The 239779-nt window shown below is 48.4% G+C and overlaps 3 protein-coding genes, 1 long non-coding RNA gene and 1 pseudogene across 5 annotated transcripts; 3 read left to right on the top strand and 2 right to left on the bottom strand.

Annotated features, from left to right (window-relative positions):
• The first annotated feature begins 12168 nt into the window (after nucleotides 1-12168).
• Nucleotides 12169-15108, top strand: LOC144125596 (calmodulin-alpha-like). Its single transcript, XM_077659105.1, has 2 exons — nucleotides 12169-12706; nucleotides 14843-15108. The coding sequence occupies exons 1-2, from the start codon at nucleotides 12425-12427 to the stop codon at nucleotides 15017-15019; spliced, it is 459 nt and encodes a 152-aa protein (XP_077515231.1). The 5' UTR covers nucleotides 12169-12424; the 3' UTR covers nucleotides 15020-15108.
• A 17907-nt stretch (nucleotides 15109-33015) lies between these two features.
• Nucleotides 33016-222401, bottom strand: LOC144125594 (adenylate cyclase type 1-like). 2 transcript variants are annotated; one of them, XM_077659104.1, is made up of 22 exons: nucleotides 222091-222401; nucleotides 145477-146125; nucleotides 65164-65313; nucleotides 62495-62613; nucleotides 61197-61308; nucleotides 60935-61062; nucleotides 59616-59774; nucleotides 58121-58265; nucleotides 56428-56607; nucleotides 55733-55773; nucleotides 55333-55477; nucleotides 54167-54264; nucleotides 51943-52027; nucleotides 49942-50037; nucleotides 48198-48469; nucleotides 47456-47576; nucleotides 45114-45233; nucleotides 44368-44514; nucleotides 42179-42277; nucleotides 40529-40646; nucleotides 39999-40123; nucleotides 33016-39567 (listed from the first exon to the last, which is right to left on the bottom strand). In XM_077659104.1, exons 2-22 carry the CDS (start codon nucleotides 146047-146049, stop codon nucleotides 37864-37866), a joined length of 4737 nt encoding a protein of 1578 aa, XP_077515230.1. In that variant the 5' UTR covers nucleotides 146050-146125; nucleotides 222091-222401; the 3' UTR covers nucleotides 33016-37863. The 2 variants fall into 2 exon arrangements, with proteins under 2 accessions (XP_077515230.1, XP_077515229.1); XM_077659103.1 differs by having other exon boundaries at nucleotides 37423-39567; nucleotides 56428-56610.
• Nucleotides 87111-89062, top strand: LOC144122824 (uncharacterized; annotated as a pseudogene).
• On the bottom strand, nucleotides 185396-187281 carry LOC144124303 (uncharacterized). Its single transcript, XR_013313150.1, has 3 exons — nucleotides 187206-187281; nucleotides 187000-187124; nucleotides 185396-185500 (listed from the first exon to the last, which is right to left on the bottom strand). It is a non-coding gene; the product is annotated as an uncharacterized LOC144124303 (long non-coding RNA).
• Nucleotides 222402-222773: 372 nt separating the features above from the next.
• Nucleotides 222774-236833, top strand: ND-42 (NADH dehydrogenase (ubiquinone) subunit ND-42). The gene is made up of 8 exons (XM_077659102.1): nucleotides 222774-223442; nucleotides 225442-225528; nucleotides 225591-225712; nucleotides 227619-227707; nucleotides 228850-228904; nucleotides 230373-230485; nucleotides 233622-233736; nucleotides 236634-236833. The coding sequence occupies exons 1-8, from the start codon at nucleotides 222905-222907 to the stop codon at nucleotides 236760-236762; spliced, it is 1248 nt and encodes a 415-aa protein (XP_077515228.1). The 5' UTR covers nucleotides 222774-222904; the 3' UTR covers nucleotides 236763-236833.
• Nucleotides 236834-239779: the final 2946 nt, after the last annotated feature.

The raw sequence follows: 239779 nt of genomic DNA, 5'->3' as shown, positions 1-239779 counted from the left end.
TGTCAGTAGCGCCCGTGCTCGTCTTGTCTGTATCTCGTCCCGTCCTTTGCGCTAAAAATATGCCTGTAAAATCTCATTTTCACCTCTTCATTTTCATCACAAGTGGCATTTACATGTATCACCGAATCTTCAACTTAAATGCGCACGGCAAGTTTATTTGTGGCAAGTTGGTCTTAATGCATGCTACATCAAAATACTATTACGAAAACTGCGTCTTTAGGGGCTTCCAAGCAGCTAAAGTGTAACCGAGCCGAAGGGACGTTAATGTTTTTGTTCACCGAAAGAGAACTAGAGCGTGTTACAATTTGTTCTTCCTTTTTGTTTCGCTCCGAACGCCGAAAACGCTCAAGTTCTGGCTCAAGGTCAACCATCTGCTGTGTCACATATTACATGGCTGTTTGCAACGTACGATCTCGTAAATGGTGGCTATCCGCTGTACTTCTTCTAGCTGGAATGCTGTGAAAATCGGGCATCTGGTTCGCGAGTTGCACAAAGGTGACGTGCGTGCTCTATAAAGGCTTCGGGAAGCCTCGGAAGACCATGCGGTATGAGGCTGCGTTGTTTCCTATATTGCGATGAGTGGCAGTTAAGGCTAGTTGGTTCGTTAGAAAGAGGCAAAACAAGGCAAAAAATACGGGCGACTGGACACACGCGTGTGTCTGTCTTTCTTCAGTCGTCCGTGTTCTTTGCAGTGCTTTGCCTCTTCCTATACTTTCGACCCCGGATGGGCAAATTAACTGGGCAGCCTGGCCCGCTGTAGCGTTTTGGAAACCACGAATACCCCGCCGCGGTGGTTCAGGGGTTAGCGCACTGGACACCTGAGCCGGAGTTCCCAGGTTCGAGCCCGGCCGCATTTCGTTGGAGGCGAAGCGCAAAAACAAAGGCGTCCGTGTGCTGTGCGATGTTTGTGTACGTTAAGATCCCCTGATGGTCGAAATTATACCGGAGCCCTCCACTACGGCACCTCTTTCTTTTTTCACTCCCACATTCCTTCCCTTACGGCACAGTTCGGATGTCGTGGCCGTATTGGCCAGCTCAGACCCGGCCGTCCAGGTCCGGGGGCCGTGGAGTAGGCCCCCCAAGTCGCCCTCAGTCGAGGACTGATGGCTGTCTAGCACGGAACCATCTACACGCGCTTTTGACAAAATAGTTTTCCCACCACTGCCGAAATGTGAGCAATTACTGCGCCATTTCCTTTCCTATTATTGGTTTTTGAGAAAGGAAAGGGCGGAGTAATTATCTCACATCTGGACATTCTAATCGCGCCGCAAGGGAAGGGATGAAGGTGGGAGTGAAATAAGAAAGAGATGCCGTAGTGGAGGGATCCGGAACAATTTCGACCCCTGAGTCGGAGCCGGAGTGGGATCGCCCGCAAGTCGGTGCCTTGACGTCACCCTATATGCATACGCCATCTACCGGCTCAACGCGTGCGCCTCGCTTAGGCATGGATATGATGCCTTTCTAGCCACCATAGACATGCGCATGAAAAACTTTGGCTTGACATTTTTAGGCGTGGCTTGATGTACGAGAAACCTCTGTGCATCCTCCTCGCTAGCCAGCAAGTGCTCCCACTGCGCCACTCTCGGGTTGTACATTTTAGATCTAACTCTGCATGCGGGCAGGTCCATGTTACGCGTACGAGTGTCTGTCCTTGCACAACGGACATTCGTCGGTGTATTGTGTAGGGTACATCTTGTGGAGTTTATGTACATAAAGTGTGGGTAGGTGCTTGTCTGCAGCCTTCTCCAGTCTACTGCATCTTCTCTAGTTAGGTTTTCGTGCGGTGCTGAGTAACGCTTCCGCTGGCCCCTGTAATGATCTGGGATGTGTGGGTAAGTCGGCGTGATGCCGTCATTCTTTTGGAGCCATCTGTCGGCCTCAACGTCGGTTGCCGACGGAATTTTATAATAATTGGTTTTTTGGGGGAAAGGAAATGGCGCAGTATCTGTCTCATGTATCGTTGGACACCTGAACCGCGCCGTAAGTGAAGGGATAAAGGAGGGAGTGAAAGAATAAAGAGGGAGGTGCCGTAGTGGAGGGCTCCGGAATAATTTCGACCACCTGGGGATCTTTAACGTGCACCGACATCGCACAGCACACGGGCGCCTTAGCGTTTTTCCTCCATAGGACGGTTGTCGCGAGCGTGTGTGGTGGTGGCTCATACATAATATCTGCAGCGGGTCCTTGGACCTAAGATATTAAACTTATTTCTGTAATATGGCGAAGTGCTTGGCTTGAAGCATTCTGGCACGGGTCGGCCCGGTATCGCACTGCCCCCAGGATCGGCCCAGGGCATATTAGCGCGGTGCGTCTCTTCTTTCACTCTTTGCTCTCCTATCATTTACCCCTCCTACTTTCAACACGCGGCAGCGAGCGTGGCTCGGCTTGAGTCAGTAGGCAGGCTCGTGCTCTTTCCTTTTCCTTCTTCCTCTCAGAAACATCAGCGTGTAGCAGAGCTGCCATGGACGAGCCTCAGACGCTTAGAAAGCGGGCTTGCTTTTCGCTGAATTCCAGGGTTAGTCAAGTTAAGGCGCTGCCAATTTTCTCCCAGGCTGTTTGAAAAAACTGATTTTTCCCACAGCTCCACTGCGCCACTCAGTATTCATGCCGCACAACAGTACACAAGGTGAGCCACCGGTGATCCACGACGCAGTGAACGAGTTAAATCACGAGCAGATTGAGCTGATAAGATTACGAGACACAAATCCCTGCTCGCATATGTCGCGCCGCCTGCCGCAGTCGCTTGCGTCCACCCTAGAGAACAGCGACTACAGCCAGCCACATAGGGAAGAACACACGTACACGAGGTTGGTGCGAGGAACACTGGAGTTACTATGGTGCGAGCATGAAGGAAGTGCGAGTGACAGCAGTGCGCGGTGCAGCGCCCGCAGTAGGTATGCGCCATTATCCTCTTGAGGACAACAACAACAGTGCGCGCAACCGGATGCGAAGACGCCGATCTGTTTCATTTGCGGTAGTGCGAAGATGTGCAGAATGGTCGAACTTCTCTTTGCGGCTCCTCTAGAGTGGCATAGCGTGTAGCTGTAGCGCGTAGCGGTAAATGGCGCGGTAGGCGGCGCCCCTGCGCGACGGGCAATGTTGACACGAAATGGAGAAAGCGAACTAGAAAATTGACAAGCAAATATCTGGACAGCAGTAAGTGGGCAAATCAGCAATTATCGGTTAAGAAAAAGGTTAAAGAAACAGAAAGAGCTCAGTGGAAAACAGGGATGCTGACGAAATCGGCGCTGAGAACATACCGGACCCTTAAACAGGAAATTGTCAAAGAAAATATCTATGATAATTGTAGGGGAAGCTCTTTGTTGTTTGAGGCCAGGACTGGAGTTTTGCGGACTAAGACGTATAGAGTCAGGTACCATGAGATAGATACTTTGTGCATTGCGTGCGGAGAGGAGGAGGAAACGGCTGAACACTTGATACTTTTCTGTAAAGGGCTTCACCCTACAGTGGAAAGCAGCGGGGCTGACTTACCCAAGGCATTGGGGTTTAGGGATAGTGAAGGAAAAGTGGATTTTAAGAGGTTAGAAGTAACCAAGCGAAGGTTATCTGATTGGTGGCTAAAAGCAAGACAGGAGTAAAATTTCACAAGACATGGCTAGGTGGCTTGAGCCACCGCCAGATTTAAAGGGTTCAGCCGTATCCATCCATCCATCCATCCATCCATCCAACGTTAGCGACGGGCATACAAGTGGACGTGACTTTAGCCATGCGCCTACAGCGACGTCCGCCATGTTTTTGTTGTCCTCTGTTTGAGTCCGTCGGACGTATCTTTACGTAAACACATCGTTAAAAAAAAACGAGCTGGCTGCTTGAACTTCGTTCAGAGATCTTAAGGGGTGTAGACAGCACTATATCAGAGGTCTTTGGTCATGAAGCTTGACAAATGGTCAGCCATTCAGCTAGTTCATCGACTCGGCTTGGCAACTATGTGACACAGCTGGCGCATGCAAGGAAAGTAAGCAGTGTCGTCAGAAGGGGTAGGATTCAGGAAAACAGCCCAACGCAGCTAAGTGCAATTAAAAAAGTACAGAAACCATGGAAACGCGACGGGTCTGTGACGTGTAGCTGCTTCTGTTAGGTCAAATCCAAGCCCCGATTTCATCTGTCGCTTTTTACAACGACACCAAAGTTCAGGTGAGCTGTGGTTTTGTGTGTGTCTGGATCACAGGATCGGAGAAGCTTTCCTCAGTTACGTTGCGCGTATTCTTTCTGTTAGTGCGAAATAATTAGTTCGCCGTTCATAATAAACTTTTGCTTTCTTGCTTGTCGTTTGCTCAGCATTTAAAGGATCGATGAAGATTCAGAATGAGTTGTTATTCGTTACTTACGACACTGACTCACGCCCTACTGCTGCATCTGTTCGTGTGAACTGGAAACGCAGTTTCTTCAGTTTTTGCAGATTAGTGCGGATAATTATATAAAAAAACGAAAACTTGTATCCGAATATAGTACACTCAGAGCAAGCTTGATCAAGGCGATGGCTGGACTGGAGGACACTTTCAAGTAGCCATGTGATGAGTACTGGTTCAGCGGTCACAATTCCGTGAGCCAGCAACCAAGCTGACAAATAATATTGATGGTCTCGCGGGTACGCCGTACGTTTCGAAATGAGCCTCGCCACTTAATCTGTCCTTGGTTAAGAAATATATACGAATTCAATTCAACGCCTGAACCAGTATGTTCTTAGCATCATAAGGTTTCGAACATTTCCTGGAGATATCATCATCAGCCTAACTAAGCCCAGTGCAGGACAAAGGCATGTACTACTTTCATATCTCTCCTATTAACCCTGTCCTGTGCTAGCTGTGGTACATGCAAATCTGTAAATGTGGCAAGCCTCGCTGGGAGCTGTCATTTGAGAAGCTCCTGCCGCGTTCTTTTGCAGCAAAGAACTAATTGTATTACACAGGGATATGTTTTTCTCTCATACGGTTTTCTGTTGCCAAAGGTGTCCACTGTAGCAATAGTTCAGGAATATTCTTGTACGTAGTGTATACCAGCTTTCTGAAGTACTCTCTATTCCCTGTGTTGAACTTACTTGCTGATGTTTATCCTTCACTTTATGGAAGCAACCACCGTGGTCAGTGGGGCTAGTAGATTTGAGAATTAAACACTTCTTGTTCATTATGGTAGTCCAATCTTTGGGGGAACAAATATTTCAGTGTGTCTCAGAATTGTGTTTATCAGGACTGCTGCTGTCAGTTACTTAATCTGACTTGTGCCTTTTTGCAGGCAGCTGTTTGTAGGGAGCAAAAGCAAGAAGCCATGGTTTGCATTCCGTGCATCATTGCTCCCGTGTTGCTGTTCATCTGGTACCGGTTCATCCAGCCAATTGTGCTTTCAGTCTGGAATCCATGGGCCAAAAAGGAGATCCGTGTGGATGCAGCTGGGGATTCCTCTAGCAAAGAAAAAGCATGTGATGTAAGTTCAGGCTAAAAGAAATATGCTGAATCTGGAGGCTAGCGGTTCAAAATCAGAGTATATTCTTTTGGCTGATTGCCCCACTCTTATCTCGCATCCTGTTTTAAGTTATCTGCATCTGCTTGTAGTATGTGTGTCTCTTGGTTAGCATAAATTCTATTACTGCTGAAAATGAAATGAAAAAAGATTGTTTGAAGTCATATTTTCTTCCTTGTTCAGTCAGTTGTAGTAGTTAGTCAGGAGTCATTAGGATTAATGGAACTCTTACATCGAAAATTTAATGCAATCTCTAGGCTTTCAAGGACTGCTTGATTTGCTAACATTCTGAAAAGTACTTGGCTTGTACCCAATGTTGGGAAGTGCTATTCAGTGCGGGAGTAAAAATTGGAGAGTGGAGAGGACACTTATGCTCCGCCTTAAGAGTATGATGCAATAGCATAGTGGGTTACACTATCCGTTCTGAGCAGTTTGACACCATTGCAGGCATATTCTTTTCTTTTTTTCAATTGTTTCAATTAATTGATCAATTACACACTGTAAATTTACTTAATTAGCATCATCAAGCATTGACTTTTCATTTTGAGCTTTTTGATATCTTTTAACCCCCGTTTTTTTTTCATTTAAAAAATTTTTCATTTCTTCACTTAATCAATTAATTACAATTCTTTCATTAACTCGTCATCACCTATCTCACGCCAATCAATCATCAATCACTACAACCCCAAATTACTATGATACAATTTTTTTACACAACCCCGATTATAGTTCGCCGGTTCGAATCCCTGCCGCGAGCTAGGCTTTAACTTAACCAGTAAATTTATGCTGCACGAAACGCTGAATCGCATGACACGATCACAACATTCTACAGTAAATAGTTGGCACGATACAATTTTTTTTACACAGCCCCCGATTATTCCCGACACGTGGTGCTGACCACGCCAATGGCTTTTCGACGGAGCCAGCTGTATATACTGTCACGTAACAGTGTAAAAAACTATACTAGATTTCATCACCCTAAGCCATTCACCTTAGAATGACTGTAACCCCTGGAGATTGTTTGCTTATATTGATGTGTTTAGCCCACTTTAGGCAAGAATCATTATTGACTGTGTTTAACCCCTCATCCCACTTTCAGGCGCCATTTTTCATTTCGACTAAAAGCATATTTTTCCACCTGACTTGTTTATCCTGGCCTCAAGAAAGCCACTTTGTTAGTTTTCCAATGAAGAACAGCAGCAGTTATTTTTTACTCGCATTACAGTTTCTCAGAAGCTGTCAATCAAAATAGTTGAAAACTCTAAAACTAGAATACCAGGATTTGTGAAATTAACACCCAAGTGACAAACACCCAAGTGATCATGGAATGGCTTTCTAACTCGCCCGTCTCGCGTCCTCAGTCTTGAAATGATGTTTAGATAAACTGGTGGTCTTTCTCCTGGTGTGAGTCTTCTTCGCATAACATAGCTTACGCGGTACAACGGTCATTTCTAAGGCGCTTCCCACAATGTTTTCCATCAATTCCAGGTGCAGGATGCTTTGCCGTATGCATGGTCACTTGCAGTTTTTTAGACTCAGTAGCTCGAAACTTTGGCATCAGTAGTACATGAAATATAGGCAGAAGTAAAAAGAGCACTGTGCACTGTTGTAAAGATAATAATGTGCACACTGTCTGAACCGGGCATGTATGTAGCATGCAGCATGTGTGGCATTCACACAGATATGCAGCAACTTAAATTCTGCCTGAACATTAAATAAGATGCTACCACTTCCTGAGCCATAATGCATCATTTGCTTTTGGCCTGTCTCACAAACTGTAAAATGGCTGATTCTTTTAGTTAGCTTCTCAATAGATTGCTGGCACCCGTTTTCTTTTTTGTTTAAGCCTTGTTCAACCTGTTTACAGACTGCTGACACTGCCACAACTGGTGGAGAAAACTCGTGCAAACAAGACAGCAGCCTTTCTGAAGCAACTGTTGATGAGAATGTATCAAAGAAAACAAATTAGTCCTCTACTTAAGTGCCGCCACCGTCGACATTCCTGTCACGCGCATGATTGAGTTTTTCTTTTTTTCTTTTGGTTACTGTGTGCGACTGTTGCTGTTTTTACTGTATAATTGAGCTTTAAATTTATATGTGCCATGGTATTAAAAGTTACATGTCAATAAAACATTTAGCAGAATCAAAAGATTAATTCTGGTGATCTATTCATCTTCTGCATTGCATAGTTTGCTTCCTTTTGGAAGAGCACATTATTCATTTCCTCTGAAAAGATTTTCTCTTGAAGTAAAAACTTTGCCGGCTGCCTAGTCTTAACGGCCAACTGCAACGAAATTTAACTTTAGTAGAATGCCTCTTACTAATGCACTGGGTATGCAGCAAAATTAATCCTGACAAAGTTACACACTTGTTAGGAAACTAATACTGTTCTTACAAGCGTTTAAAACCTTTGAAGCAGATGAAGCGTGCACCTAGCAGGGTTTTGCTTAATGAAGCAACCAGATATGTACGTACAGCGACCCGAGAGCCGTCCTCGGGCACTGCCTCACGACGGGCCCATTGTGAGTGAACGGTTTATGGACAGCATGGCGGAAAAGTCTGGAGGCTGAAATGCAGCTTGACAGTCCTCGGTTTGGTAATGTGGTAAAGTTCTTAGAAATTTCAGGCACGATTACCATACCGAAACCCTGTGTAGGCGTCGGAGGCACGAATGCGAACATTGGACAAGAACGCACACGCCACGTGCATTTCTGAAATACGTCAAACAGACCGCTTTCGCGTCGCTCATAGTACACTAGTGCAACACGTGTCCAACTGCTGCAGTTTCTACAAGGCAGCAGCGGGCCTCCGAAGTGCCACAACTGCGGCGCCCGAGTGGTTTTGTTTTAATGTGATAGCATATGATCCAGTAAGAACAAACTCTCTCTCATAAAATTCCCCGATTGGTCGACAGGGTCATGACATCATGAGCACAGCCAAATTTGGAAGTTGGCCCACCGCCAAAAATTCCAAAGAACATCCAAAATTTTGGAAGTATATAGGCCCACATCACAAAATGGATTAAGGTGGATTAGGGGGTTGGTGGGTGGATTAAGGTGGATTAGTAGGTAGTCACTCATGCACACCATATAATGGCAATGGAATCGGTTCCAACTGGAGTTTTGCTGGAAAAATCACAAACATTAGACACTCACTGTAGACACCATAGCCGGTAGCCTAAATGCTGTAGCATTTTCTTTAAGAATGTGATGAAGAAGGCCTAAGTTTTTTACTGTTTTTACGTTATTTCTGGCAGTTGGTGGCTGTCCAGTTTTCATTTTGATTTGAAAAATGACAGTCCACTCCCTTGACATGCTATTGAAAGACTTTTTACGGGGTGAAAAATTTCGTTGCAGCTGGCCTTTAACTAGAAATTTTACTGAAGGCATTAGAAGGTGTTGCAAGGAAGGCTTTGGCTCGAATTTTCCTCTGCTGCCCAGAAAATTTCAATGCAAAAGCGCTAGCGTGAACTTGTGTCCTCACCCTTTTAAACCGGCGTCCAAGAGCATCATGACTTGTGGCTCCACAGTATCCACCCTAGCTTTACATGCTTGAAAGCCTTGTGGAAGGACACACATCTTTTGACTTATGCGTATTGCACAGTACAAGCAACGTTGCTATACGTACAAGTGCGACATTACTGTTGCCTTTTCATCCTCCGTAGCAGTGCTAAGGTCAAGGGGGCAAAAAATGGGTGACTACGCAGCTAGCTGATCTCCAATGTCTCATTCGGGAATTCGCCTTCATTGTAATGCAGCTGCAAATTGAGGCACTACTATACGATCTTATCAAGGCAATCTCAAGTTAGTGCCTATAAGCTCTTGGCTACTTTTGACAGGTCCTTCCCACAACCTGGCTCGGTAAAAAATATGCCAAAAATATTGAGATATCCGATGATATTGAGAAGTTACTGTCCTTTAGCTTGGATAAGCTGCGGCTCTGGTGCGAACAATTCAGTTTTAATCGCTCGTAACTGCGCAAAGGCTACATCCGCCTCTTAATGGTTCGACCACCCACATACCGTATCTTAATTGATGACTCAGTCGATGGAAACCAGAAAGTTATTCTAATTACACTTAGTTCGTATTAAGCAGAGCTTTTTAATGCATTTAAAGGGGCTCTGAATAAAGTTGCGCTATGCCTAGGATATCAAAGGACACCACTCCACAAATATCCTCCAGCAAGAATTTTTTTAATGCGTTTTGTAGAAGCTGAGCTATAAAACGTGACATAGCAGATGCTGGCCACAACATATAAAATACACAAAAGACGTTTCGGCTCCCGTACGGGAAGCCTTGTTCACAGTAAAAACGAGAATCGGGTGCGCGAGGTTATGTTGTGGTCGACGTCTGCAATGTCACGTTTTATGATTCACGTCGACCAGGCGAGTTTTCGTCCAACTCTTGATTTCATAAGGTGAGCTATCTGTAGTCAAAATTTGAATTTCCGAGCCTTCTCGCCTTTCTCTGTCCTCTCATTACTTTTTGCACGCCGAAATGTCAGCGCTCCTACGCCAGCCCCACCGACTAGGCCACTCCGCTGCAAACGCGCGCGGGGAATTCTCCGTAGGAAGGGGGGGGGGGGGGGGGGGGGAGCTTCCATCCGCCGCATGCGTGGTAGCTGCGGACGTCAGAATTAGTTGGAATTGCGAATCAATGACAGCCCTCCGCTGTTGACAACGAGCGCTGCATGACGCGTTGCGCGCGCGCGCAGGGCGTTGCGAGGCGTGGAAGCTTGGGCGAATTTTTAGAAATATATTGTAAATGATCGGCTCACTTTTGAGGGCTTGTACGCGGCATGAACGTTCGGTGGCCAATACTCTACATAATGCAAGCGTATTATAGTTCGGCATGGCAAAAGCCGCTAGGCTAATTCGACGTTTATAGCCATTAGAGTGCGCCATATCGATGATGATGGTTAGGGACACGGCGGAGCAACGTTCCTCGCGAGTACACCTAGAAAGAAAGCTGCGGAACTCGCTACCGAACACGCTTATATGATGGCGAGTACCGATGCGGTTGCCTGCCGCCTACCGACGCTTCCTTTGGCGGAAGCGCGCGTTTCCTTCGATTAAATTCCTTTGAAACTCTTCGGCCATTCTTTCAGCCGCCTGCTCCGCGGCGTTGTTTTGACTCTTCCAGTAAGTGCAACGAGGATGCTAACGCCCATTTTACCCGAAGTGTACGTGCCATTCAAAGAGGCTGACGCCTATTCGCTGATCGGCTCTGTATCGTAGTGCAGAAATGCCATTCGGAAACGACTAACTTTATTAATGCACTTAATTGAGCTTCAGTTGTAAATGAAATTGTTGCTCCGCTTCAAAACAGGCATGCTTGCGCCTTGTGTACATTTTCTCCGGGGAAGCAGCGCAGTTAAGGACACCGCAGAGAGAGCCATGGAATGAAAGAGACGGAGTAATTAGAGACCGGAAGCGGACAGAGTGGGTGAAGGAAGAAACGCGGGTTAATTACATCCCAGTCGAAATCAGGAGAGGGAAATGGGCTTGGGCAAGGCATGTAATGTAGGCAAGATGACCGCTGGTCCTTAACGGTAACAGAGTGGATTCCAAGAGAAGGCAAGCGTAGCAGGGGGCGGAAGAAAGTTCGGTGGGCGGATGAGATTAAGAAGTTTGCGGGGATACGGTGGTCGCAGCTGGCAAAGGACAGGGATAATTGGAGAGACATCGGAAGGGCCTTTGCCTTGCAGTGGGCGTTGTCAGGCTGACGGTGATGTTGGTGACTCGGTACGGACTTTGTCGCTGCAGTGCGCTGAAGGTTCTTCGCACCGGACGCTGCTTTGTGTCCGTGACCACAACCGTGTTTCTGGGTGTTGGGTTAATTGCGACTCGAAATCAGATTCATTGGGCAAAAAAACGAATACCCAAACTCCCGTATATGTGTACGTGTAGAGCTCCAAATACCCCAAGAGCTGTTCTCCGCTAACATATGGTGAAATTATAGACTATATAGTAACAGGAAATACGCAGCCCCTCACAAAGACCTCGCTCGTCTGGAAGCCACTATATGGCGAAACATGCAAGCCCGCACACTACCAGACTTAGCTCGACACAATAAGATTTGGTCCGTGCAATTCCCAACAAAAGCATGCCCGGGATGCGGAGAGATTTCAGACATCCTCCACATGATTTGGAACTGTCCTGAGCAACGCAAAGCGCACAGTTTACAGGAACTCAGCCATAAGCATTGGGAGGCGAAGCTGGCTCACACAGAGCTCCCCCTTCAGCGCAAGCTGGTCGGTCAGGCCTGGAGGGCCGTATTCGCCAATGGTTTCCCGGACCTGGGTGAACCACCTGCGTAATTACTTTATATTAATAAAGTTTATTATCTCTCTCTCTTCCCGTCGAAACGTTAGCCAATGATAAATAGAATGAAGGACGGTCAAGCCGCAGTAATAAAGACAAGCGCGTCGCGAACAATTCGGGTATATCATGGTTGTGGTAAAGCTTTATTGTCATAAAGACAAGGAGCATGAGTGGTTAGGGGTCATCTTGAAATACTTTGGGTGTGCCCTCACGACGGCGGCAGGTGGCGGGGAGTCCGTGCTTCCGGGCGACCTCTAGGGCCCAGCTCACTGTCCAGAGTTGCGTCTCCGGTTCCGAATGTAAGCCGCAGCCTTTGCCTAATAAATGATTATCCGCCCTGGGTATCAGCCATCAGGGAAGAAGAACGACACCAGCAGGGCCTCGTGCTTTTAATGGCGCGAGAGGCGAGCGCATGAAGCGGTCCTCGGGCGAGCCGAAGCCCGCGCAGGTCCCACCACACAGCGCCGCAGCAGCTTCGGCCGCCTCCACAACACCTCCAGCGGCCAGTGCAGCCTAGTCCGGGGCATCGGCCAGCACCAGCAGCAGAGGCGGCGGCCCACAGCTGTGCTTGTACAAGGACGCGACGCCAGTCACCAGCGGCCCAGCAGGGACCTAACCCTATCCATGGCTACATCAGGCATGCAGCTGTCCGAGGACGTGGTCGCGGAGTACCGCGAGGCCTTCGCGCTTTTCGACAAGGACGGCGACGGCACCATCAGCATCAAGGAGCTGGGCACCGTGATGCGCGCCCTCGGCCAGAACCCGACTGAGGCTGAGCTCAAGGAACTGATAGCCGAGGTGGACGTCGACGGGAACGGCACCGTCGACTTCCCAGAGTTCCTCGTCCTGATGAGCAAGAAGGCGCGCAGTGCGGACACCGAAGAGGAGATCCGGGAGGCATTTAAGGTGAGCGCGCTTGCCTGCCTGCTCTTCGCTTTGCGACCGGTCAAGTACGGCGGCTCGCTTGAGCCCCGGAACAAGCATTCTAGGCCGACCTGTCACGAACGCTGGGAGCGTGTAAAACCCTTTAAGTACATAATTCATCTCTGGAGTAATTATATCCCTGGTTAGCTTCAGCGAACATTTAAAGAAAAAACGTCTGAGAGTTCAAAATAGAAAGAAAATCTTTCCAAGAACTGGCTGCTAGTGGCGGCGGGCGCAGTTATCTTGCAAAAAAATGCTAATTAGCTAGTTGACTATAATTAACTGATTAGCTTTTTATTCGGTAAAGCCTAATGGTTAGTGCCAATAATGAATTCATAGCTGCGGACGAGACGGCGCAATACCAATTTTTGGAAGCAAGGCAGCGCAACCGAATCCAGTGTTTTTTTCCCGCATGAAACCGAAACTGAGCGCATGTGGCGCATAAGAAGCCCCCTGGTGGCGTGTTGGAATGCATACGGCGCTCAATTTGAACCATTCGAACTGCAATTCGACATTGTCCTCGTCAGCGTTGTGAGCGAAAAATCCCCGGAGAGGCAAGCTAGGTCATCTACCTAGGACACGTGACCTTGTGGCGACGTCACAGCCTGCCCACCGGATTGTGAGCAAACTGACCATCGTGGCAGGTGGCAGAAATTAACGATTGGTCGCGACAGGTAGTTCTTCCAGAGCAACCTGTGTCTCACAAGCCCCACCGGTGGCACACCTGCCATCGCAAGGCATTTGCACATGCAGCACTGCGCCGGGAGTGGTATCAGGACTCTCAGGGATCTATGAATGTAAAGTAGAGAGAATGACCGCATATATGGACGTTAATTAACCCATTAACGCTATCGCGTCATATCATTAAGGCGGAGCTTCAGTGTCCACTCTAATTATTTCGCCTCTCCGCTTGGTGCAAGGGAAAGGATGGCCATTGTCAACTGCGTGGTCGCTATTTTTGAGAGCGACGAAGCACAATAAGGCGCATGCCAAGGTACAATATATAGAAAGACGTTCGAATTTGACGCCGTAGACGTTGCAACACGTCATCAGTGAGTGTTGATTTGGCATAGAGATTCCTACGCACCTCACGCGCTCAGTTTTTGGTGCTTTGCGAAAAAGAAAGCGTCAGTTTTCCTTAGAGCTTCAGAGAATGACTTCTTGCTTTAAAAAAATTGATATCGTCCTGTCAGGGCTTCGAACTGCAACGTTGACACCAACCACCAGGTGACTGTGAATGAAAAAGCTAATCAATGAATTTCAGTGAAATACTCAATTATTGTGTATTTTTATAGTTAATTGCGTCCGCCACTGCTGACAGTTTGTACCTGAAAATATTTTCTTCACGAAAACAAACATTCGACATAGGTGTGTCTGGTTCGGAAAACAAATGTAATTTATTCATTTCTTGGTTGTCTCTTTTCTAATTTAAATAGTTTCTTTCTATTTTGAACTTCATATTTTTAGGAATTACTGAAGGTGTTCGCTGAAACACCCGTCATGTCACCTATAGTTAATTAGTACAACAGTTTACGTGTAGTACTGCAGCTCCCGTTCATCTTTTGTAGTACCCCTTCCCTCAACATTTCCTTCGGGTGTCCAGTTACGTACGCATTCTGCTACCCAAGCTGCCGCCTCTCTCTCTCTCTCCACATATACACTACAGTAGGATACAACTTTTAAAAAGTCCGTGGCGTCAAGTATTACTCCGCAGACAAACAAAACCAGCTATTTAATGTAACAAGCCACAGGCACCAAAATTTCTGAGCGTATAATTTCTTCTCGTGGTCAGCTTTTTATTTAGGCAGCAAGAAAAGCTTTAACAACGGTATGCTTTTTGTAACAGAGAAATTCTGTTCGGCGGTCCTTAATCAGGGCGGATCTTCAACGCACACTTGAGTTGTATCCGACTGCGTACATTCAAAATGAAAAACCCAAGCGAATCGTGGACAAAACCCCCAACACCGCCCCGTGTCACACAGCGTCCAGTAAATGTATATGCGCGCGCGTGACTGTAATAAATATGCGTAGCAGGAAGTGTGACAAGCAAAGCCAGTAGGGCGTCGCATCACACTTGCATATAGACGGTACCACATTTTCTCGTTACGTTTTGCGCAGGTTTTCGACAGAGATGGGAACGGCTTCATCACTGCAGCAGAGCTCCGTCATGTCATGACGACTCTTGGGGAGAAGCTGACAAACGAAGAAGTCGATGCAATGATACGGGAAGCTGACGTGGACGGAGATGGCCAAATTAACTACGACGAGTTCGTAGCGCTCATCACTTCGACCTAAGTATCAAAACCTCCGTGTGATATTGCTTCACTTTCCTCTTCTTTTTTTTGTTTTACGCAAGCAAAAGCTTGCAGAGACTCATTAAAGCTCTCGAAACGTGTAAAATGGTCGAGTCATTGCAGTTGTGCTCATAATTAGTGAAGCGAAAGAACAAAAATTTTCCTACCATCTCGAGCAGATCGAGATCTAATGCGGGAGGGGGCGTTTCAGCGCGAAAGTTCAAAAATTGCAAGAAGAAAAACTTTCAGGGATAAGCTCAGATAGAAAAGAGATAGAATTATCATCTCTGTGCTCATAAATTAGTGAAGCGAAAGAAAAAATTTCCTACCATCTCGAGCAGATCGAGATCTAATGCGGGAGGGGGCGTTTCAGCGTGAAAGTTCAAAAATTTGCAAGAAGAAAAACTTTCAGGGATAAGCTCAGATAGAAAAGAGATAGAATTATCATCTCTGTGCTCATAAATTAGTGAAGCGAAAGAAAAAAAAATTTCCTACCATCTCGAGCAGATCGAGATCTAATGCGGGAGGGGGCGTTTCAGCGCGAAAGTTCAAAAATTGCAAGAAGAAAAACTTTCAGGGATAAGCTCAGATAGAAAAGAGATAGAATTATCATCTCTGTGCTCATAAATTAGTGAAGCGAAAGAAAAAAAATTTTCCTACCATCTCGAGCAGATCGAGATCTAATGCGGGAGGGGGCGTTTCAGCGCGAAAGTTCAAAAATTGCAAGAAGAAAAACTTTCAGGGATAAGCTCAGATAGAAAAGAGATAGAATTATCATCTCTGTGCTCATAAATTAGTGAAGCGAAAGAAAAAAAAAATTTCCTACCATCTCGAGCAGATCGAGATCTAATGCGGGAGGGGGCGTTTCAGCGCGAAAGTTCAAAAATTGCAAGAAGAAAAACTTTCAGGGATAAGCTCAGATAGAAAAGAGATAGAATTATCATCTCTGTGCTCATAAATTAGTGAAGCGAAAGAAAAAAAAATTTTCCTACCATCTCGAGCAGATCGAGATCTAATGCGGGAGGGGGCGTTTCAGCGCGAAAGTTCAAAAATTGCAAGAAGAAAAACTTTCAGGGATAAGCTCAGATAGAAAAGAGATAGAATTATCATCTCTGTGCTCATAAATTAGTGAAGCGAAAGAAAAAAAAATTCCTACCATCTCGAGCAGATCGAGATCTAATGCGGGAGGGGGCGTTTCAGCGCGAAAGTTCAAAAATTGCAAGAAGAAAAACTTTCAGGGATAAGCTCAGATAGAAAAGAGATAGAATTATCATCTCTGTGCTCATAAACTAGTGAAGCGAAAGAAAAAAAATTTTCCTACCATCTCGAGCAGATCGAGATCTAATGCGGGAGGGGGCGTTTCAGCGCGAAAGTTCAAAAATTGCAAGCACAAAAACTTTCAGGGACAAGCTTAGTTAGAAAAGAGATATAATTATCATCCAAGTTCTTCATAGTGGTGTTGGTGACGCCGTCAGGACCTGGAGCCGATTTCTTTTTCAGGTCCTGTAACGCTGCCCACACCTCTGCAACCTCGAACGAAGAATCAATGCTTCTATTTTCCCCGCCTTCATATTCCGGTAGTAGAGAGCCTGGGCCTTGACAAACATAGGTTTTGCGAATCTTATCTGGCAGGTCTTCATTACTCCCTTTAAAGTTATGCTTGATTTTGGTTTGATTTAGCCTGGTCTCCCTCTTGGATTTGGTTGGATTAATCATATACCTGAGAATGGCCCAGGTTTTGGATAGACTCGCATTAGATCCAAGTTCATCACACATCTCCATCCAGTTCCTTACGCACAGATCAGCGGCATGCTTTTCTATGCTCCACTTAATTTGGGAGTGTTAGGGTTCTCCTGGGGCTAAATCACAAAGCATCCAGACCTTGCCACCTGGGAAGAGCTGACCCGGAGCCACGACCCGGATCAACAGACTCCTCATCCGTCAGGCGGAGACAGCTTACTACAAGATATCTCTCCGCGGTCTCCGGTGCTGACAGCTGGCCGGGAGGCACATCCTCCTAATTGCTGCGCACCGACCGTGAGGACCCATGATGACAGGAATAAAGTTCATTCATTCATCCAGGCACAAGTTGTGGGCGCACCGGATGTCAGTTATATCAGAATTGCCCCAATTAGGTAGCTAATTAAGAAATTTTAACTATTTAATACGCACTGCGGTTAAAGCCAATGGCGAGCTTGAAGCTGCTGGTATAAGACGGCGTCGTATATCGATTTCTTAAACTAAGAAAAAGTAGTTCTTAAAAAAAAAACCCTGCAGAACGATGAAGTGTTTTTCCGCACGAAACCGAAACACATGAGACGCGCAGGAAGCTTGTGCGCTTCTGTCCACTGGTGACGCGTTGCAATGAGTTGTTCAACGGCTTGTCCTATTATATTCCGGCATGAACTTTTTTTTTCTTCGGCGTTCTTAAAAATAAACGACCATGTAGTTGCCGGTGAGTATCCTTTTCCTTGCACCAAGCGGTGAAGAAAGTGTGCGTGACGCGGTACAAGGCGCAAGTTGTGATATGGCATCTATGGAAACTGCTATGGCAACTCATCATTGGCACTAACCACAGACGTTGCTAATAAAAATATAATTTTAAATTTTAGTTAACCAGCTAATTAGCATTTATTTTTATTTTTCAAAATAACTGATTTAGGCCGCGGCTGAGTCAGAAAAGTGCATCTTAACTTTGTTTGTGATGGCCTCATCCTAAAGGGCACTCGCCTCATTATCCCCTCAGAACTGAGGCTGCAGCCGTTCCGGAGCCCTCCACTACGGCACCGCTTTCTTCCTTTCTTCTTTCACTCCCTCCTTTATCCCTACCCTTACGGCGCGGCTCAGGTGTCCGCCGGTATATGAGACACATACTGCGCAATTTCGTCCCCCCCCCCCCCCCCCCAAAAAAAAAATTATTATTATTATTAGCCGTCTTGATCCTCCTTCGTGAAGCACATCAAGGCATAAATAGCCGTAAAGCCCTCGCTCGTGAATCTGTATGGTGGCAGGGCATAACGGCTGAGACCCCCTTTCACGTAGCAGAATCCACTCGGGTACGCCCTTACTCGAGTGAATCCAGCGGAACCACTCCTACCAACCTCCTTGGCCATCCCTGGGAAGTTCTTGGCCCTAGACGTATTTCACCTGAACTGTCAAATCTTCTCAATGGTGGTAGACAACTGTTCGCATGCAGTTCCCGGATGTTGTGTCTCTATAAAAAACATCCGACAGAGACAGTAGATTGCTTACGTGTGGAAATTCGTAAGCATTAGTTACTGTCCCTGGGTGCATTGACACTCGCCTACGAACGCACGCACACGCGCGCGCGAGTATAACACCACCTGGGACGCTGTACAACTAACGGTAGCATCACAATTTAGTAGGAAAATTGATTTTTGAGGAAAGGAAATGTTACTGTAATTGTCTCCCATCTTGGTGGGCACCTCAACCGCGCTTCAAGGAAGGTGTAAAATAGCCCGGAAAGCCATACACTTGAAGGCACGTATATGTAGTTAGTTCAAATCCCTGCCGCAACTTAGCCTCCAACTTGAATAGCACATGTAAGCTATATATATGCAACGAGAAATCGTATGACACCACCGGAACAATGTAGGACGAATGGCTGTGTCACAATTTTGGTACGAATTTTGTCGGAAAAACTGGCGCTACATTGAGGTCGGCTATAGTAATAATAATAATAATAATAATAATTAGTTTTTGGGGAAACGAAATGGCTCAGTATCTGTCTCATATATCGTTGGACACCTGAACCGGGCTGTAAGGGAAGGGAAGAGATAAAGAAAGGAGTGAAACAAGACAGGAAAAAAGATGTCGTAGTGGAGGGCTCCGGAATAATTTCGACCACCTGGGGTATTTAACGTGCACTGACATCGCACAGCACACGGGCGCCTTAGCGTTTTGCCTCCACAAAAACGCAATCGCCGCGGTCGGGTTCGACCCCGGGAGCTCCGGATCAGTAGGTCGGCCAGTGGACGCTGTATATAGACAAACGACGTCTATATGATTGTCTGAAGTGGCGCGGTGCTCGGCTTGCTGTGTGCGTCCTACGCCCGCTTGACGACGTCACCCTATTTTTCTTGCCATCGCTGGGATTTTCTGTGCACCTGATTATAACATGCACATGCCGCCGGTTTTTCTCGTAATGGAATGCTTTCGCATTAAAACACAACAGCTCAAACAGTGATCGATGTGATAAAAAGCCTGTTTGCCCGCCACGGGATAACGAGGCAGGTAAGGTCGGACAATGCATGGCCTTTCTTTATCAGCACAAGAATTCGCTACCTTTGCTGCCTCCTATGTCTTCAGCCACATATCACCCTCATTACCCACAGTCTAATGGTGAGGCGAAACGAATGATCTGCACTGTGAAATATTTCCTCCGAAAGGTGAATGATCCTCACTTGGCTATTCTCTGCTGTAGGGATACGCCAGAGAGCAGCGGCTTTAGCCCTTCTCAACTACTCATGGGAAGGCGACTGAGAACGCGAATCCCAAAAAACGGAGGAGCAGCTTCGTCCACACTGGCCGGAAATGAGGGAGGTAGTGGTCAGAGATGAACCGTAAAGAAAAAAAAAAGACTGCTGAGGAGTTCATGGTGGACGTGATCGAGTTTAGAGATTTGCGGTCACTTCAAGCTGGCAAAGAGGTCTGAATCCTGCCAGACCATGTGCGTGTAGATTTGAGCCGTGGTCAGCGTACAAGGTCGCACTGAGGAGGGATCTCTATAGTGATTATAAAGCACATGTGGAGAGAGAAATAAAGAGGGAGAAAGAGAAAGCGCATGGTGGCCTATTTTAATGCGAAAGCGTTAAAGGCCCCGTTCTCCAGAAAATCCGGTGTCAGAGTTAAATGAAAAATCACAGGCGTGGCTCTGGCAGATGGTCCCTAGATAGCAACCTAGGAGGCAGGTGGGCCATATAGGTCACGTGACCTTGCGGCTTCATCACAACCTGCCCACCGTGGCACGCACGTGGCAGTTAAAATAATGATTGGTCGCTCGAGAAGAGCAACCTGGGTAGCACAAGGCCCACCGCAGTGACGCATCGCTTAATCACTGCACTATGCTGCGCCAAAAGGAGTATGAGGACTCCCATGGTTCTATGAATGTAAAGTAGGGGATGACCACTTCTGCACATATGGGAATTCTCCCATTACGCTATCGATTTATACCCTTCAAGTGGAGCTTTGGTGTCTCCTCCAATTTTACACATCGTTTTATACAAATGAGAAAAATAAGTTTAAAAGGTCGTTCGCTAAATTTATGCCACAGTCCGGAAACAAACGATTCCCATGCTCTGCCAGTATGTTCATTGTTGCTGTGTAGCCTTGGAGCTGAGCGGCCAGCTCTGGACTGACTCGTGGTGTGAGGGCGCGCCACCTAGCAGATCACTAGTGGCGCCCTCTGGGCCCAATCCGAGAGCTGGTGTCTTGGGAATAAAGTACTGGGAATTTATGGTCGTCACCGATCTCTCGAGCACATCCTAAAGGCTAATAACGGTGACCCCGGTGCTCTACAGATTCTTCGCCCAGATCTTACGCCGTCGTATTCAAGCTTGGGTGGATAGGGCGACAATCTTGGGCGAGCTACGTAACTGCCTTCGCAAGGGGCGTGGACTGGAGGACAATAGGGTTTGTGCTCACGCAGTGCGTGGGATTAGCGCACAAAGAAGGAAGACAACTATGGGCAGGGTTTCACGACACAGAAAAGGACTATGATAGATTCGATCATGTCTCACTTTGGCAGACACCTCAAAAAAGGTCTCCTCCTTGAAACACGGCTGCTCTTTATCCCCATTTCTGTTCATGTTGATGCTGAGAGACCTGGAGTGCGACTTGGAGACATGCGAAGCAGGTTTCGACTTGTTGCATATGGCCGAAGATGAGGTTAAGTTCCAGAACCGCCCGGCCCTGAAGTATGCCGACGATATAGTGCTGGTGGCGTATTCGAGGGAGGGGCTGCAAAAGCTCCTAGACGCGTGCAGCCTACGAGCCGGACATATTAGATTTCAGTTCAGCGCCCACAAGAGTGACGTTATAACCTGAGGATGCCTCGAGAGACAGCAGGATGGGCAACCATTGGCACTACCGGATAGGGTGATTCCATCAGTGTAGTCGTACCGGCATACTTGGCATGCAGCTCAACACGAGCGGCGACTACCTCATCACGTATGGTAAGCAGGTCCGTGAAAAGGCGCTAAGAGGCCAGTAGAACTTTCTGACGGGCTAGTTGGTATACATCTCTATTAAACAGCGTGCGCTAACAGGACGTACACAGGAAACTTGGAGACAGAGGAAAGAAGCGCTTCTTTCATCTGTCTCCAAGTTTCCTGTGTACACGGTTCGCGCAGCACTCGACTGAAGTCCCAGGGCCAGATTTTAAAGCCCAGCTTCGCCACCACCTCACGGGCCTCAAAAAAGAGGACCACCCGATGTCTCCCTGTACCGCCTCGTTGGATGTCGATCGGTTGACGTCCAGAGACTGTCTTACCACCTCACGTTGCCTCCGCTCTATGAACTCCTGGGTAGCAGACGACAGTATGCTGTCGTCTGCTACCCAGGAGTTCATAGAGCATACTGTCGTCTGCTGCCCAGGAGTTCATAAGCGGAGGCAACGTGAGGTGGTAAGACAGTAGGCCCGTGATGTGGTGGCGAAGCTGGGCTTTAAAATCCGGCCCTGGGACTTCAGTCGAGTGCTGCGCGAACCGTGTACAATGATACCTCCTGTACTCCGAAGTGTCCACAAGATGGAAAAAATGAGTACGTGGCTTAGCGACCAAATTTGAAGCCCCCCCCCCCCCCCCCCCCCCCCCCCCCCTCCTCCAGCCCTACCGGTTTTATCGTGCGACCTAAAGGAAACAAGCTTGAGCTTTGGTATTTGGTAAACTGAGAGAGCGGGTTCCGGCGGCTGAGACGCAGCGGTGGAGATCGAGTGCTGACAAGAAGCCGGCCCCTGCACATATTTCGCCAAAGAGTAGACTAATCAGGAGCACTTCTACTACAACTCCATAGAAAGCGTGCTGTTTTTTGACACCCGCGCGGGGGTGCTACGGACAAGCTTTGGTAAGGCAAAATGCAGACGGAACAGACGTGGCATGCATGAAGTGCAAACAAGAGGAGACTGCAGAACACGTTGTTCTGACTTGGCCAGTGCTCCAGCCACAATATCCGGCTGTAATGACCTTAGTGCAGGCCCTTGGTACAGTGTACTATAATATTCTAATACCCTTGGTATGCCCTTGGTTTGGTTTTCCCGCCGCGAGGACCACTGGATGGCTATTTGGCTGCCACTGGCACGGCAATATCAGCGTTGGCTTGATTAGTGCAGTGGAAACAACGTCACGTCGATTGTCGTTGCGTAGAGAAATGTGTTCGAAAACTAGGAAGACTAGGGTCTCTTGCATAATAGGCTAGGACTAGAGTCACTAAACAATTTTTATTTAGTGACTCTAGCTAGGACCATCCGAAAGCGGGAAGCGTCATATCCAAATCCAAGTGTGTGCGCTAGCTGCATGTGTTGATTGTGCTGTAGTGTGCAGCTGGCCTCGAAAACTGCCCGCTGATTTTTACGTGTTATTTCCGTAACAATTAACTGCTAAGATGAGCCCAGAAACTAAGCAGAAAGCAGCTCTCGTTCTGTTCATCGCAAAGAAAGCGTTTCACTGGGGTTTCATTCCAACTGTGCTGTACATGGGTAAGTCCCATAGCTGTCCACGCACGTTTCACATTCCTGCATGTTATTTCTTTGATTTAATGAGCTGCAGAAACCTACATTTATAGCTATTTATAAGGAGTGCAGTATGGTTTATTGTCGTAAGTTTACTGCGTATGCATGGCATTGCTAAGGTGATGCAGATATCTGGCTGCACAAGTGAAGTTATTCGACGATTATCCACAGCCGTGAGGTGATTACAGCACCGTATGTGCTTTCCTGATTACAGGCTTCAAGAAAGGAAGTGACCCAGGAATGCCTGAACTGTCGGTGCTGAGGTAAGTTTGTGAGCGCCTCGTCAGAGAATTTGGCTCGATGTCGCGTGCTGCCAGTGGCCTGGCGACTGCCAACACCCTTCATCGTAACCTGCTCTTCCTAGATCAGTTAGAGTGTACTGCGTTCGCAAGAGTATAAAAAAAAATGGAGACTTTTCATATAGAGCTACTTGATCAGAGCTATCACTGGCATTGAAGTGGTAATTGCCGTCTAAATTGGAACTGAAATCCTACAATGTAGCCTGTGTTTGGGCAGTGCCTGCTTTTTCAGTCATGAAAATATCCGAAATATGGAGGCTTTTATTGCAAGAGTAACTACTGCGTATTGCTTTCAAGTAACTTCACCACTGAAGCTTCTATCAAGCAACACACAATGGCTGCTTTTTCTAGCATTAATTCTTTTACATTTCAGTTTAGAGTTTTACTGTGGGTCGTTTATTGCCATCTGTTAAAGGCGACACGCAGTTACATGACGTCGTTTGCTCTGAGCAAATAGTAAGTCATGTGTTGTTTCTTTTTTTTTTTTCCAGTCTCCTTTGGCAGTGAAGAGTATGACCACTATACTTCACTGACCAAATCAGACATGTGGCGTCTTACGTGGGAAATGGTGCATTGACCTCCAAAAGGCACCTTCATCTGTTTACATTTTCACAATTTTCAGCGAATCAACAGCTCCTTAGGTTCAGACATGCAGGTGTCATTATAGAAGTGATCATGTGATTAAAAGGAATACATTTCATGGTGTGTACATCTTCACTTAATGACCAGGTATCACTGCACGCTAAACACACATTAGGCTGGGCTATAGAAAGGAAGAAAAAAAATGTTCTCTGCTCACACCACCTACTGGCACAACAGGCTCCATTGAACACGCTGAGAGCTGGCAGTGGTAGTTATGCCTCTGTGTGGCACAAGTATCACTCTGTTTTCTTTTTCATGCTACTTGGAAAACACAAGTAGCATCAGCAGGCCAAACAGTATTTCATGAGGTTGCTTAGGTCTATTGTAGCTGCCAACAGATGCAGGCATGTGACTAAGCCGTACGCTATGTCAATCACTGTCCCTCCAACTGGGCATTAATCTGATTTTTTCTCTGTGCATTCATTTTGATTAGCGACCATTCGATGCTGTGGGCCTCTCATTGCAGTTTGGTATATTAAGTGGCTATGTTCTATATTGTGGTGGTAAACTAAATATGCGCTGAACTATTTGCTATTGGTGGCAAAAACAGTGTCTTTCTCAATCAATTTTTTAACAAGTGCATGTTTTTCTGTATGCCTCTCTGTAGTAGTTTTCAGGAGGTACTGTCCAAAAGGGCACTTTATGTTGGAAAACATGTTGCTGAAGAAAGGAGTGACAGAGTTGGTTTAAAACTGGTCTGTTCAGTAAATTTTCTTTTCACATTTTATTTTCAAAGCTCTGGTTAAGCCTTCAACAACCAGTGCTGTGAATTTGTAACATATCATTGGACACTGTGTACACGTTAATATATGGAGCTTGCATACGAAGGTTGATGTCGACATGCCCTCAGTAGCCAGTGCTTTCCGATCAAAATGTTTGGCATCACTGGAGAAGCTACGTGAAGAAAAAGGCAGTGCAAATGTGCAACTGCCAAATGGTGTTGAACTCGTAGTCTCTCATTTTGTGACAACTTATGCAGAAAGAATAGGAAGGAATCTGTTGGACGAAAAATTGTCTGCTGTCCCTGGGCCTTTGAGTTGGTTTGAGGCCTTCAGGTTTGGTTTTTCACACATTTCTGATTAGCTACACAAAGTGGGCCAAAATCCAATTGTTTTGAATTCGCAACATGCCGATCAGAAACATTTACTTCCGCTAACAACTAACAAGTTTTTTATATTGGCTTTTTAATATGGGTGCATTGGCTAGCATAATATAGAAAGACTTTTTTTTATTCATAATTTGGTCATTAAAAGGTTAACCAGAATATTTACCAGAGATGATGATGATCGGTGTGTCTTGTCTCCTTAGTTTCTCTTGTCCTTGTCATTTTGCACTAACAGTCCTACAAAACTACACAAAAACTAGCCTGCATGAATGTTTTGGCAAGGTTTTACATTTATCAGGCATTGAATACAAAGTTTCCTAACGGGATAGATGACAGAGTATGGAAAAGCTGTGATGGTAGCATTACGTGCACCTGAGTACTACATGCTCTGGTGGCTTAGTGGCTATGGCATTAGTTGTGTAGCCGAATGTCGTGGGATGAAATTCTAACCATGGCATTGCATTTCATACAAGGTGAAACACAGCACACTCATGTGCTGTGCAACTTCACTGCTCATTAAACCCCAGGATTGAAATTAACCCGCAGCCCTCCAGTACAGTGTCTAGAGCAGACTTCAGCTTGCGAAGGTTAAATGGACCATGGAATATTTACTGGGGTTAGGAAGAATCGTGACAGGTATAGGACGTAGGTAGAGAAGTGGACAGGACGAGCGGTAACTGTAGAAGCGCACGAGTGATCGGCATTCCATTGCTTATCACCACACCACAGGTTATTAAGCCAGCTTTATTAACACTGAAAGTACTGGCAATTCAAAATGACGCTCCTCCTCGCCACCCTCAACTCAAAAATGGCAACATGCCAGAAAAAAAGAATAGGGGTTGCACCCCTCTGTCATCCCACCCATGTCAATCAGGCACACCCAATGAGAAGACTCGCCCAGATTGCCGACTGACCCGTCGGGGTAGGGGCAGCTAAGAATGGTGGTGAGGCATCACCCTAACCGGTTTTGAGCAACTCCAAGCAGCAATTATAGGGTCTATGCAGAGCTTCTAAATTTGACTTGAATACTCACAAAGACCACCTCTATAGATCTGTTACGCTAGAATATGACCAGCAAAATCATCTAAAGGCCCCTTTAAGTCCGAGTTTTCTGTTTTTGTTTTAGTATCTTTCTAGCTCATTTGAACAGTTAACGAGAAGTGCTCTACTTTATTGAAACATTGTTACACGCAAAACGAAAAACAGCCATTAATGTGGAAGCCTGGAGAAACTTCTGTGGTTATCTAGTCTATGGAAGCAGATCCATGCTGGCATGACAACAGTTCATTTCGTGCAGTATTTCCCAAAGTATACTAGTGTTCCGATATTCTGGTAATTCTGTTCAAAACTGTCCTTTTTAGTATTAAACTGATGAGGATGAGAACTTTGCAACACACAGTAACTGAGACATCTTGGTCAACCTTTTTTAATCGGGCTCTGATAAAGATTCAAATTCAATGAATGACTGTGGTAGTGGAACTAGCTTTTTAAATTTATGAGCCATAGCCTGCATGGGCCACCAGCAGTAGGTCGAGATATTGAACTGCAGCTGTCCCAATAAACCGCTGCTTTTGTACTCAGTGCCCTTTTTACAACATACACTGTTTGACCTGAATTATATATTGCTAGCTGCATTCATAAGCGGGGCTTAACTTTTTGTTCTCACGTGGAACGCATTGGGAGGCACACAGCAAAAGCATTTAAGGCAGGCCATCTAGAAGCCATCCATGGACCTCCTAGACGACTTCTTGAGGATGACATCCAGTAGTGCCGTAACTTGCTCCAAGGTTATCGGGTCCGTCGTCGTGGCGTCCTGCTGCCGGCCGCTGACCTCATTGATGCTGACAGCGCGGCTACCAAGTCGGGGTGTCGTAAATGCACGCCGTGGAGGCTCGCTCCTGCCGCGCAGCCGCCTTGCCTCATTATCGTTAGCCTGGTACACCTCCGAGGCGTCAGCTTGGCTGAAGAATTTTTCGACTACGCCGTTAATCGGGCTGTCTTGGGAATTTGAACCCCGCACTGTGCTGCTATCCCTCAGCCGACACGGTTTCGCATTTGGGACAGAGCTATTGCTCTTGCGATCCTTGGCCTTTTTGTCTGGGATTTGACAGAACAGCAGTGGTCGCACTTTTGACGCGTTGCCGGCATCAGCGCCTTCCCCGCTCGAGCGCGAAGAGGCCGAGGAACTAGCCGGCGGGCTGAAGCCGATGGGGGCAGTGTTCTTACGGTTGCGCACCTTATTATTGATCCGAAGGTCCGGCCGCAGGTTGGAGTGTGCCCTCTGACAGTTGGTGCGATCCTTGGCCGTTTTGTCCGGGCTTTGACAGAACAGCAGTGGTCGCACCTTTGACGCTTTGCCGGCGTCAGCGCCTTCCCCGCTCGAGCGCGAAGAGGCCGAGGAACTAGCCGGCGGGCTGAAGCTGCTGGGAGCAGTACTAGTATTACAGTTGCGTCCCGTCTTACTGATGCGAAGGTCCCGCCACAGGTTCGTCCTCCGGCAGTCGTTACGATCCTTAGCTTTTTTCACCGGGCTTTGACGAAATAGCAGTGGTCGCAGTTTTGACGCGTTGCCGGCCTCGGCGCCTTCCCCGCTCGAGCACGAAGAGGCTGAGGAACTGGCCGGCAGACTGAAGCTGCTGGGAGCAGTGTTGTTGTTACGGTCACGCCCCTTACTGTTGATGCGAAGGTCCGACCACAGGTTAGAGAGCGCCTTCCGGCAGTCGTGTTCGTTGGCACTCTCGCCTCGGTCCCGCTTCCCCGTAAGCTGGGGTTTGGCCGACCCTTTGTGCGCGGGCCGGTTTCGGTTGCTTTCTTGCGCGCACCGTGGCTGCCGGTGCTTGTGGGCTGGAGCCATGGCCGGAGCGCTGTGCGCCACGTCGCGGTCGACTTTGGCTACCGAGGTAGTCTCCGCGAACGTCTGCACTGGTCGCTGCTTGAACCTGACGTCGGTCACGGGCCTTGTGCGGCTCTCAACCACACAGAAGTTATCATTTTGCTCCAGCGACCGATATACGATCTGTCCGTTAAAGGCCTTCAGGAGGCATAGGATGCACACCAGCAGGAGAACGGCTCCCGCAAACAGGCCCGTGATGAACAGGAAGAGGATTAGGAACAGCGACGGCCGGTGCTTGGCCGGCTGCTCCAGAGTCTCGACGATGACCTGGTCGAAGGCTGGCGACGCGTGGCTGGCGTGGCGCCGTCGCTTGGCCGCGCCGCTGGCATGGTCACCATGCCACGGCTGCGCCACAGCGCTGGGCTCGCCACGAAACGCTGCCGACGCCATCCAGCCGTCCATGACGATCCTGCGAGGCACTGACGCAGCTACCGTCAGCACCGTGAGCAGGATCGCGGCCCTCATGCCGCCCTGCTGACGGCTCGGTTCGGGCCCGGCGTCATACACGGTCGCTGCGCGTGCCACGTCTGAAGAGTGGCACGGCGAATTCGTACAATCATTCATGATGATGCCCATGTCTCGCTGTTCTGGCTATTAAATGCATACACGTCGAGGTCCTCGAGCTCGGTGATGCTAATATCGAAGCGGATGCTTCACATTGCTTAGCCAATCAAGGCACTACGAATAAATGTACCGTACGACAGTTCCGTGCCCGACGAAGCACTCTATGCACAACACCAATGAGCCACTCGGCGGTGTCGAAGCCTGTCAAGACAGGAGTGAATTTGAGGTGGCGTATCGTCATTTGCCTTGGGCACCTAACCATCATAATTTGTGTGCGGTCACTTATTGTTGGGAATCCTGAAAGGATGGGAAAAGTACTGTCAAGCACGACTGTCAGCAAGTTACCTTAGTTCAGAAATTGGTCGGCTTAAGACTCATAAAAAAAGAAAGGCCATGACCCTGTGACCAGCAGTATGTGCGCTTGAAGGAATGAGACATTGAAGAACTGCCTGCTAAAGCTTCAGAGGAAAGCTTTTGTAGCATTCCACAGGAATATAGGATTTACTTTCTGGCTCCTGTTCATGGGCCACCAGCAATGGGCCAGCCACATATAAATTGAAAACTAGCTGCCCTAATGCAAAGCACTGTTTTGGAAAGGGATGCCAAGTATGCAAGGCTTACTTGTTCTTAATTTAAATAATGCAAGCATGACATGACAGCTCTTCCAATATTCATTGCTTATTTGTTTACATCTTTAATCAATGCAAGCCATGACATGACAGCTCTGTTTTGCATACAGTGTGTTCTGAACATGAAATGTGAGCATGAAACCGGGGTTATAACCTGCCACAAGACTGAAAGCCTTTGCTGAAAATAAAATGTTCACTTATGGTACTCGCTGGGTCAGCTTGCTGCTTCATATGATATGTGATATACATTGTTCCGAGATATATTTTAAGGCACTGCTTTGTCGAGCGAAAAATTTATTGTATAAAAGTAGATGGAATGGAAGCTGTTTGATGACCCACTTCATTCCTATCACACTTTTTAATGACTGCAGATATGCGAAGTGCATGCAGTAAATAAGTGCATGAAATTTTTTTGAAGTGCGCCTTGCCTTCATCAGATTTGGATAAATATCACTCTCAGATGAAGTTTTTCATTTGTTTCAAAAATAAACTTTCTTCCTAAATAGTTTTGCTGGCCTCAAGAAAGCACTTAGCTAGTTATCCAATGCAAAGCAGCAACATTTAATTTACTACACACACAATTTCGATGGAGGCGAAATTCTAGAGGCCCGTATACTGCGCGATGTCAGTGCACGTTAAAGAGCCCCAGGTGGTCGAAATTCCCGGAGCCCTTCACTACGGCGTTTCTCATAGCCTGAGTCGCTTTGGGACGTTAAACTCCCATTAACCAAACCAATTTACTACACACATCTGCAAGTTCTTTTACAAAGCATCACAGCATTTGAAAATCGTAAGTTAGTAGTATTTGTCAAATTGGCACTCAAGGAGTTGTGGACCACATTTTTTTCTTTCCTATGCACACAAAGCTAGACAGGCAGAATAAAATTATTGTTATGGGTGATAAATTTTGTCTATATGGCTATGACGAGAGACCTGCTGTCCAGCCGACCGCTGAGAGATACGTTATTCACTACATTTGCTAGTTGACATAGAAGGGACACCTGTGCGATGTGAATACACAGTGCCAAGTTTTTCTGAAGCAAAGAAATTGCAGCTGGCTATAGCAAGCCTGGAAAAATGCATTTTGTTTTCTCATTTATTATGTGTTTTCAGAATGTCTGTAGCATGCAGGTAATACAGCAGATGGCTTTCATTTCTTCACTGAGCTGTACACGCTCTGTAAAGTCCCATATGTCCAGCCAGCAACTTCTCTCCCTTGGGACTTAGTCATCTTCTTCACATGGGTTTATGCAAAAACGCATTGATGGTTCACAATAAACATTAATGCAAAAATGGTTTATTATGAGCACAGGGTTCTCATACAATCTCAAAATGCTTGGTCACTTTACACCTGGTCGCCTGGCCTTGCCATGAGCATGCAGGCGTCCTTTTTTTTTTGTCACACTTGAAACGTTGCAGAGCATTTCACAGTACCAGTGCTGGAGGTTCCATTCAACTTCCTGGAGACAACTGTTTGAACAGTGCTGAAGCTCGACACTGTGCACATTCTACAAGTGAATTTCAGTGCACAATCCAACACTCATCACTATATAGCAGAAGACTAGTAGAATGAAATGCCAAGAGGCAAATACCCTCTTTTCGCATATCTGGCACACAAATGTTGCAGAGTGTGTGCATTTTTGGCATTGCTCAGAATAGCCTGCTATCACTCTTTGTGAAAAGGTGGTAAGTAAGTTGCCCTCTGTTAATCTGCTTGCTACTGAAGTGCATAAAAGGTGTGCAAAAAGTGGCATCGGTCATCAAACTCTATAATGCAAGTGCACTGAAAGGTGTTTCTGCTATATATACAAGTATTTCCTATGCAAGCAGCTATGCACAAATACTTGCAAGAGTACAACTGTGAGTAAATGTGTGGCATTGAGGAACTACCACAGCCCTGTTCTGTCAAGGAAAAATAGATCCAAGAGTGGAGTGGCGTTAGCAGGAAAAATACTGGGAACAGCCAACAGCAACACACAACATATGCTCCTTTTATTAGCACAATCATCGACTGAACAGTGTTTGTGCAGCACAATGTGAGCTTGTTATTCATCCAAGGCACATTCTAGGTAGTCTTAGTCTCAAAAAAAAAAAAAAAACTAAAAAGTAAACTTATTACTATGGCAAAGCATAAACAGCTAAGCTAGAACACTGAAGCTTTTTAAAGTAGAGTCATGCTCCAACAGAAAATTTTTATGGTCCAGTGCATTGCAAGATAGCCACAGCACTATTTTAATAAAAGCTCCAAAAGTCAAACATGAATTTACCACAATTATAATACTGAAACCTTTAGCATTCATAAGTTAGGTGACTGTCCTGAATTCTTAGCTAGGTAAATTAGTGATAAACTGGCATCATAGAATGCCTTAATTTTGAAATGATCATTTATATGCTGTCAGAGACTTTTCATTTAGAGATTCTGGCAACGGCACCAAGTGGTTGTGTGCTTTTCATCAGAGCCACTAGTAGCTGGAAACATCTTTAGCATCGCATGGACATACTACCAACTGTAATAATGTGGGAAGAAGTGAACGCGAGAACTATTGTTACACTGCAGGGTAACTATGCACATCATTTTTGGAGCACAGCACTTGTCATGACACATGAAAGTGGACATTTTTGTGCGCCTTATCTGACAGACTGCACCAAGAGCATCAGTTTCTTCTGGCCGCCGCGCTGGCTCAGTGGTTATGGCGCTCGGCTGCTGACCCGAAAGACATGGGTTCAATCCCTGCCGCGGCAGTCGAATTTCGATGGAGGCGAAATTCTAAAGGCCCGTGTACTGTGTGATGTCAGTGCACATTAAAGAACACCTTGTGGTCGAGATTTCCGGAGCCCTCCACTACGGCGTCCTTCATAGCTTGAGTTTCTTTGGGACGTTAGGCCTCCATAAAACCACAAACCATCAGTTTCTTCTCTTTCTTCTGTCAACTTGCTACTGCTGCTGCATTTAGCTATTTGTCATGCAGAACAGACTACAGAACCCCCCCCCCCCCCCCCCCCCCCCCCCCTTCATAAAATGCCAATTTGGTCGAATGTGCTATACACAGAGGCTGAGCAAGCCTCCAGAAGAAAAAAAGTGAGTGGCCAGGCAGTGAGTACTGATTAAAGTGGTAGTGCATCATTTTCTTTTTCTGAAGTGGTGCTGAAACACCAGGTGCGCCACAGGCCAGAAAACATCTAGCAGATGCTTAACTTCTGCAGGTAGCTACCGCATAGTTCAATGGTTACACACGACCTCAATGTGGGGAATAATTTTGCTACAGTATACAACAAGGTGATTTGTCTCAAATTTTAAAGTTGTTTTCTATTAGGGCACCTGTGAATTTTAGTAAATTGGGCCAATTATGGTGGAAAACAAAAGTTCAGTACACTGCATTCCATCACACTGCATGCAGTGCATTTGAACGCAGTGTTTAAATGGAAGTGTCCCAGATGCATAGACACAGCGAGAGATACACGGAGCAGATCTCTGCATTCTGCAAAGATGCGGAGCAGCACTAACCTGCAAGGTGTGCTTTGGCTTCCTTGCTGATAAATTACTTGTGAGCGTATAATTACCCACTTCAAACTGTATGCTAAACAATGTTTACTGACCCTGTATATAGAACTCGACCATTAGCTTGAAGCTTGGTGCTGCATTTGAAGATTATACCATTCTGTGATGCAAAGTCGCTGGCTTCAATAAATACACTAGGCCCAAGTTCTGCAACATGAAAGAGGCTAGTACTGATGCATACTATTAATATGTTCAGCTGACACTGGGAGCAGTCCTATCCTCAACATTTCATAGATGGACAAACCCTGGTCAGTAAAGTGCAAGGACTGAGTAAAGAAACAAAGGTCAGTATTGCTTCTACTGCTTAGATTGCCTAAAACGAGCAGGCACATGTCAATGACAAAGAGCTTAGGGAATAACACTAATGACTTTATGGCAACATCAAACAGCTACTATCTTCCCAAAGATTAGTTGGGCTCTAGTAGTGCGCTTGAACCTGGGATTCAACTGTAATCGTTTGATAGTAAAATTGGCACTATGAAAGAGCTCATTAGGTTTCTGTTTGTCAGAAAGTTTGGAGACACTGCTATAGAAGAAACAGAATGCTTTGTCTCATTGTCTGAAATATATATTTGATAATGACAATATGGTAACAAACAGAAGGAAGATTGTTCCATTTCATGAACAATGCCCTCAGATTCCTACCAACAAACTTTCACTGTGTAGAGCAGCAGAGCTTTTGTTCAACAACGTATATGTGAGCTAACGGAACCATCTACAGGTGTTGCATTATCAATCCAGGGCTTCAGGCAGTGTTGCAGTTTTGTTTTGTACTTTGGTTGACACATTGTTCATTCCCTTTTCAGGGGAGCTGAAAATATTCTGTGTGCAATGAAGCAGTGCTGCACTTCACAATGTACAGTTAACAGTATATGTTATATTGCAGCATTCTATGTCAAGAAAACATACTTTTAATGTGCACTGTGCAGCTGTCTCTCAAGTATACGCTGACAGCTCTGACCATCTTACACTACTATTTGACTGTCCATCCAAAGAACCGAAGCTACACACCATTTTATTTTCAGTTGGTGGGTGCAGCCGTCTAAAAGTGCTAGGTTGCCAAGAGGAATATTTCCTAGATGCTTCCCTAAACTGTCCAAGCATAATAGATTTATGCTGATCACACAAGTGTATGAGCCAGTTTTTCTGTCTCCAGATTGGCTTCCAACATCCCACACCAAGTACTACAATGAAACACTACTAGTATCTCAGCTGCTCAAAGTGGCTCTGTTGACTGACTGAAACTAAAATTATCTCTAACCTAACATCTGGGTATGAAATAATGAAGATGCGACTGCACTGTCAACAGTTACAACTTCCAGGCTGTAGGTGAAACAAAGGAGAGGAGATTGTCATCCCCATTGCGAAGAGTGCACACGTGAGATGTACATTTCGATTAGCATGATGTCCATAAAGAAAAGAGCTTACTGCCATTCTAATGGTGAATAGTGGCAGGAAAGTGGGAAAGCTGAATGTCCTTGCACAGCAAGCAGGCTGTGTGGTGTATTTTTAATTAATCTATTTTAATTAAGAGAGCATCTGGCAGGTTGTGAAGTGCAATTTCACCTTTTAATTCCTTTCCATTCTCTGCAAAATAAATGACACATTAAATTCCTGAAAGTGCATTTTTTACACTCGCTGATGCCAAGCAGCCAGTCAGGCCATGCCATTGAAACTATGTGATGCCTTTGCCTGCTATGAGACATGCGGTGAACTATGCTTTCTTTTTCTTTTGTAATGAGCTTGCCAAGCATTGCACAGCTATGAGTGTGCTATAGTGTATATATTATACGCTGCCTGATTTAAAGCACTTTAAATCTCGAATTAGCACTTGACACTACTTTGCAACCATTATGATATATAATTCATCCCCATAATTAATAAGAACAATGCCAAAAAGCCACAAGCTCTCAGCAGAGGTAATGTTTGTGCTCTTATCACTGGTTTATGCTGGTGGCGTAAAATACCAGAACAGCCTCATAGTCAGCCACACATTCGTGGTCCCTCTCCAATGACCTTCATGGTTAATTTCTGGCACCATCATTAAAACAGGCTCAACAGTTTTCATCATGCAAACAGGCACTATGTCTTTCCTGAAACATAGATGGTGATTGTTTTGTAGCACACAATTCTGATTTCTACACCAGCGGTTTAGCATTGCATGCAACACTAAGCTGCAACACCCCAAAAACTGTAATGAGCGTTTCTGAATTAATACAGTGCGAAACTACACGTCAGATACGCAGCTAGATAAACTCTCAACAGTGTAAAAATAGACTGCCAACACGAAACACTGTGGACACCGAATGTGTAGGTGCTGTCCATGTACTAGACAGATGACAAATTATTACTCCATTTGCTTAAAGGAGGTCCCTTGAGGTGACATATATAGTTTACAAAAAGGTGTTCATGAGACATTTTCCAGCAATACATGCTATGTCTACTGCTTATTGCTTACTAAATGCATATGCAGTCTTGCTTCACCAAATGTTGCCTTAAAAAGAGACACACACTGTGCCACCAGTTTTGTATCCACCTAGTAGGCGATGCAACAGCAAAGTGATATTAAGGTAACACATGCAACAGTATGTGTCTGTTCATGCAGCATAATCATGTGCATGATATCATTACAAAGTTTAGATGAGGCTAACAATTTAGGCCGCAGTGTAAAGCAACTTTCTTGAATTTTAAGCACAATAATGTTAATGTCACATGATGCTTGATAAAGTAGCAATCATACATAACAAAAGTATGGAGGCTATACCTGACATTCAGTCTTTCCGATCACACTTCTGAAGGAAACTGCCAGCAACATGCGTTACCAGTACATAATAAAGCATGATTTGTGGAACATGCGTTCATTGCAGTGAACATCAGCCTGTTAAAAAAAAAAAATGTGCTTGATAAAAACGTGGATGTGAATGCTTTCAGAGTGGGTGAATAGTGCACTTTAGACATAGGTCTTGGCCTAGAGTGAAGCAAGTTGCAATTTTTATATAGAACTGGCCAAAATAGCTACTCTCCTTCCTCTATTTTATGCTCTGCAATCTTCAGTGTTTTTTCTTTTTGCATCTCCTGAACAAATCTTCTAATTCTCTGTATTGCAGATGCAACTCATTTCATGTCCTAAGATTGAAGGCTGACACAATGCACTTAGAAATTACATGTCTTGATACACATCTTGAGACTTTTCAAGCTACTGTTGTGACTAAATCAATTAAAATTGATGCACTACACATTAACTGCAGTGTACTGCCCCACTGGCTTAAAGAGGTTCTGGCACAAAGTTTTGAGTAGCCTTTTTCTGTTTATTGGTTAGGTACTTGCTCACTAACCAAGGCACAGGACCTCAATTTATTTTAGTGCAGAATGAGGAATTAATTGCACTGCCAGTTTTATGACCATTTTTGGTTTTAACTTTGCATCATAATAATAAGTGGCAACCAAGAAACCACAGAAAGTGATAATATTCGGTCGCCAACATTTCATACATTTGTTGTACTCTAACAGCTGAAATGAGTCGGCAGCAGCAAGACAATTCATGATATTTGCACTCAAAAATGAGTGTTGGAGCAGCTCATAAGCATCATGCTGTAGTTCTAGAAAACCTGTTTTAGTTTCATGATGCCCATGCTGTGAGGTGCAGTCCTTTTGAGTTGCTGGTTGTATCTAGTTTGTGAAAATTAAATCTAGGTACATTAGGAGCAATTTTTGCTATTAAAACAGTGAGGAAACTATGCATGCACAGAAACCTAACTGGACATCTGCACTGACTTAAATTTTGTGTCAGCACCCCTGCAATGTCAATCCAGCACTAGACATTGGACTGCACAAATGAAATTTGCCCGAAAAAGTGCTTCAGCTGTTACATTTTAAGCAATGCATCAATGTGTCATCTACCAAAAGCTGAAAGGAGTGGTTCTAACAGGTTGAACAATTGCATGTGCCTGTTTGCCTGTGTTTCTAAGAGCTGCCAAATTGTTAGTTTGGATGTTGCCGTTTGAAGCAACAAGAATATCAGCTACAAGAGCCACAAATAATGTGCACAGCGTGAAATGTGCTAACATGCCTCGGTTCTCTGATGGAAATACTACAAGTCGGCTATGTGCCCTTGAAGTCGACTGCACGATGCTAATTGGTGATGTTTGCTAGCAGCATGCTGTACATGTTGAGCGGTAGTCGGCCTGCACTATGCCTGCTTTAATATAGTGCACATCAAGAATGGTTATCAACAAAACCTATGTCACAACAAACATAGAGAAAAAATACAACCACAGCCATTCCTCACAAAAGCATTCACACCTTCTTCTATACAATTACCATTTGTGACAGCAGTGTTATGCAAGATAAGCAAACATGCATACTATCTATATGTACAGCTATATCTACAAGCTACAGCTATGTCTTGATTATCCAGACACACTGGCTCCCAAGCTAAAGAGACCAAGTATTAAATCAACCAATCGTTAAAACCAGAGAAAAGTGATATCAAATACTCCAAGACACACTCCTAGAATAAAGGGTGATAAGAAATGCTTCAGAAAACAAGAAAATGGGTACATGAATTGCAAGCTGCCACTTATGGAGACGGTTCAATGCAATGCCCAATAAAGCCGCCGTGGTGGCTGAGTGGTTATGGTGCTCGGCTGCTGGCCCGAAAGACGCGGGTTCGATCCCGGCCGCGGCGGTCGAATTTCGATGGAGGAGGCGAAATTTTAGAGGCCCGTGTGCTGTGCGATGTCAGTGCACGTTAAAGAACTCCAGGTGGTCGAAATTTCCGGAGCCCTCCACTACGGCGTCTCTCATAGCCTGAGTCGCTCTGGGACGTTAAACCCCCATAAAACCAAAACCAAAGCAATGCCCAATAAGTTCAGAGACTCTCCCAAGACATTGGCTCTCTGGCTCCTCTTGGTTATCCTTCAGAACAAGCCTTTTATGGGTTACAAATCTGATTTTTTTTCTTTTTGGTATGTAGTTCAGAAAATAAAAATAATAGGCTGTGGGTGCTTTGTTAGCATGAATCGTTCCAGGTATTCTCGGTCGAAGTTTAGGGTCCCTTTGTATAATTACAGACAATGTCCACTCAACAAAGAAAGCTTCACAGCCAAGTTTCGAGCTTATTTCCAAATTTTATATGCCCACGACCTACAGGCTGCTTTACAAGCAGCCAAGATGTATGCCAACAAGTACAGAATAGGGCGAACCGAAGTCTGGATAAGCAAGACACTACTGTGCACACATACACATACACACAAGCATACCATGGCACAGCTAAACAATTGAAAAAGATGTGCACTCATGCTCAGTATTTCAACTCACAAGTCCCTTCAAAAGAATTAAAAACAGGTGTGGCTGCCAGTGCTGACAATGCCTTAAGGTGCAAAGAAAAATAGGGGGGGGGGGGAAATCAAGCGAGCACGTCACTATCTTCATTGTCACTCACACAGTGGCCAAAGTTGCGTGTTATACAGTCTGTGAGTGACCTTAGGTCTTCAGTGCGGCCCATGGCACCATTGAAGCCAACTCCATAGTTGTCATATTCTGAGTCATATGTCACACTAAGAGAGTCAATGCTGAGCAAGCGGCTGCTGGCTCGTGAAGAGATGCTCGTGTCGTCTCCTTCATGGCCTGCATCGTTAAGCAACGAGTTGAGGTCACTCAGGGCCCCCTCTGCATCTGTCAACCCCTGGTCATTGGCAAGCGAGGCATCGTCTGTTGTGTAGCCACCACCGTGATTGTCCATTAGAGGGGCTCCTTCTTCATCAGCTTCGCTCGAACCATCATTGCTCCAGCTGCTTCGCGAGTCAAGGTGCAACAGTGGTCCACCTACAAGAGGCCCAACAGAGCCAAAGGCTTCGCCTGCATCGGCCAGTCGCAATGCGACACCCGGAGACTCCTCACCAAGCCTCATGAGCACACGTGGAGGGTTTCCGTTAAGAAGGTCACTAACAGTATACCCTGGCTGGGCTATCGCACTGCAATTACCATTTTCCCGATACACTGCTAATGGGACCTCGACAGCTTCATGACGCATAGTTAGAAGTGGTGCCCTAGCCTTGACTTGATCTCGAACAAGTCTTTGCAGTGCTGGACTTGAGTTGCAGACCTGTTTACGAGGCACCTGTTCTGGAGAGTCGACAGAAGGTGGTGCCACTGAGCTGCTCACTGCTTCTTCGTGAGTTCGTTTTCGAGATCCAGAAGAGTTTGTGAGATACGCTGCGTGCTCTGCTTCCTGCCTTGTACTGGGAACTGCTGCTTCTGGCAACATGCGACTGAATGCCAACTTGCCGTCATGTGGCTGTCCAATATTGTGGCTAGGAGAGTACCCAACTTGAGGCAGACCTGAACCTATGATACCGGGGCTCACGTCGTAGTCACCCATAGACTGAGAATATGGATACATACAATTCGCTTGAGGGCAATTAGAGTTTTTTAGCAATAACAAGGGAAAGCCGGGGCCTGACAAGCTTTCATGTGATGATGGTCGGTCATTCAGGCAGCTACTTTCCATGACAAGGCTACCACTACTCGACTGCCTGTCAAGCTGACTGCTTGCACTGTCTGACCTGGGGTCAAGGCTACAGTCGTCGTCTAGTGCAACGTCTGCTTGGTCACCAGGCAATGACGGTGGGGGCACCCTGATCTGTTTCAGGCTTTCCCAGGGGTCACCACGTGTGAGAGACTCTGGTTTGGAAGAGACTCCAGTCTTTACCCTTGACCGTGACCCATGCGGAGGTGTGTTGGACACAATGATTGGCTTGGGCTGTGTGTAAGGTAGAACATCATCATGGGGTGGCATAAGTGATGCTGCTTTCTGTTGCTGTCCTGTCCAGCTGTTTGGTGTGTGCCCGCTCTCTCTTCTTAGCTGCAAGGAGTCCGAGCTGAAAGGCGGGGAGAGAGCTCCAGATGGGCTGTTATCCTCCTGACGAGACATTGAACTAGGCTGGCCACCAGACACGCCCTCTTCCCTCGGACTGGATGCTGAGCGGTTGCTCTTGCGGTCGACTAAAAAATAGGTCGTCATCTCTCCTTTACCCTTCACTTTGACTTTTCCCCGACACTGGAACACATAGGGACCATCTCGAAGCAGCTGGTAGACTTCCTCAGTCACCTGGAACAGTAAATTTGGCCATAATGGCCGAGTGCAAAATGTATAAACAAAACCGTTGTTCTTGCCCGCACATGCACAATATTATTGCAAACTTCTAGCGCTTACTACTATAACTGAAAGGCGAAAGCAACCGATGACTGTCACACACTCATGCACGCAGAGCAAAAATTTCTGGGCTGTGCAAACACTCAATGCGTAAACCTGTCAGTCATCAATTCAAAGCATATTTCAATACAATCAGAAAACTGAGAAGTCTGTTAACACCTTGCATCCTGGTTCGCACGCTTTTAGACGTGTAGCTAACTACCCTAATCAAGGCTTTTTTAAAAATTTCTGGATACAGATGCGGGTGTCAGAATTTCAACAGCACCTCATACCTTTGCCATCTTTTCTGCTGTACAGTCAGTGCTCTATACCACCGTGAAAGTTACCTGCGTGTGATTAGGCAATCCTGTGGAATCCATGCGGCTCGCCACGTTGACTGTGTTGCCCCAGATATCATATTGTGGCTTGCGGGCTCCAATCACTCCTGCCACCACAGGACCAATATTGAGCCCTAAAATGAAGTAATGGAAACCAACATTTTTTTCTGCACTTTATAATTACTTTATAAAATTACTCTATACTTTACTTTATAAAATTCAATAATTTGAAACATGCTGCAACCTTTTAATTGGCATTACACGGCATATTTTAATCACCTTCATCCCATGCTTGACATCGTGTTGCACATGGAACGTTGTAGGTTGCATGAAATTTCCGCGCGAGGTCACTTGGCTGCGACGTCATGACCCTATCGTGTCCCAACGCCACCGACGCTGACTTTTCTGTGGTACCAGCTCCTTAATGCTATCACGTTACTATACCACTTGCCTATTCAATAACACTGTGGCTATGCAATAGATTCGAAATAAAAATCAGTTGGGTACAGTCAGGTAAAGAAATGGGGTGCGCAACTAACCGACACGAAGCATAAAATTGTTGTAAGAGTTCTCATTGATGTCAGCAAGGCAGTCCTTCATGGTGAACACAAGCTCTGCCATGATGCCCATGTAGCTGGCAGCTGATTCGTGATCGTCCTGCACGCAAAGAAGGCGAGTCTTAGTAACTTCAATAATCATGCAAATGCTGTGCAGACCTTGATATGAAGTTTTGAAAGGCTCCTGAACTAAAGACTTTTTTTTCCTGTACAACTTGGCAACAGCTACCATAATGCATATTTCATGAAGGGCAGGTCTGACTTTCATATAGCTTATACTGGCGATTTCCATGAACTATAGGCGGCACCGCAGTCGAGCTAAGATGGCAACCGTAAAAAGGACAGTATGTGATAAGCCTGGGAGCATTAACAGGTTTCCTTTATTGCATGATTGAGTCACACTTTTTCACTGAAGGTGAGCTCCTAGCTTTAGCTAAATGCTTTGTATTACTCAGCATAAAGCACAGAACCCATGACAAACTGGAAATCGTCGACGTGTGTCTGTAAACGTCCGCTGTGCAAGCGGAACCACACGATTGTTGCCCTCCGCCGGGGCATTTTTAGCGATGTCAAGACTGCCCATGGCAACTTCCATCAATGGTGGAAAAGTAACAAGAAAAGTGCAAACGCATCTCGGGATTACTGCTGCATTGTTACAGGCAAGCAAGGCTTACCTGTAAATGCAAGCCTTCACTGAAAAAACAGCACATTGCATTTTGTATCACTTGCACTGAGAGAGATATATTTACCTCACATATACGTGTAAATTGAGTGGAAGCTCAAGCACTTTGCAAGTACAGAATGAAGATCATGTGGAAACAATGAAAAAACATGTGGTAAAACCTCAACTATTCAGAACCAGTTCATTCAAAATGCCATTTAGTTTGTAGATCCTCAGCAGTTCGGAAACCTTTAATGTAGATTGTAAAATATAATTTCGGTAGTCAGCAGTACATGTCTGCCTAGTTAAGACTTCGGTCACAACCTTTGAGACTTTCAACATGCAAACATCCATCTGTACTTTCACAACTGGTTAATTGTGCAAACGCTGGGTGTACAAGTTGGAACGCTAACCACCGCTTTCATTTCTGGCTTGAAGCCGTGCCTTGAAGCCTTGTCGCTTAGTATTCCTCACGTCTCTCATGTACGTATATGCCATGAGCTGAATCATGGCTGCTCAGATCCATGCTTCTTTTTTTTCTGCTATCAAGTGATCAAGTGAAGCTTCTAGCTATGTGTGCTGCATCAATACAAAAAACGCTGAGGTAGCTAAACTCTGCACATAAATGCGTGCCTAATCAAGGAAGCCAAAAGTAAGCACATCCAATGACCTGCCATTTCCAAAAAGCATCTTCTTCATCAAGGTCTTCACCAACTGGCCTGAAATTTACTCTGCTAAAAATGAACATCTGAGTTAAGTCACGTCCATACAAGAACTTGGATAAGAATTTCAGGAGGAATAGCTGAAATGCCCAGCCTTTCAATGTAGCAGCACAGTGGGTAAATGAATTGGTGCAATATTTCTTGGATTTCTTTTTTGTGCGCACCCACAGGACAAGCGAAAATCATGTCAAATAGTGTGTGTGTGTGTGTAGATATATATTAGACAGACAAAAATGGTTAAAGACTCACCCCAATGCGTGCATCTGGCATGAGTCCAATGGCAGCCATGTATGTGCTGCCAGTTGTCTTGATCTTGTCAATGGCTCGAAACTGTTCCCCATCCAGCAGCTAAGAAAAAGCAAGGAAAGCCACCATGACTACCATAGCCTGGCTCTCACAGCACAGTTACCACTGCGTAATGTGAGATTCAGCAACTGCTGTTGAGATATTTTCAACATATCAAACTGTGGGAGTGCTCCCGGCCAGTGCCCATGTAAGTTTGTGGAGTCATGTGATCATTGATTGAATACTGCGGGTCTCATCAGTTAATTCTAACCTGCTCCTGAAAGGAGGCTGTGCCCAGGTATGACCGGCGTGGCAGGCAATCGTGCAAACAGCCCTACTCGGCCTGACTTCATGATGCAAAGTTGCAAGTGCACCTCTAACGTGCGTGCAACAGTACGTGTGAAGATGCACAGACAACTCCGTCTCCAAGAACAAGCAGACTGCTTAGTATCGGTTTCACATTTGTGAGCTTTGCACTAGCCTGCAGCGATGGTGGCTTGAACTGACTGCATTAGTCAGCGAACCAAGAATCGCTGCATGCCGTTTCAGACTTTGATTTACGCTTCGCTGGTCACTTCCTTCCTCCCCCCCCCCCCCCCCCCCCCCCCCCCCCCCACCAAACTTAATTTTTCTGTTCTTCAGGTGTGCTGAAACTGTGTGCTCGTCCAGTGCTGTTCACTTTTTGTACTGCTTGTCAGGAATGTGCAGAGCAATTTTGCTTTGGTGCACCCAACAGTGTGCACGTGCAGTAAAGCACTAATGGAAACATTAAAAAATTGTCATTGTTATGCTGTTCTTATCTTAAAAAGCAGGCATCCTTTGCCTGTTCTATCACCGAATAAACTGATCATAAAGCAAGCGTTTTTTTTTCTGGTTTTTCTTTTAGGTCCTTCAATAATTCTTACATTTTTTCTGGTCCCTAGAAGTTCGAATTAATGAGCTTTTACTGTATATAGAGGTAAAGAGTAAACCATTTGGGAGCAACATGCATATATGTACAGTTATTGACCACTCTTTTTATTTTCTTAGAAATACTCTCTCAAGTACAACATCTCTCCCAGTCGTTGATAGTCATGAAGGAGGCCTAGTTATCTGAGAAGTGGCAGGAGATGCATTCAAAGTGCTGGACCAATGTCCGATTCTAAAAGATGAGATCTATGTAGTGGGAGGAGTTACGATGGGGAGAAACTACACTGTCACTAAGTTTGGACCATTCGGCATGATGCGTTGCCACGCGCGTTCCGGTGACGTTACAAGTGATGTCATTGCAACCCTTCTCCACCTTTCATGGCAAAGGTGGCTTCCGCGGTTACCACTGTCAGATTATGCCTATTACTACTACTAGGTCGACGCTCAACCCAGGGGACGGGCCTTTAACAGCTATTGCTGCTAAAAATACAAACATGGCTTCAATGTTCGGAAACGAATGCCACATCACGTCTAGACTTCAATTTGTCATTGGTCTGCTTCTACCACAATAGTCAGTTTCCTGAAACAGGTGGAACGCAGGTGCAGTAACTGGCAGCTCTGCTTTGCAAGGCAAGAACTGCTTTTTGCAAGCAACCTCCTCCCCCTACTTCAGCTTGCTGCAGTTGTACGAGCAAGGCACCGAGTACCAATTTTGATTCCCAACCACTTGCTAGCACTAAGACGCAGTATAAGAGCTTGTGTTTATGTAGCATTTACTGAGAACTGCACTGTCAAGTGCTCTGTCAAGGCTGACAGGATTCAAAGAACAACTTTTCTTGCTGCACATTTGTTGTGGGCTGCCACTACATCAACTTCCCATAATGCACTCCCAACGCTTTTGCACTTCTTGTTCCTGGGCTACAAACCTACTAGGTCATACTTGATATTACGGATTCCACAGCTGGGCTGCTATGGCTATTCAAAATCGAGCTCTTTGACTGAGAAAACAACTTTGGTACATGGAATTCTCAGGAGTTATGTTCATAGTCCCCAATCTGCATTAAAACTATCATCTTCACTGGTAAGGATTAAAGAAGAGACTGCTGTACATTCATCACACATAGGAAGATTGTGAGACCGCTGAATGTGAGTCTCGTTTCTGGTTTAGTGTTGCAAGCACACAAGCTAAGTGCACACGTATGCGGTGCACTTACGCGATAGCTGTACCCCGAAAACTGCATTACCTGGTCAAACTCTGCGATGATCTCATTGAGTAGTCGCAGGCACTCAACACCCTGGTTATTGCCATCCAGCTCCATGTAGAACTCGTGAAAGTTTGGAATGGAGGCAAACATGACTCCCACACGACTGTACGACTGGTGGTACAGCTCCTGAGAGAAGGATAGGAAGCACAGATAACCACCCTGGAAACACTATGCTGTCATGCTAGTTTACACAGTAGCCCTGAGTTGTAGGCTTAAAATTTCATTCATTACATTGCTAGTGTCTTATGACAGTGCTAAAAATGCTTAGTCAAACTTCGCTGACTATAATGCTTTTGCTGCACAGAGTGCAATTGGTTTTAAAACCAAGGTGAGCAGTAATGTGATGGCGGTGGCACAAAAAATGCAGATAAACTGCGCACCGCTAACACGAAGTTGTAAAACTGATGAAGTGTCCATCAAGCGCTTTCATAATGAGGAATTTCACACAACATAAACAGATCACGCACCAATGCAGTTAACAAATTCTATAACTGATCTGGCTGCAAAGCTTGCGACTTGTAAAATAATTTTAATGCTTATTTTTGCGTATTCTGTGTAACTGTTTCGTTTTTCCCATTTTCCCACCCTTCTGTAATCCATTCACTAAGGGACTGCAGTATCAATAAATAAATAAATACATAAAAACACATTCCCAAAGCACTAAGGCCACCTAAGCCAAGATATTTCCAGCAACACAGAAACATCAGTGTCACACGCCTTCCTACCATGTTATTCCTCAGCTGATTGTCCAGGAAGTGCGTCGCAACATGAGCAGGAAGCAAGTTAAATAAAATTCTTCTGTTGCTGCTCTCTAGGTCGTGCATTTCCTGTTTTTCTTCATTGGCCTGAGAGGGAGAGAAGAGACCGAAGATAAGAGGCAATATACAACCATTCCGAGTGCCACAAGCAACAATTCAAAGGTGATGTATTGTACCGAGCATGTTCCCCACTCACAACTGTGCACACCTATTACTGTGGGTACCTACACCTGCTGTCAAATATGAACCCAGTAGTTAGCATATGCAGCTCAACATGCCGACATTCAGTGTCATAATCAGTTGTGAATGAATAACACACTTTCTAGCCAGCCAAAAATAATTTTCACGACTCATAGTGATATAAACAAATTTCGCCTCTTTCCTCATATCCCTCTCTTGCAGTCAGCTATCTATACTTATCTAAATGCTATTGTTTACCTGGATATTGGTGTACTAGTTCCTACAATGCTAGATACTGTATGGACAAACGTCTACGGGTTCTGCGGAAAAATATTATTTCTGTGTGATCTGCTGGATTGAACACCAGTTGACTGGCTAGTGAAGAATTCATGAAGGAATATTTTTCTGCAAATCCATGTCCCGTAAATTTTTGTCCATGGCTATAGCACATGTTTGTCTGCGGGCACACAAGAAAGCCAATGTTGATGTTTCTTAGACCCTCTGAGCCATACAGGTGACTTTCAATAATTAGAACTCGAATGGGACCAAAAGTTTGCTCAAATTACACACAGTTCAAATTACCAGGAGCCTTTTTTTTTCAACTCTTGATGTTGATACGACCAAAGTGTCAGTTTGAATAAGCACGAATTTCGAACCAAACGAGTTTAAGAATCCAAGCATGTCTTCATGCCACAGACGACTCGTTTTCACACTATATATGATCCCAAGGTCATCTTATTGACAACTTCTTTGTAAGAGAAACTATAAAAAGGAAACAAAAAATTATGTGGCAGTGAAAGTTGCGAGTTGAAAAGTTAACGGACTTTCATGTGTCAAGGCTATGGCTGAGCTTAACAGCACACAGCTCTACCATAGCAAAGGGCTCTGGATCAATTTTCAATGCTAAGGGTTCTTTAACAGGTGCCATAATCTTAGTACAAAAAGGGCATTGCATTTCCTCTCCATCAGAATGAGGCTGCCATGGCTACGATCAAACCTGTGAACTGTACTATACCTAAGAATACTTTGAGTAGTGCAATAAGCATTCAGAAATTTGTAGTTTAGTTAAGTTTCTCAATCCATGAAGAGAAGACTGACCAAATAAAAAAATGCCAAATGCCAATTCGATGCGCTAGCTTTGTGTTTTGCATGGCACGGATGAAACACACAATACATACATGACACAATGTGTATTACAGTTGTTTGGTGCATGCGTATGAGTCACGGCTCCATTCTGCAGAAAATTGGGCATCCTCGGCATTGTGAGAGAAAAAGCAGGTGGCCCACCTGCCATCTAGGTCATGTGACCTGGTGACGTCATCACAACCTGCCCACTGTGGCAGGTGGCAAACACCTGCACAGTAACCATATTCTTGGGTGTAGCCAGATGCATGAACATCTGAACAGGTTGCCACCTGCCAGAAGCACCAGGAGGGTGAACTGCTTTTTCCGTAAATGTGGGCTTGAGTGCTCGTGCACTAAGACTAGCTAAGGTTCCATTCACAAAGCAGCATCACAACATTGCACAGAATAGTTATGCTAAGTACGTACTGTGCCAGGATCAGAACGCATAAGAATTTAGTTTTTGCTGAAACCATTCCTTGCGCCAGTTGCCCGTTACCGAGTGAAATTATATCACATTTATCTTGTACAAAAGTAAATTCTTACTTTCTATTTTTCACAAAGCTGGAATGATGAAAAGAAATTATGAGGGTGCTTAATTATCATTATGCGATGGAATGCGCTGCATTTGTTTTCTCTTTGGTTTTTAATTTCTTCTCCTATACTTCTTATCTTCTCCTCATATTTTGTTATACAATTTTCCATATGTTTCCTTGCTCATTAAAGACATACATGACGGTTCTACATGTATTAAAGACATACATTCTCTATGTCTACATGAAAGACATCAATGTTCTACGTTAAAGACATACATTAAAAGCTCTTTGCTCAATTCTAAGTTTGCTTGCTGGATTCGTAACCACCTCTTTTGGAAGCCTGTTTTGGAAGACTACATATCTTCCATGTACACAACAGTGTGCCGGATGCCTGCTTTTCTTCACCATGGAGCTCTGATGCTAATGTATTAACACAGAGCATACCAACAGCAAGATGTCCACTGTCCTTACCTGCAAACTCCACAGAAAGTCTAGACGAGCTGTCCACTCGACTTGGCGTCCGTGGATGAGCACAGCCATCAGCATGTGGATGATGCCCACCACGGCCAGTACGTGCAAAGGTACCAGCGTGCTGCACATCACAAGACACAAACACTAGCATTAGACCAGTAAGTACACTTTGTTGAGCAGAAAACTCAGTGGCATGGTTCTAGGCTGGTCAGTTTGGTTCCACTGAGACAGGTAAGCCTGAATGATTGTACAGAGATGACATACAGGGGCAAACAGCAGGACAAGTTGCTTGCAACTAGTGAACGTATCAATGTGTCCTGTCCACCTCTCTATGCCATCCGTGTCCAATCATTTGAGCTGGCCCATGCAAATAAAAAAGACAAACATTTGACATATACATAAAGAGATCGTTGCATCGTTGATCGTTACCAGACTTAGGCAATATTTACAAGAATGAAAGACTCAGTTTGTGAACACACAAGTAATACAAACAGTTGCCGACACTAAAGACAGCATGAGACCTCTGGGAGGCTTCTGCAGCAAGCCTACAAGAATGTCACAAAGTTCTATTAGCACCTATTCGCAGCAGTTAAATTCAAGAAGCCGTGCTAGCAACTTCATGTAGTTACTAATAACAGAGGACACAAGCTATTTGTGCATATCTTGCATGTCCCTTGACCTTACCAACTACAAAGTTCAATCAAAACTAACAACTGCAAATGAGAAGGCAAGGGGGACTCACTGGGCACTCAGGTCGTAGCAGTGGAACACCTGTGCGTGTGAAATCTCCACGAGGGCCAGGAAGGCAATGGCCATGGGGCAGAGCAGCAACACCTTGACCAGGAGGGGTAACCGTAGAAAGGCCGAAGCAGGCAGCAGCGTCAGCAGGCAGCACACCACCAGGTACTGGGGCAACGGGCACACCCGGTGTGGCCACTCCGCACCTCGTGGAACGGCTGGCAGTGTTCCATTTGCAGCTGCAGCTTCCTCGTGGCAATCGGCCATGCATGACAGCTGCAATGGTTTAAGATGAGAATGACAGTTAAGCTCTCTTCAGTGTCTTTTTTATGCGTTTAGCGGTACTCACTGTAGCCTAGGGCACAAAGGTAACACTTTTGCAAATTCAGCTACACAATAAACAGCAGAAACTACCACATCAGGAGTGAAACACAGATGCTCACTTGTAGGCCTCCAAAAGCCATAAAAGAAAGTTAAAAAAAAAGTTGGGCCATGATTAAGACTTGAAATTTACAAGAGGAACAGCCAAGAAATTTAATGAATTTTCAAGCCCTGAAATAATGTGCTATTGCCGTGAATACGAAGAAAAAAAAGGAAACAGACCTTTGTATTTATTGATAGATTTGGCTCAAAAAGAACATTAAAGAAGTAGCATAGAGCACTGTGTGTAAAGAACTGCCAACTGTGGTAACAAGGATTTAAAGTAATGTTAAGTCACGTCAACTATAAATGTAGCACATTGTCAATGGCTCATAAAGTACACCTTTGTTAGCATCAATATAATGGCGTACTCCACGCATAGTAATCCACCAAAAATATTTTTTGCCAATGCAATGTTGAATGGTTAATTAATGCTCAGTGATGACTGCGGACATTTTGGAAACTGTGTAATCCATTGCATGGCCCTCCAAATTTGCCACACGATTTTAGGAACAAAGTCCAATGACAGGCTGCAGTGGCTGCAGGGACATTGGTGCACATTAAAAGCTGCGGCCGAAATTAATTTTCAGGGCTCTACTACAAAGTTTGTCATATCCCACATATAGCTTTTGGTTGTGATAACTGCAGCCACATTCTTTTGCTATTAGCCGAGTTGTGCATTTATCCCCACTCACAAATGCATTCATCAGATGCTGGAGTATAGACAAGTGTGTCCTATTGGTTCAGGAACACTTTCATATGCATGCTGCACTAAAGAAGCCATGCACATAGCCACTCCCGAGGCAAAGAAAGAAAGGCCAACTTCAATGCTGTCCAGCTGATATACCTTACTGCTTAAAAAAAAAAGAATGAAATTCTCACACCTTTTTTGTTTGAAACAATGAACTGCAGCTATGAGGAGTTTGCTGCACTGTCAGTGCCATGTAATGAGAACACAGACACTCCTTTAAGCATAGGCTGCCTGAAAAATTAAATGTTCTGTAAAGCAACATCAATTTATAGATGACCGCAATTTAAAATCTTCTACACAGAAATTGGTGCTTCCTGGGCCATAACGCATTTCTCTTCTTCCAACAGAACTACAAAGAAATAAATATAGCTAGAGCCATTAAGGATGCAACACCTAAGGAGCAACCAATTGGCTGGTTGCCAGTTCTGAAAGAATTCAGCAATTGATGAAGTTTTTTTTTTAGAACAACAGCACCTGTCAGGGAGTGACCTTTTTAGTTACTGTCATCATTGCACCCTTAAAGCCTCTTTCTACTTCTTAATGGAATATGAATTCCAACAATAAAAAGCCAAAGTACCATGTTGACTTGAGCCACAGAGTAGATGAGAAGCAATGAGAAGACCGTGATGACCATTCGCAGAACAAAGTTGCGGCTGATGTCCCAGTGGATGCACTGCACAACGAATGCGGTGAACAAGAAAGAAAGTAGGAGCAAATAAACATTCAGGCGATGGTGAATAAAATTGCTTGTCTAAGCTTGAAACAGTCATTCTTATTAAATGCAGTAAAACAAATCTATCATATAACACCACTAGTTGTGAGGATATGTCACTAAACATTTCTTATTTTATTGTGATCATACATGGTTGACACATTTGCTGGCAGCAGATATAAAATGCACAAGGAAACCGTGCAGAAATTGTGTTGCTTTACTTTGCAGCAAGCAGTTGCCACGTGACGCAAATCACGACTAATGACAGAAAACCAACTGTAAGAGCAGTTGGAATGAAGCGAGAGCCACGGATGCATATAATTAAAGATCATGTCAGCATTTTACGACTCTGCGTGATGGTGGCATGGATAATAATACACACACACACGCACCAAAAACACCACAGAGCAACTCTCAGCGGCTTTCCCTAACGCACTATCTGCCACCAAGCACTAACGTGGAAAGGTTGTGTACGCCGTCTTTCAAGGATCATCGCCACAATCATGACACAAGCTATGTGCAGTCTGCATTTGCTGTCTTCTGTTTGTGGTCATTGTTCATGGCTGGCTGCTTATCTGTACTTGAAGCCAAATAGCACCATAAGGTAATAATGAGTGTGAGCGGCAGCAGGGGTAGCAGCATGCTGAAATGAATAGCATAACAGATATGAACTCAATCTACCACGGATGTCTGCAAGACATTTGGTTTGGGCCCAATGCTCTGTACAAAACAAGGTGCCTTGTTTCATAAATGGCAACCTTCCACACACCCCCTAGCGACACAATAAGAGCATCTTCAAATGGCTGCCCATAGCTTCCAGTGAATATTAATATTTTAAGCACACACTCAGAGCACCTTGATAGCACCGAACATATGCGAAATACATAGACAGAGTAAACCTCCGAAGGTGTGTTTTTATGTTGTTTTGAAACTGACAAGAAAATTGTTTTATCAAGGACAGTCAAAGAATGCAAATTTCCACTCCTTTGTCTGATGCTTTGTAACTTTCAGACTATAACATGGCAGTTAAAAGAAAGCATACTTTTATGTTGTACCTCGATGAACACAACCATAATCAATATAATCTCTCATCCTTTAAAAATTTATGTTACAAGGACCCCGACAGGAGGGGGGCATGAAACAGCTAATAAAAACAGTAGGATAAATAAACTAGTTTCAAGCAATAGCTTGCTGTGTAATTCAAGGGCAGTAACATCCATAATATGCTTTTCAAAAATTCGTAAATGAAAAGTCACTTAAAGAGTTAAGAGCTCACAGGACAACAGGATGTCCCAAGTATTTCTGATGCACAGTTGTGAGCAAGGGTATTTCCAGCAGCTAAGGTGAGAACGATGCATTAGGTGGCTGCACTGTGACTGCATGCCAGGGAAAAAGTGAAGTTGCATGTGGCTATACTAAATTCCTGGAGCCCTCAATCCATGAAGTACAGAAAGCACATACTGGACAAAGAATTTTCTTCACCACTGCATTATGCTCGAAGGTTCAGAACATTCATTTGAAAACAGCATTCAGGCACATCAAGGTCGCATACAACAGTTACTTCATACTGCCTAACAAACACCCTCCATACATGCTGAAGTAATTTTCGGACTTCCAGTGGACATCCAAGGTACTCAAAATGGAGTCATATATCCAGTGGATGTTCTGTGTTTGATAGACATAGACGTGCTGTGGTATTCTTTGAAAACGCATGCGTATTCTCAACCATTTTGCCAAAAATGCTAAGTTCTCCATCATGACTGGCCGATCAGTCAGTATTCGCTTGATGTTATTGAAGAATAGCATAACTATATAAGGCCACAATTATGAGTACAAAAAGAAGCAAAAGAAGATGATTAAGCCTACCCTGAGCTGCGCAGCCAGGACCAAGATGAGGAACAGGGAGACGCAAACAAACGCAGTCACCGAGAGCACCACGAGGATCAGGGTTCTAAATGGCAAGGACAGACACATGCAGGCAGCACAGTAAATTATTTCTGTCATGACCTTGGGTACATGGCTACAACATGTCGCAACCTGTAGAAAGTGAGACCTTGTCTATCCCAACAAAAAAAAAAAAAAGTTAAGGAAGCAAAGCCAAATGCTAGGCACTATGCGGCAACCAGTTAAGGCAAACCAGTACAACATTAAGACTGCTTATAGTAAAGAAACTGTCATCCCTTGTTCCCAATTATCCAGTTAAAGCAAGCTCAGCCATAACAGAAAAGTAGGTGCTACAACAAGGACACTATAAAACTTTCTCGATTCTGACATCCTTACAGACAGACTATGAAGTGTATTCTTATTTCACACATTTATTACTGCATTTACTAGCTTAAAACTCTCAACTCTGTATGACTAACACACCTTTGCATTGTGAGTATACAAAAAAATACATGTTGATATGTGCTCATCAAAAATATTCCAGATTTTCAAAATTTTGATCAGATCATTCTAACATGCAAATAATCTCAACAATTAAAAAGAAAAACTTTCATGTGCTCCTAACTGAACTGCCCAAAGATCCTAGATACAAAATAAAATCAAAACACTGCCTACTTATAGAGAACAAGTGAGCTTTTCCATTTCATAAAGAAAAAACATATAACTCCTAATTCCCAAACATAAAAATGTTCTGAAATCTTTGGTGCCAATGTCACTATATATCCCCACCGTAGTCTTCAGAACTACTGCACAAGTCTATGTCCGCATCACCACTCTCACAAAGAGGTTTCATGAACCCAGCATCCTTGAATGTGGCTGCTGCTGCATCGACAAGAATAACTAAGAGGCTTTGTTAGCCACCTTGCAAAATGAAGTGTTTCACCTCAGGCTCATACTGCATAGTGACCCTTTGTGAACACCTTTAGTTGTGCACAATTCCAAAACATGGAAAAAAAAAAAAAAACAGCCCCAAGGCTGTGTTTGGTGCTCATGAATGCATACAAATTACTCCAAAGTATAAAAGTATAACTTCAGGTGAAGATTGCATCTCGCACACTGTGAATGTGGTGAGTTGAGCAGCTTCAGCACATACAAGAAGAAATGCTAGTTTTCAAGTGATAATCAATTTCTGCAGAGTGCTCTGTGAAGCATCGTGTTAGAGAATGGCTCCAGTTAAAAAACCTGCTTCACTCCATAACAACACTTTGTCCGCACTTTCCTTTATTAACACTCATGCAAAAGAAGACAACAGCTCTCCAGCTGACACCACTAAATACGTACACCTTACATCATGAAAGAGCATTTTATTTTGAAAAAAAAAAGCAGAAAAAAAAGGAAAATGTGAGCAAGGAACTGCTGGCGATTTATTGATGCACTACTCAGGGTGGGAAAGGAGGAATTGCTTACCATAGCTGCATGCAATTAACCGCTGAAATCGGACATGCTTGGAAATGACATGAACCCATGCCAACCAAATATCCCGACTATGGTGCACCTCACTTCAGAAATTTGTTTTTGTTTTCCTGTTGCTCTGTAATGCTGAAGTGTTTTGGTCCAGCTTTAATGAAAACATGCATAGTTTCTAGACCAGTATTGGTAAGGTGGAGAAAGATACAAGCAATAGTTAGTGGGTGCTAGTGTCACTGCATAAAGGTCAGTCCATGTTAACAATTTATCTCTTACAAAATGCCCTTTCTAACAATGCTTACACTTGGCAGCATGTTTTAATTCTCTAATTTTATTATGGGACAGGTACAGCAACAAGATAATTACCTCCATCTGATTTAAGCGAGGACCTATGAACACTACAAATACTATAAAAAAAAACTGCTTATGCTTTGAATACAATCACCCCATTTCTGCATGCAGCTGATTTTCACCACAAATTCACTACAATAGTAGTTGTGTAAAGGTTTGTTTTTTAAGTAATAAGGCCAAAAGTGCACATCGTGAGAGAACTAGGGTGAAGAGAAAGTTCAATGTGTTTTCACCAGCATTTAACCATTTCAAGCTGAAAGCAGCGAAACTGACATGGTAGGTGCCTCAAAGGGGCAATGCATGCCCATGCTTGGCCCATGCCAGGCTTGGGCACAGACTGCCCAAGTGACAACTGCTGAGACGATCACAGGCGACACATTTGTCATACCTTGGCAGCACAGTGGCCTCCACTCCACTAAGCAGGAGCAGAACTCCCAGGATGCAGGCGAGGCTGTTGCCAAAGCCATGGTCCTTCTCCCGGTGATACTAAAAGAGCGAAATGAATTGTCTCCTTGAAACAAAGTGTCTCCGCTCTAGCTTCCAAAGAACAAGACTCCAATAGCCAACAAGCGTAATGCAAAGCTTGGCATACATAGATCTGCAAGGACAGACAAATAACTAAAACAGACACACACTCTCTCACAAATGCGCTTGTATGCAGCAAACACACATGCAGATAATGCAGTCAACTTTTTTACAGCACTAGTTGATAATGACAGCAGCCCCTGCATCACTGATGTTTGCCGAGATGTTCCCACAATGCAGGAGTGTGAGGAAGCTATACGAGAGGACAGGAGGGTAAGATAGCTGTTAAGCTACGCTATGTGTGCAATGTTGCTTCTTTTTACCGACACTGTTTTCAGTGCACATATAGAACATAACAGCTAGCGTGGGTTGTCGCATTAAACAGCATAGTGTAAATGTTTGTTATTTAATGTTAGACACGCAAAATAAGCTTGGAATATCCGAACTCAGTTCAAAGTGGAAGTGGAAAGCATGGGCTGGCTTTACCTGAGGTGCCTCCTCTGAATTTCTCTACACTGAAATGTTGCTATTTAAAACCTTCTGCAGCGCAAAGCCAAACATGCTACAATTTCTCAGAAATGTGACACCTGACACACGGCCACAACTCTGCATTCAGCTCAACATATAATGCGCCACTTTGTCAGCTGTTGCAAGCAAGCTAGCATAAAACTGAGATGTCTGCATTCAGATCATGTTCACTAGTCGTCTTAACCACCTTACCTCCCTGCCAGGCCAGACTGGCAGTAGACAGCCTAATTCTTTATGCCCAGCACTAAGCAACAGCACTAACAAAAGTTCTCCGAGCCTCCAACTGCTCACTGCATTTTTCCTACCTTTACTCAGGCAAACCACATGTCCACTAGGAACCTAATATCTTGCTTGCAATAACATGAAGCTATGTCTGTCACTGTTTCCACACCTGGCACCTTCATCTGAAGCTTCACAAGAGTTCTGAGATGCTGTTCTCACCTACGAATCATAAATGCTCAGCATGCATGCGAGGTGGATGTTTAACATGGCAAACTTCACCTGGTCTTCCTTTGCTTTGTCCTTGAACCAGAGGGTGACCATATTGACATGGTTGGATTTCTCCCGGTCTACGCTACGGGCTTCAATGGCCTGTGCCAGATACTTATTGATTCGATTGCTTGGCTGGTGGTACACCACGGAATGCCTGCCAGGACAAGTGAACAAAGTAGTTATACAACTTAAGCAACAGCAAGGTTAAGAGAAAGAAAAGACAGTCACTGTGCAAGGTTAATTAGGTTGGCAAGTTTGTAATTACTTATTTCATATCTTTTTTTTTTGTAGAAAACAGCTATGTTGGTATGAGTTGCAGAAAGAAAAGGTCACACATTTTGGCAATGTATTTATTGAGAAATCTCAAAAGCAGGCTAGAATATCATAGAGTATCAAGAAAAATGTGTACCTCTTTTTCAGCGGCTTGTGAAGTTTATCAGACATCTTGAACTGAAAAGGGCAGGATTACAAATTAGCACACACAATATGAGAAACAATACAAAAAAGCATAGCAGTAATGGTCCCTGCTTTGTGCACAAAGGCAAGTATCAGCCCTAAAGCAAAGCACCATACAAGTCGCCTGTTGGCTTCTGATAAGAAATCTGCCAGCTTGGACTTACAGCAATATCTTACAGTAATGCTTGCTGTGCAAAACAATCCAAAACTTCCAACAGCAGCCGTGTTTGATTTAGAGAACTCAGGGCATAAATGGAAAGTTGCAGAAAAAATTATGTAGCTACAGCAAAGAAATTATTAGCAACAAAAATATTAACTTTCGGCAAGTTCCAATGACAGCATGTACCCCTGCAATATATGCATCACCCCTGATATGCATCACTTGGCTCGTTAGTAGCTATACACCTCTTTGGCAAAGCTATAAATTATAAAAATATCTCCTCATAATTATCAGCATCAGCCAAAACCTGCCCTTAACATAGGTCTAATGTGCACACATCAAAATTCAGGCTGTTTCACCTTGCCTGTGCACCCGTTTTTCTTCTTTTTCAAATACCACACTATGCAGGCTGACAGAGAACTTTTTGCCTCAAGGTTTTGTTTTTTTTTCCCCTCCGCATTTACGCATGAAATATTGAGGCAGTTCACCTTCTTGCTGGGCTGTTTCTCAGCAGTGCCACTGGGGCCAGGCATGGCCATGTTGGCAAAGGGCACATCAATACTGTACTTGATGGAATGCAACAGCTGCACCACGACGTTGGAGACGTTCTTGAAGGAGAGCTTGCGACCCGCCATGCGTCGCACTTGAAGCTGGTTGAACAGCATGGTCTGCTTCAGGGGGAACCGAATATATAGGTGAATAGTTAGACAGGGTATCATAACTTTCCAAGCACTACAATGCATACAATAACAAGGCAAACAGTTTGAAAAAGTAGTCCTCGTGAAACATAGGTAGGGCTATTGTTTTAGACTCGTATCATGCAGGAATGTTTGAGGTCCTTTGACATGATGATGTGTTCACTCAAAAACCTTTTTAGAATTTGTGCACAAGTGGCTTTAACAACCATCAAATAAACAGTTTAAGAATGGTTATGCAAAAGGGTGAAACTTTATACACTCTACCAAACGACTTCAAGTGCCCGAAGAATGCAGCATGTTCCTGAGCATGGTGCGCACACTAGTACAAGCACATCAAAATAACATTTCAAGCATTACAACTGCTACAAATTACATAACTGGCAAATGTAACTTATTCTGTGAAAGCAAAAATGAGTGAAGCCACGAAAAGACTGCGGCTGCATCTCAATGTTCTTAGAGGCATAGAAACATTTGACAACATCCACACAAAACAGTGCATGAGTAGAGTTGCAGAGCCTTTATTTAGAAATAAGACATTAATGACATGAACAACTATAACTGCTTTGCAACAAAAATTCGAGTTTTTCACATTTTTCCAATCATGCTTGGTGCAAAATATTTTAAACCGTTCAATAAATATTACTTTGCCACGCAGCAGCGGCACTTATTCTTTGAGCTTGACATAGTTTGAAGAATCTCAAAGGCTCTTGTGTGTCACAAATGCTGGAGAGCCAGGTTTAAACCACAATATAAACCATCGGTATTTGCACAGAATCATGCTTTCAGCAATGCTGTCACAAGTGTCACAACACTACATGTCACATGTCACAAGTGCCAACAAACAAACTGAAATACCCTCATACCTATTACTGCCTCTCTATCCTTCGCATTCATGGCATGAGATAGGTGTGAGCAGTACTTGTAAGTATTTTCCGAGACAGATAACAGATTTAACTCCATAGTTTTTCAGTATAGCTGTTCATTCAGAATCTGCTGAATTAGCAATGGCTGAAAAAATATAGAAGTGCAAGCATAAGATTGCAAAAGTGAGTAAGATGACACAACAATTGGACTACCCCCCCCCCCAAAAAAAAAAATGCTACGAATATACATCCCTACTGTACACGTATTTTTAGTCCAACCTCAGGTATGAACTGACAATTGAGGCAGAATCACTACCACTAGATTAACTTAATACATGCTTTTTAGTTTGCACTCAAAACATATGCGTTATCTCTTCTCACAAAGCAGAAAGAAAGTTATGGTCACACATGTTCAAATTTTATTTCAATACCTCAAATTATAACTAAAATAAGTTTTTAAACTGCCTAGTGAAAAGTAAAGTAAAAGCCAATTTCTGAGCCAGATCACAGAAAGAAAAGGGGTCTTGCTCAATCCTCCAGGACAGCTAGGCTATGCTGCTTCCATGAACTTGTGAATGTGCCATGCAAAATGGAGATAAGTGTAAGGAAAGATGTAACACCTTTCTCCTGTGTGCAGGTGGTCGGATGAAAAAAGTGTTGACGTTGTGTTCCCGCAGGTAGCTGTTGCGTTCTTGCCCTCTGCCAGGTTCCACCTGGTACTCGCCGTGCAGGCACTCCACAGTCGCCTCAGTCACATGGACACGCCTGTAACACCCCCATGAACATTTTGTACCCTCTCCAAGGTAAAAGTATCAATTTTGCACTGCTACAGTTTGATACAACTAAAGAATGAAGAGGCAAATGCTTCCTCTTGCACCTGGTAGCATGACATCACAGGAGGCTGGCAGGTGCAAGGGGATTAACCATGGATTACTTGGATTAACCACGATGTCATTACAATCAGTTAGTGCAATGGCCTCCTGTGGGAGGCATCTGCCAGTTCATTCTTAAACTGTATCCAACTATAGGGCGAGAATTCTCTGCAGCATAATTTATAGATAAGGTAGGGTGCTCTCTATGTGACCAGTGTCCCTCTTTGCTACCCTTTATGCATGCTGTCTTTACTGTGGAAGCTGTATGCTTTATCTAGGGTAAGCAGCATTGACATAGTATGCCATAACAAAAAACTCCTGCTTTCACCTGTTAGACAAAGATAACCTAATCTGGGTCAGCTAGGGAGAGGACACTCTTTTGAAAATGTCTTATGTGATCATAGGATTCAGTTTGGCCTGCACCCTGCAAATTTCAGAGTGGGTGACCTCAATGAGTGCAATTGAGATATTATGCCCCTATTATTGTCACTTTTTCGCTCAAAGAAGGAATATCCTTCTTCTGGAGGTTTTTAATGCATTAGCATTGGAACCCCCATTAGTAAAAAAAACTGCAGCACTGGCATCGTGTGAAGCCTCGATGAACAGGAGGCAAAGTAGAGAGAGAAATGGCTGGAGGGAGAGGGAAGGTGAAAGGAGGCAGAGAGAGGTCAATTCAAAGTAGAGTGGGAAAGAGAAGAGGAAATAAAAAATATAATTGCCCAGCCCGAAATCAGTGGGAGGCACCAAATTGGAACGGGCAAGTGGAGAAAGGGTATGGTGTGTCACAGTGGATCACACCACCCTCCACTGTCAGGGTGGAATACTAGTGTTAACGCATAATCTTTCACGCCAATCATACTGATCATAAGTTAATTTCTTTTGTAGCGAAAGAAATTGCCACGAACTCGCAGTTTCGCCGTGCTCGCATGCCCACCGTGGTCACACCACACCACGTGACCAACAAGTGACTGTTCACGTGATCAACCGCGTGACGAACCACGTGACAACAACTAGCCAGACAACCAGACTAACTTGGACTTGCAATCAAGATTAACCAAGGCTAACCAAGCTATGCCTTACTTTCGCTACGTATATCTTGGCATAGCCGAGCTAAGCCACAGCCAATTTTTCCCATTCTTGTGAATACACTCTTTACCTAACAAAATCCTCAAGGCTACAATGAATTAATTTTCACCTAAACTTAACGAGTTTTGCTTTCTTGAGACTGTCAAAGATGACGCACCCCGGTATTCCACCAGCCTCCATGGCGTTGGCCAGGGTGACGTCGTTGGACCAAACATCGTACTGCCATTTGCGCAGACCCAGCACCCCACACAGGACCCTGCCTGTATGGATGCCAACCCGCATGTTGAGCTGCACCTCAGTAGCTTCCACCACAGACCTGCATAGCACACAAAGGGCAATGCCATGTGCATCTATGCAACCGGTACTGCACAGAGGCACTAACCCAGCCAAAATAGAAAAAAAGAGTCAATTGGAAGTCCTCAAAGCACAAATGTGCCCAATAGTGGAAATAAATGATTCGTACCGTGCTTTTGGGAGTTTTAAGCGTTATTTTTCAGCTGGGAAAGATCAGCATTGTCCTTCACCACTCAAAGTGCAGAATATTGAAAAAAAAAAGAATGCACTGAAGTCCTGACTGACTCTCAGGATTTAGAAAACACAAATTTAAGGGACACAGAGGACAAACAGAAGCTGACCTGTGTCGATAGATTACTACATTCTGCAACAGAGACGCTACTTTCACTGCAACCAGAGCCTTTATAAGCTAGAAAAGTTCAAAAAATGAAATACAGGTGTCGCCACCGCTGGCCAATTTTGCATGTAAACTGCGGAGCGTCGATATCGTTCCTTGCGCATGTATCCCAGCGGCTCATAGTGACTCTCATAAGACCATGCAGTGCTAATTTTTTTTTTTAATGTCATGTCTAAAAGAAGTGTCAATAATCGCATTTGCTGGAGCAGGAGCTCAAGCATTCAGCTCCCAAACCTAACACTCCCACTTCCACTGCTGATAACAACACTGAAGTTTGGTTTTGTTTGTGATGATTAGATGCCTTGATTAGTTTCTTGTAAACTGCAAATAGTTTAATGTCATTAAACCTTGTAGGCTATATATAGGTATAATTAAGTTTAATACAATTCTGAAGCATAATGGCTGAGGAGTTTTGGCTCATGTTAAAAAAGAAATTATGAAAAATTAAGAAAAAAAGGCCTACACTTTCAATAATAGGCCCCGTGAGTAAAATGTGGGTTTCTTTTGCAATATATGAGAATTTCTATTAATTCAATCAGTTGAGAATTGTGCAGTATGCAAACATTATTCTCCTCTTAATTGGTTCACTGAAAGAAGGACATAATGACCCAGGATTTAGACATTTCTATTTCCAACCTTTGTAAATTTTGCATACTTCCACATGTTCTTCAGGAGGAATTGCTTTCATTACATGCACAATTTTGAGAAAGTTAACAGGCCTTTCTATAAAAAGGCAAGCACACATAGGTTGTATATTCACAAACAAAACAAAAAGTGATGCTCACGCTATAGCGTCGATCATGTCCAGCCCCATTTCCACCGTGCAGTGAGCGTGATCTGAACGAGGCTCAGGCAGCCCACTGACACAGTAGTAACAGTCGCCCAATATTTTAATACGGAGGCAGTGATTATCCTGGAAGCAACACAGAAAACACCTTTTAACAAAAGTAAACTCACAATGTCTGGCACTACTTTCAGTCGAGCCAGAAAAGAGACATTTGCCACAAATCACAGAAACAAAAAGCAGCAGCATGGCAGCAGACTTACATTGGCCAGCTGGTCAAAGCGGCCAAATAGCTCATTCAGTAGCCTCACCAGCTCTTGGGCACTACACTGGGATGCCAGCACAGTGAAGCCCACAATGTCAGCAAACAGGATGCTGCATGAACCCAAATACATTTCTCTTAATATGAAGAATGCAACACAGTGAAAGAAAGCAGGGAAAATGAGCGGTTAGCCAGGGATCCGCATGCAAAGATGGGAATTCCAAAAATGATTGAAAACAGAGAAAGCAGAGGAAAATGTGCAAACTTTGGGCTGCTCAATGTTTTCTTCTTATCTTTCATTTTTGAAATGCATCCAACAAGTACTCTGGTTGATTTACTTCATCAACATTTGCCCTCAATTCTTGTACAGTAACAAAAGATTTTTCAAAATAACTCTGCATCACCGTTGTGCAAAAGATTGCTTTTTACAATTGCATTCCATCAGGAGAAATTTTCTTTAGTAATGCACATTTCCTGGAGTGTAAATTAAAAAGTACAGGGTAGCATATATGCACGAAAAGAAACAAATTAAGGAATAAGTGCACAACCAATGATTTACTTAAGTAGCTTGTGTACTAACAACATCGGCTTTTCATATTAAATTTGGGATTTCGCCTCAAACAATGATGAAGCAACAAATTAACTTTTCCATCACTTTAAGGAGAGCATAACTCTGTAGTCACATTTGTTAACTTCAAATTCTGACAAATGGAGTTTGGTTGATGTGTCGAATAAACATCTATACTGCCTTCAATCATCAAATAGTTGGTCTTCAGATTGCGCTATCTGCACAATGGTGTGAAGCCACATTCGGTCAGGAAGTGCGTGCTTTATTTGTTTCTTCATTTATTTATTTATTCAAAATACCTTACACGGCCCAGAAGGGCAATGAGTGGGGGGGGCAAAATAATGGATTAAGTACGATAGGAACAATTTGTTAAATACAACGCGCAATACAAGGAAGGCAAAAAGTAAAAACAATTATAATTATACAAAGCAAATCATAACGACAAGACATACATCGCCGCGAGCAACAAAAAAGTACATAAAAAGTAGCAAGAATGCATCACATGTGCCCAATAACATCTAAAGAAAAAGCAGTAGCCATAATAAAAATGCGAACTGTTGAAACTGCACACAAAACCAAACCATAATACATTAGCAACAAAGAGAAAAATAACTTATGGGACAGAACAACCTATAAGAAGACACAATGTCGTTAAAAAAATGTTTGTGCAGCTGGCCTTGGAATGGTTGGCAGTTGCAGACAGATGAAGCTAGGAAAACAAAAATCCGCACCTGACATTTTCGTGCCTCTGGATATAGATTTTATGAAACTGGCCAGCTCGAGGGGCAATGATGTCTTCTTTCATCTCCATGGCAACATGCTGTGGCAGCACACTGAGCAGTAGTCGTTCCTGTTGGAGAAGAGAAAAGCGGGCAGTCAGATCAGCAAATCCTATGGCAGTACACTTCATTTCATAGACCACAAGTAGTTTAACAAGTGGGCAGCAGAAGCACCGAAACTATGCATCAGTTAAAACCACATGCCACTCAAAAATATATATTTAAAGAAAGAAAACAAAATTCAACACCTGGGCATTACTGTGACATAAACCTTTGTTCATCGTATAGGTGCTTAGCAGTCTCTTTAAACAGGCCTCGCAAAAAACTTGAAATGTGATTTTTGAAGACCCAGAAGCACAACTGAGTGCAGCATGCAGCACACATGATTTTCAAAATTAGCCACGCCATGGTCACTCGGTCAGCGAGACTTAGAAAGCAGGCATGCAGTAATTGGATGCAAGTGACTCAAACCAGTTTCTTTGTCTTCAGGTGAGGTGGTTCTGCGCTATTTTATTTTTGCCACTGTAGCCTATCCTCCGGCATCGAATCCTCAAGAACTTTCAGTCTTTGTGCCATCAGAACTAACCATTTTGTTTCTTTTGCACGTTAGGCACATCACGCTTCACTTACGAAGCACAGTAGTCTTCATTGCATTATTACTAAGAAGGTAGCACTCTGTATTACTTCTTCTGGAGATATAAAGAAGCAAGAACATTTCATTGTTTAGTTTGAAGCGCAGTTCGAACTTCAGCCAATTTCTTTTAATGGCGGGACGTGCGCGCGAAAACGCGCGGCATTGTTGCCGCACGTAATCTCCGCCGCGCGTAATCTCCGCCGCGCGACCTTGAAATATAGACTTATTGGGCGAGGGGGGAAGGGGGGGGGGGGGCTGTATGCCTCCGACGCCATGTCCTCAGAGAAACGCGCCACACTGCTTCGATTACTGCTGTGCGGGGTGCAGCTTGAGGCGGCGTAGGCGCTGTAGCCGAAAGCAGCGCGCCGTGGACATGGAAGGCAGGTATGTGAGAGAGGAGGCAGCGCGCGGGAGGGAGAGCAGGGACAACGCGGTAGCCTGTCATCGGAGCAAAGTGACATCACGATGTTTGTTCGATCATATGTCCACTTACAAAGCTTCGGCCGACTTCCTGGGCAGATGGGCGCGGCGGTCTATCGCATCGGCAATGTGCAGAGATGCCAGGCTGCGTGGAATCCCTATAGGGCGCTGCCGGCAGTTATGCGCGTATCGTTGCTGGGACTAGAGACGCGTGTTGCGGCGCGAGTTTGGCCTGGCATGTTTGGGACCCTCGGCAGTGACGATCCAAAAGGCTGACAGAACGGAGTTCTCACAGCAAATTTGGTAGCTGTAAGGCAATCAGCTCCTTATTATTATTATTATTATTATTATTATTATTATTATTATTATTATTATTATTATTATTATTATTATTATTGACTCGCTCCGCCGCAGAAGTTACTGCGGCTGAGCGACGCGCATATCAAGCAAGCCCACCGTGGTGGCTCAGTGGTTAGAGCGCTCGGCTGCAGAGCCACCGCGGTGCGGCGGGTTTGCTTGATACATGCACGTGTCGCTGAGCCGCAGTAGCTTCTGTGGCGGAGCGAGTCAATGGTAATAATAATAATAAGGAACTGATTGCCTTATAGCTACCAAATGTGCTGTGAGAACTCCGTTCTGTCAGCCTTTTGAACCGCCATTGCCGAGTGTCCCAAGCAGGCCAAACAAACCCGCGCCGCAGCACGCGAGCCCGAGGACATGGATTCAATCCCGGCCGCGGAGGCCGCCTGTTGGTGGAGGCGAAACGCAAAAGAAGCCCATGTGAAGTGCGATGTTAGTTACATTCTAAAGACATTCTGATTTGAGACATTGTTTAAAGACACTGATTCGGACTACCACGCGCCTCTTTCTCTCTTCTTTCACTGCCTCCTCCATCCCTCCGAGGCTTCACGGTGGAGTCTACATTGAGAAGTGAAACAAGTACTGCGCCTTTCAGTTCCTCAAAACCAAGTTTACCCGCCGCGGTGGCTCAGTGGTTAGAGCGCTCGGCTAATGATCCGGAGGTCCCGGGTTCCAACTCCACTGCGGCGGCCGCGTTTCGATGAAGGCGAAATGCAAAAGGCGTCCCGTGCTGTGCGATGTCAGTGCACGTTAAAAGATCCCCAGCTGGTCGATATTATTCCGGAGCCCTCCTCTACGGCACCTCTTTCTTCTTTCATCCTCGCCTTCCTCCCTCCCCTTACAACGTGGTTGAAGTGTCCGTCGAGTAGTGAGACAGTTACTGCGCCATTTCCTTTCCTCAGAAACCAATTTTCCGTATCTAGCGTGTTGGTCGAGCGCACAAATATACATAAAAAAAGTTTCTGAGGAACCTGGGTACTCCAGCTCAGTAGCCGAGCGCCTTAACTACTGAGCACTGCGGCGGGTACTCGTTCCTTACTGCATTATGTCACGGCGCGGTTGAGGTGTCTGCCGAGGAGTGGCACATTTACAACCGGTATACTATGTACCAAAGCTTATGCTTTAGCACATAATTAATACGACCTGACCGAGGCTCACAGACGATATTTCGCCGTGAGCATCGCGGGAGGAGCAGCAGACAACGTACGAGTTTCTCGTTTTCGTCCTCCATGTGCAGACGGGCGTTGATGCAGTTGCGCGTGTCCAGGAAGGCCTTCCGTTGCGCGTGCTCCATGATGGAGTGCACGAAGACGCCCACCAGGTGGCCGCACAGAAACACCAGCACATTGGCAGCAACCTGCAAGCAGGAAAAACAGCCTTCGTAAATGTTATGAAGGCTACAGTCTGTGCTGCACTTGTGTGTTTGGTGACATGCAGCACCTATGAAAGGCAGAGGCATAGAATCGCAGTTCTTTATTCACAGTTCAGCCAGCATGAATGAAATTTCCTGATGTGGTTTCAAGCTAGAAGATACTACTGCGTCACTAAGGTTTATGGCTTGTCAAACCGCACTATCGCAGGACCTCTGAAAACGGCCGGCACTGTGAACACTTCGAGAAGCAAAGTTCTCGAGTCATGATATCGACTGGTAAACACATGCCGTGAACACGTGGTCAGCATATGCACTCGAGTCGCAAAAAAACTCAATGAGCTTCTGACGGTGTCCAGATTTGGCCGACCACAGGCCGCATGCACGGGCAAACATCTGGCGAGGGCGCCAAAATCTCACAGCTCCGCCGAAATACGTGAAGCTATTTGAGGAATGGCAAAAAAAAAAGTGGACGACAGCGCTCCGGCCGCCTTCAAAAAGCCTCGTATTTTCTCTGGCTTGTCTCCTGCCCTTCGTCAGACCTAAATAACCCGCTTTTGTTGACCGGAAGACGCCCGAAGACGCCGACAGATTGCTTGCAGCCCACCGCAATCGCCGCCTTCGTATCGATAACGCCTTCTTTCATCTGCCTTCATCTCTTACCCTCTACCGTAACTGTAGTGAACATCTGGGGGCAAATCAGTGCCGAGAAGGGTCGGTGACCGCCCGACCTTAGCCTGAGCAGTTAAAAACGAACGGCAGCTAAAGAGCAGGAAATCGCAGATCGTCACGTAGAACACAAGCGTTTAAAGAACTCTGTATTTCCATAGCTGTGCACGCCCAACCCCGCACGTCGTCGAGGCCTACCGCGAAAGACGGATCCATTCTCGGCATCTCGTCCTTCGCCGATAATAATTTCAAGTGCAGCCCTTGGAAGGGTGCGCGTTAGCGAGCAAGCAAGAGAGCTATAGCTGCATGCGCCAAGGATTCTCAGACGAGGAGGGCTTTGAACGTGCGGACAACACACTGTATGCGAGCGTCATTCTATCGGGGCATCTCTGACGAGCTGCGGCGCACGGTCTCTCTCATGGCCGCGGGAATACGAGCAGTACACACAAAGCACGAGCGCTGCACGCGGTGATGCGCGACCCGGACGCCAGACGCGCATTCGTCCCAAGAAGGCGGCGCCCTTCTCGCAAGACGAGCCAGGGAGGCGAAAGACGATACGGAGACGCTCCGAGAGGAGACGCAGTGAGAGCGCTCGTCTGCGGTGCGTTGCGCGCCGAAAAAGAACACAAAGCACGCGGCAGTGCTCTCCGCCGCCGCTCTCGTTTGGAAGGCGCGCTTTTATGCGCCGCGGCCGGATGGGTTACCCTGGGCGCCGCGACGATTCGATCGCGCGCGGGACAGGCTGTCGAGTGCGCGCTGACGACGCGCAGCACCCCGAGCCCGGTTGGTATATACCGCGGCTGCGGAGTTGCCGTTGAAACGACTGCGGCGTCACTGCGAGTTTCTTCATTTGAAGGTCCTGAATGGAATGGAATTCGTATGGGGTAGAGTCAATTTTGCGTGGTACCGAAATGGGATGGAGCCGGGGGCCCAAGGTGGAGGTAGAGGGAGGTTGCGGCTACGGCACATGGGTACGGACTCCGGAACAAGAAAGGGAAGCAGTCGCTCTGTCATCCTTTTTCCTCAAGTACGGGACAAGGCGGCAAGCTGCCCTCCGCTACCAGCGCCTATATATACCCCGTACATTTGCTGCATCTGCGGTTCACTGTTTGTAGCATCGAACAAAACTGATGATGATGAAAAGGGAATATTGCATGACTTTATTTGCAGACTGTAGCTTTACGCAATTTAACCGACAAACCACTATGACTGCACGGCGCAAAGTTAGGACCGATAGTTAAATGGAACTTTTTTAATGCGATTTACAGTTCATTTTTCGGGGTACCACGTGATCATCGCTGGAGTTTCATGTGCGGCCCCTCAAACAGATGCCTTCCACTCTGTCCGATACTGCACACCTCTTATCTCAAACATCCCTTGTGTGTCTAAAGTCGCTTCGCCAGCTACCGAGCTTTTTCCAAGGCTTTGTTCGTACATGGCTGTGAAATCGTTGGTTGCCTTGGAGTCGCTGAGATCATGAATTCAAAAAGAAAAAAATGAGGGGGACAGAGTGGCGCCCTCTGCGCACTACGCGGTCACAGCGGACCACTAGACCAGGAACAACGCTATGGCGAGAAGTCGTGTTTATGCAAAACTTGTGAATTTTTGTTTGGCGCGACTGAAGACCAAGTGCACAAACGATAAATGCAACGCGTTCTGCCACCCTCACACATTGTGTCTATAGCACATATGTATGTAATCTCGCCTGTGTACGACGTTTGCTAGGTCTCTCTGCCTTCGCTGGCACCAGACGTTGCTAACATTCAAGGTCTACCCGCGGTGACATGTTAGAAGCATAAACAACGCTAACGAAGTACGGATCCAAGGCGGGACGAAACAGAAAACAAAAAGGGAGAACGATTGCAGGCCCTCAATTGGCTCAGCGATGTTCATTAGAGTGAGCTCTAACGACTGGCCACGTTTAGGTAATTGCCATGCTCAAAAAGTGTTAGGGAAACGTAAACCATCACAAGAAAAAGAAATAAAAAAAGGCACCAATGTCAATGCAGCTCACAGCTAATTAAAATTCAATTTCAACGGCGTGCTGCATCCTCGGCAATCACTGCACACCCAACTAAATTCGCTGGCATTCTGTGTGTTCGTCACTATACAAGCCAAACAGAAAGGAGTGAAAATTGTTTCCAGCGCATCCTCCCCTTTTATAGAATGGAGTGCGCCAGAGGACAGCTTAGTCCCCTTTTAGTCCCATATAGGCGTATTCGCGTTTTAGAGTGCTACAGGCTGCTCAACACCACTACACATGTGTTCCATTGTCAGTCCAGTGTCTAGGGGAGTCCCCTCAAGACGGAATAAATGTATAATAAGGAAGTAATTACTCATTACCATCCACCCATAAGGCTACAAAAGGAAAGGTATAATACAGCTTTCACAGAAACTTCGTAGTTGGGAGAAAATTCGTCCTGGTCCAGGGTTCGAACCCGGGACCACCGCCTGTCCGGTGCAGCCGCTTTACCAACTGAGCTAACCAGGACGGCTGACAAGGAGAGAGCGAATTGATGAAAAACTCCAAGCGTGAACGTTGTTCCTTCGTAGGCGTATAGGGATGTTAATGAGTAATTACTCCCTTATTACAGGCGTTCCATTTGCAAACGTAAATTCCAAACAGACGCACGTGCCTCTTTTCTAACGGCTGTGTCGCACTACAAAAGCAGTGAACACAGGGAAGCGTCGTCATCCTGCAGGCTGAGGCGTACCAATCTTTCGCATTTGACTTCGTAAATAATGCATACGATGGCAGCTTGATAAGTTCGGCGAAAATGCAAAGTGATCGCTTTTCCCTGAAAAAAAAAAAAAAATCCCACGTTATTTCTCGACTTAGTCTCCGTGTTTTTTTTTTTTTTGCGTTCCGTCAGAAAGGCAATCACCGATAAAGGCAGCGGCACACGAAGTAAATGACATCAATATTGTGCGACAATTTGTTCCTACCGAGACACCCACAACTTCTCAACGACTGAGGAAATCAGACGACGCCATATCCGGAGAACAGGCGGCGAGGAGCCAATTCCAAGCCCAATGCGTTCCATTCTGCCATTCGTTCCATTCTGTCGATTTGCGGGACTTCCTGTAGTATTCTCAGTGAGAGAGCACGCCTTTGTGCGCCAGTGTGGGTCATTTTTTTTTTCAGCTCTTCTTTCAAACAGTTTAATAAGACCGCGTTCATGACAACCCGCTTTCGCTTCGCCCCACTGCTAGCAGTCGAAAAGGATGATTTCATGTAACCCCCCCCCCCCCCCCCCCCCCCAAAAAAAAAGGAAAACAGTGGACATAACTTTACCAGCCAAGAAAATGGTCCTTGCGTTATTTGGATTTCCTTTTTTTCACCAGACGCTGCCCACTGCTTGACTGCTGCTTCAAGTGTCGATTTGTGTGTTTACTCTTTTTTACTGAGATGCCAACATACTGAGATGCCAACATAGAGTATCAGCAGCCTCGCGCAATATCATTCGTCGCTTCTCCGCACAGATGCCAGGCATTTTTTTTTTTTTTCACGACGTCCGGAGTGGTGACCTCAACGTCCTTCCAGATCACGCTCCATCTTGCCCGCCCCTGTTTAAGCTCGTTCACCCAAAAATAAACAGTCTTCGGCGCTGGTGCACAGCCCCCGCCACGAGTTTCATCCAACTCGGCTCCGATCTGCGCGGCCGTCCACTGCTTTAAATAGAAATGTTTCAATCGCTACACGAAACTCGCCCCTTTCTGCTTTCGTGGCAAGTGCCGACCTGCTCGCTTCAAACGTCTGTCAACAACGCAGCGGTTCTCGATAACTGTCCTGAGCTAGACTGAAGAGTGACACATCGCAGGAATTGTGGCGCCATGTCGCAGAAGAAAATTACCGAAGTCATTAAACGTCCTTATCATCTGTTACTTCAAAAAAAAAAAAAGCTGTGGTTCAACCCGGCCGAACCTTGTAAGACGAGCGAAAACTCTTGTTAGGGTAAACACACGCCACAAGCTTTTATACATGTAGCGAACGGCGCGTCACGCGATTTCGGTCGGCTTCGCATACGCAACTCTGGCGATCACGGAGCACAATGTTTTGAAAAAAAAAAAAAAGCTCACTACTCACAGCCCGCTTCGAGAATACGGGAGGGGAGCATGAGGGGCTCGTTAAATGCGCGGCAGTCAAGTCAGTGAAGCCGACGACTGCACATGGGACTGAATGCTCGGAACAGTGGCGGCGAAGCGATTTTTTTTCCCGGGTCGGGAATTGCAAGAGTGCTGTTCAGTAAAGACAAAACGTCGTCACCCTAAGAAAATCAGTTCTGTGTTGCAACTGAAGCAAGCACTGTTCGTCGACACCAGTGACCGTTCGCAATAATAAAGAAAGAGAAGAGATATAAAAGTCGTCTCACGACTGTCGTGAAAGCTACGTATTCGTCATAATAAGCTGGCCTCTTTCTCAGTCGGCACACCCGCCGAGGCGGCTCAGTGAATTTAGCGTCAGGCTATCGAACCTGATGCATCGAATCCGGGACGCGACGGCCGCATTTTGACGGGTGGGAAACGCAAACAGCGCCCGTGCACTGCGCGATTAAATTACCGCGGGCGGTCGAACTGAGTTTGGAGCTCTTAGCTAAACGGCTTCCATCGCAGCCTACGCGCAGCTTCGGGACATTAAACCCCCACATACACGCCACCCTTCCCCTTGTCTTCGACATTCAGTCCGTTCCCCGAGATCAGCGACCGATTAACGCCCGTGGCAAGGCGAAAGCGATGCGCGGGCGTTCTCGCCGCACAAGCAGCAGCCCGAGGCGTATTAGCCGGGGATTCCATAAATCGAGACGGCGGCCTCATATCCCGGGGGAGGCCAACTTTATATCGACAGGTGGCTCGCCGCCTCGGGGCGTCAGAGCCCTGCAAGCACGCTGGTAGCACCAGCAGCAGCAGCAGCAGCTGGGGCTGCCGCTCGGCGGATGCCCCAGGAATGCGGGGCGCGGCGCCGCCGATTTCAGGGCCGTCCATCACCCGTGGGCCGGCCGTCACGGCGACAATGGCCTGCTGCATGCGCGGCTATTCTGCAGCGTCGGCGCAACATCCGGCGGGGGATATGTGCGTTTACGCGCCTTGTCCACGCGCCGCCGACGCCGGCAGTAGTGCACAGCGTAGTGCACCGGCACGGGTTGATGCATGTTGATGCACGGTTGATGCATGCGGCCCCACCACGCGCTGTCTTGCTTCCGCTGACAACAAGACAACAAACGCACGCGCGCATCATAGTGTAGAGGCGAACGCACGAACGAAGTGCGTTTATAGAGCACGAGAAATGGCTTCTCCTATACTCGCACCCGCTGTATAAGACTTGAATAAACTGCAAAGTGCGCGAGCTGCCACGCTAACGTTATGCATGTGCGATGTCGGCGCCGAAATTAATCCGGAGCTATCCGCAACGGCGTCTCTCACGGACCACGCGCAGAGTCGGGACGTTAAAGCCCGCTATCGTGTTGCTCGCTTTTCCTCGCCTCGGACTCGGAACCGTGGGGAGTAGAGAAGGATCGTGTTTAAATAACGGCGCTTATAGTCGCGAGGAATGTATATGCTTCTTCTTTTACTTTATGATATACAGTCAGAGTTCAGAATCGGAAGGTGGGAGAAATTCGCGTAAACACGGTAATGAAGCTTCGCCTAGATATGCACCAGCGACGGAGCGAGCAGCCATTAAGCAAATGGCGCTGGAAGGGCGTTCGGGGAACGCATTCACTCTGCGCGGTTCGCGGCACGTCAGTCACCTCTGACCTTACTTAATGTGTTATCTCAGCACCGCATGGCATGCAGCTTTCTCCAGCTAAGTTTACAGAACGCTTTGTAAATTACGGTCTAGGCTCGTGATAACTGCAGCGCCAGTCGGCTTATAGGAGGTATTCGTGTGACGTCACGGGCGCCACTTTGCTGTCCAGCGTGTAGCTTCAGCACTGCAGGCTGGAGTAGGCGCCAATAATCCTTTTAGACGCGTCGACAGATGCTCCGCAGGCAACAGAATGGCGGCCGCTGCGACGCCGGTGAAAAAATATACAATCGAAATGAAAGACCGCGCTGAAAAGTTACAGTCTGTCACAAAACCCTCTTTCTTGCAACGCTCCTTTGATTACAATCATCCCTAGAAGTTTTAGTATTAGTGCTTAGCTAGCCAATTGGTTTATGAGCGGGACAAAGTTATGATGATTAGAAGAGAGAGGGGGGCAAGACGCAACGTGGGAGAACGTGCGGCATTTTGGCGCCCCCAACTTCTAGACGTGCAATCAAATTAATAGGATATTTGCCCGGCACGACCTGTGCAGCTCGACTGGACGTTGGTCTTATGAAAAGTTTATGAATTACTAAAAGAGAACATTATTATAGCAGTAGGCTACACGCGGGGGGAAAACGGGACATCACGGACGGTTGTATGCGCAGGGCTTGAAGGTAAAGTTTCTTAACGCCGCTTTTATTTGGCGGCAACACCGGCGTGTCGAGAAAAGCAGGTGGCCCACTTGCCACACACAGGTCACGTGACCAATGTGACGTCATTAGAACCTGCCCACCGCGGCAGGAGGCAGTTAAATTGACGATTGATCGCGGGGTTGCTCGGGAAGAGAAACCTCGTTCTTACATGACACAAGCGGTGGCTGTGTTTGAAACAGCCACCAGTCGCGGGGCAGTGGCGCCAGCAGTCGTATACGGACTGGCAGCTGTATATGAATGTAAAGCAGAGTTCCGCATATATGGGCACGTAGGCAGAACCTAGGCGAAAGAGAAGGAGTACATGAGCGGGAGAGATCTCTAATGTTAATGCATTGCACTGTTAAAGCTGGTTTACGTGATGGTGAAATAAAGAACAGTGTCCGTGTCAGCGAAGTGGCACGCAGAGACGACCCCAGGCTGCTGAAGGGACCCATTAACGCGTCATACCCTTAACGCGGAGCTTAAGTGTCACCCTCAGGTTTTATTGCTTCCTCCAGAGGTCTACCTTTACTTCGCCGCCCTCTAGGATAGTCCGAATGTAGGGAAGGAAAACACTGGTCGCTGATCAGCGCGCAGAAGCCGCGAAGAGAGCTCCGGAGAGCAGCAAGCAGCACCGGTTCCATCGAGCGCTTTCTAAGACTCCTACCACAGAACAGTATAGCAAAGAAAATGAGAAAATACGAAAGGCAGGAACAGCATAAAAAGTCTTCTGAGCCTGAGCAGCGCAGTCTGTCCGGCGGCAGGCAAGAACAGCTGTACAATCGTACAACACACACTGCCAATGGAGCAGTCTCTCTCTGTTCGGTGTGGCCTAGACAGTGACATTCAAAAACCTCATGTCCACGTGCTGCGGATCGAACCCAATCGTGCGTCCATTCAACAGGGATACAGGCGGAGGAGCAACAGCTGCGACTTGCAAACAGAAAATGTAACGACGTAGGCAAGAAATAAAATAAAATATCGCGTAGCTGTATATGCAACACGCAGAGTCCAGCTGTAGAACTGCCTATATACATTTGGTGGGTCATGGAACGACACAATGCCGCCTTCCGTCTGGGTATACAGTGTCTATCACGCGAATATAGCTCGCAAAGATTGTCTAAATGTCTGTGGAGCCACCTTCGTGTGCATTCACTGCAAGGATGAGTAATGTCTTCATTTTGAAAGGGCGTCACATTTTCCCACGTGCACTGCCGCATTTTGCCCAGCAGTGAGTACAGCCACTGGATGAGTAGAGCAGTGGGGGGAAAATGGGTCATTTTGACGTTTTAAATATCATTACATTTGACTATGTTGCCCATCCGCTGGCGTTTTCATATTTAGTGAGCGTGATTTTAGTGCGCTGCTTTTTGCTACCTCTGAATAGTAAAAAGAAGATGGCGATATGCAAATTAATGCCGCGTTTTGCACGAACAAGCGTCCGAACCAACAGAATGCAAAAGTTCGTTGTATAGCCCGTTGTTTCAGGTTGCCGGAAAAGGCGCAACACAAATTCAGCGAGCTGTTACGGATAAGTTTAACCACTCTCCTGGTCTTATCAACTATTCCAGAGACCTGCCGCACGCAATGCGAATAAGGGCATCACAAAATGATTAAGGCTCGAGGGCAAGATCGTCTGGGTTGATATTGACCTCGAGCCTGAGGGCAAGATCGGCTGGGTCAGCGCCAGTTGAAGACTGTGTATACGGTCTACGTTTGTTTTCGAACACGCGACCTTGATTGTGGATCATGTACGTGAAACGCACTTCCAAAGACGCACAGCAGCAATAATTAGTCCTAAATAATTAATCGAACAGGGAGCATGTAAGCCACTGCAAACAGCGTGAAGTTGGTTTCATTCGTTCAAGACGCTCCATCTATTCGCCTATTTTAGCTAGGACGAAGTAATGCAATTCTGTAGATATGCGCCTACAACCACATTTTCTTTTTTTCAGATTTATTTCCGTCCTGAATTTTTCTAACGTCCGACTGCTCTCGCGTTAAATTATCATTTTTCAAATCCCTTAACACATTAAAATGACACATAAAAATTCTTGCTGAAAATGTGCGCGACATTTCTAACGCATTCGTTGTGAGGAGGTAGGGCACTTGTAGAAACAAAGTCCTCGGTATTGCGGGAACAAAAGTAATACGATTGGTCGCTAATAATCAGTCGCCCCTCTCTATTTAATTCAACAACGCCGGCAGTAATGATCGGCGCGCTCCTCAGTAAAACGCTTGATCGCTTCATAGAAAAAGAAAGCAAAACATAGCCAGTGTTTGTACCCGCGGATTAAGGATCGACTTCAAGCGCTCAACCTGGAATTTTTATTTTTCCCCGACTTGAAAGTTCTTATCTACAGCACCCTCTAGGTCCAATTTTTGAAATTACCAAAACACCAGAAATCAAAACAGCCCGGATCATAATTCTCTACAGACGAGAAAAGAGCAGCAAACGCTGCCCCTCGAGTTCCCGTTCAACTTGTCCTCAGAAATCACTTCACCGCCGACTGCATCAGCCACGGGCAGAATGCCCCAGAAGCACCTAAAAAGGAAAGTTCGTCGTGAGCGTCTAACCGCTCCGGGAAATGTCAAGTTGCAACCTTCTATATGCTGTAGGGGTCGCCGTGACAAGTGCACTGTCGCTGTGCCCTACACGCTGAGCAGAAACAACGCGAGAAGGCTTGAGAGTGCGTCTGTCTCTGTATATCTATTCGTGCGCCTTTCTTTCTTTTTTCTTCGTAGCGTCTGGTAACCGCGACCTTCTCTGCTGCCGGAGAAAGCAAGGTGCTCCAAACACGTCTGTCTTTTAGGGCGTCCCAAAAGGACAAGGCCGTTACTGAAGCAGGGACAACTGGCCTACATTTGTTATGGCGACATTCCTGAAGCGCACTGTGTAACTTTACAGTTTGTTTTCTGGTTCTACTGTCTTTCCCTTGTCTCTCTCTTAATTTTTCTCTGTAGTGCACAGCACGCACGCATGCACTCTCTCTGGTTTGTCAGGTGATATCTGTTTTCCGACGAACTCCAGTTTAGTTAAGTCTGAGCATTTCCGCCCTAGCTATGTTTTCGTTAACTGTATTGGTGCTCCGCGGATTAAAGAGACATCAAACTGAAATTCACTTATCGAGTATACTGTATAGCGAGTTCGACATGACACACTTCGACCTTTCTTTCCTGCGAGCTCCAGTCTCTCCCTACTTCTTGAAAAAAAAAACGCAGAAAGAAAGAAGACAGCTGGCGACGCAGGCGACCCAAGCCGGCCATCGCACGAACTAATGCCGTGACATGTGATATCATGCGTTCCGCCAATCATGACCCCCTAATGTCTGGTTTTTATGGTTTCGCAGCCCTTTCTGGGACTCAAGAATATTAGTCAAGCAGTTTCAGTTTCGTTCCTCGGTGCACAACATAGCACGATGTCACGAATGACGTCACCGACTGCACTGAAAGCGCGGGAAGTATAATTAAACGGCCTGCGTGAAAGAAAAAAAACTCCTTTCAGGAAAAAGGAAAGTGCGCCACAACCTGCGCATAAAACAGCACGGAAATAGCGAAATTCTAGAGATACTAAACTTCGCGCACACTCTCGCATTCGGTAGACATTGAAAGTATATATCAGCGCTCAGTCCCAACGACAGTTTAACATCTTTTTTTTTTCTTTCATGCACGGGCACATACAAAGTTAAGAGCTTATGAAGTGTAAGCATGAAAAATAATAAAAGAAATCTATTCCGTGTCCCCATGAACTGCACCGTATGACGTCAACGACGGCAAAGCCATACAATACAATCGACCACCGCGGTGGCTCAGTCAAGGGAGAATTATAGGATATGGATGACGTAATAAACCAGCCCGATGCTGGTGGCGGGTGCGCAGCCAATACGGCCACTGATCTTGCGCAGCAGACTACTGTGGATCGTCCAGCGAACGCCTCCGTTATGCTAAAACCATTTCATTGACCACGAAGTTTCGCCGTAACACTACGGGAAAGCTTTGTACGCTGCCAGGGGCGACCACGCCGCGGCTCGAGGTGTCATTACGGGCACCGATCAGACGGAAGGGAAGGTGACCGCCGCTGACACTGAGTGATTATATATAGTGACGGAACGGCACGCAGTTTTTGCCGTTCATTCTGCGGCTGCATCGTATGTTGTGTAAGAGTGCCGGAATACCGAGCGCCTGCTATGTGGGTACTACCTGGCTTCCATTCGGGCTATGGTGGAACGCGGGGAAAGGTGTTCTCCTGGCTTACACATGGCACCGAACAGGGCGCTCAGTAGAAGCGCATTATACCGTGGCAATAAATTAGGTACATTGGACTCCCCACATGTGAGTGTCTGTGGAAATCACTTCATCGTTCGTGTTGAGTAAGCGGATGCGTTAGTCGCCGCTGTCACGTCCCACCACGAGATATCTAAGTTGACTCAAGTTGGACGCCATACCGAGGTTACTCGACGACTTCCCGGCGTATTTGCCGAAACCGAGACGTCGGCCGATAACACAACGAAAACGTGCAGAACGTCGCCGAGAGCAATCAGCTGATCACGAGGCAGCGGATGTGTCGTGCCGATCTCGTCGTGCGCGAGCCTCTCCGATCCAGCTGCTGTTGCGAATATCCCACACATGGAAGGGAAGCATGGACACTAATATATGTGACACAGTCCACGCCTGTCCTTCATAAAACAGATCAAGCGTTCACTCGAACTGCGCACAATACCACGTAAAACGCCATCAAGAATTAAATCAACGAAGCAGATACAGTCGAACCTCGTTATAACGAAACTGTTTATAATGAAATAACGGCTGTAACGAATGAATGACGATTTTCCTTTGAAGCTCGGTCGACACGGGCTATAACGAAGCTACGGCTATAACGAAGTAATCGCCGAGCCCCTTCAACATAGTTATAACGAAATTGAACGGGCTCGGCGACTACTTCTTTAGAGCCGAACTTCGTTAGAGGTCGTGTTGACCGAGATTCCAAAGGAAAGCGTCATTAATTCGTTATATCCATTATTTCGTTATAACGAGGTTCGACTATAATAAAATGGCAGAATTTTATTGTATCTTTAAAAAAAAAAGATAGAGATCCTCAGACGACATGAAAATTAGACAGCAGGGAAAGAGACCGCGAGGTCCCGACACGCAATGAAGTGCCATCAAGGATTGAGTCACCTTCAAGGAAAAGCGGTTGCGGTGCATGCAGCAGTACATTTATCTTCACATGATGACCTAGGGGCAAGGCCAAAGGTTGGGTCCATATTTTTGTTAATTTCTGTTCGATTAAATAGTCCCGTGCACTGAAAATAGGCCTGAGTTATTGGCATTTGGCAGTCATGAGACTTCAGTTTGTTGCTTGCATAGAAGTACACTGTCGACACCCGTGTAAGGCAAAAATAAATTGTTTGCGGCAATCTGTTAAATGCAGCCGTACTATAGTGATGATGATGATTATGGATTTTTATGGCGCAAGGGCATCTACGGCCAAAGAGCGCCATGGCACAAGGCATTATCAGTTTCACAAGGTGTGTCAGACCCGTTTCCCAAGCATTTCACCCTAAAGAAGCCGAGCACCGGACCAGGGGAAAGCTTGAGCCCATAGCAGCCATTGCAGCCGTACTATAGTGACTGACTACTTTCGTGGTCAAACTAAACAGCAATCAAAGCAATCCGGAATCAAAGACGGAAAATGCTTTTTTTTTTTATTCCGCCACTATACCGCACCGCAGAAACAGCATCTGCGTTTGTTGCCGCCAAAAGTTTCTCTCTCCAAGTGTTCATTTTGCCGGTAAACATCCCGAGAAATATCTGTTCCACAGAAATGACTAGCACGTGATGTCTCTCGAATAACACCATATGCGGTTTCAGCTGCGACGTGTGCCATACAGCGCGAACTTACGGCGAAGATTGAAAGACCCTGCTAAAGCCCTTCAATGAGCAGCTATGCGTCCCATGACTTCTCTCGCGCAGCACGACGAAGTGAATATATGACAGTGGCCTTACTTCGTACTATACTATGATACGGGACCGAGTGCACCATCGCCCGTCACAGCTCTCCAATAAGGGGGCGCTGCATACGTTTCCATTTCCTTGCGCGCTCATGCAAATTATTAATTACACGTTAACGCACCGAGTCCAGCCTTCCACGATGTCCCTTTACCTTCCCTGAGTCCGATGCACGACGACTGCGCCGAGCGCTGCATATATATAGCGGAAATTAAGCGCGCTGAGCACACGGCGCCGAAACTGGCGCGAAATTATTAGCAAACACGAGCAAATTCGTGTCGCGGCCGAGACCGTCTATCCCCCATCGAAAAAAAAAAAAAAGACACGCGTAAATGAAGCACAGAGCGCCGCAGCACAGCACAATGCCGCGCAGTTAACGAAGACGGCTTACACAGGACTACGCAGCCAAACGAAGGCGGTCTGCGCTCGACGCGAGAGACAGACTGCCCCGCGGAAATAACGAAACTAAAAGCCGGCACAAAAATGGCGGGGTGGCGGCGCCGAAACGAGCACGCGCAGTATATGCGTGTACGTCTGATGGGGGCGTTCGTTTATTAACGAACGCACTGTGATAAGAAGTTCCCATCCATCGAACGAACAACCGCGCTCTCTTTGCCCGCACAATCGACGCTATCCTCCTTCCTGCTCGTTAAACGAAGGCCAACACAACTCATCAATCCCCGACGGTTTCTCTCCTCAGGCAGGGTGGCGGGGGCGGGGAGGGAAGGAGGGTGAGACGTTTTTGTTCTTCGGCGTCGGCCGTCGCCGCCCACACCGCGCACGCATTCACTTCGGCCGAGGAAGAATTCTTTTGCTTTGTTTTCTCGGAGAAAGCACGGCGCGAGGAGATTCGCATAAGCCGCTCTTCATCCATCACTGCCCAGCGCGCACTTTTAATTCGGGCCCCGAACGAACCGTCGTCGTATAAGCGCCGCGAGCAAGCCTCGCGCAGTTCGATTTTCCTCGCAAGTCGAAGGGGGGCGGAGAGGTCTAAGTTTCGCGCTGGAACGAAAAGCAAGCCTCGAAGGGAAACACATGTGCTCGACGAACGCTGCGCGCGAAAGGGATCCCAAAAAGTGCTCCTCCCGAGACTTGCGACGAGAGGGCCCTCCCCCTGCGCCAGCATAGCAGCACAAGGAGTATAAACAAATCATTCCCCCCCCCCCCCCCCCCCCCCCCCCCCCGCGCTCGTTCGCTAACTCGTTCGCTTCACCGCGTCTTTATTCCGGTTCCCTTCGCGCGGCTTCCTTTTATTTAATGGTCGAGCGCACCGCTGAGCGATCCAACCCAGCCGGAGGAGTGAACGCCCGGCGCGTATACGCTTCGTGCGCGAAAAAAACAAAACAAGGAAAAGCGGACACAGTTTACAAGAGGCGCCAATTAGGGATTAGCGGATAATTTTATTAAACGGAGGGTCCATCACCAGTGACGTTATTTTTTATTCTCGCGAAAAAGCGTTTTCCGCCCGATCAGGCTGTCCGAGTTGGGGCCCAGTTAGGTTATGTTCACTTGCTCTCAGCGCCTCTGTGAAGTTGAGCACACACAAAATAAAGCTATCCGCTCAGTGTTAACAGGTGCTCCGTCGTTAAACGTGTATACATTCGCGAAAGTGTGGCTTTTTGAATGCATATTTTTGTTAATGCGACTGCGTGATGCAAAATTTGGCTCTTGTTTCTTTTCTGCCTCACTGCGCATGAACGATCTACCTGTGTACCTGTACAGGGTGCGTCAAAAGTGCCCAGGCCACAGGGTCTGCTTTGGAGCAGTGTAGCAGAGCGCTGTACGACATCAACGAAGCTCAAACTCTAGTCTCTCTAGCCCGAACAAAGTAGTTGGTAGTATAGAGCCTGCGAACGTCCTTGAACGACTTCTTTCATTCTGCCTTTTTTCTGCGCCAAACGTTTCTGACTATGGCACCAAGTAGCAGGTGCCACTTCTAGCGAGCCTGAGCTTGTTTTCGACACTTTTAACGGGGATACCGCGGTCACCGACCGCCGAAAATGCCCATCGGTACCCGGCATCGTCACTTCTGAACACGGGCGACCGTCCAACACGCCAGAAATGTTGGCTGGTTTAGGGGCGTTTAACGCCCCAAAGCGACTCAAGGGATGCCGTAGTGAAGGGCTCCGGAAATTTCGACGACCTCAAATACAAATGCGATAAACTCCCCTTTTTTTTCACGAATTTTGGAGTCATTGCGCGCTGTAACTGCTTGAGGCAGATATTTTCATACGAAGACTGTGCGTGGTGAACGATTCATCATCGCACGCATTATCGCTCGAGATAGCAAAAATACGGGGCTAAGAGAAACAAGCCCACCACGACGATGAGTTCGCACAGCCGTTGGACAATATAGTGCACCGAATGTAAGCGATTTCGCACAAATATAAGAAGGAGGCAGCGCTGCAAACACTGCAACGCCACGGCAGTCAGCTGAGAAACGATACACAGGCTGTGAACCGGAAAAGTTCCGCGACGCCGTTATACCGGCCGACGGGTGAACGTCGCACGAAAGTAACGGACGCCAGACAGAGGAAAAAAAGAAATACACACACACACACTTGTTTCTTCTGTCATGCATATTTTACGCGCATAAAATTCACGTTCAAAAGCATTTACGAATGTCGAGAGACAAGAAGAAAGAATACGGAAGGTGTGGCACGTGCGTAGTAAAGGCGTTCAACAAGCATTTACTTCATCCCAGAGCACTCTTCAAAGTACTAACTAATTAACGTTCACAGAACGTGATTACGTGCGTCATACTACCTACACAAACGACGGCCCAGTTTCATCCACGCACAGCGTATACCGGCTATTTCTCTCTGTCCCTGGCTTTTGCCTCACTGCGCTCTTACTTAAACGGGGGCACTGCGTGTAAATAAAACACGGCTTCCGGGTTCCTATACTCACTCGGCGCACACGCTGAACAGAGATGTCGCGAGCGATACGCTAAGTAACGATAGAAACCAATCACAACAGCTGAGACAAATTGCAGGGCATTCAAGGCATTATACTCTGAGCACACCCCTGTAGCACGCACGCACGCACATTTTCCTTTAACAGTTAGATGATACCGAATGAAGTGAAGCCGGCCCGGAAGAAGAGCCAGCCGGGAGGAAAAACTCAAAATTCCTCCAGCATCCCGCAGACGTCCATGCAAGCTCGAGTTGGCAGGGTGACTGTCAAGAGAAAGAACGAAGACGTGAGGAAAGAAAGACAAGAAAAAGAGAAAACAGACAAGAACGTTATGCGCGAAGGCAATGCGACTCTTATCTTTTTTCCCTTCCGCTGACACACATTGAAGAAACAAGCTGGTTGCAAGAACAAGCGTGAAGTTACGTCAGCCGTACAGAAGCAGTCACGCAGCAATAACCAGTCGCGGGCTGCACGTTGAGGTAAAAAGAAAGATTGCGAGACGGCAGTTAAATTTGATTGGAATAAAACCGCCTCGAGGAGGAGGGAAGAAAAAAAAAGAGCGAATAATAACAGACTCCTTTCACGCAGTTGGCCGAGATATATATATGTGGACATTCTCTCTAGCCTTCGAGCAGTTCAATGCAGCCTAACCGCCAACTTTTTTCACTTGCACTGAAGTACGTGTTTTGTGAGACAGCCACACAAGCACACACACACGCACACATACATGTATATGTATAGATATAAGGGAAAAGAGGGACTCGTTATACACATGAAGAAGCCAACAGCCTTGGCTTCTGCGGCTGTTGGATATATATATATATATATATATATATATATATATATATATATATATATATATATATATATATATATATATATATATATATGTGTGTGTGTGTGTGTGTGTGTGTGTGTGTGTGTGTGTGTGTGTGTGTGTGTGTGTGTGTGTGTGTGTGTGTTGGACCACTTATCACAGCACCCCCCCCCCCCCCCAATACTGTATGAAACGACACTGTAGAACTTCTGCTTTTGTACTTTTGTCCTTACGCCACTGCAGAGCCGTATTTATGGCAATGATCTGTTTATTTTGAACTTGAAACGTTATGCCCGGTTCGCCGACACTGATCTGCCATCAACCCACAAGCACTGCTTGCTTCGGTGCGGCAGCAATTGTACTGAAAATTTGTGGGGCAATAAAACATTAATATTATGCTTAAGAAAGCGAATTATCGCTATTGTACTACAAACGGCCTTTCTCGCGACATGTAAATACGATTATACGAATCAGAGGCGCACACCGCTAAGGCATTCAGAAAACAAAACATTTCTAAAATCTCAACAAATATGCTTTACAATGGCACAAGAAAAAAACAGACAGAAATCCGTACGGCTGCCGAACACAAAGTGCGAAGACCGCAAGCAATCTGCGCGAAACCTGGCAACGGTCGTCTTCAATATACGCTCAGAGAGCACCGGACTTATTGAACATTAACACATTCCCAAGATTCTTCCCTTGTTAAAGGAGACTCGGAAGTCAGAACCACCAATATACGATGCAGCGTGATTCACGCAGAGGACCTGACGGCGCGCGCATGCAAGGCACATATAAAAGTGGCTCGGGAAGGGGATTGCCTTAAATTGGATCTCGCCGCGTTCCGAACATTTCTGCTTTTATTTCTGTAATGTTCATTCACCGAGCACTTTTAGCTTTGACTGCTTCGTCCCCTCCCCCGCACTTGTTCCGGAATGCAGAGAACCTCTTTCGCTGTCTCTTCTCTACGTCGCCTTTTATTTCCTTTTCTTTTTTCTGCTCTCGCTCTGCCTTCCGCTTGTTTCCAGTGTGTCGCTTAACTCGCCACTCCTTCCTGCCCGCTGTTTGTAGCGCGCTCTCTTCCCAATTTCGTGCTGCGAATGTAAGCTGCACGCTCAAATCGGCACACGCTCTTAATTAACGGCGCCTAGCGTCTTACCCGCCCGCTGAATCGAACGTGGGTCGCGTCCAGGTTTCCCTGCCGGCACCCTCACTGAGCAGCGCTTGATTGCAGCGCCGCCTATCTGCGCGTTACTCGGTGCAAAGTAAGTCCACATCTCTCGTCGCTAAGAAGCTCCGCATCTCTGCGCTAAATGTCTGCGATGTCGCGCTTTCGGCATACTTGTTTCGGTTTTCTCCTTTTTGTATGCTGTGAGCAATCTGTACAAGAGCGGCACAACTTCTGCACGCAGCTCATCCTGCTGATCCTCTCTCTCCATGCGTCATTCGCACCGCTGTCCCCCCACCCCCCCAATCGGAACTGTCGCCGTCGATACATGGCTGCTGCTCACGATGGTTTCCTGCAGCACTCTGAACAGAAGGGAGTAATAAGGGGAGTAAGCTGTCCTCTAGAGCACTCCCTTTTTCCTCCGATATAGGCGTATTCGTGTTTATAACGCGTTACCGCGCCGAGCTAGCAGCGTTATATTTTCACAGGGTGCGTATCTCGCACGAGAACGCAAAGGTTCTTTAAGAACAATGCAACGGTTGCACTGCACTTCTATTCCTTTTACGTCCTTCGTAGTCAATGGCTGAGGCCCCGCAACGCCTCCATTATCGCCGGGATATCAGACAGTCGCGGAGCGGCGGATGACAGCAACGAAATACAAACCGCGCCGGGCGTGTTCGAGTTGTGTGCGACGGCGGCTGTGCGAAATGACACACAAGCGGGTCGAACCCCCTCCCCTCAACTGCTTCTCGCAGCTCCTCCCATCAGAATTTTCCAACCTGGAGGCGAAAATGGAAATCGCAGCAGAATGTTCAACAACCCACATGCATGCAATTCGCGCCGCGACGCAGGAACAACCAATGGTCTGGTAATCAGCGCGGAAGAACCGTACGTGATGGCCACTTGTTAAAAGTTATTTGGGGAGGGAGGGAGGGAGGGAGAAGGCCGTCATGAAACAATGACCCCCCCCCCCCGGCAATATCGTCGACAGACAAGAGGGCGCGCAGATGCGCCTCGCCTGCTGGCCGCATATCAACGTGAGTGAGAAACGCTGCTCGGGGAAGATTGGAAAACAAGGGCGTCGTCGTGTCTTTTTTTCTTTCCCTTGGGACACAAAGCGCAGGAGTGCCCCCTGTTTTCAGTGTGGCGCAAGCGCGCAGTCGTTTCTGCGGGTCGAAAAAAATGTACATGTAGGGCCGCGGCAGCGTTGGCTGCGGCTAGTCTCCCAACGGCGCCGGTCGGCGCTGTTTTTTTTGTTTTTTTTTTACTTTATGGCGTCTCGTTCGTGTCAGAATCGATTCTTGTAGTAACGCTATGGCTGCGCCTTTCAACGCCCCCAGACATGAAAAAAAAAAAAGAGGGACAGAGGAAAAGGAAGGGGGCAAACAGAACACTTCGTTGTGTCCCGAATGAGATGGGTTATTGCGAATTTCAAAGGAACTGTTGTTGTTCACGGGACTGTTTTTTTTTTTTTTGGGGGGGGGGGGGGGGTCACATTGTATCTATACAAGACGCTCTCCCGTCATCTGCGAAGACGGAATATGGGAGAGCTGAAAAGCCAACAACGAGAATACGTTTGCACAAAGTAAACCTTACCAAGGACAGCCCGCGTCGTTAAACACCAACACGACTAATGAGTCCAGTCGCGCGTCCACGTTCGTGACGTTAATTAGCCTCGCTTAAAAAAAGCGAAATTCCGACAACGTCGCGGAAGGAGGCGCGGTGCGGGCCACCAAAACTTCGTACGTACGCGGAAAAACGATGACAACACGCGAGACAAATAAAAAAACAAAAAAACTTCTAGGAGTTCTCGTCTCTGGCCGGTCAGAGGTCCTCCCCGTCGTGGGTTTCCGTCGCTGTAATTAAATCTGCCACCGTACATCTCCGCGCGCGCCGTGTTATATAGCTCACGTTTCCCCTACTATACGGCCGCTTTCCTTCGAGGTGCATAATAACTCGGGGCCGTTTCTGTTCGCCGACTGCCCGATAATTTAATTACGAGCGAGCGCCAATATACCGTAAGCGCGCCCGTTATTAACGTCCACATTTAGCACCTTTTTAGGACCCGCGAAATGAGATCGTCGCGCGCGGCGCATGCGCTGTCACAGCGCGCACTCGGCAACTGCGACGTTTCCCGTCAAAAGCGGCGGGATGCGGCGCTGAAGACAGCTGTGAAGAAAATTGCGCTCAAAATTGTTGCTCGCACTTCTGCTCAAACTCGTGACGCCTGCACCGAAAAGACTGTGCCGACGAGAATTCGGCACCTGGCGGCAGCAGGTCTGTCGCCGAACAATCCTGAATCATATACTGCTTGGACGCAGTGACCACATCATCGTTCACTCTTGACTTCATTAGATCAGCGAACCTTTTTTTTTCATTTATTTAATCATTCCCGTCATCCATCATTACATACCCTTTTATGCCCTGAGGCAATAAACTTCGCTTAAAAAAAAAAACTGTGATAACCGCTCTGAAGTGAACAGTGCTGCAGCCTAGCTTCTAGTCTTCACTTGGCCCAGAAGCGTTTAACCAGGCTCCTTATAATTCAGCGAGGGCTTGACAATGACACTATAAATAGAGATAACTATACTATACCAACAAACAATAATCTTAATTCCGGTGTGCATGCGGAGAAATCGACTTTATTATAGGAATGCCTTCCATAATGAGTTGTACCAATCGCTTGGTTCTGTCCGGCAACAGATGACATTGGCGGTAGACGTCCAAAATCCCTTGATATGCACCATGCACAAACTAGAGCAGCGCGTTCAGCCGACGATTAATTTCTCGCCTCGGATTCTTTTCCTATGGCCGCTGAAACTCCATCCAGCCTTGGCTCCATGTGTCCAGAGCTCGCTTGTTAACAGCGTAATTCGTCACCGGGATTGCGTTTTCATCTTTCAGATCTACACCCTAGAGAATATTTAATGCTATAAACAAAATAGCGACAAAATAGCAGCAAAATAGCAAAATGACTGGTTAAATTTGCTCTTGGTGGTTGTTCTACATATTCTTTTTCTTTCGAGCGCTAATATCCCTAATACGAAATACTGCATGCCTGTCAATACAGCGAGCATGAACGCCGACACGCAAAAAAAAAAAAATGTCGATATCCAAGCGGTAAGCGTCATTTTCTGCAACAGATGCAAAAAATTCATAGGGACAGCGAATTACATTTTGCGTGGACAATGCGATATAGCATTACAAGCTGTTGATTCGCTTATATCGAGTTTTGTTCCGTTCTTTCATGGTTGTGTTTGCGGACCCGCATACACGCCTGATCTGCACACAGCCAGACATCTATCTGATCGTGTCATCTAGCTCGTGGTTAGATCCTTCCCCGAAGGTGTCTGACGTGGCGACACGGACGCAATGAAAATCTCGCGGGTAGGCATACTCATATGCAGGCTCTGAGAATGAGGAGCTGGACAGACCGTTCCAGCTCCATGACCTAAAAGCGGCCCTGGCAAAAATGAAGCGCGGCACGGCACCCGGACGGGATAGAGTGACGGTTAAGCTCCTTGCTAACCTCCCTGACCGGGCATACCTGTGCCTTCTTCAGTACTTTAACACAATATGGGAAGGGGTACAACCGTCCCAATGGACTGGAAAACTGCACTAGTCACTTTCATCCCGAAACCCGGAAAAGCCATAAATATTGAGAATCTCCGGCCTATTTCACTGACTTCTTGTGTGGGGAAGTTCATGGAAACTATGGTCAGAGATAGACTTTCAACACATCTGGAATCGAAACACTTCTTTGCGGACACCATGTACGGATTCCGCTCACACCGATCCGCGCAGGATGTCCTGCTCCAACTACACAAGGAAGTCTTGGATCCAGTCGAACACCCCAGTGACGACAAGGTGGTCCTCGCCTTGGACCTCAAGGGGGCGTTTGACAACGTGACCCACGACATAATCCTCACACATTTGTCACAGACGAATTGTGGCCACAACACGTTTAGGTACATTCAACAATTTCTCACTGATCGGCAAACCTATATACGTATCCAAGACCAGGAGCATGGCCCGTACCCCCTGGGTACAAGAGGAACCCCGCAAGGAGCAGTCCTCTCTCCCCTCCTCTTTAATCTCACCATGGCTCACCTCCCCCTCTGCTTAATGATGTCCCAGGCATCAGGCATTCCCTGTATGCTGACGACATCACGCTCTGGGCAACACATGGGTCGTTGGGACAGATCGAGGCCAACCTGCAACAAGCGGCGACTATCGTGGACGGATACGCTCGCCGATGTGGCCTGGAATGCTCCCCGACCAAATCAGAATTCGTGCACCTTCGGCCCAACCCGAAGTGCACTACCAAAATTTACCTCACCCTTGCTAGCGGCCCCATCCCTGAACACGATGAGGTCAGAGTGTTGGGACTCTTTATCAATCGCAACCGCAAGATTGATACAACCCTGCAGAAACTCCGCAAGATTGGAGACCAGGTGGGCCGCATGGTCCGCCGGGTATCTAACAAACAGGGGGGATTACGATGCAAAGACGCCCTGAGGCTGGCCAATGCATTCGTAACCAGCCGGATACTGTATTCGGCACCCTATCTCCACTTGCGGAAATGCGACGAGAACGCCCTAGCGGTGATCCTTCGCAAAATCTATAAGCGCGCCCTCGACCTCCCCATAACGACGTCCAATCAACGGCTCATCGACCTTGGGATGACCAACACCTTTGGGGAGCTACGCGAGGCGCACTTAAACAACCAATACTTGCGGTTGAACAAATCGTCAGCAGGCAGAAGCCTCCTACACCGCCTGCATATTGCCTGCACAGCACAAGCAGAGGAAAGGACCAATGTTCCAGAGGACTGGCGCCGCGCGCTACAGGTCCAACCTCTGCCACAAAACATGACAAAGGAGACTCACGAGGGCCGTCGAATCGCGCGCGCGACGGCCCTTAACGACCGCTACGGCTCTCGCTACGGAGTCTTCTACACGGATGCTGCTGGTCCACACCACGGGTGATGGTATACGGCCGCAGTAATCTATCAAAACACGCACGTTCACGGACTCACTTTCCGTGCCTCAAATATTACACATGCGGAAGAGGTCGCCATAGCACTCGCCGCTGCAGAACCGGACTCCCGGGTTATCATCACCGACTCCCGGGGAGCCTGTCGGAATCTAAGACAAGGCCGCATCTCTCGACGCGCCGCCAAAATTTTACACAGATGCGAGTACCGGGATCGCCCGGAGACACGTGCCATCATCTGGACCCCAGCACATGCGGGACTAGAGGGGAACGAGGCGGCAGACGCCTCAGCCCGCGCGCTCAACCAGCGGGCATCGCCTCGACTCTTGCCGCCTGAGGTATCGGAACCTAACCCGGCTATTACCTTCAAAGAGGTCGTTCAATTATACCAAACCCAGCATAGCCGCTTTCATCCCCCTGCGAAAGGGCTAACCAAAATCGAGGAGCGTTGGCTCATTCGCTTATATACCAACACAGTACTGTGCCCGGCAGTGCTGCAACATTTTAATCCGGCTTTTAACGGGGAGTGCCCGCACTGTGGATGCGCGTTCTCGGACGTGTACCACATGGTGTGGGCATGCCCCTCTAACCCCGCTTACCCCCCTTTCCCTTCACCCACCCGAGAGAGCTGGGAGGCTGCCCTGCTCGGCTGCTCTACGTTAGAGAGCCAGAGAGCTCTCGTGGCTAGGGCCCGAGCTGCTGCGGAAGCCACAGGTGTCCCGGACTAGGGATCCCTCCTAGAATTTGTAAGGGGCTGGCCCTTAAGGCCACGCCTCACTCTCTCCTGTAAATAGTCTTAAATAAATGTTTTCCACCACCACCCGCATTGAAAATACGTCGAAACGCACAGTTGTCGCTTCCGGTCTGATGGCGTCACTTCCGAGCCTGGGAGTTGTATCACCGATGGCGCAGTTTTTTTCCCGCGAGGCTCGATAATGCTACCGCTTGAAAATTAGGAGGCCGCGTGACAATCCCGCAGTCCGGTCACGAAGGCTATACATCAGCCTAACAGCGAGCACGCGACCGCGTCACGTCAGAGAGCAGTCACGAATAAGTGAGTGCCTCTACTGAAATCCCAATAAGGGCTGCATGGTCGGCTGGCCACACCCTTGACGAGGTTTCAGCATTTTTTTTTTTTGCAGCGCGGAAAAGAGAAATATAAACGGGGTCTGCTTTCAAATGAAGGCCGACTGAAGGCTTTTTTTTTTGTGTGTGTTTCAATTGTCGAAGTCGCGTGCAGTTTGACGACAAATGCGTGGTCAGCGCATCACGTGCCACATACCGACCTGCTGGCTCGCTTTGCACGGCTTGCGGGTACACCTCTAGTGGCACCCTTTCCCCCATATGAACACAGGACCTTTCTTTTCGGCGAGGCGTTTCGTCTGCTCAGAAGTATTAGGCCGGTTCCTCGTGTAGTGTGGACACAAACATAATCCCGGCACAGTTGTTCTCTGAAGCGGCGAACACCCGCTGCGAGAACCTGTAATTACCTTATACCTTTACCACTCGTGCGCATGAAAGCACGCGACATCAGACACAGCAGCGTATAACCCGCTCGCACGCTTGCAGTTTTACACTCGTTAGCTTAATGGAGATCAAGATTAAATCGGTGTTAGCCAGCGGCTCGACAGTCTACTTCATCATCATCATCCTGACTGCGCCCACTGCAGGCCAATGGTCTCTCCCATGTCTCTCCAATTGGAACCCTGTCCTGTGCCAGCTGCGGCTACCGTATACCCGTAAAAATTCTTAACCTCATTCGCCCACCTAACTTTCTGCCGCCCTCTGATACGCTTGCCTTCTCTTGGAATCCACTCCGTTGCCCTTAAGTACCAGCGGTTATCTTGTTTTCGCATTACATGCCCTGCCCAAGCCCATTTTTCCCTCTCGATTTGGACTAGGCTGTCATTAACACGCGTTTGTTCCCTCACCAACTCTGCCCGCTTCCGGTCTCTTAACGTTACACCTAACATTTTTCTTTCCATGGCTCGCTGTGCTGTCCTTAACTTAAGCTGAACCCTTTTCGTTAGCCTCCACGTTTCTGCCCCGTAGGTGAGTACCGGTACGACACAGCCGTTCTACACTTTTCTCTTGAGAGATATTGGTAAACTGCCATTCATTATCTCAGAGAACCTGCCATATGCGCTCCACCCCATTCTTATCCTTCTAGTTATTTCCCTCTCATTATCCGGATCAGTGGCCACTACCTGCCCTAAGTAGACGTATCCCTTTACCACTTCCAGCACCTCGCTGCCAGTTGTGAACTCTTGTTCCCTTGCTAGACTGTTGAGCATTACTTGGATTTTCTGCACGTAAATTTTTAGACCCAGCGTTCTGCTCTGCCTGTCTAACTTATTGATCATTATTTGCAGTTCATCTTAGCAAGGCAATGTCATCAATGAATAGCAGATTATTTAGGTGTTCTCCATTAACACTTATCGATACCCGACTGTTCCCAATCCAGGCCTCGGAATAGCTCCTGTAAACAGGCGGTGAATAGCATTGGCGACATGGTGCCTCCGTGCCTGACAGCCTTCCTTGTTAGAATTTTATGGCTGACTGTATGGAGGACTATGGTTGCTGTGCGGTCGTTATCGATATCTTCCAGTACACTCACATAAGACTCATCTACATCCTGATTGCGCAATGCCAGCCTACTTATTGAAGAAGAAAACGCAACGCACATTATATATATATATATATATATATATATATATATATATATATATATATATATATATATATATATATATATAATATAACCAGCAGCCTGCATTTTCATGGGGATAAGTCAGAAAACTTGGCTGAAATGGCAGTGGAAATAAGTAAACGCCTTCACTTAAGCAAGGTTGCAGGGGGAGCGAACTGTCGAGAGGCAGGCTTTGCTGGCTAAGCAGCTATCAAGTCCTCACGGCCAGTGAACAGCGAACTCTGAAGCCAAGCAGATGGCTCAGGAGAGGGAGAGGAGGGCAGCTGCCGTTAGGCTCTATAACGAGCACGGGGGCTGCCGGGCGAACAGCAACGGCTCCTTCGCACTTCTCCCGAGAGCTTTTAGGCGCTCTTAGCGATTCGCGGGGAAACGGCGAGACAGCGAGCGGAAGGAATCGTTCGGTAAAGCGATAAGTGCACGCTCCAGTGAGGGAACGAAAAGTGGAACAAGTTACGAAAGGGAAAACGAACAGCAGCGTTGTCAACGCCGAAGCACTGGAAACCGAAGAGCATCATATAGTCTATTATACCCGCCTCAGATAGGCAGCGCGCGACGTTGTGTGAACCCCATTCCGCCGCCTCGGTATACACAAGGCGCCTGAGATAAGCGCCTCGGATAAGCGCCTCGCCGTGGCGGCAAGTCGCGCGCTCGGTGCGTGGCGCACGTCCGGGTTGACGTCATTGCGAAGCATGCGCATACGTTACGTGTAGCCTTCCTCATGGTCGCCTCTCCTGTCGCGATAGCGACTCCCATTACCGCTCCACAGTATACGGCAGTCCGAGAAAAAGATCGAGGTGTTGGCCACATTCACGCGGGGCCAACTTAATTGTGGAACGGCTTCTCTCGTTTCCTGCTAGTTTCGCGGCATATACGCAGCGCTGTTCATTATTATAATTCGGAGGCACTCTTAGGCGCATCCCGAGCCCTCCTTCATCTCACCCGTGGCCACGCCTATCTGCAGCTTCGGTGGCCTTCACGCATGCGGACGACGTGAGTCGGTTGATTTCGCCGGAGCATTCATCACTCGCGCATCAGCCAGCTCGACAACGGTGCTGCTCCTTTCGCGTGTGTGTATACACGGCTAACGGCATCGGTCCCCGTGACACTGGGCGCGACAGCATCGCACGCACCGGCACAACGCTCTTGTCTCTCTGTCTCTTGTTTGTTATCCCCCCCCCCCCCACACACACACACACACAACAGGCGTATACGCACAGCCACGCACGCATGAAGCCCGTGTGGGCTGCCGCGTTTACTTTTCATTAGCGGCTGCCGGCCCGAGCAACGTGGCGAGCGACAGCAGCAGCACGAGGGGCACGCCGCCGTTCGCCTTCACGCTGCACAGGCGACAATGATGCCGACGACGGCGAAAAACGACGTCGCCGTCCCGCACGGTGTACTCGGTGGACCCCGTCACTTCGTCCTGCACGCGTCGCATCGATCCGGCATGAAACAATCCCTTCGGTGCTGTATGCGCAACACACGAACGCCGGTCGGCCGCCGCCACGCCAATTACCACTTTCGTGTCGCGCCCCTCTTCTCCGCAACCGCCCGGGCCAACAACAGTACATGATAATGGGGGTGCGGTGGAGCTCGCGCGCGTTGCGCCGGCGATCCTCTGCTGCCTCGCAATGAGCGGCCGGCCGCACGCAGCCCCGGGCTATATTACATACTCTCTCGTCGCTCGCGCGCCAGAGGGAAGCCACTTCGCAAATTGATCGTTGAGTAGGACCACAGCAACGATAGCCCAGCTTTTTTTACGCCGGCGTTCCGTGAGGCAAATGCGAGCTTCTGCGGACGAGTCCGATGAACGAGTTGCACAAGCCGAGTGACCAGATTCCCATCAGAAGGGCCACTTAACCGACTCAACGTTGGGGAGCCGTCGAGAGTTTAATCGCCGCGGTGGAGCACACTGGCGTGTTCGTTAACAAGCGCGCGCAGCTTCGCGGAAGGATGTCGCGACCGGCCGAGAGGATTAAACTACCCGGTCGTTTCGTCCATATGCGACCGAAGTTCGGCGTACACCGCGCTCGGCAGCTCTCTCGCAAACGGCGCTACGCGCGCGCCCACCGAAATTCCGCTGGGTCCCGTCGTTTGACAACTTCAAGGACCGACGCTGGAATGCAGAGAACGCGAAGCCCGCCCGTGGCTGCCCTGAGGTTGTAATTAGGTCAGAGGGACACGTGAACGCCAACGCTTCGTGTTCCCCTCTGAACGCGATTTGTACTCGAAATAAATTAGACACTTCGCCACACGGACGGTTCACACAGAAGCGCGCCGTTACTATTATAGAAACTGTTTGCGACCAAGAAGAATGCTAGGAGCAATTTAGTCAGCGCGCGCTTCCAGCTATGCACAGCTAGGCAGAGGCACGCGATGCTCTCTTTTACACCCTCTCCCATCTGTGTGTGTGTGAAGCAACGCCTCTTCCTAGGCGCAGCCGCTCCCTTGTGCAGTAGATAAGCGGTGATAAATGGAGCTGGAGCCATGAAGTGCGCTGGACGGGCGAAAGCCGACGGCACAAAAAAGCTTGAACCCCAAATGCGCGCTCTCGAAGAACGGCTCGCGCCAGTGGGCGTGTCGCATTACCTCGCTAAGTACGTGATCTCATTCCCACGTGCCGGCACGCAACTCAAGTCAGCGGTCGCCCATGTAATTAAGTGTCGCTCGAGGTGTTGAGCCATGGCGACAATAAGAGCGATAGGAGGGAATGATCACCAGGTGACGTCAAGCGATCAGCTCTCAATAAGAATCATGTTAGTTATGAATGGTTTATGGGGGTTTAACGTCCCAAAGCGACTCAGGCTATGAAGGACGCCGTAGTGAAGGGCTCCGGAGATTTCGACCACCTGTGGTTCTTTAACGTGCACTGACGTCGCACAGTACACGGGCCTCTAGAATTTCGCCTCCATCGAAATTCTACCGCCGCGGCCGGGATCGAACCCGCGTCTTTCGGGCCAGCAGCCGAGCGCCATAACCACTCAGCCACCACGGCGGCTGTTAGTTATGAATGAATGAATGAATGAATGAATGAATGAATGAATGAATGTTAATTTCAGCTCTTGTAATACAAAAACCGTGGATGACGGTTTATAGCGACAGTAGGAGCAACATCGGCGAGGATGCAATCGCATGTCAGGTACTTTACTGTTAATTCTTGTCGGAGGCAGGTCCCACCTATGGCATCTGTGGCACGCACGCCTTATACGAGTTGAGGTTGAGAACGTCGCCACAATAGGGATGGCGTAAAAGGATGAGAACTGCGAGGACAACACTGCAAGCCATGAAACACACCGCGTAGCGGACGGCTCCGGATTACTTTCGACCACTTGCGGCTCCTTAGCGCATACGTGCACTGAAATCTCGGCACACAGGCGCTTTCGATAGATGACGAAAATGGGAGACGCGTTTATTTATACAGCTGCAACGAGATGACAGGACCACTCTAAACGATTCCTTTGGTTGAAATTACCTTGAGAGATTTTGCAGAAAAAAAAGAAGGCGTCAGAATAGAAGTAAAGAAAGGGAAAATGCGAAAGAAAGCGCAAATAAGACCGAGGCGGGTTCGTGCGATACGGACTGAGACTGAGAAGCGACTTCCATTTTTCAGCTATAGGCACGCGACGAACCGCTGCCAATAGAGCACGCTGTGTCATGGTGTTCTGCTGTGCTGTCGCACTCCTCAGAGTGGTATAGCGCCGTAGTCTTCCTCCTTTCTTTCTTCTTCCCTCAAGCAGCGTAATGGCCAGAAGCCAGCCTGTCTGGCGCCCGAAGTCAGTGACCTGTGTCGTCATCCTCCGCCGCAGCGAGAACGCACGGAGCGGACGCCGACACGAAAACAACCGACGCAAAAATTTGGCCGAGTTCCCCTCTGTTCCGTCGCCTCAGAGCCCCATCGTCGCCCGTCGCGGTGCATGTCTCAGGGCTCGCGCGCCGTGCCAGCCGCCGCACCAGGAGACGAAGGCCGCGAGGCTTCGACCTCGGCCGCGGAGGTTACGCCTTGTCTCTGAGTCAGCCCGCGGGAGTCGCCGGAGCGTGCGCGACGCGCGCACCGGAGCACGCTGACGCCGCGATGACAGTCGCGTTTGCGCGCAGGCACCGGGCGCTCTCGGCGCCATTAATTAAGCGCTCGCAGACTAGACTCTCGCGCCAAAGGCGTTCTCGAACAACACTACAGTGGCGCGAAAGGGGGGGGGGGGGGTAGTGTCAACACAACAAGGCACGCTCCTTTAGATACATCCGTGCAGCACGCGCACAAACAGCGGAGTTCTCATATGCGACGAGGCATATCTGCGCGTACGTGAATCTCTCGTCATCCCGCGCTGCTCAATAACGCAACAGACCGGGCAAGCAGCAGTGCAAACCTTCGTGCAATCAGCGCAGAGCTGAAATGGACTGAAGTCGAACCTCGTTGTAGCGGATCGGTTTATAACGAAATAATGGATACAACGAATAAATGACGATTCCCCTTGGAAGCTCGGTCAAAACGGGCTTTAACGAAGTTACGGCTAGAACGAAGTAAACGCCGGGCCCCTTCAACTTCGTTATACCGAGGTTCAACTGTATAGCTAGGCACACTTAAGCAACAGTGCACATGCATCCGTTGCGCGTCCTGTTTACGTTACTGCATGCGGTCTGCGCACTTTTTCGTGCTTCTCTTAATTACTGGGCACTAGCTATCCTATTACACGTTAAAACACACGCACGCTTCCTTTCTACTTCATTTTGTTTAGAATTTTTGATATATATATATATATATATATATATATATATATATATATATATATATATATATATATATATATCCAGCTCCGTGGGTGCATTTTGACATACACCAGAGCTCGCAACACTAAGTAGTACTTCACGTCAGTAATCATTTAATCATTAGCAAGGTCCATATATAGTGACTTCACGAAAATGAACACATTACTGAGCATTCTACCAATGATTACCACTCTATTAGTGTATGAGCCCACAAGAGCACTTTACTCTCTTTTCTAAACAGTTTTCCTTTGGGCGGATGCTAACCACGCTAAATTCTTGTATGCACATTGACAGTTTGTTCCATGTTATAACGCAGCCACCTGTAAATCTGCACTGTGCAAAGGCTTTGAGTGCACGCGGGAGGTAGCGCCTAGATGGTGTAGCCATACGGCGTGTTCGGCTATGTGCTTCACACTGCAGATGTAGCTGCTTCGTTTAACTACAGCAGCCAGGTGGCGCTGCAAACAGCTAAACCTTGGGAAGCTGTTTCTTGGCCTGCTCAGGGACGCTTTTCGTATAAGCCTGCCACGACCAAATCTCCGTGGATCTGTGAACAATGCCAGTACAATACAAGAGCGGACGGGAGTAATAAAACGACACCCGTTCGCTGTTCCAAATCCGCTGACGCCAATCGTAGCGGAAGCTACACTTCGGCGTGCATGCGTACGCGACCACAAATGCTGCTTACAGTATACAGTCTTTGTCAAATATATACAGCCCAAGGGTTTTGCTTCCAAGCTGTGTGGCGGGGCTCTTAAGCAAATTTGACAGTCATAAACTTGTGACGGTTGAGGACTTAAGTTCATCCCGCCTCCTTGAGATTAGGGTCCCTGAGTATGAAAGAGCAGCCGCGCTGCAGGGCTCAGAAGCAGACTCCGTGGGTTGTGTACTTTTGACAAAGACTGTACGTACGCACACCACTGCTGCCTATATACATAGTTCCGCTAAGCAACACGTTCGGTGGAGGTGACAACGCCGTTTACGTTTAATAGTATGCATACGCGCACCCGAACGTGCTCCGGTCCCTCATAGCCTGAGTTGCTTTGGGACGTTAAAACCCCACAAAACCAAAGCCAAACGTGCTCTGCGCTGGCGTTCCAACGCTAACAGCCTTCTTACGCCGACCGCTGGCATCCGAACGCTAACGACCTCGCAACGCGTAAGCGGTCGTTCGGATGGCAGTTCAGGTCCTCGCCAGCCAACAACGGAGGGGGTCCGCCGTATTGATCGGTCGGGGCGCATTCCGGGGCCTCGAACGGGACGGCGTGTGAACATCTGGCCGCGAACGACCACATGTCCGGAGGCGCCGTCGGAATAGCCCTAGTCGAATTAGCTGCGGGCAGAGATTACAAAGAGCCAATTTACAGGCTCCGCTGCAGCCTATAGAATGATGTCGGTTGACAATAGGAAAGCTGACTCTTTCGTGCAAAACAAGAACTGAAGCCGCGGTACATAGGACTCGAAAAAGCAAACCAGCTTTCAGAATGAAGGCCAAGAAATGTTTCCTTGTTAACTCGCACTCGTCCGAACAACTCCAGCCTAGCGTGGATAGAATGCCAGAACAGTTGACCTTGTAAACCCGGAACTACTTAAGCGATGTCCATATACGTGCGTGCTGTATGAAAAGAAGCGTATTAGCACCTCGCGCGGTCGGAACGCAGTCTGAGCTAAAAAAAAACATACAATACGTGCCAGCCTTCAAGTGAATGTGAACATGGATTCACGAATGGATACCGAACGTCTGCAAGAAAGTCTGGGAACTTTTTTTGCAAGCGGCGCACAATGCTGCCGCACTGTTAATTAGCGGCGAAACAATGACGCTACACACAATGCCGTCCATTATCGCGCAAACTAAACGTGAACAATTGAGAGAAGACCAGAAGTACCCCTGCGACCGCTCCCGAGCATTACGGTGCCACACTGCAGCGTCTTCGCAATTATATCGCTTCGTTTGGCCTTTCCAAGCGCTTAATTGCCACGCCCGGGATGAAGAGACGTGCACGCAGTTGACACAGCGTTCAGCGATAATCATTTACCTTTTCAGTAGCACCCCATCACGCGAAACCATGCGTGACGCGAGTGATACAGCTTTCTGCGCCAGGGATTATACTAAGGTTTGTCCGAGGACCCTGCTCGGCAGACGATCGCCACCAGCAGGGACATCAACGTCATGGACCGCCATCACATGAACATTTGATTGCGGTGGGCCCGTGCAGGGGCTCAGGGTTTAAAAGGCTTAAACCTTTGCCATAATTAAGTTTTCACCACCGACTCGCCAGGGCGTTGTTTCTGAATATGCAAAACGGACAGCCACATTTTGGCCGTTCGAGGAAGGCGCCCGCAGTGCCCTCTCGACAGCCAAGTTAAAACTTAAACTTAGACGGCGGTGAGTGTAACGACCCGGACGGACTGAAGCCGAGAGCAGACGCTGCAGCGTCCCTTCAAAGGACACACCCAGAGGCCAACTCTGCCCAGTTATTGTTCTCAGTAAAAACTGATTAACTCTTCTCTTTCTGGATATGTTAACGTTTGTCCGGCAGCAAATAATTAAAGAAAAAATATGGCTGCAAAAATTTAATTTCAAAAATTTCCCGTCACTTGACTGAAACTCGTGACGTCCACACCGAGAAGGCCTGGCTGCCGCACTTCTGAAATGGCGGTGCGGCATACAGCCTTTGGTATCCCCGAAAAAAAAAAATCAGTATCGATGCACGCAGTTTACTCGGGGAATCTGGCAGTGATATGGCGGCACATATATTGAATTTTCTTGCCTTATACCTCGTAAAGCTCCGCTTTCAGTGAGAGTGGCCTCATTGTCCATTTCAGTCTGTCCTCGGTGTCCGTTTAACGCCTCCATCCATCTAACGGACCACCACCTATAGAGAGCCCAACGACGTCTCTATGACCGCCTTGTCGTGTGTATTATCACCGCGGCCCTTATACGCGTCAAAACAATGCCGCGAAGCAAAGAAGAGGAGAAACGCTTTCGAAGTTTCCGGAAACGTATCATCGATGCGAGGCTACCGCGCATCCACATCTCACTTGGAGGGTATATACTGCCGTCAGTCTCAATCCGACACCCACGCCCCCTTTTATTTTTCAACGTCAAGGCACTGGGGCTACCGCATGCAGGAGAGAAGCGGTGTGTAAACTCCCACGCAATGCAGATGAGCCAGCGTCTCTGCAGCTCGCCCGGCGGCCTCGCTGTTCAACTAACAGCGTATACGCAATGCGATCCGACGACGAGAGCGGCCTTTCCCGATGCGGTCCTGTCCTTCCCGCGGCCTCCGGTGCCGCCACGATGCGACGCGAGAATGCGTCACCGCTGCACGAGGAGCCACGAGGGCCCCTCGCCTCGCCCACAGCGAAGCGCATTCCCGTTGATATATTGAGCACTCCGAGGTTCACTCACCCACCCTCTCGTCTCCGGCTCTGCGCGACGTTTATAGCGTGAGAGCGATAACGTAGAGCGACCGGCACGACCGACGCGGGACGACCTGCCAGCATTTCGCGATACTAACTATACGGGCCCTGAGCTCGGCAGTGCGAGACTGCCCGCGTATCAGCTCCTTGGTCCAGCGCAGTTTTCCTGAGAACTACTTCACGCGAGGTGTGAATCAATTCGGAGATTGTGTAGCCCGTATTTAGGCAGCGAACCTGAACGCCCGATAGCGCGATGCTTGCTGGGCGACAGCTAGGAAAATGCGACGTTTTCTGCGAGCTGACTGATTGGCCCGCTGTAAATCCGGGGAATGAATGTGCCAGGTAACTTCTCCACACATTGCTCGTTCGTTGAAGTATACGACTTCCATTCGGCGAGTTGGTTCATGAAACAGTTCGAAGAAAAAGCGCGAAACACACAGGGTCGGAGAACAAACGTGTAAATGGTATCACTGTCGTACAGACCAGTGGCGCTTGAGGTCGTATAGGCGTACAAAAGATATAGCGCGCGGGTTGGTCCCGGCCGCGGAGGGAGGAGGGGGAGGAGGAAAGGCAGTGAGGTTAACCAGACGAATAGCCGGTTTGCTACCCTGCACGGGGGGAAAGGGGTGAGGGAAGAAAAGGATGAAGGAGAAAAGACAGCTGCAGGAAATTAAAGTCACTATGCAAAATCACAGCGTTCAGTAAAGCCACAGCCTATCGTGCAGGCCACAAGTCCTCAAAAATCGGAGCAGTGCCTTGGAGGCCTTCACCGCCGACGACCGCCGCGGCCAGTGGCCGACCGAGAATCTTTGTTTCCGTCAGTGGGAGCAGGTCTATAGGCGCTCCAGTGCACGGCAGAGAGACTGTCTTTCGGCGCTGTATACGCAAGGCATTCACAAACAATGTGGGCTATAGTCTCATCACACCCGCAGATGGCACATGCAGGGCTGTCATCCATATCTGTTAAGAAGGAGTAGTGCTTGGTGAAAGCTACACCAAGCCACAGGCGACACAATAAAGTTGCTTCACGGCGGTCGCATTTTTCGATGGAGGTGAACACAGAGGCCCGTCGTACTGCGTGTAATGTCAGTGCACATTAAAGAGCCATAGGCGGTCGAACGAATCCTATCGGCAGTATACGTGGAACACGCATCACTAAATTCGCGTATACACTTCTAAATGCCAAATGCTACTTTCGCCGTGGACCTGGCGTCGACCGCCATGAATACGACGACTACAAAGAACTTTGCGCACACTCTGCGGCGAGTTCCGTCCTCAAGGTCGTTAATAATCAAATGAAGAATGCACGGACACGGCTACAGGCCTAAAAGGGCACTTCGCGCACACTTAGGAAGACTAACTCATTACCTTGAGTTGCTGCAGCAGCCGGGAAACGGCCGCACGCGCGCTTCGGCCGTAATGAAATAACGGCGCGCTGCTGCAGCGAGTGCACAGAGAGCCTATTGGGAAGAACGGCCCTCCACGAAAACGCGTCCGGACATCTAAATAAGAAAAGCGAGTGTTTTAGCGCCCCCTTCATTTCAGGATGGACCGCGCTGTCGCCTCTTCCACGCTGCCAGTTCCGGAAGGCGGCTACCCTTATATGCATCCCAACGCGAGATTAACGCGGAGAATTTGCAAATTTCGCGCCATTGACGACGTCGAGCGCACGCCCATGGGCCGCGCGCTCAAAGCGAGCGGCTGTATGTAAATTCAAACCGGCAAGGTTCGGCGGCTTTGCGGTGGGTTCCGGATTAACTTGGACCGCTTCGCAGTTTTCAAAAACAACGGCTTTCAGCATCGGGCGCGCTGCCGCCCAAGTCCGTGATTCGAAACCCGCTCCTTCGAAACACCACAGCGGCCTGCAAACTGGCGACCTTAGATTTCTCGTCTTTTTCATTGCAATCTAATGCCCAAAGTGGTAGATGATAGAAAGGTTAATAACGCTTGTACTGACGGAGGGATATCTATATATGCTTTCCTTTTTTTTTTTTTGGGGGGGGGGGGTTGATACAAGAGACAGGTTCCGGACTCAGAGGCGCGATTGGAGACGTTGACGAATAATGTATACCGGCCTCCCCGCAACACCGGACTGTTTTTGAAGTGATGACTGAAAAATAACACGAGTAGAAGTGGACGCCTAAAACCCCACGTCAAAGCTAGCGCATAGCGGACGAGATGTGACACGGTACTTTCAACTGCTCAGTTCACTCTGGACTGGTTAGTTGAGAGTTGCAGCGCTGTGTTAGGCCCTTTCGCGGGGCGGGTGCACGTCGGCCTGGTTGTGCTTATAAACAAGAATATTTGACTCCATCCCACTCCACCCACGCTTTTTTTTTCCAGGATCTGTGCGCAGACACTGCAGCACCGGGGCGCTATTTCCTGGGCGTCATGGAGTGGTGAAGTGAGGAATGCACTGAGCGCCTGGAACAGGAGCAAACCGCACCCCACGCGCAGGGACACACAAGCTCTCGTGGCCATGGTATACGTGCACAGTCGTCGACAAAAGTTCACACACACACACACACACACACACACACACACACACACACACACACACACACACACACACACACACACACACACACACACACACACACACACACACACACACACACACACACACACACACACACACACACACACACACACACACACACACGCGCGCGCGCGCACACACACACACACACACACACACACGCGCACACACACACACACACACGCACACACACACACACACACACACACACACACACACACACACACACACACACACACACACACACACACACACATCATTATCAGTGCTTCGTGCACAGTTAGAGCATTTAACGCACAGCTACCGCAGCTTCGCGTAAGCGCATACGCTACGCATAGGACGATACACGCCTAGTCTAAACTCAGACGCGAGCTATAGTGATGGTGCAGCCTGTTCAACGAACTGACGAGACTACGTAACACACCGGACCACCAGACCTGTCGGGCTGCCTGCCAGCGGGTCACCGTTTTATGACCGTGCTGCGACCCAGCTGCCAACGTCTACTATGCAGCGAGATTTTTGGCCGCCGCGTTAACGGCTTGCCACGGGCCGAGACAAGGCATCTGCCATAACTGCTAACTACTATGAGACTAGGAACTAATTAGCCGGGATAAGGTGGCCGCAGCTGGCACAGGAGACGGTCGCGAACTGGAAGGGATATGGGAGAGGCCTTTGTCTTGCATAGTGGACGTAGTTGTATAGATGATGATGATGATCACTAAGAGAGACGATACTGTTGTAAACAGGGCGATACCTTAGCATTCAGCCTGTCATTACAAGAGCCGGGACGGCGGCGCTTGGAGGAAGAACTGCTCCTGGTCCATCGCCCTATAAACAAACGCACACCATCGACCACCACTCGCCACACCATTACACAAGCGATGTTTCGCGGCGGACCGCGAACTTCTGACGCAGGCTAGGCGCGTGTGCACAGCGCGGGCCGTCTTTAGCCGTTTCCAAACGGCTCAGCCTCGCTTCCGATCAGGCGAGGACCCAAATAGTGGACAACACAGCACGCGGTCACCTCGAAGAGCCGACGCGAGGGAGAGGAGGTCGGCGGCGTTGCGTACGCGCGACCACAACAGCGGCAGCACCGCGCGACGCACCTTGTGGAGAAAGCGCAGTTACCGCCAGCGATGACGAGCTTTGAAAAAAAAAGGCGGTTACCCGTAATACAGCAGGGCCGCCCCACGCGAAGTTCACACGGTATGCGGGCGCGCAAGCGCGTATTTTTAAAACAGTGCCGCGGAGAACGGCGCGTCCGTCTGCGGCGCGCGAGCACAGAGCGCGCGCATTCTCGCAAACGCTCCAGCTATGCCAAAGACGAAAGATGCCAAGGGGCGCGGTGCGCGTTATAAAAGTTACGCGACCCCTTTGGCTGCAGGAGGAGTCGCGCCGCGACTTGCCAACGAGTGTCGACCTTCCCCTCCACGTAACCTGCGAACTTTTTTCGTGTGTGTGATTTTTCATTTTTTTGCTAAAGCGTCCCCAATTCTTTCACCCCGCTTGTTTTTCGTTCGTTGGAGCCCCCCGTTTGTGAAAAGCACGACGGCAACCATGCGCGCACCTCAAGAGACTGAAAATAGTCGAGGAAACAACAACAACTCGCTGTTACAGTGAATCACGAATATTTCGGGAGCCCCTAAAAAAAAAAAATGTCCGCCCGCGTCCACAGCTATACCGTTGCACTGGTACCGTACACCGGTGAAGGACCGTTCGTGCATGCGATGTATGGCGACTGGCCGCATACAGCAGCATATATGCTAGCACTATTCCTAAGCCGTGCCCAGTACGCCCCTGCTGTATACCGAAAGAATGTCTTTAAGAACCCTCACGTAATACCTCAGGCAACAACACGGGGCACTGAGGAGAAAACAGGACAAGCTCGAGCGCTACTGACAACTGAAATGAATAGAACTGAGCTTTCGAAAAGCATGCGCTATATATGTCTGTTTATAAAACACTTGAACGAAAGCCGTAAAAAACCGAACATGACAACGGTAAATTTATAGGAGTATCGAAGAGGGGCGAGTACTTGGGGCGAGTATCAGCGCGCACGGTGGTGGTGAAACTTTCTTTGACGCGAGAATTCGGGGCTTCCTGGGTCTCCGCACGACCCCACCCACGGTCTAAACGTTCAGGTGCATGCTGTTGGTCCAGGACGCATGAGGCCCGGCTGACGGCGATCTTGTGTCTGGCCAGGTCCGCTGACCGCAGTGAGGCCTCCCAGTCCTCCCAGGTTCGGAGAGGCACCGGCCCGGCGGGGGGAGGGGGGCGGGGGGGGGGGGGGGGGACACGCCCGGCAGGATAGGAGTATTTGGGTAAGTGTTGCTTAGGGGTGGGAGCACAAGATGCATATATGGGGTGTACCGGCAGAAATTTAGGAAGATTGGCGCATGCTAATCGAAAGCGGAGTTTTTCTTTTCACTTCAGTAGTCATTATACAGCCCGCGTGCCCGTTTCCTTGTTTGTGTCCCGTCTTCTTATGCCTCCGGTATCACATGACGGAAACTACCTACTAGCCCTACGTTCCACGCTATTGATCTCATCAACCCCTATATAGGCCACATTCACGCCTGCGAGTCGAGCACGTCGCGCGACTTTTTGCGGTCGTTTCGTTACGATCATACCGGAGAAAACCAGCCGCGTGAAAACCGCGACTCGCGAGTGTAAACGTGGACAACTCAAGAAAGAAGCGGCACATTCTTCTCAAAAGGAGGCCCTCCAGCCAGAGGCGTCGGCCAATTCTCATGACTTCCCGGTTAATCCGCGCTTCGCCCAAATTCAGGCTGGGTTAATCCACTGTCGCGCTAGCCTGACTTTTGCATTAACCGTGCGTATTAACCGCGACGTCATGACAGTTGGTCGACGCCATTGGCTGGATGTCCTCTTTTGAAGGGCATCTGCCGCTTCGTGCTTGAGATGTACCTGACCACAGATGTGCGAGGGCACTCTCAATCTTATTCACTGAAGGCACCGCTTTTGATAAGCGCAGGAAGAAATGAGAGCAGCAGCCCGTATAAAATTGGTCTACAGACAGTCTATAGACTTCTTATATACTCCATTGCCTTTTTATAGATATTTCCTTCCGTCTATTCACAGTTTAAAGATTCTCTATAGACAAAAGTCTACTAAAAGTGTATGAACATAAACATATAGATTGTCTGTAGACTGTCCAAACATATAGATTGTCTGTAGACTGTCCATAGGATTTGTGTTGCCTATAGACTATTCTCTAGAACTTGCCTACAGAAACTGTATAGAAAGAAGTCTACGGACAGTCTACAGACTGTTTAAAGGAAAAAATTTTTGTAAGGGTGTATGCCACGAGCAGTCGCCTTTCAACGTAAACGTCGCCATGGTATTCAAAAACGGAGACCGGGCCAAGGTAGACACGCTTTCGTGTGTCTTCTACGCTTGCGTGGCAACCGTTCTAGCAGCACATGTCGCGTCCAAGTCCGTCGCGACGTGCGCATGCGCACGCGGGAATCATACAGCGCCTTCTCACGATACGAGCCAAGCTTGCGTATACGTGAGTTCCGAAGCCTGCCGCCGAGACGCCTGCGGCCATTTCCGATATCCGATTACCGTGAGCTCTATATGGCGACGAAGCCTGGAGAAGTTGACGCTCGCGTGTTCTGTCCGAAGGTGTCGACGTATCAGAGCTTCGTTCCGGAGGGTACGACGTCTCGAAAGTCGATAATCTGTTCGCTTGGAAACGATCAGCCGGCGAGAAAGTTTTTCAGTCAGTCAGTCAGTGCGCAAGCACTGTGGTTGCGTAGGAGGTGCGGATCTATTATGGCAGCGTGAAAATACGAGTGTCTTTATACAAGCACCTAGACGCGTATCCATGCCAAAAGGAAATAGCGACATTTAAACAAACAAACAAAAATTGTTGAGAATAGTGAGCAGCACCTTATACTTAAAGGAGGCGGTTCTCCTTGCCGTAATCATCGATTGGTCAAGTACTAAAGCACGCGATATTGAACTGGTCTAATTGGCTGTTTGTACCAATGGAGGACACATTCTAATCAAACGAAGCGGTTCTGGAGGCGCCAGCCTCGCCTTTGATTTATTTATTTATTTTATTCAGCATACCCCTAAGGTCCTCACCTTCGAGGGTAATTACATAGGGGGCGTTCAGCGTAAAAACATGTACAAGGAACATCATTAACAATCAAAGGAACAATAAACAGGCTAGGTATAACGAGGAAAATAATTAAGCCCCCCAGAGAGTAAATAAAGAAAGCAGGCGATAAAATACAATATAATACAAATGATAGGGTTAAACAAAACGATTAGGCATAACAGAAACGAAAAATACAGTGTACATATTAGGCACGAAAGGAACAGAAGTAATCGCAAAAGTACAGCAACTAGAAAAAAAAACATTAAAAAATTTCGAACATTTCAAATGCCAACGTCGCTGCGGATGAGAGCAAGAAATGTGGAGGCGTTAGATTCAATGGCTATGAGCGCAGGTAAATTGTTCCACTCTATGATAGTGTGTGGTATGAATGGCTTCGCAAACGCAGGTGAACGATACGCGATGCGTTTAACTTTGTGCGGATGGTCAAGTCGCGGAAAGAAAGCTGATGGTAATTGAAAAAAATCGTGGTGCAGCGAAGGATGGTGATAAAGTCTATGGAAGAAAGTGCTAGTCGTGATAGTTTACGGCGGTAAAGACAAGTCTTCTAATTCGGCGCGATTTTTAAGGCAGTGACGCTATTAGTATTAGTGACGCTATTAGTTTAAATAAGCATGTCAACCTTGCAACAAAAGGTGTCCTCGAGAAACGCGGCTCCTATACAAGACATCAAAGCAAACAGTTCACTAAATCGGCAATCTGCTTTCCTTCGGACGTCATCAAAGCGAAGCCAACGTGACACCCTCTGCAGAGCGCTTGCGAAAAATGGCGGCGCACATCTCGCTATGCACAATCAGAAAACTTGCACAAGCGTACCGGCGTCCGCGCGTGTGCGGAGCTTACAATCTCCGCATCACGTCGATCGAGTGCAAACTCGTGTTCGGCTAATATAAGTACCCCGCTTGTATTCTATACTCACCAACTTGCGCCATGTAAATTCCATTTGGTTCGCCGTATATAGCGAATCCAAGTTACGACGATTACGACCCGTCGCCGGCATTACAGCTTCCCAACGGCAGGCGAGTTCGTTGGAAGCGGCACGCTCGCCGCATTAGGGACCAAATTTTGTTTCACCCCATACGCCAGCGTTTCAAACAGCCATGCCGTGACTTTTACTCCCAAGCAAGGGGAAAAATTTGAGAGGCTTAGCGCGATTAGAGCGTTTATTTATAATGCCATAATGGACGTGTCTTGTCGAGGCACACCCCCGCGCGTGGGCGTGTGTACGCTTGGCGGATTTACAGGGTCACGTATGCACTGCGAGAGTCCCCTTTAATTTCCTGTCGTCAAACACAGTCTCGCCTTGAACAAGTTGAAGATGGGGGATAAGGCGGGTCACGCGTGCCGCAAGGCAACCGGGCGGCTTACGCAATGTACACAGCGCGCGGAGGGCTAGGGATCGCTTGGGGGAGAAGCTGCAGGGCTCCTTAATAATCCCACAAGCCAACGGCGCTGTAACGCAACGCAACGAGGGGAATATCAAATACATGGAAACGACACACTGGTCACCTCGTACCGTCTCTCAATTCTCCGACGTAAAGCCACTTCTACATAAATTAGCTTGATGTGCTCGCAGAGAAAAAAATATCGGGGGGGGGGGGGGGGGGGGGGGAATTACGGTCACTAAAAGCAGCACGCATCAGACTACACCGGATGCCGCCGCGGTGGCTGAGTGGTTACGGCGCTCGGCTGCTTGGCCCGAAAGACGCGGGTTCGACCCCGGCCTCGGCGGTCGAATTTCGATGGAGGCGAAATTCCAGAGGCCCGTGTACTGTGCGATGTCAGTTCACGTAAAAGAACCCCACGTGGTCGAAATTTTCCGGAGCCCTTCACTACAGCGTCCCTCATGCCCTGAGTCGCTTTGGGACGTTAAACCCCCATAAACCATAAACCAAACTACACCGGATGCGCTTGCAAGGATCGCAGGACGTCTTTTTATTTTATTATCGAGAGAGATAAGCACGCTCAGCGACAAATGCGCCGCCATCGTCCATCTTCAAACAAACAGGACTAAACCGCCGCCACACCGGTGACCCCAAAGACTGGCTGTTCAGGGCACTCTACAGAGATATCATCAAAAGCAACGATAGCGCGCAGCAATGCGAAAGAGCGCGTAGTCCAGCGCATAAACGTCGCCTCTCTTCAGAAGGGCGCACTGAGCGCGGAGCGCGCGCACCATCAATTCCAATTTTCAGGGCGTTTTTAGCCTGCGCCACCTCCGTGAGGCAGCGCCTTTAACGCGCGTCGCGTTTTATGCCGTGGCGTGCAGACAACAGCTTTTCTACTCAGCGCATAGTATATGTATAGGGGCTGCTTTTTTTTTTCCGATTAGTCAGGCACGTGGCTTCGGTACTATGGCAAGTGTTCAGGTGCCTGGCGCCTCCAAAAGAGAAATGAAAATTGGTTTTTGGCGAAAGGAAATGGCGCAGTACCTGTCTCACATATCGGTGGACACCTGAACCGCGCCGTAATGGAAGGGAGGAAAGTGGGAGAGAAGGAAGCACGAGAGAAAGAGGTGCCGTACTGGAGGGCTCCGGAATAATTTCGACCACCTGGGGGATCTTTAACATGCACTGACATCGCACAGCACACGGGCGCCTTAGCGTTTCGCCTCCATCGGAACGCGGCCGCCGCGGTCGGGTTCGAACCCGGGAACTCCGGGTCAGTAGCCGAGCGCCCTAAGCACTGAGCCACCGCAGCGGGTGCCTGGCGCCTCCACTCTTCCCATTTACAACCAGTGCTTGCGTCTCCCACAGTCCAGAGTCGAACATGGCGCCGACCTTCGAGATGTTTGTGACGAGGTATGCAATGGAAACCCACTGAGGGGCGGCGCTACAAACGCACTTTACCGCTCCCGAAGAGCCGGGATTTTGGCACCACGCGGCAAAGTTATGACCTCGAGAGATGCTCTTTCCACAGAAAGAATCCAAAGCCTGAAGCCCGTCCCTCCCCATTTCCTCCTGGGCAACATTGTTTTTCTTTCTTTTTCTCTGCCCACACTATAATATATGTCTCAAACACACTGAAACTGCCGCTCCCGCGGCGAAAAGGCTACTTTGGACCACATAATCTGGGACTGTAAAGCGCATCCTACACCCCCAGATCTCATGACTGCTCTCCCTCACCTGACGCGTGGCTTTCAGAAAAAGCCAGCGACGACTGAGACACTGAAGTTAAGGCCGTCGAATGGTGGTGGTGGTGGAACATTAATTGCCAAGCAATACAGAGGGGGGCGAACCTCCTGACATTGCACGAGGCAACCCTTAGGGGGCTGTCCTTACAAGGCAACGGACAGCCTTGGAGGGCTTAATGGGGCTATGCGGCCCGAGTCCTGCATTGTGTGGACATCACCTGCTGATCATCAATCTACCCTTTCGTTAAATAAGGGTTTTAATCACTCACTCACTCGCTGAAAACTGGTTTTTAGAGCGAAAGCTCAACGCCTCCCGTACAAAGCTGAAGGTCATGTGGCTATGAAATTTGACCTTCCAAACAGGAGGAGAGGAGGTTTGTTCTGACGTCAGGCCACATGACACGCCACGCCACGCCTTCCCGCAGCTGCGTATGCGGAGCCGACGACACACTCGCAGCAGCCAGAAATCGCGTGACGCGCCGTTGACTATGTAAACGTTGACTATGTAAAAGTGCGCGGCGTGCGGGTGCTTATCTTATCAGAATTTCGCACGTCTTCCCAGAGTCAGCTGGGATGAACCACAGCTATTTTTTCTAAAGAAATGAAACGCGGAGTAGTAACTTGGCCTCTCGGTGGACACCTCAACCGCGCTGTGAGGGAAGGAAGTGGGAGCGAAAGAAAAAAAAGCGAGAAAGTGGTGCCGCAGTTGCTTTGGGAGGGCTCCGGTGCAATTTCGACCACCTGGTGAATCTTTAACGCGCACTGGCATCGCACAGCACACGGGGCCCCTTTGCGTTTCGCCTCCAATCAAACACATTCGAGGTGAGTCAAGTACTCGCTAGCAAGTCATTCATCGCATTCGGGTGATTGATCCCGCCGATCAACCAGCGGGAAGAAACCCAACAAGCCATCGCTAAACTCACGAGAGAGAGAGAGAAAACGAAGAACAGCTACACGTGCAATGGAGCTGCCGCCAGCGGCGAACGAAATTCCTATGCGCACCGCGCTTCGGAAAAAAAAAGATTGCGTCCGGAGGCACTAGAGAGGCATGCATGTATCGAGTGGCAAGCCGTATAGTACACCACTGTGCGAGCAAGCGTGCGCGCTGTTTGTACAGGCGCGCCACTCCAGAGATTGCCCTGCGGGGAATAAAGCATGCAGCAGGCCAACGTCGACGGCTGCATGGGGTGTTGAGCAACGGCCGCTTTCCCAAGAAAACAAATGAAAGGGCTTCGCCGCCGCGGAGAGGGCGCGAAGGCAAACAGTGCGGAACCGTGATCGGGGCAAGCGCGCGGCGTGGATTCGGAAAGTGTATACGCGGCGTCTCTCCCGAACACGGGGGCGGGTCGACGAGAACGCATCTGCATTTACATTTCGGCAGCCAGATGACAGGGCCGTCGGAGCACGCGCGCGCCGAACGAACAAGGCTTACACGAGAGCGCGGGATCCGTTTCTCCGCGCGTTTGGCGGCGCGTCGTTACACTCAGTTTATAGTCGGGCACAATCCAAGCATCCCCCCCCCCCCCTTTCTAATCCTTCTCTCCGCTGCGGTGGCAGGACGTGAATTCCGTTAACGCGCATTGCGCGCACGTGCGCATCATGCATTCTTTAAAACTCCGTCGCGAGCACGCAAGAGAGATGAGGGAGAGAGCTGAAGGCGCCGACACGGTCACGCCCCGTGGGACGCCGGCGCTGCGCTTGTTGTGGCTGGCCACAGCCGGACTAGACGCGCGGCGGCGCGCGCTTTGCCGCCGCTTCCAGAGAAACCGAGCTCTTTTGTTCCCTCGAGAGTGGACGTCGTCGCGAGAAGCCACGCGAAACACACGAGCCGCGGGTTTATTTTTTTCTTCTTTTTTAACAGTACCGGGTTATCCCGGCCGAACTACAGGCGATCCCATCAATCCCGAGTTGGGAACACACACACTCTGACAAATGACGGTAAAATGCGCTGGATAGCGCGCGAGGATGGCATCACGCTCTCCCTTCCTTCCCATAAAGAGCGTTTCTGGGCAGGAAGCCTCGGCTTACGCTTCAGGCATGCTCCTAGCCAACCTCTATACCTACTGCACCTCTTCTCCCTTATACGCTCTCCCTGCACAATGCCCCTCCTGCGAAGCTGTGGCGAGGCTGTAACATCCTCTAACATAATGCCCACACCCGATTCTGGAGAGCACGGCTGACGTACAGCACGGCCCCTGGTGGCCAGCGACGGCTTGCTCCAGAGTGCCCAGGCAGGCTTTGTACAGCACCCGGAGCTCCGGATGGCACTGAAGTGATCGCTGACCTTCTCACCGGACTGGAGGATCTGACCTCATTGGACCTCAGATCCAATCACAACGCGCTTGGTGACGTCATATGTATGAGTGTCCCCCCCCCCCCCTTCTGCGCTTGCAGTCACAAAGGACAGCCTCTATACTATGTTGAAAATACAGAGCACATCCTTTTTCTGCACCTCTGTGCTGCCGACAGACAGGCAACTTAAGGGCAGAACAACGCGGTTTCTCCCACGACGCTCAGCGAAAGGTTGGTTCAAAGTGAATGACGCTCCATTCAAGCCGAGATGTCACAATTCTTGTGATAAGACAGCCCGGTCGCTCCAGGAAGCGGGAATGCCTGCTTTCACTTAAGAGATAATTTCCTATTGTTTAAAGAACAATGAGGGACACTGATCTCGGTTACGATGTTTCCGGGGCCTATTACTTGAAGCGTGCGACGGCGCGGTCGGCCCCTTTTTGCTTTCGAACACTGAGATAACTCCCGCGTGCCCAGTGTTTCCTGTTCCCCTCCGTCACCGCTTTGGCGCTATTTAGAACAAAATATGCGCAGCCAACTAGACCAAGCTGGTATACAACACAGCAAGAAAACCACAGGCAGCACAGCACCAACAAGGGAAGCCCGCAACCGGTTTCGGCAGGAACTGGAACGACTGGAAGCTCAGAATAATACTGATGAGCCAAAAACGCACAGTAATACCACAGTGTCGCCCAATCAGTCCTGCTCATTAAAACGAAAAGCAACAAAGGGAACTACTTTATGTGTTGATAATGCGAAACCATTCGAGGCTGTTGATGCCTTCACCGGAAGTGACTGGCGGTGCTTGTCAGACCCAGGTAAATCTTCCCAAGCTATGCGGCGAAGCTCCAACAAGCATCCGCTTTGAAGATTGTCTTTCTGGAGGCACTCTGTCTTCTTGCACGTAGGCTTTCTGTTGTTGAAGTCATTTTCTTAGGCATTATATATAGCCTACGCCACCTGCCACGGTTGGCAGGTGAAGGCTTCACACAGGCGAACCTGGTCTGGCGACGTCGCTTCCCTCAGCCAATTGGCATTCGCCGGTGTGGTGACGTCACTGCCGATCATGTGATGTCACGTCCATCCAGTCAATGGATTTATGCGGTCACGTGATGCCACTTCCATCCAAGAGAGGAATTTCGTGACAGACAACGCCGGACGCCATCGGAATTTTTTCTCCGATAAGGCTTGTAATGCCATCGCATTAGGAAAAAAAAAGTCGATCAAGCCAAAACAGACGAACGTGCGGCGTCAATGACACACCGGCCGCGGAGGTCTTGTGGATGTGAGAACCGGGCGACTATACACACTACATGACGGTGCATGAAAGATAGTTGCACGTGCCTCGTGCCGCCGCATACTGGAGGCTTTAGCGCATCATGCAATTAACTAATGGCCATTAATAAAGGAGATAAAAAGAATCTTCTTGCTGCGTGACGAGGCCGCTCCCATTCTCCTTCTAGCATGCACTCCTACGGAAAGAACCTAACAAGGAAGCTCATTGTCGCCTGGCGACCTGTAGGCGGCATTCAACTCGAAAAGCGATATTGTAAAGCACAGCTTTCCTCTTACCCCCCCCCCCCCCCCCCCATACACACACACACACAGCGTCTCGATCGCAAGGCCGACTGTCTCTGCACAAGCCGCAATCTCAAGTTTCTGTACTGGCGGCATTAAAAATGAATAAAAAAATAAAAAGAGAACAAACTCTGCGGCAATATATACGGGCAGCGGACACAAAGGTGTAGTGAGCGCGTCAGTCCCGTATCAGTCCGGCGAGCGGCCTCCCCTTTCGGCGGCGGATCAATCAGCGGCGTTTGTTCGCCACTTGTTGAAGGGCACCGGGTGTAGCATATGCCTCACTCCCGGGCGCGGACACTTGTGATCGATAGCGCGCATTCTCGCGGGCAGGAGAGATAGGGCGCTCGTTTAGACCCTCGCGGACGGACGCCCTCCTTTCCCTGTCACGGTGGATGACAGCCGCTCAGCCTCGCCCGGCGGCTCCTCGGGTGCACGAGCGTCACCCAGCGGAGCTGTCAGCGCAGCGCTCCGACCTTGCCCAACACCTCGGCTCACTCCCGGCGCAGAACTTCAGCGCTCCGAGCACGTTCGCGCCTACTACCTTGAAGAGAAATCGCACAGGCTACAGACTGCGCTGCTGCCCACTTAAAAAGCGGTCGGTATACAAGCGCTACCGCTCGACAATCACGGCTTGCGTTGGGGCGCTCACATGTGTAGCTGACGAAAGCGAGTCGAGTTGGCCTGTCGGGTCGGAATCCGTCGGCTCAGTGCGTTTGGACGCAATCGGATCGATTTGTCGGGTCAGTCAGAGCGTGTGGTGCCTTTTGTTGTATGTTTGTGATCATCCAGTTTGCTTTGTTCCCCATCATTATGAATTTGCAATAACGTTTGGCCCAAACTTCTGCTTTGCTACAGGAGCATATCGTAGTACACCCGCGACTCTTGTACAGGGTGGCTGCTGACTCACTGGATTTGTTTTCAAGAAATAGCGTGAGCGTGACTGAGACGGGAGAGTCCGCAGCCTGACTCGGGAAACTTGATCCGCTCGCGCACCGTTTTTGGTAACGAGGCTACGCAACCAAAAGAGAAGTGGTGCGATCCTCTCTCGCGTCGGGAACTCGTAGTGTCGGATCCTGCACGGCAATGGCGGGTCGGGTTGAGTCAACTCGCTCCATGCTAAAGTGAACGCAGGAAGATGCGGTCGAGTCAGAGAGTCGGGTTTGCGGCAGCCGATACTTGACGCGTGTTTTGTTTACTGGTAGCATGGCGTCTTCACGAGACATGCGGCAGCGTGCCGAGACACGAGTGCAATTTCTGTCTTTATCGTCGATTGGCGCCACTGCGATCACGACGCGCCCGGCTACCGACGACTTGCCAAAATCAGCTGCGCATTGCGCAAGAAACGGGCGCTTCGCCAGCGCCACCTATGTGGTTGGATGAAAAACGAGTCTATCTGGCCAGAATGAGTCGTTGCTGAGTGCGAGCTGGCGTTCTTTCTTCTGTCCATGATTCCTGTAATCTGTGTAGCATTTTGTAGCTCAGTTTGCTTCTATGAAAAAGGGAGCGCAAATTTCTTCCGGTTTTCGTCGGAGGTGTCCGGCAAAAAGAGCAACATGAATAGCATTGGCGTGGCGCAATGACCGAGGCTGCCCGTTGTGGGCCCCATCACTGAGTAACGGCACCGAACATGTATCATACGTCCTTCGGTTACGCGCAGTTTTTCGACTATAGAAAGAGGACTAAGCACTATAGCATATTTGCGTATGTTACATCGGGCACAGAAGTTCATCGGTAAACCTCGCTGCTCTAACAAAGAGTAGCCTTACATGTGTGCTCTGAAGTAGGCATCGTAATCATATGGCTGCAATTCTTGAACAGCAGCGAAGTGCTTACTTCGGTGACATTGCGTGCGCGCATTCTGTCCACGTGAACGTTAGCGCCGACACAAAGCGTGCATCCCCGTTAGGAATACTGTTTCAGAACTCACGTTTCAGCATTGCGCATTTGCATATATCGCAAACATGCGTTCAAGACCAAATGCCACACCGATACAACGCATTAACATCGCTCTTCAACGACGTCACCCGTAACTTTCATGAAGCGGGCTGAGGATACACGCACAGTCATGGACGAAAGTCTGTGGTATGCGGATTCGCAGAAAAAAATATATACATATTTCTACGTTGCCTCGCTAGCCAATCAGGTGTTATTCCAACGGGTGGAGCCTGCATGTCTTCTCATGCTTCCTGCTTTTCATGCACCTTCTTCGCGCAGAAATAACTTTTTTTTTTGCAAACCTGCATGCCGTAAACTTTTGCAGACGACTCACGCTTTGGTCTAAGTGTTGGCGAGTGGTTCACGCCACGTAAAAATTGGTTATGCTGCATTCGCAAATGTCCTCCGTACATCCCGCTTCCAAAAAAATCGTCTTCAGGCATTGGCCTTTCCTGAAAGTTCAGTCGTAGCAAAAAAGGCAACGTTTATCACGCGTGCTATCACTTTTTTACTGCATGATAGTCTTAGATTTGGCGCATGATAGCCTTAGATGTTTATGCGCCATTAAACCCAATACAACACAACTTTGTTACTGTGCCCCTTGTATCTGATGTACGCCGTTAGTGTGCACGTGTGCTATTGTATCGCTAGCCAATGGCATGCCTCGGTAGCACCCAGTATTCCTTTACAAGGCAAGGCCCCTGAACTGTTTGTCTGTTGCGTTAGTGTTGCTGTCCGAATAAATACTTGACTTCACGGCGTCTCTGGTCAACATGGCGACAAGGATGGGATCGTTCGGGCCGAAGCAATGACCGAGCCTGCATATACGACGCCACGGCAAGCACGGACACCAACGATGACCACCAGCCTCTGGCCGAGTTCTGCCCAGACTCTGACAATACCAACGTCTACGTGGAATGGTTCGACCTGTACGCAACCGCCAACGGAATAGACGCAAGAACTTGCAAGTCTTGTTAACAATCCTGGGTGAAACGGGTTACGTCACTCGGCGTAGCCTGCTGCTACCGAAGAAACCCACGGAAGTACGAAGAAACTACAGAAGCTCTCCGAAAGCACTGTGCTCAAAAGCTGTCAGTGGTTACCGAGCGTTATCGCTTCTACCAGCGCAAGCAAGAGCCGAACGAGAGCCTGCAGCAGTTCATCGTCGAGCTGAAAAGACTAGCTGCAATGTGTTCGTTGGGAAGTTTTTTGGAAGAAGCGCCCCGGGATCGAGTGGCTGCTGGAATCACAACGGATTCGATTCGATGCCGTCTTCTTGCCCTGTTGGACGACACTTGGCAGCGAGTCTGCAAAATCGCCACCGCCTTGGAAACTGATTCGAAAGACACCCGAGAAATGCTACCGGAGGGGTCAAACGCCCGTCCTGTCGACGTTTACTGGCATCGGGAAAACGCCACGAAGGACAAGACCGCTAGCAACGAGCAGCGGGGCCCCCAAAACAGCCCAAGGAAGCAACGTGGGAAAGCCAGTGTTCATGGATGCGGCGGACTGCACGCGCCAGTGAGTTGTCCTTTTCTCAAAAGTACTTGCTTCAAATGCTCAAAGCCAGGTCATGTAGCGAAAATGTGCGAATCAAAGGTCGTGCACAAAGTTGAGGAGACAGTGTCTGCAACCGATCTGCTTGCAGTTTGTACTACAACGAACAAGGTTCGTAGCTCACCGCCTATTGTGCTTAAAGCAAACGGCAAGGTGATTCCAATGGAGCCGCTGCGACAGTAATGTCTTAAAGAGAATTCGATGAAAATTTTGCAGACTACCCATGTTCCAAAGACTGTCTAGGATTGCATAATGACACTGCACTCAAAGTGAAAGGCGTAGCGAACGTCTGTGCCTCTTATCAGAATCGAAGCTACGATTTGCCTCTGACAGCTGTAAAGCAAGAAAATGAAGCTCGCATGTCGACGCTTCTAGGTAGAGATTGGATAACAGCGCTTAAAGTTGACCTGCGCAATGCTGTGCAGCAGTTGCAACATGACGTGGATAACGTACAGGATGGCAGGCAGATGGTAGCAGCGGAAGCCGAGAAGAGGTTAAAACAGCTGTACGGTGACGTCTTTGAGCCAGGCTTTGGTTGTGTCCAGGGATTCGCTGGTAGCATTCAATGGAAAAACGATGCGCAAACCAACCTTTTGCAAGGCGAGACCAGTTCCACATGCTCTGCGCGAACAAGTGGAGAATGAATTGCGTGCCCCTGAGAAAGCTGGTGCGGTGTACAGAGTCGGGCACAGTGCCTAGGCTACACCACTAGTGATCGTGCCAAAGAAAGCAGGAAAAGAGATCAAGATATATGTGGGGATTACAGAGTCACTGTAAATCGGGGAACTGAACTCGACCACTACGCGTATCGAAGTGGGCTTAGCAGCTCTGTTTTCCAAAGCAGTAGGCGGGGTCTTTCCTCGATAGATGGCGCCAGTTACTTTCCAAGTCGCCACGCAGTCACCGGGTTGGGAGGATTTGCTTGTCACCCGCCGCGGTGGCTCAGCGGTTAGGGCGCTCGACTACTGATCCGGAGTTTCCGGGTTCGAACCCGACCGCGGCGGCTGCGTTTTTATGGAGGAAAAACGCTAAGGCGCCCGTGTGCTGTGCGATGTCAGTGCACGTTAAAGATCCCCAGGTGGTCGAAATTATTCCGGAGCCCTCCACTACGGCACCACTTCTTCCTTTCTTCTTTCACTCCCTCCTTTATCCCTTCCCTTACGGAGCGGTTCAGGTGTCCAACGATATATGAGACGGATACTGCGCCATTTCCTTTCCCCCAAAACCAATTATTATTATTATTAGGATTTGCTTGACCCGATGCCTGGCTCCAAGGTCATAAATTAACGCTCCTTGGCTACACCATTTAGGTGCAGGAACGCACAGAAGTGCACCAAACAATAAGCGAGCGTGAAAGGCTGTCGATGACGTTTACAGCAAGCGGTACAGCCCTCAACTCCGCTGGTGGGAATGGCCTAGAGAATTTTGGAGCAATCTTTGTACCTTGCGAAAAATCAAAAATTCAATTTGGAGCAGTTCCCTCGCGGTTCGTAGCAGGAGCCCCAAGTCAGCGAGGTAAGCAAGTGAATACAAAGGACGTTTAAACTAACTGGTGCCACGGTTAAAAAACTGGAACCGAGTTGAACGAAGATTTGAATGGTGCAGAGTTTTAGGAAGTGGTCTTGGCCAGTACGCCTACCTTTTTTTTTAATGCGCCCATTTTACTTCTTGTTTAAGAAAGGAAAATGACAGTATTGTTAACATTAGCGCAAATATTTCTGCGCGACAATTGCAGAGGATGTTTGGAAACGGCCATTACAGTATTCTTCAATATCACTTTAGCCTATATCTTCTTTTTTAAAACTTAAATAAAGCCCGCCAATTTAAAAATTGGCAAGTGGCGCCGCTCCTGTGTCGCGATGTTAAAGCACTCTCAAACGCGCTCCGACTGACGGAAATACGGTTAGGGAAAGCCGTGTTGAAGGGGAATCCGACCGGCACCTCAGTCAAGGTATTTATTCAGACAACGCACGGTACAGTTGCCTAGGGCGTAGGCCAAAAGGCAAATGGATGCCTGACAAAAAGTTTGCGCCCTTCTTGCTCCCATTCGAGAGCACAAGACGTTCAGCGCATAAAATAAACACAAAACGAGACTGAAATACAGAGTGGTTGGTTAACATTGAAACTGCAGTATTTCGTATTGAACATTTATGTACAACAGTTGGGCAAATACTGCGAGAAAAACAGAATAAAAACAAAGAGTGGTTATGCCTGGAGTGACAACAAATACATAGTGATGCTATTTTTGAAAGCATTCAATGACTTCCTTTCTTGAATAATGTTTACAGCAAGATGGTGATCGTTTAAAAAACTGGAAATTCTGTAGCTAAGTTTCTGGGTGCCGTAGTTCGTACGTACATTTTCCTTATTGTAACATATGTGCCGTGCGTTGTAGGTGTGTGTTTTAGTAAGATACGTATGACAAAAGGTGGTAGGATCAGAATGCATTTGTAGGTAAGTAGGCAACGCTATCTTTTTGCTTGTAGCATTCCATAGTGTAAGCAATTGGTGTTTTCTAAACAATGGGACAGTGTGGCTGCCGGAATTGAAATTTGGCGCGGCCTTGGCCCAAAACCATCAATCCGTAGCATCATGAAGCAGGTTCAGTGCAACGGCGCAGGTTAGCGCAATTGGCACGGCATTCCCACCACTGCAACTCGCACCACCGCCAAGTTTTACGCGACAAATTCCGTAGACATATGTTCCGGAACGCAATCCTGTCATCATCCGCGCTGACTTCTTGCGCAACACTTTATGCTACAGCGCTGGCCGCAAGCCATAACTGCTAATATTAAATAGTGCAGCGCTCGTCAAGGCCAAGCCTGCGCATACAGACACCTCAAAGAAGGCCAAAAAAGAACTGGTGGAGGGAAATATAGAGGGACACTTGAGAGATGTTCTGTGTTTCTCAGTGACCTTCGAACGGACGAATGCAGCATGTTGTGCCAGAGGCTCCCGCTCACCGAGTCTCCCTTCTTCTAGGACGTTCCTTTTTACCGAGAGACACCCTCATTTGCTGTTTACTTGTACATGATGTAAATATTTGTATAAGGTTTTTAGTGTCTTCCTCGTAACCGCGTCTCCGATCTTCCTCGTCCTCTCTCCGGGCCGACTACGCTACTCGAGTCCCAACAAGCAGCCTGTGCGCTAAAGTAACCCATCGTATCGTGTGGGGTCAGTAATGAAACGTGTTCCCGTGTGTCGGGCTGCCTTTCTAAAATCTGCCTGCTATAGCTGGCTGCTGACGCTGCTGTATTTTGAAATACAGCAGCGGTGTATTTCTTTCCTCGCTCCCTGGCAGCCGGGAAGAGGCGTAGAACAGCGGTTATTTCTTGTAAAAAAAAAAAATGATCGTTTCAAATCTCTTGCCGGCTTCCAGGGAGAGCCGAAGGCGATTGCAGCGAGGGGACAAGCGACCGAGGATGCGACGGTGGCGTTTCCTCATCACCGTTCAAGTGAAGGGCGCCTGCATTGCGCTCTGTTCGCAATGTACCCCTTTCGATACGACGGACACTCTCAGCAAGCGGCCATGAAAAAAAATCGACCCGCCTAACACCATTGCCGATGACTAGCTACGTGCGGGACAGGGTGAAGGTCAACGAAAGAGGCATCCAGTGCTGTGGTGCGAATGTTTGTTGTCTTGCGGCAGCTTTTCCCAACAACGCCTTAAATGGTCCTTTCTTCCCTTCGGCTGGACGTCGCCACTGACGAGCGGAGGAAGTCCATCCGCTACCACGGGCCTCTTGCTCGAAGACAGTGACCGTTAGCAAAGACGGTGCACTCTACACGTCGACCTTGGTCAGCGTACCGCCGGACCTTCCTGCCACTCTTTCCACCAGAATAGCTGCGAGGGCATGATGGCGACGCCCATTACTGTGGGCTGGGCCTAACTTGCAACTTGCGACCCCGGGTTGGGCTTGATTCTGGGGGCCATGAACCTTGTTTAACGAGCCACATGGCATGTTCTTGTGCGCTTTTTCTTAGTTGTAAATGTGTAAAATTAATTGAAAATTGGTTTTTGGGGAAAGGAAATGGCGCGGTATCTGTCTCGCATATCTTTGGACACCTGAACCGCGCCGTAAGGGAAGGGATAAAGGAGGGAGTGAAAGAAGAAAGGAAGAGAGAGGTGCCGTAATGGAGGGCTCCGGAATAATTTCGACCACCTGGGGATCTTTAACGTGCACTGACATCGCACAGCACACCGGCGACCTTACGTTTCGCCTCCATCGAAACGCGGCCGCCGCGGTCGGGTTCGAACCCGGGAACTCCGGATCAGAAGCCGAGCGCCGTAACCACTGAGCCACCGCGGCGGGTCCTGTAAAATAAATCTCTTCCGTTTTCGGTGCAAACCTCTTCTTATGAATTCCAACGGCAGCTCTCCGAAACGGGAGCGTCGGGCCTCAATCTGGCAACGGGGCATAAAAGGGCCCGTATAACAACAGCGTCTGACAACCGCAATGCCTGCGTTAGAATCTACAGTATACGACGGCTACTTAACAACGCAGCTGCGCAGAATAAAACATGCACGACACACGCGACTCACCAGCTGCAGAGCAGAGAAATAACATCCGGGTCACTGACTAAGGAGGCGCTTTGTGATTTGATCGTATACACACTGCGTCTTAACTTGACTAGCGCCAAGTGTATAACACAAGCATCCCCCTCACGCCTTTGACAAACGCATTAAACGCTCGACAGCCGTCAAGCACGGTGCCAACTGCGGTCGGACGCGCAATTTAGCGCTGCGCCGTAGAGGAGCCGGTTCTCTGCATGCGCTAGGCACGTTCGTCGCCTCTTGGCGCGCATAGTATTACGAGTTTATCCCGCTCACTTTCACCGTACTCCAACGCGCTTCGAGGGAACCCGGGGCGAGGCGCTCGAGCTATCTCCTCGGTACACGCTGCCGAAAGAGAAACAGCAGGACTGAAGAGAGACGAGAGATGCGGGGGGCCTGTCCAGAAAGTGGAATAAATGAGTCTCCGCCCGGGTCCCGACAGGGAAGCCACACTGCGGAGAGTTGAATGAGGCGGGGAGAGGGCCGACCTCCGCGGAAAGTTCCTCCCTCCCTCCCCCAACCGCAGAGTTGCGCTAGCTGCCGCTGCAGTCTCCGCCGCTGGCTGGTTCGGGGTTAGCGCAGCCTAAACTACGCGACAGACAGCACCGAGAGGTGGTGCGCGGGGCAAAGTTTATTTTCCTCGAGCCGACATGGCATAAAGCAGCTGCCGTCCAGCTGCTCGCATTCCCCCGCTTGGCGGACGGGGCCTAAATATAGAAGCATCACCGCGGGGGCAACTCTCTCTCTCTCTCTCTCTCTCTCTGTGGCTGCCCGTCACATGCGGGCTCTCCATTCTATCCCTTTACTCTTTTTTCTTACGCTAAGGGGGCACCCACGAAGGACCGCCACTGCGCTGCTACCATATACCGCGTGGGAAACTGGCTCTCTGCAACCAGAGACCACAAACAAATGTCAGCTTTTTAAAACATCGAGCTGCAACGACCACTTTAAGCACGCCTTAAATGCACTGCGGATGTGTAATCAGTAGTGAATAAAGCGTCAGATAGTTAATTCGTTGCTTTCAAATTCATCTACGGCGCACCTTATGCAGCGGAATTCTTTCTGCGGAGAACTGGTTTCTCAACACGCAGCAAAATGAAGAAAAAAAGCTCAGAGGAGCGGAGAAGATGAAAAAAGTACTTGGTCCTCAACACGCGTTTTGCATGTAGGAAGGACCATAGACTGAGCGTTAACACACAACAAAGAATATTCATCTGCACACAGAACAAACATATCTAAGAGCATATGCCTCCACATACGCCTGCCTGTACAATGCGCGCCACAGTCGCCAACCACCTACGACGGCAAAACTTCAGCCGCCCCTCGCCTCATCGCGTGGAACCACGCGCTCCCTCATTGCCATGCAACAAATGCGCTAGCCGCAATGAGCAAATAAAAAGCGCTCTCCACTAAACCCCATTTCATTTCTCTTCATTAAATGGTCGTTTAGCAACAGCCTGATTCGGGCAGCTGCCAGAGTCAAATAAAAGACGCTGGAAGCATTATTGGCAATTTAAAAGAAAGGAAACAACTGTTAAGCCGCAAGAGGAGCGATGAGTGGCCCAGACGCTTAGTCAGCTAGCGCGGAGATGGGCAGAATGACGTCTGCCGCTTATCATCAACGGAGGTTGTACGGCAAGAACGACATACGTATATACGAGCTGCCTTCTACGTGAGCAGACTACACAAAAGGCTCTTTGCGTTGGCCGCTTTGCGGAAACTTGAAACGCCGCCCAAAAATCGGGCTGAGGCCCGCAGGACGCAAGAAAGCATCAAACACACAAACATAGTTCAGTCATCAAGTGCTTCCTTGTCGACAACTGGAAAAAAAAAAAAACACTGCAGTTGCAAACAATTTCTTATTTTGTCGTTCTCCTTTGCTGCACGTACAAGGGAGCGCACATCGAGGTCTGTGTAAGCGTTGTGTACGAAAGGCCACTCTGTATACAACCGCCGAGCAGGCGTCAGCCGTTTCGGCCTCCTCGACAAAAAGGTTCGACGGGCTTTTCTTTTCTCGACGCTGACAGAGGCGCGTTTTTCAATAGCAGCCCGAGGCATGCCGGAACGAACCGCGTTCCGAGGTTCTGAAACGCGGAGGAATCGTTCCGGTGCTGCGGCAGAAACGCGTGAGCCCGATTCTCGCTTTCCGGGTCTTAGTTCCGAGCCTGAAAAAAAGTGCACTGATACCAATCGCAATCCACTGCAATCCGAGGGGCAATTAACTCTAATGCGTTTGCTTGCGCGACGTTACTGCATGCATACATATATAGATATAGGCTGAGACCTCGACAGCTGCGGTGCGGTTGCTTTGAAAAGACAGCGCTGCACAGTTAGGTGAAGGCCTATGGACGCCCACAAATTTCGAAAGCTTCTCAACCCCCTCCACCCCCTAGAAAAATAAAAATGCTACCCTGCAACAACCCTGCGCGGAGCACTAACCAGCCGCCTTAATAAAGTTCTTCCCGCAGTGCTTCGCCGCCAAAGTGCTTTCCGATCGACGCAAATTAATTCACCGGGGCGACGCCGAAACAAACGGCTGGCCAGGCACAGGAAAGAATTATTGTGCGCAAACTTTGTTGCCGCACAATGAGATACGACATCGTTACAAGCGCTGAGTGCCCCTATTGTTCGTGGCGCATACTTTTGCCACGCGAGCGGGAGAGTAAACTGACTGTCTCCTGGTAATGATATTTCTACTATTACTATAATAATAATAATAATAATAATAATAATAATAATAATAATAATAATAATAATAATAATAATAATAATAATAATAATAATAATAATAAGCGAGAGGCATACGAGCGAAGTTAAGACAAGCACGGAGATGGAAATCTGAACGAGTGCCTTGCCAAGAACGAAGCGCCATTAAGCCTACGCAATGGGTGAACTTGAGGCTGCAGAGCGGGCAAAATAAGGCTCCTTCCGATGCAGACTGCCAAGATAAACAGTGTGTCTCCACTTCCTTCATAGGCGGTGCTCGTTACGTTAGCTGACGCCCACAGAAACCACTGGCCAAATCACAGAAGCGTCGCTCAGTGCACGGGGACACACGAAACTGCAACGCCAAAAGGAATGGGCCGTCTCCGACCAGCTGCAGTGGTGAACGGTACAGCTGCACAGAAGAGGGTGGTGTGCTTCGCACCAGCACGGGCGGACGAAACTGATATGTGCGAAGGTCGTTCGGAATAACGCCTTCGACCGTTAGCGGGTCACGTGACCCGACAAAGATGAAGCGGCTCACGAGAGTGAGAAAGGAAAGCAACGCCTGAAAGAGGTACACAACGAATTTTTACCGACTTCGCAAGATTCTCGTCACATCCTTCGCTGTAAACGCGAATGTACAGCTACAGTGCCAATCAATCTAGTGCGAAGAGACCAAAAGAAGCAGCAACAAAATACGTGCACTGTTTTCTCGGCAGAAAATACACTGTCTTGAATACACACGCCGGTATATTATGGCACCCTAGTTTTTGCAGGCCGTGACAAATTGCACGCGGTCTATACGACGACGCACAGGTTGGCCTTCACCTCAACGATGTGCGCAGTAATTGGCCAGAACGTCACGCTATATTTTTTCTGGCGCTTCAGTCGGTCTTTGAGGGCCAAAATCGAAAATGTTCATCAGTCCGGAGTGCTTTAAAGATATACCCGATTCCTACACTATGAACTCGTTCATAAATGCAACGGCATGAATACGACCCTGAAACATCGGCAGTATATCAATCGCAAACAGGCCACTTAAGTGCACTCTGGGCACTGCAGTCGCACCCGCAGCGCTATAACGTGACGATCCCAATAGAAGCTGTTGCTGGAAACTTGAAAGGCGAACCGTCGACGTTCAAACAGTACGGGGACTGTGCAGTGCCTAAAATGGGTGCAGCGCTTTGCAGTGGCAGCGCCACCAGCATTCACTCATGTATACTTGCATGAACACTGCACCTCTCTCTCTTTCCCACGGGTATGACGGCGAGAGATGGCAGCCAGCGTTGGTGAATTTTCGGCGGTGTCAACGAACATAAAGGGGCTAAGCTATACGGAGAGCAGCATGTTTTAGGTTTCAGACATGTTGGAAAAGGGCGCAAACTTAGACTGCAGCACTGCAAGGAGACAGTGCCTGCGGCAGACGAAAGCGGACGATCCGAGGCGCACTATATGTTAGAGTTCAAGTTTGCAAATCTTTCTTTAATACAGAGCTCTAGTTGAGTAAACGTAAGTATAAACTGTAGACATAGTGTCCATTATCTTAAAAATGGGCCATTCAGGCAAGACTGTGATGTGTACGGGCGCAAAAGCAAAAGGCGCCGTATACTCTCAACCGAGCCCAGCAAAATACTGCTGGAAAAAGATGCGGTTCATCCTCCGCAAACACAGTGGTTGATGCGCTATAGTGAATAAATAGCACATGGTTTAGACAGCAAATGTGTGCGGTATTTAGCAAGCTGTCTCGTGTGTGACCATGCGATTTTCGGCCAGTGACAACTCCCTAAATCGCCGGTCTGTGTATATAGTGCCTCAATTCCGAGACAAGCCATGACTGGAATAAGCTACTCAGCCAACCAATATTATTCATCACAGATCGCTTCCGGTTTACGAAAGTGCTAATCTGAGGCGGCGTTATTTGCTGTTAGCCTAAATGTGTACAGTTCATATATGATTTACATTTTAACCACATGACGGTGACACCCGATCTGTCGTGCATTTGCTATATCAACGAGAAACACTTGAGATCCTCGAGCACTCTGACAGCTGCCATTTAGTGCAGCCGACAACAGGGGAGAAAATCTCGGCATTCAACGCTCACACAATGCGCAAAGCATTAAACGCAATGGTGGAACCAGCGAAATGGACGCAGGACAAAAACAAGGAAGCGCACACACACACACAACACCGTGTGTGCCTATTTCCTTTTGTCCTGCGTCCATTTCGCTGGTTCCACCATTGCGCATTATGAACCAACTAGCCCAGCAATTTACTCTCAAGCACTAAACATTCCGACCAACATTTAACACGATGCACGCTGCGTAGCCAGCGATGTACCTGGCGCAGAAGCACGGCCGCGCTTCAATTTGCGTCAGGATAAAGAGACAGTACTACGGACGCCCACTTACAAGCAGTTCGCTACGAACGCACTCCCTCGCTGCCGGTCGGCTGTTACGAGAGGTATCTACGCGAGGGACCGGACGGCGGCGCCACCAGCCGTCTTTCTGCACGGTTCCGAACAATCTACCGAAAAAAGAAGGAAAAAGAAAGGGTAGGTTCCTACTTCTGGCAAAGATAACAAAAGTGATTTTCTTCACGCGAATAGCCACCCTAACCAGTTGTGACACCAAGACCAGCTTGTTCCAAGGATCCGATCCGGTTCCGCGTACTGCATGTCACAGACGGATGCGAAGCTAGCAATGTGGAGCGTTGTCTGGATCTGACGTTTCCCAGCTATATCGCTTATGACGAAGAGACGAACCCGGCAGTAACGCATCGTACAAGAGGAAACATCTAAATAGCTTCAGCGTTTTATTTCTGAAGTGGTGAAACCCATTCGTAATGACTGAATGCAAGTGCAAATCCTGCTTTTGAACCCGACACTTTACGGAGTAACTATGCAATAGAGAGCTTTTCCAAAGCTCTCAGCAGTAGCCTGCTATAGCGCCTAGTTGTGCAGTGGAGCGCACCCCCCCCCCCCCCCCTCTACCTCGCTATACTGTTACCCCTGCACGCTTGCGAGCACGAAAGACCCTGTTCACAATCAAGCGCGCGGTCTGATTACTAGTTCGATCATCGCAGAGCCTGTTCGAACGCGCCGACCTACCGGTTTACATTAATCTGCTCATCTGACCGCCTGCAGCGGCGAAGTTGCGCCACCGCTCGTTGCCCTTGGGGCCGACACAGCGCGGCAGTCGGGGGAGAGGAGCGGGTAAGGAGGAGCCGGCAGCAGCCGCGCACCCGAGCGTGCACTTTACTCATCCGCACACTCAGCCAGTCCAGCCCCGCCCATTGTTTCCGTCCCGACGTCATTCCCAGCGGCTAGGCTCCGCAGTGCGGCGCGTCTATTCCCCCGGATGCTTGGGGAGGATATGACCTTGACAAAAAGTTCGATAGGAATTTCATAGAAAGTCCATATACAGCCTATGGACTGTGTACTGAAATTTTGGTGAGAAATCACCTGCACAAGAAGTGCTATAAGAAGTCCACAGAAAGCCCACGGGCCATTCTATGAACTGTCTATTGACATTCTGGTGACGGTGAGCGCGCGGTGTCTGGGGAGGGTCACCTTCACAAAAAAAATTCTGATAGGCAGTCCATAGAAATTCCGCAAATGGTATCAGAACTGTCTATTGAAATTTGAGTGAGGAACAGCGCGGTGCACCGTGCATGGGGAGGATCACCTTCACAAAAAGTTCTATAAGTCAGTCCATAGAATGTCCTCAGACCGTCTAAGAACTACCTACTGAGACTTTGGTAAAAAAAAAAAAAGAGCGGTGTACCGCTATAGTGCGTGCGTGCGCCAAGCGCAGCTTTCTCCGCTTCTCGAAAACCTATTCTTCGTAGGGCGAACTTTTCCGGCTCCAGTTCGACGCGACACGAGGCCCAATAAGGGAGAGTCCATCGTTTCTTCGCCGGAGGAGCGGGGAAGGGACGTGGACGACCGAGTCAGAGCGAGCAGGGACGGCCGGAGAGCTACAGGAGACAACTTGATTAGGTGCCCGTATCACGGGGGCGCCAAAATGAACGACGGGGCTCCTCTCGGCTCGGAGAGAAAAAGGGGGCCAGGCCAATCATGGCTGCCGCGAGCCCGAAACAGTGAACAGAAAAGCGCACAGCAGGAGCGCCCCCGAGAGAATAGGCTTCGCGGCTTCTTACCGAAACTCATACTGGACGGCAGACGACAAGGAGAAGGGAGCCAGAGAAGGAGAAGGAACGAGCGCAGTGCTGCGCCCACTGTTGCCAGACTAGGGTGGGTTCGGGAATACGTATACATGCTCGAGGGCCTCGCCGACCCCCTGCGCTTCCCAACGTAGTCATAACAACACGCAGCGAGCGGTGCCGCACGTGATGTTTACATACGCGGTTTACGAAGATTAATGGGGGCGCGGTGCTTACAGCATTTCCGTGGCCTGCGATGTAGCACTGGCCGCGGCGGGCAGAAGGAAGAATTTTTTTTTTTTTTCACATCGCTTTCTGGCGAACGCCGGGCGCGCTCCCTGCGGGGTGTTTTGAAGCAGCAGTAGCAGCAGCGTCCATGTTGAAAACGAAATGTCAGCTGTAAGTTCCGCGTCAATATTTTTCTTCGCTTCTCCTCCTCTTCGTTCGTTTCGCTATTTTCGTGCACGCTTCCGGGTCGTCGTGGCCGTCGTAAACAAAATTACGCAGCTTATGCTAACCTAATGGAGGAAGGGAACCGCGAACGCCCACTAGCGCCGCCTAACGGCCAGCCACCTCTGTGTATTCTTCCGTTTTCTCCGCCACAGAGGGGGAATTCGCCGAATGAGGCGTGTTCCCCTAGGGAGAGAGGGGTGGGGCAAATGAAGCATTTGCTTCTGGGGGCCGTGTCATTAGCTGTGCCCTCCAGTATACTGAGTACAGTGATGGGTCAGCCTAAACCGCGAGCCGTCAACGACGCCGGCCGTCGATGAAGCTCCCAGGTGGCTCTCATGTGAACGCGAGATTATGCTGCCGTTTAGAACCGGAAAGCAGCGTCAGAGCAGCGTAAGGACCGTTGAAGTCATTGCACCACTCATGCAACATTTATGCAATGCTTGAAAGACGCAGGATGGTCGACGGGCCGACAAATATTCGCTTATTACCGGTATATCGGCATGAATCAAGCTCCAAAGTTTGATTTATGTCTGATTTATGCGTACAGCCCAATTTTAGTGAACACTCTAGCACATACGAGCGCAATTTCAGGCCAGAAGCCTGCATGCAAGACTGAGGAGGTAAGCTCTCAGACTAATTCTGTATCAAAGACTGCTATAGTGTACCTCATATGTTTTACATAGATACACCGTCTAAGTCATCGCCCTAGACTGGAAATAGCAGACGCAGAAAGCGTCTTTAGCGCCACTTTCAAATGATATATGGTGAACCCAATCTCCGCATTATAACCGCCGTCAATCCCACAGAAACTGAGCTCGAGCAACTCTGGGTTAGGACGCAAGCGCTAGTTGCGGGCTCCGCATCAATTTCGACCTCTCGGGGTATTTTAATCCATTACGTACGGCAGAGCTCCACGCTGTCGTTATTTCATCTCTTCTCTAAGTCACCTGTGCTCAGCCAGCTAACAGTTTACGGGCTACTGAGATGCCGACTACAAACACTTCCAGCATGGCAGACGTTCACACACCCCAACACTTGAGACAGTAACGCTCGCGCTAGTGTGACTGGCGAACATGTGACGGGCGAAACGAAAAACAAAAAAAAAAAACTGACTGGGTCTCAACGTGGTTTGAGCCTAGATATACGAGCGAAAGCTCTATTAAGCATGGTCTCCGCTCTCTCATATCAAATGTAAAAGTCAAGGTCATATTCAGGTACTCAATAACTATAGTCATGATCACGTGGTCATACTACCGTACTGTTTTTCAGCAGCGCAGGGGACAAAGGACGGGACTGAAAAACAATGTCACACCAACTTGCCCAAGCTTCTACAGTATCTGCATACTACCATAGCTTGGACCATACCACCAGACTGTTAAGTATGGTTTGACTTTGTGAGGCATAGATAATTGTCGATGTAGTGCCCATTGTCTCAAATCAAATGTCAAGGATGAGGTACCCAATGGTCATAGTCGCATGAATACGTGGTCACACTACCATAGCTTGGGCCATAACACCACGCAGTTAAGTTCTGTTTGGCCTTGTGAGGCGTTGTCATTGTCGCATCCACACCGAAATCGGAAGTTGTACCCAGACGAGTAGCGTTCTCGCTCTAAAATGACAGACGATTACTGTAGCGAGTAATGCGAAATATGAGCGCAGATCTTCACAGCTGGCAGGTGGCGTGTTACGCAGCTAGCCAGCCTCCGGGTTCTTCCCATGGCAGTCACCTCCCAGGTGGCGCTTCGCTCTGCTACTTGGGACAACCGGTTCCGCCGACGACTGCGACACGTTAAGCCAGGAATGGGCGCCTAAAAGAGATCCTTCCCGAGTAGAGTGACCTTCCCGAGTAGAGTGACGCAACCAACGCACTAAACCAAGGGGAATAAATACGTTCGCTAAGAAGAACCAGCTAACAACGTCAATCGGCTCACACCGGACAAAAAAACAGCAAAAAGAAAATGACAAAACCGGGGGAGGGAAAGATGAAACTGCATCAGGGAAAAGCTTGCCTCGTTTCTTCGCGTTCTGCAGGCGGGTTCTCCGGAATCGATTCCGGGGCGCCTCGACTCGAGACGCGCACTTTTTGCTTCTGCGAAGAAACGTCCAGTGCCCATTCAATCGAGTTTCGCCACCAACTTGGCTACAAGAACCGTGCAACCCACTTAGCGGCCTGACACAAGGGCACTTAAACAATTTCATAGCGCTCTTCCCGCGTACGCGCCGGGAAATTTTGCAACGTTTCTTTCGCACGCCCGTCGGTATAGCAGTGACCACGTGTGTACACTACATGTGACAGCCACCGCTTCGCGATTAAGCAAGAGGAACAGAGAGCAACCCTTTCGGGTCCAGCCGCGGGCTAACAATAAATGACAGAGCTGGAGACGCGTTTCAATCCAGTCTGTCTCGATCGAGGACGCGAGGGTAATTGATCTCCGAACCAAGTCGCCCTCCTCTGCACAGGCAAGGCGCAGGCACTCCGGCACCGAAAATGGGACGCAACCGGAAAGCAATTTCGATGCGGCGAAGCCAATCAGCGCCAAAATTTATTCCTCTTTTTTTTTCTCAATTCTCGACCGCCCTCGCCTATACAGTGTGGAAAGAGGTGCGGCCATGTTTTTTTTTTCATTTCGTTCTTTGCTTTGTTTTTTTAAATATATATATTTTGCTTCAGCTTCCCTCTCGAGGCGCCCGCTGCGATTTCTTTCCCTGGGAGTCGCAGTAGACACGGATCCCTACAGAAGCGATCTCGAGAAAAGATGGGCCGAGAGGGACTAACCGGGACCCAAAGTCGCCGCAAGGCACGAACACACGCATCGAAAGACTGCGGGAGCAGCGAGATTCATCTCCGGGGGGCTCCTTTTAGCTCGGTTCTCCTCTGGGATGCGCCTTTTCGTTCTCACACGGTGCTATAAAATACGGCACTGCCTATACAGCACGTCGCACACACAATGCCCCCCCCCCCTTCCCCCTGACGTACTGGTGTACCCCTTTTCCCTAGGTGCTCTTCCCTTTTATCCGAATTCTTCCACTCCCGCTATTGCGTTACACCGTTCTGCCTTCCACTCTGCACCTGGCTCCTTCAATTCCCCCCTCTTACTTCCGCTTCAGCGATTACGCGAGCACCCCAGCTAAACAGCAGAGACCGGAACGAACCGAATAAAGCGCGCGGGCAACGAGCAAAAATTAGCGCGCGCCCCCCGAAGCGGCGACGTGTTTTCGTGGCTCCGCGGCAGGAAATTCCATTACCTGGTTCCATCGCGAAAAAAGCGCGTTAGGAGGAGGAGGGGCGAGGACGAGTTGGCCGCCTTTCGAGAGCAGATTCCCTAGCTGTGTCCCGGCACGCAGCTAAACCCGTGCTCGCGTGCGAGGGTCTTTGTCTTCCCTACAGGAAATCATTTTTTTTCTCGCTCCCCCTGACTCTATCTCTCTCCCTTTCTTTATCGGGCATTTTCACTCTCGGCCGCGCCCCTCCATCGTTTTGTATGGTGCGGTTTAGCGCGCGGCGTAGCAGCTCAGCCGGCAGTGAGAGAACGATCGCGGAAAGAAGGCATCGTCGTGCGAGGCGCGCTCTCTCCCAAGCACCCTGTCTCGTGCACGACACGCGGCAAGGAGCGGCCCAGCCGCATGCAACCGATTGCGAGCCTAGAATGGCGCCCGCTCCGCACCGGGTCAATCAGCGAGAAGCAGGCGAGGATTAAAACCGCCTCGCGAGAGCTGCGGTCGTCGCTCGTTAAAGGGCGCTCAATAACGGCCCTCCCCGCAGCTGCTGAGGACGGCTCCGGCGCGCTGCTCGTGTGGCGCTTAACGCACGCAGCGCCAACCCTCGCCCTCGCCGAGCAACGCGTACGCGATAAGAGACAGCCTGCGCGTTCCGCCGCCGAGACGACAACAGGGAGGAGGAAAGCGACGGAGAGTCCCCCCCCCCCCCCCCCCCCCAATAAAAGCCTAATTAGGCCGCCGCCGCCGCTGCCGAAGCCGCGCGCAGCCGGTGTGGTCACAGAGGAAAGATTTGCCAAGTTCTCTCGCGAGACTCGAGAGCCCGCGCAGTGTTATATTTTGAAACAGCCGATGGCGGCAATCAGCGGCCTTAACGTCCACCACGCGCGGCACTACACCGCAGCCTATCCGCGCCCAGAACAGTTTCCCCGTGGCCAATCACGCGGCGCGGTGTTCGAGAACGACGTATACCTCCTCCTAACCCTTCTTCGTGTCTGCACTGGTCAACCACAGCCCCGCAAACCCGTGGGGAGTACGTGCACGCAGACAAAGCAAGCCAGTTCTTGAGCTGTCCGGTAAGCGCTAACGAAGGCTATGCCGTGAGCCTCGCAAATCTCCGCGCAACGACCGGCTTCGCTCTGGCGGCTGCGATGCGGCTTGTCCGGCGGCAGCGATTTCTCCAGGGTCGGCGCCAAGCTGCTTACCGCCAACGGCAACCCGCTGCGGCCCGCAGATAAGCGCTCCCGACGGGCTGCAGCTGCACGGAGCATACGCTGTGGCCACGCGAGCCGTAGCGTGACAGACTCCCGAGAGCGCATCCCACGAAGGCGCAGAGAGAAGAGCCAAGCCCGCGGCATCCGAGCGTTCGCGCAGCTTTTCGAAAGTTATTCAACCTGAGAACGGCTCGCAGCGGTTTCGCGGTGTTTCTGCAACGACGCGATCCTTCGGGCACGACCAGCTTCCCATGTCAAAGACCGCAGATGCGAGCTGTTCTTTGCACAAGCCTTCGAAACACGGAAGAGTGCTATACAGGTCGAAAGAGCTCTCCTGGCTGAAGGGTGACATAAAGCGACGCGTCTTATGCCGGTTCCCTTCGTATTAGGAGACTATTACGAGCCAAGGTGACTGGACAGAACTCGCGGGTGAACCACAGAAACGGGCAGTATAACAGCAGCCACTAGTCCGACACACACAGAGCTAAACGTACATAATGAATGCGCATCAGACCATGCGGATCCGCTTGTGGTGGAACGTTATGCAATCCGCGATGCTATGGAGACCATAAATCAAATAGTCTATAATAGAAACCCATATCTACACAGACTCCTTAGCCGCCATAAAACAAGTGAAAAGAGTGACAAAGACACTATGCGTAACGCAGGAGATCCATGCACTCAATAAGAAAACAAAGATACATATCCAGATACACTGGACACAAGGCGATGCTGAGAACGCTGAGCAGAGAAAAGTAGACAATCTTACATACCAAGTTCCAAACACTAATGCACCCCCCACTAGGTTTCCTTTTGACGTCCGCTCCGCTCTACCCATTTTAGCATCTCCTTTAAGGGAAAGTAAACGTGCCCTTATTCCCCCCTGCACTTTCCTCCTCCCTCATACCCTAACGAGATTGGAGGAGGTATCCCTCAGAAGGATCAGGGCAGGGGAGGCCCTTACCCCGTCGGTCGCGTGGTGCCGATGGGGCTCTGAAGAAGACGCAGGAACCACCACTTGCCCCAGGTGTTCCACACAGGCTGCAGAGATGGATGGGTGTTCGGCACCTGCTGTGGACTTGGGCAGGAACAAGGGCTTCAAGGAGACGGATTTTACTGGAGGTCGGACTAACGGCGGCAAGGCACGGGTATTTCTGCAAGCGGCTGACCGATCACAATAACAGCAGCGGCCTTCTCCGGTTCCTCCATGAAAACAGCTTACATTTTTTACTTTACTTGGTATACAGCGAACCGAAATTATGCCCTTATGGGAAGTGTGCGAAATAAAAAAGAAACACAGATAAGTACGCAATCTCGCACATACCGCAGCTTCTCAACGAGCGCGACGCCTGCCGTCGAGAAGACCGGAGCTAAACGCTCATTATAGTGAGTGGGCGGCGTTCCCGATGCACGTGGGTTGGTCAAGCACGGTAACTTTGCAAAGAAAGAGAGAGCACGTCTTTAATGCACCGTTTAAGAGAACGGCTGGCGAACAGAGGTGCGAACTGAAACGGTACACGCTCTCTTCGTGCTCCACCATCGATCGTGTAGTCGTCGATGCTCACCACCGCAGCTGCGGCCGCTGCAGCAGAGAAAATGGAGACTGTATACGGGGGAGAATAAACCGTGCTCACAAGTCCAACGACGCGCCAGCGCAGAAAGGTGACAAGGCCAAATATCGACTTTGTGCGTAATAGTTAATTTAGAGAATTTCCGGCTCTCATGCTGAAGGGCGTAAAGCCGGGAACTTGTTTCCCTTTGAAAACGAATTACCGATTGAAAAAAAAAATGGCAGTATCCCTTTAACTTGGCTAACCCTGGAATTCAGCGAAAAGCAAGCACGCTTGCTAAACGTCTCAGGCTCGTCCATGGCAGCTCCGCTGCACGCTCGCGACAGCCGTTCTATATATATTCACGCGACCACGTGGCTATGACGTGGTATCACATGGTCTTAAGACACACATCGAATGCCATCACGTAGCTTTACATCACCCCAGCGAATGTTAAGGTCAAAGGTCAACAAGAAGGCAACCCAATGTCAAAGGTCAGGGGTGAAGGGTTCGACACCACAACTATACCACGTATGGTCATACACGGCTAACGTGTTTAGGCTGAAGGTCGTTCAAGGTCATTCTCCGGCCTACGCGACGACTGCTTTACGTAGCGTAGTGAAGCTTTTCGCTTGAAAGCATCTCGCAACTACATGTCGTTTAGAACGAGGCGGCTCCAAGCAAGAGAGATATCTGCAAGAAACGCTCACGACCCCGTTCGCTCCTTTGAAATGCAGCACCGCGGCTGTTCTCGGTCGGCTCACACGCGGCCTTGGCCCGTCTCGCTAGGCTCCCATTGCCAGCGGTGGTTGTGGCGCGGCTCAAAGCAGTGCAACACCCGCACCGGCACGGCGCCACCGGCAATCGCGCGAGGTCGACATCCGTGCGTCGCGTCTCTGGAGCTTCCGGACGGCGGCTCGTGTATATATAAAACGCCACAAGTCTCCGCAACACGACGCCACCAAGCCTGGCGCAGTCTCGGTAACATTAGTTAGCTTCGGTTTACAATAGTTTGTTCCGCGCGGAGCAGACTGCCGAGCTGCTCTGAGGAGTGTCCGAGTGTTCATTATATGGCAGTAATGAGCCAATTAGCCGCTGGCAGTACTGAGAAAAATTAATTGACAGTTTCCCTTGGACTTCTTTAAACCGTTGCGCAAAATGGCTGGCGTTTTGTTTATCTCTCTTCTCTCCTTCTTATCCTCAAAAAAGGCACGAAACAAAAACAAAAACTAAATTAGTTCCGCTGACTCGCCTGGGAACCGGCTCTCGACAAGAAAGCGAGTACGAAGCTACACAAGCATGTTTTTCAAGGAAAATACGATGCGCGGGGTAATGCGTTTTGGCCGGCGGCAGCGATTGGTAATGCCGTTTGATGGCCCCTCTACAGAGAGCGGCAAAACAAACACTGCGTGGTGCATTGTGCACTGCTTTTCAACTTTTTTTTTTCACTTTCTAGAAAACTCATTTCGCCACGACTCGTTCAAGCAAAAAGCGTGCCCCTTGTTCCCTGCCCCGGGCTGTTTCCCTTGTTTCCGTCACCCCAGCCTTCGGCTAATAAGCATCTCACGAGGCACAAGGAACGTGCCGTGATCACTATGCGCCCATACACGCATTAAACGAAAGAAGCCAGCCGTTCTCAAGCGAGAAATTTAGATGCACGGAAAACAAAAAGCGCGGGGGGGGGGGGGGGGTAGTAGAAAGTGGTTTATTAAAATAATAATAAAAAGGAAGGAAAACATCTTTGCTAGCCCCGGCATCTGCCATCGATACTGAACCACCTGAGCTGGGGAAGCGGAAATGAAGGATAGCAGGCAGAATGGAGAAATGAAATGAAAGAGGTGAGGGGAGAGGAAGAGAGGATAGGGGGAGAGGTAACATAAACAAAAACTGTTTACAGAATAATATATATATATATATATCTATATATATATATATATATATATATATATATATATATATATATATATATATATATATATATATATATATATACAGGTTGTGTGCGTGATTAATGGGGGGGGGGGGAGAAGATGGCGGAAGGTCGGTTCGAGGGAGGTACCAGTTCAGGAAGCACTTCAGTGTGTGTTGGTACGAGCAATGTTAATAAAGGAACACTGAGTTTCCTCACTGAAACCTCATTTAATTCTACTTCTACGTCGAACTTGGAAAGCCATCAAGGAAAAGTACGCGTACAAACAAAACTACATGGTTAAAAAAAAGTTAAGTTTCTCAAGAATACTTGGCAGCAATCGATGACTACACGTCAATGAACGTTGCCTTTCGCGTCATTTCTGCCTGCACCTTACTGACGATCGACCACACACTGCAAAGAGATGAGTAGAAAATAAACCACTCAAGAATCGCACAATACCACCTGAGCACATTTAAATGTAAACCAGGAAATTTAAATACTTGTGACCTTTATTCCAAAACGTGCACTAGTGCATAAAAGCGTCGTGTGAATGTCCAGCTGACAGGTGCCGGCCAACCGAAACAGCCAAGCAGAAGAGCGCGGCCCAATAGTTTCCCTAGTCTCACGCCAGGTGACCGAATAAGCGTCAGGGTGCTCGAGTCATAAATTCGCACTGCTATCGCGATTATGACACTTAATGAGTGCACGCACACAAAAGCCCTCCGGTGTATTCAGTTACACGCCTACCGAGAGTCGACAATCAAGCCAAATATCGGTATAGTTACGCGGCGTTTCGCGGTGGACCTCCTGTCATTCGCCCATTGTAGAAACCGCTCCCGGCATTTGGGTAAACACCGCAAAAGCAAATGACTTCTTTCCAATGCCTGCCTGCAGCGAAACAACACACTTTCCTCAATGCCGATTCGATACGCGTCAATCACCGTCAATCATTCGCAAAGTTATACGCGCTGTTCAGCTTCGCCTGACTGTCGAGTCGCTACACGGACGTTTCTTACACGAGTACCGTGCTTTAGATAAACGCACACACACACACGCGCGCCCGCAGCACGGAACGGTCATCGGGCGGCAGCCACAAACGACGCAAAAATGTACTCCGCCCTAAGTACACACACCGCGTCGCGCTCCGTAAATGATACATGAGCTGCTTCGCGGTGTTCGACAGTTCAGTCACGTCGGTGGGGGGGCACGTCTTGGCCTTTCAATTAGAGGCATCCCCCTCCAAGATAGACGCGCTGACGCCGATTACACAGCCGCGTCACGTCATTACGCACGCTTCCACCCGCCGCGGCACGCTCCCGCTAGCAACGAGCTGAAGGCAGCGGCGGCTGCGGTCGCACCAAGTGGTGCCCCGTCCAGACGAGCGGCGCCTGGCACCGACCTTTTCTTCGTCCACCCGAAGCGCGGACAATATGCTGCAACCGGCAACAGGGGAGGAGAAAATTTGCTCCTCGTGTGCATGCATGCATGCTGCCTATTCTCCCCTGAAAGACCGCCGGGGAGCGGGTTTTTCAGGCGCCTGGTGCTCATTTCTCAGGGAGTACCGTCTTGTTTGATTTAATGCTCGGCTTCCCAGTGAAAGCGAGCAATATTCTTCGTAGACCGAGATTGGTGTTTGCGGATGTCGCGAACAGCACACAACGTTCGCCTGGCGAGTTTGATAGCAATTGATGCAACGAATTTTGATGAGCGTCATCAAACTATAGCTGCGCCAATTCAGCACCCCTTCACCTATGCCACCGTATTCACAGCGACGAGTCACTAACAAAAGCACTACTAGAGACATCATCATCATCCGCCTTACCACGCCCACTGCGGGGCAAAGGCCTCTCCCGTGTCTTTCCAATTAACCCTGTCCTTTGCCAGCTGCGCCCACCCTATGCCTGTAAACTTCCTAATCTCATCTGACCACCTAACCTTCTGCCGCCCCCTGCTACGCTTACTTTCTCTTGGAATCCACTCCGTTACCCTTAAGAACCATCGGATATCTTGCCTTCGCATTACATGCCCTTCCCAAGCCCATTTCTTCCTCTTGATTTCGGCTAGGATGTCATTAACTCACCCTTATTTCCTCATCTACTCTGTCTGCTTCCGGTCTCTTAACGTTACGCCTATTATTTTTCTTTCCATGGCTCGCTGTTTTCCGTAACTTAAACTGAACCCTTCTCAATAGCCTTCATGTTTCTGCAAGGCAATGTCATCAGCGAATCGCAGATTATTTAGGTATTCTCCATTAACTCTTATCCCCAACTGTTCCCAATTCAGGCCTCGGAATACCTCCTGTAAACAGGCGGTGAATAGCATTGGCGACACCGTGTCTCCTTGCGTGACGCCCTTCCTTATTAGAATTTTACTGCTGACTTTATGGTACTATGGTAGCTGTGCATTTCCTATATATGTCTTCCAGTATTTTGACATAAGGCTCATCTACACCCCGATTCCCCAATGTGTGTATGACTGCTGCGGTTTCCACTGAGTCAAATGCTTTGTCGTAATCTATGAAGGCTATATAAGGGGGGGGGGGGGGGGGGTATATTCTGGCATTTCTCTATCACCCGATTAATAGTGTGAATATGATCTATTGTGGATTATCCTTTACGAAAGCCTGCCTGATTATTTGATTGACTGCAGTCTAGGGTTGCCCTGACTCCATTAGCGATTACCCTAGTAAACACCTTGTAGGCAACGGACGGTAAACTGATCGGTGGAGCAGCTGAAAGGGCTGTTCCCCACTAGAGCGATGGCATGACGCACAGGCATGAAAAGAAACATCAACATTAGCGCCGCTCCTTCCGGCGACACCCCACGTAAACGACGCGCAACAGATCAGGAATGTTAACCCACGCACGAGCTGGTTCAACAAATCTGATCGCGCAAGTGCACAAACGTTGCAATTGCTCCCGTCAGAGTTAATTCCATTTCGTAACGCCCCCGCTCCGCTGGCATCGTCTTTCAAGCGCTCCAAGTGAGCGAGTATACAGCGGCAACCCGTTGCGCGTTCAGAGCTCCCCCTATCAACGCGACGCACGCGGCGAAAACCCGGCCATTCAGCCGCCAGGCGGAGATCTCGCGCGTCGAACCAATCTCCATGCAAATAAAGCGACCCGACGCACGCGTCACCGAAGCACCGAGGCATCCGAACGCCAGCACGTGCTATTCCGCTCGCTCGCTCCGTTTGCGCGTGGTTCTCCTCAATCTGTCGCTCCGCTCGGAGGGGTGGTGCTTCCGCAAGAGAGAGGGAGAGGGAGAGGAAAGTAGGCACGGAAGCTGGCCGGGGTATACGTCGCCCGCCGCCGGGACACGACGGTCGCACCGGCAAGCGCGCCCACGCGCCCCCCGCGGGCCGACGTCGACCGAGGCAAACCACCACCTGCTTCCCAAGACGATTCTCGCGAGCGTTCTGGCCTACTCGTGCCTGTACTCTGCGCCGCTACAACCGTGCAGTGCTGTGGAAGGCTACAGAGCGTCTAGTTAGGGGTGGAGTGTTTCAGCCCCTAGAAACGCGGTCGAGACTGGGCCCACTTTCCCAATTCGCTCGGGAGACTTTCAACTAGTCTTTGCGAGTTGACACTTGCTCCACTGATCAAGCCTTGACAAGGTGACATGGCCTTTACAAGGTGAAAATTCGCAGGACACTGCTCCTTGTCGTATGCTGGGGCCTCTTGTCGCTTCATGTTTGTAAGCGATTAAAAAAAAAAAAAAGTCGCAGAACGGTTACGAGTGTGCAACGCGAATGTTTGCGCGTTAGCTGAGGTGTCTGAGCAAAGAATTTTTCAAACACATGTTCTGTTTTCCCTCTCTCGCAAAGTCAGGTAGGCAGAGGTGAATGCGTACTTGCCCAGGGCTGCGGTGACACTCTGAAGTGAACTTCTTTCGAAAGATCGCTTACAGCAGTGACAGCTGACCTGCACGCCCGTTCAGACACACCGGTCAGGGCGTTCGTACTTGAACTTAAAATGCCACGCGAACAAGGTAACACGAACCACCTTTGCAGGCTGGGGTGTTCGAAACTGGGCCTGCCCCCTAAAAGGCGAAGCGGTGTTTGCGGAGCCTCTTCCAAGCGCACACCCCTAAGCCGGGAAGGCGCAGGGACGGGGGACGCTTGCACCCATACTTGTACGGCGGAGGGTTTGGATCCAACCAGCTCCCGCAACCGGTGCAGACGCCCAAGCCACTGGGCCACCCGTCGCCTCTCACCCTCTCTCTCTCTTCTGTGCCCTAAACGTGAAGGAGATTTCGCTCTCGCCACTTCGTCACCTGCCAACTGTGGCACTAAACGAGCTAATAAGAGCTAACCTTGAAAAAAAAAGCACTTTCGACGAGCCTTAACGGGCGTTTGAGCCGGCACCTGGGGACATTGCTCCTTCAAGCTCAACATTTTTTTTTGTCTAAAAAATTTATAAGAGGCGGAACTTCATACAAACACGAGGAGAGCTGTACAGGAGCGTGGCGGCCGTATGAAGGAAGCAGACGAGGTAAATGAAGAATAAGAAGAAAAAAGAAATTGCGCTCGAAAAAAGTCAAATGAAATTCAAGGACAGTGAAGAGGCACAACAGATTGGATCGTCGTGGTGGTGTCAAGACCACTGCGCACGCCCATCTTCGAATCTGGAGTTTCGTATACCGATGAATGTGTCACGCTTTGACAAACGAACTCGCATCCGCGTTAAATGATGCGAAGACGGCCGTCTCTGACGCTGTCAGAGGCCACAAGACCTGGATTTGCAATTTCGGTCCGCAGAATAAGCGTCAGCCGACGGTATACGCATTTTTTTCCCTCACAAAGATCCCGAATCAAAAATGAAGCGGCCTCGATGTGTCGGCAAAAAAAAAAAAATACCCCTGAAGTCTTAACCTCTGAAGTTCTAATCTTTGACCGATACTGTAACTCAACTCTGCGCGGATTTACAGTGTCCATGCATGCGTATCTGTGCGTGCGTTCGTGAGCGCCCGCGCTTAGTTTATCTAACTCTCCGCGGCGTGCAGCGGGAATCAGGAATGGGAAGTGCTTGGAAATAAGTCCGCTTTTGTAACGCCAACGACGTCGCGTCTCCGACGTCCCTACAGGTAAAATGCTCCTGACGTAACGTCTTAGGCCGAATGTATGCCAAAAACAAAATCAATGACGCGAAAAGCTCAAACTCCTCTGTTGACGCTGGTCACGTGGGCGCTGAACAAAAAAAAAAAAAGACTGCGAATGCGCGCAAGCCCCCACACCTAAGAGGCGGCCACTATGTCGCCAGCACACGCACTGCTGTTCCTCCGCACACAGGCGACACCTGAATTCCCGTACAAAACTATACAGCGGTAACTTGCGGCACGTATACCCGCACTCTTCAGGGCCCACGCACATGCTGTATGGTTAAGCAGCGGCAGACCCCGTAAAGCTTCCCCGTCACGTATAGTGCTATGCGGCGGAAACGCTCATTCACGTAGGGTATATGCCACACACCGCCGCACGTGAGCCGGGTGGCGGAAATATGCAAATCGTCGCTTTCGAAAGCGAGAACTTCTTTGCTCTCCGCAGCTTCCGCCAGACGGCGCATATACGAAGAGGGTGCAGGTATAGCGTCTTATTTTCTTTTGAGGAGCGGTGTTGCGGAAGGTAGTATTTAAGACGTGCTCGTTTGCGGCACGCTTTAGAAGTTACAAGAGACGAACTTCGAAATGCTCGAGTCGAATGCTCCTATAGCGCTTGAACAGAAATGGCCCGCGACCGAACGGGAAGAGACTTCGCGGAACTCGGACGAACACCGCCACGCTTCTTTGCATTGTTCCCGTACATATACGTTTCACAAGAAATTTCCGCACAACAGCCTTGTCCGCAAAGTTGCAAGGGAGAGGAGTCTTGCGCGGTTACGTTTCGTCCCTCGTGTACATTACTTCCATTAGCCGATTATTTGCCTACACGCGGTCAGCACGTAACAGTGTAGTCTTGGAATGTTCCGGGGTAAAATTTATGCCGATGAGGCAATGAATATTACAACAATGCGCATCAGATTAAAATAATAATACGCGTCGCTGGGACGTGCGGAATTGAATAATACACTATCAGCACGACCTCGAGCATGTATACAGCTGGCAGCCGGCTTTACCTGTCTCAAATAATCAAGGTTCGCAAGAAAATAGACGAGAAAAAAGGTTGACACAAAAAAAAGACAAAAGGACGACGACACACACAGCGCTAAGCGCCGTGAGCTTCGAGTTTGCAGACCTCTCTCATTATCGTGAAAGGGATTTGCTCTCCTCCTGACAGCGGATGGAGCGCCCCGTTTGTGCGCTGCTGCTAAAAGCCGCGCGCACCACTCCGGCTTATTGGTTTTTCTTCTTATTCGCCGTGTACCCGCCACGACACACAAAACTTCAGGCGTAATCACGTCCAATAAACTGCAGCCTACTTTTCCGATGAATTTTTCAAGGCAGGGCGTTTTTCTAAAAGGCTTAGTGAGCGCAGAAAAAAATGTTCCAAAATTTCATTCCCTGAATGAAGGAAGCGTTCATATTTCCTTACATAAATACTATAGTCCGACGTGAGCTGTCTCAACCAGAATCTGCTAAACAAAACCGTTCTCCGTTGTCTGTTTTCTAACAAAATCGCAGTTATAAAAGGTAAAAAAAACACAGACGACCATCGAAGTCGCAGCGAGTTTCAGCGCGAGTTAAAGGGGCCTTGAAAGGGGCTGTCAATAAAGGTGCTGTATCCCTGGGATGTTAAAGGTGACTGCTTCACGAACGTTCTGCGCATGCGCTTCTCCAGACGCAGCCGCTTCGTCGCGTCGGAGCAGTCGGACTGTAGGCGGGCCAAATTTGCGCCTGTCGCGGCGTTGCCGACTTGACGTGACCGACCGCCACCGGCGCTCGGCCGCACGCCGAGAACGTCGGAGTATATTGGCGCCTTTACTGACCGAGGCCAGGGTAGCTGCGTGAAGCGTGAAGAATCTAACCAATAGCCATCTCTGAACAGCATTACGCAAGGGCGTGCGACAGAGGAGGGCGCGAACGCGAAAAAGGCGCCGAAAAGGACTCGCCAACTTTCGCGCGCGATTGTGGCTTCTCTGCTGCATGTTGAAGTGTACGATTTGGCTCAGGTGTTCATGACGAAAGAATGTAATGATTTAGCGAGTTTACGTACTTTCCGCAGAAGGTGTTTCAAAGTCCCTTCGACAGAGCCACCCATCCTCTCTAGCTCAGTAACAAGCGACTGTGTGAAGGCAAGTTCACCATGCATCCACCGTGCGATCGATCGAGTGGTGCGCCATAGCAGAACTTGGTGTATTATAGCGATGTCTGACCTTGAAGCTGTAGACGAGGGGGGACCGCGTGACTACACAGCAGGGTCAAAGGTCAATCTTACCCTGCGCTGCACCTGTGTTGGGAGTTCGACGTCACGAGTGGAAGCAGCTCTATACACTCCGCAAAAGCCGGGTAGCTCCAATATGAGGACACAGGGGCGCAACAAAAACACACGGACATAGAAGTAGACAGGAACGAGCGCTCGTCCCTGTCTACTTCTATGTCCGTGTGTTTTTGTTGCGCCCCTGTGTCCTCCTGAAAAGATATGAACCAACACGCCCAAATACAAGTACTTCTGAGCTCCAATATGAGTTTGCACACAACAACGGATTAGGTTGAAAATGTCTCATGGCCATAATTGGCCCATAGGAAAGATATTCGGAACACATATATGGCCATTATCCGTCCATAGCAAAAATATTCGGAACAGAGAGAAAAAGTGCACTCTGGACTCAAACTTGTGAAGTGATCGATGCGGACAATTTAGAACTTTTTGTTGGGCTAGACGGTGCATTTTGTAACAAAAGAACTGTAGCGCAACCAAGACGAACACAAGAAAGAGGCACACAGGACTAGCGCTACTCATGTGTGCCTGAAGTGTTCCCTTTTATGCTGAAGCTGCCTGTACTTGATACCGAGACACACGTTCCCCTCAGTCTTTAATGACTCTGTAATAGTCTGTGGGCCGCGCTCGTTGCAAGCGCTGAGACAGACTCAATCACATAGCGATGTCGATTCGACAACTGTTCCCATCGTCACGTCGCCACCCAGACTATGCAGACGAGGTCGACAGCCTGCGCAGCTCACAATGAGTGCATGCAAATTACGAGACGGGTCCGTTGATCATTCGCGCTCGCTTACCTAAGAAGGAGGCGTGCGTACACATTCAGCTATATAACGGCACCCATACGCAACCCCCCCCCCCCCCCCTCCAATCCAAGGCGACACCGCCGACCTTAAAAGAGGCGAGAGGAGGAGAGAAGAGGTGGTGACGAAGGGAAGCGACGGAGCGTGAAGAGAATACGGCGGCGACGCAATCCGTTAGTCGCACAAGGCGGCTCCGCGATGCAAATGCCAGGAGTTGTGGCACCGACGCCGCAGTCGCGCTCGTCGACAGGCGATGAGAGGAGTTATGTACTCGGCTATATATGCCTACCCTTACGAACGGCGTCGCTGTTGCTAGCAACGCAACCTAGCGGCGACTGCCCGCAGAGTGCCAGAACAGCCGTTCGTTATCTGGACGGCAATACGCGCGACGTGTAAGTTTATATTATCCACCAATGTGCGAAAGGTCTCGCTTCCGCTTCCACCACATTACTCGGCCTCTCCAGCCGGCCAGTTTCGTAAACTGCGACTTAGGTGTCCGGAGCTTGTCTTAGTTTACCTCAACGAACGACAAAAATTCTGTACGAAAAGAAAAGCAGACGCGCGCGCAAGACGTTGATGTGTACAACAGGGCCGGATTTACGGGTGATTCGTCGACATAGTGGTTGAGGGTGGGGGGGGGGATAGAAGGGGTTATTTTCGGGTAGATTTCTCGGAGCTTCAACAAAATCGATTTTTATTGTAGTTTTCCTACAAAACATTTCTTGCTTCTTGCTGCCGGCTCCGCCCACTTCCTTAAACTTGACAGCTGCTCAACGAATGCAGGGCGGAACTGGTTACTTCAAACCTACGTTCTTCATGCGGGAAGAAACGAAAGAATTCCGCTTTACTTTAGTCACAGCAAGCACGTATACACCGGGGATGCCCAAAGGGGGGATGTCCAAATCGTCCTGGAAGCGCGCTCTTTGGGCATGCGCCGCCCACTATCCCGGCCCCTTCACAATTTAACAAATTACCTTGAGCCATATAGGAAAAAGAGTACTGTTGCAGTGGGGTAAGATGGTGCCCGCTAGTGGCACATGACAGCGGCGTATGGAACTCCAGCACCGGACAGCAGCACGCCACGAGGAGTTACAGCGAGGCGCGCAGACTCACCTGCACCGCCCTGTCCTGTCCGGGCAGCTCGCGGGCGCAGAAGAGGGCGCAGAGCGTGTGCACGGCGCACAGGGCGGCCCCCAGCAGCAGCGCGACCCGCGTGCGCACGGGCAGCATGGTGTAGGCCAGGAAGAGCACGAACAGCAGCTCCCAGAGGCCGTCGGCCGGGGCGCCGGCGCGCAGCTGCCAGAAGGCCGCGCCCACCGACCACGGCATGGCGAGCAGCGAGAAGGTCGAGGCCAGCGCCAGCGCCCCGTGGCACAGTGCCAGCAGGGCGGCGTCCTCCAGCCGCCGCAGGGCCATGAAGCTGAAGGCGGCCAGGAAGAGCAGGCCGTGCACCAGGTGCAGCAGGCCCAACAGGGACGGGGAGCCGCCGCGGTAGGCCAGGTCGACCGAGGCCAGCGTCACGTTCAGCGTCACCAGGAGGCCCAGCACGCTGGCGATGGACGACTGCTGCAGCTTGAAGGTGTACCGCTGGTACAGCTGCTCCAGGTCGGCGTTCTCGAACCGCCGGCCGCGCAGCAGTCGCGAGAAGGCCGCCTTCCGGTGCATGGCCTTCACCGAGTGGTCCATCGCGGCAGCGCTAGGCGGGGTCTACGGCGGGCTCTGCTCGGCTCTCGCTCAGCTCGTCTCCATCACGATGGACGGCCTGCGCAAAAACGACAACAGGGCAGCGATGGACGCGTTACGATAACGTCGCAGTCGCAAGGAGCGCGATTTTACAGCACCCTGCATACGGGTTCCACCGACTGCCCCCACTGAAGCGAACATTTCTCGGTGCATGTGACAGGACAGCAAGGCGCAACCCTGAAACCCAGCCCCTCGGCCAAGTTTGTTTCAGAACAGACACATGGCCGCGCATTCATTATGCAACTTGCGGTGACAGTTGTCCGTTTCTTTGCCCCGTAATTATTAAGGTGCACTGAAACAATGTTGCGAGAGGATTGAAACGGTAAATGACGGCAGCGAGACGACAAGGCGCGCCTGTTGATGATAGGCAGCGGTCTCTTGTCAAACGCGCGCTAGCAAGAAGCTCCTCCGCCAATAAATTCTCCACTGATCTTTCCACTAAAGAACGGCAAACAACGGCGGTCTCCCGCATGCAATTTTCCTGCGGCTGCGCTTGTTACCGCAAACGTCCCGGAGGCTTCCTAAAGGCACGGGTCAGAACTGACAAGAACAGCGCTTGCGAAGACGAACGACCTGCCACAACAGGGGGAAAAAAAAAAGAAACGCCAAGACATGCTCATATGGCATTAATAATCTGCGAGTCAAGAACCGTCCCTTTTCGCCCACGTGTCCAAAGAGAAACTCTCCACCTTTCTCAACCGAACTGATCTCAACTTATCCCAGCGCCGCCAGACGGCTCCTCTGTGTCCCGCGTCGACGTCTTGCCAGAGGCAATGCGGGATGGGGGGAGGGGGGAAGACAAATTCTTCAAAGGCCGCAGATATAAGCGCGACAAATAGGGTACGCCTTGAAACAGCTTCAAGCGCATGGTTCGGCGCTCACGGCGCCGTTTACGCTAGTCGCTTCCCGCGGCCACGCCAACCCTTTATTTCGAAATATTTCCGCGCCCCGCACTGAGCCCAGATTTCGAACAGCGGCCGTCCCGCCCCCTTACTGTTGGTTCGCGTAGGCGAGTTTTCCAATCGCTCAACCCCCGTTCTGCCGTATACATGCCCGTTAACGTCCACCTCCGTGCCCCGAGACCACTGACGTCCCATTACGGCGGCGTCCCCAGAACGCGCGGACAGACCGCCGGCATTGGGACAGAGCGGTGCGCCTCGCTTCCCACTCATCCCGGCTTTTCCGGGAAGAAAACGCGGGTTGAACAGAGAGGACGGATTATACGGGCGCAACAAAACAAACCGGGCGCGTCTCCACGTGTGGTCAGCTGCGGCAAGGGAGGAAAGCGTAAGCGGGAAAATAAAGAAAAAGAGTAACGCTTAAAGAAGCGACCCGTTATCGAACGGTGGGAGTGCCGCAGCGATTTGTCTCCGAAACAAAGCGCGCAACAGACAAAAGCGGCGGCCTGCAGCTCTCCCCCGAAGGCTGTCGCAACGGGTTCCCCCACCCTCCTCCCGCGAGGCACGGGACTCGCTGCGGTGTTTACGACGACGAAGACCCGCAGGGAGCGCGCGTAAGCAGATGGAGAAACTGTAACGAGAAAAGGAAACGCGCTTCTTCTTCTTCTTCGATCCGAAGCGAGCAAAAAGAAAAAGAAAAAGAAAAGAAAGCGCCGCTTCTAAGCCGCGCTCGACAAAAAGCGTCCGCTCGCGTTGGTCCGCGTATGCGCATATTCTCTCGCGGGCGAGCGGGCACAGACGACTGTTTGATGCTTCGAACCCGTTGTGCCTTAAGCGGTGCGGGCTGGGCAACATTACTTTCTTTCTTTTTCGCTGCCCATACTAATAAATGTTTGAAACTTTGGTATCCGCTCTTCGGAGAGGCTGCCATGCGCCGTGACGCTTCGCAGATTACATCACCTTTCGAAGCCTTGGCAAATAGGCAGCCAATTCTTGTACACGCTCGCTTCACACGCAGTACCAAAACATCGAGACGAGTACAGCTTGGGTGAAACGGAAGAACCAGGGACGACTTCAAACCGACCGGTGCTAACTGGAAGTACAGTCAAAAGCCTGAATTTGAAATTGCGCCCACCCTTCTCCGAGAAAAGCAAACCGCTGCCAGAAAGCACCTTAACCAAGTGCCCCAGGCTGCCACAAGGTCAGTGTACGGCCTCGAACAGTTAGTTTACTTCGCAGACACCGGGAGGCACGAAAGCAGACAACAGGTTAGTTCAAGTACTGTTAGCTGGATAAAGCCGGCACTGGTGCGTCAGACTGTGCGCAACGTGTACGCCGTGGCATCGATCTTCCAATTTCGACAACTGGGTCAAATCGGCATTCGACGCTGCGTCTCTTATTCAGCCCCTTCCTCTTCCTGCCCGCTAAAGTTGCTCCAATGCGCAGGTAAAGGGAGTAAGAGGCAGGCGAGGCGTGACAAAACCCGAGTCTCTCCGCAGCGTACGTGATTCAAATGTAGCCAGTGCTAACTCCGTTCCGTGTTTTGGGGCAGCCGCCTTGTGCAACCACGCATCCAGATTAGGCGGCGACGTGCCCTTCCGCCGCCGTCGTGACACCCCCCCTGTGGTCGCCTGGTTTTGCGAACCACCGTTAGGGCTGATTCCCTGGGTATACATGTTTCTTGCGTAGAAGGGTACTACTACCAGGACGCCAGTAAAGCTATACGGGACTTCCAACGGAGCTCATTTCCATTCTTAGTGCAGGGTGCGGTGGAAGGAGTCTTTCGACCAGACTTGGACACGAGGCCGTGGAATGGATAACGAATGAGGAAGGCGCTGTGAGATACAAGGTATATATATAACAGACACATTCCACAACAACACAGAAGTGATGAAATACCACGTATCCCCTCCATCTCGCATCCTACTAATCGGGGGTAAACCAGGTATAGATTTTATTAGAAACGTGGCTCTTGGCTGCCGAGAGCTGGTTTACAATGTACCGGCGGCGATGAAACCTAAACGGTCCGTTGTATCTGCACGCAGCATCGTAGGTCCGGGATACAGCGCCGCACAATACGTGTGCGAGGTTCTTACAGGGACAAGCTGCTGCAGATACGTAATGACGTGGATTCGCGTGAAATATGTGTTAAAGAGACATTCAGCAAAAACAGAATTAAACTGGCCCGCATCGACAGGGTATACCGTGTTCTAATCACAAAGACAAAGAGAGCACTGTAGTAGTAGTAGTAAGTGGATGAAAGGGGAAGAGGAAAGGAAAATGCACGGGCCTGTGACTGGTGTTAAAACACCACCACCACTGCCGGCGTGCAGATAGAGAGAAGGATAGGTAGGGTTTCAGAGGAAGAAGGAAGAACGCGCGCGCAGGGGCGACGCTACACCGCCATTCAGTTCTAAACGGTGGAAACCCGCCCCTTTCGGTAAGGACATCATGAGTTTGAATCGAGCGGCGAGAAAATGTTTAAATTATTTTTTTTTTCGCCGACAAATGCATTCTTTGCTTCAGGAAAAACGTTAACATCGCCAGAAAGGACCAGAGAATCAATTTTTCCTTAGAGCAATGATTAGCTGTAGTTGTCCTCATTGTTTCCTTTAATCGAAAACTTGTAATTTAAAAAATCTTTGAAAAGATGACGGCTATCACTGTCTTCCTCCCCGACGATGAAGTGACGGCGATAGCAGTATATACCGCAAGCAACGATAACGTCCACATCCAAGCCGATCATATATCTTATGGGTCAGCGGGTGGGCATTGCAGTTTCTGGTTACGACATATCACGGCATGGACGCCGTATACCCTAAAGAGATTTCCTCACACACTATACCGCGCCAGCTCGCCAAGGTGACTTGGTATGTCTTCCTTATTCCATCAAAACAATAAATTCGTTATGGTGCAACATAATGCACACGCCCGTCAAGGATGCAACTATACCACCGTACATTGATTGTGAGCTTTGTTTTCTTTACTACACTAAGCTGTTATATCCGTTTTTGCAGCCCTAAGGAGATATATACCATATCTCCATAGTCTATTGCTGCTGCAGCAGCAATACACTGGATTCCCCGACGTTAGGCCAAGGAAAGAAAAGCCCCAGGTGCTCCAAGCGGGATATATACCCTGCTGTCTGTCTCCTCGAACAAAGGACCACTGTGATAGATTTATACACCACTCGAAAACACGCTGACACTCACTGCTATGCAAGTGCTCTCGCATAGCACGCTCGATGACAGAGCGACTCGCTTCAAGCAAAAAAAAAACGAAATACGAACAAAAAAGGTGCGAAATCCAAGAGAAAAAACAAAGAAGCATGAATGAAAATTATACGATGGCGAAATAAATTAATGCAGAATATGCATGTAACACAACGTTAAAAAGAAAAAGAGCCAGAATGAAATCATGCGTTCACGCAGTTATTACTGTATTCTGCTAAAAAAAGACGGAAATCTTTCTAGACAGACACAGTGTGGAGATATTTATTTCTCCCCCCTCTCTCTCTCTCTCCGCCTTTCTATGTTTTACCAGTACGCGACAATAACGTCCATTCGACCCCGGTCGTTAAATGTACCGACCGCACAGAAGACGCGCCTTTTTCAGCGGAAAATAAAATAATTCTCTCGACTCTTTCCATTCAGCCGCTTCGTTCCGTTCAATCTAGCGGACAAAAGAACAGCCCAATCGATGTCCCATACAAGATTCGTGGCAATCCGCGCGTTCAAAAAAAAGAAAGTGCCCAGCGTGCCGAAGTGCCGTAGAGATGAAACGCCGTTCCAACTCGGCCGCGCTCAATCGAAACGGCAGCGCATTCAGCGTTCAGTATGCGTGCTCCTCGATCAAACACCGCGCGAAGGCTTAACGCCAAGACCTGCCGCTTTCGCTGTGCTGTCAATGTGACAATACAGTGGACGCCTTCCAGAATTCGCGGGCTCGAAGCGGGGCAAAAAAGGGGAAAAAAAAACAGGAAAGAAACAATCAGGTCTGGATGCGGGTCGGCGCGTAGTTCGTCTCCAGGGCACGAACCATCCTGGCCATGCGGCGAAAAAAAACTACAACGTGCCCTGGGCTGCCTTCAAGACGGTTCCATGGGTCTCCGCTGTATATAGTTCTGAATTTCATTCGATGCTCTTTTTCCTTCTCTTTCTTCTAACCTTCTGTGCCACTGCGGATGCTACTACCGACGCGCTCTTCAGTAATGACGCCTGTGCAGATTTATATATATACCGGGTGTCACAGGGAAGACTTTAAGTAATTTTCAAAAATAGGACTTTTGAGATAAAAAATATGGCTTTTGCGTCATGGTATTGCCAGGCTTGGCGGACACCAGAAAACCGGTGAATCGTTTTAATTATAGTAAGGTGCTAAACTAATTTTCAATACACTTTTTAACAATTAAAAATAGAGATTTGTAGCCGGTCGTTAGTAACAGCGATATCAGTTTTTAGAATTTAGAAAACGCGATTACCCTCACGGTGCTGTGGCTCGTCAAAATTTGGCTTTTTCGACTAATTACGCGTACTGGAGGGGTTGCTTTGCCTGCATGCTTTCGAAAGCGCATGTATTTTCGCACGATGCAGCTTTAAGTACATGTCCATGCCTTTCGGGGCGCCGAGTGATGCAGAGTCACTCCAGCGATATTTTTTTTTTTCGTTCAGGCAGCCAACTTACCTGCGCACACGTCATTTCTACGCTTGCGTTCTCCCCGGACCTGGAAGCTTCGCAGAGGTGAGTGACCTTAACTGCGTCAATGCAAAGCGGCTGCGAGAGAACTAACGAGAGATATGACAGGACTTTTAAAAGGCGCCGTCGTGAGTTATGCGAACGGACGCCAGCGCCTATCGGTACATCGGTTGATGCTCGTAGACGAATGCGAGTTTTACCGTTCTTTCACTGTCTAGCAGCGCGCAGTCTCTCAGACAAGCATAGGCGTCAAAAAGACGTCGAGCACCATACCCCGCGTTAAGTAGCCGGACGAGAAATCAAGGAGCGGACGAGCAGGGAGGCACTTAGCTATAGTGCCGCCGCCTCGCGAGTGCGGATAGCACAGAGATGAGTGGCGTTTTCATTCCACGGGCACCCGTAGCAAGTGATCGATTACGCGCTCGCTCAGACAGAAAGGCGCCGCTCTTTTTGTACCACGCAGACTGCAGCCCACGCCGATTTCAGTGTTGAAAGGAGGGGGCGGAGAGACTACGTCCGAGCGGGGGCGTTCCGTCCACGTCAACACACAACCAAAATCGGCCATCTCGATCGCTCGAGTTCAAAGCGAATTTCGCGGAAGGCAAAGCCGAACACCACTGGGGACGGAGTGGGGGGAAAAACAAAAACAAGAGTGGCAGAGAACGACGCGATGAAACAAAGACGACCAAGCGGGAGCAGGGAGGAAGACGGAAAAAAGAAAGGGAAACAAAATACGCGGGGGTGGGGGGAAGGGCGCGGAGCGGCGGTGCGCGGCAAAGTGTGTATACAGGAAGTTTAATATCCTCCCGCGCCAACGCGCGCAACCCGTCGCTTCTGTTTCCCAAAGCAGAAGGGCGGCGAGCATACACAGACCGCGAAGGGGAGGAGAACAAGCAGCCGACGGAGGAGCTCGGCAGTAAACTTGAATCGGCCGGGGATATAAAGAAAAAGGTGCGCAGCCGGTACACCTTTCGGCGCATGCAAAGGTCGATCATCCCACCGTCGTGGGTGAAGGAAGGACGTCAGGCGCGAGAACCTAATCAAGGGTGCAGGGCGATACCCCTCCCTCGCGCATTCACCAAGAGGGTATACCCCCGGCTGAAGGTCAGGGCAAAACAAAGGAAAGAAGGGGCGAAAGATAAAACGAGAGAACAAAGAAAGGCCGTTCCAGAAACGCACGCTGTTATTGTTTTTCTTTCCCTCGCCTCGATTATAGGAAACCGACGCGGGGAGCCTCAGATTTCTGTGCATGCGGGGTATTAGTGCGATGCGATTACACGTGAGGCCGCTCAGGTGGAATCAGGTTAATTGGTGTGTTTCCGGATAAACAATTAGCAATCCGACTGACCACAGTCAGCTGTGAGTGCACGGGGGCATATATGCACCACGCTGTGCAGTCGCTAAAGAGACTGACACGCAGGACCGTGACACTCAGTATTAATAACGAAAACAAATAAACAGACAGCATCCGCCTAGCGATGCATGTCTTATACACGTAGCTCAGACTTGTGTTCCAGAAGGGCCTCATTAGTTGGTTAATGCTGTAGCCGGTAAGTTGTCCTTGGCATGGAGAACTGATTAACGCATTATTCAAAGGGCACGGCTTTTTATATGCGGCATATAGCTTTGCGTTGCATGCTTTTGTTCTTCTTTCGAGGCACTTCTCACCCTGCTCGCGGGTCAGTTTGCTTAATCTTTTCGCAACATCGACTACATGTAACTTTCGTGATCACCCTGGTTTACCGGCCATTTGTCGCTATCTACAATTCGGCATGCCAGGAAGTGAAGTACTTGTGCGGTATGGTACACGAACTTATGGCAAACGAAATAAACCTAGAATGAATGAATGAATGAATGAATGAATGAATGAATGAATGAATGAATGAATGAATGGATGAATGAATGAAAGAATGAATGAATGAACGAACGTTCCGAAGCGGCACTTAAGCTATGAGGGAGGTCCTAATAGAGGGCTCCGGATTAATCTCGACCACCCGGTGTCTTTTGCGTGTCGCCTCTACCGAAGCGCGGCTGCCGCGGTCGGGCCTGCAGCCGCGTTTTCGTACGAAATACTTGTAAAAGTACGTAAAATCACTCTCTGATCATGTATGAAGACCTTTAAACTGCACACTGAAACCTTTTCCGTAAAAATATAGCTTCAGACTCTGCCGCTCGCATATCTTTGTCATATATGCACCAGCTGTGCAGTCGCTAAGAGACTGATATATATATATATATATATATATATATATATATATATATATATATATATATATATATATATATATATATATATATATATATATATATATATATAGAGAGAGAGAGAGAGAGAGAGAGAGAGGTCAGTGCTGCGTGTGTGCCTCAACTAAAATGCAGCAACAACAAGCCCAGCATAAAACGACACAGGGGAAGGTTATCTCGCGTGCATGTTATCTGTAAATTTTCGACTCTGCAGGTGACGTTGATGAAACAACTGACCAATGGTTTACCGCTTCTAAAGGCACTGTACTGTTTTGGCATAACAAGCGACGCTGTAAAACGAAGTGGAACAGAATGTGAATACGGTTGTTGCGACACGCCATCCCAGTTTAGGCGCAAAGCGGGCACGCGCCAGCAAAAACGACGCCTGGCATCGTCACCGGCGCGCCTGTGACCTTTTTGTCTTTCGCGGCGAGGCCCGGCGCGCAGCGGGTTACGAAGGCGCCGCGCGCGGACACTGGCCTTTTCGGCGAGAAGCACAACAGGCATCACCCAACTGACAGGACGAATGGGTGCGCGAAATGCCGCCGACCGCGGAGAGAGAGAGGCCTGACCCGCTAAAGGCCTTGTGCCCAGAACAACTCGCCACTCTGTATATACAGCTCCCCGGCAGCGGACACAAAGAAGCCGAGCTCGGTCAAATGTGACTGGAAACTTGTACATGTCCGGACTGCATGTGACACGAGCGCTCGCCTCGTTCGATTTGGTCCGAAGACAATAGAAAGAGCGGGGCTGCAAGAGCTTTCCAAACACCAAATCGAACAACAAGGTCGTGGTCACGGTGTATTGCAGTCATTCTCTGCGGGCTCCGCAGCGAGACCATGGTGACGACATGAGGTTTTGGTACCACTTTTCTTGGTCAACATCCCCGGGCTTCGTTGCTTATGAACCATACAACATATAATGCTTTCACATTAAAACGCCAGAGTACAAAACCGGCAACACAGTCTCTTTAACGATAGCATCATGTTACAAATCGCTGTTTTCTAATATAGCCTTGTTCGCTGCAGATGACTACTTTGCAGCGCTGTTACATTGAGTTTTCAAACAGCACATGCCTTGGTCACAGGGCTGACAGTTCCCATATCGCTTGTGGTCATGCACTGGACAAGGCGGTTCAAAAAGACATTTTTTTATGTGCACTAGTTGTTTACATACTATTACGAGAAGCAAAGTCTGAAACAGAAAATTTCGACTATAATCGAAATAAAAGTGAGCACGTGACATAATAAAAACTACGTGGCAAGTTCCACAGCAACGGAGGCAGCAACAAGTACAGAGTTGGTCAAAGTTCCCAGGTCACAGGGCCTACTTTTGAGCAGTATGGTCGGGCACTTACGACACCTTAGAAGCTCAAAATCTCTGTAGAAGGTAGAAGTACCATTTCCACCTCTGACAAAAATCATTGATAGCTTTATTGGCAGCTTAAGCCAGGATATACCATTGGAAAGCGGGCCCTGTGGCCAGGGAACTTTTGACCAACCAAACACATCCGCACGAAGTCTCAAGAAAGCCTAGCGGATAATACCTTTAAGCAAACGTACCTCTCACATGTGCCTGTTCTTGACTCACTGTGGAAACCTCGTGGAGTCCTCACACAAAAAAAAAGCAGCATAGGTTTACCACCCAGAGAAGGGTTAACGACCCATTACAGCGCGCCCGGCCTCGTGACGCGTCCTCTCTGCACCAACGAAACCCCACGGCAGTGCGCTACATTGTCCTCTGGCTCTTATCTAGACAACGCAGGCGCTTCAACGTCAGTCAGTGCGTACACGTATACCTCAGCACGTGCGGCGCGCTGTTTCGGTGCGTTCACCAGCTGCGATATAGGGCGAACTTGCACGGGGCATACAATGACTGGCGAGCAGCTATAGAACACAAGTACATGCGTTTGCCACAAATGCACACACAGGCTTGGTTGCTGGGTCGTGCAGTGCGGCTTGTTTTTTTCCAATTCTCCTTGAAGGTGAGAGGAACTCCCGTCCTCACTCGCCCAATGCTTAGGACTCCCACGGGTGCTACATGCGCCCTACTGCACGACTTACAAGCAAATCCTTTGAGCCGTGCGTTTTTTACGCAGGCTGCACACAAACGAAAATGGCTAAAGGTGGTAGGACCCGCCGCGGTGGCTCAGTGGTTAAGGAGCTCGTGTACTGAGTCGGAGTACCCGGGTTCGAACCCGACAGCGGTGGCCGCGTTTCAATGGAGGCGAAACGCAAAGAGGCGCCCGTGTGCTGTGCGACCTCCGGCCACGTTAAAGATTCCCAGGTGATCGAAGTCATTCCGGAGCCCTCCACTACGGCACCTCTTTCTTCCTTCCTTCTCTCAGTCCCTCCTTTATCCCTTCCCTTAAAGTGCGGTTCGGGTGTCCGCCGATATGTGAGACGGATACTGCGTCATTACCTTTCCTAAAAAAAAAAAATCTAAAGGAGGTCACACTCACTGCTTGAGCGACGGTACGCGTGCTGATGATGAGCCCGGCTCGCAGGTTGTAGTTGAAACTCTCGGACAGTCTCGCAGAGTCTCGCATACTCTCCAAAGCCCCGCACTTCTCGTACAGCCTCGCCCGAACGTCGACAGTGACCGATCGTCAAGCACCAACGCACAGCCGGTTTAGTTGGGAATCGAACTGCGCACTTCTCGATTGCTAGACGTGCTTCTACGCAGTGCAAAGAGCATGTCGGAGGAGGAGGAAGACAGTTCTCTGAATTTGTAGCTGAGCACAAGGCAACGAAGCCGATGAAAGAACAACTGCTCACGCAATTTCTGCAGCTATTTCATGCTTAGCCCTAAACACGGCAGGCATAAGCTGTATAGTATACTACTTTAACGAGATGGCATAAAAGAGCTCGTGTCGCAGGTTAAACGGCGTCGCTGACTGTGAGCGAAAAATCACTAAAAATCCCCAGAGAAGTTCATTCACCGGCATCCATGCATTCACAGGGATCCATTCGCTTCGGCCGCCATAGACGGTCGGAGTATCCCCTTTGACAGGGGTAAACATAGAACACTCAAAAGGCACAAAGACGACCACGCACACAGCGGAGGAACAGATATCGAACCACCTTTTCAGGATGCTAGTTGTTTGAAACAGATTACGTCCCCGAAGGACACAGCGGGATCTACGGAGCCTCCCCCAGGACTGCACCCCGTGGACAAACCGGTCGCTAGGTCGGGATGCGCCTGTACCCATACGGTGGGCATCCGTCGGTGGGTTTCGAACCTGCCACCTCCCGCAGCCGAGGCGGGGACCAAACCACTAGGCCACTTCACTAGGCCACTAGGCCACAAGTGACCTAGGAGGCAGGTGACCTTGTGACGTCATCACAACCTGCCCTCCTGATTGTAAGCAAACTGACCACCGTTGCAGGTGGCAGTTAAATTAATGATTGGTCGCTCGAGAAGGGCAACATGGGTCGCACAAGGCCGACCGGTGGCAGCACTTGCCATCCCAGGGCAGTGACGCATCGCTTAACCGCTGCACCACCGCGCCAGGAGTGGTGTGAGGGCTCCCAGGGACCTATGAATGCAAATTAGAGCATGACCAATTCTGCATATATGGGAATTAACACACTAACGCTATCGCGTCATACCTGTAAGGCGGAGCTTAGGTGTCCCCTCCAATTTTTTTCCCCCCGAGATTAGTATGAATTACACTGCACGCACTGCACCTCTTCCAGAGTCCTTATTAAGATAGTTTTAAGGTGTCAAATCAATACTGCGGGCGATTATGTATTTCGCCTCCTTGGAGATTTGCGACGGGGATCAAATTTCGCGGACACTTCTGCTCCGAGCTAGAACGTCCACAACCACTGCTCCCCCCCCCCCCCCCCCCCCGGTCTTCTCTAGGCAAGGCGGAACACTATAATGTAATGAGTAGGCTCTCTAGTGCCGATTAAAATCTCGCCTACAGAATTACAGTGTACGCCTCAAGTGATCAATCAATCCGTTCAGCCAAGTGGCGCCACGTGCAGACGTTACAACAGTAAAACAAGAAAAAGAAGCTGCCCGTGCGGCCATGCTTCATAGAAAACACGAAGGACAAGAAAAAGGCATTACGGAAATTTGCATAGTTTTCGGGCTGCAGGCAAAACATCTTTGACAGCGGCGCGACTACATTTTATCTGGTTGTTTCGAATTCAGACACCACAAACTCGCGAAAAAACGAAGCCCGGGGAAAGAAGTGACGGGCACATGCGCGTAAGAAATCAGCGAGCTAAAATCATGACAGGAAGTAAAGGAAGGACACGAAAACACACTTTCGAGCGCCGCGCTTAAACAAAGTCAAGGTCGCTAATGTTTCTTCCTTATTATTTAATCTGCTTAGTGAATAACGAAAAGTCAGTGAGACCGCAGACCCCCAGCCACCGAGCTGAACTTTAGCGAAGCAATTTAGTGAAGTAAGTTTCCATTAGTTGAAAGCAGACATCAGTTGAGTGCAAAGCGGAACCAGCCCGACGCCTCACACAGGCTTCGTCTTCGCTAACGCGTTATAACTACCAGGCGTGAATCGCGCGCGTGCCGCCGACACTCAACAACCAGTAACGAAAGTCTGCCGCGTTCCCATGTTCCGTTGAGCTAACTGTGCGGAAAACCACGCAGAGCGCGGCTGCAAGCTACCAGCGAGGCGAGGGTTTATATATATATATATATATATATATATATATATATATATATATATATATATATATATATATATATATATATATATATATATATATATATATATATATATATAAACCCTCGAGAGACTGCGTGGAATAATTGTTTCTCGAGGCAAACCTAACTTTACCAAAGCACTCTTATTTTTGTTTCCTCTATTTTTTTTTCGTTCGCGCAGCGGGTCACTCAGCAGGGCTTGACGAGCGTCTACTGCGAGCTGCACAATTAGCTCACAGCCGCAAGTGCGTCGCGTGCTCCCGAAAGCTTTTGCGGAAAGCGTTCGAAAAGCGAAAAATGGCCTCGCAGAGGGGGACCGTTAACGAGGGATTTGTCGATTGAGAAACGACGCGCTGATAAGCATACAAGTCGGCCAAACGCTAAATTAACCGACCGATTTAATTCACCGCCAATCTTTCATGACGATACAACGAGAACAAATTGCGCGGCCTACTTAGCGCGTTGCCTTCGCTTGCATTTAGCCACTACACACCTACTGTCTCTCTCTCTTTCACACGCACGCACTGGTAGCCAGTACCAGAGCACATGCACAGAGAACAGCGAACACGACCGAACGACAACGCCTTTAAACCATGCAGGGGTAGATTTGAGAGATCGCACTAGAAGTTTTGTACGGGAAAACAGCACTGGGCCCCATTTTTCCCACGAAAGAAGTACGGGAAATGCGCGGTTCAAGGAGCACCGGCCCCTCCGAGAGTGGCCCATAAATTCGTCCCGTGGTTCAAACACACAACACCTATACAGTCGAACCTCGTTATAAAGAAACCATTTATAATGAAATAATGGATATAACGAAGGAATGGCGATTCCCCTTGGGGAAGCTCGGTCAACACTCGCTATAAGGAACTTACGGCTATAACGAAGTAACCGCCGGGCCCCCTCAACTTCGTTATAACGAGGTTCAACTGCACACTAGAAACGCGCCGCCGTCAAAGCTTCATGCGAGAACAACTCGCGCGCCCGTGGAAGCGGCGAGCGTCATGCGAGTGCATCTGTCGCTCTGGATGAGACAGGGATAAATGAAAATGAGGAAAGCAGAAACAATTACCGGAGGCAGCAAAGCGGGCGCACCTGCGGCACGCGCACAGAGACACGCTGAAAAAGAAAAAGTAAGAACAAGCGCTGTCGGGTCTGTCGCCGCGGCGAAAAAAAAAAAAAGCGGCGACGCAGCGCGCCGGACGTTCACGTAATACTCGGTCTCATTTTGCCGCGGCCAGACCGACTTCAATCATCAACGGCCGCGGAGCGGAGGCCGCCGATGACCGCCGCCGTGTAACGTGATCCCGTATTCCCAGCACCGCCGCATATATATATACTCACACAAACACATACGCGCAGGCGCGCTTATAAATATACGCACAAACGCGAGCGGCGGTGCCGCTGGGAGGAACTGTAGCCGGCTGCGGCGGTCCGGCCGCGAAAATTGAAGCCAACGAAGCGCGGCTGATTTATACGGCCACCGCTTCGCGCCGCTCTCGCTCTAAATTAAGTCCGCCCGCGCGAGCTCCGCATGGAGCACTCGCTCATCGCCGCGCTGCACGAAGCCAAAGCAGCGGAACTGACCCCGCATAGCGGCTCAAGCGCGGACTGTACTCCGCGGCGGTGTATGCTGCTGCACTGTTGCCGACTTGTCATGCCTGCGCGCGACCGATGCTCTCTCCCCCCCCCCTCTCTCTCTCTCTCTCTCTCTCTCTCAGGACCTGTGGACACATTCCTCATTTCCTGTTCCAGTCGGTGCACGGAAGCGAGAGCCGAAACTTATTGAGGGCACACTGAAGAATCATGCTGTTCTGTACATCGAGATTATAACCTATTCATGAATCATGATATAAAACAGTTTAATTCCACTGGGTGTTTAAATATTCCAGCAATCGCTCGTGCCATTGGGTGGCTACAAAGCGGCCGAGTCTTGCCCGTGCGCTGAATTATTAATGATTTCTCGCAACAAAAAAAAAACTAAGCAAAAAGCACCGCTAGTCGTACGACGCCCCACGTGACCACAACCGGGGGCGATTACAAGTGTACAGTTGAGAGAGAAAATTAAAAAAAAATCTGTAAATTGTGGGACTTATAACATCGCGAAGCGACACACGGGCTATTGTATAGAACGTTCAGTTGGTCGAGTTGGTGCAAGTTCATGCTGGAAAAAACAACGCACAAAATACACAAGACCAGAAGAAAGAAAGACACAGGACGAGCGCTCGGCTCGTCCCGCGTCTTTCTTTCTACTGGTCTTCCGTCGTTAGCGCGCTGTTTTTCCCAATATGAACATGGCCTATGAGGGATCGACTCCGTAGTGGAGGCTTCCGGACTAATTTAGACCTTGGGTTCGTTCTTTAACGCGCACTGACAGACGCCTTAATTTTGCGTTTCTACTCTATCGAATACGGCCGCCGCGGTCGGCATTCGATCTCGTGACCTCAGGATCAGCAGCCGAAAGATACCGCGGCCGGTAGAGAGAGTATGCGTGTAAAAGTGAAGAGGACGGCGGCAACATGAAACAGTGGCGCTATCTTCTCAGTATAGAGAGGCGTTATAGGGCATGCCAACATCCTCAATGCTTCCTCTCTTCTTTCCTTCCGGTTACCTCTTCCGTCCTATACGAGCACGCGTTCTTTTTTTTTTTAGCCCAGTGCGTCTTTCGGTGAGATGAAAAGCGCAGCACGATATGCCATACCCGTGCATTCCCCAGAGCCCGCGAAATGAAAAACGCCCGCCGGCAGAAGATATTAAACTCTGCATGTATCGCGGCCACCGACGCGCGCCAGAGAAAGCATATGCTATATACATGCAATACCCCCGGGCTGTTTGCTGCCCCCACCACCACCTTTTGTTTCGCGCTCGCCCAGCTCAGGGGAAGAGAAAACGTGTTGCGGAATGAACCTGGGAAAAAGCTCATGTGCTGGCCGATATTACTTCATCTCTCTCTTTCTCTCCATCTCATTGCATTACAATCCGCTGGCAGATGTTAGTTCCCACTGTCTGGGCTGACTGTATGGGCACTTATATTTTTTTAATTTTTACTGCTCAATCTAAAGTATGTCTTTCTATTTGGGAGCTAGGGGAGACGCGGCGAAACGATTAATCGGGAATTTCGGTTTGCCTGAAATCGACAAGAAGCCCGCCTTTAAACGAAAATAGGAACTAACACTCGAGGCAAGACTTTATATATTCAAGAATCGTTATTAAAAAAAAACACGCCGGTGAAATATTGCTTCTATATGCAGCTGTCTGTGGCAGGAAGGCTCAGTGGGCGCATCAAATCACAATTTCGATAAACACGTAGCAAACAAAAACAGAGAGAGAGAGAGAAAAGAAGTACATCGTTCCAGAGCAGCCGAAATTTACAGTATACGTCCGGCTTTAAGTACGGCCGATTTATGTGGAGGCGCAGACACGGGCTTTTCTGGAAAAACCTATCCGCGATTAGCCGCCCCTCGTTACACAATACGCAGAAGAAAACGGGGCCATCAAAGAGGAGGCTATTCAACGGCGACAATTTTCTTCAGAACAAAACTATAAAGCTATACAACTACGCTCCATAGTACCTCATCTCATAGTACCTGACGTCATCTGCAAAAAGAAAATTAGGCCTCGTGAGACAAAAATCGAAAGGAACACCCGGCCGCTTTAGGAAATCGGCATATATATCACTCATTAGGCCCAAACTCGAATATTCTGGGATCCCGACACAAAAACAGACATTTCCGAACTGGAGAAAGTGCAGAGACGCGCAGTTCGTTTTGTATACAATAAATACATAAATGTTGATTTTCCGCCTGCTCTAATGATAGCCAATTAAACACAGTCCCTGCACACCAGACAACAAAATTCCTCGACTGATTTTTCTTCATTCACTGGTAAATAAAAAATTTTGTATTTCACCAGAACCTTACGCCACGCATTCTGTAACTCGGAAAACCAGACACAAACATAATTACAATTTGGCCCCGTACGCTGCCAGGACTAACCAATATAAATATTTCTATTTCCCGCGCGCAATAACAGACTGGAATTCACTACCTGAAGGGGCGTTCGAAAATGAAAATTTTGGGAATGCAGTACGAAACATTCTGTAAATACTGTTTTTCTATGTCATGTTTCTGAAATTATGTTTATTTCCAGATTTATATGGCAAGCATGTGTGCATTGTTTGTATTGTATTGAATTGTATTATTTGGCGTTATGGATATAGAGTATTTCTAGTTTTTGCCCATCCTGCCTGGACCATATATGACATCTGCAGTATTGCGCGAATAAGTAAGAAAAATAGAAAAATTCCTAGTTTTCCTTCCAGGTTTGTTTGTTCCGTTCACAGACTGAAGTCCCTACTTAGTTGCAGCGTTTTCTTAGCGAAGGGAAGACGTGGGCGCTCCTCAACACACATGTTCTGGAGACACACACTTATCCCACATACACGAAATCTGCTTGTTGACTGCGGCACACACTCTCGTTTCACGTATCTGGGCACATCACAGCACGCAACCCCAACCTACATTGTGTAGCTATAACGCGGGGCGAGCATCCGCGAAACATTTCGGAAAGTTAAGAACGTCAGTGGCCGGCGGTCAAGCGTGGCGTCCAAAGGGCATCGTTACGCTTCCACGACTACGCACAAGCGCGGCCACTTCCGAGGCCTGCCAACACACTCGACCGGGCGTTTGCCAGACGGACATTATTCCTCAAACCGCCGTCCTTCCGATATCCACATCCTTGGGCCCCAACCCACACCGCGCCTTTGCAGCAATCGATACAGGGCATCGATCAGTGGGCATTGCAGGGGGCGGCGGCAGAGAGCAGCCGCCGCTTCTCGGTAGTGTCCTTACGGGCCCAAAGGCGTAGTAACACACGCAAGCAGACGTGCGCCCGAAAGAAACCCACGAAGTACGGCTATAGCGAGGTCAACTCGTGGAGTCACACTCATTAAGCGACCACCAGGAACGTTACCAGTAAAAACGCCCGCGCGTGTAGACAAGACGTCCGCACACACACACACATTTCCCTTTCGGCGAACGCACGTAGAGGATAGCGGGCCGACTGAGCAACGCCCCGGCTCTATTTGCCACCCCCGCGCTCCCATTCCCGCCCTTTTAACCCCGCCGCCCGCGGAAGAAAACGGAAAAGGAGACTTGCGGGGGTCCACTACGGGAGAAGCAAAAAAAAAAAAAAGTAACGAGCAGGGAGAGACGGCGGGATCCAGTTTTCCAGCCCACGGGCAGAGCGGCGCGTTGATCGTTTAGCGGCAAGCAAACGCCGCCGAAGCGCACGCTGAAGAAAGCGGCGGAAAAGCAAACACACGCAAGCGCGCAAACATACATGAACCGCGCACGACGAACGTCCACGCTTGCCAACAGAAAGACGGGAGACCTCTCCTCTCCCTTGTCTTCGCGTCTTCTTCGTACCGCCTTTCGTCTTCGTCCCAAGTATTCTATTCCCGCGCGCGTCATTAATGAAGGGAGAAAGCGGCGGTGCGCACTTTTCCGCGATTAAACAAGCCGCATCGCAGCAGAAGACAGCCAGCCGCGGCGCGCGCGTTTCCGGCGACACGGTCCCGAGACACCCCAAGCCGCTCTGTGTCTCACCTCTTTCTCCGAAACGAAGAAGCCAGACCTAAAGCGTTCGCTCGTTCTTCGTTTCGTTTCGTTTTGTTTTTCCTTCCTTTGGAGCCTACTCTTTCTATTCGGGCATTCGATGACGCGCTTCCGGTGCCGTCGAGCGACGGGTAGGATAGGAGGGCGCCGGAGAGCAAAATAACATTGCCGAGCTCCCCGTCCCCCTCGAAAAAAAATAGAAAAGAAAGGGAGGAGGATGGGAACGCTAAGACAGCTGAGGCCAAGGCAAAAAAGCGCGGGAAGCATCGCCACTCTCCAAACGCCGCAGAACGGAAGTCTGCGGGCAAGAAAAGTAAGAACACCCACGAGGCCTAGAGGAGTGACGGACGGCAAAGGCAAGCAGCAGCAGCAGCAGCAGAGAAGAGTGGCATCTGCCGGCTACGCTCCTCCTTCGCGGCAGAGGCTGTTGACGCCTTCGGAGCAAGCGGCAACAGCAGTGGCGAGGCTTTAATTAAAGACCACGGACGACCGGCCATGCACGCCCTTCTTTCTTTAGTTCTTTTTTATTTGTTTCTCTATTCATTGCGCGTTTGCTTCGTGCGCACCCGTCGTTACACTGGCTTCTCGCTTCTGCATTACCCAACTTTGGGCAACGCGTGTAAACAGGTTTTGTTAGAGAAGAAGGAATTCGAACCGCTGGCACCCTCCGCTCCATTGGGCCCCTTGTCCCGGAAGAAAGCTCGCGCACCGCCATTTTTTTTTCTAGCTTCGATGTTGCTTTGCCTTTACTCAGAAACCGTGGGCCACGATCCCCGTTTCCTACAGTGCAACATTCCAGCCGCGTCGTCGAGGCGGAATATTTACAGGGACTGCACAAGCGACCGCTAGGTTCAACAGGCGTGGCTAGAACACCGCTCAGAAAGAGCTTCGGGCAAGGGGACAGGTCTCTCGGCTTTTATCTACTCATGCTTACATGACGCTTAGGGACAGTGAAACTAGGAGGAACCGCAGGTGGGAAAGCTAACGGAGAAAACATAAGGGATCTCTGACAGCTGATGGCATAGGAGGCTTTCTAAGTGATTAAGGGGACGAAATGCATGCAGCACACGCTTCAGAGCCTAAACAAACAAATCGCAAAGGTAAGTTTGAAAATTAATAAAAGAAAACTTTAAGAGATGTTAAATGGTGTGGAAAGAAGCAACAGGTTACAAGATAGGCAGTACCGTGTTGCAGTAAAGTACATCTTCCTAGGCTAAGTAGATAGTGACCGTAGATCCAGAGCATGAACAAGATGATACCGGAATAAGAATAGGTTAGAGTGCGTTTGACAAAGGCTGAAGTTAGAAACAGCAGCCTACCGACATGTCTTAAAAAACAGGCTACGCATGACAGTGGTGCCCTGCCAGTATTTACCAATGGAGTCAAAACGTGGTCACAAACAAAAAGGATTGGGCATGTGCGGTGAACAGATGATCTCATTTGGTAACAGAGTGGATTCCAAGGGAAGGAAAACATCTGCGGGGTTGGCACCTAAAGGCCACGGCTGGCGCGGGTCAGGGATAATTGGGAAACATTGGACATTACAGTAGACGTGTAATCCGGTTGTTGATGGTGACAACGTTCCACCTTTGGTCACGCCCACCACCGAAAGAAGCGAAAGAAGAAACCAGACGCTGCACGGAACTACACGCAGCCGCTATACAAGCAAGCAAGCAAGCATTCATGACAACTATGGAACGAATTCTTTCCTCGGGACAGAGAATTTCGCCAGAAAAGTTTCAGAGCGACTCTCTTATCAGCGAACAGCGCTCCAAAGCAAACACTCGGCGTCTATACAGGCAGCCCTGAATGTAAACACACGCCTCCAATGAGCACTCCAGCGAGAGACAGCGTAGCGTCGAGCGCGCTTTCTGTGAAAACAAAACTCGCAGGCAGTATACATACTCGTACACGCCAGCGCGCCCGCCACGCGTGGACGCGCTCAAAGTGACGGTACGCACACGCGGCAAACAATGAAATTCTGGAATTACGTCAACTATACTTCACCGCACAAACTTCTCAACCCCCTGGCGTCATCTTTCGCCTCGCATAGAAGCGCCAGCGCAGTGAAACCGCAAAAAAAAAGAACAAAAAAAAGCTGCAGATCGCCCGTTAAGACGGTCCCGTTTCGAAAGCTAACTAAAACGCGTCAACCATGAACACACAGAAGACCCCCACTCCCGCACAGAATGGAGAAACAACCAACCTCCAGCGCTTCCGGCGACGGCTAAAGGCTGCGCCGCTATACGGCGATGCATCTTTCAGGGCCGCCCGGGGGTAAAGCGCATAAATAAGTAAACAGGATCCCTCTTCTCGTGCAGCGCCGTAATGTGCACAAAGCACGGCTTGCGAGAGCGTCGCGCCCGTATTTTCGCTGTCACCGCAGTTTCCGCCTACGGCCGACGGCGGAGGGGCTGATCCCTGAGCGAGCACAAAGGTCGCAACAGGTGCCTCCCGCTGCGAGCGAGGCAGCCTTGAACGCGACGCCGCTCATTATTAATGCCGCCACGACGCCCGAGGAGAGGCGACGCGGCCGGCCACAGTCATTCGCCGCAGTGCGCCGACCGACCTCGGCCGCGCAAGTCTACGATCCGGGCTATGGTCCGACCGGTTCATTGCTTTTTAAAATTTTATTAATGGTTTCCTTTCTTTTTCATTTTTAGGAGTCTAAGCGACACTGCAGAATAAGTGACGCACGCCGCGCGGTGGTGGGCTCCGGATTCATTTCAACCGCTTGGTGTTTCTTTTTCTTTTATTTTTAAGGCGGACTGAAATCTGAGTACGGATGCACGTCTCCGCATTTTGTCTCCATAACACTAAGGCCGACGCGGCCGAAGTCGCAAATGAAAAATCGTGCTGTGCAGCAGAACGCTGCTGAGCCACCGCGGCAGGCTTTCATTCAATACAGGAAGGCCCAGAACACAGTTCCGCGTCAATTCTGACTGCTGATGCAGCAAAACGAGCAAGTTTTCGGCGCCTCGCCAACTATACACCGGAAAGCACAGAGACGTGTGTCGTGGTCGCCAAGGTTTCAACTCGTATACGCCAGAGTTACAATTGTCGCACAGAACTTGCGGACGCTGAAGACTTTCGAGTTCTGAAAGGTAACCACGGGTCCCTCCGATATGAAAGGGCAGAACCAGCTTGCACAAGAAGATGAATATTCTAATTATGTCTTTACTACAGATGAAAATAATGACTTTCCAATATTATACACCAACTGGAAAAGAAGTTAGAATAGAGGAAAAGTGTGTTTGTCGCACATAATTAGAGAGTAATCATTATTGAATGCTCCAGGTTCGTTCCTTTGGATATTGGAGGGCCCTGTACATGCTCCGTGCGCCGGAAGTGCCCGGATCCGACGGAACACCGCACCACTGTAGCAGGGGACGTTGTTACTGGCGGCACAGCGACAGGCCGCTCTGCGGGACCGACCACCTATCGGAGGATGCTTCCGATGGTGCACCGCGGTATAGCAGCCCGCTGCCGTTGCCGCACCAGCGACTTCCGGTCACGGCTCAACGAAGCGGAACGATGGACGCCGCGTTCTCCCATCGCTCCGCTCCAGTCATCACCCTGCACTCTAATCGGACAAATCTCACGGGTCCCAGCAACATCGGCCACACAAAAAGAGCTTTGTTCACCGGTTTGGTGGCTGGAAGATTGCGCATAACAAAACACGACGCTCAGCGAAGTGGGAAGGCACGAGGCCAGAATTCTCGGCAACGATCGCGGTCGTCATCACGACCACTTCACTCGTTGAAACACTGAAGAGCCTCGAGCCGGGGGCAAGAACCGAAAGGACATCGCGATAGTCGCCGAAGTGCTCAGCCCCCTGGATCTCGACGTGAGCAGCAGTTCTGATAGAACAACGCACTGGAGGAACGAAGGCCTGGCAAAAACAAATTCTCGAATAACACTCCATCTATCTGTATGCTTGACGCAGTCACTCCAAAGATTATACAAACGCAACGTCGAAATAGGCACGCTGCGTGCTCTTGGATAACTATAAGCCATGGCTATACGAAACTATGACGACATAGCCACGTGGTCGATTACATTTATTGCGATAGCAGTATACCGGTGGCACTTGGCGATAACGCCAGCCTGGTCTGTGTGAAGCCTCGGCGAGTGAAGCCAGCACCCACCACCACTAACCTCCTACCCTATCCCCCACAAAGCCTCCACCCATTATAGAAGCACACGCAATAGCGAAACGTGGTGTCTCCAACATCCATGCAAGTTTGCCAGCGATGCCACTGCGCTCCGAGTCAAACCGTTAAACTGAGACTAACTGCACCACTTGGCCCTCGCAGTGAACGGTCAGGCCGTTAGGAGATGGCTGTCGCCCCTTTGCAGTTCTAAGGGAATATACAGGTATTAAGGGGAGTCTCTGAGGGGAGTAATGACAGCTCTTCGAAGGAAGTCCGTTCTGGCTTTGAGTCTACGGTTGCGTTCACGTGGTGGATAGAAGCGACCAGCCATATCGAAGGCTCGGGCCACACCGTGCTCATCGACGCGGGGTGAATACAACGGAGGTGACGCCGAGGACGACATCAGTCTCGCGCGACAACGAAGTCGACCTCCGCGATAACTCGATGCGCATCAGTGAGTCCACGTAATTCTGCGTCACCCATCGGTGGGCCTCACGCTCGACTACGCTAATATTACCCGTAGTATTCTTCGTCCGAGCGCGAAGCTGTGCGTGCTCAGTTGGAAACAGTACACGTGACCCCTTTTTTTCTCAAAGGCCGCTGCAGATTATACTTCGTCTCCAGCAAAAGGTGCTCGCCAAACGGAAACCTCGAAATGCGTAACTGCAGCTTTGTCCGAGAGCGAGCAGAACTTTGGCGGTTAGAATCAGAACAGAGTTGCGATGGCGGTCGATAGGCAGCGCTTCACTACGACAAACATTCGGAAGAAAGGAGTGACGCACGACGCACGCACACTTTCTCCGAACACATACAAGTGGTGTGCGTGCGTGCGTGTGCGCGCGCGCGCGCGCGCGCGCGCGTGTGTGTGTGTGTGTGTGTGTGTGTGTGTGTGTGTGTGTGTGTGTGTGTGTGTGTGTGTGTGTGTGTGTGTGTGTGTGTGTGTGTGTGTGTGTGTGTGTGTGTGTGTGTGTGTGTGTGTGTGTGTGTGTGTGCGCGCGCGCGCTTAAATCGAATCAGTCAGGCTTTGGAGCAGTATAACATAAATATTCTCTCCCTTTAGCGCAATATCAAATAGAGTAAAGGCTATCCCAGGCCCGATTTTAAACCGAGCGGGTAAACGCAATTTTCCCGTCACTCAACGTTCAACTGTTCCAAACATAAATTTGAAACAGCTGCTTTCACAACACACGTGCGTCCATGTTCGTAGATATATGCAGTCAGTCAGAGGCGGGTTACAGGTCACGAGGTTACAGATGTCTCCCTGGATTCCACCTTTAAGGGCACAGCGTGTGTCTATGCAAAGGGTGTCGCGCAGCTACGCTCACCAACTTACATGGAGCGAGTTGCGCAGCCACGGCAACTGCACAATCCCGCGACAGCTCGGCCTGGTTTTGCTGCACAGGTGCGAGCTTATCGCCTGACAAATGCAGCACAACGCTTGACTGTGATGAGAAGCAGTGCCCGGCGGAGCGGCCTCCAGTTCGCCTCTGGCACGGCACACGCTGTCGGAGCGTCAGGGTTTCGAAACTGACTCCCTGAGCCCCTTCCGCGCGTGCACTGTTTCGGGCGCATCTTATATGCGTCCAAAAACGAACTGGCCGTCTCACGACACGGCAGAAATTGATCGGTCGGTTAAAGGAACATTCACTGATTTGGTTTGTGAACAACGTAGCGCATGACATCACGCCGCGCATTTGTTGTAGCCCCGCGATTCGCGTCCCCGGTCGATGCAGGCAGAAAATGCAGGACGAGTCTTCACTCTGGCGACGGACAAATGCTGATGGGTAATTTCACGCGAAACGTCCCAGATCGCAAAAGCGATCACCGCCGATTATTTTGAAGAAAATTGGGATAGTTGGAAAACTGTGTAAAGAGAGTTTCAACGAAATATTTTGCTCGAGGAATTTACAATATTTTACTTGAGTTGTTCTTTCATCTGTTTTCATTCATGAAGTCGTGCAACAATTTTCCATGTTTTCTTACTTCAGTATAAAAGCGAAAAATGTGGCGGCCGGTATTCAAAGTGCCAAGTGACGCCTCTTGGCGCAGGGGCAAAGAATTCACAAAAGCAAAAGTTAGTTCGTGAGTTCTGCCAAGGAAGACCAATTGGGTACGTGGCGTACCGCCTCTGACGGTGCCGTCCATTCTGTAGCGCTACTGTCATGCAGAGTTCGTTTGCTCTGTCGTGCGCTGGCACCATCCGTCGCGTGAACGCTTTCGGCATGCAGGCCGACGGTCTGCTCACTCGACGTGCCGCCATTTATTCGCCCGCAAGCGCGTCAGCGGAGTGACCGGCCCTTCAGATGTGGCGCAACGCGGCACAACGTACGGCCGCGCGTCCTGGATATCCTGGCTCTGTCTGCGGCGATCCGACGTCACGGCCTCCATCTCAGAGGTGCGCCCCTCATAGCCTGAGTCACTTTGGGACGTTAAAGCCCGTACAACCAAAAACAATCCATCATAGAGTTATACATACAGCAGACGAACACTGCTTTCCGTCTGCTTTTATCGGTCTGCTTCCCTAACGTGATACCCCCGACAAAAGGGGGCGTTAAAGAGGCTCTGAAACACCTTCCGGGGAAAGCACATCAACTTGCTTAATCACTGCATTGTGTTGTCATGAAAACCTGAGCCAAAAAATACACTTTTACACGCAGCAGAGGACCCACAATCACGCGCGAAAGTTGGCGAGCCCTTCCCGGCGGCTTTTTCATGCTCGCACCCTCCTCCGTCGCTCGCATCTACGTATACATGTTGAGTGGTGGCTACTGGTTAGATTCCTTCAGACGTCAGGCAGCTACCGAGGCCGCGGCCAATAATGCGCGTAGCTCCGGCCGGCCAGGAAGCTCTCCCCCGGAGGTGGGGCCGGCCAACGCCCTCTAGAGAAGTTCGTTAAAGGGTGTTGGGCCGGCGGAGAAGCGCCGACCTTCCAGCGTGCAAAAAGTGACGAGAGAAGAGGAAAAAGCGCGAACACGCTGAAATTCAAATTTTAACTGCAACTAACTCAGCTTCTACAAAGCGCGTTAGAAAATTTCTTGCTGGACCGTATTCGTGAAGAGGCGTGCTTTAGCATCTCAGTCATACTGCCCCTTTAGAGCCCCTTTAAGGTAATAAGCTGAACTGAACTGAACTAAAGTAAACCAAACAAATGTTAACTAAAATAAACTAAACCAAACTGAACTGAGGTGAACTGAACTGAACTTTGGGAGTCGCGTTCGGACTACTGCTAGGATCCAGCTTGGATTGGAAGCTTGGCCGTTAGTCCTGTTGAAAACTGCGCGCGGAAGCTACACTGTATAAACTATGAATGGTTCAGAATTGCCCACGTCACAGTTTTACCTTTCACTGCACCGGTCGGAATACGGGCGCAACGCCGAAACTTTCCCGCGGGTGCTTCGCTTGGTTCAAAACACGAGGCTCCAGGAGCGCTCGTGAACATCGGCGCACCATTGGCAGAGGCTGAAAACCGCGTTCACAACGACCTCATAACGGGTGAGCGTTGTTGCATCTGTACACACTTAATCTGGAGCAGCACGACCTTTGTGACGCTGTACACGATGCTTAATAATTGGTTTTTTGGGGAAAGGAAATGGCGCAGTATCTGTCTCATATATCGTTGGACACCTGAACCGCGCCGTAAGGGAAGGGATAAGGGAGGGAGTGAAAGAAGAAAGGAAGAAGGAGGTGCCGTAGTGGAGGGCTCCGGAATAATTTCGACCACCTGGGGATCTTTAACGTGCACTAACATCGCACAGCACACGGGCGCCTTAGCGTTTTTCCACGATGCTTCAGATTTCAACTCAGGGGCGGCCTGCCCGTGCTGAATGGACAGAAATAAAAATGCCAGAAATAAAAAGTCGGAACTTCAAAAGAGCTCTGGGCGCATCCGCAAAGTTTTCCTCAACAGAGCCGTCGCCAGCCAAACAGCTCTTCTTCTTCTTTTTAAACTGTAAAAGACTCGAAACACTCGCTTGCGACGGGGCGCCACTCCAATTTAACGAGCTGTGGCAGCAACCGCGCGGGCGCTTTCTCCGTAGCTGCATGAAGGCTGTCGCGGCAGCTTACGAGCCAGGACCTTATGCAAAAGAGGACGGCTCCGACGTGCGACGGGAATCGACCTCCAGTCCGTGGCAATGCATGCGCTTACAGAGGGCTTCCTCGTCAGACTTCATCAGCACTTACAGAACGGGCGTCTTTTTAACGCACAACTGCTAATGGCACGTCTCAAAGGACACCGCGAGGAACGCTCGATGCTTTTAGCGTCTGACGAGTTCGACATGCTGCTAGACATGCGCGTTCTCCTGAGAGCAATAAACAAGCGACCTTTCCGGGCATGGCGATAATTGTCTCGCGTGGAACACCCTTAACCTTCGGTTGCTGTCGCAGGCCACGCACGTTAGACAGCTATGAGGTTTCCATTTATCGTTCCGCATAGTAACGAAACTTGCGCCGTGAATTAAGCGGTATAGTCTATATAATAAACAACTGTGTTCACATGTGCACGCATCTCCACGTCATAAGTCCAACTTGCCGCCGGCCAAAGACAACTGGTCGTGGCCGCCGCATTTTCTAACTTTCGTGATGCACTCCCGACGCCCAATGGACACAAGGAGTAATCGGTCAACCTCAGCTGGGCAGCCTCACGGCAGCGTGCCGTCGCCCCACTCGGGCGAGCCACCAGACGGCTTGCGTAAGGTCAGGTGCATGGGAAGCCTGACGCTCGAACAACACAAACAAAACAACCACGCAACCACAAACATTGCGACCGACGTAGAAGCGCGAGCGAGAACTCACCAGAGAAGCAACGTAGGTATAGGCCACCTAGGTCACGTGACCTTATGACGTCATCACAACCTGCCCACTGGTTTGTGAGCAAATTGCCCACCGTGGCTGGTGGCAGTTAAATTAATGACTGGTCGCTCGGGAAGAGCAACCTCGGTCTTGTGTTTGTAACAGCCACCTGCCGCGGGGTAATGGCGCATCGGTTAACTGCTGTATACCACTGCGCCAGTACGGGTACGAGAACTCCCCACTATCTATGAATGTAGAGTAGGGAATGACCAATTCCGCATATAGGGGCATTAAGCCATTAACGTTACAGTGCCATACCCTTATAAGGCGGAGCTTAAATGCCCCCTCCAGCTTTTTTTGTTGTTTGTTTACATCACGGTAGAAAGCAGGCTATTCAACAAAAAAATTTCATAATTCGGGCAGTTTCGTGATTTTTTTCCTGAAAAAAAAAATAGAAAGAAACGAGGACTGTAAAAACACGGTGCTATCGGGGACAAAGGTGTAAGTTTGTAGCCATTACTGGGTTAATCGGAGAGACATGGGAGAGGCCTTTGCCCAGCAGTGGGTGTAGTAAGGCTGATGGATGATGATGATGACTGTCACAAACAAAGTGCTTACAACTATTTCGTCGCATATGATGTATACATCACCGTCCTCATGCGCAGCGCTTCAGTGTCTCTGCTAGACGTACCTCAATTCCTCTGTAGAATGCGAAAATATTTAACATTACCGCAGCGATTTCAAACGACCAACAGCCTTAGAAGTGAGCGTCGTTAGAGAGAGGAGCGCCTGATTCAATGATGCCAAAGAAACGTCCTCTCTCTGCCTGGGTGCTAAGCTCTCGCCATCTAGGAGCTACTTTTCGAACTCATCCATGGATAAACAATGCCAGGGATAACAAGCATTCCAATGGGCTTAAAATCATTATGAGGTATCTTATAAACCTGGTTCCTTGATTTCGCACACTAAGGCACTACACGTTTTTATAGTGCATTTTCGGCTACAAATCGGGTGTAACCAGATTTTTAAGAAATTAGAGCAGAGCGCAAGAACCTGACGTAACCGGTTTTTACCCGATTTTACCCGGAAACAAAGGGCACTATACAATGATTCGGGCTGCCTGTGAAATAAATTTCTCTAAGGACGGTGTAATAGGCAGTTGAATAGTATCTAGAAGTCATCTAGATACTCTATATATATATATATATATATATATATATATATATATATATATATATATATATATATATATATATATATATATATATATATATATATATATATATATATATATATATATATATAACCAGACAGCTCGCTGCTAACCTCAGCTCCATGAATATCACGTAGACTAGAGCAACCAAGGGGCTGGCTGAAACCGTGTGGGCCGTCAATATACCCGAGCAACAACACAAGAGCAAGTATCGACGGCCAAGCCAATTGGACAAGTGGGGCTCATCTGAGTACACCTACCCCCCCCCCCCCCCTCGTTCCAATAATAACAGCCGGCAAGCCTGATAAAGAAGCGCGACAGAGAGAGTGATGCCGAAGGCTGTCGAGGCGCCTCTGTCGCAATACGATGATCGACACCAGGAGCTGCCTTTAGAAACCGAATCACGCTGCGGGCACTCACTCTTTCGCAAAGCCGGCAAAAGCCCCCGCCACAGTGCACACACTGACACCTACGACCTGCGCTGCTCCCACGATTACGCACACGGTGGTCCTTTCCGAAACACAATTTTATTCGAACGACCGCAACGCGTCGTTTATCTCCTTGCCCTTACAAATTTTTCTTTCGACAGTCTATAGATTGTTCATAGACTTTTGTCTATGAAGTCTATAGATTTTCTATAGATAAATCCTTTAGACAAGTCCATAGGTAATACAAATCCTATAGGCAGTGTATAGACAATCTGTAGATTAATGGTCGTACACTTTAACAGACTTTTTATAATCAGTCTACTGACAAAAAGTAAATATCTACAGGAAGGCAATGGGGACTACAAGAAAAGTCTATAGACAGTCTATGGATCATTTTCATAAGGGTGCAGACAGATTTTAATGCGACTTTCGACCACGACACTTCAATTAGAAATAGCGAACCCTAGCGGCAAGATTTAAGCTAACGCCATCTCTTGTCCTCCACGGTATTCTATACATGAATCGCGATAGATGTCTTATGCATACCTGTTTTCCCCGTTAGTGACTGAGCACGAGTAAAACGCACAGCACTCGCTATGTAAACGCTCACTGATTTCACTACGCGCGGCTGGCAACCCTCGGGCTTATGACAACCACATTCCGTAAAGAAACTAAAAATGAAAAAAAAGTGGTCAACGTGAACGAATAACAGCCCCCTCACTCCACTTCTAACACCCGTCGCATTTCCGCGATCACGGTTCCGTGACGCACAAAAATTACCGCATGCATGCATGTGTGTTATTCAATTAAACACGTGAAAAACATCGTCGCCGCCTAAGTCGTTATCACGGTTGTCACTTGGGCATTACTCCCCATCGTTACCGGGGTGGGAAAGAGCCCCTCGGTATACGGTTACTCAAGTAAAAACGGAGAGAAAAAATATAGAAATAGCCAGGCGGTATTAACCAAACCGACGCTGCGGTGGCGCTTAAAACGCCGTTAATGCGGTAATTGCCCCAATCCGCCCGCAACGAACTCTCATCGTCGTCACCTCCGTTCGCGCAGTGTGACAAAAAAAAATATGGAGAAAAATCAGACGCCAGAAGCCAGGATTTATGCCCCTATCGCATTAACAACGAAGTGGCCCATAGAGCAAGGTTTCAGCCGCTTCCCCGTCTCCACATCCCCAAAAGTCACGCCTTTTCCCACGGGGCCACCAAAAGGCTAACCGGAAGCCGCGCAGCTTCAGAAAGAATACCGCTCAGACCTCGGCGATAGATTCTCTTTTACGCTACACACATCCAATAGCCCTCGGACCGGAGTGCGGGTCGATTGCCATGCTTTCCAGAACGGGACCGTTCCCCACCCACCCACCCCCTTTCCCTATCGGCCATCTTCAGCTGTCTTCGGCGCACTCTGCCTCCCATTGTCGCACCATTTCTGCCGCGCCTCTCGCGCGCGGGGGGAGCTCCCACGGCTCGCCAGAGTTTGACAGGCGCAGAAATCGCGCCAACGCGCCAAGGCCGCCTGGCAGGCAGCCTCCGCAGAGCGGTCAATAATTCAGCGGCTTCACGGCTGCAATCGGTGCCGCAGAGCCGCGGCAGCCCGTCGCCGTAAATTGGAGCGAATCCGGCGGGGAGCTCGGGCGCTGAAAAATTAAGAGCCTATACTATAGATCCGGCGGCTGCTTCGAGACAACGACGCGTCACGGTTGGATCAGGTCCGCCGCTGTACCGCGCGCACACGGCTGACGCGAGACGGCGGCAGAAAATTGGGCTTCGCCGCAACGACCTAAAAAGCCGAGAATGAGGTATTAATCCCGAGAAACGGATAAAGAAGAAAAAGGCAATCACCCTGCGCAGCCCCCGCTTCTCAAATATGTAGAGCAGTAATTTAAGAGAAAAAAAAAGCGAACCTGTAACAAGCACGCAGACCAAAACTGGAGGGAACACTTAAGCTCCACCTGAAAGATGTGACGCGATAGCGTTAACTGGTTAATGTCTACATACGATGAATACGTCATTCTTGACTTTATACATGCACAGATCGCGGGAAGCCCTCGTACCATGCACTCCTGGAGCAGTGGTGCAGCGGTTAAGAAGGAATGCGCCACTGCAGGTGGAGCCACCGGCGAGCCTTGTGCGACCCAGGTCGCTCTTCCTGAGCGACCGATCGTTAATTTTACTGCCACCTAGCTGCCACGATGAGCAGGTTGTGATGACGTCTAAAGGTCACGTGATCTAGGCGACACCCACCTAGGCTGCTGCTTCGGGATTTTTCGTTCACGCCGCCGGGTTTCCCGCTGAACGGGACCCTTAACGCTGCCGCGTGAAAAAGTGTTCACGTGCACACCTGACACGTCCAGGCATGCAATTGATTCTGTGTTGAACTTGTGCTGAATCCACGCCACACAAATTGTGTCGACTTTTTGTTGAACTTCGATAGAAAATAAGGCAGTGAAGCACGTTGATTCTGTGTTGAACCTCAGCGCTTACGACCCCACGGCATAGCTGCACTTGGAACGTGAAGCATGGCCGCCAGTGAACGTTTATCGAGCTGTCAAACGACTGCCCTGCGCAGCCAGTTTCGGGCAGTGAGGGTAGATGTAAAGCAATGTTACTAGATGGCGACTATACACACACACACACACACACACACACACACACACACACACACACACACACACACACACACACACACACACACACACACACACACACACACACACACACACACACACACACACACACACACACACACACACACACACACACACACACACACACACACACACACACACACACACACACACACACACACACACACACACACACACACACACACACACACACACACACACACACACACACACACACACACACACACACACACACACACACACACACACACACACACACACACACACACACACACACACACACACACACACACACACACACACACACACACACACACACACACACACACACACACACACACACACACACACACACACACACACACACACACACACACACACACACACACACACACACACACACACACACACACACACACACACACACACACACACACACACACACACACACACACACACACACACACACACACACACACACACACACACACACACACACACACACACACACACACACACACACACACACACACACACACACACACACACACACACACACACACACACACACACACACACACACACACACACACATACATACATAAAGCTTTGTCTCCTGGGTCGTGACCTTTCAGCTGAGCGCACGAACAGAAAAGTGTTACATTCAAGTGCAAGACGATAGGCCCCTCTTCGTATCACCATTAGGATATAGCTGCGACCACTACAGAACACATGCATTTATTTTTGATCATTAAAAAACCCCTGTGCCGTGCTACATTCGTACGCTCTCGCCAAACCCTTCCTCCTCCTTCCACGGTAACCGCCGCCTCCGGACGTTTACCGTTGTAACCATCCTCTGGTTTCGTATTCCTACACACGACGCGAAACCCAGGAACTGGCGCTTAACAACTGTAAAAAAAAAAAAAATGGAGGTAGCGCAAGCTGCCGACTTCTCGCCCGAGTGTCGATCGCCTCGCTAACAGCGAACGCAAATAAACCTACAAGCCGACGCCACTGCGACCGCACCTTCTGTCCAACGAGGACGACAGCTTGAACCATCGGTCTCGTCACAGAAGCGGGGCTGCTACCCGCCGATAACAGTGCGTCTCAGGCCGATCGCGACCCATCAACGATCTATTCGCTCCACGACTCCGGCGGCGGCGGCACACAGTGCACGGAATCTCGGGGAGCTAGGGATCCTCGCTCGATGAGAAAGCGCGGGCTCTCTCCGGCCAGACAGCACCTCCCGCGGCCCATTTTTCCTCGGCTTCTCCCGTCAGCTGCTGGCGGCCACCAATCCTTTCAGGCTCAGTGCCGGCCCTGGCAACTGAGGGCTTCTCGGCGACGATGACGCTGAGCACGCGTTTCTCACTCAGACGGCGGGAATCGCGGTAATATCGTTATGGAGAACACCAGCGCCAGTAAAGAAGGAAAAAAAAAGCGAAGGGGGGTGGGGGGGGGGGGGGGAGCTCACACGGCCCTCCTCGCTAACTATAAACGAAGGAGAGTAGAAGCACGCGAACGGAGAGACCCCGTACGTACGTGCTTCAGGTGCAGGCGGGATACGGTATTCCGCACGCGGGACCTATATTAGCTCGGAATCGCTGGTCTCGCGCCCCGGTTGTGGCCTTCGAGTGCTGCGGAACGTGACGTCACGTATGCGCTCGGTGGCGGAGCGCAGTATGCCCGTCGGTGCTGCCAGCCCCTTCGCTCGTGCGCTATATGCCTACCAGGCAAGGAAGAAAAACAGAAAATGGAACGATAAAAAAAAAGCACAGTCGAAAACACAGCGGCGCAAACTTTGCAGAAAAAAGAAAAAAAAAAGTCGAAATAAGCTAGGGGCCCAATGAACTGAGCTGACACCCGGCCGCGACTCCACAGGTCTGGGGAACTGTGGAGGGCCAGAAATTTCGCGACTACACGGACTCAAGGCCGCTGTTACTGATACGATGTTACTGATACGGGTTCCGGAAAAAAACGTCCCAGGAAAAAACGACCCCGGATGAAAGGTCCCCGGAAAAAACGTCCCCAGCAAAAATGTCCCCATTTGCGAAGTAGGAAAAAATGTCCCCAAACGGGTGTCATCAAACGTCTCGCACCCCGGAGTGATTTGAGCCTCCGTCTCGAATGTGGGAGGTGCCAGTAGTGGGCTTTTAATTACCCCATGAGGCGGATTTAAGTTTGACCGTGGGACGAATCACTGACCCGCAAACGCAACGGTACGCGGTCAACACAACGCAACTGTGGCAGTGGTTTATCGCTCAAGGCTCGGAAGATTTGCGACAGAACTCGAGATCAGAAGGATATCTTGATACACAGACTAGATACAAGCTACATACGTTTATTTCTGGGCATCGTATTTATAGGTTAATGAGAGCGTTGCATAAGCACTGCGCATGTCTTGTATGCTATCATCGAGCTATCAAATGATCCCGATGCAATATTAAGGGGGTGATAGTTCAGCCCCTATGCATGCACCTGGAGAAAGCAGCTTCGCGCTTTCCAGATGAGTGTATACGGGTTAGCAGTCTTGATGTAACGGTATGCAGTGCGCTAAATGTTGGATACTTGCCCCAGTATTGATTTAAACGTTACGGTATTTATTTTCAGAATGGAGACTATGACCTGGTGTGAACTAGTACTGCAAAATACTCCATGCTTACATCTATTCTCAAATTCAAGGAAGATTCCAATAAAAAGGGCAAATTTTTGTCAGGTGAACTCCGGAAGAATTGATTCTTTGTCTAAGTTTTCAATTGAGGACGTTTGCTTCCAGAGGGCGCTTCATCGAGGGACCTTTTTTCCGGGGACGTTTTTTTCTACACCCCACTGATACATCGCCATCTCCGGCAGAAGTAGCAGCCGGCTGCAATCACTGCAGGACAAAGCTCCCCCACCCCAATCAGCCATTCAAGGCACCCGACGCGACAGCCATTCTTCCAGTTAATCAACAAATTTCATCTCCCACGCCGGCTACCTAACAACCCACTTCTCGATAGAGCACATACAAACAGAAGGGAAAAGCCAAATGCGCCATCTGGACGCGATGTCCACACGCGCACTCGCCAGCCAAAGGAATGAAAAACAGACGAAGCAGCTCATCTACGTCAGGATCGCACAGCGTGGGCTACCAGCGGACAAGTGCGGCACAGCTGCGGGAATGAGCCGGCATGCACGCGACATTCGTTTTCGAGGATCTGACGGATAACTCGCACTGCTCTAGGGACACGAGCTCCATGCATACACCAGCCCGCGATAAGGCAACGTCGTCCCCCGTGGAGGAAGTCTGGCCCCAGAAGACCTCCTCGGTTATCTTGTCCTTCGTTTCTCGCTACAGCCCTCACGTCCTTAAGAACCGCTGTCGAGTCGACACCGCACCAACACCAATGCACGCAGGGATCGACCACGAAGATAGAGATTTAGCTATCTTATCGGGGCTTGAGAAAACCTCAATGCGCGCGTCACCGAAATGCGATTCTGAACAAGAACAGCTCGAATAGCAAGTATGTTAATTTCCCGCCGACGACGTGGGCCAGTGACAAGAGGGTGTGTTTCCGTAGACGTACGCCCCCAATCTTCTCTAGCGTCATGCGCACGTACTTTTCGGACTGGCCACAAGCTCTGTTCTGCACCAACTCTGACTACACTGCAGAACTGGGCCCTCGCTTTGCTGACACTGCATTCACTGCGAGTCGCCTATAGACCTTTTCGCATTTGCCTTTTAGAGCGGAGCCACATTACCACTCGACTGTGCCAGCAACGTTCTGATTGGAGAATTTCAAACAGGCATCTACTGCCCACGCGCAGCAGAGCCCAACGCGCACGCGCGCTCAGTAAAGCTGTGAGCAATGAAAAGGTCTATACTCTGCTACATAGCCCACTTCAAGTTGTGTACGTAGTTGACTAATTTTCGGACTGCATCAACATAGCATCCACTTTCGGACGGTCACGAATTCATTCTTATTTTTGTTTCTCGCAAAGCTTCCTGCAAAAACTGACCAGCTTCAACGTAAACTCCACGAAGAGACGCCTGGCTCCTTCGCGAACCGAGATTACCGCGTCTCCCGCACGACGTCTCCCCGACTTAACAATAATAAAAACAATAAAAACAATAAAAGAGCAGCGAAATAAAGCCTCTATATAACGAGGACACATTCAAGACCGGCCGAGCGTTCCAGATGAGAGCAAGGCGAAATGCACGAGCACAAGCGCATGCAAATGCCGAAGCGAAGTCCGGCACGCCGTCCGAAAGCGGAGGAAAGTAGAAGCAGCAGCAGCGGAGCTCCGCCAGCTTTGTCTTTGCCCGCTGCACTGCCACCCCCTCCTCCTCCTCAATCACTCCTCCCACCTCCTTTCCCGTGGTGCGGCTGTCCACCCCGGTGTTTCCAGACGGACGGCTCGAAAAGGAAACTCGGTTCTCATGTGTGTTTGGCCCGCACATGCACACGTAGACAGGCGTTTTTGATATAAGGAGTAACTCGCGTGCGCTTTTTTACGTATGTTGTATCGCTTGTCCAGGCGTACACGCTGCGCAATGCTTGCCGTTCCGCGGACGCAGTTTTGGAAAGCAAGGCGACGACGTCCGTCTGCACTCCTCGGTTGGGGTCGCACTTGACTTTGCCTGACCCAGCTCGCGGCCGTGCGCTATAGTGGACACAGGGAGCAGCTCGAACACTGACTCCACCTGTGTCTGTATTGCATTTGCTGGCCGTTTAAAACAGCATCGGCTTTATGTTTGTTTGTTTTTTCGTCATGTGTGTTACAAAGAGATCACACAACACTACAGACTCAATAGAGCCAAGTACCCCCCCCACCACTGATAAATCCTTGACAAAGAGCCAGGCCACTTCTTTGGCGCCGTCTCCAAACTCATACATTCCCGAACACGGTTATGCGCAGTCTTTATTATCCCGGACAATGTTCAAATGAGTGCAAGCTATATGTAACGACAAGGCGGATCTCAACCAAATTCTTTGGGAACGCCCTCTTGCCCCCCCCCCCCCTTTAGGAAAAAAAAAATATAAAGTCGCTTGACTCAGACGAAGGTCATCCAACTGGCCGAAGAGGCCGCCATGAGTGGTTCTGGTTGTTGGGGAAAAAAATTGTGCGCAGGGCGTGCAGTTTGAGGAGCCCATAAAGCCCCTCAAACTGTTGGAAATAAAAGTTTCACAATCCGAAATCGTCACGCCATACAGACCAGCCAGCAGTCAGTAAAAACACTACTATATCAAGCGCGTACTATACTCCTATTCACGGTACAAACGCTCTCGCCGACAAGGAGGAGTCAAGCAGCGCTAACAGTTCTGCACACTTACAAGGGCTCCCTGCCCTGTCAGCAGCCGCATCTTATTTACACGGCGGGGCGAGGATTCACTAAAGGCGAAAGCTGACGCGTTAGTTTCGCCTTCCTTTTTCGTTTCTCCTCCGAATCCATGCGACCGAGTTGCCTAACCCGGCAGTTCTCCGAGGCTGTTTCGCCACCCTCCACTCTTACTGCACACCACGCACCCATTATCTTTATTCGGGCACAAGGAATTGAGCAGAAGAAGGAAGTGCACTCACTTCCGGGTCGCACAGTCAACGCGTGTAAAGTAACGACCACTGGTGTACATGTGTTCTCTAACACCACAAGCGTAGGCGGAGAAGCGCCGTCGCTGTCTCCACTTCGCTTAACACTGCGCAACTCTGGCTAACGAAGTGTGCCCGCGAATGGCCGTCGAAATTCAGTTTCTGCCAAAGAACGAGGCGTGCTAGGAAACGATGAACTGGATAAAGGCCTATTTAATGTTACTTCCAGAAATATTCCCACCACCCGCGAACTTTTCGCTTGCCCGCTTGATTTATATATACTTATAACGTCGTCTTTACACCTCCGAATAACACTATCCAGTTGTTGCGGCCATACTTCGCTGGCACAATCCAGATTTATGATTCGATTTGTTCTGCGTCCGCAGATGGATGCACAGCGGAGCGCCATTTAAGGCACCGAAATGCTGGATCCTGGTGTACGGTACGCCTCGCCACACGAAAGAAAAAAAAAGTTTTTCTGCAATATTTTCTCGTCCATAGTTCAGGTAACAGGCGCAGCCACCGGGTAGAAAAAGAGGTCGACGAGGAACAAGTCGGTTTTACGCAGCATGAAAAATAGTTCGGCCAGGTACAGAAAGGAGCGCAACAAAAAAAAGGAAAAAAAAACGTGCCTCCAACAACTGTTCGTATCCTCGTGGGGAAATTAATTGCGGACAAAAACATGCCGCGGCGCGCCTGTCACGTTCTGCTCCGTTGTCGTGCGCAACGGGTGTCGGGAAAATGTGACTGAATCCCAGTGCCAGCCTGCGAGCCGAGTACAGTCGCTCAAGCGCATTTTATTTGTCCTTTTTTCCTCTATACCTCTCTCTCTCTCACACACTGTAGTTTTATTACGTTCATGGCGCTGCCAGGTGGGGTGAAGCCAGTACCCTTACAAAAAAAATTATGGAGTTTCTGCAGAATCTTTATTGCTCATTCGCATCACACAAAACATAATTTCTGTGGTGTTCATGTTGATGTTTGTGTGGAGGCCTTGTCGAAACCTTCCAGAAAATTTGCCGCCGATTGTCTGATGTGCACGTGCTGACTAATTGTCTGATGAGGATATGATGCATCCTCTGAGGAGTTTCTGGTGAATACTTGTGATGATTTTTTGTGGAATGTTTCCAGAAAATTTGCCGCCGATTGTCTGATGTGCACGTGCTGCCTAATTGTCTGATGAGGATATGATGCATCCTCTGAGGAGTTTCTGGTGAAAACTTGTGATGATGTTTTGTAGAATGTTTACAGAAAATTTTCCGCCGATTGTCTGATGTGCACGTGCTGAATAAACGTCTGATGAGGATATGATGAATCCATTTGAAGGATTTTTGTTAACGATGTTTTGTGGAAAGTCTCCAGGTAATTTGAAGCCGATTTTGTGATGTTGGTGTGATGACCGATTTTGTGATATGGATGTGATGTCTGATTTTGTGATGTGGATGTGAGGCCCGATTTTGTGATGTAAATGTGAGGCCCCGATTTTGTGATGTAAATGTGAGGCCCGATTTTGTGATGTGGATGTGAGGTTCGATTTTGTGATGTGAATGTGATGTCTGATTTTGTGATGTGGATGTGATGTCCCATTTTGTGATGTGGATGTGATGTCAGATTTTGTGATGCGGATGTGATGCCTGATTTTGTGATGTGGATGTGAGGTCCTATTTCCTGATGTGGTTGAGATGTCTGATTTCCTGATGTGGATGTGATGTCTGATTTCCTGATGTGGATGTGAGGTCCGATTTCCTGATGTGGATGTGAGGTCCGGTTTCCTGATGTGGATGTGAGGTCCGGTTTCCTGATGTGGATGTGAGGTCCGGTTTCCTGATGTGGATGTGATGTCCAATTTTGTGATGTGGATGTGATGTTCGATTTTGTGATGTGGATGTGATGTCCGATTTTGTGATGTGGATGTGATGTTCGATTTTGTGATGTGGATGTGATGTGATTTTCTGAGGTGGTTGTGATGTCCGGTTTCCTGATGTGGATGTGATGTCCGATTTCTTGATGTGGTTGTGATGTCCGATTTCCTAATGTGGACACGCATCCGATTTTGTCCGATTTCCTGATGTGGATGTGATTTCCGATTTTGTGATGTGGATTTGGGGCCACATTTCCCGATGTGGATGTAAGCTTCGATTTTGTGGCGTGGATGTGATGTCTTATTTTGCGATGTGGATGTGATATAAGCACATAACGGTAGTACTCGTGCGGATCTGTATCTTTAATCAACAGTAAAGTACTCCGTGAATGCATTCATATGATCACCAAAAAAATAGATTAATGCCGCAGAGCACATTGATCAGGTATGGGTTTTGAGAATTTATTTTAAAACAGTAACATATATCGTTACAAACTGTCCACGATGTCATTTGATTTCTCGGGAGACCATGGAGGAAAGGCTGTATCTAATCTGTTGTCCCGACACTCCGGGAAACTTGGAGCATGTGTACCCTGAAAAAATAAAAGCAAAAGCAAGTGTAGAGCAGTTGTAGCATGCACAAGCTCTGAATTCAGTTTCAATGAATCAGGACGATAAAGGTTTTTCACTCACTCACTCACTCATTTTACTGCCATTACCATTTCACCCATTTAAGAGGAGCACAAAGAAACCTAACTGGTTAATGAGTGGAAGAACCAAATGTGCATTTCACATATGCCATTACCACCTAATCCATTTACCACAAGGAAACATACAAACCTAACTGAATATTACGAAGACAATACGAAGACACAATTGTATTCGTATTGCATGCGCCACAGCCGAGTTTTAAAGTTCCGATTATCACAAACTTTTCCAAAATTCAGCACGATACCCTGCAGGTTATAACATTTCGGGTGCTTTCTTTTAGCCACTTAATCTCTGACTAAAAAAAGAAAAAATGGAGAACCTAATGTATGTAATGAAATCTTACAATGTATCTATTACTTACATTCTTTAAATTTACTTCTTTGTGAGATGACAGTAAAATGCCCCAGTACACATTTTCGTCATTGAAGTGCAAACTCTGAGCTTGCCTTAAGACTGCTCAGCAATGCTCCGACCGCAGAGGCCACTATGGTGAACGTTTTGTGGTAGTTGGTGCAGTTTATTATTCATTCTTTCAATTTTCGCTGCCTCCAGGGCGCAATAGTAATTTAAGCTTAGCAATCCGATGTTCTCACTAGCCGCGGATGGCCGGAAGAAATAACGGTTGAGCTACTTTTAAGCTGCAGTCGACCGCTGGCAAAGAGGTGGGTCAGTCTGGAACTGCTTCCGGCAACGGTGAAAACGAGCTTTGCCGGCAAAATCATTGCCACAAAAAACTGCAGGAAAGCTGTTCTTATGGCATCCTGAGTAGACAATGAGAAGGCGAATTTCGGCCCGGAATTTCAGCTGGCCGCCAGCAGAACATTCTATCTTTCCTTAACGCATGCTCTTGAAGAGTTACAAATATTTCTTTTGTCTGTATTACATGTTAGCTCGAACTTTTGCTCACCTTTACATTATCTGTTAACCTCATCCGCCCACCTAATTTTCTGCCGCCCCGTGCTACGCTTTTCTTCTTTAGGAATCCAAGAATTTAGCAGGGGTCAAGTGGATGCAGCTAGCATAGGACCGGGTTAATTGGAGGAATATGGGAGAGGCTTTCGCCGTGGAGGGGGTATAGGCCGGCTGATGACGATGATATCCCTTATCCGAGGGGTCACTCTGCTGTCGGTGTCGAGGGTTAACCTCCACTAATCGCGATTTACTCGCTCCAGCCGTCAGGCAGTAGCAATGTTTTGTTCATCGTATGTCCACATTGCTTACCATTACTGAAAAAAAATGGTTTTCTACTTCTTTCATTATTGAATTTATGTTCTTTCTCAGGCAAGCAGCATGCTTTGTTCGCCATATATATTATAGCGTTAAAGGTTACCGAAGCAAAATAGGTGAAGAGAATGTTGGGGATGACGACAACCACACTTACTTTTTGTCTCTTGGTTGGCAGCTGCGTTCCGCTCTCGGTCTCGGTCTCGGGAGTGTTCGGGACGGCGCCTACTTCTGCTTCCAGAGCAAGCCACGTTCTTTGCCGCTCCAATGCGCGCTCCGTGCCTGCATTTCATGCGACGCACTAAATTATGACAGAGTCCTGGCATTCACAAATGTGACCAAAAACTAAATGATGACACTTACCGAAACCCAGAAGGGTTAGCCGACGCTCGTGGCTGGCTGGCTGGCTTCCCATTCAACCATCACCATAGTGCCCCGCAGTTCTTCTATGGCGCTTTCTTTTGCTAGAAGCTGCATACCAACGTCAGTGTCTAAGGCGCGGATCGCGTACACATCCCATTTTTCCTCTTCTTGCCATTTTACAAGCACGTGCTCCATTTTGGAACGGGAGTGGACTCGAACTGAACCGTTGTCACTCTAACAAACGAAGCCAGGCTCGAAAAACGCGACGGAGTCACAATCACGTGACGGGGGTGACGTAGCGTGTCTAAGTGCGGGAGTGGGGAGGGGTTGATGCGAAGTCACATGACAAGAACTGCGGAGTAGGAACTACCGTACCGGTTTTGGGAGCTCAGAGCGCCCTTTTTTCTTTTTTTTTCTTTTAGAAAGGGGTGGGAAGGGGAGCGAGCTTTCTCCTCTCAAGCTAGAGCAGTGCGGGCATCTGTGATCTGTCCCGTGCTTCCGACAGAGCGTAGTTTTTCCTGTTCCTTGGAAAAAATATTTGCCTGAGGGGGGGGGGGGGGGGGGGGGACTGTACACTTTCATGCTATTTGTTCCGGCTCCCGCATTCCATTCACAACGACGTTATCCAGTCTCCACACCAAACTAAGAAAAAACGTAGCGCCACCGAACAGAAGCTTCTCGCATTGGTTTCCGAGACGTCCACGGGACCCGCCTGATTCTTCAGCGGGTCCGCGTCCACGGTCTGTGCAGTACAACCTAACACGCGTACTGCCTGTGTGCATGCCGAGAGGAGCCTGCACATAGAAAGCTGGCAGCGATAGCAAGAAAAGCAACCGAGCTGAAGAGGCGCAGAAGGATATGCGGATATTCTTCAAAGTGGAAGAAAAAGGAGAGGAGAGGTAGAATGGTGGCTGTAACCATGCAGAAGGAGAGGACTTGGTCGGTCTGGCAATGATGGAACGAAAGTATCGAAAAAAAAACGGATATAAGGAAAAAGGAAGATGTGTTGCTAGGTTTTATGGCACATAATGAAAGATTAAAAAGGAAACAAAAGGCGGAATAAACGCACATTGTAAGAAGTGCACGGCGAGGTCCGGGAACGAGATACAAGAACAGACATGCGATTAAAGTTAGCGACTACAGTATTTCCCGATCAGTTTAATCCAAACGCCAAGATATTTAAACCTAGTGCCACTGAGTTATTATTAATAATAATAATAATATATAATGTATTTTTCTTTTGTTGAACCGAACGGAGCAGCCGCTAAAAATCTGCTTCCAAGAGCAGCTTGACGGGGCGGCTGCCCTGATATTTGACAGCAGACAATAAGCCACGCTTACATAAATGAATAACTATTGAACATTAGTGGTTTAATTAAATGAATAAACAAAAAGGCAAGAAAACGAATGTTGCCGGCCATGGCAATTGCTATCTAATATCTTAACCACCGCAGCTGCAGCCGACGGAGATTGAATAGAATTGTAAAGGGGGGTACAAAAACACACCAAGGTAAGTCAGGGAAAATACTTAACAGTAACGCGGAGGAACACGTCACAAGAGGGAATACTGTTTCGCCAGGAATATATACTCACATAAACATTTCACGGAATAATTTAAAGAGGGGAAGTGCGAAATTTTAGCTGCTATTGATTGAGTATTGATTTAATAAGTTAGGAAGCCTGAAGCGAAACATCTGCCAGCCATATTTTGTCGCGGACCCCGTAACGTGCCAACACTCTGAGTTGTGGGTGTCGTATGTTTTTATGTAGTCTTGCAGCGCCGCTATGAGTGCTAATGTGTTCTTTTTAGTGATGCCTTGTTTTTATATTCGCAATAGCCTGTACTTACAAAAAGGTGTCATTTTAATCATTTTAGCTGCTTAAACATTGGTCCTGTGTGCGTTATATATTGGTCCTGCATGCGCGAGCTATGATGCTTTATAAATTAATCTGGTAGCTCTTTTTTGGAGCATTACTTTGTGCTGTCTTCTGCTGTTCTTGTTGCCCCTACTAATGAGCAATAGTTAAGTGATGAAAAGAATGAATTATAATGGAGAATGTTAATGGAAAGCGGAAATACTTAACAGTCTCGGCGTAAGCAACCAATTGTGCGTGGTACTTTGTGTCGACTAAGTATTCTATATGAATTTCCATCTGAGTTCCGCAGAGGATGCAGCTCCAGTGCTTTATTTCTGGTATGGGAGACAACGACCTTTGCTTTAATGACATTAAGTTTATGCTGTTTTGCAAGCCCAATGGTCAGTTTCGGCCAAGGTTGTGTTAGCAGTTTTAATGGCCCTATGCCTGAATGACCAGAAAAAAAAACGGTCTGCTGTCGTCAGCAGAAATAATGTATTTCGCAGCTGGGTATATGTGGTACAATATCAATGATGTAGAGAATGAAAAGAAGGGGTCCTAAAAGACCGCCTTGTGGAACTCCCGGGATGACGGGCTTGACTGCGGAGGAGAGACCAATCATTTCTACATACTGCGCCCTATTGGCTGTTTAAGAACGTGTTAAAGAGTGGGCTGTGCCACGTATGCCACACCTGTCCTGTTTATTGAATAACGTTTTGTAACTGATGTTGTCGAAAGCTTTCGAAAAATCCATGAATATGCCTATAACGATTTTTTTTTCTTCAAAATTATCTAGTATATGTACTATTTTTGAGTGAAAAGGCCGAGTAGACAATAATTCGTAAAACCGAATAGAGAGGAATTTAAAATATTGTGATTAATAAATTACATGCATGCACGCGTGAGAATTGCCTTATACAAACCCTTTTGAGAAGTTAGGTAGGATATATATTGGGCGATAGTAAGGTCTTTTTTATCGCTTTTTCTTTAAATACTGCCAACCTCTCAGACTGCTCGTTGCGTTTGAATACGCCTTGTTAAACATGAGTTGAAAATCTGCCAGGCAGTTCGATATATCGAGAATAATAAATTTTACTGGCTTTACCTGAACACCTGCACCTCCCACAGATTTGCTATTGTTAAGACGGTTGCATGCCGCCAAAACCTCGCCATCTGAAATTAGATTAAAAATTATTATTGAGTTCCCGTGTGAATAATTGCTCAGTAGTACCTATTCGCAAGATATTGAAGTCAGGGCAATAGAAGAAAAAAATCGTTGAAAGCGTTATTTCCCTCAACTTCTACGCCACCGGAAGTTTGGTAATTGGTTGTGGTATATATTTCCTAGATTAGTTTATAATTTCTTACAGGTCACGTCACTCTCATAATGCTGTTGTTTTGCAACTCGAAGCTGCTTTGTAACTTTGTTTCTAGAAGATTTGAGGGTTTTCAACGCGTCTAGACATTTCGTTTTTAGTGGCTGTACGTTTTGTCGCCTTTTTTATTCGTTTCAGTAGCGCATTGCTGATCCCAGGCTTACGATCTCGACGTAGGCGATTATGTATCGTGTAGGGTGTTTCAATATTATGGTAAATCTATCGTATACGCTGCTCCAGGATTCGTTTCATTCAAAAATTCGCTGCAGTCCGCGCCGGGTATCGGTTCACGAAAGTCAGAAAGCCTAGACGGATTGATGCCCCTATCAGCACATCGTTTTGAGCTCCTTTTTAAATTAGGTGCACGGCTAGCAAGCATAAAATATGCAGGTGATCGCTAATTGTTAGACTGATTACTGCAGACGTTAAGTTATCTTGGTTATAATTTGTATCGAAAAGATCTAACAATGTCTCTGTTTATTTTGTTACTCTCATTGGGTCAATTGTAGCATTCCTACAGCACTGCACATTGAACAGCCTGTCTAATTTCCGCGTCGCAATGCTAGCGGTTTGACAAGAGCTTAATATTAGGTCACCACCAGGAGCGATACTGAATTTGTAATGATTCACAAATTCAAGAAGAGAATCCAGAAAGGAAAAAAAAAACACTCATATTGGCAGAGGAACGGCGCAATAGCACACAGTAAACACATATAAGCCGAATATGAACGTGTCTAATAGCGGCCGTTGACAACACAAAATTCATCAAGAAGTTCACATTGTAATTCGTTTTTGACGAAACAGCGATACGCCACCACCTCGTTTAACCTGGCGATTCAAGCTATATCTCTTGAAATATAGTATATGCCAAATACCTCGTCCTTCAGCTTTACAACCATGTTTCCGCGAACATAAGAGCACGAATCGGCAACATCACCTCAGAAAGAAAACATTCGATATGATATTGCTTCCTTCTTCGTGAACGCACGGTCAAATTAACTATGTTTAAAGATTCTGGGAATTCTCGCAAATAAAAACGAGATCCGATGTACAGAATGGGCTTTGCAGAAAAGAGGCATTACAGACTACACATATATAGAATAGGGTGACGCCGCTACCGGCTAGAGTCACAAAAGAGCACGAAATTTATGAAGCGTACTTCATTCGTTTGCATGGCGATAATTGTAGTAGCACTGGGAACAGGGGGGCCACAGAGCGCAGATGCAGGACAATAACGCTCCCCCCCCCCCCCCCCCCCCCCCCCGTAATTGTCCTGCGTCTGCGCACTGGCTTCCCGCTATTACACTATGAAAATGATGGTGATAATGAAATGTTTTAACCTAATCGATAGCGTCGCCCTATTTAGGTTAAATGAAAAGCAGACAGTACTAGACAAATGTTGAAATGGCTTCTACATCATGAGTTCGCAAGTTTTATGACATCCTCTGCGCTACGTACCGATGAGAACAGCACTGTCAAATACACGTCGGCCGGGTATTATACCGTCCAGCACTTGGTGAGAGTGCGCGAAAGTGATAGCCATTACGCACCGGCACTGTCGTGCAGCTCGCACCGTGGCATATCGCCTTTGTATGGTTGCAAAAACGACATGGCATGATTCTAAAGTCACGTGAGGCAAGAGAAATGACTCCGCCAAAACCTTTCCTGTAAAGGATAGCCGTATTGCCCAGGGAAAACTATGTCATTGCCGATACCAGTCTTGCTAGGTCGCTAAAGACCCTCATCTTTCCTTAAAATCACGTGACTATAGCGTTTCGAAACATCTATAGTCTTCTAATACTCGAAATTAACAGAGACATTTGATACCATTATTATAAGTGGGGAAAATCCGCATCCTTTCGAAGTTTAATAGTATCATGAGTCATCATTAAACTACCTAGTCGTAGCAACAGCCTTATTAGGTTCGAAGTAAAATTTCGTCTGCACACCCGTCGTAATTAGACTGAGAATGCATGACGCCAGGTTGCAAGTGATACATAGTCATGTGACAGGACTACCAGCAAATCACAGGCACTTTTATCTTAGTCATCACCATAGCACGGTGTCGCACATCTTATCGCGGTAAATGTGTGATGCCATGGTGCGAACTGCGACACTGCCGTTATGTAATAGCTGACAGCATCGCGCGCTTTATACACTGGCTCCTTCGGTTGACGTGCACGGTGGTATAAATACCCATCCCGTTGTAGTAGACCAAAAAAGTGGTGATCATAATTATCATGTGATCATTAGGTCTCTCTACGTTAAATACAACTCGTCGATAACGCATCTTCGAAATTTGTAGACCGCGATTAACTGTGGGCGGGACGGTGGTGGGAAAATCCCACTCTCTCGCTTGCGTTAATTTGTGTGGCGCCTAGATTAAATTGGTTTGCAGTTCTATTAAATACTTTTGCGCTTGGGTAAAGTTCAGCGAGAAATACTGCAAAGGTGATGCAGCGTGGAAGAGAATAGGTGAGAGTGTTCATGGATTGCGTTCCAGCGCCTCGCTAGCTAGTGTCAGCATGCCGCCGACGAACATATTGCTCGCCTAGCCAAAGGAAAAACATTCCTTCGATTCGTTGCGCTGACTGCTTAGACGCTCGGACTGAATGCATTTTCTCCGAATTAGTGGCCGGAGGAATGCAGACTCCGACGTGAGCGCACCGCGCCTGCGAAAAAAAGAGAAACCAGTTGTGGCACCCCGACATGCCAGAAACACCGATTGTACACAAAAAAGGGGAGGACCCCCACTCCGAAGGGAAGAGAAACTCACGCGGCCGAAAAAAGAATGGACAGAAGGGAGACAGAGAGACAGGTGGACACCGAGTGGAGGTAAAAAGCTGCGCTACCGAGAAAAGGACGAGGATGAGGCAATTGACGACTATTAATGATTTTCTTAGAGTGCTGGATAACTCGAGACAGATTGATGTTCTTTTTTTTGGATATGGCTAAAGCTTTTGATAAGGTGCCTCATTCAAAGCTCCTTTATAAATTACAGTTACGTGGCATTCCGTTTTATCTTATTGAATGGGTCAGAGCATATTTAAGTGGTAGAACTCAATGTGTTGATGTGAATTGTACTCTTTCTGAATCCCTGTTACTTCCGGTGTTCCCCAGGGTAGTGTGTTAGGACCTTTGCTGTTTTTAATATATATAAATGATTTAATAGATACCATTCCTCCGTCTGTGTCATTAAGATTGTTCGCAGATGACTGCGTTGTATATAAAGAAATAACATCAATTGGAGACCATCAATTGCTTCAAGAATCTTTGCTCAAAATATGTCACTGGTGTAAGGAATGGAATATGGATTTAAATATAGATAAGAGTGTACTTCTCAGAGTTACGAGAATGAAGTGTTAGTCATTATCAATACTGCCTTCACCGCAGCCACATTAGAGAGGTTTCACAATATAAATATCTAGGAATTACTCTTAACAACCGATTAACCAGGGGCACTCATATTTCTGAGATCTGTTCAGCCGCTTTCTCTAAGCTTTGTTTCTTGCGACGTAAATTAAAACATACTCCTAAAAATATTAAGCTTCTGGCTTACAGAACTTTTGTCAGGTCCAAACTTGAATACGCTTCTGAAATTTGGGACCCGCACACCAAGAAAGATTTTTATCAATTAGAGCTCATCCAGAGGAAGGCAGTACGTTTCATTTTTCATAAATATAGAAGGTCTGACTCTCCAACACAGCTCATGAAAGACAATAACATTCCGTTTCTGCGTACACGCAGAAAAGTTAACCGTATTTCTTTCCTTCATAAAATTATAGCTGGTAAGCTTAGCATTTCTCCCCTTCATTCCTCAGGCACTCTACTGCACGAAGGACAGGGAGCGCTCCTTACAGCCTCTTTTTGCCAAAACAAACGCATTTAAGCACAGTTTTTTCTCTCAAACAATAGCAGATTGGAGCCCACTACCTGAATCGATTTTAACTCTCCTAACCTGGAAGAGGCGCTAAAAACTTTTTTGCTCAACTAAAAAGGAAGTGACTATTTTTTTTCGTTTTTTGAGCATGTATTTTTTCTCTTGCTATGTTCATTTTTTGGTTTCGTTTTTGCTGTGTGTCACGCGAAATGTTTTCACGTGGTGTTGTGATTTGTGTTTTTTGATGCCCCTCCTGCTTGGGCCAATGCTGGCCTGCAGTATTTTGGAATAAATAAATAAATAAAAAAACATGCACACAAACGCACACTAAAGCTCAAACTCGATGGACACATCCTAGGCCTACGGTGGAGCGCCTACGCGCCCAGCGTCGCCCCGTGACGGGCGTCGAAAAAAGGCATCCACCTCCATGCTCCCTGTGCTGGCGCGTTCCCCCTCTCGTGCCGACCAAAGGAATTTCAAGCGTGAAGAAAGGGAATTTGGGGGGCGCTGAAAGGACAACTAAAACCGCGAAGAAAAGTTCCAGGAACCTGAGAGAGCTTCAAGCCACGAAGAAAAGAGTCCCCGAGAGCCACGCGGTCCTCCTATTGTTGTAAACCGGACCCCTCTTCAGACGTGCCCCCAAGCGCCTGTGCACGCGTCGCCCTTTGCGCACGCGCAGACAGAATCCAGCGAACTCCCGTGCACGTAAGCGCTCCGCCTGTACGCGTGGGATGTGTCCATCTAGTTTATTTTATGAATAAATACTTTATTTTGTGAAGAAATACCAGGCATAATATATACAGGATGTCCTAGCTAACTTTAACCAGTGTTTAAAACTATGCAGAGGCACTCTAAGACGACGCGACCAAATGCATATTGCTGGCTATTGTATGGAGCAAGTCACAGTATTTTTGTATTGTACTTAATAGCATAATTAGTCGAGATTAATTAGCCAACTTCGCAAGCAATGAGAAAGTTGTGGAACCGCCAATGAGAAAGTTGTGGAACGGTCCACGAAACGTGTGCAGTTGAACAGTTTGTAACTTTTTATCTATTATGTATCGGCTTTTTTTCACTCTGCAGGTACCCGCGAAATAAGCAAAAAAATACCCGTGACATGCCCGCTTGCGCTCCGCGATTGCAATGCTCTCAAACGTTCCGCCTAGGAACGAGCAGGTCATTTAGCCCGGTGTGGCCGATTCACACGACGGACTGTTCGCCGTGGCCCGCGCATCACGTGTTCGTGCGTCACCAAATCGAGAGGCGGGCTGTCGGCCGCGGACTGGACAACCAAGGAAGTTCAAGTGCCTCTCCCCTCGCGGGAATTAGCGGAGGCCCGCGAAGGTTAACTCTGGCAACCACCTCTCTTGCTAATAATTCGACTGCCGCATTTCGCTGAGTGACGTTGAGCTGGCGCGCTGTTTTGACAAGCTGCACTTCTGTATTGAAAGTACATCAAGAACATTGATGTGTTCGTGCGGAATGAATTTTTATAGTAGAATCACATAAAAAATAACTGAGGAATTTATATTGAATGAATTCCTGTATTGAAATTACATCAAGAACTTTGATGCGTTCGTGTGGACTGACTTTCTATAGTGAAATCACATGAAAAATATGTGAGGAATTTTTATTGAATGAATTTCTCTATTGAAAGTACACCAATAAGTTTGATGTGTTCGTGTGGACTGAATTTCTAAAGTGAAATCCTAGGAAAATATTAAAGGAATTCATAATGAATGATTTTCTGTACTCAAAGTACATGAGGAACTTTGATGTGTTCGAGTGGACTAAATTCCTATAGTGAGATCACATGAAAAATATCTCAGGAATTTATAATAAATGAACTTCTGTATTGAAAGTGCATCAAGAACTTTTGATGTGTTCTTGCGGACTGAATTTCTATAGTAGAATCACATGAAAAATATCCGAGGAATTTATATTGAATGAATTTCTGTATTGAGAGTTTATGAAGAACTTTGACGTGTTCGTGTAGACTGAATTTCTATAGTAAATTCACATTAAAAATACCTGAGGAATTTATATTGAATGAATTTCAGTATTGAAAGTATATCAAGAACTTTGATGAGTTCGTGTGGACTGAATTTCTGTAGTTAAACCACATAAAAAATATGTGAAGAGTTTTTACTGAATAAATATCTGCATTGAAAGTACATCAATAACTTAGATGCTTTCGTGTGGAATGAATTTCTATAGTGAAATCTTATGAAAAATATCCGAGGAATTTATATTGAATGATTTTCAATTCTGAAAGTACATCAAAAACTTTGATGTGTTCGAGTGGACTAAATTTCTATAGTGAAATCACATGAAAAATATCTGAGGAATTTGTACTGAATGAATTTATGTAGTGAAAGTACATCAAGAACATTCATGCGTTCGTGTGGACTGAATTTCTATAGTGAATACACATGAAGAATATCTGAGGAATTTATACTGAATGAATTTCTGTATTGAAAGTACATCAAGAACTTTGATGTGTTCGTGTGGACCGAATTTATATAGTGAAATCACATAAAAAATATCTGAAGAATTTATATTTATTGAATTTCTGCATTGAAAGTACATCAAGAACTTTGATGTGTTCGTGTGGACTGAATTTCTGTAGAGAAATCACATTAAAGATATCTCAGGAATTTATATTGGATGAATTTCTGTTGTGGAAATACATCAATATCTTTGACGACTTTGTATGGACTAAATTTCTGATGTAAAAGCGCATCAAACACTTCGTGTGGTTTTAATGGAGGTCACTCTACAGAACCGGAGTTTCTGTCGACATCCTGATGAGTCCATAAGAACCCCATGAAAACTCAACAAAGATTCCATGTCCATTTTTGTAAGGGTATGTCCAAAGAAATTCCGTTATCACTGCCTTTGAGCCTATCTTTCGCCTAAGGTTTTATGGTTTGGTTTACAGGGGTTTAACGTCCCAAAGCAACTCAGGCTACGAGAGACGCCGTAGTGAAGGGCTCCGGAAAATTCGACCACCTGGGGTTCTTTCACATGCACTCACATCGCACAGCACACGGGCCTCTAGAATTTCGCCTCCATCGAAATTCGACCACCACGGCCGGGATCGAATCCGCGTCTTTCGGGCCAGCAGCCGAGCGCCGCCATAACCACTCAGCCACCGCGGCGGCTGGCATGGAAAGAGCTTTAGCATAGTGCTACTGTACATTGCTATACCGCCAGCAGCGCGTACGCACACAGTCAACAGTTCACCCGAGTTACTGCCCGACAACACGCGGCAGAACGGTTCCAAATGAAAGCAACGCTCAGCCCTTCAGATGTGTGTCGACAAACATGCCCTTGCGGGCCCCTTGACATGTACGCCGCTCTCGTGACGTCACCAGGAAATGGCCTCGCACAACAAGGCTGCATTCTTTAACCGAAGAAAGACGAAAGCCCCGAAAGTCCGGACGCCATGATTCGGCAGCGGAACCCATACCGCTTACGCAAAAAGCATTATAACGCGAGAAAGGGGAGCAAATAAGCGAATTATACAGAGAGACGAAGAAAAAAAAAACAAGGAGACAAAGACACGGAATAAAATAATACAACAGAAATATGCAGAAGCGGTTCCAGAGCGGGGGCCGCAGGGGAATAATCACGCCCAATGCTGCCGGGGGATTAAGAGACCCTGCGCGAATCACTTCCGTGACGCAGAGCCGAGGGGGATCAGGAGCCGCCGTGCGTTCCTCGGGCCCGCAGCCGCGCATACGCGCACTCCGCGTGCACACGCACTTATACACGTCCGGCTGCTTTATGCAGAGGAGACGGCCGTATCGTGGGACCGGAAGCCTGCGTTCTCCGTAATTCCATTAACGGTTAGCGGATGCGCCGCCGATCCCCCTCCCCTTTCACTTTGCTTAGCAGTACGGCGCAACACTCTGCCACCGAACGGAGACTGGGCTTAATTTATATCTGCCCTTCGTTTATGATGTTGCGCCAAACACAACACGGCTCCACTGATGAAATTTCGGGTGTAAGTGTGACACCGTGACGCTTACGCGGTGTTCCATTGTGAATTTCACAACGCTGCGCGTCAGTGCACATCTTGATCTCGGAACCACTGCGTTCCGTTTACTTTCCGACGCTATTACCTGTGCCCAGAATGACTTCTTGATTGGGCGCTTCCTTCGCTTCTGACTTGTTCGGGGTGTCGTGATTGGCCAGTCGGAAGTCAATTGAATAAGTACGACGGGTGAGCACCGACGCGATCCTCGCAGCTGTTTGGGATCGATAACAAACGAACTCGCCGGTTTTCGAAACCTGGACGCAGATGCCCTTGAACTTTACGACGGAGATTTGCTTGTAAGCCGTGTCAAAGTGGGAGGCTCGCCCCGGAAGCAAACCTCCCTGGGCTCTCTAAACTTTTATAAAGGGTGTACACCTAGATCGCGCGTGAATCTGACGGCCACTACGAAACGAGACGAAATTATTGACCACACCTCAGAAAAGCCGATCGGGTAAAACCGCTTCCGCACAAGTCAGCGTATATCTGCGGTCGTTCCACTGCCCTAGCTCCCATCATGGCTGCGACATCTCGCATTACTCTGCGAGGCGTACACAATCGAGCACATGTGCTTCACCGCTCGTTCCTTCTCCCTGCACGCAGAGCGGTGAGAAGAATGCTAGCAGGTGGAACCGCGCCTCCCCTTCCTTCCCAGGGAAAACGGAAAGCTTATCAACGCCGCGGGACGGAAGGGAACCAGCTCTCGGTTCTTCGAAATAAAGCTGGCAAATCTCCGAAGCGGGTTAGAATGACTCCAGCGGTCCGAACAATCATATCGCGCGGAGGCACGCGAAAATCCAATTGAAACGCGCTCTCCGGACGCGCTACACGCGCGTAGACGCTGCGGCGACCTCCCGTATATATAGTCGAGTGCCGTAGATTACCACGCGCTGCAGCTACGACGGGGACGCAGCACACAAACTGAAGGGGGCTAGAGAGAGGGGGGGTTGGGGGGGAGTGAAAAGCGCGTAACCGACTCTTCAGCTCCGGTTCCGGCGTGGCTACGCAGCGAGACGCGAAACGGCACCAGCGAGAAAGAGACAATGAAACGTGAAACTCTCCAGACGGCGGCGGCGGCTTTCAGGTCACATCGTCTCGGGACAAACGCTGCTCCGAGCCGTCGGGAGCCGGAATGGAAGGATAAACGCGCGATTGAGACGAGTGGGGACCGGCCTCGGTTGGCGCTTCTTTAGTGCGTGTTTCCTTTTCCCCCCACGCCTCCCCGCTCGACTCGAATCGTGGGTGGAGGCAGGCCGCGCTGCACGCCAATCTGGACCACTCCATCTGTTGCGCTGGATGGACGACGACCACCGCTGTTTGAAGCCTTTGCGGAAGTATCGCAGGCGGCGCCCTCTCACGACGGAACAACCCGCCGCGCTGCAACCCCCCCCCCCCCCCTCCCCATCCTTCCCCACGCTTCGAGAGACACAACCGGAGTGTAGGGCGTGAGCGCCCGCGCGCTATCCGGCGCCCTCCTCCACTCTCTTGCATCCCCTCTCCCACCCTCGGCGCCTTATCTCGAAACGGTGGTGGTCTCCGCATCGTTTGGACAGCGTAACTCGAATAAAGAGATGGGTGCCAACTCTTCCGCACACGCATAGACGGAAAAGGAGAGAAAAAAAAAGTACCGTTAAAAGCGGCCACGAATGAAAGCGGCGTGTGAAACGCCGCGCGAGATAGCGACGCCCAAACGAACACGATCTCAGACAGGATAACGTTACACACACGCGGCATACTCCTCCTCCTCCTCCTCCTTTTCTTTAACGGCGCTAGCAGTCCTGTTCCCCGGGTTTGGCGTCGTCGTCGTCGTCCGCATGCCTCGACTCGGAGCAAGAAAGTGGTGGCCGACTTGTGTAGTTAGACCATACGCGAATTAGGTACGCTAGCAATACCGTCTTCATTTCAGCTCCGGCGTTCGGAGCCAGCGTTCACGAATGGCAGTTGATCGAAAAGCGATAATGGGCTTATAGTGCATGCGGAATTGGTCAATCTATACATAGAGAGATCCATGGAAGTATTCCCACCACTCCTGGTGCAGCGGTCAAGCGATGCACCACTGTCCTTCTATGGCAGGTGCTGCCATCGGTAGGACTTGGGTTGCTTGGGTTGGGCTGCGGTGCTCTTCCCGAGCAGCTTTTCGCGAAGGATGCCAACAGTCACCGAAAGCAAGGCGCATAGCGGAATATTTCTTTTTATTATTATTATTATTACTACTATTATTTGTAGTGCTGAGCGATGGGAGCAAAGTAGTTCAATTAATCTGTTGCTTAAAGGAAATCAATTATAAAGCAGCAGAAAAAAAACAACCATGCCGCCGGCGGGATCCGAACCCACGTATAACACACACCTGGGTAGCAGGTGAGCAGCCTGCCACAAAGCAGGCTTCACACAACAGCTAATTGCGGGGAATGGCCATTATAAGTGCACTAAAAGACAGAGGAATGCACATGTGTACAAAGGTGTCGGTTCGGCAGCACTGCCATTCAAGACCTCTCCACCCTTCGACGAAGGACATCTTTGGCAACCGAATTCGAACACGGTGGGTTAACCCGAACAGTGATGCAAAGTATCCCCTTCGGCCGCGAATCCGTTCAGTCATTCATAGGCTGTGCGGTATTTTTGTGCGTTCAGCGTCTGCGGCAGATATACGCGTGGCGTCACCATGGTTCGTGAAACAGCTAGCGCTTATCGCTCGTCGTACCTTGAGGGACTAAGCGCCCATAATTTACTTCAATTAATTCTCTTCCTTTCCTCTCGGTTAATACTTACACTATGTTGTGTAAAATCCCCGGTTGGTGGCAGCGAGTCCTCTACTTTCGTGGCCTGAACGTGCAAAGCTAACTAAGAAGGCTGGTCACTTTGTTAAGTGTCCCTATACGGCTCTGCAAGTGGCTGTTAGTTTTCTTCTCCTCACCAAAGGTCGTGTTTTCGAATTTGAGCATTACTTCAAGCCTCGGCAACATGCGCTTCGCGGCTAGGAGCTATCCGCTGCTCTGATGAGCCCAGCTGAAAAGTGTAGCAATCGCAGGCACGTCCAACTCATAGCGTGACTTCTGACATACGCAGAAGGGTAGCCGGCGCCTCCAGTACGTGTGCACACACATCTTTCCCATTACGCACTGTTATAACCTATCAATGCTGCTTTCCAAGCTTTCTAGCACAGTCATATGCTCCACGCCGATACCCTTGCTGCTGATAAGCCGCATTACGAAGATATCACTAATAACGGCTCAAGAGTTGACGGTCACATGCTGGTAGGTCGGCCTCGCAGACGACCAGGGCCAGCGACACCCGGTGCGGTGACCCGGAGTATCACAACCCCCCGGGCACGCAACCTTCTCCTGGATCACATAAGGTGTTTACGGTCAGTATACTGCATATGGTGCGGTCTACACACCCCGAAACCCTTTAGCGGAGAACCGATTCGGAAGGCGACGCTTTACTCTTGACCGGCCGGGACATCAAGGCATAAGTTATTCGGACTTTTCAAATAACTGCTACTGGTTGTTCGACCTTGTACAGTCAGAACAACAGAAAGCTGGGCGATTTGGTTGTTATCCATATTCCATAGTATAGTTGGTTGTTATCCACAGTACGCTTCAGCCTCCACTTTAGGCACTCTGCCCAGCCGGCACAGACACGCGCGCATGACCTTGTAGCCCGTCGGCGCGCGCAGGAACGGCGGTTAACTATAATTTCAGTCTCCCTTTAAGCGCGAAATGTTTACCGAAGGTAGAACACGGAAGCGAACCTAAACGAACATTGGCGAAACTTTCAGCGACCACCAGGTAGCTACGCACAGCGCTGCAGCCGGAACAGCGCATGCGTCCACAACACTGTCTCTAGAATGTGCTATGCCACCGCTACTGCGCATGCGCGGACCGCGTCGGTCGTCGCAGCGCTGGATTGGAAAACCAGGTGCATAACAGAAACCATATTCGCCTAAGCGATTGCTGCGAAACCTCGAACCTCCAGCGTTGCCGTAAAATTACTGCATGCGACGCAGACAGCTTGCAGTTCAGTGTTGTTTATGCGTGACTATTGCATGGCGGCCTGAATGGGCACACCAGGTACCACTCCGATAAGCAACATTGACGCATAGGCAAAAAGCCCCGGTCGATGCTGTCCCACTCGGAGAGCCCTTCTTTCAACGACACTTCTTCAAGTGCAGTTAAGTGGCAGGTGCATTGTCGTCTGTCCGTCATCACGATAAGTTCTCGCTAGCGACTCGGTGAAACAATACACACAGGCTTTCCATTAGAGCCACCAAGGGCACGACAATCGAGATGTATAAAAACAAAAATGATGCTACTCGGGTATTTAAAACGTGCTCGCAGCAGAACACTTCGAAACCAAGCATTCTTAACGGTGCACGCTACATAGACAGTCCTCCCGCAAAACAGCCCGCGTTGTAACAGCAAGCGAAGCGCTGGAAGCGATAGTCACGACGGGACAAATTCCACTTTCGGACGTTCGCATGCCAACGAATCACTACTGCAGAACCTCGATTCAAACCGAAGCCCCGCAAATGAGCGAAAGTTCGCCGGTGCTCTGGCGTCAGCCCGCCGTGAAGACGCGTCAAAGAGAGCATAGAGGCCCAGCAAAGCGAAATGGTGCACGCGGCGGCCCCGCCTTCCGTGCGCGCGAGCACAGCGCACAGGGAACGGTGACAGCTGCGTCCGCGGCCCGGCCCGTGCTCGCGCTTCCTCCGAGAAATCCATAGCGGCCGGCCCTAAATTTAGCGCGCCGCCGAACTGGTCGGGGCCGCTGAAGAGCAGGGCCGACGGGCGCCCGCGCGAGCGTGCCCTTCAGACGCCATCGCCCACCGCTCTCCTCTTGGCCTACAAGGAGTGTACGCCACACCCCGACGGGAACCGGCGATGCCGCCAGCGGTAGGATGAAACGGCAGGCGAACCGCTACCTGCCACGAGGCGTCCTAAATGCACGAAGAGAAAACAGCCCAGGACAACAACCAGGGTCTTGTTAAGAGTTTTGAAACGTTGCTCTGTTGTGCTTGTTGCGCACACTGACAGTGTCGTCAGTTCGCCATTAATGGCACTGCCCTCGCAAAAATAATTTGAGACAACCTAAAGGCCGCGTAAAGAAATTTCTTGTACGAGGGAAACGCCTTTTATGGAATTGATCTTCCTTGTGGGCTGACGCCTGTTATGGTTACACTGTGTACTGAAATTTTTGTAAGGGTAACGTTCAAATTTTCGTGTTTCAAGATGAACCAGGACTTAGCACGGTGCTCCGTTGGAGATACTTCACTTGTACTGTAGTTCTGTTCCAGTCCATTCTTTTCGCCCGTCGTAAACGGCTCGAGAAAAGCCACGTCCCGACGCTTGTATACCGCCGAGATGGGCTACTTGGCGAGGCGGATGATAACGTCGGGATAACAGATGTCACGCAGGAAAAGAAGCCTCGTAATAAAGCGGCCCAGCGTGGTGCCTCCGAGAGCGCTTCAGTTGCCGGTCCCCGCCGTCACCTAATGGACCTCATAATATCCCCCCTTGCCCTCCCTTTGCGTAACCGACGAAAGTGCACTCTCGCGAAGCTGGGCCGGCGAAAGCGGGGAGAATTCAGTCCCGCCGTACAATTACCCTCTGCCCACTTTCCCCATCGGTCGCCTCAATCATGGCTGTCGAGTGCGACGATAGCATCGCCCGATGGCGCCCAATGACACCTGCCCTATACGCAAGACGCCCCTTCCCCGCCAGGCACCTCGGCGGGCAGCCAGTCGTACACAGAAGCCGAGGAGGCGGTTTCTGCACGGCGACGACCACTGCCAAGAAACACAGGATGACGTGGGCTACCGAGTAAAACGAGCAACATTTCCTCCGCCCGACGGGTCGCGAGCACAGCGCCGCACTTTCTCGGAGAGGAACGCTCGGTAGCGGCCGACAGACGCGAAGTCGCGCCACCGAGGACGACAGCCGCGACACGTCTTGCACGGCGACCAGCTGCTCACGAAATGCGCAACGGCTCCGGTGACGCTGGCGGTACACAAACGTAGATCAAAAGCAAGGAGCCCAATGCTTCAAAGCCGTGAAAAGGGGCCCTTGTAGCATATCCGTGCAAGTCCTAACCTTCGGCGGAGAGGGCCAGTGCTCCTCTTAGGAACCTCCAAGAAACGCCGATGATGCATAACGGGCCACACAACATGGCATGGCTTCTTACTTCTGACAAGGGCTGCACATACACGCTGGAGCAATTTCCGCGGGAAGGTGCGCGTTCACACCGGCGAGTCGCGAACGTCTTGCGACTGATTTCGGTCGATTATGGTCGATCGCTACTCGGTTGGGGCTCCGCCATCACAACGCTTAAAAGAAGTGATAACGCCTCGGTCAGACCGACTCCACAGAATTGGTTAACTTTGGCCACTGTGTTTCCACTGCCACGACCCCGTTTCGTTCTCGCTTTGTTATTACAGCTGGAAATCGTTACGACGTCCGTGGATGCTGTTTGTTTTAAACAGATGAGCTCGGACCTGGATTGTTTGTTAACCAAGTGAGTTGTACTGTCATCCCATGTGGGCTGCAGAGCGGATGAAACACCGAGTCCACGAAAAACCTGGCGCTCAAGTCCCAGATAGCATTTCTGCATCAAAAGCGGGGAATGCCGCGCGCACGTAGGGCTTCGAGTCGCAGTCGATTTACTTCGACTCTGTCGGCGGCCAGCAGTGCTCGGCGAACCACCGGGCACGGCGCTCCAGTGACGTTGGTCGCTCTTGCCTTTGTCAGTTTTGACTCGTGGTGCTGACGCTGCAAACGTACACTGGACAATGCGCACACATGTACAGGGTGCACTATATATGCATGGCTGTGTAGGGAAGGCGGATAGGTTATACACGCTGTCCAGGTGAGCTTGGAAGAGGAGAAGGGAGTAACTCTCGAAAACAATACAGCATCGATATAATGCATGCATGGCTTCTATGCAAGTTCGGCTAAGCAAAAGAACCGAGGAAAGGCGCCCTAATCCGTCACCAATCTCGAGGGAAATAATAATAATCCTAATCCGTCACCAATCTCGAGGGAAATCAGTGGCAATTCACTTTTGCAGCAGCTGCACGCACACAGCGCTTCGCGTCTGCCTTTTTTTTTTCTCGATATCCGCAGTAAATTGGAAACGCCACAAAGAGGCATCATCACGAAGACCCCCCGGCGATGACACGAGTTCCAGCGCAAAGAAACTAAACCCAAGTCCAGCTGACGAAAGAGATTTCTCCAGAGAGACGTATACGTAAGGCAAAAAGTCAAAAACTGAGAGCGGTAGTCGTCCCAGTAAAGGAATTAGAGCGAATATCTCGTTTGCGGACCGTCGCATTCCACCATAAGCGTATCAGGCCGAAACGAATCGAATCGCGCTAAGCTTCCAATACCGGGCACCCTTGCCGGAAGCTCCTCGGGAGGCGCTAGATCGTCGAGCAAACAGGGAACGAACTGAGCGTCGCCGGAAAGCGCCTCGACGTAATTCCACCGTCGGCGACACGTTTGAAGAGAGCTCCAATCACCCCGGGTGCTCGAGCTCGTGTATGTGCGGACCACACGGCGCGGCCATTCAGCGCCGCTGTTTGCCTTTCCCCTGTTCAGCCGAAGACGGTCGCAGCCTGTGCGTGTGTGCATAGGCGGCAAGAGGCCCGGCACTGAATCGCCCATAACTGCCGCTGAATGACGGAGTACCCGAAAAGGAAAAGATGGGTACAAATAGGGCCTTCTCTATTCCCAAGGAGTTACGGAAGAGCCCAAGGCGCACCGATTTTGGGAAGAGCAAGTGCAAAATACAAACGAAACACGATGAGCTACAAGAAAACTCGCGACTTTCCGCGTTTCCTATGCGGAGCTGTGAAGGCGATTAGCTGCAGTGCAAACCCCCTTGCGCAACGTCCAAGAGCTATTTTCAACGCTCACGTATACGTATACATGCGCCAAGGGTGTGTCAACCGCACTACATTTCAAACGTCCCATCCAGCGCGGCCCAGACTACACTGGACTGTTCGGGCTGAAAGTGGCGCGCGCAGAACGAAACAGCAGGCATTCTCGGTACAGCGACATACTGCATGCCATACTAATTAGGAGACAGTTCCGCAAGTAGTAATGTCGCAGTAAAAGATGGATATTGAGATGAGTAGAAATGGAAACACGGTGTCGCTACGTTCGGAGGAAAAGCGGAACAGAAATGGCGATATACGGAAGCACGACGACAGGGTCCATGCCGGTTTTCGAGTTCCGAAATTAAGTGCTTTTCAAGGAGCGTCAAGGCCTCGCCAATATTTCTTCAAAGACTAACGAACGCAGTGGCTTATCAAAGCAGCGTTTTCTAGGCATCTCAAACGTAACTTTAATTGCAGAAAAAAAAATTCTATCAAACGAAAATACACAAGCTGAGCTGCTTTTTTATAGTCTCAATTTTCCTGAAAGCTCAGCTTTTTTTTTTCTTTTTAAAGCTCAACACTGATTCGAACAATGTCTTGTGCCTTTTCCTTTTGACAGCCTTCCTCAGGTTGTTGTCCTTTCATACCCGTGTCAGGTTCACTACGGCCTCCCTGCCTTTTCATAGAGCGAGATTGAGATGTCCACCGAGAAGTGTGACGGTTACTGCACAATTTCCTTTCCTCAAAAACCACTAATCAAACAAATTAAGTAAGCCATTAGCAGCGTCTGCTTTATCGGCATAAGGGTGAAGCGTTCCACTCAGCAAAAACTGCCTGAAACATTTTCTTCGTCTCCTCAGCTTCTCCATCTACGCAACACTTTTTAAGCCGCTGCGGCTTCGCATTTTCGACCTTCTTATTTTTAGCTTCCAAAAAATCACGGTAACGCTGCCTTGCACAAACCACGAACGCCCGCAATCCTTTTTCGATCTGCGTATTAAGGATATGCCACCCGTTATTTCCACAGCATAACGCACAATCCACTGAGATACACAAAAAGTTAGTTCAAGATTTCTACGGCACGCTGAATTCCCATCCGCACCCGTGGCTGATAATGAGCGGCAGTTCAACAACCGCGACCAAAGTTCGCCGTACGATGAACGTGTCTATAGCAGTTGATAATCATCAGCCGAATAGAAGCAGATTTCGGCCAAACTCCAAGGATTACGTTCCGCCCATTCCTGAATGAACGGGATAAGTACGCTGTTTTTATCGTGGTTCTAGACATCGCTGGGCGACCCTGGGTTTTTGTTTGCATTGCTACTGATTAGGCGTTGCCATACTTCTCGCTTTAATCTATTCGGTATAGGCTGAAGTAGCTGAGAGGGTCGTAACAGCTACATAAGGAAACGTATGCGCTATGCAAGGCTATAACAATGTCTCCTGAACCGTGTCGCAACCGGCGGAAAATCACCGGCTACATCGATGCCCCAACGCGCGGCGCGACTATTCATACAAAGAGGTATAAATGCATATGCGCGCATTTATTCATTTATTACTAATGTTGAGTCGCTCAGAGGCAGATTCAGTCGATGCGGCGCTGACTCGACGGGCTGCTCCAAAATTACCAGCGGGAAATTCTATACAACATTAGCATTTTTATGTCAAATAAACAAATTCCACAGTGTCTGAAAGCGTTCTTTCTCGGCTGCCCCCAGCGATGCATCAGGAATTCAAGGGCTTTCAAGGACCTACAAAAATTCCAGAGCTCTCATCCAAGGCCCTCGAAAACGGCTTTCATTATATTCAAGGATTTTCAAGGACCCGCAAGGAGCAGGCTCGGGAGAAATGGAGATCGAAACCGGGTAATGGAGACGCGGGAGGAGGAAAGGACTCTTGGCACTGAGAAAAAAAATAATGTGGCGACATTGCGAAACCAGGAAATTGAAAAAGGGAGACATGGAGATGTTTTTTTTCTTTTCTGGAGATACGAACCAACGGTGATGTGGAGAGAGGAAGACGCGCAGAAACCGGCAGATGAGATAAGGAGTTATTGTTGAGAGATGCACATATGAGGATATGGAGGAATAAAAAAAAACGCACAGGTGATCATACGAGGCGATCCGACAGACCTTCGTTAGCAGCACTGGTTGTACAGTCCTCGTCAAAAATATGCAGCCCAAGGTCCAAGCCATGTAGCGGGGTTCTTTAGCACATTTGAAAGTCCTAATCTTGAGAGGGTTGACCTCGTGAGATTAGGCCCCTGAGTATGCAAGAGGAGCCGAGCTGCAGGGCTCAGAAGCAGACTTCCTGGGCTGTATACTTTTGACAAAGACTGTGCATACATTTCGCTACTACAAGAGAGACGTTTAGCGTAGCGGAGACGTACTATAGCGGACGCCGGTGGGTGCTCGGTATAGTGCCTTGTGGAGAGAGGACGCGGGTTGGCTAGTGGTAGGTGGCAACTTTTGGATGGTGAAGGTATACGTGCATGGTGGGCAATGGTGGTTGAATAGTGGGTGGATGCCTTCTGGAATGTGGCGGCATCTCACAACCCTAGACGGACAGACTTTGAGCAAGTGATGTTAGTAATGCAAACGAGAACTCCCAGACTTCCTCCGGAACGCAGGAGTAGTACCAGCGGCGACACGTGCGCCCTCCCAACCTCACGAAGAGCGTCCACGCCAAGGACCACACGAGCCAAACGTGCCCAGGTCGCACGTTTACCACACTGGGCACATGCTCCGAGTGCGCCCCAATCCATCGCCAATCCCGCTGGCAACATTCTCACGGGGCATCACGTGAAAGCGGAAGATTTCCGAGTTCAGACGAAATACGTCAACCCCTCGTGACAACACTGTTTCACTACAGCTGTCAGCTGAGCGCGGTGACAGCATCCGCGGCGCCCTCTCTTCTCGTCAGACACGCATGACTTGCGACAGAAAGACTACCCCAACCTCCTCGACAGTTCCTTTGTTTCTTCCTCCGGGATTGAAATCCTTCACCGAAGTTTTCAGGGCCATGCACACGTCAAAAGGACGCGACGAAGCGGTGTAAAAAAAAAAAAAGACACTGAAGATGAAACTGCATGTCATTAACTCAACACGCAATCGAAGTCGTTTTCCGTATACTCTTCAGGACGTTTTCCATCATAATGCACCACGCAGATGTTGCGTGGCTGCTCAATGATCGCTCCCGTCACGCTGATCGGCGATTACATCAAGAGTCACTGCCGCGCACGCATAAGGAACGCGGTGCTGGCAAGGCCCCGGTGTAGCGTAAACGCGACGCCCAAGCACTCTCAGTACAGGCACGCTAACCGCGAGGCAACGACCGAGGCCTAAGCTCGACATTCCTGTGCGGCTCTACTGCACCCGGAAGCGTGTAGGCACAGGCGGATTCCTGCCTGGCCGCATCCCATGCGCACCGCTCGAATGTGGCAACGCTAATCGCAGGGACCCCGCGCAGTGACCGGCGTGGGTGTGCCCACTAACGGGGCTCGGGACCCCGCGGGAACGAAGGTCACATTACACCCCCGTAAGTATACACTCATACACCTGTACACCTATCTATACACCCTGCATGCATGCCCTATGTATGCATACCCTTGTATACGTGTACCGGCGAGGTCCCAGCTTGACGAAAAGCGTTACTCAAACCACCGCTGTCCTTGCCTAAGCACACACGCACAGGCCGTGCTTAGGCACGGCGCGGATGTGATGAGGCGAGGCAGAACGCAATGAGACGAATCCAGTAACGCGCGGCGCAACAGTGGGGGGCTGTGCACCAGCACTAATCCTGACGTTCCCCCCGCACACAACACCCTACAGAACCAAGCAGCACCTGAGAAGGGACCGGGGAACAAAGCGTGTCACGGCGCTCAGCAACCAACCTATCATTATACGGCCGGTCCCCAGCAGCTGCGCCCCGAAGACGCGCCTGACGAGCGTGCGTGATGGATGGGGCTTCGAGTCCGCGCGGGGGCGGGCGGGGACCGCTCCAAGCAGCTCGAGAGCGGAACCGAGCGAAGGAGAAAAATTAATAGAAAGAAAAGGAAAAAAGAGAGCAGCGAGCCTAATTTGGCGTTGGGCAACAATAGCGGGACTTGCGAAGTTCCGCAAACGACCGTAGGGTAGGGCAAATTAATGCCTCCTTTCACGTTCGACCGCCGTCCTTATATATATATATATATATATATATATATATATATATATATATATATATATATATATATATATATATATATATATATATATATATATATAAAGAACAGAGTAAAAGCTGCTAGCGCGGCCGACCTCGTTATGTCTGTGCGTGGAGTACTTGCGAAACTGAGCACGGAGCGCCAATCTGTTTATGAGCATGCACAGTGAAAAGTGAAAAAACTGAACTTGGGGGGACGGACGATTGGGGGTCCCCTGGCGCACCCTTTCGCAGACATCGACACGTTGTTGCCATCACATACTTCTTTATTACAAACATCGTCCATATTATTTCTTCGCACTATTTTGTGACCCTAATTAACGAAGTGTTCCTACAACGTAACTCGCCTATACAGTGCGGTGTGAGGTGCTCGTACAAGGCACCTCACATCTATCCCGCTGAACGAACGTTCCTCATTGGTGTAGGAGTATAGAGTGCCCAGCTCAGGACCCAACGACAGCGCTTCGATTCCGTTTGAACTTTTTTTTTTTTCTGTTCAGGGGAACTGCCTTTCTGTTTCACCACCCTCTCGACGAATTAAGATTTTCCAGTCACGCTGACGACGCCAGGTTTTGCGCCGAACGGGACCTTTACCGCTGCCGTATTAATGTATGCGAGGGAAGGGTTATCAGCGCATTTCTGCAAAGAAGAGGCACGGTTCAACGCATCCCTCCAAGCTAAGAGTCAGAAGCCAAGCGTAGAACACTTAATGACAACGAAATTGTGCCGCATTTGAAAGGAAGCTATAGGTCACATCTCTGTAAACGAGCGTACCAAGTGGGAATACTCCCCTGTGCGCTCCCCTCGTGGAGAGAAGGAATCCACATTCGCTCACGAATTAAGCTTCCCGAGAAATATTGTTCCCAAGTTCGAAAAAAAAAATGAGAGAGAGAGAGAAATAAACATTTATTTAGAGCAGGCGAGAAGTATTTGCGCTAAGTGTGCAGCCTCCTTAGCCCAGGAAGCTGTGGATGTGAGCCACCTCCGAAGTCCGGTCGACCAGACTAGTCTGGTCATTCAGGCTGGGGCTTGACAGCTGAGCTTTCCAGTACTCTTCGGTTAGGCCTTTGGCGCCGATGGTTCCACGCGGTCCCTTGCATTCCCCCCACCATATGTGGAAGGGTGTTCGGTACTTTTCAGAATGTACATTCACAGAAAAAAAAAAAAGAAAAATCTCCGTGAACGCCCGACCCGCCGCGGTGGCTCAGTGGTTAGGGCTCTCGACTACTGATCCGGAGTTCCCGGGTTCGAACCCGACCGCGGCGGCTGCGTTTTTATGGAGGAAAAACGCTAAGGCGCCCGTGTGCTGTGCGATGTCAGTGCACGTTAAAGATCCCCAGGTGGTCGAAATTATTCCGGAGCCCTCCACTACGGCACCTCTTTCTTCCTTTCTTCTTTCACTCCCTCCTTTATACCTTCCCTTACGGCGCGGTTCAGGTGTCCGCCGAGATGTGAGACAGATACTGCGCCATTTCCATTCCCCCCCCAAAAACCAATTATTATTATTATTATGAACGCCCGCGCCGCTGTCTGTTCTAAACCGCTCCCATTATTCGGACGCATCGGCTGCACGCGAACGAGCCAACGCAGCAGAGCGAGAGCCACGTGCATCGAGCTGAACGCATTCTGTAATCGAGCCGAATTGGACATTCCGCACCGACACATACGTCACCATGAAGGGCGCTGCAGCTGCTGCCCACTCGCACGAGAGGGTGGAATGTGGCTCTCCTTTCTTGTTTTTCTTGCTTTTTTTTAAAAAAAAAGCTGCCCTTCTTTTCCCGCGCAGCACATGGAAACTCATGCTGTTACAGAGTCCAAGGTCGTATGCGACCACAACACCACGTACAGGCCACGTGTTCATTACACGAATGTTCATTACAGAAATGGTCTATAGATTTTATATACACTTATTATAGAGTACCGCCTTTCTACAGCCATTTTACTCTCGTCTATTCATAGCCAATCGAAAAAAGACTACTAAAAGTGCATGGCCATATATATATATATATATATATATATATATATATATATATATATATATATATATATATATATATATATATATATATATATATATATATATATATATATATATATATATATTGTCTATAGGCTGCTATATTGTCTACAGACAGATGTCTACAAAAAAATGTATAGCCATAAATCTACACATTGTTTACAGATTTTATTGACCACTCTATTGACAGTCTATGACAGTCTAAAAGAATTTTTGTAGGAGTCAACTATATGCAATAGGCCGTTTTCCGCACTGCTTTGAGGCATCGCTTGATATTTGAAACATTCACTCGCAGGTTGCACTAGGGAGGGCACAGCATACCTTTAATTTTGAAGTTGCATTCTAAGCCTGCCAAGATACTAAAGCGACACTGAGGACAGCTTGGTATCTAATTACAGTGAAACCTCGTTGTAGTGAAAATGCTTCAAACGAAATAATGGATATAACGAAGTAATGACGATTCCCCTTGGAAGTTCGGTCAACGCGCATTCATGGCTTCTAAAATGTAATTTTATATTTTTTTCCGCGCCACTGGATTAAAACTCGTGCGACAGCGAAAAGGACTCCGTGATCACAGTCTTGAAGCGCATGGCGGTGTAGCGTGGCCTCTGGGATTCATGCCCAAAAATCGGTGTCGGCGCACGCAGTTTAATTGCGAAATCTACCGGTGATGGTGACACGTGTATTCCCTTCTTTTGACTTTTCCATAGCTCATAAAAGCTCGGTTTTAGATGAGAGTGGTCTCTTCGAGATAAAGCGGTGCCTTATCGATACTGGCAACCTTCAGTTTGTCCCGAGTCTCCCCTTCAGTTAATTATTGACTTCTGCGTTCCGGAAACTTATGTACGCACCCGTACGAACCAATCCAATCGACGCAGTTTACCAATGCTGTCTCGCCCTCCGCCAGTGCACGGAGACAGAGAGGGTCGTGTACAGTGGGCGCTAACCACGCCAGAAATTCCGCTTCCCGGTATGACATTGCGCCTCTACCTGAGAATGGAGCGTAACGCGGACACCCTAGACGCCGACACAATACGCCCCACTGCGCAGAGCGGTGGATGGGCAGGTGTCGGGTGCTCGTGCTCCCCTCTTCAGTCTCATGGAAACACTGCCCTTGTCCAGCCGCCAGCTTCTGCTGGTCTTAGAGGGCACAACTCTTTCATAACCTCTCTCTCTCTAAGCGTGCAGCATACGTTTCAGCCACAGACGCATGAGCGTTCCCAGTGGTTTAAAGGCACTTCCATTGGCGTTTATGACCGGAAGCGTGCAGGCCATCGGCGCACCTTTTCACACTTGAGCGCGAGCCACTAAGCTATGTTTTCGAGAAAACCCTCTGTCAACCATAGGGCGTCGCAATAAGCGGCAGGTGCAGCGACATAATTATGCCTGCCTTACAGCTTAGCGTGCCGAGTCGTCCAACCCCTAGCGAGGGAGAGAGGCGTGTATACCGGAACCTCCCGTCAAACGTGCAGCTTGTTGAGCGTGCGCAGGACAGCATTGGACAACTCCCCTCGCTGCAGTCAGGCCTTGGGATGGCGTGCAGGAAAGCATTACCCCTGTCAAATGTGTCTCCCTCTGCCGTTCCCCGCGCTATCCCAACCGACGTTTACCGGTGGAAACGCGCACCCGAGGCGAGAAAATGCAGCAACGCGCACACGCAAACTATATAGCCAATGGTTGCTTGGAAAAAAGCATCCGCCGCGAAGTATTGACAATGCGGGAGACTGCAAGAACATCACACTAGTGTTCGTATGTTGCGTCTGAAATAACACTGCGCATTTCCGAAAAAACTCGTGAGAGTCCATTAAATAAACAATGGGCACCCGGCAACACTGGATTGGACCTTGATACTCCGCGCATTCGAGGCAAATGAGAAGGGTCATGAGAATCAGCCGACGCCATTGGCTGGAAAGAGGTCCTTCGAGGGGGAAAAGCCGCTGTGTTCTCAAGTTGTATCCGACTACAGTTCTGACCTCGCGCCATGAGGCCTCGGGTCCCAAAGAAAGTGAATCTCAGTACAGTTTTACCACCACCACCAGCACTGTTTCATGAACTGTAAAAATGTGACGCTGTTCTGGGACATCCCGCAGAGGATCCGAAGAATAGCTTTAGTTGGAATTCTCATACTCGGCGATATCTAATTTCGCTGCGCATGGTTATTCTTCCTCTAAAAACATTTTCCTTATTGAACTACACAACCAGTGGATAACCCGCATGTTGTATCGCAGTTGTAAGTCCGACGTTTCGTCAAGATGCCACTTAAGAGCCGAATGATCGTCTATGCCTCACGGAAATGCACGGCCTGAGCAAACCGGACAGGTACTCCTCCTCCTTGATCTGCAGCCTGAGTTCTGCGCCGTCAGACCGGTTTACTGTCTCTTCCTGGTCGCTTTGTAAATAGCTGGGGTCCACACTCGACAATCGCAATGCGTTCAGTGTGTGGCAATGACTGTTCCCTCTCTCTCTCTCAGACAGCAAGCAGTCGCAACCGGATTTTTTTTCTCTTATTTGAAGCTGCCAACAAGACGAACTCGTATAGAGGGGCGCACAGTGATTGTCCACATCGTGAACACCGCTTTATAAATGGGACTGTCGGCGCTGTACGCATATGCGGAATAAGTATCGCTTGTTGAGCTAACAGCATGCGTACGAAAGCGCACGCAAACAATACGTGGCCGGAGTTTTTCCGTCTTTTTGTTTTCCTTTTCTTCGTTCGAACAGTTTATTTAGTGCGCTTTTACGTCACGCAGTGCAACACATGCAACTGGACTGTACGGGATCAGAGACGTAACCGCGGCCCTTCTCATTGAAACTACCGAGGCCAATTTCTCATTTTTGCTTCCATCACGCAGACAATACGATTGCACCTTCCAGACAGTACACATCTTTAGCATACGGTGCATCGTGCTGCCGTTACTGGGAGCCCGCGCGCCGTCAGAGCGCATGCGCAACGGGTTGCCTTGAGGGCGCCAGGTACTCGGCAGCTGCGCGCGCGCCTGCCGCACCGGGACAAATCACGCGTGCGCACTGGCGGCGGCGGGACGGTAACACGGTACATGATTTGCTCATCATCATCATCATCAGCCTGACTACGCCCACTACAGTGTAAAGGCATCTCCCATGTCTCTCCAAATAGCCGTGTCCTTTGCCAGTTGCGCCCAACTTGCAAACTTCTTAATCTCATCCACCCACCTAACTTTCTGCCCTCCCCCCACCTTGCCTTCTCTTAGAATCCACTCCGTTACCCTTAAGGACCAGCAGTTATTTTGCCTTCACATTACATGCCCTGCCTAAGCACATTTCTTCCTCTTGATTTCGACTAGCACATCATTAACACGAGTTCCGGTAACATAGAGCTGTTCTATACTTCTCTCTTTAGGGATATTGGTAAACTGCCATTCATTATATGGGAAAGCCTGCATGTGCGCTCCACCCCATTCTTATCCTTCTAGTTATTTCCCTCTCATAATCCGAATCAGCGGTCACTACCTGCCCTATAAGTAGACGTACTCCCGTACCACTCCCAGCACCTCGCTAGCAATTGAACTGGTGTTCCCTGGCGAGACTGTTGAACATTACTTTGGTTTTCTGCGTGTTATATTTAAGACCAACCGTTCCGCTCTGCCTGCCTAACCCATTTTTCATGTTTTGCAGCTAATCTCCTCAGTAACTTAGCAAAGCAATGTCATCAGCGAATCGCAGATTACTTAGGTATTCTCCATTTAATCTTATCCCCTACTGTTCCCAATCCAGGCTTCCGAACACCTCCTGTAAACAGGCAGTGAACAGCACTGGCGAGATCGTGTCTCCTTGTCGGACACCCTTCCTTATTGGAATTTTACTCCTGACTTGGCGGAAGACTGTGGCAGCTGTGCAGTCGTTATAGATATCTTCCAGTATTTTCATATAAGACTCATCTACGCCCTGATTCCGCAGTTCCGCACGATATGCTAAAAGGTGTCCAACTAAACACGAACGGAAGGGGTAGACACGTGTCGCGGCTCTCGCGCCGCGACTTGTACACATTGTGAGACCACCAGAAGCACCCGCTTCTTTTTCTTTCTTTTTCTTTCCTGCTTGGTGTTTTTCCTCCAAGGCTCGCCGGCTGTGCTTCTCTCAGTCGACGGCGCGCTCCATTGAAGATAATAGACTTCGCGCGCATGCAGGCTCGAGGAGAGCGGAGACTCCGGCGCGATGAGAGTCCCCGAGGAGAAGGACGCCAGGGAAAGAACGAGATGCAAAGAGGAAAAAAAAAAAAAGAGGGGCAAAGGAAAAAAAGAGTCGCCCAACACGAGTCGTTGCTGAACTTGGCCCGCAGCCAGTGAAGTCGCGCAGCCCGCGAGACCAGAACCGCTTGAGTCAGCCGCCGCCGCCGCGTCCAGCTGCTGCGATTAGCCGCCCCTCCGGCGGTGGCGCGACAGGCGACTTCCAAATGCGGCATCTTCCCAGCCACAAACCACGTGACTTACAAAACGACACAAGCACAGTTACAGTTACCAGCCAAACGGTACTACTACTTCGCACAAATTCGCGCAATAAGATGTGCGGCGGCGGCAGCAAGCGGCCGCAAAGCAACGATAACGACGATACTTTACTCGGAGCAGCCTCTCGCGGAAGTACGATTACATTGACCTTGGAACAGTACTTACGAAAACACTCGAAAAGCTATGAGCGCATTACAAGTAGGGGTTGGGCTTTGCGGTTTGAAACGAAGAAAAAAATCGGTTTTGACCGGCACAGTTACAGTCAGTTACAACTCAAGAATTCAGCGGCAAATGCCCCTCAAAGAAAGAAAGAAAGAAAGAAAGGAAAAAAGAGAGAAAGAAAGGAAGGAAGGAAGGAAAAAAAACTTTATTTGAGGCCAGCACGGGCCAGTAAAGAGGAGCGGTTGCTCCTCCAGGGCGCGCTGGTAATTTGCCGAGTCCGCGAAAAACCAAGAACTGCAGGAAGAGGAGGAGGAGGAGGGGGCTGTGTCACGCCATCCGAAGTGGTGCAGCGTTAATTGGGTAAGAAGAGTGTTAGTTTGGAACATTGCGAGGGAAGTGCGCTTGTTCCATGTTGAGTTACGGGTAAGGTTGGGGTAAAATTGTGCGAATTTTCCTGGTGTTCCGGTAGTGTTCAGCTATTTGGTCTGTGTACGTTGCGGCATCTTCCACGGATGTTTGATTTGAAGGCGCCCGGATGTAGATTTCGCGGGCCCCTTGATGAACCAACTCCCAACTCATTTCTCTCGATTCCACCAAGACCAGGTATCCATTCTATGTACAAACGTTAGCGCAAAGTAAGACATTCACAAGAAAGGTGCCATTCTTGTGAATGTCTTACTTTGCGCTAGCGTTTGTACATAGAAGTAGGTTTATCAACTGCACGTAGGACACTCACACGAAACCGTGCATAGGCGTCGCGAAAAAGTGTCACGTCCTGGCTACCGCGACGACTGAGTGGCAGTTGCATCGCAGCTATCAACACGCAGACCACGTGATGCCCCGCGCTCTCGCTCAATCCAGAGCGCCAACCGGACGATAACACGCCAACCTAGTTCTTAGCAGTAAACTTCCACTTGCGTTCTTGCCTGTCGACTATCTTATTCAACTTGCGTTGCTTTTTTTTTTCTTTTAATGCTGATAGCAATTCCTTCTGCACGCACAGCTACAAGCACTGCGCTTTGCACGTTTATTCCTGAAAAATAAACTGTTCAGGCTGGCAAAAACGCTGCTATGGATTCTAAGTGATTTTTAACACAGAGGATGGCCACGTTAAATCAGCGCAAGAACTTGGTAATTAATTCGTCGACAATAATACTCGCCGAAAAAAAAAAATCACGTTCTGGAATAAGCACAAAAAAAAACGCCTAACTTTAAAAAAATAAAAACAAAAAGTAAAAACCCCAAACACGTCCACATCGTTTCCTCGTGTGGAACAAGCATGCATCTGCCATATTTTACACAAACAGCGCAATAAGAAGAGCTCGCATCACCTAATCGATACAAGTCGAGCTCATAACGCCGTTCGCACGGTACAGTGATGACCAACCCTTCGTTAGCTTGCCGTTGGTCAAAGGCATGGACGACCAGAACATATCGTATACCTATGTTTGAGGTGCATTGTGGTTTCAGGCTTCCAGGTAAGTTAAACGAAATTTCGTTCAGGGTCGACCGGATTCTTCTCTCGTTTGAATAAACGGGGCTCGACTGTTCTCCGCAAGATGTTGTTTCACTGACTGGTTTTAAATGATGCCGTTCTTTTTTCGTAATTTCTATTGGTATTAGTGAAGTTGCTTCGCGTGTCTGCTAATCATGCAGCTGGGATCATGCAGCTGGGACATCAAATAAAGAAGAAAAAAAATGACACTCTAGTTTCTGCAACACTGCATACTTCTTCGGAAGGAAGCCCACGGACAGTTCTCATTTTTCCCAAGCTATTCAGCGGAAAAACGAGTGCAAGAACTGTCCGCCTTATCATCACACGCTGTCGTAACTGGCCGGCCGCTATCATCAGCGCCGGCCAATCGGATAAAACGAGCTGCAGTCCCAATAAAAGGAACCGTTGGCTACCGATATTCCCGCTCTCTTCACACAGCTAGGATGCTTCCACACTGGTCACGGGCCAACACACCCGCCTTTCCGCGGATGACAACAACACTATACAATTCCTCACTTTCTGGTGGTACAAATGTAGGAGGTCCGAATCTTCGAAGCTGTACGCCTGTAAAAACAGTCTGTGACAGCTTCGCACCCGTGACCTTTACAGCGGCCAATCACAGGCCGCTCTAACGTGCAGCGGTTTCCAGGATCCCACCCAGCTACATACAGGGCGTTGCCGCATTTTAGTAATGCTCCGGTTCGCATGTTTTTCATCAACGGCAGTACGACTACGATCAGCAAAGAACATAGCATGCAGATGGGCCGCCATATCTTTTCTCATTAGTTTAATTTTTTTTTTAACTATGAGGTTGGGCGAAAAGAGAGGGGGGGGGGGGATGAAGGGATACCAGTGGGGTCAGATAACGACAAAGGGAGGGTTCGCGTTGCGGTCGCCTGAAATCTGTCTCTTTAATGTCCTACGCATTTACTAATTATTTTTTGTTCAAACACGTTTCAGCACATTGCACGCGCACCTATTACGCGTGCACCTGAATGCCCCCCGTAGCAGGAACCAGGACAAGGTGTCTCTAAAGCTGCGACAAATTATAGATTCTCGTTTCATTCGCAGCTGTGTACCGCACAGTGCAGTAATCGAAACTAGTGATCGAACGGGAACTTGTCCCGTTAAGCTCCTTTCAAGCGCCTGAACTTCCCTCTCCTTTGCAATTACCATAACACTCGTTAGAGCATTGTAGCTAGCTTGTTCGGTTTCGGCACTGCCCCCGGTTTCGCAAGACGCAGAAGAATACCACACGAAGTATGTCTTCGGGATACTACTCTCACGACCGTGTATTTCCGGGATGAGCTGCGCGTTCAGTGCTCCAACGCCGTCTGCCAATCTCTACTATAAAGAAAGCAGCACCAAAGGTTGCCGTTTCTTCTTTCTTTTATTATCACCGATTCCACCAAACTTTACCAGCATTTCAAGTACTCTAACAGACAGAATCTCTGCATAATTTCTGCGTGCTTTAATAATACGTCTATTTTGTTTGTTTTTCAATGATAAGACACAAAAAAATCCTATCAGAGCAGCTTGACACTCTGCCGGCATTCGTAAGCAGCAAAACTTCCATTTCAGCGTCGAAGTATAAAAAAAAAACGCAATCATTCAATCGGCCCAGAGATTGCGCCACGAGAGCGCATTTTCGCTGGCATATAATTATGTATTAGCTCCAGACTCAAAGCTGCTTCTTGTCGAACGTATGCCGTCTAGTAGACGCTACAACAGAGGCAGCATGCGACAAAGCTCGGCAGCAGCTCAAGTTCATAATAAACATCGAATCAAAATTATTCGTACGCTGCATGCGCAACACGTCCGTCGTGTCGGGGATCCATTAGGAAAGTACTTACATAAGTCTACCCGCACCAAACAGCTACCAAAACAGTCAGTCTCTGGCAAGGAGAAGAAAGCCACCTAGATAACTGACTTGGGAGAATGTTAGGCTACAACCGAAAGACCCTTTATTTGATAACGCCACGAATATAATTTCCCGCACGGAAGAAGAAAAAAGAATACGCGAAAATTGCGGATATTCCCTTAAACCGATACGAGCTTTTCAGCTTCCAAGAAAAGCAGTCAAGATGGCTTCAAGGCCAGTTTCAAGTTTAAGACGTCCTAGTATAATAATCCCGATAAAGCGGCTGACGATAACGGTGCTTTGTGCACGCGTTGAAGAAATAGAAATACTAACATTCGGTCTGACGTGCGCGTAAGAGTGAAATAATTAATGCCCCTGCCCTCTGTGATGGAACGGTATTAATGGAAGAGCTCATCAAGATATAAAAAGGAAATGAAAAACTTCTCTTATAATTACGCCAAGGAAGAATGGCAAAGGACAGAATGAGGAGGCGGGAGACTGATAACGCAGCCTTTGTTGAGCTGTAAGAGATACAGCCAAGGTAGAAAGAAGTGCTGGTGGGGCACAGTCGAGGTCAGGCCCGCAGTGAAAGATTGCACCGGCAGAAGTTGTGACGGCAGGCATGCGCATCACATATGCGCCAGCGCAATTGAGTCTGCAGTAGTCGACATAGCTGCGCCAAAGTACGTCTGAGGACTGTTCATATGACGAGCGGGAAACGTTCGCTTGCATTGACGCTTTCTTCAAAAAGTTTTCAACCTCAACTGTGCAACGTCTCTTCACGTTACGGAACCCAAGGTGGTGTAAATTAATTCAGCACCTTACTCTGCGGCGTTAAACCCCAAATACTACATACCTCATGAGGCCATTATTGTAAGGCGCCAAGCTTGAAGAAAGTATTTGGCGTCATCATGTAGACTAGATACTGTGCTGCACGTGTAACAGAGGCAGGCTGCCCAAAGGAAAAAATGCGTTACGCTAATGAGTAACGGTGGCTAGTTCATTCCCGGCGTTCTTTCACGCTTTTCAGCTAGCCTGCTAAGACAGCCGCAGTTAGCGCCAGAAATCTCGTGATTTTTACGACTGGCGGGTCAGCCTCTCGGCCGCGCGCCGCCACCACACCAGCTTAGCGAGATCTTATACCTGCGGAGAGTGATTCGGTAGATAAGCAATGCCGGCGTCCAGTGACAACAGATGTGCTCATCGTCTCGCATATGATTTATGCCCACAACTGTTCCTCCTTTTCTTTTTAGTTGATCGCTTTGAAAGCCATTGGGCCGCGCTCCTTGGCGCCGTCCTCCAAATCTCCAACTAGAGTGGACCGCTGGCTAACAACACTGCGTAATGACAGATGCGGTGCAAAACGCGGGGACAAGTTCGTAACAATACGCGCATATTAGCGCCCTTGGTTGGACTTCCATCCCGATGAGACACGGCAAGCGCAAAAAGGAAATAAACGCTTAGGCGAAAACGAGCTAAGAAAAACAGGTGAGGCGTAAAAGAAAAAAAAAACAAGAAGAGAACATGCGGGTCGGAACGCCAAGTTATTACCGTACGGCACAAAGGAAGTGCTTAGCAGTGTAAAACATTCTTATTTTTTGCTTTTCCAAACTTTCGTTTCGAAAAACGTTCACTTACCCTCAAGTTGTTTGACAGTCACTTTCGCTGCTCCCACCACAATAGCAGAGCATTGCTTAGGAAGTCAAAATAAAGTTGGCTTGGTCCATTCTGACTGTCACGAACGTAGATAAATCCACGGTAAGCGTTCCACTGCACTATCCAACGAACTTCGCCGCTGCGAGGTACAGCGACCACGAAACCACCACCTCGGGACGATGACAAACTCTTCACCGCACAAAGAAAGATGCGCCTTCCGCTGATGCTGACGTTTGACAGAACGCGAGGACGAGCAGTGCTCCACCGACTGCAGCTACGCGCTGCTCACATGTGGGACTCAAAATGCCCCAACAGATTCCGCCAGAGGCTGGCAAGGCGCTTTGGAGACTTTGTTGTAGACTTTGTGAGCCCGCCATCAAGAGAGCCGGTAATGTAGCGCCATCTTTCGCTTTTGTAGCAAAGCTTACAATTTTCTTTAGCCTTTTTTATTGTGATTCTTTAAAGAAACGTAAAGCTATATTAATTTTTCTGTTTTATTTGGCAAAAATCAATTTTATTAAATAATATTTAAAAATTATGTATGTCCGTAAGAAATTTTTTGTAGTTGTAATTATCCTTAATAGATGGCACGCATAAACCTATTGCATCAGGACTTTATATGTGTTATGCTATCTACAACTAATTTCCCATTGGTACCTTCTTGATTGGTACGTCTAGCTGAATAGGACATAGGGCCGTGCTCATCAATTGTGAGGTGTCCTGCAGAGGTCAACTGCTGGACGTATTTCATACGTGCTGCTTTTCTTGATTTCCGTGAGCTTGCCTTTCGAAGGCAATGGCTTTCTCTCTTCTGCGGATTAGTAGATGCATAACTGTAATACCAGGCTTACCGAGTGCCTCGTGCGGAAATGCGGTCGCAAGGTGCACGGTACAGATGCAACATTCGGCCGGTATGAAGACGAAAACATTCAGGGAACGTGTTCAGAAACCGAAGCCCTTCCCTTACGAAACCAAGACTATGCGCTGCTGGCAGTTTCTCTTCGATTCAACGCTGTCCCGTTTCGATGAGAATACGCGGATGATAGTGGTGGAAGGGAACATAGCAAGCGGCAAATCAGCGCTCGCCAAGACCATTGCAGAAGAGTTCGAGCTGAAGCACTTTGGGGAGCCTAGTTTCGACCAGATCTATGTGGACGACTACGGCTTTGATTACCGCACCCTCGATCATCTCTTGCCACCCTCTTGCCGTTCGTGTGACATCAAGAAATTTTATGAGGATCCGCACAACATCAATGTGGCCATTATGCAGTTGCAAATGTACATGTTGAGGTTTGAGCGGCACGTCGATGCCCTCGTCCACATGCTCAACACCGGTAAGTAGCACCAGTATGAAATCCCGACCAAAGCAGCAAAGTCAACTCCCGCCACTGACACTTCTGACGTTTAAGTGAAGAAAGGAACGTTAATAGGAGCTTTCGTTGTCTATATTTTCGATCCTTTATTGCATACACACTGCTGTGTCTTTCTGTGTGGCGATAAAAGTAGGAGTTTAAAAGTTTTCATCTATGACCATTGCTCACAACTACAGACACTGTGATCTGATGAGCAGTACAGGTAGCAACTTTAGCGTACAACTAAGGCAATTTCGATCCCCTTTGTCTGGTTATATCATTATGCTTCTGAATCAGTCGCACCATATGCACTCATCTAAGTGATGTGTAGAGCCGATCAATTAATTGCCAAGTCTGTTTTGTTCTTGTAGGCTGCCTCGAAAAGTAGTCACCTTTTTACTTGAATGCTGCCTCGAAAAGTAGTCACCTTTTTATAGTATGTGGATCATTGCAACCCAGTGAGGCTTAAACTTGTAGCGTACTCTGCTAGAATCTATCTATTATCTTATTATCTATTATTTACCTATTACACAGTCTAGCACAGTGTGGTGGACTGTGTAAGTATCGCGAAGGAGGGCATAAAGTTGCCAGTCTGCGTCTCAGTTTCTCTGAAAACCACGTCTGGAGATGGGCAGGGTGTCTTGTCAATAAATGTAGGATGCTCTGGCGGGCTAGTTGGTTCACTTGAAGTGAATGAGCAAAACTGTGCAAAGAGAAAGAGACGAAAGGCACACATAGGCATAGACAAGGTGCACACTCTGAACTGGCATGTTGACAGGGCAATCAGGCTCATATAGAAGAGTGCTGCTTGTTCGTTGTTCTTGAGAAGTAGAGAAGAGTCCGCGTGAGAAGAAATGCACTGAAGTAGGATGCTCTGGCAGGCTATTTGGTTCATTTGAAGCGAACCATTCTTTTTGCGCAGTTTTACTTGTATGCTTGTCGATAGATAATGTGAAACAGCTGGCTTTTGGATTAGTGGTCTTTCTGAGCATATATAAATGCAGGCATACCTGTGCAGCATATTGCCGATATGCACCGTCGTAGAAAGTGATGTCTACATTGTGTTCACAATGAAAGACGTAATGTGTCGTGTGTCTAAGTAAAAGGAAGCACATGACCAGTAGCATGCATACTTCCTCACAAAGCACTTCCAATCTACAGATGCTCAAGTCGAAACTTTTGAACACGTGTGAGTCCCACAAAAGAACATGGTCAACATGCTCAGCGATGCAGTCATTAACACTTTTTTACTTTGCTGTAGTAGTATAAATGTTACGTTGTAAAGAGATGCACACACAAAGCGGAGGTGATCACAGGGCAACTATTGGACAGCTTTTGAGCGCTCAACTAGGTATCAGTTACTCACTGCTGCAGGAAGGCCTAGTGGTTTGAGCGTCCGGCTTGTATGGGGGCGGTGCAACATTCAGTTCCCAGCGCCGTCTGGTTTCCAGAAGGCACATACTTTCACCTGGCCTGATGCCCAGCTTCTCCGGGGCGAAATGCTTGGAAAATGGGTCTTTGACCCCACCTTTTTGTAGATGAAAAATATCTTGTACCATGGCGTCCTTTGGCCAAAAGTTGCCTTTGCGCCGTTAGAACTGATCATTGTCATCAGTTGCCCACTCATCCACTAATTTGTGAACTGTTGAACTGGCTTAGAGGGAAGCAGTTGTAAAAGCTTTGTAACTTTGTCACTCCGAGTGGACGCCTCATGCTATAAAGGAAAGCACGGAGGAAGCAAAATGGCTGGTAGAATAAGCATATATTAACAGAAACTGCAAACAACCCAAGTGATGTTTGGTTGAGTTCAGCCAACACATGGTTGTGTCCACAGTGTGCAACATTCCAAGCACTTGTAGTGTATCAGTGCCTCTGGCTACATTTATTCTAGAGCTGGCTGCCAAGCCACTGTTTTTATTCAGTATCATATCATTTATTTTTGCTTCCTTATTTTTATTCCACCTTTTCTTTTAATACATAGGCCAAGGAGTTGTCCTGGAGCGCAGCTGCTACTCCGATTTTGTCTTTGCTGACGCCATGCACAAGTTTGGCTACATCTCAAATAATGGTAAGAAGTGCATTCATCAAAAGCTTCTATGTGGAGCCAGGTATGCATCCTTTTTATTACAGCTTGGAAGATGTACCACAAGTGCCGGCACTTCTCTCTCCCTGAACTTCTGAAGCCACACTTGGTCATTTACCTCGATGCCCCCACTGACATCTTGCTTCAGAGGATCCGTGAGCGGAACCGTGTAAGTGTCTCGACATCTCTAGTTTTACTACCTGGTGCACTTTAAATAATTTCAGATGGTTGAAATTAATCCGGAGTCCTTCATTGCAGCATGCCTCTTAGGCCACAGGTTTGCTTTGCTGCATAAAAACTCACTGCCCTAACTATTTTGCTGCCTACTGTAGCTGTTTGCTGTTTGCCTTTGTTGATGTTTAGAGCCATATTCTAGCAGTGGTCTTCGATAGATCAATTGCACTATCTTCATTGAAGCCAAACAGAAAACGGTAGAAGTGCAGTTGATTAGGCAAATTTTTGCGGCATTCATACCGCTACATTGTTAAACTGAGAACCTGGGCAATGTATGATATGAATGGCAGTTGTGCTTGCCAGTGGTTATGCTATCACAGCACGTCATTCCAACTTTAAAGGCTTGGCTTAAAAAAGTTTGGCTTCACTAGGAGAGAAGTGCTATATTATGAGGAGTGGGACTAGCAGCATTGCATCTAACCAGCACCTTTAGCAGAGCAGTGCACATTGTCCACAGAATTTTTTTCACAGAAATACCGGCTTTGCTCTTGAGGTAGTCTGGTGCAGTGAGAAATGGTTTTGGGAAGAGGAGTCAGCCTTTGTACGGCTCGTGGGGGTAAGTTTGTGTAAAGAGGAGACTGCTTGTTTTAGATGGGACAAGTTAGTTCTGTGAACAGGTTTTCAGTCTGGTGCCCAGGCACACAGCAAAAAATTTTTTAGGAGGGACCCAGGGTTATTTCTTGTATCGAGCAAGCGGGGAGGGGAGTTTGATCCCGGGGGCCCTTGGATGCGTGCTTGTCAGCCTGTGGGGGTGGAGGGCATACAGACTAAAACGAAATGGTGCACCATGAGTAAAATTTTTCTCTTTAAAACATTATGGGCTACGTTTTATTCGAGACCTCTTTTAGTGTATCTTCTTAATACACCTTCTGTGTGCAGTCTTGTAAAATTCTGCGCATAGCATAATGTGCATTCTTGGCTTAAATACCCGCTTAGTGTTGTCATTTAGCGTTATTTGCTGAGTGTTGTGATGTTACCTATATAAATGTTTGCATCTTGTTTGCACTACCAACTTCATCTTTGAAATACTGTCACCAATGCCTGCAGTGGAGAAACTTTGCACTCCAGGTGCACATATGTTTCACGGCATTTCTTTGTTAAACAAAATGGCATTTTGTTACACTGTTTTTCACCATTCTCTTGAGATTTTTCCTAAAGAAGCGCCGCCCTTGTGAACTAACTGTTTCTAAGTATGAGTCGTGAGCACCTCTCATGAGTATAATAGGGCTGTCCCAGTTGTAAACGAGGTGACATTGGAAGACATTTACCGGTGGGCAGAAATATATCCTCACATATCTTTCACATATTTGTCCTCACACGTTCCCTCCTGCTGCATTTTCTTGCACAATCAGAGATGCCTCTGCGCATGCCACACGTCCAACAACACATTGTCAAAAGTCAACCATGTGCGCACAGCTGGAGTGGGTTGAGAGAGGTTTGTTAACAGCAAGCAATGCTGCCAACAAAACTTAGTGCATTTTTTGTTCTCTTTTCCTAACATTAATAATAATTCCAGCTACTTGCTGTAAAAAAAGCATGCGACTCCCACTGTCTCTTCTGTTTCGACGTTTTAATGTTGCTTTTGACGGTGCGAAATAAAACTCATGCAGTATGTGAAAAAACAGAGTTATGCTGTTTTGAGATATGTATTTGTTGCTTACTAGGTGATTGAGTGGGAAGGGGAGATTGATTCCAGCCAAGGTAATTTCTTGTATTGAGCGAGCGGGGGCTTTTGTTTAACAAGGATACCATTATTCTTTATTACGATGTCAGTACCACTGCTGACAGCCTCTACATTGCTCTTTGTGAGTTGACATAGCCTGCTTGACTATCTTTTGCAGCCAGAAGAAGTGAAATCAAAAGTTTTAACTAAAGCCTACCTGGACGAAATTGAGTCTTTGTATAAGAAGAACTACCTGCGCTCTGTGAGGTGAGTTTAGCTGCTTCTGTGTGTCAAAGCATTACTCGTTGACTGTTTTGTAGCGATAGCTACCTTACGGTAGCATTTCGAGCCTTCAGCGTGGTGGCGCCGTCGCCGTGGCAGCGCAGCGTGGCCACGCTGTCATGTGGTTGGTCACGTGGTGCAGAGCAGCTGCCGGCAGCGCGGTGCCATGGCTGATCACGTGACCAAGTTCCACTCAGCCAGCTGTGGCTATCTCGTCACTCCAGGTTTAACCGAAGCTAAATTACCACCAATTTTTTAGCGTGTGATTGCGTGGTTCACACTCGTAAATGTTTTAAGTGTCATTCTTTGAAGGGGCACTGTGATGCAAGTCTGGCATGTAGTTTTTGTTTTTTGCTTGCTTTGTGGGACATGGTGATGACTTAGTAGCTAGCAATACTCCTGGAATCGTAATATTTAATACTTGAGATTAACTCCAGGCGTACCCGCTTTAGTGTTATGGTGTCAAAACATGGCAACAATTTTGGCAATAGGAAAGAAGTGAAGCAGTTGGACATCATGTTTGTATAGAGTTTGTCTGCACTTTTATCTATTTTACAGAGCATACAGTTGAGCTAGTTGGTTGCAAGCTTTTGAAGATACAATTTTTTAGCGCTACTATTGACAACGGGATAAACGTATAGAAACAAGATAACCACTAGGCTTAGTACTAGCAAATGCCTAATGGTCATTCCATTTCTCTGTGTTTGTTCTGTTGTTAATAGCGCTAAAAAGTCATGTCTTCAAACGGTCGGTCAGCAGCTATGTATCATTCAGAATTGTTGCTCCTTGCAAAAAAAAAAAATCTGCTCAGAATGCTTCGTTTACAAAAGCAGTGTGATGGCACCTCTTTTTTTTTCTCTCTTTCTTGATGTTTATTTGAAGTCATGGTGCCTATGAGGTTGTTACATCTTAAATTTGCAATACTCAGCTAGGAGAACTTATTGTGAACGTGCAAGTGCTCATTTGTATCAGTCAAGTAAACCCACCTTAGCCAGTATGCCAGTCCTTTAAGCTGTTATAAATGTCAGGGATGTCTTGCTTGTGTATTGCTCAAGCTTGATCTAAAAGGAAATATTTATTTTTGTGGTAACGCAATCGTTTTCATTGTAACTGTCATTTGATCACAGGAAAGAAACGGAGCTGCTGATGTATGACTGGTCACACTTTGGAGACACTGAAATGGTAAGAGGATACCTGGCCTGAGAGGATACCATATGGCTAGGAATATATCTGGTCATATTTCAAGTTTCGTACATGCTGTGCTTTCTGTTGTTTCTTTGCATTTTTTCTTTGCTAGTTTTTAAAGAGTATGCATATAAATCTTAAGCAAACCCACTTTGGTCACCTCATAAATACTGAGGTGAGCCTCTGTTATCAGTAATTGTTAGCAATGAAAACTAGTAGTCTGAGAAAGGAAGCTCATGAGACAAGGGCAGAGGGGAGAGAGGCCCCGAGAGCACCAACATTGAAGGCCTGTCATCCTCTAAAGTCTGAATTGCTTCATTTTTTTTTTTTCAAAGAATGCTAGCTCTTGTAGCGGTTAGTATGTTCACTTTGCATTCAGGAAAGAGCTGGCTAGTGAAGTTCTTCACACCTTGTGGAGCCTTGGATTACGAATTTAGCTTTGTCAAATTAAGCAGTCAGAGTTCTTTAATACTTCTGTGTGTATGTATGCAGAAAAAATTTTGGTGAAATCTTGGTCAGAAATTGAGTGTTGTACTTTCTATTGTGCAATACTCTTTCTCTTGTAATTTCTCAATATAGCTATGTCAATAAACAAAGAGGTTACTGATTATTTTTGATAAAGTGCAATGGTTTTAATGAAGGGAATAATTGCTTCTTAGCATCTACTTGAGTACAATCATACAGCTGTAAAGAATATCTATGCGGCTTCTGAGAAGCGTCACAGTTGAAAAATTCGCCTTGGTACAGCGCTCTGACCGGAAAACAGCATGGCACTCCACTGGTTTGGATTGCAAGCCGGTGGGGTGCCATCGTGTTTTTAAAGAATGCCGAATCATAAGTAAAAATAAACAGCAACTAACACGTGACATTGTAGAAGCCAGACAGATACGAAAACTGAAAGATAAATGTGTTAGTGCAGCATCTATCTCGCTCTCAAAGAAAGAAATTGATTTCCTTGATGGTGTAAATAAAAAATAAGTGTGTGTTATATGGTAACTCACAGCAAGGTAGTATTTTTTCTGTGATATTCAGCCTGTATAAGAGCTTCACATGCAATGAATAAAATTCAGTTGAAAGTTGGCGCTCGTGGTGTCTCTTTCTTTGTTCGTCCTGGTTTCTTAGCGCTATGTGTTCCGTCATAAAAAAATAGTTTACGCTATAACGAAGCCACTTTAGACAAAAATTCACTTTAGTTTCGGGAGGATGTTTGACTGAAATTGTTGAAAATGGGAGCTAAAAGCATTTCATGCTTGAAACAAATCCCTGTAGATGCCAGATTTTATGAAGAAAAGTAGATTCTGTTAACTGCCTGCTCAATTTAGTGAGGAATAAACATTCCACAATTCAAAGACTGTTGTGATGTGTACTAAATATACTTTGTATACCTGTATTCTTTACCAAGTGTACTGAGTAGCGTTATTAAAAATTAAGTATACATTTCAGTGATGTGTGCCCGTACTTTCAGGTGCTTGATGACATAGAGCACATCGACTTTGAAGGTTACCTGGATGATCCATACGGACCGATGATGGCAGACTGGAGGAAGATTGGTGATGTTTGGGATGACTACCGTTACAGGTAAGCCCACGCAGCACTCATTAGTTGCTAATAAGTGCTTGTGGCATGCAGTCAGCCAGAAGAGCGAGTAACGACGCTGCCCTTGCCACTTATGCTACAGGAAGCTTATCATCCTGAGGAAGATAGTGATGGCACAGATTCACCTCATGTAGATTTCTTCGAAGCTGGTGAGGCCTGGCGGCCGTGGCATCGCTGCTGTGCCACCAGCCCACATTTTCCACAGTCAAGGCAGCATGTTACACTTGAGGCAAAGGCAGAATCTGACAAAAAATGATTATACAAAAGGCTGCAAATTTTTGCTTGCCTACAGTACCATGCATCTTGGAAAATTCAGCACAACAAAGGGACGAGTTCAAAGGAAGAAGACACAGACAAGTGCTGTATCATGACATAGCCCAGGACACAGTATTGAAGATATTTTATCTTCTTGCTCATTCGTTCTCATTCTGGCTCTTGGGGATCGCTAGCATGAGAGTTTCAAGGGACTAAAGCAATAAAGCAGTAATTATATCATGCTTTTTATACCTCACGTTGCCTGAAATTCGAACACGTTTTAGGCACTGTTCTACTTTTGAAGCCGAAACTAAAACAGCATAAGAGATGTTCAGTGATGAATTATTTAATAGATGTAGGCAAATTACTTGGCTAGTTGTTCATGTATACTAATGTCCTACACACCATTTCTAAGAAAACACTCAGTCAAAAATTTGCTGTCCATACTTCAATTGAAGGCCCACACAGGGTTCCTCTCCCAAGGTTTTCCAAATTATCTATGAGCTCACACAGGTGTGCTTGGTGGGTACTAAAAGGTATTGATGGGGCCCTTCGTTTTAGGGTTTTATTTTTTTTTTCAGAATTCAGGGAGTAAAAATCGGGCAATATTTTCTTAGTTCAAATTTGGGTACAAGTCGGGTTAGTCGGCAAAAGTTCTCCATAATTCTGGTTTTTCAGGTCCTATAAGCACTTGTTTTCATGCAGGACACAAAATTCCCTATTTTTTGCTGAATATTTTGCAAATAGCAAGAAAATGACAGGTTGTGCAGAAAAAAAATTGGCAACGGTTTAGCTCAGTTTGGCCCAAGTACTTCGATGCTTTGGCTAAATTCGAATGAGGTGTGCTAGCAATCAGTATTTTTTGCCATTGCCAATGTTTGAGTGAAACATTCTTCTAATGCTAGTGCGTTAAACTAAAATGCATTGATGGGGGGGCTTAGTACATGCAAAGTTAGATGCAGAGAAGCACAGCAATGAGGTGCACAAGTTCACGCTCCCCCCTCCAGTCCCGTCATACCAGGAGCTTTTGACAGCCCCTAAGGTGCCAGGCTGACCGCCATCCCCTTCTTCAGCACCCGCACGAATCGCTTTGACACACATGCATGCACGCACACTCTCTCTCTCTCTCACTGGGAGCCTTCTGGCTGCGGGTCCTTTATTGTCTTCCATTTCATAGGCCTGCATGGCTGGTCTGGCCAAAAGTGAGAGCTGCCGCCTTCTCCTCCCCTTCCATCAGCACAATCTTCTGGTTCTTCCGCATGCATTTCTTTGGGGAGAGGCGTCGGGGCGGGGGAAGGAGTTTACATCGTAACCCGCGTTCACGTGGAGCCTTTGGACAGGCAACGGCAAAAGCCAGGAGTGGGAACCCTAGTGCTACTGTGCTGAAAAGTCTTCACCAAATTAGATTTTTAGTGCGCTTGCACTTACAGTGGCCATTCCCTGCATTTAGCCATTGTGTGTTTGCGTGTCTGAAGCCTGACATCTAGGTTGCATGACCTTGTACCTTGTTACATCATCACAGCCTGCCCACTGGATTATGAGCAAGCTGCCCATCGTGGCAGGTGTGAGCTCAATTAATGATTGGTTGCGAGGGATTGCTCGGGAAAAGCAAGCTGGTTCTCGCAAGCCCCACCTGTGGCAGTACCTTCCATCACGGGGCAATGGCACATCACTTCACTGACGTGCTAGTGCATCTTATTTGCATTTGGCTTAACCACTGTAAATCGTTCGTCTTAGGTCTAGGAAGATAGTGACCGTAGACCCAGATCATGGGAGTAAAGTAAAGGACGAATCGCAGTTTACCACTGTCTCTCAAGAGAAAGGTATATAAAAGTTGTATCTTACTGGTACTCACCATTGCGACAGGAAATTGGAGGCTAACGAAAAGGGTTCAGCTTAAGTTGAGGACATTGAGCGATCTACGGAAAAGAAAATGACAGGTGTAACGTCAAGGGACAGGAAGAGGGGTCAGAGAACAAACACATGTTAGTGACATCCTAGTAAAAGTAAAAAGTAAGTGGGCTTGGACAGGGCATGTAATGTGAAGGCAAGGTAACCAATGGCAGTTAACGGTAACATACTGGATTCCAAGAGAAGGCAAGCGTAGCAGGGGGTGGCAAAAAGTTAGGTGGGCAGATGAAATTGAAAAGTTTGCGGAGAGAGGGAGCTGTAACTGCCACTGGACAGGGTTCATTGAGAGAAATGGCAGAGGTCTTTGTCCTGCAGTGGGCATAGCCTGCTGATGATGACACAATTATCTTGACAGTTCAACTGTCAATCTCCTTCATGTTCATGCAGGACCTGCGTGCCTTGCGCACTTGAAAACAGTCATTAAAAATCCCAGAGGATAATTTTTTGCAGGGCAAGAGCCCTGGAGCAGGATGTCGTTAGTGTGGTAGTGCTTGATATGTGATGCCAAATAAATGCCTGATAGGTATACGGGTTCTGGCATCTCGCTTCTAAAAGTTACTTTTCATACATATTTTCAAATTAAGTTGCATCATGAATAACAAACATTAAGAGAGGTTTAGGATAACCAGTTGAACGAACATTCTTCTCGAATAAGCACAGAATGTCCCCCTGTTTCACGAGGTGTCTTCAGCTTTGTTTAGGAAAATGCGTGTTTCCTGTGCCCTTTCATATATATGTACATTAACGAGCCCCTCATTCCCTTGCCCTTGTGCGTTTTGTAGATGCAACATTTCTTGGAGAGAAATCGGGTTTAACCCGATTTTTGAGAAATGTGTTCAGCATGCAAAATCAGGTTTTACTCAGAAATAAAGGGCTCTAGGTATAGAGTGCATTGTGCAGTGCTCGTTGATACTATGAAGTGTGCATGCCCCTTCTCTACCTCTTGTGTCAGGCTAACAGCCGAAAAAGACGAAGTCATGAACTGTCTCCAAATGGACCTCTTTGACGCACCAGAATTGTTCAAGAGTGGAGAAGATGAGGAGGAGATGTTCGAAGTCATAGAAGAGGTGGGGGTGCCATGTTTGAATTACAGCATGGAAAGCTGTGCTTTTTTTTCTTTTGGTTATCTGACCATGAAAAGGTCTCTTCACCTATGCTTAGTGACTTGAAAATGCATAGTGTAAATGCAACGCTAGTTGATTAAGAAAGGCTCAGAAGTAAAAATATTTGTTGCAGGGCCACAATTGCTGCCATTTTGCTGTGTGTTGGCAAATATTTGCTTTGGTTTTCTTAGCATATTCAAAGGAACTTGACAAATAATAGTCTGCACAGCAAACTTCCTCAGCATTATTTGTGCGTGTATGTTTCCGTCCGTCCCATCCGTCTGTCTGCTATGGAATTGCATTATTGAGTACTGGTTTTTGATTCCAATTGTGACAGCTCACTGCAGTTCCTCTTAGAATTTTGATGGAAATGTTGTGACTGTCTCAGACCAGGCTGGTATGGGTATATATGTGACCTCTTGCTTCTTGAACATTTAGAATTAGGTGTAGCTTAGCAGCAGGGTCCTCTTAGAATTTCAATCAGGAAATCATTAAGGCAGTTCGTGTGGCTTGCATCAAGGCCCGCCGTGCAGTGAGGACGGCTGTGTCCAGGAGGGCATTTGAGATTCGTGAAAAAAGGGGGTGGGGGGTGTTTTGCAGGCGGTTTGAAGGCTCTTTTTCGTAAAAGAATGGAAATTTAATGCAGGTATAGCCAAACTAAGTTTTTTATGATCGTTGGCAAAGCAGTTGAAAAAGCGTCTTCGAACCTGCTGCCAACCGACCCTCACCGCCACCCTCCCCTCACTTCTTTGCTAAATCTCCATGGCCGACAAATGAGATGGTGCCACCAGTGCAGTCGCTGAGATAACGACTTGTTTTGTTTCATCGTCACCATAGACGATGTGAATATCCGACTTTTTTCGATTGATTCAGGCAAGTACCCCGACCAAATGCTGTTTCTGTGCAAAGAATGAGCACAAACAATTCACCTCTTTAGCAGAGAAGCATTCTATGGCACGCATTTAATTGCTGAACAGTCTGTATATACGAGTATACGAGGAGCAGTGTAAGCAAGGGGCTTCTAGTTCGACTTAACTGTTGCAGATGCCAGCATATTGGAATTATCAGGAATTTCTCACCAGTGAAATACCCAGGGCTGTGCCGGGACAGGGGCATCAGTTTTGAATTAACCATCAATTCGAAAATTCGAATTAACAGAGTTCTAATTAACAAGCCTTTACTGTAATGGGAAGTGTTTCCAGAAGGAAAGGTGCACCTGGTGCAGGTGGAGTCGGACAGCCCTGTGTGCAGTTTCCTGCTTGGAGCATTAGCACACTTGTGACAGGCTAGAGTAGCACAATTTGAATGTTTGTTGTCACAGCGCATACAGGAAGAAGCCTTTCTGTTCTGTATTGTTGTAACTTTGGTTTTTTAAGGAGCAGATATGGGCCAAATGATTGTTCCAATACAAAAATTTTTGTTGTTTCTTGTGCTTTAGATAAAGCATCTTAATATTTCCTGAAAAAAAAAAACGACTATTTTAGTACATTTTTCGAAAAAAGGAACAGTTGTCCATTGCGGGTTAAAGGGTCGCTGTGACATTTTTTTTGGTTAGAGGAATTCCTCCTTCCTTCTCAGGAGGAATTCCTTCTGGTTAGAGGAATTCCTCCCGAGTTCCAGACAACTGTGTAAAAATAATTATTGGAATCGGAGCACGTAAACAAAAGTTGTTCTATTTAGAAAATTCAAAATAAAAAGAGCAGACGAAATCACTTTTTACTCGCCCAGGGCTGACATCGAGTGCTACCAATCAGAACCGCGCTTTGCAAGCCCGCAGCGGAAGCTAGCATGTAATTGTTGTGTTGCCAGGGGCATCCGAAGAGCCCTCACCTTCCGCCTCCTCCCTCCAGAAGCATCAGCCACCTCTCTATCAACCCCCGGCCACTCTGGATCCATCCACCTCCCCTCCCCTTATCTAGAAACCAGCTCGGCATCCACAGTTTCAGCAGTAGCACTCGCCTACGCGACGCTTCGAAGCAAATGAAAAGTGTGGACCCTAGCATTATTATTATTAGTTTTCCTTCACTTTCATTGCTGCTTTTCAGTTTTTTTCTCCACGCGAAAAAGCTTACTACACTCAGACACATTATGTTTTGGATCCATTACGCGAGTACAAAGGAGTTAGGTTCAAACTGGACACCTAACCACTCAAATCAACAGTGCCCTATCTGGCTGCCACTTCATTTTCGTTGCCGAAAATCAACGGTACATTTTGACATCATCGGCCTGAAATAAGACTTTCTAGAGCACATTAAGACATTAAATATTATTTTTTCAGCGATATCCTGCTTTATTCAGGTATCACAGTGTCCCTGTACTATGCTTGAATAGAATAAAAACCACATTCTTAATTTTCTTTGATTCTGCACCTAATTTGTGTTCTTAGTACTAATTGACTCTATGGCTCTTTTAGGGTATGTTGATGTTTTTCTGGTAGCAAAGGACTCATTTATTGCCGAGATAATAACATTCTAAATGTTTTCCCAACATCCGATTCAAACTCGCGACATCTGCACTGAAAAGGATTTCATGGTCACCATTATGAAATGAACGGCAACATGGCCTAGCCTCTGATATCCACAAGAAAAAAAAAAGTCGGCACTCGCAGTTTATTTGAGAAATTGGCCACTGATAATGACGCCTTTATTTCATTTTTCAGGCTTTTCCTAGCTCATAAAAACCATGTTTTGAGTAAGAGCATCTTTGTCGTTAGAACAGTAAATTATCGATTCAGGTCAACTTGAGTTTGTCCTCGGTATCCCTTAAACATTATTGTTGTCGTTGTGCATGTGTGTGTGTGCGTGCACACGTGCGCGTGCATGATTTCTTACCTTTTTTCTTTTCCTGTTTTTTTTTTCCAGTTCAACAGCAAGAGACAGTTATATGAAAAGGGCTTCAACAAGCACCTCGGTGACAAGGCGGTTTTCTTCAGGACCAAGGTCAGCCGTTGGGAAAGTATGCGGATGAGGCCATCCACTGGAATGTACTAGAATGTTGTGCTTCACTCACTTGCACAGCTGGTAGTGCAAGAGAAATAAATATACTTCCCTTGCCCTTATAACTGCTGTTTTATAGGTGGATTGGACTTGTAAAAAAATGTGTAAGCATATGTTGCTTCTCATTCCAGGTTGTTCTTATAGCATTTGTAGGAAAAGTCTGGCTTTGCAAGTGTGTCCTATCTTCAATTTCAATGTAAAAGTAATGCCGAAGTATACAGTGTGTACAGTAAAATTGTTTTGGTCCATTATTTAGGCAACATGCTGACCAGAAAGACCGAAAGAATCCGGCTGTGCGATCACATTTTAATGGAGGCGAAATGCTAGAGGCCCATGTGCTGTGTGATGTCAGTGCACATTGAAGCACCCCAAGTGGTCGAAATTATCTAGAGCTCTTTACTAAGGCATCCCTCATAGTCCGAGTTGCTTTGGGACGTCAGACCCCATAAACCAAACCAAATTATTTAGGCAGCAGGAGTTATTAAAAGGAACAGCTTTTTGCATGCTTAACACAAACGGTGGTTATATTTAGGACTCTTGCAGTGCACACAGATGCCAAAAACTCGCACACGAGGATGTGCTGTGGGGCACAGTCTTGATCGCGCACTCTTTGTGAAAAATGTACAGGCAACAAGGTGTGCTGAAGGGCTGCACTATGCGGCCCTTGTGCCGCCCCTGAAACTTCAATGTTTTGAAGGGGTAAGGAAGGTAGTTCCCCTCACCCTTGATAGGTTCGGAGTGCTGGGAATGCAAAACAAAGGATACTGCATGGTGCAGAATGAAACTCTGAAGGTGGGCCTCTGGACGTCCAGCGGCCGTTTATCTCAATGGCTTGCTGCTATCGTTGTTTTCTAGCTAAGACAAAAATGTACAGTGGCACGAAAGTGAATCAACAAAAATCATTACTCCTCTAGGCCAGTGGTGGAGAAATACACCATGTGGGTCCGCCTATGGGAGTTCTGCAACACTCATTGCGAAATTTGGTAGTAGCAAACGAATGCTGCACGGCAGTCATCCATTATGATGAGCAACCCTGCCAGAAGGCATGGGAAAAGTAACACTGTAACTGTTACGTCACTATACACTCTATCATAATACGGGTGCAACTTGAAGTCGCATTTGAAAACCTGCCGACAGCTTGGATGAACTGCATAAAAAGTAGCCTTGCGAGCTCTGGTGCTCTTCTCTCCCTGTCAGTTTTATCCGGTACCAACTGTGACACATGCAGTCTGCAATGTAACTGTACTAACGTCTAACTGTATTGGAGCAAACTAAAAAACTAGGCTTGCCTATGTGCAAGGCTTGTTAATTGCTTTCTTGAAGATTCCGTTACAAACACATTCAGGTATCGTCTCTAATTTTGATCACCACCAGATCTCCCATCTTTAGGGCTAATAAGCCTGGTGTGCTAAGGTCATTTAGTGGCCATGTTTTAATGGCAAGTAATGTGTTGATGGGATTTCTGAGACAGTTTTATGTGATAGCTTGAGAGCTCCAATTTACGTCCAGGTTTTCCTTCCGGCTGCTTCCAAAAACATGAAATTTAGCGCTGGATTTCTGGTTCAGAGTGGACGCAATGAAGAAACAACAAACACTGGGTTCCACAGGTCAAGGTTGCGTCATGCACAGCCGTTGAGAGTACACTTGGTCTCTGGTGTTGCTGTTTCGTTTCCGACTCGCAATGCTGCACTGCTTAGATGCACAGACTAGGTGCCTCACTTTTTTTCCTCATATCGGCAGCTGATCCTTCAGGCTCGTACTTGGAAGCCTTACACACTGCTTTCGCCATCTGGAAGCTACAAAATTGTGAACATCTTGCCTTGTCTTAAGGCAAAGAAGTTATGGTCATTTAGGCTTACTATACACTTTTCTCGGAACATATCGTATTACCTGCTCATTCCTGTAAAGTGCAGTTCAGAGTGCCCTGCTGCACTAGCATTTGACAAACATCCTCGTAACTAACAAACTGGCTTGAACGAAAATGCAGCAGTGTATCATTTAGAATGTTTGGCACACTTTTCCTATGCCATGGAGAACAAGTCATGCTATCTACAGGCTCTGTCGGCATGACAGTAGTAAATTAAGAAAGCCTGGGTGAGTGTACTGCAACTTATCTACACAGCTGCAAAGCGTACAGCATTATTACAGGACCATGATTCTTTAGCACCTGCAGTCTTTTAGCGTGAAGGCCAATCTGTGTGGGAGGTTTAAAGGTATGCTGGTTTGATGTGCTACCATTTCATGTCCTTTCTGCATTCCTAAAAATGCCTTTGTATAAAGTGTTTGTAAATTACAGACTTCCACAAGAGGTAAAGAGACAAGTTCCCTGTTGATGCTTTCTAAAGTGGCGCTCTTACGCGCCCATTCATGAATTCCGTGTTGGCATTGGCACCGTAACATGCCACCTGACAACTATGGCAGGTTGTAGCAGAGCGAACTGCCGCATGCCACGGCAAGAGTGGAGGAATGGACATCCGAAAGGTAGCTACCGCAAGAGGATCCCAGAGGGTGGTTAGCAGTGCAGCACCACCTGCCAGTGGTGGCAGGTGGCATGTGCTCTCATATTTCACATTACCAACTATCATAATCATGTCAATTTTTTTCAAGTCTCAGTTTCACAGTTTATGGCGTATTGTTCAAGTATAATATGCTACCAACACCATGTCGTGTTGTGTGCCAATACAAAGTTTATATGTGCAAGACATTTTACATTCCATGCAATTTTAGCCTCGGTAATTGCTCCCTCCATTATCCAGGTGTGGTCAGATCAGCAGGATCATGCAAAAGTTCAGCGTGTATGCAAGGATACTTTGCCAGCATGACTGGCTACTGCACGTGATCGATTTTACTGTTGTCACTTGGTGATGCATCTTTGCACATAGATAAAAAAAAACGAAATCACATAAGCTACGATTCTTCATTAATTTGCAGCAGTTGGGCTTACGCAAGAGCAGGTAGAATATAAAGTTTTCCGAACCTTGACATGAAAGCAGTTAGCAAAACGTGAAAAA

This window comes from Amblyomma americanum, chromosome 3 (assembly GCF_052857255.1).
Source record: "Amblyomma americanum isolate KBUSLIRL-KWMA chromosome 3, ASM5285725v1, whole genome shotgun sequence".
Lineage (NCBI taxonomy): Eukaryota > Metazoa > Arthropoda > Arachnida > Ixodida > Ixodidae > Amblyomma > Amblyomma americanum.
Note: the sequence above shows the minus strand (reverse complement) of the source record. Positions and strands in the feature narration are given on the sequence as shown.

Excerpts from the sequence above, each read along its gene's own strand:
- ND-42 (XM_077659102.1), top strand. The coding sequence starts at position 222,905 with ATGGCTTTCTCTCTTCTGCGGATTAGTAGATGCATAACTGTAATACCA. Across the intron at positions 225,713-227,618 it reads GGATCCGTGAGCGGAACCGT|CCAGAAGAAGTGAAATCAAA; the intron begins GTAAGTGTCTCG and ends TATCTTTTGCAG. Across the intron at positions 233,737-236,633 it reads TGTTCGAAGTCATAGAAGAG|TTCAACAGCAAGAGACAGTT; the intron begins GTGGGGGTGCCA and ends TTTTTTTTCCAG.
- LOC144125596 (XM_077659105.1), top strand. The coding sequence starts at position 12,425 with ATGGCTACATCAGGCATGCAGCTGTCCGAGGACGTGGTCGCGGAGTAC. Across the intron at positions 12,707-14,842 it reads AGATCCGGGAGGCATTTAAG|GTTTTCGACAGAGATGGGAA; the intron begins GTGAGCGCGCTT and ends CGTTTTGCGCAG.
- LOC144125594 (XM_077659103.1), bottom strand. The coding sequence starts at position 146,049 with ATGGACCACTCGGTGAAGGCCATGCACCGGAAGGCGGCCTTCTCGCGA. Across the intron at positions 61,309-62,494 it reads CAGAGGCACGAAAATGTCAG|CATCCTGTTTGCTGACATTG; the intron begins GTGCGGATTTTT and ends GGGTTCATGCAG. Across the intron at positions 45,234-47,455 it reads ACTTTCTGTGGAGTTTGCAG|GCCAATGAAGAAAAACAGGA; the intron begins GTAAGGACAGTG and ends TCTCCCTCTCAG.